At 38.9% G+C, this 288,358-nt stretch overlaps 1 protein-coding gene across 3 annotated transcripts; it reads left to right on the top strand.

The window, feature by feature from the left end:
- The first annotated feature begins 96,169 nt into the window (after window positions 1-96,169).
- Window positions 96,170-261,887, top strand: SGK1 (serum/glucocorticoid regulated kinase 1). Of its 3 annotated transcripts, XM_044004212.1 has the most exons (14): window positions 96,170-96,816; window positions 155,228-155,437; window positions 210,051-210,126; window positions 256,176-256,251; window positions 256,669-256,744; window positions 257,166-257,270; window positions 257,366-257,449; window positions 257,557-257,688; window positions 257,946-258,058; window positions 258,360-258,483; window positions 258,898-258,993; window positions 259,440-259,595; window positions 259,715-259,804; window positions 260,618-261,887. In XM_044004212.1, the coding sequence occupies exons 1-14, from the start codon at window positions 96,592-96,594 to the stop codon at window positions 260,783-260,785; spliced, it is 1,731 nt and encodes a 576-aa protein (XP_043860147.1). In that variant the 5' UTR covers window positions 96,170-96,591; the 3' UTR covers window positions 260,786-261,887. The 3 variants fall into 3 exon arrangements, with proteins under 3 accessions (XP_043860147.1, XP_043860148.1, XP_043860149.1); XM_044004213.1 differs by lacking the exons at window positions 96,170-96,816; window positions 155,228-155,437; window positions 210,051-210,126 and adding an exon at window positions 254,254-254,568; XM_044004214.1 differs by lacking the exons at window positions 96,170-96,816; window positions 155,228-155,437; window positions 210,051-210,126 and adding an exon at window positions 255,856-256,043.
- Window positions 261,888-288,358: the final 26,471 nt, after the last annotated feature.

Below are 288,358 nucleotides of genomic sequence, written 5' to 3'. Positions count from 1 at the left end.
TTGGCTGATTGATTAATAACTAGGTGCTTTTTATGATGGCTCCCCCTTACTGTGCTCTTTTGAAAATGCTCCCATTGCTGGCATTGTCAAGATAAGGCAGTCCTTTTGCATAATTTCAGAAGCTCACGGAGTTCCTTTTTTCCCTATATATTAAGGGAGTCATGAAATTCACTTCAATTATTCCTAGCATCTGTAAATGTCTCCTGGAAATAAAGAGAAATAGAAGAAGATAAATGAAAGACATACCTTTTATCAACTCCCAATCCTCAGTCATGGCCCTGATACCTCTTGTGGTTCCATTAAATACAAGGGAAAATTTTTACCTGTTATGTAAACTAGCAAGCCTCCTAATATTAGGAGAAAGGGAGACAAGTCCTTCACCCTGCTCTACCCCAGTTCCCATGAAGAAAGAACCTGGGGCCTAAAGTTATTTTCACAAACTGTATTGGAATTGGCTGAATGGTGTCTAACTTGTCCTAAGCAAAGCAATTGTTACCAAAGAGTACAAAGAAGTAGCTTTAAATACCTTGTTAGGTTATGGGTTATTTTGGCTCTCATAGATGACTTCTACAGCCCTATCCTGACTTAGCCCTAGCAAAATGAAGATCATTCTCTATAAGAGGACCTGGCAACATAAGACATTGTATAAGGGAGGCAGAGTCAATAAAATTCTGGACTTGAAGTCAGAATTACCTGAGTTCCAATCCCATTTTTGACATTGAATTGCCTCTTGTTATTCAGTTGTGTCCAACTCTTTGTGACCCCATTTGGGACTTTCTTGACAAAGATACTGGAGCGGTTTGCCATTTTCTTTTCCACCTCATTTTATAGATGAGGAAACTGAGGCAAACAGGGTTAAGTGACTTGCCTAGGGTCACACAACTAGTAATCGTCTGAAGCTGGATTTGAACTCAAGTCTTCCTGACTCTAGGCTCAGCACTCTATCCACTGCACCACCTAGTTGTATGATTGTTAGTAAGTCCCTTGACTTTCTTGATCCTATTTCTTCATCTATAAAATGAGAACTATAATTAATTCCTGTAGTACCTACCTTACCTTGTAGATCTAAGTTTTGTCAACTATAAAATCAGGACAATAACATCTAGAATACTGAAATCACATGGTTATTGTGACAGTTGACTGAGATGACATGTGGAGACTGAGTGGTGAGAGTCTGAGTACATGAATTCAAATCCCTACTCTAAAACCAACTGTGCAATGTTTGGCAAGTCACCTAACTTCTCTGGGCCTCAATTTCTCCATCTGGAAGATGAAGGAATTGGATTAGATGACCTCCAAGTTCCCTTCCAGCTCAGCTTTGTATAGTGCTTTTGCAAACCTCAAGGCACTGTGTAAACATCAGCTCTGTACATTATTAGACAGAAAAGCCTGCAAAACTTATAAATGTTGATATTTTTTTGCAATCATGTAGGCATTTGCTCTGGAACTTGGGGAGTTCTCTGTGGTACCTGTGACAAATGACAACAGTCTTTGGCATTTATGCAAATATTAGTTTGTCAATTGTAGAAACAATGGTCCACTGTGGACATACCAGGCTGGACTGGACTCTGGGTCCTTCATCAAGATCCCAGGAGAAGAAAGAAACAGAGAACAACTTAGCTAGCTGAAATCTCTCGAGTCCACGGTGTTTCTTGGAAGATTTTATTATATTGCTGAAAATGTCTGCCAAGGCATCTAAATTGGAGCAGGGCTTCTTCAGAGCATACCAAGTTTTATAACTCTCATTTCTAGAGCTCTTTAGGGTACAGTCACAATTTGTTTGAATGCATACATAAAAGAGAGAGGCCACATTTTTGGAGGGGCCTCATTTCTCCTTCCATTCACACACAGAGTTGTTATTACATTCTGTTTTCTGTCAACCAACTAGTCTGTACAATCTTGGGCCTCTCTGCCTTCTGGTGATAAGAGAGGCACTTGGGTTCTGAGGCCTCCTATCTATAAGATATGATTGATCCCTGTCCCGAACTCTTTCTGCAGGGCTGATGAGCTGTCCGATAACTGAGCTCAATTACCTCTTTCCTCTCCCCTTAACCGGTGATCTTTATACTAAACCAGATTAACTAAAATCTAAAAATAAAATCAATTTAATCTGACAAGTTCAAGCAAATCTGAACAGCCTCCTGGCATCCCATAATGCTAATATAGTAAGTAAACATCTTTCTTTCTTTAAAAAATCCAATGGCAGGACCTTCCTGTTCTCTCTTTATTTTAGCTATTAATGAGTCTTCGATTCAGGTGACATGAAGCATTTCTATAAATCTGGAAAAGAGATGACAATGATTGGATCTCCCCTTGTTCTTATTCTGCTCCCAGTATTGGAGGATATGCACCAAATAGGCAAGATAAATCATTTTGATTCTAGGCAAAGAAATGGCCAAGAGAAAGGGTTACTGTTGCCTTCCCCTCACCCAAGGATGTTGGGGGAGAAGGGTTAATATAACCTCACATTGTCTGTTTGAAGAAGAGTGACCTTGCTCTGCTATGGTCAAGAACAAGCCCATTATCTGAACCTTGCCTCATAATGAATTGGATATGACCTTAGTTAAAGCTTTTGTGTGTCAAAGTTCACCAAGACCAGATTTAAGAAGGAAAAAAAAAAAACCCTTCTGAATCTTAAGGTTCAGTGAGTCAACCATCCAAAGGTATTGGTGGGCTATGTTTTCATTCTCTCTATATTTTTTTCATTCTCTATATCCCTGCAAAACTTCAATAGAAATTCGAAATGTCCTATTTGAGAGGCAGCATGGCATAGTAGATAGAGTCCTAGACTTGGTGTTAAATAGAGCTATGTTCAAAGCAATCTATGAACAAGCATTTTTAAAGTGCCTACTATTATACCAGGCATTATTAAGCGCTAGGGGTACTAAGACAAAAGTGAAGTAATCTCTGTCCTTCTTGAGGACATTCTAACAACAAAAATGCTTATATGTATGTGCATGTATATAGACATATTTCACACATTTGAATGTGTGTGCATGTGTGCACACATGGAAAATACATGCATGTTAAATACAAGGGGGAAATTCCACCTGTTATGTAAACTAGCTGTATCACCTAGGATAAGTGACTTAACCTTTCTGAAGTTCTGTTATCTCTCTGAATCCACTACCTGATTAGACAATTGTAATCTATGCTGATGGAGAGAGTTCCTGCATCAAAGAAATCACAGATCCAATTTAATATGCTATATTGATTTATACTCAAACATCTACCTTAGGTATGTTTTTTACAACAAGAGATAATAATTTTTTTTTAGCAATCCAAGATTTAGAAAGCACAATTCCCAGAACAACACTGATGAATAGGTTATAAAAACAATATTATCCCATTTTGCAGATGAGAAAACTGTGGCTCAGGAAAGTTTTATGACATGCTGAGAATCACACAGTTTGTTACTCTGTCCTATCAGAGACAGGATTCAATCCCATGTATTCTGATTCCAAGACCAGAATTTTTTTCTCCTACACAATACTACTTATGAAATGTTAAAGGAAGATTAGATTGCCTGGTTAATTTAGTTTATCTATAAGTGTCTTATGTAGCTCACTATATTCACACTAAGTCAGAGTTATTTACAGGAGAATTTTACAAGTATTCATCTGCATGGGTGAAAATCCTGCTTGGAAGACTCTTCTAGGAATAAACTAATTGAGTCAGAAAAACCAAATCTGTTTTGTTTGGATAGCACTGGCCCAACTTGATTGAAGTCTTCCTAAGTTCCAACTGTCATCTAACCTCTCTAGTCTAAATATAACTGGATAGCCAATGTACTTTCTAATTTCTGAGTCCCAAATTCAGGGAATCCAAAATGGTTTCCATCTTTGTCTAGAATGAAATGAATGCTAAATTTTCCTAAGTGCCACCCTTGGCTGTTCATCCTTTCTACTATTAGCATAAGTTTTCAAAATGTGGGGGAAAGAGAACAATGGTAGGTAGGTCAGTTAGCTAATTTACTTCACAAATGAGGAAAATGAAATATAATAGTTGATATGAACATAGAATACTATATATGTATTTTCTCACTCTGAGAGGTAGGTTGTGGAATATTATTATAACCAATTGACAGCTGAAGAAACTGAGGCTCAGGGGCATAGTATATATGTTATAGTAAAAACTGAATAATATTCCCATCCCTTCCCCAAGGTTTGTTGAATGACTAATGACTGAATATTACTTTGGCACCCAACTATTTCCATGATCATTGTTCAAAGATCTCCCAGTACTTGGAGTCTTTTCATCATCAGAAGACTAGTAGAGGGGCAGCTAGGTGGCGCAGTGGATAGAGCACTGGCCCTGGAGTCAGGAGTACCTGAGTTCAAATCCGGCCTCAGACACTTAACATTTACTAGCTGTGTGACTCTGGGCAAGTCACTTAACCCCAATTGCCTCATTAAAAAAAAAAGAAGAAGAAGACTAGTAGAACAGGTGAGCACTGTTGCATCGTGTTATCCTAGATACAGATATTTCTGCCTCAGTTTCCCTTGGGACCAGAAAAGTAGAATAGTAGGATGTATAGTTCCCCCCAAATGGGTCATTTACTTCCTTTGCAGAAATCTTTACGAAAACATTAGGGAATACTGTGAGAAACTTGGTTTTAGTGTTTATTTAAAACAACAGCCATCAGAATATGATTACATATGAACATCAAGGTGGTACTGTGGATAGAGCACTGGTTTTGGTGGTCAGGAAGACCCAAGTTAAAATATGACGTCAGGCATTTATTAGCTGTGTGACTTAACCTCTCAGCCTCAGTTTTCTCATCTGTAAAGTAGGATAGTAAAATAGTACCTACCTCACAAGGTTGTGAGATATTTGTAAATGCCTTTGCAGACCTTAAAGTCGAAGATAAACGCTACCTATTATGAATGATTATTCCTAATTTTAAGGAAACTAAAGGCCAAAAAAAGGAATTAAAGCCCAGATCACACAACTAATAAGTAGCAGAACGGGAACTCAAACCTAGGTCTTCTGACTTTAAATGCAGTGTTCTTTTCACAACATTGAGTGCCCACCAATATGCCAGGCACTGGGTTAAACACTGGCATTCAACACCAGTGACCAAATTTCTCCAATCCTAGAAGTGCTTTCATCATATTTGCTTTCATAGTCCACTAAAAAGTGTAATGTTTATTTTTCTAAATGACTGAGCTAATGAATATTTCTGACTTGCTTTCTTTCCCTCATTTATTATATTTTCAAAAGCCTTGGCATGGAGTTCAGCTTCCTAGCAGTAGAAGAAAATCTATGAAAGAGATCTATTCTACTAAGAAAAATGGCCTTACTGTCTGCCTCAGAGTTAGCGAAACCCTAAAGTAAACACCTCCTTTTTGATCTCCATTCAAATATCAAAACTAATGCTGAGAAAAAAGTGAGATGGGAAAGAAAATCTTAAAAGTACTATCTGTATTGCCTTAAGCAAGAACTTAACTTCCCTGGGTTCTCAGTTTCCTCATCTGTAAAAATGAGAGGAGAAGGGACCTTATAAGAACTCCAAAATCCCTTCCAGCTCTGGAACTAAGACCCTATCATCCTCAAAGGGAACAGAAAGCTCATCTAAGATCAGTCTTCTACTTGATTCAGGAATACCTTTCACAGTATCCTTGACAGATTGATTATTGAAGCTCTGCTTGGGATTAGAGATTTAAAGTTTAAAGGGTCCTTAGAGGTTGTTTAATCTGAGCCCTTTATTTCATAGATAAAAAATGTGAAGTGAAATTAACAGAGGTTAATTGATTTACCCAAGGTCACATAAGTATTTTCAGAAGAGGTTGGGGATTCCTGTGATGACCGCTCTAGAATCTGAAAGGAGCTCACAGGCCATCCAGTCTAATTCCTTCATTTTAACTGAAGCCAAAGGTGGTTAAGTGACTTGTCCAAGATCACCCCTGTACTAAGCCTCAGAGGCAGCATTTGAACTCTGGTCCTCTGACTCCAGAGTCAAGTTACTACCAACTTCCAGAGAAGCAAAAGAAAATATTCTTCCTCCTCTTTTGAGTTCATTTGCAGTCAAAGTGTGCTCAAGTCAAAACTCTATCAAGAAAAGCAAGAATATATTAAAGCATAGTTAGAATGGTGAGCACCTATCACCAGCGGCATGCCCAAGTTAGACAAATAAGGGGACCCAGTCCCCTAAAAATAAAACAAAGCAGGGGCAGCTAGGTGGCACAGTAGATAGAGCGCTGGCCCTGGATTCAGGAGGACCTGAGTTCAAATCTGGCCTCAGACACTTGACACTTATTAGCTGTGTGACCCTGGGCAAGTCACTTAACCCCAATTACCTCCCTAAAAAACCCAAACAAAATAAAACAAAGCAAAAAATAGAAGAGACTTGTGATTGAGAAGTAACTGGGGCTGGGGGGTGGGGGTAGGGGAGGCTTAACTGGGATTCCACTAAGGAGAATAGGAGGAGTATACTTTATTCGCTGCAGCAGAGCTCTGTGCCTACCTCTAGGAAAGATGGAAAGATTAGATAAGTCACCAAGACCCCAGACCTGGAGTTTACTGTTGGGAGGGTGATAAGGAGAGATAACAGCCATGCACAGGATTGCACATTCTTGCATTAGGGAGCTGCCAAGTAACCAGGCAGATCCGGGCAATTTTCATTTTGCCTTTGAATCCCTAATTAGTTGCACAGGTGCCTTGCCCATCCTCTCACTGTTGCTGCCGCTGCTGTCCTTGCTGCTGCTGTTTTCTTGGCAGTTGCCCATAGTAGGTATCTGATAAATGTTTGATGGAGCAAATTTAATTGAACAACACTGGAGCACTGATTTCTAGGTGAAAGATACTTTAAAGGACATTGAGTCTCATTCCTTTTACAAATGAAGAAACTAAGTCCAAGAGATCTTAAATGGCTTACCTAAGGTCACATAGATCATAGATGATAGAACCAGGATTCCTTCCCAGATGCCCCTAATTCAACACTCTTGGACACTGCATCATTCAGAGAGCAGTCCATTTTGACTCAATCGTCAAGTGTGTGAAGGGGCCTAATTTGAGATCAAAATAAAAAGGTAGGGTGTTATCTGACTATGGAAAAGCTTAAATGACAAGCAAATGAGTTTGAATTTTACCTAGTAAGTCACCAGTTTTTTTTTTTTGTTGTTGTTGCTGTTGTTGTTTTTTAAGTAGAAGAATGAATCATCCAGGTCTGTGCACAAGGAAGAAAAGAAAGAAGCCTTGTTTAAATGCCTACTATGTGCCGGGCACTGCTAAGCACTTTACAATTACTATCTCATTTGACCCTCCCAACAATCCTGGGAATTTCTGTTATTTCCATTTTACAGTTGAGGAAACTGAGGCAATGAGAGCTTGAGCGACTTGTTCAGTGTCATGCAGACACAGGAAGTTTCTGAGGCCATATTTCAACTCAGGGCTTTCTGATTCCAGATCCAGCTTTCTATTCACTGTACGCCTAGATGTCTCTCTCTATACAAGAAAAGTTAATCTGGCACTGGTATAAAGAATGGATGGGGAAAGTAAGAATAGAGATAAGGAGACCTATTGGAAGGCAATTAAGAGAGAGAAAGAGACAGAGACAGAGAGAGATGATAGAAAAAAATTTAGGGGCACTTGAGACATGCACAGGAACTGGGCTAAGCGCTTAGGTTACAAGTACAAGTAGCAAGATAATCTGTACCCTCTAGGAGCTTACATTCTAATGAAAGAAAACAACAAATAAACAGGAGTTGGGAAGGAAAAGAAAGGACTGGTGCAGTGTAGCAATAGCCTGAAAGTGGCATGGAGGCCTTTTTACAGGCAAGATAAAAAAGAAAGCTCACCTCTCAGAACTTGGAGATAAAAGATGTGAAGGGGAATGGGTCTAGCAACAAGGTTGTGGGTGGGGCAGAAGAGGAGAGAATGCAGAGTACAAGTAAGCTTTAGTTTTAGTGAGGAACAGGGTTAATTCTTCTGCTGCAACTAAAAGCAAAACATAATCAATCAACAAGCATTTATTAAAGCACATTGTCAGGCAGGGGTTCAAGAGTGAAATGAAAAGGATTGAGGAGACAACTTATTTGTAAACAAATGGTAAGGAGCCAGTGGAAAATGAGAGAAACAGAGACAGAGAGAGACAGAGAGCTAGAGATAGAGAGATGGGCATTGGAGATACAAAGACAAATATAAAACTCCATCAAAAGTAGACACGGACATGTATAAATACATGCAAAATGAATACAAAGTGGTTAGGGAGGGCAGGGATGAGAAGTTGAGGGGATCAGGAAAGACATTCAGCAGACGATGGGGCTGCCCCTTGATGGCAATGACACGTAGGTGAGGAGAAGCATTTCAGGCAGAGGGCACAGCCAGTACAAAAACCTGGAGGTGAGAGATGGCTTGTTATTTGCGAGGAACAGAAAGTGCATTTGGTGAGACCCTAGAGTGCAGGAAGGAGAGTAATATATAATGAAGTTGGAAAGGAGAGAAAAGGATTTTGGGAGAAGGAATGGAGGTAAAGGAGCTCTTGCTGGCTGGTCTCAGACTTAAAAAGGGAGACTAGGAAAGCTGTTATAAATGAGGGAGGTGATGATATGATCAGTAGTAAGAAGAAAGAGGAAATGACTTGGAACTGTAACTCTAAGTAATGGGACAGAGGATTGATAAGGATAAAAACAGAGTTGATGAGCAGCAGTAAGGGCTCATCTCAGGGTTACATAAACATGCAATGGTTGAAATTCACTTGATTTAGTGACTCCCCTTTGATATTCAGTAGCTCCAGAGCAGAAATAAAGAACAGCTGCCCAATTGGGAATGGCAAGTGACAGGGGCAAGGGATTCTGGGTTAGTAGCTAGTGCAATGTTAAATTGGCCAACTACACAATTCAGGCTAAATCTGCGGGCAAGAAGGGTCCAAAGTGGGAGAGAATAGAAATGGGTCAAGGGGGTGGGGTGCAGCTAGGTGGCACAGTGGATAGAGCACCAGCCCTGGATTCAGGAGGACCTGAGTTCAAATGTGACCTCAGACACAATGCTTACTAGCTGTGTGACCCTGGGCAAGTCACTTAACCCCAATTGCCTCACCAAAGGAGGAGGAGGAGGAGGAGGAGGAGGAGGAGGAGGAGGAGGAGGAGGAGGAGGAAAAGGAGGAGGAGAAGGAGAAGGAGAAGGAGAAGGAGAAGGAGAAGGAGAAGGAGAAGGAGAAGGAGAAGGAGAAGGAGAAGGAGAAGGAGAAGGAGAAGGAGAAGGAGAAGGAGAAGGAGAAATGGGTCAAGGACCCAAAGTCTTTCAAAAGGCAATGGTATGTCTAGTGGGCATGAAAGAGTAGAAGAGGTGAAGGATAGAGACTAGGGTTGCAGAGTGAAATTTCAAAGTTCTCAATTTTAGAAGTCATGTAGTTTTCAGGGATGGTGAGAGCTAAAGTGTGTGGCACCTAATACAGGGAGCCTGGGAGACAGAGACTGGAAAGCCAGTATGCAGAGGTAGGTTAGTCTGATGTGTTCCCTTGGCAAGAGTTAAATGTTTGAGAACTTGTAGAGTAAACCCATCGGAGTTAAAATGTTGACAGCATTTTACAGAGTGCCTCACAGGAGCCTGGATCCCAGATCATCTTCTGATGATCATATTAGAACAGTGACTTCTGGGATGCAAAGGGGAAAGTTGTAGTGAGCAGCTAGGGCTCAGTCTCAAAGCCATACTGGATGTCTCCATCAGACTCCTCTTGGACCGTGTAACCAAATATTATTTGCTTGTGACAAATACACTACTTCTTCATAACCTTTCAGAACTAAAAGTTAATATGAGGATAAGGAAAAGAGCCAAGGTCATTGAATTCAAACCAATTTTAGGCAAAGGAGAATAGGTTCTTACCTAAGTCCTATTTGTAGTCTTTTTTTTTATTCCCTTCTTCCAACAGTGTTAGTCTCTGGCAGCCTTAGTATGGTCCTTATCAGTTAACTTACCTGTAAGGGACCATTCCCTATCATAAGGTAGAGGTCACTTTATCAGTACTTTTATGACTTAGTCCTTGCTGCTTGTACCAACAAACAACAAAACCCCAGTGATCAGGAATTGAAAGCAAATAAGTTGGTCTCCTAAATGTTTTTCCCTCCTTCCCATAGAGAATGGGAATGTAACCAGTGAGTAGAAGTTATAAAGAATCAAATTTCTATCTAGCTACTTACATGTGTATGCATACATTCATGTGTGTGTGTGTATATTTCCTAGCAATGAGAAGTATCTGAAAGTGGAATATACTACCTTTGAAAAGAGGGAGATTCAGGGCAGCTAGGTGGCACAGTGGATAGAGCACTGGACCTGGATTCAGGAGGACCTGAGTTCAAATCCAGCCTCAGACACTTGACACTTACTAGCTGTGTGACCCTGGGCAAGTCACTTAACCCTCATTGCCACGCCAAAAAAAAAAAAAAGCATCAATGTATATATTTTTTTCCAGGATGATGTTAAGGAGCCTCATGCTTTGAGTGGGTTGGTTTAGGTCACCTTAGAATTCCTTTCCATTTCTGTAGTTTTGAAATTCCAAACCTAGCTTCCTCTCCTCCTGGTCCTCCCCCCAAATGAATTAACCTCATATTACAGAACTCTTAGTAACTCTTGGGGAAAGTTAGGTCAGCATTTAGTCACATGGGAAATATATATGATTTCTTCTTCTCTAGTTCCTTGGAACTGCTTACACAAGCATCCATGGGGCAGCTTGACTAATAGGGGGACGGTGTCTATTGTTCTCAGGTTATATGGAGGCTACATGGCAGTGAAAAGACATCTGCTGAGAGTCAGGACACCTGGGTTCAGGTTATGGCTCTGTCGCTTAGTAGCTTGGTGACCTTGGGCAAGTCATGTAATATCCCTGGTCCTCACTATCCTCATCTATCAATAGGTGGGTTTAGACTAGATAAACTCTGAGGTAACTTCCAAATCTTACACACTTAGATTCTGTATGGGTCCTTATTTTTAACAACAAAACAATGAAGAACACAGAAATTCTCTCCAATTTTTAAATTTCATGAATCTCATTGTCCTAAGGGTGAAGAAACAGCTCTGAAGAAATGATAATTTTTCATGCATCAGAGATGGGGTAAGTTGAGGAAAAGTGAAATTACTTCTCTAAGGTCACAGAAGTTTCCTGACAAAGTCAGAACCAAAACTGTTCCTCATTGGTTCCTTATCTTATTCCTCTGAGCTCTGAAATTATTGCCTCTATGACACAAGTTAGCACTTTATTAAACAGCCTTTTTCTCTAATCATTGCATGTGGCTCCAATTAGAATGCAGGCTCCTTATGGTCAGTGCCTATGTCTTACATTTTCTTCCCATCTCCTTAAGGCCCCAGCACAATGCCAGACCTTGATAATAAATATTTTCTGATGGATAAATTAGTTAGCAGTTCCATTTCATTTACCTTCTCGGCTCTACTAGTCAGGCAAGCAGTGGAACAGTGATTTACTGAGTGATTACCAGATAAAGACCACTGGATGTTTAAGTCTTACTGACCAATTGTTTTATTGAAATCGAATAGTTCCTTTCACATTAGAGCACCACAGCCTAATACCTAATGACAATTTTTTGGAGGGGGGTAAGGCAATTGGGGTTAAGTGACTTGCCCAGGGTCACACAGCTACTAAGTGTTAAGTGTCTGAGGTCAGATTTGAACTCGGGTCCTCCTGACTCCAGGGCCAGTACTCTATCCACTGCGCCACCTAGCTGCCCCGACAATTTTTTTTGAGGCAATCTGGGTTCAATGACTTGCCTAGGGTCACATAGCTAGTAAGCCACAAGTGTCTGAAGTAAGATTTGAACTCAGGTCCTCCCAACTACTAGACTGGTGTTCTATCCACTATGCCACCTAACTGCCCCAATACCTAATAACTATTAATGAATGTATATATGATCCTTGATCTCAAAGATTTCATGGTAGAAGAAAACAGGAGCATGTATGTCATCCACATGAGTGTGCACTTGTGTGTAATCTTTTTGCCAACAACAGGAGGGAATGAGGTACACACAGCGATGTTGCTCACTTCCAGATTGCACCCATCTGAGTTAAAAATTTTGATGGCTTCTTACAAAGTACTTCACAGAAGCCTGGATTCCAGATTGTTGTCTGAGTATCATGTCTGGGACCCAAAGGAAATAGTTAGCCCCCAACCCAAGAAACCAGGACATCATATGCACGTATACATGGAACTTACCATTCCAATACACCAAGACCCATTCCTTATCCACAATTCTGTAGAAGCAAGTTTTTCTCCAAAGGAAGAAAATGAAACAAAATTTAGAATGAACATTTGTCCCAAAGATATATGGAAATCTTTGGTCACATCCTGCCAGTCTATTAGGATCTCCCCACAAAGACACACAACTCTTGTCTTGACCCAATGCTCTTTCCACCCTACTATGCTACATATTGCTATTGATGATGATTATCATTATTGAAAAAGGTTAACTACAACCGAATCTTTTCTTTCAAGGATTTTGCAATAAAATGGGGAGAGGAGAGGATGAGAGTGTTTCTTTCCAGATAAAAACATTTCTTGGTCATCAATTCAGCAACAAATTTAGAGCAGGTTAGCATTACTTACCAAGTTGAATTATTTTTCAGTTATGCCCAACTCTTTGTGACCCCATTTGGGGTTTTCTTAGCAAAGATACTGTAGTAGTTTGCCATGTCCTTCTCCAGCTCATCTTACATTTGAGAAACTGAGGCAAACAGGGTTAAAGTCACTTGCCCCAGATTACACAGCTAGTAAATGTCTGAGGCTGGATTTGAACTCATGAAGAAGAATATTCCTGACTCTCCATCCAAGCACTCTATCCACTTTACCACTTTGCTGCCCTAAATTATAACAGAGTGGAAAGCTCAATTCATTTTACAATGCAACTCTCTAGCAATGCCATCCCCATTAAGCAGATCCTAGGATTGTGGTGCTTCCAGTTTTGAAATATTTCTCTAAGCATTACTTAGTCAAAGGAGCATTTCCACTTGATAACACTCAAAGGCACCTAGAAAGTCTGGTTCAAGGGACCTTGAACCATTGGGCCTTATGCTTCCAGGCTTTATTTCAGACAATAGCTACAACATAACCAGAGTATCCATGGGTACCGACTTTGTGCACATCTGTTATTTACCTCTAGAATTTGTGGCACAGTACTTGTTGCCTTCCCCACCACCATTATCTTGATCTGATTGTAGCACCTTCTCAAGCTCCAGCCCAAGATGTAAGAGGCACTCAATGTTTAAACTTTGACATTTGCACATAACATTTCTGAAACTTGTCCAAGATGAACAAAACATAGGGGGAAAAAAATAGCAGTGTGTGAGCGAGGAATTTGTTCCACTTGTCAACTGACACCCCACAAGTCAAGTGACTTTAGCCTCTATTTCCAGACTGGCATAATAAGTCAGGTGCCAATAAAATGTATTCTTTATTTTGTTCTTTAGAAAAAATAGTATCATACACAGAGTGTAGGATGTTACTACTGTATCCATGTGCTTGAGACAGATATATATATTCCTTGTGATTTTCTGGGTTTTTTAAAAAAATTTACAGTTAAGGAAGTAACTTTAGATCATGGAATCTAGAGCTTAAGCCCTTTTTGAGTGTGTTTATAAGTGGGGTGAAATTCAGAAACACTTTGAAAAGACCTCAGAAAACAATTTAGTGAAGGTCCCCTGAATATCCAGAGTCTCATTTTATGACTTTGTGTTTGTATCCCAAGAAGAGAAGAGAGGGGGAAGGAAATATACATTTATATAGTACCTAATATGTGCCAGGTTCCAGGCTAGATGTTTTTACAAATGTTTTCTCACTTTATCCTCACAACAATCCTGGGAGGTAGGTGCTATTGACAAAGAAAGTTTAAGTGACCTACCCAGAATCAAATCATTTGTGTTGGAGTCAGGATGTGAACTCAGGGCTTCCTGATGCCAGGTCTAGCACAATAATCCTGGGCGATAGATGCTGTTATTTTCTCCATTTTGCAGTTGGCAACTGAGGCAGAAGTTCAGTGAGTTGCCCAAGGTCATACAGCCAATATGTGTCTTAGACTGGATTTGAACTCAAAACTTCCTGACTCCAGGTCCAATGCTCTAGCCACTGTTCCATCCAGCTCTATACAAGGAATGTTATTAGGAAAATAAATAATAAATATTTTAAACCAATATAAATACATTAAGGAAGTCCTGATGGAGATATCATATAGATATAGATACAAATCAAGATCAGAAATGTGTGTTTATATACATATAAACATATATATATCTGAATATGTTTTAGGATGGGGAAGGAAGAACAGACCTGTGATTTCATTGGTTTAGAGAAGTCCCAACGAGTACCTTCACCTTACCAGTTCAGATCTCAACAACTGTTCTCCAATTTGGCAATTTTGGAAAGTGTTTTTAGGACACTGAGTGTAAGTGACTTACCCAGGGTAACACAGTCAGTATGTGTGAGACGTAGTCCCCTCTACCAGCTGCCTCACTTTTCAATAATAAATCCTTTTAAATGGGATCTATCTGTCCATATAAGTGGTAAAAGGAGCTTTTTGATGAAGAGTTTTCTATAGTGATAAAAATATAGTTCTGATTGAGAGCTTTTCCATTAGACTGTAAGCTCTTTGAGGGCAGTGACTGTCTTTTGCCTTCTTTTGTATCCCAAGAGTTTAGCACAGTGCCTTGGTCATAGTACATACTTAATAAATATTTGTTGACTAACTGAACAAACAATTGGGATCTAATTTCTTTTTTTTGCCTTATACTTCAAAACAGGTAGGAATATAGATATACTGCTTAGTACTTTAGACTTTAAGAATGACTCTCCTTATAAACGCTTTTCAACATTATCCTGTCTCTACACAAACACTTAGGGAAGGGTATTTGTCTTCAGTAAGGCCAAAAAGCCCCTACTACTATTTGATAATAAACTCTATCAAGGAAGTTGGCATTTTATGCATTTCAGATCTATTATTTTATTTAAAACAGTATATGACATTTTAATATTATGTATCTCAACAAATAGATTCCATGATTTCTTAGATAATCCACTCGGCATACTTCTCTGGTAGGATAAATATATTAACTTGGTACTTTATCATAAGTATCAGAATTTTATGCCACTAAGATTTGAGTAGGAATTTTGTGAACTGGGATTTATCAGTCCTTCTTTTGAAACTGCGGGTCCCTTTAGGTCAAGTCATTATGAGTAGAATACATTGCAAGCCTCTTTGTAAAACATCTTCAATTGTAGTCTTAATTTTCCTAAAAATGCAGTCTGATTTCATAATGGATAAGATAGTCTCTAAAAGTTAATTGCTCTTTTTTTCACTCATAGAGAGCAATGAAATATCATTTCATGTCTTTGAAGAGAAAGTTTATTCATTAAAATACTTAGTGGGTGAGCAACTGAGCATCTGATTCCTACCTTCTCTAGGAAGGCTCACTACTCTGAATAAAAGGGATATGGATGGTAGTTCATCTACCCAACACAGGATGAGGTTGGAAGGCAATAGCTCTTAACAGATTGATTCCTAATGCCTGGGGCTACTGGTACACCCCCTTCACTAAGTCTTTTAGCAAGGCTTCCTTACCAGCAGTCTTCCTCCCTACAATAAGTGGCCCTCTGCTAAGGAATAGAGTAATACCTCAGCACAAAAAACAAAAAAACAAAAAAGGGAAGGAAACAAGCAAGTATTTATTAAGCACCTACTATGTGTCAGGCACTGTACTAAGAAGTATAAAAATATTTCATTTGATCCTCGTAACAATCCTGTGAGGTGGATACTATTATTATTCCCATTTTATAGTTGAAGCAAACAGGGGTTAAGTGACTTGTCCAAGGTCACACAACTGATAAATGTCAGAGCTAGAATTGGAACTCTCAGTTCTTCCTAATAAAAGACTCAAGGCTTTATTCATCTAGGTGCAGACCCTTCCTTTTATACATATGCCAACTGCTATAAAAATTGACTGATGGCATATTCAGTATACAAAGCAAATACATAAAGTAGAATACTATTATAATATGCCTCATTATTATATAAATTGATTGCCAAGGTCCAAAAACTACATTAAATAACAACTGAACCTTATATGTTTAGCTAGGCAGTGGTCCTCTTCCCAAATTTTTATAAAGTAGTTCCACTTTAGTTAGTTGCTTTTTAAAAAATTCAGTATTATTTTATTTTTAGTTCTGGGTTTTCTCCTTCCCTCCTCCCCTCCTCCACCCATTTAAAAGGCAAGAAAAATAAACCCATTATGAATATGTAGTCATGTAAGACAAATTCTCATGTTAGGCATATCCCAAAAAAAGGAGAAAAATAAATTTTAAAAAGCAAAATATGCTTAAATTTGCATCAAGTCCATCATCTATCTATCCGGAGCCAAATATAGCATTTTTCTTGGGCAGCTAGGTGGTGCAGTGACTAGAACACCAAGCCATAGAGCACCAGACCTGGAGTCAGGAAGACCTGATGTCAAATGCAGTATCAGACACTTATTTTGTGATTCTGGATGAGTCATTCAACCCTATTTGCCTCAGTTTCCTCATCTATAAAATGAGCCAGAGAAGAAAATGTTAAACTACTCCAGTGTCTTTGACAAGAAAACCCCAAATGGGGTGATGAAGAGTTGGTTATGACTGAAATGACTGAACAACAATAGTATGTTTCTTAATAATTCCTTTTAAATTATGCTTAGTCGTATTGATCAGAGTTCCTACATCTTTTAAAGTTTATCATGTTACAGCATTGTTGTTATTTCATAAATTGTTTCCCTGTTTCTGCCCCCTTGTTTTTGTATCAGTTAATAAAAGTCTTCACATGTTTTTCTGAAACCAATCCCTTCATTTTTTATAACACAGTAGTTTCCATCACATTCATATACCATAACTTGTTCAGCTATTCCCCAATTGATGGGCAACCCTCAGTTTACAATTCTTCGCTACTGCCAAGGGAAAAAAATGTTACTATTATTGAAAAAATTGTTATGCATATGGGTCCTTTCCCTCTTTCTTTGATCTCTTTAGGGTATAGGACTAGTAGTAGGATCATCCAGTCAAAAGGTATGCACACTTTAGTACCTTTGGGAGCATAATTCCAAATTGCCTTCCAGAATGTTTATACCAGTTCATACTTCCACCAATAGTACATTAAAGTAATTGTTTTCCCACAGCCCTCCAGTGGTTGTCATTTTCCATTTTTGTCAATTTAGCCAATATGATGAATGCGTGGTGGTACCTCAGATTCACTTTAATCTTCATTTCTCTAATTATTAGTGACTTCAAACATTTTTTTTTAAACATGACTGTTAATTGCTTGGATTTCTTCCTCTGAAAACTGCCTACCCTTTGACCATTTGTCAATTGGGTAATGGCTTTTATTCTTCTAATTTTGATACAGTTTGCTCTATACATGAAAATGAGATTTTTATCAGGGAAATGTGCTACAAAGATTTTTTCCTCCAATCTCCTACTCTTCTTATGATCTTAGCATTGGTTTTATTTGTTCCAGTTATTTGCTAAAAAGATGGTATTAACATATGCTACTCCTGATTTGTAGATAGTTCTGACTCATATGTTTGTTTCAGTAGGATTTTGAATCCAGGCTCTGACACTTGCTAGATGTGTGACTTGACTTTTCTGAAGCCTATGAATTTATAACCTATAAATCAATGAAAAATGAATCAGTTTTCATATTTATAGTGAAGATATAATCATATCTTTAAAATGTACAATAATAATAACTAACACTGATGTTGTGTTTACTATGTACCAGGCACGTGTTTCCCTAACTTCTCATGGTCTCATAATTTGGTTTATGGGAATGTTGCTTTGGATTGTTAAGCTAATAGCAGACAGGAATAGTGAACAGTATTGTCAGCAGATGGCAATGGAAATTAACATGAAGTAACTAACTAATCCAGATGGATTGGTAATAGCCTCTGGTGAGCAGGTGACCACTGGGGAGTCAAATGGCTCTGAGTTTGAATCCTTGGACAAGTCACTTGTCCTTTCCAACCCTGAGCATCCTTACCTGTAAAATAAATGAGTTGTAATGGATGAACTCTGAGGTCACTTCAAATTCTAAATCATGATGATCATTCTATCCTAGGAATCAATGAGGAAAAATTGAGCCAATCTCTGAATTATGTTAATTTTTACAATGGATCAACATCCTGACCTACTATATTTGCAGCTCTCCAAGGTTCTTCAGCATTACCCTGAGGATGGTCAATTCCATTGGCAACAGCAAGGTCAATCAAATTCCCATTAACAGCTTTCCTTTTCTCTATGTGGTATGGCTTTTTTCACTGAAGTGATGAGTTTTTGGTAACAAAGACATAAATTGGCATTAATATTCTCTGGCCATTTTGGCAAACTTTAGTTTGGTTGCCAAGTGATGATTCCACTATAATGCATTAAGCAGGTCTTTCCTGTTTTAAAATGGTCTTAAGGGACCCCCTGAAGCTTCTCACTTATAAGTAGGGAGCAATTACCAAGAGCACTATCTGGTCATTTATTTATTTATTTGTTTGTTTGTTTTGGCTCTGTTCTATCTACCTACTGGGTGTGTGTGTGTGTGTGTGTGTGTGTGTGTGTGTGTGTGTGTGTGTGTGTGTGTGTGTGTGCTGGATATCCCTCCCAGGGCTCTTCAGTATTCACATTTGTCAGGGAAGTGGAATAGGCAGAAAGCACAGGCAGCTGGGATTACTCCTCCCAGCAGGCCCTGCTGTTCCTGGAGGCTGACACAAGCAGTCGTCCCTTATGCTTCCAACAGCTTGTTTTCAGTGCCAAGAGTTACACTGAAGGACAACTAGGCAGGTGAATGAGACAGATGGTCCACTGATATACTTCCCCCCCAAACTCACACAAGGACAACCCCTAACTTCTCAGGCTTCAGTTGATTTCTCTCTTAGGTTTTCAATGCCTCATATGCATAGGCATAGTAGTATGAATTATGTAAGTGTGGCCCTGGAGAACTTCAAAGATTCTTCATACCCACAGAAAAAAATTACTAGCCCATGGACTTTTTACCAGCTTCTCCCATCCTTCTAGTTTCACAGTAATGTGCTGATAAAAATAAGCTTAGCCAAAAGAAATACAATTAATCAATAAACATGTATTAAGTACCTATCTGCTAGGCACTATGCTGAGCAACTGGTAAATACAGAGACAAAAAGAAGACAGCCCTGGGCCTCCAGACGTTTATATTCTATACAGGGAGATGATATGAACATGCATAAGTACACACATAAATAAAACAAGTTTTGGAGGGGAAAAGACTAACAGTTGGGAAAGAAGAGGGGTGTTGAAAAAGTCTTCATGTGATACTTGAGCAGAGGTTTGAAGGAGACCATTCTAAGAGGTAGGAATGAGAAAGGAGTAATGTTCTGGGCATGGAGAATAGTTCATGCAAAACCTGAGATGGAAGGTAGAATGTCATGCATGAGGCATAACAGCAAAAACAGTTTGACTGGACCTCAACAGCATAAAGGGGTGTAATGACAAATAAGTGTGGAAAGCCAGGTTGTTAAGGGCTTTAAGTCCCAAACAGAAGAGTTTGCATTAGACCCTAGAACCAATAGGGAGTCATGAGTTTATTGAATAGATCTGTACTTCGGAAAGATCACCTTGGTAGCAGTATGGAGGTTGGGTAGGAGAAGGAAGAACTTGAGGCAGGGAGATCAATTAGTTTATTTTAATAATCCAGGAAAGGAAGAGGTGATAAGGGCATGGTGTAGGTGGCAACCATGTGATTAAAGCAAACAGGTCAGACACAAGAGACGTTGTGTATTAAGTATTTGTGTTAGTAACAAACATAATATTAAGTCAGAACCTTCTCTGAGGCTCAGTAAATTAGGGTGATGATTCCAGCTTCCAAACTTTTGGGGTGAGGGAGAGAATATTACACATATGTCATACCCTTACTGTTTCTGCTTATGAGGTCAGGCAGAAAAGGACCAAAGGACAGTGGATTTCAGGACAAGCCACCAATTCTAATCCAAGAACTGGTTAGAGGAATGCAGACTTCCTCGGGCACAGGGTTCACACTCTCAGCTCTTGTATTTACATTCCCTAAGATGAATCTTGGAAGGATGATGTAACTTCTGGGAGTTTTAGGCCTCTGTCCAAGGTTTATAAGCTTAGGGCATCCTGATTCATTGCTAGTAGCTGAAGATGTCATGGGCAATTCCCATGCAATGATTAGGAAGTAGCTTTAGAGCTAACATTACAAAATATGGGGAGGCAGGATTCAGGTGGTAAACAGGTTTATTAGGATAGACAACCAGGAAGAACTAAAGCAGCAGAAGGGATGGTGGGTAGATCTAGTCCTTGGGTTTCCAGAGATTTAACCACACAGGAGCACTTAGGGGCTAAAACAGAATCAAAGCAGTCCCCTCTTTCCCATGTCCTTTAGTCTGGGAGTTAATCATGGCCAGGGCCTGGTACCATAGCAGTCCCACCTAAGCACAAGCGATTCCTGGCTTGAGGGAGTACTGTTGATTTGGGTATCCAACACTCATTTATTAAGAGTTTATTATGTACAAGGCACTGTGGTAGGCAAATAGGAAAGATGGCAAGTAGATAAGTGTGATTCAAACTAGGGAATAATATAGGCAAAGGAATGATTCATTCATTCAACAAACATTTATTAAATGCCTGCTACATTCCAGGCAGTGGACTAGGCACTAGGGATACAAACACAAAACAAATTAAAGCAACTCCTGCCCTCAAGGAGATTAAATTCTCCTGGACAAAGTACTCTAGGAATGTTTAAAGAGGGAGACTGAGCCATTGCCAGTCGTCTTTACCTATGTCTTGCCACTGGACTCCAAATGCCTCTGGAGAGAGTGAGGCTGATTGCTTTGCACAGCCCTGCCTCCCTTAAATTCAATTCACTTGCAAGTCAAAACATCACCTTCCTGAGGTCATCTGTCCTCTTCCGGAACAAAGAACCAACAACCACAACAAAAAGGGAGAGAACACTTTAAGCTGGGAAAAACAGGAGGCTTCTTGGAGGATAATACTATTTACTGCTGCAAGAGACATAGGAGATCATCGGGTTTAAATCCTACATTTTACAGACAGGAGAAAGCAAAACAAACCAAAAAAAAAAAAAAAAAGAAAGAAAAAGAGAGGTTAAGTGGTACCTGAATTCAACATTAAAGCAAAGTGATTTTAAATGGCCGGAGAAGAGGAGGGAGTGAATTCCAGACTCAGGGTATGGCCTGGGCAAATGCAGGTGTGAGAGTGAAGGGCTAGCTCAGGCTCTACTAAACCAGATTTCACCTGAGTAGAAACAATAAACAATAGGGGGAGTAGGTATCTAAACAATATAATTTGTATGATTTTACTTGAGTCATTGAACCATGCTAAGTATACCCTTTATTAGTACTATGGGACATATTTTCCTCTTCATTTAAAATACGACTTTCCACAGCTATAATTTCTTTGAGGCCCTGGACCTGAGCAGTAGCTGTAATTTGCCTCATTGCTTAAGCATGTTTCCTTTTATAGGACAAGTGCATGTGTAAAGTGGGAATGAGGAAGATCTTTCATCTTGAAGGAGGCTCATTCCTCAACTATTTTGAAAATCAGGTATGTACAAGAATCACTTGTCTCCCACCTGAAATATCATCTCCTCCACCCTGACTCTGGATGCCTACTAGACTGTTTAGCAACTGAAGGTTATCAGATCTATTTGGAAAGACCTAGCTCTATCAGGAAATTGCCTAAGTTGACTTTCCTAGGGTGAAACAGGGCCAGGCTCAGTATGGAATAGAGATTGTCTTGTGTTTCCCCTGAGATGTAAATGATCCTACCTTCCTGGGCCTTGAGTGACCCAACGGGCCAGATAACACCTACTGCCCTACCGTGAGGGGGAGGAGGAGGGAGCTTTAGCGCTATGAAGTTTTGTTTCTTCTTCCTTTTGACAGAGAAGGGTGAAATCCCACACAAAAAAAAAAAAGAAGTAGAAAGGCAACTGGGTCAGGGCTGTTTGGAGGTTCAGAGAGAAGTAGAAGGGAAAGAAAGAAGTCAGTGAATGAACATGGAGGGGAGGATGCTCTAAGAAAGATCAATTTCCAGCTACATTTCCAAAGGATGATCCTATTTAGTTCAGATTTCTTACAATTGTGTAACTTTAATCTCTAGGTTATTTTTTTGTAGTTACAAACCCTCATAAAACTTGAGGAAGAGTTATGAATTTATCCCATAAATAAAGGGGAAAAGGTTAAAAAAAAATCTGCATCCTCTTCTGCACGACTTCAGAAAAATAAAAATGACAAATAACTTCTCTTTCTTTCTTTTTTTTTTTTTTAGTGAGGCAATTGGGGTTAAGTGACTTGCCCAGGGTCACACAGTTAGTAAGTGTTAAGTGTCTGAGGCCAAATTTGAACTCAGGTCCTCCTGACTCCAGGGCCAGTGCTCTATCCACTGCGCCATCTAGCTGCCCCAACAAGTAACTTCTCAGTGAAGGGGGGGGGGGGGGAGGAGGAAACCACATAGGCTGCAGCAATAATGATAGGCTTAACATATGGCATAAAAGACACTCCCCAGGAAATGTATCAAGTATCAAGTGTCTGAGGTAAGATTTGAACTCAGGTCCTCTTGAATCCAGGGCTGGTGCTTTATCCACTGTGTCACCTAGCTGTCCCCAGTAGGCAGTTATTCTTAAAACAACTAGTTAGAACTAATTTGTATTACTAGAATCAAATGGTACTTCTCAAAATAATCAGCTGTTAGAATCCCCTTCCCTCATTTCATTTTTCAGCATAGCCTACTACCTCATTTAGTGTAGGAAGTTGGGCATAACTAAACACTTACCATTCCAGGAAAGCTCACTTGGCTTGTCAGTACTGAACAAGAAAGTACAAAGAAACAATACTTAAGACTTTGCATCTTCGAATTTTTAAGGCTTTAAATATATATATGTATATATATATATATGTATATATATATATAATTTTTAAGGCTTTAAATATATATATATATTACTATGGCATTCCTCTAACCCTTGATGCTGTTAAAGAAAGATAGGAACCTGATTCACAGCATGGAAAAACAAATAAAAAGCATGCAAGAAGACAGTCTGCTATGAACCAAAAATCCACTTCCTCACCAGTTGCATTATTGACAAGAAAACATTTCCTTTCTTATCTTTGCTGAGAATTGCTATGCAGAGCCTGTCTTGGAAACTCCTGTGTTGGTTGTACAACATTGATACCCTTCAGATTCCAGCCAGCTAGCACTGAACCTCTATGCTACTACAAATAACAGGGGCCACATAAATGTTTAACCAGAAACCTAATAATGTCAGTCTTTCCGGGGATCCAGTTCATTTGTTGGCCCACAGAGATCACTGACCTAGACTCCCCAGGGAGCAGCATCTAAGATGATTAATTGATGCAGCCTCTCATTTCAGTTGTTTAATTTGAAGGATAAATTGGCAAGGATTTTTTAAGGAAATTGACCCACATACCAATTCTTTGAAAAATGCATCTACTGGGGTTTAGCCTTGCTAGATCCTTCAAAATCTGTAGTTGAGTTTTATGGAAGTACAGCATTGCCATCCCATTATGGAGATGAACAGTGGAAGAATACAGTATCCTTTATTTGATTTTGTCTTTATGTGGATTAACTTGGTAACCCAAGCTTAAGGATCTCATTACAATTCTACACTGCGATGTTCTTATTTGTGGTTCTAACTTGGAAAAGTGGTCAGACAAGGAACAGAGAGAGTTCACCAGAAGGTAAGAAGGTCATTAGCCTTCAGGTGTAGCCCTGCAATTGATTTTCTTTAGCTTGTGTTAATGCCTGTTTTATCAGGATTTATATGAATCCACCTGTGATATTCGATGCTTAAATTTGTAAGAATAAAAAAAAATCATGACTTTAGTAATACAATCAGTGCCTTTCAGAGATATAAAGTCATATTATTTGAGCGTAAGTTTTCCATTTGAGATTTTTCCAGCAAATGAGGTCACTCATGTAATAGAGAAAACACCAATAAAGAACACAGTTGTTTTCCACTATTGGGACAAATCTTTTGAAGAACCAATAAATGCAAATTCAGCAATAACTTCTATGTTACTGCTGACTCAGTTTATCACAATAACAGATCTTCTCATTCTTAATCTATGCCCCCTCCAAATTATCCCTTATTAATTATTATTAATTATGATTGTTGTTCAGTCACGTCCAGCTCTTGGTGACCCCATACTGGTGTGATTTGCCATTTCCTTCTCCAGCTCATTTTACAGATGAGGAAACTGAAACTGAAGCAAACAGGGTTAAGAGATTTGCTCAGGGTCACATAGTAAGTGTCTGAGACCAGATTTGAACTGAGGTCTTTATTACTGCAGGCCTGGCTCTCTATCCACTGTACCACCTGGCCACCCCTATCCTTTATACTAAAACCACACTAATTTTTATGCATAGATATATCTCTTCATAAAACCCTTCAATATCTCCATCTTGCCTACTAAGGAAAGGTCATATTCCTTAGTCTGGTATTCCAATGCCTTCCTATATTTCTGACTTCATCTCATTGAATTCCTTTCTATCCAGCAAAACTGGAATACTCACCACTCTACTAACCCCATTTTCAGACATGGCCCATGGAGGTAGCTAAATGGTACAGTTGATAAAATGTGGCACTTGAAGTCATGGAGACCTTGAGTTCAAATTCTACCTCAGACACTCACCAGGCAAATGACTGATCAGATCATTTAATCTCTCTCAACTTCAGCATCCTCATTTATAAAGTGGCAATGAGAATAGACCTACCTCACAGAGTTGGTGTCAAAATCAAAGGCGATTACCTATGTAAAGCAAAAACCATAAATCACAATATAAGTGCTGGTCCTGGTGATAATGATGCTTTTCCACCTCTACCCCATGCTCTCTGCCTGCAATTCAATTCTTATCTATACTTAAAAGTCCAACTCAAGGGGCAGCTAGGTGGCACAGTGGATAGAGCACCGGCCCTGGAGTCAGAAGGACCTTGAGTTCAAATCTGACCTCAGACACTTGACACTTACTAGCTATGTGACCGTGGGCAAGTCACTTAACCCCAATTGCCTAACCCCCCCCAAAAAAATAGTCCAACTCTAATGCTGCCTTCTGCAGGAAGCCTTCCCAGATTCCTCTCCAGCCTCCCCAGCCAATTTGGTAATTGTTCAGGTCCATTGCTCAGACCTCAGATTGCAATCTGATTATGCTTCTTGTATATAACTTACACGTTATTTTGTATCATAATATTTGACGACATGTCATATCACCCTTGGAAGCTTTGTAAGGAGTTATGACCAGGCACAAATTTTGTACTTACCTTTGTTAGCACTTATGCTATTGTCTCCTCATCTTTTCATTTCACAATGAGATGAACCTCACTTTTTTATGACAGATGTGCTCTTAGAAAGCTAGGCAGGGGGCAACTAGGTGGCACAGTGGATAAAGCACAGGCCCTGGATTCAGGAGGACCTGAATTCAAATCCGACCTTGGACACGACATTTACTAGCTGTGTGACCCTGGGCAAGTCACTTAACCCTCATTGCCCCCCCCCCCAAAAGAAAGAAAGCTAGGCAGCTCCAACTCTTTGGTAAATCCTTCTATAATGTGAATGGACATCCTCTTATTGAAATCCTTGGCGAGTTTGGACATTTTTGTTGTTGTTGTTACACTTTCTTTAAGCAAAACCATGAACACCATATCATATCTTAACCTTCTGTAATTTATTGTTGTTGTCATGGTTGCTGTTCAGGCCCATCTGATTCTTTGTGACCCCATTTGGGGTTCTCTTGGCAAAGATGCAGGAATGATTTGCCAATTCCTTCTCCAGCTCATTTGACAGACGAACAAACTGAGGTAAACAGGGTTAAGTGGCTTGCCCAGGGTCACACAGCTAGTAAGCGTATGAAGTCAGATTTGAACTCAGGAAGATGAGTCTTCCTGATTCTAGGTTTGGTACTCTATCGGATGCACCACCTAAGCTGTCCATAGCTTATTTTAATCCTTTGTAAAGACTTGTTCTTCACCTTAAGTTTGTTTAGCCTGGGAGGATATCAAAGCTGTCTCTTAAACACTAAGCACCTTCAATCATAGACCAGCTAAACACAGTTATAAGCAGCTGGGCCCATTACTTACATCTGGGCCTGTTCTTGTCAAAGACATTTTTATGTACTCACCTAGTTTAGATAAAATGCTCAGAAGTTCAAACATCTGTTCTTTTGTCAAGCTCCAGACCCCTACCAAGAGAATTTATATAGACAAATAACAAATAGGAAGAATTAATAGGTGATTTAATGACTTTCACTGACACAGACATAGCAATGTGAAAATGTGTTCATACAGACAGTGTCCAAAGCTGCTTACTTACTGTATTTTTTTTCTGCAAACTAAGATTTACCTTTTTGGGATAATGACTGAATAGGACAGAATCAAAATAGTTACTTTGAAATTCTTAACAGCTGGCTCTGATTTCTAGATAGAATGGGCCTCTCCTAGTTCAAAAAACACATAAAATTATGAAGAAAACTACAGCTTTCTCTGCTCTTTATAGCTACGAGGCATGGTTGAATAGTGGAGTTGGAGTTAGAAAAACCTGGGCTTGAATTCTATTTCATATATTTATTAGCTGTGTGATCTTGGCAAGTCTCTTGACCTCTTGCAGCCTGGGTATCCTCAGTGAGAGGAATAATAATACCAACCAAATGAGATAATGTATGGAAAGTACCTTTCAGACCTTAGAGCATTATGGAAACATGATTTATCATTACTTCTGACAATTAGGTGACAGAAAAGTCAGGCTTCCTCAGGAAATTAGGAGTTTTATTTTCATCGTGCCCCAAGAAAATAAAAGTTAAACATGCAAGTCTGAGAGATGGTAGAATCATCCTGAAATAGAAAGTTAAAAAAAAAAGTCTTGGAGACTTCTGGGTAGGTAAAAGAGCAAGAAGGATAGAGATGGATAGAGCGTGAAGAAAGAAAAGGAAAAACAAAAGGATGGACTGACTAGTGAGATTGTTCCTTTGTGTCTAAACACTTCTCTGTGGCATTTGTTACTTTTTAAGACCATGTGCACTGACTCATGAATTTGACTCAACATACAGTGAGTTAATGCAAGACTTGGGTTATTGAATTAGGTTACAGACTCTCCTTACTGGCCAGTGAAGGAGTAAGAACAACTGGGGCCTGGTCTCTTGTTTGCTCCTACCAAGCTATTTGACCTTGAATAGATCATTTCATTTATTCAAATTTTAGTTTCCTTAACAGGAAACAAAGGGTTTATACTACATTCTCTAAGGGCCTCTCTAGCCCTAAAATTAAATGGTGGTGTTTGTCAGTCATTTCAGTCCTGTCTGGCCCTTTGTGATGCCAATCGGGGTTTTCTTGGCAAAGATACTAGAGTAGTTTGCCATTCCAGTCTCTGGTTCATTTTACAGATAAGCAAACTAAGGTAAACAGGGTTAAGTGAATTGCCCTGGGTCACACATCTAGTATCTGAGACCAAATTTGAACTCAGGTCTTCCTCACTCCAGGCCTAGCATTCTCTCAGTTGTGCTACCTACATGCCCCAAATTAGGTGGCAGATAGCTTTATTTATTGGGGAGACAATGGAGTCAAGTGACTTGCCTAGGGTGACAAAGGTAGCAAATGTCTGAGACCTGATTTGAATTCAGGTCCTCCTGACCCCAGGACCACCACCTAGCTCCCCTAGATAGCTTTATTTTTTTATTTATTATTATTATTTTTCTTTTTTGGTGAGGCAATTGGGGTTAAGTGACTTGCTCAGGGTCACACAGCTAGTAAGTGTCCAGATAGCTTTAAAAAGAATATAGATGTCTGGGGCAGCTAGGTGGTGCAGTAGATAAAGCACCGGTCTTGGATTCAGGAGGACCTGAGTTCAAATCCAACCTCAGACACTTGACACTTATTAGCTGTGTGACTTTGGGCAAGTCACTTAACCCTCATTGTCCCACAAAATATAGATATAGATATAGATATAGATATAGATATAGATATAGATATAGATATAGATATAGATATAGATATAGATATAGATATAGATATAGATATAGATATAGATATAGATATAGATAGATGTCAGTCTTGAATGATTTAGAGATTTGTATGATGACATTTCTACATGACCCATGGAAAACTTTTCCAACGCTTTATTTCTTCTATTCTGAGAGTATTCTGTTTATCCTTTCTTTCAGGAGAGTTTCTGAGGAAGGTGGTGGTGGTTTTCTGAGAAGTAATCCATACATTCCTTAGTAAAGCCAGCACTGTGTGCCTTCGCAGTACTCAACATCTGGATAAAACATGAAAAACTAACTCAAATGTTGTGTCTAAAAATCCAAATGTATCATTATTACATAGACATGTTACCACAATGGTGCTAAAGGCTGGTGTTTTTATCTATGTTGATAGAATAGAAGTAGGATTGGGAAGGAAGTAGGAATCATTCCTAGAGTAAGTCATTTGTTCCACAGGAACATGAAAGTAGGCAAAGCAATAGTTAGACAAGGGGTGGTTGATTCCCCAGAAACAATTAGACAATGAGCAGCCCGAAGCTAGGAGGAGATAATACCCCCTACGGCTCAAGTGCTAGTTGAGATGGGTGTTGACCTTCATGTGTTTGCTTTTTCTTGTGGGGACACAAGAAAATCAAGTCTGGCTGCATGATATTTCTTAGGTCTAAAATTCTAGCTGTGATATCTAAAATCTAATGAGTGGTCACCTTAAATCAGAAGCTTTAGCAAGAGTTTAGCCTTTTAAGTATTTTTTAAAGTGTATTAGAAGTTAGTGACGAGAGCAAGAAAGGAAAGCAGATTCCTTATAGCATGGAAAATCCTAGCTTAGATCTATTCAGTGTAGCCAGAAAGAAAAAAGCCTTCCTTTCCTAGCAACCCACGTGAAGTCCCCCACCATGCCAAAAGTCCAGAAATGAAAAAGACCCTCGCTTCCCCTAGCTTCTCCCAGAAGCCTCCTGTGAAACAGGAAACAGGGCCATCCACACACACACAGCTCCAAGCTAATTGGCTGGTAACACTGATTGACAGGACCCACAGGTGGCAGACATCTCTTCCTGATGCCAATCTGACCTTTGAAACCCCTGAAGGTCACTTCTGGACGCTAAGTCACAATGCATTCTTTTCATGGTGGAGCTTCCCTGCAATTTCTTTCTCAGCAGGTTGGTAGCACTCTGATTCTCACATATTGTAGAGGGATGAGGGGGTGTGGTGTAGTGCAATAAGAATCGTGCTTCAAGTAAAAAGATCTGAGTTCAAGTCCCAGCTGTGACACTATGTAGAACCTTTAGGCAGTTTGCTTAAATTCTCTGGGTCTCAGTCTTGTCATCTGTGAAATAGAAACAATAATACCCCTGGTACCCACTCACAAGTTTGTTGTGAGGAGTAAATCAATGAGACTTATTAATAGTCATAGTATAGTTCTTAATAGCAAGGTACTATTTGGATGTAAATTATTATAAACAAGACTGCTAGGCAATATAAACTGTATGAAGAAAACAAGCACCCTGCCCAACAGAACCATATACTATATTAAATCACTAAGGCATACAACAATAATGTAATACTTGCCATAAATGGGGCACAAAGTGATGTGGGAATTATAAAATGAGAAGGCTGCACTACACATTCTGTAAGGACACTTCTGGCTCTCTGTCCTTGAGATTGTTATACTTCTGGATGGGGGTTAGGAAGGGGGAAAGGAAAACAGGGAAGCTTCCTAAAAGAGGCAACATTGAAGTAGGTCTTAGAGGAGGGGTATTGGATTTTCATTAGTAGATTTGGAGAAGACAGCACTCACAGGGAATTCTTGTTCCCACTTTCTGTGATTTACAGATTTGTGATGTCACCTCTGACTCATTGACCTGAAACCAAAATATCCATTCAATTTAGTCAAATTGGAAAAAAAAAATCAATCTAATTAGCCTGAATGGACTAGGCAATCCAGTTAGATAGAAGGTCAGTGTGGTGTCCCAACCTTAGACAAATCCTTAGTGAATTTTTTGAGTCTCCAAGGAGGGTTTTGAAACCTCCATTTGTGCATGGATTCACAGAAGGGCTGATTGTGTAAATGCTCTGAGTAAGCTAACAACATTGTGTTACTAAGTCACTTAACAGGCCTTACCATAGCATTCTTTAGAATCCAGGCATTTTTAGCTGATAGCTACAAAAAGAAGGGGGGAAAGGCTGAGGATCAAATAAAATCCAGGAGAATTCCCAGAAGATCAAATCCTCAATTTCCTTCCCCATTGTAGGAGCTCTTCCTAATGTCCTAACGAATATTGACTCCTTCATTCAACAATGTGTTACTATGTTGTATGATATGTGAAGTGTCTCATCCCTCCTCCAGACTTACCCAAATACCTTACGCATTAATATAGCATAGCACTTTATATTCTCTTCAACTATACTGATATCTATATTTACATGAAAAGGGGGGGGGCGGGATGTTGTTATCCCAACATCCCAACATGCCTATAGCTTCAGTTTGAGGTCATGTGATCCAAACACCCAGATGAATAGTTCACTTTTGTTTTCTTTATGTCTTTATCACATCAAGACACATCCTTAGTAAAATAAGGTACATGAAGTTCATTGAGTTTCTTGAGAGAATAATTGTATCACATATATTCAACTAAATGTTCCTGTAATCATTGTCTTAGAGTTTTCCAAAGTTCTATTTCCACCCATGTTACTGAAACAATAGAACACTAGACTCCTAGGTGCTGCAATGGAAAACAAAAACCAAGAAACAAGTCATTCCAAAGGGCTATTGGACATTTGTGGATAATACTGGGTTGTGGTTTGCATTATTCAGTTTAACAGTCACTTTTGGTTGGGCACTGACTATGAGTCAGCAATTCTCTGATTTCCTTTGTTTAAGGGAAAATCTTGAAGTTAGAAGAAAACTGGGTACACCACTTACTTCCTCTTTTCAAAATACGATTTTTCTCCCTAAGATTCTACATTCTTGTTACGATATTATTGTAGCAACTTAGGTCAAGTTTTGGAAGGGTAGTTTTTGAGCAGTGATAATGCCTACACACATATAGGACATGCTAAACAATGTTGAATTCAATAAAACAATTAGTTTTTTTTTAATCCAAATAACATCAAGAAATGATTTGAGAAAAACCAAAACAAGCCATTTCTGATTGGTTGGTTTCAGGGCCCTGGCCTACTAACCACATTAAAAGTCCTCAAAGGGGCAGCTAGGTGGCACAGTGGATAGAGAGAGCACTGGCCCTGGATTCAGGAGGACCTGAGTTCAAATCCGGACTCAGACACTTGACACTTACTAGCTGTGTGACCTTGGGCAAGTCACTTAACCCCAACTGCCTCACCAAAAAATAAAAGAAGAAGAAAAAAAAAGTCCTCAAAAATTACTCCCTGGGGACAAATAAGACATCTAGAGTTTAAGGGATTGTGAGAGGAGGGGTTTGGAGTGAGGAAAAGGTGGAAACAGGGGCGTCTAGGAGGTAACAAAGGATAGAACAGTTAATGTCCTTAATCTCAGTAGGATTCTCTATCTGCCCAGTAAACTCAGATCCCAGGTCCCTAGTACAGATCATTTCTCTAGAGACAGAGAAGTCCAGGAAGATTCTGTCTGAGCCCCTGGTTAAAAGTTAACACTTCACAGGAAGAAAACAGCTTTCAGGGCTATCTTTAACACATCTTGCTCTCCCTAATGTCATTCCTGAAAATGTTTTCTGCCTCACCTTAGCACTGACTTTGCCATTTCTTTAGCTTCTTTGAACTCATTTGGGTGCCTCACCACATTGTTTGCTTTTTCTTTTTTACCTGTTCAGCTTGTTTGTTTTGTGAGAACTTCAACCTTATGTTTCCTTATTTACAACTGTGACCGGGCACCCTGCCTGTTCAGATGATAACATTTTAGTATCCAGCTTACCTAACCCTGCATGTGACCAAGCCCCAAATTTACTAGGCATTGGAACATCTACAATCCAACACCTCACAACTTGCCCATGATCCTGGATCAAAATGGACATTCTCCATTGGCTACACCCTTACCCATCTTCTCCCAGGGGCAAATCCCAGAGAAGCACTAGACTAGGGGTCAAGAGGTCTAGCTCACTGTATGACTTTAGTTAAGTCTGGTTGTCTGGTTCATCTGCAAATTGATAGGGTAGACTAAATGATCCTTAGATTCTCTTTAAAATCTAATAATCTATTGACCTATCCAGTCAGTCATGCCAATGATAGGTTTTGAATAATTGTTTAGGCAAATTGTACACTTAAAAGCAGAATTGAGGGCAGCTAGGTGGCTCAGTGGATAAAGCACTGGCCCTGGATTCAGGAGAACCTGAGTTCAAATCTGACTCAGACACTTGATTCTTACTAGCTATGTGACCCTGGGCAAGTCACTTAACCCTCATTGCCCACACACACACACACACACACACACACACACACAAAAGCAGAATCCATTTGCCTATAGATTTTTCTGAATTTGTAGTTTTAGTAGGAGTGTATCTTAAGGAATAAAGGGATAAGAAATTTAAGTCTTGATTATTTAATAGGGAATTATTTAAAATCCAAATTTTCTCAGATCAGGACATCATTACGTGCTTCTTGAGAAAAAAAAAAATTGCCAAGTTTTGTTTGTTTCCTATCATGGTCTTTGCAGGCATCTATGATTTTTGAAGTGGTTTATCCTGAATGAAAACTCCACATACAGAAACCTTTCTAGGGTCTAGGGAGTTGCTTAAAGAACACAGAGGTTAAATGACTTACCCAGGATCTCATAGATAAGTAGTGTAGTAGTAGTAGTAGTAGTAGTAGTAGTAGTAGTAGTAGTTAACAACAACAACAACAACAACAACAACTTTTAAATGGTACTGATGGGTTCACAAACTGCTTCACAGATATTTTCTCATTTGATCTTCACAACATTTTTACAGATGAGGAAACTGAAGTTTCTAGCAGTTAAATGACTTATCCAGGGTCTCACAACGAATGAGTATCAGAAGTGAAATCTGAACCCAGATCTTTCTGGTTCCCAAACCCAACCCACATTTAATAAACCAGTCTACATCTGGTTTATTTGAAAAAAGTATAAATACCAATGTAATTGATGAATACCTAACAAATCTCCACTAAATGTTGTCCCTGTAATTGCTGACTGACCAATTAAAAGACCTTTACTCAATGAAATGAAATAGAATCAAGTCAAAAGTTTGACTTCATCTTTAAAAAGATAAGATTAACTTATGGATTTCTACAGTTCAGTGAAGGAAATACCATTTTATGGTACTTCCCTATCTAATAAGCACATGGTTAGTCATTTCATATCTGAAAAAAGAGAAGTAAAGGGCAGGTGACACAAGGCATGAGACAACCCACTCCTACTCCTCAGGTATTTAATTTGGGTTTTGTTTGTATGTTTATTTCTCATTTGTGTTAATATTGGCCAACACCTCCCCTACTAATACAGTTGTGATTTCAAATCAAACCAATTTGATTCCAGAGAGAGATGGCATTGAGCTGTGCTTTTACTACCAAAATGAACTTCTGTTGGGGAAATCCCTTCTGCTAATGCAGTTCAGCAGCTTCTCAGTAACTGTTCATCATGAAATTTCTGGGAGCACCTAAGGGTTAAATAACTTGCCCATGTTCCTATAGCCAGTAAGTGGCATGTTAGAGCACCATATATTTAGATCTGAGAGAATCCTCACATATCATCTTATCTAACCCTCCTAATTTTGTAAAAAAAAAAAAGAAAAAGATAACTTTTCTATAAAACAGTAGAGGTCATGGCTTGCCCAAGGTCACTTGGGAGCAGAACTCAGATTCAATCTCAGTTCTTCTGATTCCAGATCTCTTTGAAATGATCTTGTTTCTTTGTTTTTGATCATACAAAAGTATTCCATTACACATACCACAATTTGTTCTACCATTCCACTCCTTTATTTCCATTTTTTTTTTTTGCTACCGCAAAAAGAATGCTATAAATATTTTTGTGCAGATAGGATCTTTTCCTTTCTTTGTTCTCTTTTGAGTATAGACCTAGCAGTGGTATATAGCTGAGTCAAAGGACATAAACTTTTTAATAACTTTTGTATAAAATTCTAAATTGTATCCTATTCACAAACCTACTAACAGTGCATCAATGTGTCCGTTTTCCCACAGCCTCTCCAACATTTGTCATTTTTGTTGTTATATTTCCCAATGCAATGGACATGAGGTGGAACTTCAGAATTTCTTTAATTTGCATTTCTCTATAGTTATCCCTTCCATATGGGACACCCCCATGTTCTGGAAAATCCTTAAGGGTAGGCCCTTCACTTTCATTTTCCTTTAGAAAATCATATAAAGACTTAGCCTTTTCTCATATGATGCCAGAGTCTATAGGAATGCCTTTTAAAAAAAAATAATAATAACAATCCTGACTGGTTTTCACATGTCATCTGCAGCTTCCACAAAACTCCCCCAAAATTCCCATTTAATTTCTTATGTCAGAGGGCAGCTAGATGGCACAGTGGATAAAGCACCGGCCCTGGATTCAGGAGTACCTGAGTTCAAATCCGACCTCAGACACTTGACACTTACTAGCTGTGTGACCCCGGGGAAGTCACTTAACCTCCATTGCCCTGCAAATAATAATAATAATAATAATAATAATAATAATAATAATAATTTCTTATGTCAACCCACAATATATTGAAGCCACAATGGGGAAAGTGGCAATGTGGAAGAGATAACTATAATTCTTAGCAAATAAGTAGTGAATAATTCTTAGATCATGTTGGACAGGAACAGGTCTTCCAACCCTAAGGCCAACCTTCTATCTACTATACACTGCCTATAAACCAAAGATCCAACATGGAGCTCTAGATATCAACTGTGACTTGGCACATACAGATTCATTTCTCCACATTGTTTATTGTATCCTGTTGTTGCAAATAACCAACATGACCATTAGCCTGTCAGTCTGGGAAGCCATCCATAGATCTTTGTGTGGATGTTTACATTTAGTTCTTATAGTCTAGCAAAATAAATTCTGCCAAGGTTCTTTGATGAAAAAACTTCTGTAAGTGTTCTTTTGGAAACATTCCAATCACTTATTAAAATGAAGAGGAAAAAATACAAATAGAGAATTACTCATGCCCCTTTGAGTAGAAACGTAACAAAGAGTATTCCTGGGTAGGGAAGGAACTATTATGGTCAAAAGATTTTGAAATGGATGTGAAGAACTGGCATTAGCCAAATACATTGTTTGGAGTGCAGAGGGGGTGGTATTCAATTAGGGGAATAAGATTGTCAGCTGAAAGCCCTGATAGAATAAGGAGATAGTTTTGGTTTTGATTCTGCCACCAACTTCTTAATTGACTTTGTTGAAGACATTGAATATCTTTGGACCTCTCACTTCTTCATTTGTGTATTAGATAATCTCTAATATCCATTTCAAAGCTAAAAATCTCTGAGTTTCTGTGACATTGACAACCCATTCTAGCTTTCCTTCACACTACTTCCTTTAAGCAGGTGAGGTAGTAGACAGACACTTATTGGTTGAATAAATCTGGGCAAATTATTGAATTTCTCCCAGCCTCTGTTCCCCCACTAATAAAAATGGGGATAATTTTAGTACCCAACTCATGGGGTTGTTGTAAGAATCAAATGAGATCTATATAAAGTGCCTTGAAAACCTTAAAACAGAATATAAATTGTAGTCATTATTATTGTTGTTGTTATTCCACATTTCTAAGTACGGGGTAAACAAATTATTCAGTATTCCTGAAACACGATCTACTGTTTTCCGCTTTCATACCTGCATAATGCCTGTTTTTGCCAGTTGAATTCTAATAGTCACTAGTAATTGTTGTGGATAAAAAACACATGTAAGGACATTAGTCAGTTGGACAGTGCCCAAAGAAAGGAAGCCAGGATAATGAAGGGTAACAAGTCCATGCCCTATCAGGATCAATTGAAGGAACTGGCAGTATTTATACTGAAGAAGAGAAGATCATGGGATACAACACCTCCTTCAAATATTTGAAAGGCTGTCCCATAGAAGAGGGATTCAATCCATCCTACTCGGCCCCAGAAAGAAGCAAGGGAAATAAATGAGTGAAAGGTACAAAGAGACAAATCTAGGCTTGATGCCTAACGATTAGAGTTATCGAGAGTGAAATTGAGGTCCCTCAGAAATGAGTAGGTTTCCTTTTCCTGGAAGTCTTCAAGTAAAGGCTGAATGACCACTTACTGATCTAATGTAGAGGGAATTCATGTTGGGGTATGAGTTGGATTGGGTGGTCTGTGGAGTTGTTTCCATGTCTGATTTTCTGTGATTCTCAAATCAGCTGGTGGAAAGCTGCTTAGTGGTGAGCCTCTCTGAAGCTAGATTGGTTTGACCTTGGACAGAAAATGTAGAAGCCAGTTTCAGGCCTATTTCTAAAGGCATTCTAGCTTTATAGGATCTGCCAGAGCTGGTACACTTCTCACATAGCCCTTTAAGAAAACCCAAATTCACCACTGAGTCACTGTGAGAGATTGGAGGACTTTGGCGGAAGGTAAATAGATATATTATTTATCAATATAAAAAATGTAATTCACATATATGTGTATGATTATATATATATATATACATCACATATATGTAGATATATATTATATGTATCTGTTATTTATGTACATAGTATATACATGTATGTTTATATGTGCACAGCTATACTACATACAAATATGTGTATATGTATACATACACATTGTTGAAAGGCATGACTTTGGGTGAATGGAAACCCCCAAGGAACAAAATATTGTGTAGCCACTGCCTGTCCCCAAATTCCCCTTTTTAAAGGAGAGAAAATTCTAAGTCAGATGAAAACTGTGAAAATTAGACACATCATACTTCCCTTTTTAAGAAACTGGAAATTCCAGAAAATCACAATTCTTATACAGAACCTAAAATGATGCCTTGTATTTTTGTTCTTGTTGTTGGAGAGACATTTTTGAGATTTGGGGCTTTTAGGTAGGGGAAGGGGAAAGGAATAGGCATTTATAGAGAGACTACCATGTGTCAGACATCGGGCTAAGCATTTTATAAATATTCTCTCATTTCATCCTCACAACAACCCCGTGAGGTAGGTGCTATTAATATCCCCATTTTAGAGATGAGGAAATTGAGGCAAACAGAGGCTGTGACAAACAGGGTCATACAACTGGTGTCTAAGGTCGGATTTGAACTCGGGTCTTCCTAATTCCAGGACAAGTGCTCTATTCATTGTAGCACCTCACTACCTCTAAATTACATATTTTCCTTCAAATGATTCATGTTTTAAAGTCACGTTCTCCAAATCCATATGTTCTTTTCTTTTCTTTTCCCATGCAACTTTTTATAATACTTACAGATAGAACATTAATTTTTATAAATAAAATTTTAGGGATTGGAGGTCATTTCTATAGTGAAAATCGCCCATGTGTGATAGTAATCATTCTTCTTTATGATGTAACTAAACCTAGTTTTCAAAGCCCTCTGGGCTTGAATTAAGTTTTAATTTTATAGTTATGTTGTCCCCAGATAATTGGCACCAGGCTTTCATGGTGGAAGCAAATTAACTTTTCTGCAGAGATGCATTATTTTACTTAATTATCAGAGGAAGTACATTATACAGTGTGTTTCTGTGGGGGCTTGCCCTTTTGATGTTCTCTATAATAGACTCATCATATGGAAACTTGCCAGGAATTTACATAGATATGCAATTTAAAGTTTGTCCAAATGCTATCACAGACACTAGTGGATGTAACCTGGAGATTGGGAAGGTCTGGATCTTGGTTTGGCTTTTCTCCCCTGACTCAACCTTTCCTTATTTTTACCCTAAGGAAAATTTTCCATGATGACTAGGCATAACAACTCATGGTTTATGTTTCCATAACTCTAAAGAAATTTATCAATTCTGTTTTTTAAAAAGAGAAAAAAGAGGGGCAGCTAGGTGGCGCAGTGGATAGAGCACTGGCCCTGGAGTCAGGCGTACCTGAGTTCAAATCCATCCTCAGACATTTGACACTTACTAGCTGTGTGACCCTGGGCAAGTCACTTAACCCCAAATGCCTCACAAAAGAGAGAGAGAGAGAGAGAGAGAGAGAGAGAGAGAGAGAGAGAGAGAGAGAGAGAGAGAGAGAGAGAGAGAGAGAGAGAGAGAGAAATGTGTTGTCTTATACAGACAACAGAACCAAGTGAATAGCTCAAAGCAATGGGTTGCTTTGGTATTTTATAGATCCAGCCCCAAATTTCTAACATTAAGAGAATTATCTTTCTCAAAGGAGAAAATAAATGCCTACAGTTCATAGGAACATAGGGTTTTTTTAAACTGGAAGAAACTTTAAATATTGGTTAGTACAAAACCCTGATCAATCAATAACCTACCAATCAATAAACATTTATCAAGCATCTTTATATTTAGTAAGCATCATTTATAAGCATGGGCAGTTAGGTGGTACAGAGGATAGAGTGCTATACCTGGAGTCAGGGAGACTCATCTTCCTAGTTCAAATCTAACTTCAGACATTTACTAGCTGTGTGACCTTGGGCAAGTCACTTAACAGTGTTTGCCTCAGTTTCCTCATCTGTAAAATGAACTGGAAAAGGAATTGACCTACCACCCCAGTGTCTTTGCCAAGAAAACCTCAAATGGGGGCAAGAGTCAAGACGACTGGCAATGGCCCAGGATGCAGTGGGTTACCTTGGCCTTTTAAATTTGAGGTCTTTCCAGGAATATAATCCAAAATTAAAAGTTAAAATATTTTCTACCATGTAATCCTTTGTTAATGATAACTACTGTACAATATTCATGCCTAGGAAGTGTCGGCACACCATAAGCATTTAATAAATGCTTGTTGATTTGATTTGACTTGTTGAGATCTGTGAGATATGTATGTGTATATATGTAGGTATGTATATACACACTGATATATATGTGTGTGTATGTGTAGACACATATCTCCTAAAAAATCTTTATGTGTTTCACACCAAAAAATCAGGAAAAGGTAAATAATATTATATATCTGTGCATATGTAGCTCCTGTGAATCACACACATACACATACACATACACATACACATACACATACACATACATATACATATACACATACATATACATATACATACATACACAAACATACATATATTTACTTTGAGGGGTTGGGGTCAGTTTTGGCCTCTGGTTTCCATGGGATAGGAAATTCCCTCTACTATTGCAAATTGGTAACTGCCCTACAACTTAATGTCTCTGAGAGTTTTCCTGAGTCACTAAGAACATGTGTCCAGGGTAACAATATTTTTCAGAGGCAGGATTTGAACCCAAGTCTTTAAAACTTAAATGGCTGTAAATGTCATACTTATTCTCAACTTCCAATATCAAAATGTATGTCCTTATTGTATATGTATATTATAGACATATGGATATATGTCTATATAAAGATAGATACACATAAACAAAACAATATGTGTATATACATACATGTATGTACATACACACATATATTTGCGTATGCATGTGTGTATAGACATATATACATGTAATATGTGTATGTACACATATATTTGTGTATGTGTATCTACATTTATTTATATGTGTTATTTAATATATTTTATTTGTATATACATATAGATACATATACACACATACATATATATGTTGTGTGTCTGTGTGTGTGTGTATCATCCTATATGAGTATCACCAAAGCAATGAATACCAACTGTGCAAACAGGAGATGATGTTTATCAAATGTGTTTTGAGTGAATGGTGCTGATAATGATTTTGTAAAGTAAAAATTTAACCATGCCAGTCTTCTATTCCAGATACTGCAGTGACACTATTCTTTCTGGGGTTATTGATAAACCTCTATGTTTAATTTTTAAAGTCCTTTATCAGCTGACCCAAGCTACCTTCCCAAATTTAGTCCATATTACTCCCCTTCCAGTACACTTTGCTCCAGCCAAATGGGCTTTCACACATTGCCCTCCATCTCCCATCACTTCAGCTTCCCAATGGTTATCCTCATACTTGAAATACATTCCTATTTCACCCCTGCCTCTTAGAGAACCCCCTGTTTCCATAAAAATTCTTCTCAAATGACATTTTCTCCAGTTTTTTCCAAATCCTCCAGCTACTGCTGTCTTCTCCAAGTTAATTTTCCTTGAATTTATTTGACATATGTTTTAAATGTACCTATGTATGCACATGCAATCTCTCCTGATAGAATGTTATCAACTCCTTGAGGACAGAGATTTTTTTCATATTTCTCTTTGTATCCCCAGTGCACAATGTATCATAATCCCTAACACAGTTTGTGGTACATAGTTGGCTCTTAATAAGTTAACAAATGTTTATTCATGGATCGATTGATTGATTAATACTCAATCCCAAAGTCAATTTACTGTCACCTGCATGTAGCACTTATACAAGTAGAATGGATATATTTTTGGACTCATTTAATGGGCTTCTTGTCCAACTCTATATCTATATCATAATTTTGACAAAATAATTTTTTCATCTACTTTTTTCTAGGGCATGTGGTTAAACCAGTCACATTAGCATTAAAATGGACTTTCACTGAGATAAAAGTTGAAGTAGGAAAACAAACATATATGAAAAGGAATAGATCTGATGGCATTTTAACAATAGTATTTTACTCAGAAACCATTTTGGAAAATTTGGACACCACCAACTCTGTATTGATATATGAGTTCTGCTTTAACACATTTTGAAAACATGAATCTGTTCCAATGGGATTGATATATTAAGGAACATTTTGAGCACAAGGCAAATTTTAAGTTAACTTCTGAATAATTTCTTCTTCAAGAAACAGCAAGAACACAGAAAATTGTGCCATTTCACAATAACTGACAGTCTGCAACTCTTACTATGCCCACTTTTGGAAGCAAACAAGGTCTTGGTCTAACTGAAGTGCTCTTCTGGAGCAGTAGGATCTGTGAGCAAAGTAGGGCTGATTTTCACCATGACCAACCCCTTCTGTGATGGCCTCTGACCATCACAACTGATGGCCAGAGTTGCCACCTGATCAAATTGTTCATAAAGCCCATGCACAGGGTGAGCAGCAAGCTGAAGTTGAGGAGTAATCCACTCTTTATTGTAGTATTTATGCATTTCTTAATCATTTAACATATACAAAATGGCACTACAATTTTTATTAGTTTCCTATCTTTTTTAGGTCACTGATAAAGCCTTTGAGAATTGTGCCTCCCCCAAACCATTTTCCCCATAAGCTCTGTGATTTTTTTTTTTTGGTGGAGCAATGAGGGTTAAGTCACTTGCCCAAGGTCACATAGCTAGTAAGTGTCAAGTGTCTGAAGCCAGATTTGAACTCAGGTCCTCCTGAATCCAGGGCCAGTGCTTTATCCAATGTGCCACCTTGCTGCCCCTTGGCTCTGTGATTTTTTTATTGTACTATTTGTGTGTCTGGTGCTTTCTGTGAAACCATATATCAAGTTACAGGACAACTAACTATACTTTGTAAAGAAATAGTGATAACACTTAAGAGATAAAGTCAGAAGAAATAACCAAGTACACATGCACACAAGTGTGTGTATACATGCACACAAACATGTATGTACACACATGTGTACATGTAAACATGGAGGGTTGCTTTGGATATGTGTCTTATGCATGCACATGTATGTGTGTACACACATGCATATACATATGTACACACATTATGTATGTGCACACACACACAAAATACTTTTCATGCTTTTGGAATCTTGCCCTCTTTGAAGTGTCTTAAAAACTTAATCTTGAAGTACTCTTAATATTTTACCACAGACAGCATGAGCTTCTATTTCATCTACAAACATTCTACGGAAAATTGGGTTTTGATGGATCTCATGCTATTGTCTCATTTTTCTCCTCAACAGCTAGTATATGAGATAATGTTCCTGATGACCTTCCGCCTTTGTCTTTTGTAGTGAATTGCACTTTAAATCAGTATACCCTTGGTTAAAATGCTTCTCGTTGAGTTTAATGGCTACAATATTTGCTTGCAAATTTTCTGCCTTTAATCTGATATTGGCTGGAAAACCAAATAACCAACAGTTATTTTAACTGTCTCTAAAATGATAATAAATAAGATTTAAGCAAGTTGTCCTCCTCTGAGAAAAGTGAATGAATTTTATAACACCTACTTTGGTTATTCAGAGGCTTTTATTGCTTATTATCTGATTCTTGGCTGTGTTCTGTATAGTCACAGTTGCCATATAAATAAGTATCATTGTTCATTGGTACAGTAAATACATTTTTAGATTTACTATAAGTAATAATATAATAAAATATAATTGCGATATAATGCAGCATTGAATAGTGGGTAGAGGGCCTGATTTGTAGTCAGGAATACCCGACTTTAAGTCTTACCCAGTATCCTAGCTTTATGAAGATAGGCAAGTCATTTACCCTTTCAATGCCTATGTACAACTCTCTAAGATTATAAGTTACAAGTTGCTGTTATGTAGTAATATTAAATTATATTAATTAATAATAACATTACAATAGAATAATTCTTTTAATTATTCTGTTAGAATTAATTGATGTAATTATTAATGCAATATATATGTGTTGGTGTGATATTAATAATTGAGTATGCATTGATATATTAATAATTAATATGTGCTGATGTGTTCATATAATATATTAATTCCATACTAGGGGTTCACTGTGTAGCTTGGTCCCAATTAATTCAAATGATGAATCCTATGAAATGGTGGCATATATTTAAATTTGTACTGTTCAGTTATAATTGTATAAAATTTGGTCATTGGTTCCAGCTCAATGGAAAAATGTAGTGCAAATTCAAATAAGTCAAAAACTTCAGAGAATTCGTTATTTGCATTAACTGACACCTAGTTGTACCAATGGAATCATAGATACAGATAAAAACAAAACCTTACAATCATTTCCAAAGGCACTGCATAAATACATTTTAATATTATTATTAAATGACTATCATCACACTTCACTGAGGCAGATTACAGCTTCTCCACAACTTAGTAGATGGTGTTCAAGCATTGCTATGGCAGAGAGAATCATCTCACCTTAGTTGGTGCTGAAATGAAGCTCTTCCAACTTACTGGAGTCAGTCTGGTCCTGAGGTCAAGACAAAGAATGCATTTCTCGAGCTGTGGGAGTCTTTCCTGCTTGTTGGAGCCTGCCAGAGTGGTTCTGGAGGTCTCACAGTCATCTCTGAACCATATGTGGCTTAAGAGAAAAACTTCAGCAGAGGGAAATAATAAGGCTACTAAAAAAAAACAAAATAAATATTATACCTATTATTTTCTTCTATCACTATAAATCTCAAAGCAATCATTGTTCTTGGCTACTAAGGCCTGGGAATGGGTTGAAAGAGAGAGCCGATGCTGACTCTGCTATTCCAAAGAGCACAGTCAGGAAGGTAGAAGAAGACTTTGCTGAGATGTCATCTCCCTCCTGGTTCTGCTTATTACTCTCTGGACTTTGATAACTTACTTCAGCAGCCTTCATTTCTCTGGGGCTGGGGCTTTCCTCAGCAACTATGGCCTACCTATTCTGGATTATCCCTACACTATGCTGGCCCCCTTCTTCCAATGATGAGTTCCTCCTTCATTTTGTGGAATGAACCAGAAAGGATGCGCTGCTAAATGATCAACAAATGCCTTTCCCTACCCCACCTCCCATCCCCATCCCACCCCCCAAAAATAGTATGCAGGACATACTTTTAAGTTTAATGAGCATTATTTCCATTTTCTCCATCACTTTCTTAAGTCTAGACAATCCATAAAACAATAAATCAAACCCCAATTTGTAGCAGTTGACAATTTCCGAGGTATAAATGTTCACACTGAGAATTTAATGATCAGCTCTCCTGAGCCTCTCTGGCCAGCATATCCCTGGGCCCAGGCCAACCGCAGTCCTCTCCTGAATCTGCTCCCCCTAACATTTTTCTCTTTCCTTTTGCATGTTGTCTTCCCCCACCAGAATATAAACTCCTTGAAGGCAGAGAGACTGGCTTTCTTTTTTTTTTTAATTATAAAAGTATTTTATTATTTTCCAGTTACATGTAGAGATAGTTTTCAACATTTGTTTTTATAAGATTTCTAGTTTCAAATTTTTCTCCCTCCCTCCCTTCCCTCCCCCCTCCCAAGATAGCAAGTAATCTGATATAGGTTATATATGTACAATAACATTAAACAGGGGCAGCTAGGTGGTGAAGTGGATAGAGCACCAGTCCTGGAGTCAGGAGGACCTGAGTTCAAATCCGGCCTCAGACACTTAACACTTACGAGCTGTGTGACCCTAGGCAAGTCACTTAACCCCAATTGCCTCACCAAAAAAAAAAAAACCAACAACAAAAACCAAAACAAAACAAAACATTAAACATATTTCTGCATTAGTCATATTATGAGAAAAGAGTCAGAGCAAAAAGGAAAAACCTCAAAATAGAAAAACAACAGCACCAAAAACAAAAGAAATAGTGTGGTTCAATCTGCATCCATATTCCACAGTTCTTTTTTTTTTTCTGCATTTGGAGAGCATTTTCCATCTTGAGTCCTTTGGAACTATCTTGGACCACTGTATTGCTGAGAAGAATCAAGTCTATCACAGTCGATCAACACATAATGTTAATGATACTGTGTACAATGTTCTCCTGGTTCTGCTCATCTCACTCATCATCAATTCATGCAAGTCCTTCCAGGTTTCTCTGAAATCTGCCTGCTCATCATTTCTTACAGCACAGTAGTATTCCTTTACATTCATAAACCACAACTTGTTCAGCCATTCCCCAATTGATGGGCAGCTCCTCAATTTCCAGTTCCTTGACACCACAAAAAGACCAGGTATAAATATTTTTGAACATGTGGGTCCTTTTCCCTTTTTTATGATCTCTGGGTCATATTACTGGGTCAACGGGTATGAGACTGGCTTTCTTTTTGCTTGTATTTATATTCCCAACACTTAGCACAGTGCCTGGCACAAAGCTGTTATTAGCTGCCTATTTGCCTACTGAGAATCAAGGGCACTTTGTTGTAGTTGAGTCATTTCAGTTGTGTTATACTCTTTTTTTTTCAGGAATTAGAGAAAAGTTTTCTTTTTTTAATTATTTTTTAGAATTTTCTAATCATAAACATTTTTATTTATAGTATTGAGTTCCAAATGTTATCCCTCCATGAGGTGGCAAGCAATCAGATGTGGGTTATATGTGGGCAATTATATAAAACATTACCATATTAGTCATTTTGTATAAGAAAACTTGAATAAAAGAAAAAATGAAAGAGAAAAATAGCATGATTAAGTCTGTGTTCCATCAATATCAGTTCTTTATTTGGAGGTGGATAATATGCTTCATCATTAGTCCTTTGGGATTGTCTTGGATCATTTTATTGCTGAGAATAGTTAAGTCATTCACAGTTCTTCATCAAACAATATGGCTGTCTCTGTGCACAATGTTCTCTTGGTTCTGCTCTCTTCGCTATACATCAGTTCATACAAGTCTTTCCAGGCCTTCCTGAAATCATCCTGCTTGTCATTTCTTTCTTTATTTTTTTACTTTTCAAAGTATTTATTGTATTCTGAACTTAAATGAAACAAACATTTCCTCAATTCAGTAGAATAGTATTAGAGAATAATCCCTCCCCTCCCCCATGCCCAAGGTGGCAAACAATCTGATATGGACCATACATGTATGATCATGTAAAACATCACCATACTTGTCACTTTGTACAAGAAAACTTAAGCATAAAAAATTGTAAGAATGTGAAAAATAGCATGTTTCAGTCTGTTCCATCAATATCCGTTCTTTCTTTGGATGTGGATAGTATATTTCATCAATAGTTCTTTGAGATTGTCTTGGATCATTGTATTGTTGAGAATAGTCAAGTCATTCACAGTTCTTCATCAAACAATATCGCTGTCTCTGTGTACAGTGTTCTCTTGGATTTGCTCACTTCCCAATACATCATATCATACATGTCTTTCTTTTTTTAATTTGCATTTCTCTGATCAATAGTGATCTAGAGCATTTTTTCATATGATTATAGAAAGCTTTGATTTCTTTGTCTGAAAACAGCCTGTTCATATCCTTTGACCATTTGTCAGTTGGGGAATGACTTGTCTTTTTATAAATTTGACTCAGTTCTCTATATATTTGAGAAATGAGGCCTTTATCAGAGATACTTGTTTCAAAAATTCCAAGTTTTTTGCTTCCCTTATAATCTTGGTTACATTAGTGTTGTTCGTGCAAAAACTTTTAAATTGTATATAATCAAAATTATGTATTTTACATTTTGCATTAGCTTCCATATCTTCTTTGGTCCTCAATTCTCCCCTTGTCCATAAATCTGACAGATAAACAATTCCATGCTTTCTTAATTTGGTTATGGTAGTAGGCCTCCATCAGTCACGGATGACCATGGACCAGCACCTTGAAGAGTCACAGGCCACAGTGTGGCTGTGCTGGAGTGTCCTTTCCAGAGTGCTGGCCTGGGCGGATCAATATGGAAAACTAGCTGTTGTTGCTTATGGTATCATGCTTTATATGTAAATCATGTACCCATTTTGACCTTATTTTAGTATATGGTATGAGATGTTGGTCTATACCTAGTTTTTTAAATCATTTGCTATAGTGTAATTTCTACCTATTCTATTTCACTGATCTGCCTCTCTATTTCTTAGCTAGTACTAGATTGTTTTGATAATTACCACGTTATAATAAAGTTTGAGATCTGGTATTGCTAGACCATCTTTTTCATATTTTTTTCACTGACCCCCTTGATATCTTTGGGCTTTTTTTCCCAGATGAATTTTGTTATTTTTTCTAGATCTATAAAATATTTTTTGATAGTTTGATTGGTATAGCACTAAATAAATTAATTAACTTAGGTAGAATTGTCATTTTATTACATTGGCTTGGCCTACCTTTGAGCAATTAATATTTTTCCAATTGTTTAGATCTGACTTTATTTGTGTGAAAAGTGTTTTATAGTTCTGGTCATATAGTTCCTGGGTTTGTCTTGGTAGGTAGACTCCCAAGTATTTTATATTATCCACAATTATTTTAAATGTCATTTCTCTTTCTATCTCTTGTTGCTGGACTTTGTTGGTAATATATAGAAATGATGATGATTTATGTGTGTTTATCTTGCATTCTGCAACTTTGCTACACTTGTTAATAATTTCAAATAGTTTTTTTTAGTTGATTCTCCAGAATTTTCTAAGTATAACATCATATCATCTGCAAAGAGTGAAAGTTTTGTTTCCTCATTACCTATTCTAATTCCTTTAATTTCTTTTTATTCTCTTATTGCTATGTTGTACTCTTTGTGAGCATACCCATTTGGGGTTTTCTTACCAAAGATATTCTAGTGGTTTGTCATTTTCTTTTCCAGCTCATTTTATAGATAAGAAACTGAGGCAAACAGGGTTAAGTGACTTACTCAGGGTCATACAGCTAGTAAGTATGTGAAACTGGATTTGAACTCATAAAGATGAATCTTGCTGATACCAATCCCAGTGTTCATACCCTGAAATTTTGCACATGGCATGATTTAAAGAAATATACATGTTATAGGGGCAGCTAGGTGGCGCAGTGGATAAAGCACCGGCCCTGGAGTCAGGGGGACCTGAGTTCAAATCCAGCCTCAGACACTTGACACTTAACTAACTGTGTGACCCTGGGCAAGTCACTTAACCCTCATTGCCCTGCAAAAAAAAAAAAAGAAAGAAATATACGTTATAGGTTGTTTCACCCAGTTCAATATAGCAAAGTATGATGAATTCTCTAATTCCATTCTCCATTTATTTCCATGTGGGCTATACCCTGGATGGCTATCCTGCTCCACCCTCCCTACCTTTGCCCTACTTCCTAGATTTACTCTCTATTTACTGACTACAGGAAGAGAAAACTAATCCAAAATATAATCACCCGCCTGAGCTATTCATCAAATCAGTAGCAGACTTAGGACTCCTGCCTCCTGCACTTGAGCTCTGACTACTTAGAATTATAGACCATTATAAGTAGAAGAGAATTTAGTGGTCTTCCAGTCCAACGTTCTCATTTTACAAATGAGGAAACTGAGTCTCAGGGATATGAAATGACTTACCACCAAACTCAGAGGTATAGCATTCCTCCTCTAAATAGCCCAGCTATTTAGCCCAGTGCTAAACCAATTTCCATTTCATGAATGAATCCTGGGTTCTGACCTTGCATGATAGAGTACACACAGTTTTTGGTCCTCAGAGATGTGAAGGCCTTTGAGGATTCCCATCTTGCACCACAAGTAAGGTAAGATGTTTTGACTACCATAACAACCAAATCTTTGGAAGGTAAAGCTGGCATTCTGTCACTAGGGAGCTTTAGAACATCTCCTCCCCTGGGTGAACACAGACCAAATTGCCTAGATAGCTTTTGAAAGGATCTATGTATGACTCATTACCACTACATTCACTTAGCCCTGAAAGAGAGAGAAAGTATAACATTTCTGTGCTATAGCAATTAGAAGGGACCCTATAACCTGAAAAAAAATAGAGTATAGAATACTACCATACATGGAAATCCAATTAATTTAACTGAGATATCTAAAGCACAAATCATAAAATTCCACAAATCAAAAAACACACATTTTCATGCAATTTCTATTAAACCTAATTACTTCTCTCTATGACTTTAAATGGAGGTCATCTCCTGGGACACTGAATTATACTCCTCTAAAGATTTTGTGGTAAGGGTGCTGTTAAATGATTGTAGAAATTCAGTGATATAACCTCTAGTTGAAAATAAAAATATGAAGGTATAGGCCCCTGTCAAGAATAATATCTACATGAATGGGTATCTTTGCCATGGGAATTGAGATAGGTATAAGGTAGAGTGGCCACAGAATTTCCAAAGAAGGATCCAGAAGACTTTCAGAAGCTATAGGAATTAATTGGCCTCTTCTCACTCTGGAATGCCAAGTCGAATCTTAATCATCCACGAAGACCAGAAAATAACAGTCCAATTCATGGAATTCTCATTAGGCAGAATTAAGGAGAAATGCATAAGCTTTTTGGTAGAGAGGATATGTAGTGTTCCCTCTGACTGACAGCACTAAAATCTCCCCAACAAAGAACCTGGTTAGAGAATTGTCTGCCACATGTACAAAAATATTTGAGGTGTCAAAGAAGTGGAAATCGAGGGAATGCCCATCAATTGGGGAATGGCTGAACAAGTTGTGGTATATGAATGTAATGGAATACTATTGTGCTGTGAGAAATGATGAGCAGGCAGATTTCAGAAAAACCTGGAAAGACTTAAGTGGACTGATGCTGAGGGAAGTGAGCAGAATCAGGAGAACACTGTACACAGTAACAGCAACATTGTACCATGATCAACTGTGATAGACTTGACTTTTCTCAGAAGTGCAATGAGCCAAGACAATTCTAAAGGCCTCCTCATGGAAAATGATCTTCACATCCAGAAAAAGAACTGTGGATTCTAAATGCAGATTGAACGATACTGTATCTATCTTTGTGTGTGTGTGTGTGTGTGTGTGTGTGTGTGTTTCTTTTTTGAGGTTTTTCCCATTTGTTCTTATTCTCCTTTCACAACATGACTAATGCAGAAATATGTTTAATGTGATTGTACATATAGAACCTATATCAGATTGCTTCCTGTCTTGGGAAGGGGGCGGGGAGAAAATTGCGGAACTAAAAATCATAAAAACAAATGCTGAAAACTATCTTTACATGTAACTGGAAAATAATAAAATACTTTTATGATTTAAAAAAAATAAGCAAAGCCTTTTCTGCAGAGAAAGAGAGAGTCTGAAGGATAACTGGGGAATCCAAATTATCCAAAATTGTCCCAGATTATTGTTTATACTTTAGGATTCTCCTGTGAGTTATCATCCTTAGCCAGTAAGGTATATCAACATCTGTGGGAAGATGGAGAGATTTCATAGCAGCAGACTGTATCTGTTCAATTATTAGATAGGTAATTCCTGCAGATATGATCAGGAGTATCATAGGTATTGACCCAAGTCCTAAGAATCAGCTACACTCCTTGGATTGTAGAGCAAACTAAACACAGTTCCATGAAAGTGGGATTATTTTATGTGAATATTAGGAAAGGAAGTTAGCCTCAGCGAGTTCCCTGAGTGAATTATCTGCTGCCTTCTGTTCACCAGCAATGTGTTTGGGGATAGTTATTACTCCTTCTTGGTTGTATGGGCCCAGACTTTTTTTTTTAATATTTCCCACTTTTGAAAAGAAATCTTACTTGAGTTATAAAAATGTGCATATTTTTTTAAAAGGGGCTGACCTGGGACAGCTAGGTGGCACAGTGTATAAAGCACAGGCCCTGGATTCAGGAGGATCTGAGTTCAAATTCAGCCTGACCCTTGACACTTACTAGCTGTGTGATCCTGGGCAAGTCACTTAGCTCTCATTGCCCCACAAAAAAAAGGGGGGGGGGTGGCTGACCTGGATCTGAAAACATAAAATGGTTGATTCAGTGATTATCAAGTCCATCAAACTGTACTTTTGGTTCACTTTGGCCTTCAAAACCATCAAAGATCTTTTTATGTAGCTCCTGCTTTAAATGCAATGTGGAAAAAAAAGCAGAAAATACAAATTTATCGACACATGAGAATTGCTAATCTCCTCACCTCCAATAGAGGATACAACTTTAAAAGTCCAAATAGAGTCTGTGGGAAAAGACCAAAGGTTTCTGTGAAGTTGTACCTGATGAAATAATTAACCTTCTCCAGAGCCCTAGGTGACCACTTTTATACCACATGAGGCTGATTATTATCTTTATCATCATCATTAATTCAATTCACTTTATTTTAGTTAAGTTCAATTGAATTCAATAAATGTGTATTAATATTAAATACCTACTATAGTCAGGATTAGATGAACCAGGGGCTCATGGAAACAACACAGCACAAAATCTTCCCTTAACTCCATCTCTGCTCATCCCACGTACTGAAGGACTGTAAACTACTGGGCTTGGAATCAGGAAGACCAGATTTCAAATCCCACGTCTGGGTCTTAATAACTATATGATATCACATTTCTCCAATTCCCAAGCCTTTTAATTTTATGTATTGTAGTCAAATCTCTAGGATTTTTAATTTGCTTATGCTTGGAGGGGTTTTCGAGATGTGGAAAGGAGGGAAGAGTTCACTCTGCTGATAAAAATCATGGATATTTTGCATCTTTGTATAAGCATCTATTAGGTTCAGAACATATAGTTCAATAGCCTGCCCCTGATATTGACAACACTGAATCAGAGGAAAATATAAAACTCTACAGGAACTTAATGGCTCATAGAAAGAAAATGGAGCAAAATCTTCCCTTGACCCCATCTGTGATCACTTCATGTCCTGAAGCATTTCCATTACTGGCAGTGTTATTCCTGTTAATGAGAACTTCATCTGCTCCAAGGGAAGTACAGAATCCCACACACAAGTCTTGGCCAGGCACTTCCTGCTTCTGCTTTTTTTAGACTATTTGCTTTCCATTAATGATTATGGATCCAAATATGATTTTTAGAAATAATAACAGCATCTCTGTAACCCATGGCCCAGGATCTCCCACCTCTGGGCAGTTAGGTGGCACAGTGGATAGATCATTGGACCTGGAGTCAGGAAGACCCGAATTCAAATCTGGTTTGAGACACTTATTAAGTGTGTGACCCTAGGCAAGTCACTTTACCTCTGTTTGACTCAGTTTCCTCAACTATAAAATGAGGGTGATAATAATAGCATCTACCTCCTATGACTGTTATGAGGATCAAATGAGATATTTGTAAAGTGCCTAGCGCATAGTAAGTACTACATAAATGATGACTTCCTTCCTTCTTCCAGGCCTGTACAAACTATAACTAGCCTTCCTCCAGGTCTGAACAAATGTGGTACAATCTTAGGAGCTACCCTCATATGACTATCTTCTCTTTGGCTCATTTCAATCAATCATGCAAAAAGAATTATTCAGTGCTTACTGTGTTGCAGACAGAAGCATACATTCTCTCAGGGGAAACAAAGGATGCTCATAAAAGGAAATATATAATCAATACTAGGTAGATACAAAATGATGGGAGGTGGAGGTAGGGGTGGGGATGAAGGGACAAGTAATAGAGACTTCAGAATTGAACCTTCAGTGAAATTGCCCCAGAAAGAAGGGAAAGTCTGCCTCTTAGCCTTGCAGGGATTGTGTGTGTGTGTGTGTGTGTGTGTGTGTGTGTGTACATGTGTTAGGGAAGGGGGGGGGGATCAGAGAAGGTAGTCAGTAGTCCTCAGAGCTACTGGGTGCTTGGGAAATGGGAAAAGGAAGGGGTAGCTTGAAGCAGAGGTTATGACAAAGCAATATGAGCAAGTGGAAAACTGTAAGGCAAGGTCAAGGGACACTAGTTGCCATGGGAGCAGTGATGACCACAAGGTAGTGGCCATGGGAATAGCTCATTCTAAAATGGAAAGGCACTTCTCTAGATTTCAGACCCTGAAGCAAAGCCTATTAGCCTCAGGCTAGTTATAGCTCTGATGACTTGGATGTTGGCAGCATATGGAAAGTTGGAAAGGGGCAGACACTGAGCAGCAAGTGAAGTGGAAGTCAAAAGAAATGCAAAAAGCAGCTTGGATTTTCCAAGAATGTATGAGAAGTGTTATCCTCTGTAAGCATGAATTCAGATTTTATAAAATATTAATTACAGAAAATATGATTGTGCCTTTAATCTTTCCCTGTGGAATACAAAGACTTTTTTTATAATTGCCACATAAGTCAGATTATATGTCCTGTCCTGAAATGCATTTTTGAAAATAGGAAGTGATTATTCTAAAGAAAAAAATTCAGGAATGATCAACACAGAAACATAATTTTTTTTTTTGGTCAAAGCCTGCTAGTTGCATACTTGTGATTGGAAATAGAAGTGATCATCTATACTATGTTGCCTAACAGTTTATTGATGAAGATGGGGAAAATGGTCATTTGTAAACTTTCTTGTTTCAAAGAAAGTGATGATCTTTCATATATGTAAATTATGTCAATAATAAAGTAATTTTATACCAAAAAAAAAAGAATGAGTTCAGATGAATAATCAAATGGCTTTCTGTCCCCCAAAATTCTTCTGTAGAATTTTTGGGAAAGAAGGGGAAAAAAGCCTTATATTGGGGGCAAAAGTAAGGGCTTGGTTCTAGACTTTTGTGAGAATATTATTAGCAGCACCCCCCTCCCATGTTGAGGGGTGACTTTTCTAAGGTCAAGTTAGCTTCAGGAAGTTACCTCACAATTCATGGACCGCCTTCAAGTCATGTCAATCAATGGACTTGAATACTACCAGCCAATTAGCTTGGAGCTGTGTGTGGGCAGTGCCCCGACCCTCTTCCTGTCCCACAGGGAGCTTCCACTCAAGAAGACTTAGGATTTTTCTCTTGGTAGTATAATCTGCTAGGTGGAGGCAGCTTTTCCTTTCTCTCCCGTGTACATTTTAGCTAGGGTTTCTATTCTTTCAGAGACACGTGTTCTCTCTTTGTCAACCTCTAATATACTGTAAAAAACGCTTAATGCCTAAACTGTTTCTGAAGCTTCTAATTTATAAGTAAATCCTAGCTAGCTTCCCCCACACTGGGGGCAAGTAAGGTGATTTAGTTTTACCCATCATACTTTGGACATAAGAGTACTTTATCACCAATGGATGAAGATTAACTTCTCCCCCACAAAATACCCAAACCTTAGCACAGTGGGAGAGGGGAGATGCAAAATAATGAGAAGAATTAATCTTCATCTATTGGTTATAAAGTACTCTTACTTCCCAACTAAATAAACTCCAGTGGCTACCTATCACCTCCAGGACTAGATATGGAATCCTCTACTTAGTGTTCAAAGCCCTTCGTAACCTAGCCCCCTCTCTGCCTTTCCAATCTTCTTACACCTTAAACCCTGCAACATACTTATTTTTTCTTTCTTTCTTTTTTTGTGGGGCAATGGGGGTTAAGTGACTTGCCCAGGGTCACACAGCTAGGAAGTGTCAAGTGTCTGAGTCTGCATTTGAACTCAGATCCTCCTGAATCCAGGGCTGGTGCTTTATCCACTGTGCCACCTAGCTGCCTCCAAACCCTGCGATATACTTTTGACACTGGCCTCCCTGAAGTTCCATGAATAAGACACTCCATCTCTAGGCTCTGGATACTTTCTCTGGCTGTCTCCTTTGCCCAGAACGCTGTCCTTCCTCATCTCCAGCTATTGGCTTCCTTTAAGTCCCAGCTAAAAGCCCATCTTCCATTGGAAGACTTTACCAGCCCTTCAATTCCATTGCTTCCTTTCTATTGATGAGTTCCTATTTATCCTATGTATAGCTTGTTTGTACATCTTTGTTTGCATTTTATTTCTCCCATTAGATTTATTTACGTTTTTAAATTGTTTTTACATTTCAAGTTCCAAAATATCTCCCTCCTTCCCTCCCCACCTCACACTAGAGAAGGCCACCATTTGGCCCAGATATATAGATATAGACAAAGCTGTAGATATAGATATATATAGATATGTGTATATATACATACATACAGATATATGTATACATACTTCTATTTATCAGTTCTTTCTCTGGAGATAGATAGCATCTTCCTGCATAGGTTCTTTGTAGTTGATTTGAGTATTTAAATACTCCAGAACAATTTAGTCTTTCACAATTATCCTTGGAACAACATTGCTATTATTGCATACAAAATTCTCTTAGTTCTGTTCATTTTGCTCTTCATCATGTCATGCAAGTCTTCCCCATTTGATTTTGAGCTCCTTAAAGGCAGTCTTTATATCCACAGCACTGGACACAGAGCCTGGCCTACTGTGGGTGCTTAATAGATATTTATTTACTGACTAATTTCTAAGAGCCTCAGTTTGGGTTTGTTTTTGTTTTTGTTTCTGTTTTTCCGGGGCAATTGGGGTTAAATGACTTGCTCAGGGTCACACAGCTAGTAAGTGTTAAGTGTCTGAGGCTGGATTTGAACTCAGGTCCTCCTGAATCCAGGGCTGCTGCTCTATCCACTGCGCCACCTAGCTGCCCAAGCCTCAGTCTTTTCATATGTAAAATGACAATAATCTTGTCCTACCAACTTCACCCTGGCTGTTGTGAGAAAAAGCAAATCTTCACTTGTATGTGCATAATTAACTTTGCCCTTACACAGACCCTCTGATTTTATTCTGATACTTTTGGGGGTGGGGGTCAACCTGCTAAGCATGATGTTGGAACTGAAATGGAAGGGAATTATGTAGGAAGGATGTGGATTGCTCTTAGATCAAAAAAGGAGAGAGTCGATCTGGAATCTTGCCTCCAGTGCCTGATAGCCATGTGACCAAAAGCAAGCTACTTCACCTCTTTAAGATTCAGTTTCCTAATCCATAAAAGGAGAATTAAAAATACCTGTTGTATTGAGTTTGGGGGATGTGCAATTGATACTACCCATGTAAAATGTTCTAGCAGCATTAAAGCCGGTATAAATGTCAGCAATCATTAAGGAAAGAGCTCAAATCCATCTGTGCACAGGAGAATTGGAGCTTTAGCTGGAGGGCAGCCAGGGTGGAAAAAAAGGCCTCTCAGGAACAAAGATATATGGATATCCCAAGGGAGAAATGTCCTATACTTTAGTATTAATGATTTGTGGGCTAGTCATAGCTAATCCCTTTGTCATCTGTATCCCCAAGGCACTGGATCCATATCCAATTCTTGGATGTTCTCCCCCCCCCTCCCCTTTCAGGGCAGTGAGGGTTAAGTGACTTGCCCAGGGTCACACAGCTAGTAAGTGTCAAGTGTCTGAGGCTGGATTTGAACTCAGGTCCTCCTGAATCCAGGGCCGATGCTCTATCCACTGCACCACCTAGGTGCCCTCCCATATCCAATTCTTAACTTGCCCTCAAACAATTGTCTTCGCTCTGAAATCCATATATGGAAGGCCAGAGATGATTCATGGATCGAATACTTTTTCACTTGTCCAATTCTTTCTCTAGTTTCCAAAGCACTTAAATGTATATGATATCATTTTCTCCTTTGGGAAAGGCAAAGTAGACAGTAGTATCCTCATTTCCCAGATGCGCAAACTGAGGTTCCAAGTGGTTGAGTTAAATCCCCAGAGCTGCATGGGTACTATATAGCAGAATCTGAGTATACACCTTCTAGACCATAGTCTGTAGCTCTTTCTCCAACAGGTTGACTCCTACTTTTGCCCTGTTTCTGGAAATAGTGTCCAAAGTTTTAGTGGAATTTCTGGGCAATTTTCTTTAAGATTGGATGACCTAATGTAAAAGAAAAAGTTGCATTTTTTATTTGGTTGCCTCAAAAAAAAAATTACACAATCTCCCCTTTTTTCCCCTTTTTTTCTCAGCCCAATATTTTTTTTCTTTTGACACATACTCTGCAGTTCTGCCCTGGGCTTGAAGCAAAAGTGCCTGATTTCAGCCAGAAAAAAAAAAAGCTGTTGTTGCACTATTTTTGGCCTCAGTAAAAGCAGGAAATACCAAGACTCTTATGGAACTCTTATCCCCATTGGATAGCCAGCTGAAATGTACAAATCTAAGGACAGTGTAATGTAAATGATGGTTAGATAAGACTCCCAACCCTTGGAAATTCCCAGTCTCCCTATCTTCTGAGGCCACAAGGTAGAGATACTGAAAGAACTGAAAGGCAAGATAAGATGTTAGAGTTAAAAGTTTTAAAAATGCGAGCCCCTGAAGAGTAACACATGGCATTCCAATTAGAAACACCTGTTCTTAATGCTAACTTGGACTGTCAAACAGGCCAGCAGGAACGAGACTGCCAAGCAAAGATGGAAAAGATATACATTGTACACCTTGATGAAAAAAATATGAATTTACAACCATTACCAGATGTACTGCCTATTCCCTGCAGGCTTAGCCTGGCCCCCAGGTGCAGGGGGAAAAAAGTTCCATTCCTAGATAAGCTGAGACATTTTTCAAAAAGATAAAAAAAAACAAACAAAAAAACCCAACAACAATAACAAGCACAACGACCAGTTTTGCTGCACTGAAAAATGGGGGGGGGCGGGGGGCGGGGAAGCTTGGGACACTGGATTCCATCACACTTATACCTAGGGAACATGATGATCTTGCAACAGCACCCATAAGCTTTGATTTCTAGTGTTCCATGAATCCTGGGGGGCCCTATTAAGTATCATGGGATCATAGATTTAAGGCTGGAAGGGTTCTCGAAAGCCATCAAAGCTGGGTAGAAGGTGCAATAGTTAAAGTGTTGGACTTGGAGTCCAGAAGAACTAAATTCAAATCCTGCTCTTATTAGCTGTTTGACCCTGGGTAAGTCACTTGACTGCTGCCTGCCTCAGTTTCCTCATCTGTAAAATGGATAATAATAGTACCTATCTCACAGAGTACAATTCAGAGTCATTGTGAGCATCAAAAGAGATGAAGTGGATACAGCTCTTTGCTAATTTGAAAGCACTAAAGAAATTATAGCTGTTGTTATTAACTCATAGGCAGCTGGATTTGGAATCAATCAAAGGACACAGATTCCCATCCCTGCTCAGTTGCTTACTACCTGTGTGTGACCTCAGATAAGTCACTTCATCTCTCTGGGCCTGTCTTTCCTCATTTTTAAAATGAGGGGTTCAGACTAGATGGCTTGGAAGATTCCTTCCAGCTCTGAATCTAGGAACTCCTTGGAAAGAACGGGGTTTAATTATTTGTAGTGCTACTCACTCTCCTTGTTAGTGATTACAGGAATGGAGCCAACATTTGAGCAATTTGAAACTCAGCCTTTATGTTTGCTTTGTTGTGGCCTGCCTAATGAATCACCTTCCATCTAAATCAATCAATGCAATTTCTCAACTATGTGCCTCAAAGCTATTTCTCTATAATATTTAGGGACCCCAATTTATATAGGCCCTTAGTTCTTTAGCCCCACAAAGCCTAGCTGGAGGTAAAAGGTTGTTGACAACAGACAACTGGCAATGAATTAAATTTGGCTTTTTTAGAGAAGCAACAGCTCTTGCTTCTTCAAATTAGTCCAATAATTGTACTTAAGCATGTCTTTTTACTTGCCACAGGCTCTGAACAAAAACATTTTGGTTCTGATGCATCAGTGGTTAAAAGTGTTCCTACAGAGACTATTTGTATGCAAATATGATATGGTCCCCTAAGAACACTGTTGGGGTGCTGAGGTAATGAATGGTAAGGACAAAAAAAAGGCTTTCTTTAGGGAAAAGGGGAAGATCAAAGAAGGAATAGGAGAGTTGTTTAGACTGTGTTGGATAATGATAAGAGATTAAAAAGAAGGAGGGATTCGTCAACACTTTGCTTCTGTTTTCTATGCTGAGAAGAATGATCTGAAGAATGGAAAGGACTGATGGACTATGGCTAATGATGAGTTGAAACCTAAGAGGGAGTTAATAAGAGATTGCATAGCTGACCTCAGTGAGTTCATCTCCTATGTCCTGGGTAAACTACATCCTAGGGTAGCTAACATATATAATAGTGTTCTTTAAAAGAGTATGGAGGGGTGGGGCAGCTAGGTGTCGAAGTAGATAGAGCACCAGCCCTGGAGTCAGGAGTACCTGAGTTCAAGTCTGGCCTCAGACACTTAACACTTACTAGCTGTGTGACCTTGGGCAAGTCACTTAACCCCAAATGCCTCACTAAAAAAAAAAAAAAAGAGTATGGAGGGAGGCAGCTAGGTGGCATAGTGGACACAGTGGATAAAGCACAGGCCCTGCATTCAGGAGGACCTGAGTTCAAATCTGACCTCAGACATTTGATACTTACTAGCTGTGTGGCCCTGGGCAAGTCACTTAACCCTCATTGCCCTGCTTAAAAAACAAACAAACAAACAAAAAAGACTATGGAGAAGAGTGGAAGTGATAAAAGACTGGAGAAGGAAGAATTATATATATATATATTTTTGCAAGGCAATGGGGGTTAAGTGACTTGCCCAGGGTCACACAGCTAGTAAGTGTCAAGTGTCTGAGGCTGGATTTGAACTCAGGTACTCCTGAATCCAGGGCCAGTGCTTTACCCACTGCGGCACCTAGCCACCCCCTATATTTACTTTTAATAGCCAATTGGAAATTAGCTCACAGCAAAGGGATTTTCAAAAATAGCATGGCATGAATAATAGAAAAAAAAATTCTCAGAAATCTTGTGTGAACTCTTTCATACTATTGACAGTGGAGAAAATGGATATCTAAGTAAAGTTTCCAAGTGGAGAAGCACACACTTGGGGAGAATGAACACAGCCAGGACAATTCACATCTCTGTGTTCTATGTACATACTGTATGTATATCTGTGGTATTATAGGACCTTTGTGTCTTTTTCTCCTGTCATGATGACCTTCAAATGATTCCCCTGGGCTCAGAACATGGCCTGGGCAAGTCACTTTCATGGGCTCCCTGGACCTGTTGGGAGCAAGTGATTCTGCTGCCAGATACAATTGCTCATAATGGGAAGACTTGGAAGGAAGCAGAAAAAGGAAATCACTTCCTCTCCTGTCCTCCTTTGCCATGGTAATCTGGAAAAAGCACAAGGAAAGGGGCATTCTTAACACCATCTAGAGTTTAAGACCAAAGAAGATCTTACCCAATAGCCCTCCAGTCTTCCTGAGACAGATCTCAGTTATCCAATTCAAGGATTATTTATGGTCCCTTTATGGGGTGTTCAAGGAAGACTAGCACCTCTGATGAGAAGGCTTGCAGAGTCCTTTTCAGGGCTTCTCATCAAGATCATCAGCCACATCCAGATAAAACTGACTGGCTAAACCAGTCAGAGAGTAACTAACAAGTTCTCCTACCTGTTACCCACCTCTTGCCTATTTCATAGCTCCTAGAAACCTATATTGGGGCAGGCAAGTGGCAATGAAACAAATTGTTCCTTTCCCCCCAAAAAGACAGAGTTTAGACCCGAGTTTCTTAAATCTTTTCCACTAGTGATCCCTTTTTCGCCTAAGAAGGTTTTACACGACCCCGGGTATACAGGTATATAAAATAAGTATACATGACCTTTTACTGTTGCCAAATTTTTCACAACCTCCACATTCAGTTATTTGACTCCATATGGGGTTGAAACCCACAGTTTAAGAAGCTTTGGTTTAGACAAAGGAGGAGTTTGAGAATCAATTTTGAACTAGTTCTCTATCTCAATATTTCACTGCAATTAGCTCCCCTTCTTCAACACCATACATTTGAACATTGACTATGGATAGAGAAGATAAGGTGAAGGCCAATTAACCTTCTTGGACCACCTGCACCGCCTTCCCTCTAATCAGGCCCTGAGGGGAGGGCACAGGGCTATCCATCATAGCCTGCAATTTAAATTCCTGTACTATCCCTTTGCTCTTTTGCCTCTAGCATTTTCATAGCCTGTAATGATAAAATGTCCTTCATTTCTGGGGTCCTTAGAGTGGAAAGTAAAGTGTCTTTTTAACCAGTGCTTTAGCAAAGGAAGCTGGTTGAAAGCACAAGTCCAGATTGTCTGCCTCAATTAGAATGTGAACTCATGCTTTTCTATTTGTATCCCTAGTGCTTGGCTCAGTGCTTGGAGTGCAGTAAACACTTAATAATTGTTTTTTTTTCTTCATTTATTCAGATGACAGCATAGACTCACTCTTCTGCTCCCAGTCCATGGCTGCAAGTAGGCAGGTTGGATATAATGGAGAAGACTAAAGATGGCTAAGAAAGGCACCATGCCCAACTTCTCACTCTAGCCACCTTCCTGTGTGGTGATTCAATTTCATAAGTACCAAGAATATGTCCCATGGAACAGTTACGCATTAATGGAGGCTTGTTGCTGGATTTCTTTATTCAGTCCAATACAATGTAGCCTGCGTTCATGAAGTACTCACTATGTGGCAAGCATGGTGCTAGGTGTTAGAGACAAAGTTGAAATAATTCCTGCCCACAAGGAGCTTACGTTTTCCTTGATGGAAATAACACCTATGCAGATAAGTCAACATTTATATTTATACAATGTGTGTGTATAAGTTAATTTCAGGGTTGGGCGAGTGCTCACTGGGAAGGTTGAGCTGAGACATGAAAGGAGCTAGGAATCCCAAAAGGCGGAGCTAAGGAGGAAGAGAATTCTAGGCATGCAGAACAGCCTGTACAAAAGCAGAAATGGACTAACACGTGCAGGGAAAAGCAAAAAGGCCAGTTTGGCTGGAATAAAAAATTAATGTATATAGGAGAGAAAGGACAGGTTGGAGGCAGATTGTGAAGGATTTTGAATGCCAAACAGAGGAGTTTATATTTTATCCTCTATAGATACTAGAGGGCCTTTGGAGCATTTTAAGAACCAGAAATGATCTGGTCAGAGTTTTTATGATACAGTACAGGGTGGTATCACTGATAGGACTTGGGGTTAGGAAGGTCTGAGTTCAAACCTTCTTTCTGATGCTTATTAGCTGGGTGACCTTGAACAAGTCATTTAACTTCTGGGTGCCTCCAGCAATTCTCTAGTAAATCATGAATTAAATATGTAATTGCCAAGGTAGAAAAAGTTCCCTACTCTAATAAATTCAGAAAACTTATAAGAAAAAAAAGGAAAGCATATATGGTCCATTACAAATCTTCAACAGCCACTTCTCTTGAACTTTTGTAAAATATTCATCTTGAAGCTTTCTACTCTTTCCTCATTCATTTTTGGTGTTTGGGGTTATTTTTCCTGAAGAACACCACAAAACCCTCACCGTAGTCTTAAATCACAGTTGCTTTTAGAATGAATAATCAAAATGAAATGCATACCTCTGCAGTAGCACTATTCAGAGATTCCCGACACAAGCCCAAGAAACCAAGAAACCAAAGAAACCAAGAAACTAAAAAGTAACTTTCACCAGAACACTATCCCTGCTCTTAATCAGTTGTAAGTCATGCATGAGGGATTAGTCAGGGAGAGCCTCTTGGTTGCATGATTCACTCTCCTAGTCAAGTAGATCCTCTGAGGTTCTGACAGTTGAGCCCATCTCTCCGTTCCCAACTAAGGCTTGTTGTTGTTCAGTCATTTAGTCGTGGCTGACCCTTTGGGACCCCCTTGAACCATAACTGGACATGAAAGAATCAAGAGAAAGTCAATGGCTCACAAGACTCACCGTTTAAATCAGACTGAAAACTACCTTGGTGTTGGCCTAGATAACAAATGAGGGGGGGCAGCTAGGTGGCACAGTGGATAGAGCACCAGCCCTGGAGTCGGGAGTACCTGAGTTCAAATCCAGCCTCAGACACTTAACACTTACTAGCTGTGTGACCCTGGGCAAGTCACTTAACCCCAATTGCCTCACTAAAAAAACAACAACAAAAAAAGAGGTTCCTTCCAATTCTGAAAATCAACTGAGAACTGTGTTTATTAGCCATCCAAAGGTACAATTATTAGAAAATTTGACAAAAATTTCCCGATCTACAATTCAATTCAATAATCAATCAACAAACATTTTGTAAAGGACCAAGTGTATTCTACATACTATGCTAAATACTAAAAGCAGAAATTCTTGACTGGTGGGTGGGGTGGGGTGGGGGGAGGCAGGATGTCAATGGATCTGCAAATAAATTTCAGTAATCTTGTGAATTTGGAAGGGTAAAAAAAAAAAGACCTTTTTTCAATAGAACTGGTTTCCACTGCAATCTTATGTATTTTATTTTACGCATTTAAAAACACGATTTGGAGAAGAGTCCACAGGTTGCAACAGGTTGCCAAAGGACTCCATGACACAAAATAATATTAAAAACCCTTGCTCAAGAGGTACGGAGCCAGAAATGTAACAGTCCTTGTTCCCAAGGAGCTTGCATTCTATAGGGGAAATAGCATGACACATAAATATATAGAAAATAAATATGAGATCATTTCAGGGGAGAGGCACTGGTAGCTGAGGAGATCAGGAAAGGCCCCAGGCAGGAGGGAGCAGCTGAGCTGAGTTTTAAAGGGAGCAAAGGATCCTGAGAACCAGAGATGAGGCATGAGTGCATTCCAGAGCATGGGGAACAATTTGTGGAAAGTTAACAGTTGTGGCAGTTAGATGACTCAGTGGATAGAGTACTGGACTTGGAAGACCTGAGTTCAAATCCAGCCTCAGACACTTACTAGCTGTGTGACCCTGGGCAAGTCACTTAACCTCCATATGCCTTAATCCGGTGGAGAAGGAAAAGGCAAACCACTCCAGTATCTTTGCCAAGAAAATCCGTGAACAGTATGGTACCCAGGGTCATAAAGAGTTGGGAGCAACTGAACAATAGATGCAGGAGATGATATGCTGTGTTATTTGCCCTTCATTCCTCAAAGAGGACCATGACAGATGTCATGACTTGCAGTGAATTGGATATGTGAATTGTTCTTGATTCCAAAGGACCAATAAACTTCCATTAAACACCTAAGAATCAATTCCTATAGTTCCCATAGACACACTGTAATAAGCTAGAGCTCTTAGTATAGGTGGAATGCTATTGTTGTTATTGTTTGTCCTTCATTCTCGAATAGGACCATGACATCAGGTGATGTCATGACTTGCACTGAATTGGATTTAAGTGAGGGAGGGCTGTGCAAGGTCACCAACCCCACTCTCTCCTCCAGAGCCATCTGGGTCCAGTGGCAAGATGCATATTAGGACGACTGAAGATAGCCCCAGATGTTTAACGCAACTGGGGTTATGTGACTTGCCCATGGTCACATAGTTAGTGTCTGAGGTGAGATTTGAACTCTTGACTCCAGGGCCTGTACTCTATCCACTGTGCCACCTAGCTGTCCCATGGTATAGCAATACAGCCAGTATGAACCATGGAGAACATGAAGGAGAGCAATGTATAGTAGTGTTGGAAAAATGGTCAGGTTGTACTAAGTTTGATGGAAAAGATTTTAAATTTGATAGAGAAGATTTTACATTTGACCCTCCAGATAGCAAGGAAACTTTAGTTTATTGAGAATGACTTGGTCATGGGGGCAGCTAGGTGGTGCAGTGGATAAAGCACCAGCCCTGGATTCAGGAGGACCTGAGTTCAAATTCAGACTCAAACACTTGACACTTACTAGTTGTGTGACCCTGGGCAAGTCACTTAACCCTCATTGCCCCACCAAAAAAAAAAGGAGACTGACTTGGTCAGATACTTGCTTTAAGAAAATCTGCTTAAGAACGCATTTATTAAGCACCTGCTGTATTCTAGGTTCTGTGCTGGGATATAAATACAAAACACAGGAGCCTCTGCCCTCCAGGTATAAACCTTCTCTTGGAGCCATTCAGGTAAATACAGAATACAAAGTCATTTGGGGTGGGGTGAGGGGTGTCCAGGTGTAAAGTGAGAGATAATGTGTGCACTATAGGAAAGGGGTTTCAGAGGGCCCAGTGGAACAGGAGAACAGAAGGGAGAAGGGGCATCATGGATGGAATACAAGGGAGCAGGGAGTTGTAATGATAGGAGCTTTAGCCAAGGCAGCCCACACAAGGCACTATATGATCGTATCCTTCACAGTACCAATGGCAAACTTGTTTTGATTCTCAGTCACCAAGAAGGAAGAAAGGGAAGGAACAGGGTATGCTGGGAAAGGAGCCCAGTCCCTCATCCTGCAAAATGGTCAACAGCCCCAGCCAGTGGGGTCCTGGGACTGGGCTGGTTATAAGAGGCTTATATAATAAGGATGGTGATCATACAATAAAAATGCTGCTATATTTTCAGTCCTTTGTAATTATACTATTGACCGTATCAACTGATTTCTGTTTTATTGCTGACAGTGTTTGGGGTTTCCAGAGAAAATTATTCATGCTTCTTAGAAAGGTCATTTCCTACCAACTCTCCTGCCCCTTTCTCACAGTGGAGCTCTTTCCCCTTTTTCTAACCTGCATTTCTAAATATCAACAGGTTTTAAATCAGGTTTCAAAAGTGCTTACTCAAGAGTTTTCCTCCTGTTTAAAGCCTTCCAAGAGATTTGTAGGAAGAATGTCATGGAAGTGTGAGAGATCTTAGGATCTATTAATTACAGGAAAGTGAATTTAGCCACAGGCTAACATGTTTGTAGAGAACAGTGTTTTGGTTCCTGGGCATGTTAAGTTAGAGAGAAACATTCTATGTAAAAATACACCTGGATTTAACCCTACAATGCCCTGCCTCAGCTCAAGGGTTTGGATTTGTGGGATCTATTGAACAGGTTTTGATAACCCTAAAACACAGGTTCAAAATGACATTCTCATGATATTTGAATTTTAAATGTAGTAGCTAGAAATTGCTTGAGGGGTTCAAGACTATCCAAAGAATGCAGGTAGGGAAACTCCTTCTACCACCCCAAATTTCAGCTAATCTATAATATAATATAATATACTAAGGTAGCTCAATACTAGGAAGTTTTGAGATCCAAAGAGATTCATTAAGTGACTTAATCAAAGTCACAGAGCAAGCTAAATTTCAAAAGTAGGCCCGGAATTCTATTCACCACTGAGAAAATAAGTGACTTGTCCAAGATCATTCAAGTCAGTATATATCAGAGGTAAGATTTCAATGAATCAAAAAGCATTTATTTCCCTCAATTATGTACTAGGCTAGAGGCAGACTCATTAAATAGAGTGCTGGACCTCCTGGAGTCAGGAAGACCTAAATTCAAATCCAGCCTCAGATACCTACTAGCTGTCCATGAGGTTTTCTTGGCAAACATATTGGAATGGTTTGCCATTTCCTCCTCCAGTGGATTAAGGCAAACAGGTTAAGTGACTTGCCCAGGGTCACACAGCTAGTGTCAGACACTTAATCTCTGTTTGCCTTAATCTACTAGAGAAGGAAATGGCAAACCACTCCAGTATGTTTGCCAAGAAAGCTTCATGGACAGTATAATCCACAGGGTCACAAAGAGTTGGATATGACTGAATGACTGAACAACAATGTACTAGGCACTCAGTTACAATGACAGAGGTGAAATGTTCCCCTATACTAAGCATCTTACATTGAACCCAGGTCTTCCTGCCCCTAATACCAGCTTTATATCCATTACCCTACATTTCTTCTTACTATACATATCAACAGTCAGAAAATATTAATAGAGAGTATGAAAAGGAAAAAGGTGATTTAAAACTGCAGCAACCCACAATACTTATCTATCTTTGAACCATTGCTGACCAACAAGGGCTGAGGTATTTTATAAATCCTTTTTCCACTAAGGGGGTGTGGTCATGCTGTTTGGACCAAATTCAGGCCTTAACAGGGATCTTGGCTTCTAATTAAAGCAGTGAGACTCCCTGTTTTTGAACACTTTGGCTGGATTTGTTCCCTACCCTGGTACCCAGGAACAATTTAATAAAGCCCAAAAGAATCAAGCTTGAGATGCGCAATCTATTTCTTCACACAAAAGGAATCCTCCAGACAGGACACTCACAAGCAAGCATTTTTACAAAAAGAAACTTAAAACAAGATTCGGTACCTTCACTTATAAAACCTGTTACTATAATTTTCTGGAAGACTGATGCTTAAACCTCATCAAAACATAAAGCAGTTTGCAGGACTGTTAATTATGCATTTTATGTTTCACGTTGGATTTGCACTGTCCAAACAATTCCTGATTTGCATCAGCTGGCAAAACATCCAGGCTAGGGCCCTCTGCAAGATTGATAAGAGTAGTGGCAAGGTACTCCTCCCCAACCACCAGTGAGTTCTAACTCTTTGACACCTAGGACCTTCTGACCCTTTGAATTTACAAGATCTCCTGCAATCTTAAACATACCCATCTCCGGATAGACACTCATTCACCTAAGATCAGGAAAGAATAAACACAAAGGAGGCAACCCAGACCCAGGCTTATGTTTGCCAAAGCAGGACATTGACTTTTGGTCACATAATGAGTTGGGTGTGTAATGTGACCAGAAAACCACCTCCTTGACTTTTAGGAAGCAATGCAGGCACAGTTCACTCTTCAAAAGAGAGTGAAGGGACAGGCCCCTCCTCTTGTACATTCACTGAGTCATAGAGTACTCCAAATCAACTGCAGGTTTCTCAGATGAATCATACATGACCACAAGCTATTCACCCCAAAGCTTACATATTATTCCCTTAAATCCAGAATGGTGACTCTGGGCATCCACATTATACTTATAATTGCAAAAATCATGCACTGCCTCCTCTAGCTATCCATAGGATATTGTTCAATTCTTAACCCTTTCTACCCTTGGTAGAATTCATTCAACATGGTATAGGATCATAGCTTTAGAAATGGAAGGGACCTAGGTCATTGGATGCAGAAATCCAGAACTTTTTTGTTTTTTGTTTTTTTTTTTTTAGTGAGGCAATTGGGGTTAAGTGACTTGCCTAGGGTCACACAGCTAGTAAGTATTAAGTGTCTGAGGCCGGATTTGAACTCAGGTACTTCTGACTCCAGGGCCGGTGCTCTATCCACTGCGCCATCTAGCTGCCCCTCAGAACTTTTTAATGTAATTGAAAAGAGCACCTGGTGGCACAGTGGGTAGAGCACCGGATTTGGGGTCAGGAAGACCTGAGTTCAAATTTGACTTCAGACACTAGCTGGGTGACACTGGGCAAGTCATTTAACCTCTGTTTTTTTCCTCAACTAAAAAAATGGGGATAATAATAATAGCACTTACCTTGAAGGGTTGTTGTGAGAATTTAATCAGATAATAATTGTAAAGTATTTAACACAGTTTCTGTCACATCTTAAGTGCTATATAAATGTTAACTATTATTATTAACTAGAACCATTATAGCAACCATTATTAATGATAGTAACAATTCATAAATATTGTGGCCCAGAACTGAACACAATACTAAGGTGTGGTATGGGCCAAGATATAATTGAAGGATCATTCTAACATCTTAAATCTAGGAATGAAAGGGACCTCAACAGAACTGAGAACATTGTACACAGTAACAGCAATATTCTAAGACAATCAACCTTGAATGACTTAGCTATACTCAGCAATCCAGAGATCCAAGACAATTCCAAAGGACTCAGAGTGGAAAATGCTATCCACCTCCAGAGAGAGAACTGATGGAGTCAATGCAGATCAAAGCATATTCTTCTTTATTTTGTGGGGAGGTAGTCTGTGTTTTCTTTTACAACATGACTAACATGGAAATATGTTTTACATGATTGTGCATGTATAACGTATATCAAATTACTTGCCTTCTCAGGAAGGAAGAGGAAGGAGGGGGAGGGAGAGAATTTGGAGCTCAAACATTTTTAAATGAATATTAAAAATTGTTTTTACATGTAATTGGATGGGGCAGCTAAGGTGATGCAGTGGACAAAGCACTGGCCCTAGATTCGGGAGGACCTGAGTTCAAGTCCGGCCTCAGACACTTGACACTTACTAGCTGTTGTGACCCTGGGCAAGTCACTTGACCCTCATTGCCCCAGGAAAAGAAAAAGAAAAAAAAAAAGTACCTTACATGTAATTAGAAAAAAATGTTTTAAAAGAAGAAAGGAAAGAAAGGGACTTCAGAGGCTATTTAATCCATCCCCTTCATTTTGCATATGAGGAAACTGAGGCCCAAATAAGGTAAAGTGATTTGCCAGAGATTACACAGGTTAATGAGAGGTGGAATTTAAAACCAGGCCATCAGATTTTTTTCCCACTCTGTCACTGCTCCCTTGCTATATATTCTGCCTCTTCCTGAAAGGGGTTTCCAACACATTAGTGTCTTTTCTTAATCCCTTAGGGCCTCCTATAAAAATTGGAATTCTGGAATCAATCTCTATTGTTTTTTCTGCCTCTCAATCCTATGAGTTTAGTTGCTGAGGATGATCCACTCTGCCCCAGATAGGTCCAGGACTACATCCTGTGAGAGTCCTGACTGCCTGATAGAACCTCTGTGAAGAAAAAAGTTTATTCTGTGCTTCTGCCAGGGATTCCTCAGCCATTTCTGCACCTGAAATAATAGCACTGGAATAGTCTAAACTGGCAACAGGTGGTTCAGCAATTTGCTGGATTTTCTGAGAGTTTCTTCAGGTGCTGTCTGCCACATCACCACAGCCTAGCCTCGAAGTCAAGCAAAAGCAGCATGCATGGTGCCTTGCTAAACCCAAAGTGAATTTCCTGTAATACCTTCATAAATGAGAATTTATTACTATCCCCCATCCTATATGGGATTACAGGCCAAGAACCAGAAAGAGCTCAAAGGCCTTCTAGATGAACCCATTATTATTGCATATGAAGCAAATGAAGCCCAGTGAGATTAGATAATTTGCTCCCAGTCACCCAGGTTATAAATGCCAGGAGCAGCATTTGAACACATATCATTGGTCTTTAGAGCCAGTGAACTTTCAATTGCCCAATGCTGCTTCCTTCTACTTATTTTAAATGGATTGTAATTATAGAGCTAAAAGAGGCCATAGAAGCTATTGAATCCAACTACTCTCACTTTACAGATGAAAAAGCTGAGGCCCTGAGAGACTAAGGAATTTGCCCAAGGTCCCATAGCTATTAAGTATCTGAAGTGGGATTTGAACTATTTTCTGTCTACCTGACTCCAAGTCTAGTGCTCTACCCTCTATACCATTGGTGTCAGATGCAAATAGAAATGGAGCCTCCAAACTTTATGTGGCACAGTGGATAGAGTGAGGGGCCTAGAGTCAGAAAGACTGATTGAGTTCAAATCTGGCCTCAGACACTTACCAGATATGTGACCCTGAGCAAGTCACTTAACCCTGTTTGCCTCAGTTTCCTCATCTGTAAAATGAACTAGAGAAGGAAATGGAAAACTATTCCAGTATCTCTGCCAAGAAAAATGTGACCCCCAAATGGGGTCATGAAGAGGTGGACATGACTAAAAATTGACTAAAAATCTTACATAAGGATTCCCTGTGGGCTGCATATTGACCTAGACAACCATATATTAACATTATTTATGTTTTATTGGATTTTTATTTATTTTGTTAAACCTTTCCCAAATACATTTTAGATATTCTTTTTCATGATAGCAAAAACAGTTCCTCTGTGCCTATATTTGTAGGGTTTTTAGCATGAGTATTATGCTTTGTCAAAGGCTTTTTCTAAATCTATTGAGATGATAATTTGGATATTTTGATTTTTAATATGATTATTTTGATTATTTTCTTAATGTTGAACCATCCCTGCCCGATATAAATCCCACTGGATCATAATAAATGATTGCTTTGAAAAATCACTGCCATCTGTTTGATAGTATTTTGTTTAAAATTTTTGGGTCAATATTCATTAATGATATTGGTCTACAGTCTTCCTTCTATGTTTTATCTTTCCCTGATTAGGTATTAGAACTATATCTATCTCATAAAAGGATTCTGGCAGAGTCCTTTCTCAGTTTTTGAAAATAATTTGTGAAGTATAGGTATTAAATTTTTTCTAAAAGTTTGGTAGATTTAAATTTTAATCAAAATATATTTTAAAAATTAACAATTAAATTAAAGAAAAAGCTTAATAGAATTCTCCTGAGAATCCATCAGTACCAGGAGTCCCCACCTACCAACTTTGCCAGGTCATTAACTGCTAGATCTGTATCCTTTTCTGAAATTGAGTTATTTAATTCCAATTTCATTTAAATCTCGTCCAATCAGCAGTGTTGTGGGCCACATGTGATCCATGGGTTGTATGTATTTGATACCTCTGCTCTCTACTACCCTGATTCTTGGTTTTTGTTACTGTAATATGGTGAATTAAACTTATCATATCTCTCTTCTGTATACCATTATTGCCTGTTTCTTCACTTTCAGCTTCTGGTTCACTATTATTATATGGCAGTTTATGATTCACAAGTTAGAACTGTCTATATTCTTGTTGGAAGCAAATTAAATAAAACAAACTATCAAATAAAACTTCCATATAAAAGGCAGCTAGATAGCATAGTATATAGAGTATAGATCTTGGAATTAGGAAGACCTGAGTTCAAGTTATTTAACCTTTATGTATCTCAACTTGCTCATCTGAAAATTAGGAGGTTGTACTCAAATGGCCTCTAAGGCCATTTCTAAATCAGTTCTAAATCTAAGTTATAATCTATCTCATAATGATATAATCTAAATCAGATCTAAATCTATGGTCCTTTAAAGGAACTGGATGGTGTCTGATACCATTTTTACTAAATACAAGTTACTGTGCTAATTGTTGAGCTCACAAAGTTAATTAGGACATATACCCTCTACTCAATGACCTCAAAGTTCAATAGGAGAGAAATTCAGGCACACAAAGAACTGTGACACAAAGGAGAATGTGATCTAGGCAAAATGTTCTGAGAAACCATATTTAGTTATCAACTTTTGCTAATGAGCCTTTGTCAGTTACCTAGCCTGAAAAAAAATGTCCCCCCTTCTTATGGAATGTGAAATGGAGGGAGTAACCTACATTCATTAAGACCATAGAGAATCTACTTGGATTCAACTAAGTCTCTAATTTCCAATACCCTAGCTACCCACCCATGTCCACATTATGGAATTTGTTTTAAAGGGGAATGGGTTGGAGGGTGTTATATGATTTCTTTCCAAGTGTTAATACATCTTGAAATCACTCACTGCACATGTTCGGGCCTGTATCTTTGAACTGAGAGGCCCCTTTGCAACCAATCGACTCATGCAGTTTTCTAGTCCATCTGGTGACTGTTCATTCCCAAGGGCTCTGAACAAACTTAGCTGCAGGGGATCCAGTGTAATGTTTATCAGCCAAGGAAATGTTGTATTCCTTCCTGTGGCCTTTAAGAAAAAAATGTTCTATTAGACAGAGTAATGTTGATTCAGACTGCCAATGAGGAAAAGTACCAGCATCTTTACACATGTTTAAGACCTAGCTTCTCTTCCACACAGACTAGCACTCAGAGGATTATGGAAGTGTCTAAATGAAGGGAATGGGGCAGGGAAAGGGGGTGTTCTGTTGAGGTAGAACATCGTTGACCTCTGTATATCAGGGGGAATACATCAGGAGCACCTGGGATCGGTTTGAAGCTGTCTATGAGTAGAAAGAAACTATTCATCTAACCTATAAAAAGAGTCCATAAGTAGATAGTTATTTTTCCAGGGGATTGCCAGCAAAATATAAGCTTCTTGCTTTCACTTAAGAAAAAAATAAAGAAGATGATTGAAAGCTCATCCCATAATTGTTCCCTGGCCAAGAGGAGAGGTTATTATTCCTGAGAACAAGCCAGTACAGGAAAGTGGAGGACCAGGCCTCTCCCTCCTAGTGATTCAGAGCACCACTGGGAAGTGAGGACTGCTTTTAATGGGGAGAGCCACATGGGATCGGGAATAGGTAGCTCTTCCCATGCACAAACCCACAATTTATTGACTTCCACAGGAGCCGCCCCTCCCAAAGTAGCAGCCAGGTGCTTCTTCGAAGAACCAACAGGCTCGTTAACAAAAGACCCATCAGCTAAAAACAAGAGTGAGTCATGACATAGACAATCTGAAACAGAAACAGTTGCCAACAATTTCTTTTCTACTTTGTGGTTGTTCTTTTTGGGGGGTGGGGTGTATGAGTGTGATAATTTTTCATTGAAAACATTAATATTCTGCCCGAGGTGGGGAGTGGGAGTGGAGAAGGGGGGGTGGACTGGGGAGGTAAGAAAGAGACTGTGGGACGGTCTCTTGTAATTTTCAGGGATGAACTTTCCTTGTATCTCAGTGAACTAATCCCTTTAATCAGGCACCAAATGGAACACATCTGGCAAACTAAACCACAGCATAAATGCCCCCATTACATTTTGTTGGTTAGAAGTAACTTAGTATTGGTTCAAGGACTCTGGCCAGCTTCAGGCCAAGTCTCAAAACAGAAGTAAAAAAAGAATAGCTAGTATGTGTATAGCACCTTAAGGTAGGCAAAGCATGTTGTCCTTTGATCCTCACAACAATCCTATAATGTATACAGCTATTATTATCCCCATTTTACAGATGAGGAAACCAAGGCTGGAGGGATTAAATGACTAGCCAAGAATCATACATCTAGGAAGTATCTGAGGCAGGATTTGAACTGAAGTCTTCTCGACCCCAGGGCCAGCACTTCACCCCCTAGGGCAGATAGTTGCTTTTCTAAGGGCAAGAAACGCTGCTAAGATACAAACATCCAGGATATTTTTCAGCCTGGTATCCACTTTCTGCTGACAAAACAAAGTCACCATTTCCCAGATCCAGATCCAGAGGTTTATGAGCCATTTATTTCTGGAAATGTTAAATGAGCCAACATTGCCCCCCCCAAAATGTTCATGTTCAGATGACTTTACCCTAATTATCCCAGCTGCCTTAAACTGAGAGTTTGCCTTTGTTGAATACACCCTTCCTCAGTGAGCTCTTACTTTGTAGATTCTCATTTATTTTGCCAGCTAAACTTGCCACTTTCTAATTAATTGGCTATTCAAAATGGATTACTTGGCATTTTCACCTTCAAGATTAGGATTCAAGAGCAAAGGGAAAAATTAAGGCAATTATCGGGCATAGTTGAATAGATGTAGCCATGGGGGAGACTGAGAAATACTCCAAGAATGCCCCGGAACCAGACTCCCTTGCGTCCTTCCTTCCTCTACCTTAAACAACCAGTGAGTATTCCCAATCAAAATTGATCACAGTCCTTGATGTACTGCAGGAGGAATGTAAATTATTTGGATTGTACCTATGCTTTCATTGGTGTAGGGAATTTCCAGGGAGAAGGATCTCTCCACTAGTATAAATTAGGCATGGTTGGATAACTTCCATTCTTAAAAAATTCTTAAAAATGATTTGCCTGGCATCACATAACCAGTCATTGGAAGAAGCAGGACTTGAACACAGGTCTTCCTAATTCTAAGGCCTATTTGCCACTCACTGAGCTGTAAAGAAAACAAAGACACAAGAACAACTAGACCAGGCTATGTTAGAAGAAATTTACACTGAAGGTGGCAACTTTTTGAGAATAATAAGGGATCAAGTTTTTAAGATGTTTGAAATAGGGGAAGATGCCAAATATTTGGAAAAATGACAGATATTATAATAACCAAAAAAAGCAACCCTTGATTGAAAAGTTAACAAAAAAATCACAAACCAAAAAGTCTACTTTCTCATCTCCTCAAAATCATTATGAGAATGATTTATACATGTATTGAGGGCATCCTTGAAGAAAATATGATGTTTTTTATTTAGAAAATAGGTAGGCTTTTTCCATAACAAACCATATCTTTTGTTATTTTTTTTCTGTTGTTCTTTGTTTTGCGTCAGTCACACAGCTAGTAAGTGTCTGAGACTAGATCTGACCTCAGGTCCTCCTGACTCTAGGGCCAGTGCTCTATCCACTATGCCATCTAGCTGCCCCAGTTGTTTCTTTTAAAGACTGGGTCTCCCTATCTCATCGAGGCTGACAGTGCAAGGGTTATTCATGTTCCTGTTTCCACTATGAATTGACACAAGAGCTTTGATCTGCTCCATTTCTGGCAATCACCACTCACTCCTGCTTGGGCAGTCCCAAGTGGGTGGCCCACTCCTATTCCTTGGTATTTACCATATTGTTGCAGATTTAGTGTGGACACCTGACTGGCTTAGCCCACTGCAGCTCAGAAATACCCATACAAATGACTGAAAGGAACACAGAATATAAGATCTTACTATGTTTGCTGTTTATTTACAGGTGCAACATGGGTGTAGTGGATAGAACTCAGGAAGCCAGGAAGTCTTGGTTTCAAATTTTACCTCAGACATTTAACTAGCTATGTGACCCTGAACAAGTCACTGAACCTATTTATGTCTCAGTTTCTTCACCTATAAAATGAGTGTCCAAAAAGGCGTCTGTCATGTGTATGTCAACATCATAAAGATTCTTAGATGGATGGGAAGGTAGAAGGGAGTAAGCATTTACATAGTATCTGCAATGTACCAGGTCCTGTGCTAAGCACCTTACAAATATGATTTCATTTGATCTTCATAATTATACTTTGAGGTACTTGCTATTATTATCCCCATTTTTCAGTTGATAAAACTGAGATGAACAGAGGTTAAGTGACTTGTCAAGGGTCACGGATATGCTAAGTATCTGAGGCTGCATTTGGACACAAGTCTTCTGACTCCAGGCCCAGTGAAGCAACAGAGGTAAGACTGTTTTATGATTCTCTGATTACTAATATCAACTTTGAAGAATAAAACAGGGAGGGAGATATGTCATTGTCACAGAAGATATACAGCATTAAGTCCAAACAGGAGAAAGATTCCCCTAGATGCCCCTTTTTGTTGACTACATTCTTCATATTGTATTAAATACTGAAACTCTGCAGATCCTCCTGTTAGATTTATAATCACTCAAAAAGTATTTACCTTGGTTATCCATATAGGAAAAATCAAGTGGATGAAAAGGCCTATCATCAAAACTATTATATGAAGTTGGGTTGACCCATCAAGACATAGGTATAAGTATAGTTATATGCATCTAACTATACATAATAATATAGGCATAAATATAGATGGGGCAATTAGGTGATGCAGTGGATAGAATATTGGGCCTGAAGTTGAGAAGACTCTTCTTCCTGAGTTCAAATGTGGCCTCAGACACTAGCTGTGTGACCCTAGGCAAGTCACTTAACCCCATTTACCCCAGTTTCTTATCTGTGAAATGAGCTGGAGAAGGAAATAGAAAACCATTCCAGTATCTTTGCCAAGAAAACCCCAAATGGGGTCAAAAAGAGTTGGTCACTAGTGAAATGACTGAACAACAAATAGAAATAGATGATAGATCTGTAGATGAAAATATGGGCATAGGTAGATAGAGATATATCTTCTTTAAATACCATACACGAACAATAAACTGGACCTGGAATTGAATAGGAACAGAAGAGTAACCTGGTTTACATTTGGGAAATAGGAGACAGACAGACACTGTCAATGAGCCCCAAACTCCTTCCTGAAATGAAACCCCATTTTTTTTAACATCAATATTCTTCTGGTGATACCATCTGGCTGTGAATCATGGAATACTACAGCCTCTAAGGAATCAAGATTGTAGATGATTCAGAAGGAAGCAAAGGGATGAATGATGGGTATAAATAAGTTAAAATGTATTATCAGTCATAATTCTGTGCAAAAAAGTAGGATAAAAGTTATCATGTAAGAGGCATGTGATTAATAAAGGATGTGGTCCAGAGAGAGAGAGAGAGAGAGAGAGAGCGCAAAGATGAACAAGCAGACATCCTGGAAGGAGCATGGTACACACACAATGTCAAAAGACAATAAGCCCTCCCCTGCCGAGCATACTAGGCTGCTTTCCTATAGAGGATTTCTGAGAGAACATGAACAAGAATTTCACAGGATGGGTGGGTCAGCCATCGTGGTGGGGGACCATGCCTGATCCTTCACTAGATGCTCTCCTGTACTTAGGATAGTGCTTTACACATCACAGACAGAGAAGAAACACTCCTTGACTGACTGGAAAGATTGATTCCAATTTAGGCCAACAATAGAAGTATGTGAGGCAAGCTTGTGGAGACGTTGCTATAATAAGATTCAACTCCTTGGAAAGCAATGCTGTTTTTATGCTTTTCTATTTTACATTAATCCTTCTATTTTGAATATTACCACAGGTTCATTAGAGAGGCCTACTGCAAGATTATCACTGTGGGAATTATGAGAGCAAAGGGAATCATAATACAGAAACGCTAGGAAGCATTTCCATCTATTTAGAAATGGCTAATGTTGGCCTATGAGTGAATGGGCTGTATATGAAAGGGCAGAAAAATAGACGTGCTCATGCCAATGTCATTTTCCTATTAAATGTCTTAAAAATACACCCTAGGGAAACAGCATATTGTATATTAAAAGGCATTTACATTTCTATTTCCATTTTTGGTTGGGCCATAAAGCTTTCCCTAAGGGAAAGGATTTCCACTCAATTAGATCATGATGCTGAGGATTATGGAGTCTGACTCCTAAACTGTAAAGGGATTGAAGAGACAGTGTACAGAGAAGGATTAATTGAAGGTAGAAAAAAATGCATAAAGATGCATGTTGGTACAGTGGTAGTGTCCATTATGTGTGCTCACAGAACGTCTCATGATTTGTTCCTTCATGTGGCTGCCCCCAATGATACAATTCATTGCTGTAAAAATGAATCATTCCTCCTCAAATTGGATGTGGTGAGCTGAGTCTAGTGAAGGTTTCAGTTCATGAGCAGCACATAGTCTAATGTGAGCCATTGTGTGACATTTATTTGGAATGCAAATTAATGTACTGAACTGGTACAAAGCTGAAGAGGGAAAGGAGAGCTGGATGCCATTTACATCTGGTGGAAATATAGATAAACTGTCTTCAAACATATGTTTGAGCTTTGAGTTCTTAGAAGGAAAGGTGCTATTGATTATCATAAATCTTGGTTGAAGTGAATTGAATTATATGTTATTATGAAATCCAATTTTCTAATTTTCTTGGGAAATGAATTAGACCCAATCGAGTGTGCACTGGATCAAGGAAATTGGGATTTGAATTCTAGTCCTCAATTAGACCCTGATTTGTCATTGGACCCATGGGAAAACCAATTAACATATTTCCATTCCCATTTCCCAACTTAGATTATGTTATGAAGGCTTAGATTCTGAAAGGGACTCCAGGCGCCATCTGGTCAAAGCATAAATCCTACCTCCAACAAATGTTCATGTGGCCCCTGGCAAAACTCTTCCAAGGACAGGGAACTAGAGTTAAAGGTCTTGGTTTCAAATCCTGCCTCTGTCACTTCATGCTTGCATTAATGCTGGGCCCTTTGCTTCTCATTTTGAAAATGAGGTGGTTGGATTGTGTTATCTCTAATGAAAAAAGAAATGAGAGGAATGCAAGAAAGTTCTGAAAAGACAACTAACAACTTAGTAAAAAAGGCACAAAACCTTACTGAAGAAAATAGCTCCTTAAAAATGAGAATTGAACAAACAGAAGCTAATGACTCCATGAGATATCAAAAATAAATAAGTCAAAAGTTTGAAAAATATAAGAAAATATGAAATATTCTCATGGGAAAAAATAACTGACCTGAAAAATAGATTGAGAAGAGATAATTTAACAATCATTAAACTGTCTAAAAGTCATAGAAAGAGCCTAGCCATCATATTTAAATATATAATATAAAGAAAAACTGTTCAGGTCACCTCAAAACCAGAGGTAAATTAGAAATTGAACAAATGCACTGGTTACCTCCTGAAAGAAACTCCAAAATAGAAACTCCCAGAAATATTATAAACAAAATCAAGAGTTCCTATGTCAAGGGAACAATACTTCAACCAGCCAGGATAAAAGAATTCCAGTACCACACAGATACAGTCAAGATCACACACGATTTAGCAACTAGAACTAAAAAGAAGAAAAGAGTTTGGGATATAATATTCTAGAAGGCAAAGGATCTGGGATTAAAACCAAGAATAATCTACACAGGGGGCAGCTAGGTGGCACAGTATATAAAGCACCAGCCCTGGATTCAGGAGAACTTGAGTTCAAATCTGGCCTCAGACACTTAACTCTTACTAGCCCTGTGACCCCGGGAAAGTCACTGCACCACCTAGCTGCCCTAAATGTAGGCTTTTTAACATATACATAGACATATACATGTATACATACACATACACATAGATATACATGACATTAACTTCATTCCATTCCTTACTCCTACAATGCACTCCTTGTTACTCTCTAGCAAGTATATAATTCAAGATCCAAATCAAAATCCACTCAACCTTCAATTATTCCTTTACTTTGTATCACCACAGTACTAATAATTCTCAGTTTTCATGATTTTCATTTATACACTATTTTAGCACTATTCTAAAGTTGTTTCATATATATATATATATATATACATATATATGTGTGTGTATTTATATATGTGTATATATGTGAAACAACCTTAGAACAGTGCTAAAATAGTGTATAAATATAAATATTGTTAAGGGCTAAAATTCTAGCTAGTCTGTCTAAAATATCTAATGAGTGGTCGCCAATAAATTATAAGCTTTAGAAAGAGTTAGACTTTTAAGCATTTATTAAGGAGAATAAGAATTTGGTAAAGAGAGAGAGAAAGGCCTAGATTCTTATCTATTAAAGGGAGAGCACATTTCTAGCTCCGCTCTCCACCAGAGTCTAGAGGAAAGACCGTGAGATCAAGCGCCAGTCTCTTCCTTCCTCCTCCCACTAGCCCGCGTCACTTCCTGACGCCAAAGAAAAGACTCCTGGTCTTGCCCTCAAAGACCTTCGCTTCATGGGTGGAACTCTTCTACAGTAGGTCTCTAGCAGGTGGCGTTATTCCAATCGTTACAGTTCCCCGCTTTGTTTCCTCAAGAAACGGTACGTTTCCTTGATGAAACAATATATATAATATACATAGTATATATATAAATGTGAAAGTCATAAATAAAGAAGTCATCTGGATTTTAGAATGTAAATTTTGATTGTTAAAATCAATTTAATTTTAACAAAGAATGTGTGGGGCATGGAAAGAACACTTCTTTCCTCACATCCCTGTATTTTAAAAAATTATATATATATATATATATATATATATATATATATATATATATATATTTTCACTTCTTAACTGTATCCTTATGTAGTTTACTTTATTTTTCTGGAAATCAGTTTCCTTATTTGTAAAATGAAATGGATGGACTAGCTCAGATCCTTTCCTACTCTAGCACTCTGTGATTTAATGACTTTTTGAAGGCAAGAAAAAATATTCCTTATTTCATTAGACCACCTAGTATACTGCTGTGTACACAGTAGAAACACGAGTATTTACAGTTAATCATGTACCCTTCAATGGGAAGACAAGAAGAGTAAAATACTCATTTCTAAAACTATAAAAAGGCAATTTTATCAATAAATCAATATGCAAATTTATTTTGAAATGATAACTATATAGTTTAATAGTAAACAAAATTACCATGTCCTATATAAAAAACATAGTAATGTCTGTTTGTCTCAGTAGGTTTTGTATGTCAAGTCAATAATAAGCATTTACTATTTGTCAGACACTGTGCTAAACACTGGTAGTACACATACAAGCAGAAAAAAAAAAAAACCAGTCCCTACCTTCAAGGAGTTTACATTCTAATAAGAGAAGATAATGTTTAGATATCGCAAAAGATGGGGGAAGGAATATGGCTGCATTATTCCCTAAAGCTGCCCAAATTAGAATTCTTTTCCATCAAAGGCTGAGAAGAAACTATATAGAGATTGCCAGGAAGTAGTCAAGGTATAACACAAGGCTAAAACACATAAAAACCATTTTCAAAATAGAAATTAACATGTAAGAAGAAGTAAGGTAGCAGAGTGAATAGAAAACAAGCCTAGAGATAGTAATTTCTTAATAATTATTTGTTGACTGACTGAAAGCTAGGAAGACTTGGGTTTAAGTTCTGCTAACATGGAATGACTGCATGACACTGGACAAATCACTTAAACTTTCAATGGTCTAGAAAACTTCCTAAGACTATGCCAAAGAAAGAACCAAGGTAGAAAGAGTTTCCAAATCCATCAGTTTCCTATACCAACATGTGAGACATTAGGTAAATAACATCAGTGTCTTAAAAGGAAGAAACCTAGGGGTAAATTTGGCTTCCAATATGGCCACAAAGTTCTCTTTCTCAGTTTCAAATACTGAATCTGTGTCACAAGGAAGAGATGTCATAGAAGAGATGAATGATTTAAAAAAAAAATACAGGGATGTGGAGCAAGAAGAGTAGTTAATTAATACTATTCCATACCATTTGCGGCATGAAATCTACTGTTCTTTCCACTGCCCCACACACTTTGTTAAAATTGGAATGATTTTAAAAATCAAAATTTACATTTTAAAATCCAGGTGGCTTCTTTTTTCTTTTTTGTTTTGTTTTTTGGGGGGTGAGGCAATTGGGGTTAAGTGACTTGCCCAGGGTCACACAGCTAGTACATGTCAAGTGTCTGAAGTCGGATTTGAACTCAGGTCTTCCTGACTCCGGGGCCAGTGCTCTATCCACTGCACCACCTAGCTGCCCCCAGGTGACTTCTTCATTTATGACTTTCAAAATAATCAGGTTCTATCCCAAATGATCCCTTATTTGCAAACTGAAACTAATTTTTACCCTCTATTTGGAGAGGCTGTACATTTTAATGACATTTTGTGGGCTTTCATTTTTAGGATTGTAGGATCATTGACTTAAAGCTAAAAGTTTCCTTAGAGGCCATCTAGTTCAACTCTGTCTTTCTGTCTGTGTGTGCCTCTCTCTCTCTCCCTTCACCCCAACCCCACCCTCCCCTGCCCCTGTCTATCTATCTCTGTCTCTCTGTCTCTGTTTCTGTGTGTGTGTCTGTCTATTTAACAGATGAGAAAACTAAGACTTTCAAAGGTTAAATGACTACTAAGGTCAGGCTTGTAGTAAATGACAAGAGACAACATTGGAACCCAGGTTTTCCTATTCTAAACCCAATGTTCTTTCTGCTATGCCAATGTTACCATGTTTCTGAACTTTAGGATTAAAAAGGAAGGTTGAGGGGGCAGCTAGGTGGTGCAGTGGATAGAGCACCAGCCCTGGAGTCGGGAGTACCTGAGTTCAAATCCGGCCTTAGACACTTAACACTTACTAGCTGGGCAAGTCACTTAACCCCAATTGCCTCACTAAAAAAAAAAAAAAAAAAAAAAAAAAGGAAGGTTGAGTTGTGAATTTTAAAAATAATAATAATAAATCTTGTGATGTGAATCCCCTAAGATTCCCAGTCACATCAGTCCAAAATGTGGCTTGGCAGAGTTCACCTCCTATGGCTGTGTTGTATATGTATATGTGTGTATGTGTTTTGTTTGTTTGGGGGTTGGGGGGGCTGTTTGCTTGAGTTTTCTAATCAGTAAGGCAGAATATAGTTCCTCAAAAGCAGCAGTTTGAACCTCCTAAACAAACTATGTTGCTCAAGGAAACCAAGAAAATAAGCATTAACCTGCATGCCCTGAGTTTAGAATCAAACTTGGTGAAATGCTAGGAAAGCAGGCAGAAGTAAAGCATGAAGAAATGATTCCATTTAATGAACATTCGTTCATTAACCCCGTTATTGATGCCCAGCATAGGGCATTTGAGTACCTGAGACTCAGCAAATCTCTACTGTGTTACTGGCATCCTCTTTTGACTTGGGCTTTGGGGAGGGAGAGGATAAAATAAGATGATATTTCTAAAGTCCTTTTGAAAATATTATCTTAGAGGGCAGCTAGGTGGTGCAGTGGATAGAGCACCAGCCCTGGATTCAGGAGGACCTGAGTTCAAATCTGACCTCAGACACTTAACACTTAATGACTGTGTGACCCCAGGCAAATCACTTAACCCTCATTGCCCCGCAAAAAAAAAAAAATCTTAAAATGCCATCTAAAAGCTAGTTATTTTTAATTAAATTATTATCATTACTGTGATGGTGGTCATTATTCCTGTGTTTGGCAAGAATCAGTTGGATTTAGAAGAAATTTTTAAGTATTTGCTAAAGCAAATTTAAGTAGTGAAAATTGCTGTATCTCTTAACTATGTGAGAAGGGGAGAGTATATTGGATTGAGGAGGATAGAGACGGAGTACAGAAATGTAAAATAACCCATACATACTTTGTAAGACACATGACTTTTAAAAGCTATTTGCAAGACTGGCTGAAGATTGTTAAGTAGAATAATGTAAGTAAAACTAATCTAAGTAGAAACAGGAGAACCAATTTACATCATGAGCCCAATAAGTAAAGGAAAGCAACATTAAAAGAGTTCAGGGGGGGCAACTAGGTGGTACAGTGGATAAAGCACTAGCTCTGGATTCAGAAGGACCTGAGTTCAATTGTGGCCTCAGACATTTGACATTAGCTGTGTGACCCTGGGCAAGTCACTTAACCCTCATTGCCCCGCAAAAAAAAAAAAAAAAGAAGAATTCAGAACTCCAATCGATGCACTGCCAGTTTATGATCTCAGAGGACTGGCAGTGAAGTATTCCTTGTAATTTGACAATGAACCAAGTCACTTTCTACATGAAGCTTGTCCTGATTCTTCCCTTCCCCACTAATACATATTGCCTCCCACATTAGAAAGTTAGCTCCTTGAAGTCAGGGACAAATTTGTTTTTGTTTTTTTCTTTCCAAGACTTAGCATAGTGCCTAACAGATTGCAAGGTCTCAAGAACTGTTTGTTGACTGACTAATTCCCTGACTCTTGTTAGAAGAATGCTTGATTATAGATGTAGAAGGAATGTACATTTTCAGACATGCTCATTGTTTTGATTTGTTTTGCTTAACTGTATTTACACATTAGAAGGGAGGTTTCTATTCAAGGTTGGGGGAGAACTTGGGAGATAGTGATTTTTTAAAAAGAGCATCAGTAAGCGGAGGCTTGACCTAGTAGGTAGAATGCTATACCTGACAGGAAGACCTGGGTTCAGATCGTGCCTCTGATACTAGCCATGTCACCATGGGCCAATCACTTAACCTCTATGAGCCTCAGTTTCCTCGTTTGTAAAATAAAACAGTTAGGCTAGATGGCTTTAAGGTCCCTCTCAGTTCTAAATCTATGATCTAACTGCGGGGAAGAAGATTTGATCTAAAACTGACTGAAGGTGTCTTACAGACTTCATTTGAGATCATAATTATTTTTCCTTTTCTTTTCTTTTTGTGGGGCAATAAGGGTTAAGTGACTTGCCCAAGAAGTGTCTGAGGCTGGATTTGAACTCTGGTCCTCCTGAATCCAGGGCTGGTGCTTTATCTACTGTGCCATCTAGCCGCCCCCAAGATGATAATTATTTTTAAAGGTGCTTAGCATGGTGTCTGGCATATAGTAGGCATTATATAAAGGTTAGCTATTGGCTCTCATAGTACCTTGAGGAACATTATCAGTGGCCCCATTACTAGCTTCAGATACTGAGGCACACAAAAACCAAGAGTGTGTAGCTCAAATGAAAGCAATCTTTATTGTCACCCTAACAGGACTATCACAGGAGATAATGGATGGACTTTCAACATTACTATTGATTTCTTTGGTCACTTCTAGTCAGTGCCAAACACAGCTGTGCACTCAGAATTTGATTGTTTATTTTTTTTTTAATTTGGCCACAAAGCTCTATTGACATTCCTTTCTCTTCCCTTCTCTTCCCTTCCCTTTTGAAGAAACTTACTGGCCGACTTAATCTACATGTCCGTTCTCAGGGCCCCAGCAAATAACTGCCCACTTGTACTATTTTTGTTGGTGGCTTCAGAGTTTGTATTCAGTTCACATCTGTATACTTTACAGCATACACTGTTTTCCTTTGTTTAAAAAAATCATTTAAGAGAATTCTAGATTTAAGTAAATTATGAATGAAGTTACATTCACTTCAAAGTAATAGCACACCCTGAATTTAAAGATTTGGAGATCCCAGTCTAGCTTGAACACATGGTCTTGTCTCTGCTGCTATTTTCACCCTAGGTGAACAGCCCACCTCATTATGTCCGGTATGGCTAATTCAAATGATCTAGTTAATTGCCTCAATTTCATTTTACATCATACAGATTTATCTCAAACTCAAAAAATTCAATTGAATATCATTTATTATAAGATGACAAAGTGCTGAGGAGAGGTCAAACAGAAAGATATGTGGAGGGAAGGGTCACTTCTACTTGGGAAGGTTTCTAGAGAAACCTTGGAGGAAGAGAAAAGATTCAATTGACAAAGATTGGGGGTTGGGAGTAGGGAGGGTACCAAGATTATTCCATGCACAAAGGCCTATAGGAAGAAGACTGGCAAAGGTTTGGCTGGAGTATAGAGTAAGTGTGGAGGACCATGAAATTAGGTGGGAAAGGTAGATTGGAGTCAAATTGCAAAGGAATTTGAATACCATGATACGGAGTTCTGAATTGATTCAGCAGGAAATGAGGAGCCATTGAAGGTTTTTTTAATGGGGAGCTGAGGGATATGATATGATCAAGCCTGTACAATAGGGTGTGAATGGATTAGAAAGGTGAGGAAATTATAGGTAGGAAACCTCATTAGGAGGCTATTACTGTACTCTGAGCACAAGGTGTTGAGGGCCTGAACTAGAATGGTGGCAATAGAATAGAAAGGAGAAGAAATATGCAAGAGATACTACAGAGACTTGGCAACTGATTGGACAAAGTAGGGATACAGGGTCTCAAGCCTGGGTTACTGGGATGATGGTGATACCATCCTCATAAATGAAGAATAGAGGAAGGTTTAAAAGGAAAAAATGAGATTTATCGCGTTTAAGAAGACAATGGGGGGCAGCTAGGTGGTGCAGTGGATAGAGCACCGGCCCTGGATTCAGGAGTACCTGAGTTCAAATCCGGCCTCAGACACTTAACACTTACTAGCTGTGTGACCCTGGGCAAGTCACTTAACCCCAATTGCCTCACTAAAAAAAAAAAAAGAGAAAAGAAAAAAAAGAAGATAATGGGAAAGCCTGGGGTAGATGTTTGGCAGGCAGTTGGAGATGCAGGATGAGATATATACATATATATGTACATGCATATATGTATTTATGTGTATATACTAGAGAGGCAGCCATTTGGTTCACTGGATAGGGAAGACCTGAATTCAAATCCAACCTCAAACTCACTAGCTGTATGACCCTAGGAAAGTCACTTAACACCACACACACACACACACACACACAGAGGGTTGTTATGAGAATCAAATAAGATAATATTTATAAAGTATTCAGCACAGTTCTTGGCACATAGTAGGTGCTACATGAATGTTTATTCATATGTGTATATTTATAAATACATATACATGCATGTATGCATACATACATGCATCAATATATGTATTTATCTATATATGACTATGCATGGGGGTAGAAAGTTGGTAGAAATGTGGAGCAAGCACAAACATAATATATAGATAAACACAGATATATACATATATATGTGTGTGTGTGTGTGTGTGTGTGTGCTATTTGCACAGGAATGATAAATGAAGTCAAGGGGATGGATAATATCATTATGAAATAGATTGTAAATAAAAGAGGTAAGAGAGGACCAAGGAAAGACTATTGAGAGACACCCATACTAATAGGGTAAAAGAAGAAAGAGGAAACAGCAAAGAAATAACAGTAAAAGAAGTAAAAAAAGTAGGGGAGAATAGAGTTATTTTAAAAAGGAAGAGAGATTGTTAATGAAGAGGGGGTGATCTACCATCAGATGCTGAAGAAAGGTAAAGGGAAATGGGGAATGAGAAAAGGTCACTGGATTCACATATGCCAAGGGGAAATCAGATCATGGAATAGACTATTCTATTCAGTTTGGCCAATTTCTCTTCCAATACCAATCGCCTTAACCTAATAAATCATATGCAATATGCATTGAGTGGGAAGATGATTATAGAAATGGATAAATATGTTCTGTTATAGTCCATTTGTTCTTGGCTATGGACACAGCTAACAAGTTATTTGGGGATGAGTCAGGTTGGAAAAAACAAATTCAGTCCCATCTATCAATTAGAAGATATTGAACCTGTTTTGAAAGGTCAAGGTCAAAAAGAAGGGTAGAAATACACATGATAGAAAGGATTATATCTTCTGAAAAGCTAATAAAACCCATTATTTCTTGAGATTCGATTTCATTTTTCAGAGGCATTCACAGTGAAATCCCTATTCATCACCTACCCAATATACAAGACTCTTCATTCTATAGACACTCACAGTGCCTGCTGACATTCAAAGAACCCTGCAGGACTCCATCCTATTCATTCACACTGCAGCCAAGTGTGAGAGTGTGTATAGCAGTCCTCTATCAACAGGATTTACACAGCCGCTGACAAAGTCCTGCTGGGTTGTGAAAGCATCACATGAGGAGAGAGTGGTAACTAAGAAAGGAAAATAACTAGAAAGTCAAAGGAATGTAATTTATCTTGGGGTTTTTTTATATGTATATACAAACATACACACATTTGTATGTGTGTGTATATACTCACTTGAACAACAAGACCTTTACCAAGGGGATAAAAATAAATAAATGCGCAAATCTATGCTGATTATGAAATGCAATGTTTAGGTCTAAAAAGTTATTACTAATCTTCAAATGAGGGATCATTAATAAATCGATTTCAATTCCTGGGGCTAATCCTAAAACATGTTGTCACTCTCATAAGGAAGATAGAATTTTTTTTTTTTACTACCTATTCAATTCAATCAGTATTTATGAAGCACTCATTGTATAGCAGGAACCGTGCTAAGTACTGAAGAGACAAGGACAAAAATAAAAAGAGTTCCTGTCCTTAAGAAGCTTGCAGTCTGGGAGCAGCTAGGTAGCACAGTGGATAAAGCACCGGCCCTGGATTCAGGAGGACCTGAGTTCAAATCTGGCATCAAACACTTGACACTTACTAATTGTGTGACCTTGGGCAAATCACTTAACCTTCATTGCTTCCCCAAAATAAAAAATTAAACAAGCTTACAGTCTATCTGTGTTCTGGCATAGGGATGATGCTATAAATAGTTCCAAGCACTATTTCCATAAAGACACACAGAACAAACTTTAGATCAAATGTGTAGCACAGACATGTATTTATCTGTGTAAAGCTGTACTTATGCATGGGGGTAGAACATTGGGTAGAACTGTGGAGAAATCCTAAGCATGAATGTTCTATCAGTTCCCCAGGCTTCTCTTGGACTACACAATTGAATCCAATAACTTCCTTTAAATAATTTTCAGCTAGCAGAGATAACTAAAATTGTCAGTTGCTTTGGTACTCTGGCTAAAATCACATCCACATAAAAAACGTAATGCCTTACTTGTGGCACAAATACAAGTATTAAGTAGAGTTTGTTCAGAAGAATGCAAGAATTCATTTTGACTTATTTCCTTATGACTGGACAATGGTTTTTCTCAGCATTCACATTCCACACGTGAAATCATTGTATAAATATATTTTTGGCACCAGTATGCAGAAGCTGGGCAGGAAAAAAATAAATAGAAAGGGGGAAAATATAAAGATATTCAATGAGTATTGGACTAGAAAATAAATGGAAGAAGTCTGAATAGATGTTCAAAGCATATTTTGAAAAGATGAGTGTATATTCTTTGACCTAGCAATACCAATACTAGTTATATGCCCTAAAGAGATCAAAGGACCTATATGTACAAAAGAGAATTGCCCTGATGTTGTAGAAGAAGGCAAAATAGAAATTGAAAGAATTCACCAATCACCTCCTGAAGGAGATCCCAAGGTGAAAGCTCCCAGGAATATCCTGGCCAAATTCCAGAGCTCCTAGGTCAAGGAGAGGGTATTGCAGGCAGCCAGAAAGAAACAATTTGAGTACTGTGGAGCCACAGTCAAGATAGCACAGGATCTAGCAGTTTCTACATTGGAGGATAGGAGGGCATGGTGTATGATGTTCCAGAGGGCAAAGGAATTGGGATTGTGGCCAAAAATCACCTACCCAGCAAAACTGAGTATAGTCTTTTGGGGGGAAAAATGGGACTTCAGTGAAAAAGAGGACTTTCAGGTATTCATGATGAAGGGACCTGAACTGAATGGAAAATTTGACTTTCAAGAGCGAGACCCTGGAGAAGCATGAAAAGGTAAACAGGAAAAAAAATTAAGAGGGATGTTAAAAGGTTAAACTGCTTACATTCCTTTTATGGGAAGATGATACGTCTAACTCATAAGAAATTTCTCAGTATTAGGGGAAATGATAGAAATATATTTAGACAGAGGGCATAGGTGGGAATTGATTATGAAGGGATGATATCTGTAAAGCATCTATTTTTTGTGGGGGTGTGTCTTGTGACTGGGGCCAGATTTGGCCAGTCTTCCTGGGTCCAGGGTGGGTGCTTTGTTCACCTGCCCCAAGATGACATCTTTAGGGTAAAATTGAGGGGTGATAGAACTGCACTGGGGGAGGGGGAAGGGAGGAGGTAGAATGGGATGAGATCCCACATGAAAGAAATAGGAAAGGGCTTATGGAGTGGGGGGAGAGATGGGGGAGGAGTAGGGCAGTGAATGAACCTTAAACTCATTAGAATTGGCTCAAAGACCTTAATCTCAACAGTAGGGTCAAGGAGGAATCAACATACATACTCAATTGGGTAGAGTAAGCTATCTAACCCTGCAGGAAAGTAGGAGGGGGAGGGGATAAAAAGGAAGGGGTAAAAGAAGGAAGGGCAAAGTGTGGGAGAAGGCAGTCAGAAGCACATCCCTTTTGAGGAGGGATAAGGTGAAAGAAGATAGATAATAAAGTAAATATCATGGGGAGAGGAATAGGATGGAGGGAAACAGCAACAGTAACTGTGAAAAAGAGAAAAGGAAAAATAATATTTATGGCAACTCTTTGTGGTGGCTAAGAACTGGAGATTGAAGGAATGCCCATCAGTTGGGAAATAACTGAAAAAGCTGTGGTGTGTGATTGTGGTGGAATATTATTGTGCTGTGGGAAATGACAAGCAGGATGATTTCAGAAAAACCTAGAAAAACTTATATGAACTGATGTATAGTGAAGTGAGCAGAACCAGGAGAACATTGTGCACAGTGACAGCATTAGTGTTCTATGAGCAATTTGAATAACTTAACTACTCTCTCTCAGCAATACAATGATCCAAGACAACCCCCAAAGGACTAATGATAAAGCGTACTATCCACCTCCAGAGAAAGAACTGATATTGAATGAACACAGACTGAAGCATACTACTTTGCATTTTCTTTTTTTTCCCTAGAGTCTTTTTGTATAAAATAACTAATATGGAAATGTTTTACATAATCGTACACGTATAACCTATATCTGATTGCTCACTACTTCAGAGAGAGAGAGGAGGGAAGGGAGGCAGGGAATGAGAAAGGGATAGAATTTGGAATTTAAAACTTTAAATAAATAAATAAATGTTTAAGGAAAGAGAGAGAAAGAAAGAAAAGGAAGAAAGAAAAGGAAGGAAGAAAGAAAGAAAGAAAGAAAGAAAGAAAGAAAGAAAGAAAGAAAGAAAGAAAGAAAGAAAGAAAGAAAGAAAGAAAGAAAGAAAGAAAGAAAGGAAGAAAGAAAGAAAGAAAGAAAGAAAGAGACAGTGAGAGAGAAAGAAAGAAAGAAAAAAGAAAGAATGAACACTGGACTAGGAATTGGAAATCTCAGTGGCAAATCCCAGCTCCCACACATATGGGTTGGTAAACTTTGGGTAAGTCAATTCAATCCAATGAATCTGTTTCCTTATCTATAAGATGGGTATACACTACATATATACAGTTATGAATACACTATATAACACACAGGATTATTATAAGGGCAAAATGAATTTTTGAACGATTAAAAATAAAGAAAAAAACAAATGAGGGCTTACTATGGACCTAGACACTATGCTATGTGCTGGTAACATAAATATAAAAAGTAAAACAGTTCCTGCCCTCAAAGAGCTTATATTCTAATAGAAATCCCATATAGGAAAATGGTGACCAAGCAAGCATGGTTTAGGTTGGGAAGTAAGAGGAATGGTAAATAGAGGCATTGGGAAATGGATTAGATTCCTTTCCGGGAATGGTAGTGTTGATTTGATTACTATTTTTATACCTGGGAGATGGGGGAGAGGGGTGGCAATGAGCGTTAATAAAGAGTGTAATACAGACTTGGAACAGTACGAAAATGACTAGAGTAGAGCCTAGATATGGTGAACTCCCACCAATCAGGACAGCATGATCCCACCAGGAGCTGGAAAACCTAGTTCAAGACAGGGCCAGTGGCAGACCAGGAAGATCATATTTATGGACATATGATCTATGTAATATGCTTTTTAAAACTTAAGTGGCTATATAAATATAGGCTATTACTCTTGTTTTGAACTTATTTAAATTCATCAATAACACTGTGACTAGATATGTCAACATGAGAGGGAGTCACAAGGACCAAAACAGAACATGAGCTAGCAGGTGGTCTAACTGTAGTCTTTTTCCTTAGGATCATTTTTCACTAAGTGGTTATTCTATTGTTTATTGTCTATTGATTTCTTCTGTGTACTTATGCAATTGCTGTTGAAGTAAATCTATTCATGTCACTCAATAAAGACACCTTTAACCTGTTTATGGTGGTTTTTCTCAAAATCATTATAGATGTTATTATATCCATGTAGAATTTGAATATCTTACATTTATAGAGGGTCCTTTACCTTGCAAAGCACTTTCACATTCTTCTTTTTTTCACTCAATAGTCAAAGTCTATAGGTTGAATAGACAGCACAGTGGATCGAGTGTAGGATTTAAGGCAGGAAGATGTAGATTCAAGTCCTTTCTCTGATCTTGGGCAATTCACTTAGGAAAGGATTCTTAATGTGGAGTCTGTGAACTTAAAATATATATTTTTAACAACTGTATTTTAATATAACTGGTTTTCACTGAAATTCTATGTATTTTGTTAAATTATTCTGCAAAGCAGCCCACAGGTTTCACCAGACTGCCAAAAGGATCCATAAAACAAATTGAAAGGGGGAAATTTTATATATATCTATACACACACACATATGTATGTGTATATATGTCTATATGTACAATAGAGATATATGCATGCACATATATGTATGTCTGTATACACACATACATACATATGTATACACACACATATATCCCCTGACTATAATGTTTATCTTGAACCTTAGTGACTACCAAGTGCTTTGTATCTATTAATCTCATTTGATCCTCACAATAATCCTGTGAGAAAAGGACTACTGGTATTATGGGAATCATTTTACAATTGAGGCTCCAAACTGGGTCTCAGAGAGTTTAAATGCCTAAGGCCATAAAGATAACAGAAGAGGGAGAAGCCTGGAATCCCTCTCTCTTGACTTCCAAAACAGGGCTCCCTCCTTAAAATGTAAATGCACATGCAATTAACATTGCTAACAGAATTCATTTGAGCTTTATATGTGTGTGTGTGTGTGTGTGTGTATATATATACACATAGAGAGAGACATGCATATGCATACATACAACTATATACACACATGCTTAAGATCACATACATATATAGTCCTATATACATGTATATATCTATATATATGCATACATGCATACATGCACACATTCACACAGAGAATAGCCCCAAAGTCTTAGTGAAGTTTTAAACTTAAATAGCTTAAAATTGCATTAGGACTTTCGGGATACCTTACACAGAGCATTAATGTAATTTTGAGCTATTAAAGCTTAAAATTGCATTAAGACTTTTGGAACATCCTGTATAAAATGTTGTGTAATTATAATGATATTATGACCAATGAAAATGTGAGCTTCCCCCTCCCTTTCCTTCCTTTTCAAAGGCAAAACTACATATTCAGAATATAGCATATCCTGTCAGACTTGGTTTGACATGTCAGTTAATTTTGCTGAATGTTTTTGTTCTAGCTTTCTTTCTTTTCTTCTTTTTTTTTTTTTAAACAGGGGATGGCTCTCTGTGTAGTGGAGGCAGGAAGGCATATACTTGGAAAAAATGTAAAAAAATAAAAGATATTAAAACATTTTAAAATATGTATGTGTACCTGTATACAGATATATCTAATCCTTCTTATTTTACATCTCATCTCAGGTTCAATTCCAAAGCCATATTTGAGGAGAGGATTAAAAAAAAAAAAAGAATGAATCTACCACCAAAAGGAAGAAGAAAAAAAAAACACTTCAAATCGAAAACACAGCATTCAAGAGATCTCATCAGATGTAGGGGTTTTCCATTAGAATGAGGTGAAACGCCAAGGTTACAGTTCCATAGAAATTACTCTGTAGCTTTAAAAAGGAATTGGAAGGATTGTTGACCTTCAGAGTGGAGAGTGAAGCTCATTCATCCTCAATAGGGCTCTCTGAGTGGAGGGGAAATATTGTGGGAGCTTCATTTCAGCTGGGCTGAGGCTCCCAGCGGAATGTGATGTTTTCTGTAATGGCAAGGTTCTGCAGTTCCTGATGCCAGCCTCAGGAAAGGGTGTATCTCTTTCAGCTGCCTGCCAGAGGCAATAGGCTCAGCTCCTTAGTGCCAATCATCATTACGTGAATGCACCCAGGGACAGTCATCCAGGCTGCAGGTTTGTGAAAACAGAAGTATGAGTAAAAGCAATGATGTCACCTTTCTCTTAACTGATATGGTGCAGTCAATTTGTCCATCTTTTCAATTAGTCCACCTCGTTTACAAGCTAGGGCTTTTAAAGCAGTAATATTACATATTCCAGGAAAACCGTATGCCCTGTAGGCTTGCCTCAAAAAGAGATCTGGGCTGGATGGTGTAGTAGAGAATGAAATGACTGAATAAGAATCAGGAGATATAAATTCTGGCTTTGTTTCTATAACTAACTAGCTGGATAACTTCAAGCAAATAACTAATTGGGGCCTTGGTCTCCTTAGCTATGAAGCAAAATAGTTACATTGGATCAGAGGTTCTTAGCCTATGATCCATGGACTTTGTTTTTTTGTGGGGCAATGAGGGTTAAGTGACTTGCCCAGGGTCACACAGCTAGTACTTGTCAAGTGTCTGAGGCTGGATCTGAACTCAGGTCCTCCTGAATCCAGGGCCAGTTCTCTATAAACTGCACCATCTAGCTGCACCCCCACCCCCCATCCATGAACTTTTAAAGTCAATTTTGATGACTATATTTCAGCATAATTGATTTCCTTTGTCATAGATGGCTTCTTTCAAAGCAAGAAGTCTTTCCAGATCCTCCTGTGATTATCTCCCATTTGTCCTGTATTTATCTTCTTTGTACATAGTTGTTTGCAAGTTGTTTTCAGCCATTAGATTGTGAACTACTTGAAAGCCGGGACAGTTTCTGCCTTTCTTTATGTCCCCATTTCTTAGCAAAGTACCTGATACATAGTAGGCCCTAATAACCTCAATTTACTGAGAACTGATTGATCCCACCTACTTCCCATTCCCAGGCCAATGAATTGCCTGGGGCTAACCAATCTTTGACAATTCCAGACTTCTGATTTGTTTTATGGATATCCCCAAAACAAACTATCCCCTCCCAAAGATTACCAAACTTACTTCCTGGCCTTTAGGTTAATATGTAAAAAAGATTCATTTACATTAAGTGGTTTTTGTCAGAGAGAAACTTACTTTTCCCAAGGGCAGTCTCTTAGCTCCCTCAGTTCTGTTACCCCATATAAACCCTGTCCTTAGTCCCCATCTTTGGGTATTCCTAGCATCTTGCTTTGCGATACTCCGAGTTATAACTCCTCTGCCCCGATTAAGGACCTTATTTCTCCTATATTGATTATTTCATTAATTTCAAGATTAACAGCCCTTAATAAATGCTCATTGACTGATTTTTTTCTATATTTAAAAATGTTATTCTGGTAAATAATCCAGAGGTTTCATTATACAGCCAAGGAGCTCCAAGAAGGAAGAAGGAAATAAGCATTTATGAAACACCTGCGTGTTAAATTCTTTACAAATATTATCCTGTGACATTAAAAAATAGTTAAGAAGCTCTATACTGGATAATCCCTTTGATCCCTCTCTTCTAAACCTGCTCCTAAAACCTGTTTCTTTCCACTTGTTAGTTCTCTTGACTTAAAAGTCATTTCCATGCAAAACATAGGTTTCACAAAAAACCTATTTTTTTTCCCCAAATTAACAGTGTAATAAATGATGCTCCTATTTGATCAGCTCCATCAAGTCACTAGAGCATCCATTAGTGCATGGATGGTTTGGTTTATGAAATGTGCTACCTTTAATTCAGCTCAACAAACTCCACTGAGAGCACGCAACAATTTTGCTTACATCACATTTGTCTTCCAGAAAATTCAAACTACGAAAGATCATGGTCCAGTGAAAAGAATGTTCAATCTGGAACCTGGCTTCCAATGTATGACTGAACAAGTTACTTAATCATTTATTTCCTACTCCTACTCTAGGATGAGATGTGTTATGGTAGAATGGATCAAAAGTTGGATTCGAAGCCAGTAAGAGCTGGGTTCAAATTCTGTCTCTGACACATACTGGTTCTGTAACCTGGAGTTCACTAACTTCCCAAAGCTCTAGGCAGCTCTCTGAAACTCTTTTAAGTTGAAAACAAGGTGCTGACTTGCATTGCTAGAGGGGGTCTTCATTATCAGTGCTATAATAGGTCTGGTCCTTATGCCCTACCTCACATGGTCCCAAAATTAGGGTTTGTGTCATAAGGGCAGGCATTGCTTTTTGGATGAATTAATGCAAGTTTGCACATTTTCTGCATTTTGATTATGAGGTAATGAGGTGTTGCAAAGTAGTCAGGTGATTTGCTGAAAGTCACACACTATAGCACAGCCTAGACCTGATGCTAAATATCTGTGATCCTAATGACCTATTCTGTCAAACTATGGTGTATATATAGTTCTCATTTGGGCACTATAGAATGTTTGGATTTTTAAAAATCTGAATAAGGTATTCCAGGGTATTGTCAAAATCCAATAGCATAAGTGGACAGATTGTCATATTACTATATATTTCTATTTCAGTCATTTAATGTATAAAGAATAACATAGGTAAGGAAGCTTCATTTCTATTTTTACTTAACTAGAGCCCTTTAACTTAAAAAAATGTTCTTTTCCACCAGTCCAATGGATATGATATTTTCTTTTTAAGATCTGAGACTTTTGAATAAATGGCACTATTTATATACAAGGTATTCTTGTTTCCTTTAGTGAAAAATAACAACCCTATTATGACAAGACAAGGGAGAGGAAGATAAAAAGGATATTTTGTCACCTTCTGGAGAAAACTTGGCAATTGGGATACCTGAGATTAAACATTTCTTAACCTGATGAAATATCCTGGGTAGTTTTATTTCCTCTCTCTCTCTCCATTTGGACACTTCATGAAATAAATGAAATTATATTTTCATTCAAAAGGATTTTATTCAGGAAAATATAGTCAATTGTTTTAGAGGATCATGAAAGGTGCCTGCATTTCATAAGGAAGTGGGCACAATTTTTTTTTTTTTATGGCTTTGACTTAAATGGTCCAAAAAGGGGATGGAGAGTGGGGGAAACTATTTTTGTATTCATTCCAAGGGAAGCAATGCTGCCTTTTGGTTAGTTCAGTGTCTACACCTTTTATGTCTCCTAGCTCAGTTATTCATGACCTATTATTTCTTCCTGTTTCACTGTCTCTGCCTCAGTCTCATTGTCTCTCTCCTCATTCTCTTCTCCCTGGTCTCTCCCTCTGTCTTTCATTCTCTGTCTCTTTTTCCCCTTTCTTCTTCCTTCCTCTCTTTCATTCTCCTCATTCTCCCCTCCTTCTCTCTTTTATTCTCCTCATTCCCTTTTCTGTCTTTGCCTCCTCTCTCATTCTCCTCTCTCGGTCTGCTCTCTCCTCCCTCCGCCCTCCCTCCTTCCTGCTCTCTCTTTCTTGCTCCCTCTCTCAGCTGCTTAACTACAGCTCCCACTGGAACTCGGCACAATCAAAAACAGCTCTCCTCTCCAAACAGCGGCAAGGCACATCACCTGAAGAACAAGTAACTGAAAACCCAGGCTCTAGAGAGAGAGAGAGAGAGAGAGATGCAGCCAGGTAAAGCAGGAGGGAGCTAGTCTCTCTCCTGTGCTCCTATTTAGATTAAAAAAAAAAAAAAAAGCCCGGCATCCTTCGGCGCCGGCTCCCATTACCCCGAGATTCTCTGCATATGGTCTGTGGGCTGCCACAAGGGTCGTGTAGCAGTCGTGCTTGTGAATTCGAGGAATGATTCAAAGAAAAAGGATCTAGCCTATGGCAACCGAAAGCTGGAAAAGGTCTCTGCAGTAGCTGGTGCAGCAGAATGAATGAGTGAAGGAAGGACTCGTTTCCTGAGACCTGATTGTGCTTCTTCCACCCCATTCTCCTCGTTAACTGTCTCCAGAAGGGATACTGAGGAAAACGGATGCACTAGACAAGTGCCACACACTGGACCTATAACTGTGTACTCTCCGTGGTGGAAAATGGTAAACAAAGACATGAATGGATTCCCAGTCAAGAAATGTTCAGCCTTTCAATTTTTTAAGAAGAGGGTAAGGACTGGTCTTACTCGTATTTTTTCCCCCTTTTGTTTCTTTTCTTGAAATGCGTTTTTATGCCGAACTGAAGTGGGAATATTGCTGTGGTGACAAACCCTCCCCGGTAAAGTGGTGTGTGAACGACTTGTGAATGAACTGAGAAATAAGGTCAGATAGTACCTGCCTAAGGTGCAGTTTGGGGGTGGGAAGAGAGAAGAGGGGGCCGGGGGTGGGAAGTGGCGGGGGGAAATGAGGAGAGGGGGATGGGCAGCAGTTGCTAGAGGCAGGATTAGCTGTGAAACGAAAAATTCTCCGTCAAAACCATATGTTCTGTACCTTTGAAATCATAATTGGAACAAGTACAATTATAGCTATAGCTTCAGTTAGGGGCTCTTGAAAGTACCTCACCGTTTCTCCTAAATCAGTCTGTCTGTCCGTCCGTCTCTTTCCGTAGCTTCCTCTCTCTCTCCCCCCTTCTTTCTCCCCTCTCTTTTCCCTTTCTCTCCCCTCTCCTTGTTAGAAGGATTCAACTTTCTTACACCTTTGATTCACTTAGTCTAGTCACTTAGTCTAGAGGGCTGCATTTCCATCTTCATTCATCAGAAGTACCTCTTGGGTCCCCAAATCATCCAACCTGCAATGGGCTGTATCTCTAGCCACAGCACCAATTCATGGGACAAGATATAATTCAGAACCGAGGCAGGAAAGGGCAAGCACGACCTCAATCAGAAATATTGGAGGCCATCCTTCAAGAGCTCTCTTTGAATTCCCCTCTGTTCTGGTAGGGCTAATTTAGTACGATTGCCTTTGGGTTTTTTGAGAGAGAAAGCAGCAGGGGTCTGGATTTGACTGATAGCTCAGTGCTTATTATACATCAATGTATTTTTAAAACTGCATGCCACAATGTCCAGAGTTTTTCACTGTGCTCCATGGGTTGGGAATAGGCAGAAAAAGGGAAATACCAGTTTCCTTTCTGTTTGATGATAAAATCATGCCATTGTGCAGGCAGCATAGGTGGTCTGCATAAACCTGCATATTAATGTCCAAGTAGGAGGTGAGCAGCTCCGGTTTGTTAAGTGGCCCGGTGACATCAGAAACTCCTTAATGAAGAGTGTTTCTTAGGGAATGACAGCCTGCCCCCACCTCCTTCCTATCTTGTTTAATACCCTGGGGCAGCCCCATCAAAATTATTTTGTTCATTCATTCTTTCTGCCCTCCATTCATGTGCTCTCGGTGAGATGCCAGGAACAGAAATGCAGTCACTCACTTCATTTAACCCGCCAGAACAACACAATGAAAGGCAAGTCGGCTGAATTATGAGCAGGGATGAGCAAACTCCCTGCACCAGAGAAGCAAACTGGAAAAATACAAGCAGCTTGTCAGGCAAAGAGGAGAGGGTTGGAGAGCCCTACCCCCCCCCCCCCCTTTTTTTTGGCCAGACTGATTTATTTCTCATCACTGAAATCACAACGTTCCAAAAGGTCCTGGAGGCAAAAACAAATACATGGAAAAAATATTATTTCTCTGTTAGCAGATGCTTGTGCAAAAGCAGGGCAATAAATGCCAGGTGATGCCTGTTACCAGGGCTGTGACTGATCCAAGGAAGATCGAGTCACTACAACTAAATGGATCTTTACGGTGTCTCTTTGCATACTTCTCTCCACCAGAATATAAAAATAAAAATCTCTCCTCCGAAGATAATTGTGGACATATATGTCAGCAGTGAATGAATGATCTGCTAATAAAACTATCCTAGTTCTTCCTCCAATGATTCTCTTAACTCATCCTTTTTGTTTTGTTTCGGGGGGGGGAGGGGATGGAGGGAGGAATTGTTGTATTTTTACTTTAATAGTGTTAAGAAAGCAGGTATCCTTATTCAACCATGTCACTGCAGAAATGGTTTGGGCTTTTAAAAAAGTTGCCTTTCATGTATATTGCAAAGGAAATGTGCTCATTGAAATACTAATTAACCATCTGCTGCCCTTCTGCTAAAAACCACAATCTACCAATTGCACCCATTTGGAGCTGTAACAGTTCTTGATTTTTTTTTTTTTCAAAACAAGAGCAAGGAAATTTACCTACCTCTTATTTTGGGATGGATAAAGGATGTAAATGGAAACAAAATAAGTTACACCAAGATGAGTAGTTGTGTCTTTCGTTGGCCTACTGATCCATACCAATCAGATTACTTGAAGAAGAGACAGGGTTCAGAACACTCTCCCACCTTATTTTCATTCTTTGACTGTCCACTCAAAGATGTCTAGGTAAGGGGCAGCTAGGTGGCACAGTGGATAGAGCACTGGCCCTGGAGTCAGGAGTACCTGAGTTAAAATCCGGCCTCAGACACTTAACGCTTACTAGCTGTGTGACCTTGGGCAAGTCACTTAACCCCAATTGCCTCACTAAAAAAAAAAAAGAAAGAAAGAAAGAAAAAAAAAAGATGTCTAGGTAGGCAGAGCTATCAATTCAGGAGTTAGGTTCCTTGATTCTTCAGTGGCTTCATACCCTAAGCCCTATATTTTCAAAGTTGATTTCAATTTATGATCATAGATAGTATTAGAATAGAGGGAAAAAATCACGAATATCATCTAGTCCAAGGCTTCTTCTTCTTTATACCATGGATGCCTTTGGCAGTCTGATGAAGACTCTGTAAATTACTTCTTCTTAGAATAATGTTTTAAAATAGGATTACAAAGGAAACCAATTCTGGTGAAATACAGTTATCAAAATACTTTTTAAAAATTCATGGGTTTCCAGTTAGGAACCTCTGAATTCTAGTCTCTCATTTAGCAAATGAAGACTGGAGGCCCAAAGACTTTAGATTTCTTGCCTAAGGTCACTCACTTCACAGAGTAGAGTCAGAATTGGAATTCCAGTCCTTTAATACCAACTTCACCACTGTGTCCCATGACTGTACCACCCCGCCTTATGCCATGGCTTTGGGTTTTGCTAAAGAATAATCCTTTTATTTTTTAATTCTATGGTTGAGATTCCAGACATAGCTGCATATCTCATTTTTTTAACCTGGTTGGACAATCTTATCAAATGAATCTTTGTTTGGTGCCCACAGAGGATGCCAAATAAGTCTTGAATGAAAGCCTAAAGGGTTTTACTGGGCTTGTTAAGAAAGAAAATTAACTTTTGACCAATGTATGGATGTTATTGTTTTAATTGTTCAAACCACTGAAAGTGCTGGGCAAAGTAGAACAGCTGCTTAAAGAAGCTTCTTTTCCAAAAGAAAGTTACAGTTCATCTCCAATTGCTTTACTTCTGCAGACTAAAACCCATCTTAGAACATTTGCTAATAGCTCTAGAAAGGTAGGTATCTTACCAGACTTTTTGGCTTAATAGACAAGAGGCAGTGTGGTGTGATGTGGCCAAAAGTGTGCTATTCCTAGAATTATCAAGAGATATGAGTTGGAAAAACCAAAGAAAGAAAAAAAAGAGGTATGAGGTGGAACTCTGGAATCTGACTTCTGATACTAGTAAGTAAGCTGCATGACCTTGGATAAATCCCTTCATGTCTTAACTTCAGTTTCTTTTATCCGTAAAATGGGGTTAATTTCACTGACATTAATGACAGCAAAAACAACAACAATGGTATTTGTATAGCTATAGAAGAGTCAGAGAACCTAGTTTTGAATTTTGACTCTCATAATTAAAGGCAACTAGATGGCTCAGTAGATAGAATGCTGGGCTGAAGTCAGAAAGACCTGAGTTCAATCCAGCCTCAAACACTTACTAGCTGTGTGACCTGGACAAGTTACTTACCCTTTGTTTGCCTTAATCCACTGAAGAAGGAGATAGCAAAGCACTCTAGTATCTTTACCAGGAAAATCCCATGGACTGTATGCCACAAAAAGTGGGGCATGACTAAACAATTTGTTTGTTTGCTTGTTTGTTTGTTTTGTGGGGCAAAGGGGGTTAAGTGACTTGCCCAGGGTCATACAGCTAGTAAGTGTCAAGTGCCTGAGGTCGGATTTGAACTCAGGTCCTCCTGAATCCAGGGCTGGTGCTTTATCCACTGTGCCACCTAGCTGCCCCCATGACTAAACAATTTAACAACAAGACTTAAACCAGCTAAGAGATTTTGGGCAAGTCACATCCTTTCTAGGATGTTCCCTCATCTTTAAAATCATACTAGATTAATGATCTCTAAGGACTCTTCTAAATCTTAATCCTATGATTAAATCAGTCTTAAAGGAAAAACAAAATATGTCTTGGCCAAAAGGACTATGGGTTCCTCAAAAAAGAGAACAAAAGATACAAATGGGATAGCTAAGGAGGAAAGAACTTTGAGGTATACAAATTGCTTTACAAATATTATCTTATTTGACCCTCACAAAAACCTTGAGAGATAGGTACTATTTTATAGATTAGGTAACTGAGGCAGACAACAGTTAAATGCCTTGCCCAGGGTTACACAACTAAGTGTCTGCAGCCAAATTTGAACTTGGGTCTTCCTGACTCCACCAGATTCAACACTGTGGGCCAAGCATTAGAGAATGCTTTTTTGTCCCCCTAAAATTCTTTAGGAGTAAAATTAAGGTTTATAGGCTGGGGGATATGGTGGAAAGCTAGATTTAGAGTCTTAGGACCTGGGGGCAAAGGTTAACTGCCTCTTAAGGAAAGTTGCCTCCCTTAATAAAATGTAATCTCCTTGAGGACAAGGAATGTTTTATTTTTATATTTGTATATCTAGTGAATGTTTAACTGTGATTGAGTCCTCATTGATGTTGTGACAATCTATGCTACAAGAGATAGACTCTCTACAAGAGGTCAAATTCCTAATCAAAGGACTTGACATTTGTCTTCTTAGAGTAGAAGTATTGCTAAAGCTTTGGGAGACTCTGAAGAGGGAATCTACATTGATTCTATAAGAGGTAGCCTGTTTTCCACTCAGTGAGGAGAAACAATAGGGAATACCCTCAAAGAGGCAAAAGGCCAAATAAGGATGCCAAAATATTCATTAGTAAAAATCTGGTAACAAACTGTGTACCCATTGCCTGAAGAATGGCTGATCAAATTGAGGGACAGGAATATAATGGAATATTATTGAACCATGAGAAATATGGAAAGATTCACATGACCTGATATGGAACAAATAAAACAATATGTACAATGATTACTAAAGGGAAAAGACATCAGAACTCAGATGAACTATAAAGACCAATCTTGGCTCCAAAGGACTACTAATATTCCATGCTTTCCCTCTCAGTAGAAATGTAGTACAATCTAGGTGCGGAATATTGCATATGCTGTCAAATAGAGTTGCTTTGGTAGTTTCTTTTGTTCATTTTTCCTTGCTATGAAGGAGTCATCTAGTGAGGGAAGGTTGTTATTGGAAGAGACAGGGAGTATACAGTTTTTAAAAATTAGAAAAATGGAGGGAGAGAGAATGAAGATAAATGGGAAAGACACACTTTGATCCCTTATGATCTCTCCTCTTTTAGGTAGCAGAGAATTCTATTGGTCATCAATATGCTTCCCTCTAGAGAGGAAGGTAGGATGGCTTGTTCCCAGAAAGTCTTTAACATTCTTAAAGGACTTAAATCTACCTATCTACTGAGTTTATTATTCATTCTAGTTGTATGTAAATTTGGCATTTATGAAGAATAATTCATTTTGGGGTTGGAATATAAGATCTCATGATCTTTCAGCTGTTAACAGGCATTTAGCTCCAGTATCACAGTTTATTTCATTGATAGAATGCCTTGGCATAGGTCATTCTATTGTACTTCTCATAATGGGCCAGCCAGGATATGGCTAATAATAATAATAATAATAATAATGGACTTGGCCATTTTCCTTTCAGTCAGCATCATTAACTGTCTGTGCTGGTTTATGGCATCTGCATTGTTTACCCTCCCACCCAGCATCCTAAAAATACTTCTTTCCATTTCTTCTTGCTCATTGTTTTCTTGTGAGCTCAGAAAAAGCAAACAGAGAAGGAACGTTTGGGGCTCTAAGATAGTTTTCAGTTTTGCCACTGACTCACAGCAGAGTTGGACCAGAGGGTCACTCCAGGTCAGGACATAACTTGACATGTGGTGTTCAGGAAGATGGAGAGAGGGAAGGGCCGAATGCCCCTTTGCGCTTTGGAATGAAGGGGAGGAGGGGCTGGTCTCTCCAACAGCTCTTAAATGTTGCATGGCGTGGGTATATTGGCAGGTAAGTAAGCCCTACTGTGATTCTAGGCTTAGGAGACTGTGCTTAGGAAAGGTTATGAATGAAAAACAAAGTTGTAGCAGGCCTCTTTGTGAAGGCCTCCTGGAAAAGCAGGTGCTGCAGCATTGCTACCACATAGCCATTGGTAAATAACAACACTCCAGGTTCACCTACATGTATGTGGGTGATGTATGTAGTGGAAAGTGGATTTGGAGTTAGGAGAGGCCTGAGTTCAATCCCATCTCAGATACTTGCTAAGCAAATCATTTAACCTCTATCTGCCTCAATTTTCTTAATTGCAAAATAGAGATAATAATAGCACTTTATCTCCCAGGGTCATTGTGAGGATCTGTTGATATAATACTTGTAAAGTGCTTAACACAGTGCCTGGAATATAGTAGGCGTTTAATAAATGCTTCCTTCCATCCTTGCTTCCTTTTTCCCTTCCCCCTTCCTCCTTCCCGATTCCTTTCTTTCCTTCCTTCCTTCCTTCCTTCCTTCCAGGTCCCTTCCAGATCTAAATTTATGATCATAAGGGTAAAAGATCTCTTAAATCTCTTCCCACTCAAGACTATGATCCAAGTAAAACTATAGATAAAGTAGTCACTCTTTTATAAATGGATGAGTCAGCCCAGACTGGTACATTCCACACATAAAATAATGATAATAATAATAGCATTCATAGAAGGCTTTAAGTTTTTCAAAGAGCTTTCCAATGTTATTTCTTTTCATCCTCACGGCAACTTGGGTGGGGGCAGGGAGGAGGGAAAGCTGCTATTATTATCCCCATTTTATACATAAGGAAACTAAGGCCGACAGAGGTTAAATTAATTGCTCAGGGTCATACAGTTAGTAAGTAGATAAAGTTGAATTTGAAATCAGGTCTTCCTGACTCCAGGACTAATCCACAGTATCATCTTGCTGCCTTTAAATGTAAATTAAAATGTAATCATAGGGGACAGCTAGATGGCACAGTGGATAAAGCACTGGCCCTTGATTCAGGAGAACATGAGTTCAAATCTAGCCTCAGACATTTGACACTTACTAGCTGTGTGACCCTGGGCAAGTCACTTAACCCTCATTGCCCCACCCCCAAAAATTAATCATAAAAACTCAGAAATTGATAAATAGCAAGATTGTTGGTAATTTAGATTAATCCAGGGCCCCTCCCCTTCCCCAAATTCCTTTGTATATTTTTTATATTTAACCATTTATGTACATGTTATCTTTTCCAAAAGGAATTAAGCTTAATGAGGGCAAATACAATTTCCCTTTTGTCTTTATATCCCCAGTGCCTGGTGCAGCTCCTGGCACTTAGTAGGCACTTTATGAGTACTTATTGTATTGAATTAAAGCTACAGAACCTTTGGTTGACAGAAATGATACCTTGTGTGTTCAAGTTGCTTTTCCAAAAAAAAAAAAGGTGATTTCTAATAGATACAAATCACTCGTCTCCATATACATGCTGCCCACAGATATAAAAAGAAGAAAGCTAAGTAGCAAATGATAGCAGTCAAGAAGTTAGCAGATAACAATTGACTGACATAGATGAAGGGAGCAGACAAATCAAGAATCTGACAATTCACTAGCCTGTTGCTTTGTTGTCTCTAAAAAGAGTCTGAGTTCTTCACTTGTCAGCATATCTGAGCCTGGTATTCTTGTTCCCTTAGGCCATTCTAGAGAGAATTTTTTTTTACCTCTTCTATGGCTTAAAAAACAAAACAAAACAAACAAAAACTCTGCCCTGAGACATATAGACGATTTCTCAATCAGACTTATTTACCTGAGGGAACAGCCTGTGTCTCTCTAGCTATCAGTTGTGTAAATTAGGAAGTCATCCTTGCCTTAGACTCAGTCCAACTTTTGGCCTTCATCTCTTCATCTTCCTCCTCCTCCTCTGGTTTTTCCCAAGGGCAGGGTTCCCAGAAAGGTGGTCAGCCTCCTTCATAACACATCACAGTACTTGAAAACAAATTAAGACTGAATACACAGCTCAACTTGCCTAGTTGACAAGGGATGGATGAGTGGATAGATGGATGAGTGATTGGTAGCTCAAAATATCCCAGTGGTGAGGTTGGCTGGGGGCTAATGTGGCTGCTTTCTTCCTGCTCTTTATTTAGTATTTGGAGTTAGAGAATTGCAGTCACAGTTTGTTTTCTCTAGCACCTTTCCTGGCAAACCTCTCAAAGTGCTTTAGAGCTATTTGCAAGAAGGGAACTGAAAATTGAGGGTGTGGATGAAGACTATAGGAAAACTCTTCCCATCATTAGCATAAGCTGCCAAAAATCCACTCTAATTACTTTCGGAAGCCTGCTGTGACATCTTTCTGTGAAGAACCTGCCTGTCTTGTGATTTAGCCTTGCTATCACCTTGGCCTCCTTTCCTTCCTGATACAAGGCTCTCATACAACAGTCCTCTTGCTTTAAGGGAATAAAACATCATGTGATTTCTTTTTCTTTTTTTCCTCTTCTTTCCTTGGGGTGGGGGGCAGTGAGGGCAGAGCAGAGGAAGAAAGAGCCGACTTGGAAAAGCTCCTGAAATCTTTTCACTCTGAACAAGGTGCCATCCCTGCTTTCTCATCTCAACAGCTTCAGGACCACCTACTGCCCATCCAGCCTTCCATCTTTCTCCAGAGTTCAGTTAGTCTGTTCTCTTGATGCCAGGATTTAAAACCCTTCCAGCTCAAAGGGGAGCAGGAATCAAGTGGGGAGTTTCAGTGCTTCCAGAAATAGAAGGGCTGGAGAGATTCAGAACCTCACTAAGAAGCATTTTAAGCACAAGCTTCCCGAAGGGCCAGAATTAAAATGTGTCAGACAAAATAGAAAATCCAAGTTAATAGCCTAGGTACTAAAAATAAGCATGAAAGCTGGCTTTCAGTGTTTACTAAAAATGTTTTCTTGCCCTCCGTGATTTCTCTGAGAATTGACTTAATTTCTTTTAGGCCCGAGAATGGGCGAATGTTCATTTAGACAAATACATTACATTATAGAATGAATGATGGAGAGGGACATTCTTATAAGCAGGACACCAAATGGGAAATAAAGACATAGAGTGCATCTGGAAGCTTAAAATTTTTTGTACAGTGTGAGGAAATAGCAAAGATACAATTAGTCAAGCTTAACGTACCATTTCATATAACTTCTTTGAAGGGGAGATCTTACCTGGTAACAAGAATTCATAATCATATATTGTTTTCCTTCTTGATGATAAAGGGCAAGCTGTTATGATTCAAAGCATTCTCTTTGTGTGTGAGGCCATTGGGTTTAAGTGACTTGCCCAGGGTCAAACAACTAGTAAGTGTCAAGTGTCTGAGGCCGGATTTGAACTCAGGTCCTCCTGAATCCAGGGCCAGTGCTCTATCCACTGTGCCATGTAGCTGCCCCTAAAGCATTCTTTAATGTGTCTTCCCAAATTATAGAGCAGGGGGAATCCTTTTTTTCCACATCCCTTTATAATTCTCCACTCATATCAATTTCAAGCAAGGCCCCAATGATCTGAAGGTACCAAGCTCAAGGCCTCCTGGCACTTCCCTTGGCTTTAGCTTTCTCACTTGTAGGATGAGGGGTTTGGATTAGATGATCTCTAAGGCTCCTTCTCCTTCTAACATTTCTATGATGAAATGGCAGAAGCAGATTTCAGACATGCTCTGGAAATTGTTGAAGAGCAACTGCAGCATCGTTGTTCTGGGAAGGAGCACAGGTTCTGGAGTTAGAGAGCCTGGGTTCCACCTGCTATGGATAATTTCATGCCTAGGGACTCTGGTCACTCAATTTCTCTAGGTCTCAGTTTTCTTGTATGTGAAATGAGAGGGTCTGACCAGATTGCTTCTGACTAACTCTAGATCTGTGACCCTGATTCTTGAGAGAGTAATACCCAAGTATGCTCTGTCCTAATACATCTCTCGACAGATCCATGCAGCCATATTTGCACTTAGGTCAAGTTTTTTGTGTAAAGGCCTCTTATTTTATGTAAATTCCAGCAGGATGGCATATTCATTTGCTAGACTGAGCATATGACATGAAGGTAAATGACTTCTTCTGATCCAGAAGGTCTATGAAAAGAAGGAATGTGATGGAGTTATCAAGTTTCCCTTCTCGGTCTCTATGTAACATTTTATTTCTTAGTCTTGTCCAGTTCATTCACACCCATGAAGCCATAAGTTCCACTGAGGTACATGAATATGGTGGCACTGGGAATGCTCTGATAGACTGATAAAAGTTTCAGGCAAGTCTGGGGGGGACACCTAAGATGAAATTTTGCACTTGGGAGCCTTTCAGTATGAAAAATGGAACCCCCTCTTTTGGTCCAGCTCTGTGCTTGGTACCAAACACTTGTAGTCTAAAACCCATACCTTGACCCCTTCTACCTACCCTCAAAGACATTATTGTAAACTTTAATTTTTTTTACTCTGCTTTTTCTAGTCCCCAAATATACCTCATGACTTCCTATGCCTAACTCACATCATCTTCCCTCCTGCCTTTACCTGCAATTGCTTTTTTCTATCCCTGGCTCTATCTGTTTAGTCCCCACCCAGCTTCAATACCTAACTCAAAGACCTCCTCTTCCAATGAAACTTGTGTGATTTCCTATTCTCTACCCCCTTCCTAATGGAAGTGATGTCCAAAAGCAATCAATTAAAGGCATCCGGGGCAACCAATACACCTGGAATGTTAACACACCTGAGAAAAGCAACACAAAAAGGCAAGTGTCCTCAAATCACCTCTGTAATTCATGACGTGAATATCCAAGAAGGAATTAAATTCAACTGAGTGGGAGGAAGAATTAGTTACTATATGTACAGATGTGCACTTTTGGTAATTTTCTATTTTAACATTCTTTGAAACTAGGCTCAGTTTCTCTAAGATTCTTTTGGGAACATATATATGTATATATAAAATAAAAATATATTAAAATTTTATATGTGTATATATACACACACACACATAAAATTTTTGTACCCTTTAAATTTCAGGGCTCTGGAACAAAACTCAGGCAGCCTTTCAAAGCACGCTAAGGCCCTCCAGTTCTCTCTTATAGGAATGTTTAAAAAATCATTTTTTTCTTAGCATCTTTGTCTAAAGTCCTTGGTCTATTCTGAATAAGATAGCTTTATCAGCCTTTAACTAACAACTCTGAAACAATGTCCTGCACTATACTCTTTTGAAATCATTCTTATTAAAGGCCTGACCAGTCTCTAAGAGAAACTTAGGAACCTAGGAAGAATTTCCCCCTAAAACTGATAAGAAATCAAGTCTAAAAATATCTGATTAATTCAATTAATGAAAATATCATCTGAAGTTCACTTTTGACCAAGTAAAAGGGGGATCTTTAGAAGGATCAGAATGCTTCAAAAGTTGTTACTATCCTGTTTGAATGAAGCTGTTACTAAATCTTGAACTCCTATTTAATCATGTTTAAGGAATTTTAGTCTTTGTATTAGACTCTGTAAATTGTGACTAGATGTGGCTTGGGTCTGAGAGATTTTCAAAGAGAGGATAGAGCTCTATCCCTTTGGATTTTTCTAAGCAAACATACTTAGAATTATTTAATGAAATAAATTTATTCCTTGAAGATTTGTGCCTAAAATGTGGACTGCAGAATTTTTCTTCCACATAAGTTACCATTCTGGAGAATTCTTTGGCTTGACTACCAAAAACACTTTTACTTCTTTACGTTTTGGGTGGATGAAAAGTGGGGCACTAGGGGTTGCTGTATCTTTGAGGTCAGGCTTGTGTCTGTGCCCATACTATAGCTTACTATGGTAGGATGCCCTTCCTTTTCCTTTCACTTCCACCCTCTCACTTACCCTTCACCCTTCTCAGTGACTCCACCCAGTGCTTTTACACACCAGGTAGTCGCAAGTAAGGGGCCTGGCTCTTTAAAGAGACTAGAGGGGGCAGCTAGGTGGCGAAGTGGATAGAGCACCGGCCCTGGAGTCAGGAGTACCTGGGTTCAAATCCGGCCTCAGACACTTAACACTTACTAGCTGTGTGACCCTGGGCAAGTCACTTAACCCCAATTGCCTCATTTAAAATAAAAAACAAAAACAAAATAAAGAGACTAGAAAGGCATTTGGCCACTTGGTCTGTCAGTCAGTCAATAAATATTAAGTGCTTATGTGCCAGGCAGTGTGCTAAGTACTGGTGGGTACAAAGAAAGACAAAAGACAGTATATACCCTTAGGAGACAACACATAAAAAGAAACTGAGGATGAGGAGGAGGAGTAAGAAAGGGCCCCTAGGGGAGTGGAGATAAGTCCAGAGTAGTGTAGCCAGGTGGGAAATAAAGAAATGGCTGAGCTGAGAGATGCCCTTAAATGGGAATTCTGAGAGGAATTCTCTGATCTCCACCTTCTCCAATCAGAGAATGGGAGGGGCCTCAAGGGCAGAGAGTTCTGATGAGCTATGAGTTGTAGGGCTGATGTGATCTTACAGGATGATGAGGTTTGGGGAGGGCATGGGAGGGAAGGATAGAGTCCAGTGGCAGCAAAGAAGTGAGGCTGTTTTAGGTAGAAAAATGCGCAGGAAGGGGAATTTTGATCAGAGGTTTCATTCAAAGCCTATAGGTCAAGTTTGTCTTAATTTGATTTTATGATCCCTGAGTACCTTATTGGATTTTAAAGCTCAAACCTGAATTATTGGACTAGCCTAGTTTAGACCGGGCATGTCCCTAATAGGATTATAAGCTCCTGGTTGAAGGCATGAGCCAAGACAATGTAAATGCCTTGAGGGACTATTTTGCTTTTCTCTTTATATGTCTAGTAGCTATTATAGTGCCTGGAATATAGTAGGTTCTTTTTTTTTTTTTTTTAGTGAGGCAATTGGGGTTAAGTGACTTGCCCAGGGTCACACAGCTAGTAAGTGTCAAGTGTCTGAGGTCGGATTTGAACTCAGGTACTCCTGACTCCAGGGCCAGTGCTCTATCCACTGTGCCACCTAGCTGTCCCTAGTAGGTTCTTAATAATTACTTATTGATTGGTTGTTAATTGAACCATGTATGATTCTACTCTGTTTTATCACAGAAGTCATCTCCAGTGATTTATAGTATTTAAGAGATACTTGGTTTTTAAAAAATAATATTTGATTTTTCCCAATTATATGTAAAAACAAATTTTAACATTCATTGTTTTGCTGTTGTTGTTGTGGGTTCCAAGCTCTCTTTCTCCCTCCCTCAGATGGTAAGCAGTCTGACAGTTTATACATGTGCAATCATGTAAAACATTTCCATATTAGTCATTTTGTGGGGGTAGGAACAAACAAAAAAGAGTGAAAAATAGTATGCTTCAGTCTGTATTCAGACAACATTTCTTTCTCTGGAGGCAGATAGCATTTTTCATCATAAGTCCTTAGGGATTGTCTTGGATCATTATATTGCTGAGAATAGCTAAGTCATTCATAGCTCTCCACTATACAATATTGCTGCTACTGTTACAATATTCTACTGGTTCTGCTCATTTCACTCTGTATCAGTTCGTATCTTTCCAGGTTTATAAAAAATACTTGTGGAATAGATAATATCAGCTAACAGTGATTTAGGTTTATAAAATATTTTACACGTTTATCATGAGAACTCTGTGATATAAGTATTATAGACATTGTCATCATTTTACAAATGAGGAAAACAAGGCTCAGAGGGGTTGATTTGCCCAATATCACATAATGATAGAGCCAGGTTCTGAATCCAGAACTTCTGACTCAGAATCCAGTGTCTTTTCCCTATGCCACATTTACAAGGAGAAAAGGAATGTCCATTGGTTTGCCCTATCCAGAGACATTTCCATTTTAACAAAAGACAGAACCCACAATTCAAAGCCCTGCATTTCTAACAGTTTAGTGTCAGGCTTCAGCAAACTCAGGGAGGAAGCTTAATTTGGGGATGAGGCAGCATCCCTGTTGTGCATAAAATCATAACATTAAAGCAGCAAGAGTAGATAGATATTCTGACTTATGCATGAAACTAGCCCTGACTTGGGCTCTGTGAAAAGCAGGAAACAGTTTGGGATTTTTATGCCTGGCTCCTAGGTCCCAGAAGATATAGGGGGTTGCTGCTGATTTTAAATGGTCTACATTGGGAGAATTCAAGCTTCAAAAGAGGAAAGAAAACAAATGATGACAAATGATGACCTTGGTTGTCCCCGATAGTCACAGGGAAACTAGATTGTGTGTCTTTCTATCATGAAAATCTCTTGTTCATGTATAGTTTTTGCCTAGGCCTACTCTAGAGAGTACAATGTGAAATGTGAGCTTTTGATTCCTATATGATCTGAAAATTGTACCTTTCTCTAGGGGACTATTGACCAAAATGTATTCTCCCCAAAAGGCTGAGAAAGTCATCTTTTTTCCTTCTGTTTTGAAGCATTGACTATTATTTGGAAGTATGTTGGTGAAGGGGAAGATTAGTGAACTCATTTAGATCTTTCTGCTTCACATGTGCTAGAGGCAGAATAGAGTATCTTCTCTGAATCACTTTTGTTTATGTTAAATAATAAGACTCTTATGCATATGACAACAGCCCCGAAGTAGAAATACTGTTTATGGTATAATTACTACTATCAATGGGTTGCCTTTAAGCTACTGTTGAAGAACAAGGAGAATTAGGAACTCATGATGCTTGTAGTCTCTGTGTGACGATAAAGCTTATCTCTTATAGATCCACTTTGAGTGTTTAAGCACATAATGGATCTGGAGAAGGCAGACAAAAGAATGCCATATTGTTTTAACTCAATATCGATAACTGCTAGCATTTATATTATGCTTGAAATTTATTATCTCCTTTGAACTTCACAGCAATCCTGTGGGGTAGGTGATATTATTATTCCCATTTTAGAAATGAAGAAACTGAGGCCGAGAGAGGTTAAGTGATTTGCTTAGGGTCACCTAGCTAGTAAGTGTCTGAAACTGGTTTTGAACTAAGGTCTTTTGGACTACAAATGCAACATCTTAATCACTAGGCCAAACGAATTCATCCCAGATTTGTTACTGAAAGAATATTGACAAGTTGACTGCGATTTAAAATAAGTAGAGGCAACACCCTGTTGTAATTTGTGAAACATTAATGAACATTTATAAGAAGATAAAGATAATTCAGTACTTTAGAAGAAGCAATTGGTGGTACAGTAGTTAGAGCACTGAGCCTAGAGTCAGGAAGTCTTGTGTTCAAGTCTGTCCTCAGACATTTTTTTAAGTGAGTGACCCTTCACAAGTCACTTAACATCTATCTGCCTCACTTTCCTCCATTGTAATGGGTAATAGTAAGAGTATCTCCTTGGATAGTTATGGTAAAGATCAAATGAAATAAGATTTCTAAAAGTGTTGAGCACAGGGTGGAATAATGCCTGACCCATTAGTAGATGCTTATTCCCTTCCCCTTTCCTATAAAATCCCCCTAATTACAACAATTTCATCATTGGTACAGATCCCAGCCCTTCTGCACTTTAGTTAGACAGTTTAATGGATTGCTGTGGACAAAAATAATAATAATAAATCATCACTTAGAAGCCAACTACAAATTTATCTGAGCTGGTCTTCAAATAACAGGCCTACACTCACTACTGCTCCATAGGAGAAACCTTTCCAGCTTGGGATGTGGTGTATTGCCTTCAGAAAGCCAAGGTCACCTCCACAACATAATGAGGCATCGGAGGAAAAAGTAAGTGGAAGAATGACAAAGGCCTTCCTAAATTATTTTCATAGGCATTCTGCAACATGAGAATGCAGCCTATGAATCACCCATATCTTTTCAGTCAATGTGGCTATGATTTTGAAGGGCTAAAGTTTAACAGGCTAACAAGAAAGATACTGTGTACAGAGAGTCTCACTCCAAAATAGGTTAGGTAGAATTATGCCTCCTCTGAGAATTTGGAGAGTTTCCACAGGGTCTAATTCATAGTAGTAATTGACAATTGATAGAATAATTAAGAATTGATTGAATCTCTCATATACCTCTATGGTGGACGATGAGAGAAGGGACCAGTAAAACATCTTTAGTTGTCATGGGGTGGGGGAGAAAAATTTTATACTTTATCCGCCCCCACTTACCACTGAAATATATGTTAAAAGTTGGGAGAACAGGGTTCTTGTCCTGCCTAGGACACTAACTCTGTGTGACCTTGAATAATTCACATATCCTCCTTTTTTATCCTTTCCAAAGCAATAAAATGATGAGGTTGGACAAGACAATCTTTAAGGCCCCTTTTAGTTCTAACATCCCATATAACTATTTCTGGGGTAGAGTAATGTTTTTGGAAAGAAAAGGAGGGAAAGAATGCAAAAATAGCCTTGAAAGGCTACTATTCCTATTTAGTTATATGTTAAGACTTATTTTACTGTATAGTTCTCACTTCTACTATTTTATCATCTTTATTTTTATAATACAGTAGAAAGGTCACTATAGGTGGTCTCAAGAGACCTGAATTTGAATTCCAGCCCTCTCACTTATTTGCTGTGTGTTCATGGGCAAGTCATTTAACTCTCCTAAATCTTCAGTTTCCTCTTCTATAAAATGGAGATAACACTTTGCTCAAAGGGTTTCTGGGATGAAAGTGTTGAATAAATACGAACTATTTTGCATTTTGTTTTCCTTTCTCTCTCTGCCTCCATCTCTGTCCAAGACTCAGTGGGGTCCCATCTAATGTTTCTCTCACTTTCCTTCTTTCACTGGGGGGGGGGTAGGAAATTGTGGATCTGGAATGTTTCATAAATGGCTGACCAAAAACAAAGCAACTTTGGACAATAACACCTCAGCTTTGTTGTCCAAAGGGTAAAGAAGGGACATTGCTGATGGAGTATTTATAGCCAACCACCAAGAGCTGTCAATTCCTCTGAAAAAGCCATTATCTCCCTCAGATGGCTCAGGGCAGCTGTGTGTTTCCAACCCTTCATGCCCACCCTGAAGCTTGGCCTCAAGGCCAAGAGTTCAAAGAAAAGAATTCATAGTGGGCCCTCCTCCCTACTTTCCACTGTCAAGCACATAAGGAGGAGAAGCCATGTTGTGTGTGTTTTCTATGTCAGGATTCTCTGGGGGTCTATTATGATAAAGACCCTTTTCTAGGGCCAATGGGCCAGGGGCCTATCTGGTCCTTAGACTGGAGAGCTGGTAGACTTTCCAGAGTCTTTCTGTTGTAGCAGGTTTCAGGAGGAGGGACTCTATCTGGCATCTATATTTACTCCTTAATGTAGGGAGATTTTGAGGCCTGATATGACCCTCTGTGAATGGGTATGAATATGGAACAAGTAGAGCCCCCATGCAACTATACTACAATATGTGCACCCCAATCCCTCACCTCTGACAGAGATTCATCTTAGGCCTGAGAGGAAAAGGCTTATAAATAAAAACTAGGGGAGGCAGAAGGGAAACCATTATATTGAGTTTCCAGAAACTACTTGACCTAAGAATGAAACATTACCCACCCACAACTAGGACATTGCACTAATTAGCTATGAAGCTGCAACTATCAGTTTTCCCAAGTAATCTGTATCAGATTGCATGTTAAACCATTAAATGGAAGGGCCTATATTATAGCCTTAACATTTTGTATAGCACCTAATAAGATGCTGGTGCCTAATCAAGTCCTAATATTCAAAACAAAGAATCATAGAGTCAAAGGGATGTGGAAGAGATCTTCCTAACTTAGGTTCATTATCCTATCCTCTATAATACCTTGCTGTCTTCAACAGGTGAGCAAACTACAAAGAAATTTATATTTTCATTAAATTAGATGTTTGATATTAAGGTGGTGCTTCAGAAATGCCATTCCTTACAATCTGACATCCCAGTCACTTTCTTCATTGTAACTTGCAAAAAAGAAATTATTTTTTTTATTCACATAATATGCAATTAAAAAAAAAAGTCCTGTGTTGGCTAGAAAGAGCCTGAAAAGAACCCTGACTTATTTAAGAATCACCTGAACTTTGTTCCTATTTCCATTAATTTCCATTTATTGAACAGCTGCTGTGTATAGGGCACTGGAGATATAAGGAGGCAAAAGACATGTATTATTCTGGGGCTTCTTAAACTTTTTTCCATTCGCCACCTTTTTGCCTGAGAAATTTTTATGTGACCCTAGGTATATAAGTACATAAAATAGGTATACATAACCTTTTACCACTGCCAAATTTTTGCAACCCCCCCACATTCAGTTATGCGACTCCGTATGGGGTTGCAACCCCCAGTTTAAGAAGCTAGGTACTATTCCATGCATGAGGGACTGACCATCCATTTAAGGCATAGGCATACTTAAAGGGATCTGTGATTTCATCAATTTGAATGTTCCCTCTATTAATAGATATAAAACCCCATAAAAGTCTGCCCATCCGGGGCAGCTAGGTGGCGCAGTGGATAGAGCACCGGCCCTGGAGTCAGGAGTACCTGAGTTCAAATCCGGCCTCAGACACTTAACACACACTTACTAGCTGTGTGACCCTGGGCAAGTCACTTAACCCCAATTGCCTCACTAAAAAAAAAAAAAAAAGTCTGCCCATCCTAGGAAACTCATCCATATCCTCCCCATAAATTTGCCACAGGAGGCCTTCTTGCTTTCTCTTGACAATGTGAAGATGGCTATATGGAGAATTCTAGCCTTTCATCTGTCATCCCTCACCTTTGCCACATGACCATCATGGCTTCCCTTCCTATCACCCATTTCCCTGATAGAATCTTGTACTTCAATTATTCTTCAAGTTTCCTCACTGGTTATTTGTTGCAACATGCTTCTACCCATAGAATGTTGGGATTTCTATGAGGAGCTTAGGATCATTAAAGGAGCCTTGGAATTTCTTGATGACTAATCGGTTCACTCTCCTTTTCCTGCTTAACTCTAGTCTAAATCCATTGTCCTTTTGCACCGGCTGTGGCAGATATTCATAATGATAAGCAAGTTCTATTGGTTATTAAGTTATTCATTCGAATGTACGTCATAATACATTTCCTGGCCGTTTCCAAATCATGCAGCCTGTACCCTGGCTATCCTTCTTATCTCCCTCCCAGCACACCTTGGACTCTGCCCCTGAGACCCTGGGCTCTGAATTTGCCTTATGCTGCTGGGAAACCAACACCACCCCACCCCTCTTCCTGACGTTGCCAAATCATATTGATATGAATCATGTATCCCTCATTTAATTCTCATTGCCTATTAAAATGTAAGCTGCTTCTCCTTTTTTTTTTTTTTGTGAGGCAATTGGGGTTAAGTGACTTGCCCAGGGTCACATAGCTAGTAAGTGTCAAGCATCTGAGGCCTGATTTGAACTCAGGTATTCCTGAATCCAGGGCCCGTGCTTTATCCATTGCGCCACCTAGCTGCCCCTAAAATGTAAGCTTCTTGAGGCCAGGGACTATCTTTTGTGCTTGCATTTGTATCCCCCATCACTTAGGACAGCATCTGGCACATAGTAAACACTTCATAAAGGCTTTTGATTCTTCCATTCATAATTTGAGCACTAGACATTTTTTTTTTTTTTGGTGAGGCAATTGGGGTTAAGTGACTTGCCCAGGGTCACACAGCTAGTAAGTGTCAAGTGTCTGAGCCTGGATTTGAACTCAGGTCCTCTGACTCCAGGGCCAGTGCTCTATCCACTGCACCACCTAGCTTCCCCACACTAGACATTTTTGATCTAATTGGTCTTTCCTATGAAACAGTAAGGTCAAACTAAAATAAAAAAATGAACTTAGAGAATTGACCCACAAGAAAATATAGAGTAAATCTCTGATCCACAAACAAAGAAAAGAATAAAAGTAGCCATTAAGGGCCAGGAGCAAGAATATAAAGTTAGTTAGTGGTTGCCATAATAAATCATACCCACACTGCCCTGTCAGCAGAGTACAGTGAAAAGAGTGCTAGATTTGCAGTCTACCACTTGGGTCCATATCTCAGTTCAGGCCCCAACTACCTGGGTCAAGTCTCTTAACCTCTATGAGCCCCAGTGTCCTCATCTGTAAAATGAGGGGGTGAGACTAGATGTTCTCTAAGGTCCCTTATGGGTTTTGATTCTATGATCATTTATTCTCCCACCCGTTCCATCAGCAACAAATTTGATTAAGTAACAAAGATGATGGACTGCATGCCTTGAAAATGCTACTAAAAAAAAATCAAACTTACTACTCTCATACTGTAGGTCTCTATTTTTAGAAGTTCTTACCCTAGGCCAGAAGAAGTTAAACCGGTAGACTGGAGCCAGCTATCTAGTCATTAGTAACCCAACCCCAGAAACTATGCAAATCACATAGAAGCGGGGCATATATCTTCTTCTTGACCAAAAGTAAGCATGATTTTCCAAGTCTTATGCTGCTTTACTGAATTTACCCATAACTTGCATCTGGATCCCATCAGCTGAATATTTTCCAACCATGTTCAAATTATTGAGCCAGGATTGAAGATCCCAGCCCAAGAATGCATCATAAAACTTTTGTTGCCTATAGGAGCAATAATGATTTCACTTGTACACTTCCAAGCTCGCTGCTTTGCTACCTCATTCTGTTTTAAGATTTCATTTTTAAAAGGGTATTTCATTTCTAGGGAATTATGTTCAATCAAATGACTGGTTTTTTTTCCTTTCTGTTTAAAGCCAAGTTTGGTGAGCGACCCAGATGTATTCAATTATTGGCTTAATTCAACTTGTTGAATGCATGAATGTAAAAGCATTTATTAAATACTTAATATGTACAAAAGAACTGTGCAACATGCTAGAGATACAATTAGAAAAACAACACGGTCCCTGGGGTAATAATAACCTATGAAAGATCTCAGATACAAGGCAGATGAAAAAGTTTCATCCTCTTAAAGTGCCACAGAAAATGGATGGTGATGTTTCTTCTTTAGCCCTGATAAAATCATATAAGTTTCTGATGTTGAACCATTTCACAGTGTCAAGGACTTTCTCTTCTGGATCTTCAATAGATGAGCTGTAGTGCCTGAAGGGACAGGTGCCAGGCAGTATAAAGGTTGCTTGGCAGATTGATGGCTACATACACAGGGCTGAAAGCATTGCTATTCTCATGGCTCTTGAGTTCAGAGTTCTGGATTGTGTCCATCAGGATCTACGGGGAAATGGTGATCAAGGGGGTGGTGGTGGTAATGGTTTAATTTTCCTAACACATGTTTCCTCCTATCTTCCCTTGGGAGCTTTGCTATTTGAGCTAGCTCAACTTGCCTGCCCTGTGTGATGTTTAAAATCTAAATTGTGTGATCGCCTTAAATTAGAAGCTTTAGCACCAGTCTTTGGGCATTAAACATTTATTAAAGCATACAGGCATTCACATGGAGTTCAGAAAATTAAGAAAAGGCCTATCTAACCTAGAGTTCCAGCCTGGTTCGGGTTCTTCCTCAAATCCTCTGCCACGAGCCTGCTTCAATCATGAACTCTCCAGCAAACTGATTGTGGAAGCTTTTTATAGGTCTGGAACAGAGGCAGTCCTTACACACTGCTTCAAGTTGATTGGTTTGGCGTCCTCCAAATCCATTGGTTCACTGAACTTGAAGGTGTTCTCAAGTTAAGTTCAAAGTCTAGCTTCTGAGAACAATACCTTCTTTTTTTTTTTTTTTTTTGCAGGGCAATGGGGGTTAAGTGACTTGCCCAGGGTCACACAGCTAGTAAGTGTCAAGTGCCTGAGGTCGAATTTGAACTCAGGTCCTCCTGAATCCAGGGCCTGTGCTTTATCCACTGCACCACCTAGCTGCCCCTGAACAATACCTTCTTAAGAGCTAGCCAGGTGTGATTACAATCTAGTTAACTTTGAAGTAGACTCATCAGCAGTCAATCACTCTCACTTGATTCAATCAGTTTAGCTTAATCTCCAGGTGGGTTTTTGAGTATCTGCTAAATCCCATTATTTTATCACACCTGTCAGTGGCAGTTGGTTGAGATCACTGTCCTGTATTCCATAGAAACCACTTCCCCAGATGATGATTGAAAAGGCTGAGCTGGAAGCAGGATAAGTGGTCTGGAGGGTACTGCCACTCCCAGAGCTCCAGTGTGTATCTGCACATTAGTAGTAATTGATCAGCAGTCCATGCCAGTGTTGAGAAGGGAGGCCTCTTCTCCGTTATGATTTGTCCCCTCAGTGATAGCTTTAAGGGCTAGGCTGAAAGGAGGATTGGTGGTTTGGAAAATGGCTGCTGGGCTGTCTCCATCAGAGTCTGAGGGGAGGTGATGATGATTAAGATGGTGATGATGGTTTGACTTATCTGACATAGGCTGCCTCCTCTCTCTCTCTCAAAGTACCTAGGTGTTGTATAAAGGAGATGTTGCCCATAATGTTAGCTTATAGAGTTAAACATAACCTGATTGTGGCTTGAATATTTTGTAGCATGTGTCTATATCTTATGATCAGCTCTTAAGATATCTATTTCATTAAAATGCATTCATGGTCTACTTTTATTTCTGTACTACTTTCTCACTAAGTATTCAGAAAATTATATAAAAATACATTCTTTCTCTCTTTCAATTTTCTTTCCCTCTAGGTCCTACTTCTTTTTTATTTTCCTCTTCCATTGTTCTGAAGAAGTATATGAACTTGTTGAGCATATTCTTACTTCCCTGGCTTTCTCCATAGTTGAATATAGAAGGTCTTCCTTTTGAAAATCTCAAAGCACTTTATAAACAATAGATCATCTAATCTGTTTCTTTATAATATTTCTTTATCCAATTACATCTGTCACTTAGATTTTTGTTGCATATAAAGTTTTTTCAACATAATTGTAGTCAATACATATGCAGTATGTCTTGTTCTCCCTTCATCATTTGTCTTTTCTTATTTTTATATTACAATTTCTCATTTTAATAACACACAAATATTCCTTTATATTGTAACATCACTTCCTTTACTGTTGAATGTATAGATAGTTTCCATTTTCTACCATTACAAATAGAGAAGGTGTGAATTTTTTGTATTGGTATTTTTTCTTTTTAATTATATCCCTAACACATATCTCCAACATTAGGATTTTCATTGTTATCTTGCACGTTGCCAGATTCCTCTCAAGAAAGATTGTACCAATTTACAATTCCACTAACAATGTAATAGCATACATACTTCCCCTTAGCCCTGTGGTCAGAGGATTTTATAGCTTTTAATGATTTTTTTGTCAAGTTAATGAGGATGATTGAGTAGTAATTCAAAATTGTTTATAATGTGAACTTACTATAATTAGTGATGTTCAAGTGACCTAGCTAACAATTTGTATTTCTTCTTGTGTAAATTGGTCATATTCATGGCCATTTATACATCAGGGCCAGGATACGGAGATGTGGCTCGACAGTAATTCCTTTAGATAGTGTGGAAGCCAAAAGCTCTACAGAAGTCTTAGACTATATTAATAGAGAAGTAGTGTCTAGAATAGGGGAAATAATATTCTCAGATCAGGCTGCATGGGAAGTATCATCAATTCCCAAAGAACCAATTTTAGGACAAGCTAGAAGGCATTAAGTTAAAGACAATTAGGACAGTGAAAAAGGAAGGAAGGAAACAAGTATTTATTTAGTGCCTACTATGTGCAATATCTTATAAATATTATCTCATTTGATTCTGACAACTCTGGGAGGCAAGTCATATTATTATATCCATTTTACAGTTGAGGAAACTGAGCCTGAGAATCCTATATTCTGAGGATCAGTTGAAAGAACTTATGTAAAAAGAGGAGAAAAGCCTGGAGAAAGGAGAGTTCCTCAGAGATCCTATCTATCTATAAATATTTGAAGGACCCACATATGAAAGAGAGATTACATTTATTCCACTTGGTCCCAGAGAATATGTAGGAATTATGGGTAGAAGTTGTAGAAAGGTAAATTTAGTTTTGAAGTAAGGGAGAATTTTCTAATGATTCAAGCCCTCCAGAATGAAAATGGATTGCCTAAGTAACTAGTGAGTTCCACACTCTTTCTGCAGAACTTCAAGCTGTAGTATTGCCTTCCAGGTTGGCTAAAGAGCAGACTACTGTTCACATGTGGGACTATGAATTCCCTTCCAACTTTCAGGGTTTGTAATAAAGATATACATTTGTATCAGTTCCTTATAGATTCTGGCAGGCATTTCTCTGATATATTTTTTGAAATCACTTTAAACAGAATATATTATTTCAAATATTATTGTGTACCTTAATGATGGAGAAAATGAAACACTAATAGGTGAGATGACTTCCTTAAATAGTCTAGAGGTTCCCCACATTTTTGTGCCCTGGACCCCCTTGGCAGTCTGCTAAAGTCCATGGACCCCATCTCATAATAATGTTTTTAAGTGAATAAAACAAGATGACAGGATAACAAGAGAAACCAATTATGTTGAATTAAAGTTATCAAAGCATTTTTAAAAACCAAGTTCAGGGACCCCAGTTTAAAAATATTTGCACTTATTTTGGTTGTGGAAAGTAAGAAAGTTAACATTAGAAACTCCTCCTTTGGAGCAGTGGGCCATCCTAACTTTTTCACATCTACTTTTTTCCCTTCATTTTCCTATTTTCCTTCCTTTCCATGTCTGAGCATCATCCATTTCTGCTTGCTGATGAAGGTTATAAACCTCATATGTCTTAATAGATAGTTGTTTCAGCTGATATGGCCCCCAAAATCATCACATTCCTGTCTCTGTGTACTCAGCCCCAATAATGCATCAGAGTGGGATTGTAGTGGAGAAATAATTATATGGGAGAGGTGATAGGGAGTTGAGGAGGGGAGGATAGGGCATCTGAGCTGCTAGACCTTTCAAAGCATTTGTAGCAAAGGTACTGCCTTCTTAACTTTTAGAAGCTTATTTGAAATAAAGAAGCCTTCTTCTTTTTGGAAGGATTGAGGTATTGGATCCCTATGAGAATAGCTGCTAATAATACATTTCAGTTCCTGTCTTTTAAGGAGAAACCCCAGGAGGGGTAAGCAGAAAAGCTGCTAAGCACTACAAACCTGTCAAAAGCCAATGACTCTAATCCCTTATAGGAAACTGAAATCAGTAGACTTCCAAAATATTATTTGAGACTCTTCAGATTCAGAAAAGAAATTGAATGTTTAACTCATTTATTAGCTTATCTTTCAAGGGTTTGGCCACATGAAGATATTTTGCAAATTGTAAAGTACTCCATATGTCAGAGAGAACTTCTTATTATTACTATATTACTGTTGCTGTCATTATTACTGGAACTCATGTCTGCCTTAGTATAGGATTTCTTGATTTATATTTGTGTGTCATAGACCCCTTTGGCAACCTGGTGAAACCTGTGGACCCCTCATCATTTTAAAATACATAAAATAAAATATTTAGGACTCTAAAGGAGACCAGTTATTTTGAAATAAAGATACAAAGTTCACAGAACCACTGAAACCTATCCATGCATCCCTTTGGGGTCAGGAGGTCCATGGATCTCTAGTTAAGAACGCCTGCCTTGGTAGAATTATCTTTGTGAGTTCCTTTAGTCAAAAAACTTAATTATCCTATAGGTAACCTGTTTTGAAGGCTCTCTGAACTTACCTATGTCCTGACAGAAAAATGATGGACTCAAGGTTCTTGATGAAAATTATTTTCTTGACAAGCTGTATGTTACAGAGATCTGAAATTTCATGTATACTTTTCTTTTTCTGTTGTATGTATATGGAAACACCCATTTTATTCGGTATTAAGTTCAGAATAAAGATAAAAATTTTAAAATCTTAGTTGAGCCAATCCTCAGATGATAGGCACACACTCACTGTTAGTGCATGGGAAAGGCTTTTCCAACTTGTTATAGGACCTGTCCTAGCTTGGGCTTTTCAGACAGAGTTCCCAGGAATCCAGGGTCACTTCCACACCATGATGAAGCATCAAAGCAGGAATCGAGTGGAAGCCTGATTAAAGCAAATGACTATCAGTCCTTCTGTTGAATCGGGACACTTAGTCTATGAGTCACTCATATTTTTTCAGTTAGCTTTGCTATGATTAGTAAGTGTTAAATTTAGGTGAACAGTGCAGCCCTCACCATCATCCCAACCATAATTCCATTGGATTTTTCTGTAGTGGATAGGACATTGGACTGGAAATTGAGAGAGACTGGCATTCTAGATCTGCTTCTGCTACCAATTTTCTGTATAACCTTAGACTAATCACTTATCCTTTACTTGGCCTGAGTTTCTTCAGTTATAAAATTAACAACTCATGGAATGTGATAATATTTTTTTCAGCAAAATCATACAGGTCAACACATTTGACTTGTCGAATGAGTTGTATCAAATCTAAACTCTTCTTTCTGGTTTGCAGGACACTACATGATCTAGGTCCACTCTGTTCATCTGATCATATTTCCCTCCATTTTTGGATACTTGTGTACCTTCACACCAGGCAGACAAGATTCCTCATATGCCATGGTCATTTGTGCCTTCATGTCTTAGTTCAGGTTATCATCACCCTTCCTGGAATGTACTTCCTCTTACCCTCTACTTAGCTAACATTTACTCACCCTTCCTGGCCCAGCTCAAGTCCCACTTCCTCTGTGAAACCTTCTCCACCTCCTCTGGCTCAGGATGATACCATCTCAAATCCTCTGGTCCTTACACCTAGCAGCACACAGAGCTTTGACTCTTAGTTGCCCCCTAATTGCTTTGGGTGCATTCATTTTGTTTTCCCAGAAGGGGCAGCAAGATGAAGGGAGATGAGGATTTTAGATCTGAAGTCAGAAGACCCAAGTTTGAGTCTTGGTTCTGTTGCATATTAGCTATGTGACTCTGGGCAACTTAGTTTTCCTCTTGGCCAAGAGACAATGTAGTATAGAACAGCAAGTAGTTCGAAAAGTTCTTTGGTATTCCTCTCAGCATTGTCACATCAACTTGGCTAGGGGTAGAATGGACCATATGGAATTGTGCTGTGATATTTAGTTCAGATGTCTCAGAAGGCTTGAGCAGAGAAACAAACTATCTATCTCCTTCTTCCTAAATAGTCTATGTTATGTGTCCTGATTAGTCATAGGCTCACAAGAAGACAATTCAAAAGCTTCTGCAGAATCTCTTTTTGTTGGTATAAAAGTACATTTTTTGCTGCATGCCATCTACATGGTTTTCCCCAGAGCAAAATATGACTATCTTTCCCCGGAATCACAAGGAAGTGGCAAACAGTAAAATCCTCTGGAGAAAGACCGGGCTCTCAGCTCATTATCTTGGACCTGTCATTTGTCTTTCCGTTCTCACATTTCACTCTGACAGATCAGTTCCCTCCTATGTGTCATCAAGCAGTTATGAGGCACTTGGTGGGGATGAAGATGACTGGGTTTGTGTTAATCAGATAATTACATCTGATTTATGTTTTCAGATTTCACCACTAATTGTTTTTTAATGTCCATGTTTCCTTGGGTTTCAGTTCCATATAGCTTCATCTTAACTCTCAAATATAATCACTCATTAAAAGTTCATTTATAATCTTGTTCCAGATGACCTGTTTTCCACTGTTTTGGTACCTTGTTGAAATCATAATAAAAATAATGCCTATAAATGACCTAGGTTTAACACAGTGTATATTAATTTATTCTCTTAGTACTAAGCCAGGACCCCACAAAGCCAAAAAAACTGGTTTAAAAGCAAAAAATTCAGTCAAATTAATAAGTTGTTTAGACCACACCTGAATGGCAAGTCCATGCCATATAAGAATCAAGCTAACTTAATTGACTTTTCCCCCCTCTTTTTTGCATCAGGGGTTGTTTTACCAGCTGGATGACTGAATTTGGAGCTGGAATGGGCCTATAATTATTGAGTCCCACCATCCAATTTTACAGAGAATAAATTGAGGCCCACAATATACAAACACCACCTACTTTTCTTCCTTTTCTTTCCCCTTCTAGATACAAGTTTCTACCATTTGGGGCTGTTTAACAAAAGTGAGGTTTTGTGGAGAAATAAAAAAGCATAAACACTACATGCCAAGCACTATGTGAAGACAGTCCTGCCCTAAAGTAGTTTACTTTCTAACAAGGGGAGATAAAACATATGGAGAAATGGTAGACAGGAAGGAAAGTTATAGGGATGATAAGTGAAAATATTGAGGGTCTTTACTGTCAGAATGGTGGCTGACAAGATGACAAGAGTAAAGTATAGCATGACTGGATCTTGGTCTACATGTAGTGGTTAACTGAAAAAAAAAAACCACCAATTAGGACCGTGGGGACCCAGGGTGAGTTCCAGGGATAAAAGGATTGCATTTTCTGGGTCATTTTTATCATTTTAGCTGCATGAAGTTAAAGAAGACATAGCTGGGGAGCAAAGGAAAAGATTGGCTAAGCCAGGATAGAGTAAGTATGGATAATATTACATTATTAGTGGATAGTGTCTACTAGCCATAACTGATAAATATTGGCTTTTATTTTTCTCAAACAGGATTTCCTCTCAAAAAAAAATTATAGTAAGATTCACAAAGCTGAGAAGTTGTTACTCCAGGTCAAACCATGAGCCACCTTACAAGATGTAAATTCTAGAGTAACAATTTCCTAGAATTTGATACTTCACAGAATGAAGAATGCCAACTCATCTTCCTTCTTACATCTTAGGCAGGGCAACAAATGTATGGCACTTTTTTTAAAGAACACAGCCCAGAGCTAGAAGCAGCTGAGTTCTTATTATGAGTCTGACATGACTTGAAGAATATCTCGTTGTGACCTTGGACTAATTATTTAACCTCATTGCCCTCAAGCCCTTTCTCATCTGTCAAAGAAGGCCTTCCCTGAGCCACTGTAAAAATGAATTGGCTTTTGCAATGTTTGTAGAAAATGATCATATTTTGAATGAGCACAAAATTGGAGCACTTGACCCAGGAAGTAACCAGTTTAATGATTAAAAATAAGTTATTTCCATTGTCAAAGGATAAATAACTTTTGAAAACAATTTTTCATTTTTTTAATCATCTCATCTACATCCTCCTAATATTCCATTTCTTTCTGGATCGACTTGGTTTAATTCTTAGTTTATATATTCCCATAATGTTCCACCTAGCCTTCTGTTTCATTCATTTTCACTGTAAAATGATGTGGGAAAAACCATAAAGTCATCATGGGGGCAACATGGTGTGTCGGATCTGGAGTCAAAAGATCTAGATCAGAAGCCAGTTCTGCTATTTAGTATCAATAGAATCTTGGGCAAGTTCTTGACTTCTCTGGATCTCCATTTCCTCATCTGCAAATGAGGGAGAAGATTTGACCTAGCAATATCTCCATAACATATATACCCCCCAGAAAAATCAAAGAAAGAAGAAAAGAACTTGTTTACAAAAAAAACCCCGCAAAAACCCAGCACTTTTTGTTACAACAAAGAATTGGAAACTAAGGGGATATTCATCAACTGAGGAATGTCTGAACAAATTATAGCATGTGAATATAGTGGAATATTAGTGGAATATTATTGCTCTATAAGAAATACTTAAAGGAATTGATTCAGAGGAATTTGAGTAGATGTATAGGAGTTGATGCAGAGGGTGAGAAATTGAAGGGCAGATTAAAATATACATTTTTGGACATGGCCAATGTGTAGATTTATTTTGATTGGCTATGCTTATTTGTTACAAAGGAGATTTTGTTTTGTTTTGTTTTGTTTGGGGGGTGTGGCTGGAGGATGCCCTCCCCCCACAAAAGGAAAGGAAAAAAAATCATAGTATTTTTTTTTAATAAAAAAACAGTAGAGGTTTGGAAGGAGATACAAACAGGATAGCTTTCGAACTAACCTGTTGAATTAATTATTGTTTTTCCAGTGTAAACTAAATGATAGGGTTTTTGTAGTTTGGGGTACAATTCTATTCTGTTTTCTAAGTAAGGAAATGATCATGTTTGCTATTTTTCAAGTACAGTGTAACAAAAAATTTAATTTTTAAATAAAAATAAGGCATGACCAGGTGATATCTAAAGTTCCTTATAACTCCATTGTTCTGATATCCATTAAACTAAGCTCCTTAAGAGCAGGGACTGTATTTTACCTTTCTATTTATCTCCAGTGCTTAATACAATGCCTGCCATGTAATAGGTGCTTAATAAAACATTGTTAACTGACGCTGCTGTGAAGTGGTTATAAAATTATTTTACTCTGAAATTAGTTAATGCAAACCTTAAGTTATTCAAAGCCTTAGTCATGCTGTGAGGCTTAAAGAAAAAGTATATTGAATCTTATCCAACAAACCACTTAACTTTCCAACCGAAAGACAGTCACAAAATATAGCTGATATTTATATCTCACTTTAAAGTTTGCAAAGTACTTTACTGTCACTCCAAGGTATTATTATCCTCATTTAACAAATGAGGAAACTAGGAGTCAGAGATATTAAGTAACTATGCCATGGTCATAGAACTAATGAATATCAAAAGCAGAATTTGAACTCGAGGGGGCGGCTAGGTGGTGCAGTGGATTAAGCACTGGCCCTGCATTCAGGAGTACCTGAGTTCAAATCTGGCCTCAGACACTAGACACTTACTAGCTGTGTGACCCTGGGCAAATCACTTAACCCCCATTGCCCTGCAAAAAAAAAAAAAAAAAGAATTTGAACTCGAGTCTTTCTGATTCCAAGTCTATTAATCCAACTTCACCTCATGTATGTGTGTGTGTATGTGTGTGAATCTGTTCAGTTGTATTTTGTGTACCACTTACTTCCATGTAAAGTTATTTCAGAAATCTTTATGTAAGGGTAGAAAAGATTATCTATCTATCTATATCTATCCATCTCTTTATCTGCAACTCTCTATAGATATCTATATTCATATAGCTATATCTGTAGATCTATATGTATATTCACATATCTATATCCATATATCCACATTTAGAAATATATGTGATATATAATATCTATACATATAAAACAACATGGATATTCATATAAATTTGTAAATATAGATATATTAATATAGAGATAGATGAATATGTAGAGAGAAGAATTCTGAAGCAATGTGACAGTGGTCTGATTTAGTCTCTCCTAAATTTCCAAAGCAAGGCCTTTTATTACACTGTCTCAGAAAGCAGGTTTTGGTTTTGGGGTTGTTTTTTTTTTTTTTTGGTTGTTGTTTTTTTGTTTTGTTTTTTCCCTGTGGGGCAAGGAGTGAGGAGGACAGGAAATGCTAGACAAAAGGTGTTTTTTTTTGGTTTGGGTTTTTTGTGGTCAGCCATTGTATTCTTGGAAAAACCATCTGAGGCTAGAGTTTAATATAAACTGAAGTTTAAAAAGATCTTTGTAGTTATTGTGTGTGTGTTTTTACATCTAGTGTTATAGCTTTGTTCATGACGATTTTTATGAATGGTAGTTTGTGAAAAACAGCAAGAAATGTGGTTTGTTTTTTATTTCTCCTTGTCCATATCAGTCCGTCTTCCTTGGAGATCAAATCTCTTCAAGGAAAATTGTAACAGCACTTGGAACCAGTTATCCAGGCTCCCAGCAATTCTAAGAGATAGAGGGAGGAAAGCTCTTAGTTTTCCCCCAACATGACATCTGTAAATTGATGGATGCTTTAGCTTTGTCAAGAGAGGAGCTGGTAGGCTACCCTATTTTTGTTCACCTCAGCTCAAGGACTCTGAGCACGTCCACCCTCCCTCCTTGTGGAATCAAAAGCCTCAGGACAGGAACAGACTAGTTCCCCGGAACAAAATGTCTAAGGACCCCTTGGTTACACACCAGTGTGAAAACTGAATCTCAAGATTTTATGGTTTACATATGGAAATGATTTCTGGCTTCGGGAAGCTATAATGATTTCCTGCTCTGCTCTAGATGAACTGAAAAAAGGCAGCTTTGTGGAGGAGGTAGCCCAATGAGGACCTAGAGTCAAAACCTAGCTCAGCTACATGTGTGACTTTGGGCAAGTCATTTCTCTTCTCTGGGCCTATTTCCTTACCTGTAAAATGAAGAGGTTGGACTAAATGATCTTGACAACCTTCCTCCCAGATCTAAATCCAGTGATTCCATAGTATGAATACCACCATACCAAAAGATATTAGATTGTTCTACAAAAAGACATTAGCTTTTTTTCTCTGCTTTCAAGATTCAGTTTGAGCACTACTTTCATGAACCATTTCCAGACACCTCCCGCAGCTTCTAGTGCCTTCCCCCTGAAAAAAACCCCACTTTGGATTCATTTTGTATATGCTCTATATTTACATATTTAGACAAATTTTGTCTCCCCGTCCAGGTGGCACAGTGAACAGAGAGGTGTTCTTGAAGTCTGGAAGATCTGAATTCAAATCCCACCTCAGGAGCTTAGCTGGGTGATACTGGGGGCAAGTCACTTAACCTCTGTTTGCTTCAGCTTCCTCATCTTTAAAATGGGGACAATCTCACCTACGTTCAAAATTGTTGTGAGGATCAAATGAGATAGTATATGTAAAATGCTTTGTAAATCTTAAAGTGCTGTATAAATGTTAGTTATTAGTAAGGGGAGAAAAGGACTTAGCCCGGTACATCATAAGTTCTAAATGCTTTCTGATCGACTGGTGTGTTTTTTTCTTTCCTCTCTCCTTGTTCATATATTCTATTTCTTAGGAATGGCCTTCATTAGACCTTCATCCCCACCTCTTTCATCACCCTTCTTTTTATCTTTGCTTATCCAAATTTTAATTATTCAAGGCCTAGTTCAAAGGCAACTTTTTCTAAGTCTTCCTTGATCATCCACCTCATGCAGAACTAACCTCTCCCTCCTTTGAATTGAGGTACTGTGGCACTGTGTCTGGAGTTAGGAAGACATGAGTTCAAATCTAGCCTCAGATACTAGATATGTGACCCTGGGCAAGTCACTTAACTTCTGTTTGCCTCAGTTTCCTCAATGGTAAAATGGGGATAATAATAGTACCTCCCCTGCAGGTTTTCATTATTATTATTTTTTTTTTTGCAGGGCAATGAGGGTTAAGTGATTTGCCCAGGGTCACACAGCTAGTAAGTGTCAAGTGTCTGAGGCTGGATTTGAACTCAGCTCCTCCTGAATCCAGGGTCAGTGCTTTATCCACTGCGCTACCTAGCTGCCCCCTGAGAAGAGAGATTTCTTGAGCAGGACCAAGTTTCAGAATTATCTTGTGATTAACCTTATTAGCCTGACATGACACTCCCTAAAATTCCTGTCATCACAGTTAATTCATTGTGTTGAACCAGAAAAGCAGAGTTATTATCTTTGGAAAAGGAAAGTTTACCTGGAAAGGTCTTGATGGGGGAAAGGAGGAATTCTTAAGCTTTCCTGCATTTGATTAATAGTATCATTTAATTTTTCACAGATTAGTTTAGTGAGAAGATTGTGAGACAATGACTTCAATGGGCAGTGTGGAGGGGGAAGTGTCCCACCAGGAGACTTGAGCAGTAAAAATGCAGTATGAGGGTTCAGGGAGGTCAGATTCCAAACAAATAGAGAGAGGACAAAAAGAAAAAGAGGGAGAGCGATGCTGGGGAGGTGTAGATCCAAAACAAATTGTTTCTTTCCCAATTTTAAATAGAGACAGTTTGGGGATTTCAGAAGTTAAAAAATGGGTTTTTTTTTTAAAGTTTAACTCATGAGGAGAAATGGGTAAATCACCATGGTCTTGAATCCAATCATAATTCACCTCCCCACTTTTCAATGAGAAATTATGTTCAAACATGAAAGGTTTTCAGTGGGACAAGAAGTACTATGAAAATAACTTCCTGGGAGTATTTTCATACAGAAATTTGATATCTTTATTCATGTGCAATAATAAAAAATCTACTAAATTGTTCATTAAAAATCATTCTGGCATTTCATTTATTCAGCATGCCACTAGATAAAGGATTTGGGTATGTTGTCTTAAGACCTATGTTCCTGAAAAATAAAATAAATAAAATTTGAATTTTAGATTTCCCTCAGTGGAAAGTCATCTCTCCCTCATAGTATTTTTTGTAGCAATTGATAAATCAATAAATAATAATTAAGTGTGTTACTATATGCCGGACAAAAAACAGCCCTTGCCCTCAAGGAGCTTACAATCTAATAGAGTAAATAACATGCAAATAAATATATGCAGAGTAAACTATATATGAGATAAATAGGAAATAATTAACAGAGCAAAATCAATGGCATCAAGTGAGATTGGGAAAAGCTTCTTATACAGGGTAAGATTTTGGTTGGGACTTAATGGAAGCCAGAGAGGTCAAAAGTTGAATAGAGGAGAGAGAGCATTGCAGGTATGAGTGACAGCCAGAGAGAATGCCAAGAGCCAAGAGGTGGAGTGTCTAGTTTGTGGACCAGTGTCACTGGATGGAAGAGTGCATGTTGGGGAGTAGAGTGTAAGAAGACTGGAAAGGGAAGAGGGGCTAGGTCATGAAGGGTTTTGAATGCCAAACAGCATGTTTTGCATCTGATCCTGAAGGCAATGAGAAGCCACTGGAGTGTGAGGGAGGGAGAAAATCACTAGAGTGTCTGAATGGAGGATGGGTTGGAGTGGGGAAAGACCTGAGGCAGGCAGACCCACTAGCAGGCTATTGAAACAATCCTGGTGGCGAGTAATGCACCAGAGTGGTGGCAGTGTCAGAGGAGAGAAGGGGGAGTATTCAAGAGAAGTTGGAAAGGTAAAATCAACAGACCTTGGCCATCATTTGGATGTAAGGTTGGAGGAGAGGACAAAGTGACAGATAATGAGGAATCCAGGATGATTCTTAGGTTGCAAGTCTGAGGAAGTGGAAGGAAGGTATTGCCACCTATAGTAAAAGGGAAGGTGGAAGAGAGAAGGTTTAGGAAAAAAGATCATAGGTTGTGTTTGGATTTTGTGAGTTTAAGATACTTACTGGACATCCAGTTTCAAATGTCTGAAAAGCAGTTGGAGATGCAAGATTGAAAGTCAGCAGAGAGACTGGGGCAGGGAAGGTAGAATTGACAATTATTAGTATAGAGTATTTGCCCAGACTTCTCCATCTCTCTCTCTCTCTCTCTCTCTCTCTCTCTCTCTCTCTCTCTCTCTCTCTCTCTCTCTCTCTCTCTCTCTCTCTCACACACACACACACACACACACACACACCTTTGCCCTTAGGTCATTCTATATGTATGTGTGTCTTACCTTTGTATTAAACTGTAAGCATCTTGAGGATAGGGTCTGGTTGTTGTTTTTTGTTTTTAAATCTTAGTACACCTGGTGTTAGGCATAACACCTTGTTTTACATACAGTAGGTTCTTGGGCAGTATTTTTGGGTTAAATTGAACTAAATTCATCCCATATTCCAAAAAGAATCTTCATTTTATGAATAACTTTAAGGACACAAGTGATATTTTCATCATTGCTAGTGATTGAAGGCAGGAACTTCAGAAGAGAAAGGAGGATATGGTAAGTGAATGATCAAATATCAAAACTGTCAAAGAATGGGATTTTAATTTCCAGAATGGGGCTTAAGATGGAGCAATGAGAGGTTCTTGGCTGACGATAGAATACATTCAATGTGGGTCAGGAATGATAAATTTGCCTGGAGATTTAAAAATCTAATCAAGAAAGCTTTAAACTGAAAATGGAGAAGTAGGGAGAAAATTGCCTACATGCTAGTGTTCACTAGTGCAGCAGTGGTTGGTGTGACATAGAAAGGATAATATCATCAGGGAGGACCAATAATTCATGGGAGATATTGCTCAGGAAGGTAAATAAGAATAAAAATGACTACATAAAGACAGACAGAGTACTCCGCATGATAAAGTATCCCAGAGATCTTAATGTGTGGAAGTGAGTTTGACCTCAGAGGTATTACCAAGAACTTGATGGAATGTGATTCATGATGGGAATATGGCCTTGGAAGGATATACTTTATTTAAGTATTAAATTAGGTTAGAGGCAAAGGGCTACATTTTCTATCAAGAGCTATTCATTCTTCTGAGGAAACCAATGTGATAAAAAGAGAAAGTGTGGTGAAGAGCATTTGGATGTGAATCCAAGAAGGAACAAAAGCTACATTGTAGTGAAAAGTATATTTAAAAAAAACAACAAAATAAAATAACACCAAGCCAGAACATAGAAATGGAGAATGAGTTTCAAAATCAGATTCACAAATTGGCACAGTGACAAGATAAAAAATATGATGGTAGACTTCAATATCTGTCATGTCAAAGACAGATAAGATTTCTTGTTGGCCCCAGGAGTTGCAGGAAGGCAAATTTAGGTTGAATGTAAGGGAGAACATCCTAGCAATTAAATCAATCCAAAGGTAGCGTATTGGCTTGTCTTGGGAGAAAATGGTCACTGCAGACTGAGATTCTTGTTCAAGTACAAGCTGAACTAGATGGCTTCTGAGATCTCTTCTATCTGTTCTGTGATCTCTCTCTCTCTCTCTCTCTCTCTCTCTCTCTCTCTCTCTCTCTCTCTCTCTCTCTCTCTCTCTCTCTCTCTCTCTCTCCCCTAAAAGCAGAACAGCTGAAAAATACTTGCAGATAATTTTATCCTTCAAAAGATGAAGAAAGAGAGGCAGGAGGTGGGGTGGGAGGAGTGTTATTCTGGATTAGATTCACAAACTCGATCTTCTTCCTGATCAGCAGCAGAAGTGATTGAAATGTTAGAGTTCATAATTGATAGGAAAGTAAAAGCAAAGGTTTCTCTGATGTGCATTTTAAATTTTGATAGGACAAATTATGGAGTTCATGGATAGGTCATGAGATTCTTTCAATCTTATGATTTATAAAGGACATAGGTTCAGAAGGAATGGGATATACCCAAGATTGAAACTGAGATGACACAAACAGAAGATTCTCATCAAGAAAAAAAAAGGGGGGGGGCTTATTTTTAAAGTTCAAACAGATAACAAAACTCTCAGCCAATTCACAATTTTAAAACACATGTATAGAAGATAGACATAAAGACAGATAATTATGGATTAATATGAGAATGTCACAATCCTGCAAGAATTTCAAGACCACTAAAACCTCAAATGAGTTTTGTGCTGATGCTCAAAGCAAAAAGGAGCTTTTAAGTTATATTGGGCACAAGAGAAGGTCAAGGAAGGATGATTATTGGAGCAGATTGAATGGTGGTAACAGATAATAAAGAGAAGGCAGAACTACTACTTGACTCCTACTACTTTCTTTACCAAAGGGAATGATAGTTTAGTCTTGGAAGTATAGAATAAAAATGTTTGAAAGGAAATTTAATTCAAATAAGGAGATGGTAAGAGAATAATGAGCAGCTTCTCTTAGTTTAAGGCACCAGGTCCAGATAAACTACATTAGGATAATAGTACTTATAGAACTTCTAAGAACTCAGCTACTACCTGCGATTTCTTGAAAAAAATTTTTTTAGTTGTAAGAAATCAGATAAATGCATGAGAGCTTGAGGGAGAGAATTTTGGCCTAATTTTCAAAAAGAAGATGTGTGTTCTTCAAATTATAAACCTATCACTTTGACTTGAATTTTAAATTTTTGTTTGGAACACATTATTAAAGGGAGGTATTGTAAACATTTAAAAAGGGAAACAGTGATAACTATTAGAATTATCCAAAAGTGGAGTCAATGTCTCAGGAATCAATGAGTTGTCCATCACTAGAGGACTTGAAGAGGAAGCTGGACGACCCTTGTTTGGGGATGTTATAGAGAGAATTTCTGCTCAGGTACATGTTGGGGTAGATGGCCTCTGAAGCCCATTCCAACTTGGGGATTATTTAAAGAAAACATCTCTTTCAAATCATGGCTATTCCTGTCAAACGCTAATTTTAGCAAACTTATTTTCTCTTTGCAGAGAGAAAAGTAGCAAAGGACTAAGAATACATACAGAAAAATGAGTAAGAAATATTTTTTAAAAATCTATATGTATGTATTCAGAAATTTAGGATTCCTTTTGGTTTTCTTTAGATGACTTTCCTTTTCATTTGCTAATTTCTTTCCAACCATCCCATCTCCTGAAGTCAGAGAAATACATTACCCTCGGTATAAAAATAGAAAGTAAAAACAAGAAATCCATTGACTTGCTCCAAAACACATAATATCCTTCAAGCTGACTAGGCTTAGTGACTTCCAACACACATAATTTCCACTTAATAAATAATGATTAGAGGTAAAGTTGTTTATTTTCAAGGAAAGAATCCATTCTACTCATCTCTAGTGACAAATAATTATTATTATATTTTAATGATATTTTATATTGGCTCCATATTTCAACCCAAACTGCTGAAGAATGGGGAAAAATAGTTATTTCAAGTTCTGGAGATACAAAGAAAGGTAAAAGACAGTCCCTGCTCTCCAAAAGCTCCCAATCTAATGGGGGAGACAACATGCAAACAACTATATAAACACGCTTTATACAGAACAAGTTGCAAATAAACAGAGAGAAGGCTCTGGAATTAAGGTTGATTCAGAAAAGCTTCCTGTAGAAGGTGGGATTTTAGCTGCGACATGAATGAAGCCAGGAAGCAGAGATCGCAAGAGAGAGCATTCTACATATAAGGTACAGCCTTTGAAAAGTGCCCAGTTGAGAGATGAAGTGTCTTGTTCAAGGAACAGCAAGTCAGTATATATCAGAGACAGGACCTGAACCTAAAGGTCTTGCTAACTCCAACATCAGTCCTCTATTAAGAAGACACTACCACCACTCCAAAGCGTTGGTTTTCAACTAATTTGATGATAGGTATTTTGTATTAGCATCCTATGGATGGATTAATGAATATATCTTGGATATAGCGTTGCTTAGACACTTACTCTGGGCTAGGTGCTGTGCTTATCACTGGGAATACAAATACAAGCAAAAAGACAGTCTCTACTAAAGAAATATGCTTTATAATAGGGGAAGATAAGACATAAACAGGAGATTGAGCATGGCTGGCATGGGCATGTCTTCAAATGGAGGTTTTGAGGCAGGAATTCATCAATCAGAAAGGGCTACAGGGATGGAAGCTTCTCTGGGGTGAAAAGGCTGCTGGCCAGAGATGGAAAAATTTAGTTAGGACTAGAGCCAAGTGAGGAATGAATATGGGTACAACCACCTGAAGCATGTTAGGGAAATATGTCAAATATGATAGTTCTCATGGCAATTCCCCCTTTTTTTTTTTTTGGGTGGGGTAATGAGGGTTGAGTGACTTGCCCAGGGTCACACAGCTAGTAAGTGTCAAGTGTCTGAGGCTGAATTTGAAATCAGGTCCTCCTGAATCTAGGGCCGGTGCTTTATCCACTGGGCCACCTAGCTTCCCCCTCCACATGGTTCTCAATCATGGAACACCACTATGTTAGGAGAGTTTAGACTCTCAGCAATCCTAAATAGTATTGGAAAGCTTGGGATAAGGGAACTTGAGATAGTGTTAGGTCCTGATTTGGGATTTAAGTTGTATCAATGAAGACAAGGCATGCAGAGCAAGGAAAATAAAAGCCGTGCTTTCTATCTTAGAACACATCAGGACTATTACATTTTTTTTTTTTAAGATCTAGGTGTTTTAGGAATTGACAAACTAGTAGATAGGCAGAGAAAAGTTACCAGGGTGATAAAAGGACTGGAAATCATGCCAATAGATAGGGCGTCAGACTTGAAGTTGAGACCAGGGTTTTAATTCCTCCTCTGGCAATTGATCAGATATTCAGGGTGGATTGGATGAGGATAATGCCAAAGTTAGAAACCTCAGAGTCTAGAAGAATGGTAGTGCTTTTGACAGAAATAAGGAAGTTTGGAATAGGAGTAGGTTTGGAAAGAAAGATCTGAGTTGTACTTTGGATATACTGAGTTTGAGATGAAGCACAATCCTAATAATGCTTAATAGACTGTCATATGTCATAGTCAATAAACATTTATTAAGCAACAACTATGTGTCAACCACTAAGCTAAACACTAGGGATACTAATATATAAATACAAAAAAGGGGGGTAGGGAGAGAAAAAGATAGACAGAAACAGAGATAGAGACAGAGACAGAGACACAAAGTCCCTGCCCTCAAGGAGTTCGGTCTATGGGGGAAGACAAAACATAAAAGAAAACCAAAAGGAGCAGCGGTGGGGAAGGTAGCAGATGGAGGTGGGGCATGGTGAAGAAGTCAGAGAAGTCCAAAGTAGTGTAGCCAGGTGAAAAATGAGATGCCTTTGACCAGGCTCCCTCCTTAAATGAAAGTTTTAGAGTCCATGGCTCTACCCTCCAATCAAAGGAACAGAGTCAGGATTCCTTTGATATATCCAGCGTTCTTGGGGGCAGCTAGGTGGTGCAGTGGATAGAGCACCAGCCCTGGATTCAGGAGGACCTGAGTTCAAATCTGGCCTCAGACACTTAACACTTACTAGCTGTGTGACCCTGGGCAAGTCACTTAACCCCAACTGTCTCACAAAAAAAAAAAAAAAAGCTATATGCAGCGTTCTTTCCATAGTACTGCTCTCCATCCACAGTAACATTGTATAGAGGAAGGGAATGTATTCCTATTCTTCCACATCCCTTTGGAATGAGAATGAGAGCCCAAGAAGATGAGAAGTCAAAAGTATGGCTGGATTCTGAAAACCAGTAGAAAAAGTACTAGAGAAATGGAATTATAGCCTAAATTAAGGAGCAACAAATTAAAAAAAATCAATGTGTAATGATATTCTGGTTTTCAGCTTCCTAACATCATTCAAATCCTCCCAGTCACATTGTAGAGCCACTCATCCTTTGGGTATCTTTAGTGGGTCCTTGGGGACTCATTACCTGCCACTGGTCTTTGAAGGACTCTTAAACAAGGCTTCCCTATGGTATCCCCGCCCTCCAAAAAAAAAAAAAAAGTAGACCAGTGTTCTTGCTGACTTCTAAAAATAGTCCTTTGGTCAATCAACAGCATTTACTTAGTGTTCACTGAATAAAGCATGCTGATCTAAATTGCCCATGAGTGGTTTCCATGAGAATATAGCTATTTACCCAAATTTCAGTTAAGGAATTACATTCTCTATTCTTGAAAATTCTAATGTTCCATCTGCTGGGGCAGCTATCACTTACTTTCTCCTATGAACTTTTATACCGTGTGATTGCATTACATTTAATTCTGAGCTTACAACCTGACCATCACTAAAGCTTGAGTCACAAACCTTGCTGCTAATTACATTTTGGCTATATTTCCAGTTCTAGAAGGGCAGCATGATGTAGTGGATAGGGTATTGGACTTGCAAACAGAAAGACTTGGATTTGAACCCTGGGAAGTTACTTGATGTCTTTGAGCCCTAGTCCCCTCATCCATAAAATGAGAGGGTTGGAATTGGTGGCCTCTAAGTATCCTTCCAGCTCTAGGTATATAATCCTATCTGAATCTAGGAGTATATAGGATGTTCAGGGAGGACTAGCATGTCTGGTGTGAGGGTTTGCTGAGCCCTTTTCAGAGCTGCTCATCCACCTTTAGTTTTCACCTCTCACCCAACTCTAACCAGTGGCTCCAAGACCCTATAGTATTTGAAGTGGCCACACCCTGGTAAAAATAATTTCAGCAGATGGGCTAAATCAGGTTGAGGATGACTGACAAGCCACAAACCCATCCATGAATTAGGGGGATGTCTGCCCCATACATGTGAAGATTTCTTCTGGTGAAATGGACAGATGAAAACAATTTGTTCCAATGGCCATGAAGGCAGCTGAAGCAGGCACTGTGGAGCACTTAGAACACTCAGACATTGAACACACCAAGGTCATCCCACTGCATCCTGGACCATTGCCAGTCCTCTTGACTTTTGTCCTGCCACTGGACTACTATGACTCTGGAAGAGAGAGTAAGGCTAACAATCTTATACAACTTTCTCACTTAAATTCAATTCATAAGCAAGTCAAGACATCACCCTGTGATGTCATTGTTCCTCTTTGAAAATGGGTGCTAAATACAATGATCCAAGACATTTCCAAAGGACTCATGACAGGAAATGCTCTCCACATCCAGAAAAAAGAATGGTGGAATCTGAATGCAGATTAAACCATACTATTTTTACTTTTTCTTTTGTTTATTTTCTTTCTTCAGGTTTTCCCATTTTCACTTTTGTTCTGAATCTTCTTTTGCAACATGACTAATGTAGAAATATGTTTAATTGTACATATGTAACCTACATTAGATTGCTCACTGTCTTGGGGAGGGGGGAGAAAAATTTTAGAACTCAAAATCTTATTACAATGAATGTTGAAAACTATCCTTACATATAACTGGAAAAAAGTAAAATACTATTAAGGGAAAACAAGAGAAAGAAAACAAAAAGAAAATGGGTGCTAAACTCTAGTATTTCTCTATTACAAGGATTTCTAGTCTCATAGGCATCATCTAAATTGGTCAACCTAGAACCTAAGAACAGGGTCATCCATCACAGGCTACCCTCATATAGTATAGAATAAGTGTTTAATAAATATTTGTGGTTGAATTTAGCTCTAATTTTGCTACAAGAAAGGAATTGGATCTTATTGCCCTCTGTATTTGCAAATCAGAAGAGAGAAGCATGGAGGGAATTTAAAGAACAGAAATTCAAACTGAAGAAAGCAATTTTGTCATCTCCACTCTCATTCCCATCACTAGTCTTCTTTTCTCTAGATTACTTCTGATATTTGAGTCTTTTCTTTTGTCATTTTAACAAATATATCTATTATCAATAAACCAAAGACCAAGATATGAATTATTTGTGGGCATTTGTGTTCCTCTGACAAATGGAATCCTTTGTAAAAATTCCCCTACAATGGAGCAAAACAAATTAGAAAGCAGAAACATCAGGGAGTAGCAATGAACCCCCAATCCAGAGTGTAATCATCTTCCTTTTCATTGACAGTTTTCAATTGAATTAGCTCATTGTACCGGGTGTGAACAATGAGCCCTTCATTCAGTCTTTATAATTGTTATCTAAATGGATTTTTCTAACAGTTGTCCTTAAGATCATGAGATTGTTCCAAGATCCTCTTGCCATTTGATTTACTTAATGGGGAAAATGCCAAACTAAGGTGATTTATGCTTAGGATACCAAGAAAGAGTGTATAGGGCAGACAGTAGAAGAAAAGAGCATTTGATTTTATCAGGAGACCTGTCTGAACAAAGTCAGTTATATCAGTTGAAGTAAATTCCATCCTTATGATAGGAACATTTTTACAGAAAATGGGGGTAATGTACTTATGTGAACCAAATAATTCATGTCAGCCAAATACTATAAAAATTCATGAGATGACCAACTGCAGAAAGAGATAGATAGAAAATACCTTGAAAGAAGGCCAAACATTGTCCATTTCCTCAATCAACAAAGCAAGTAGGTTTTGTGAATTTTCTCTTAAAAAAAAAAATTCACCTAACTTTTAAAGGCATTAATCACATCTATGGGTATGTGGCTCCATTATAGGCATATATAGACTATTATCTTCCTGAGTTCAAATCTGGCGTCGGATACTTACTAGCTGTATGACCCTGGTCAAATTTCCTCAGTTTCCTCATCTATAAAAAAGTTCTGGAGAAGGAAACGACAAATCACTCTAGTGTCTTTGCCAAGAAAACCCCAAATGGGGTCATGATGAGTAGGATGTAACTGAAAAACAACATAGTCTTATTCACAGTCTTATTCTCTTTCATCAGTGTAAACGGTTTCCTGAATACTTTCTAGTGTCTGTATTATTGTACATAATAATTATAGAAATAATAATGAAATAGTAACAATAACATTATTACATGTTAATAAAATGAGGCTTCAAGGCTTTAAAGCCTTTAGATTTATTCTCCCATTTGATCCAAATAATGCTTTGAGGTAGATGCTATTATTATCCCTATTTTACCAATGGGGAAACTGAGTCACAAAAGTTACTAACTTTCCCAAAGATAAGCAGATAGAAAGAATCTGAGGCGGTATTCTACCCCAAGTTGTCCTTATTCATAGTTCATGACTCTTCAGTACATCAGGCTACATCCCCTTTGTTATTGAACAAATGATATCTAAGTCATGTCACCCAGCAAGGAGAGTAGTATTAAAGTTGTATCTCTTTCCCCAAGAAATAGAGTAACTCATATGGGGCTGAGAATGAACAGGAATGTATCTGATTATCCCTATTTTCATTGGACAGTGTGACCTCTTCCAGAATCATATGGAGCTAGTATGGTAAATTGATCCTCCACTCTCTCTTTGTTGTTGTTCACTTGTTTCAGTCATGTCCAACTCTTGGTGATCCCATTAGGAGCTTTCTTGGCAAAGAAACTGGAGTGTTATGCCATTACCTTCTCTAGCACATTTTACAGAGGAGAAAACTGAAACAAACAGGGTTAAGTGACTTGCCTGGAGTCACACAATTAGCTAGTAAATGTCTCAGGCCAGATTTGTATTCTGGAAGATGAGTATTTCTTACTCTAGGCCCTTGCTCTATCCATTGCACCATCTAGATGCCCTTACTCTCTCTTATGTTTCTTTAAATAAGCTATCAAATACTTCCTGACTCCCTGACTAGGCCTTTGTTCCAGAACTGGCCTTAGACGTGACCCTTAACAGAAAGCTTCACATCTTGACTCCAAAGAGACAAGGAAGAGGAGAGATTCCTATTGGGGCATGCCTGTCGTACACACACTGGAAACACTTCATTATTGAGAGAGGCCACATTGCCCAGGAATAAATGGAACAACCAGAGATGTTGCTTGTAAATCTATGTCATTCTAGGAGGCACAATGGGTAGAATACTGGGCCTGGAGTCAGGAATACTCATCTTCACAAGTTCAAATCTGGCCTCAGATACTCACTAGCTGTGTGACCCTAAGCAAGTCACTTACTCCTATTTACCTCAGTTTCTTCATTTGTAAAATGAGCTGGAAAAGGAAATAGCAAACCTCTCCAGTATATTTCCCAAGAAAACATCAAATGAATTAACCAAGAGTAGGACACCACTGAAAAACAACTGAATTAAATTACTTGCTTTCTTTGGAGAAGTTTTTTTTTCCCCCTTAAATATATTGATTTGTCATCCAGTAAGCACCTGAGATCTACAAGTTAATCAAGAATGATTGTTATGATAGAGAATCAACCAAAATATATGCTGACCAGGGCAGCTAGGTGGTGCAGTAGATAGAGAACTGGCCCTGGATTCAGGAGGACTTGAGTTCAAATTTGACCTCAGAAACATGACACTTAACTAGCTGTGTGACCCTGGGCAAGTCACTTAACCCTCATTGCCCTGCCCCCCCCCATATATATATATGCTGACCTCCTATAATATGTACAAAACACTATGCTAGGCTCTTTGGAGGGCAAAAAGAATCCAGAGATGTTCTCATTGCCCTCTGGAAATGTATAGGCTAGGTAGAGATTCAAGATATAGAGACATGGAAAAAGATAACAATGAAAGGCAGTGTGAAATCCTGTGAATCTCAGTGCTTTTAATGATAATTTCATATAGACAATATGGGCTATATGAATTTGGAGAGGGCAATAGAGAGGAAATCAAATGGATTTCCACTAGAAGAAGAGGAAAAATAAAGAGGGGTGTGTGTGTGTGTGTGTGTGTGTGTGTGTGTGTGTGTGTGTGTGTGTGTAGGGCATGTGGGGTATGGAGTTAATGCTCAAGATAAATAGGGAGATAGTAAGGGAATCCCTTGATAAATTCTAGTTACTAGGTCCAACTTGGGAAACTGAAATGGATATGACTAATGAGCATTAGTAGTTAGGGGCCTTTGAAACCTCATCAAGTATGCGGAAATAAGCCAGGATTAGAAAAGAGGAAAAAATCTCAGGCTTAAAAAAAAAAAGAGCAACAAAATGGAATCTGACAATTGGGCCAGTGCCCACATTTTGATTACTAGTAAAATTCCATATGATATTACTAAAGAGAGAGTGAGTGAAGATCTAGAAAAGGAAGGCATGATCACAAAGTGTCAGCATTCTTTCAACAAAAACAGGTCATTCCAGACTACCCTTGTGTTTCCTTTTTTGTTTTCTTCTACAGAGTTGCAGGACTAGTAGATCAAGAAGTTAGTTTATCTCTTCATATAGTTTATCTAGATTTTAGGAGAGCTTTAGATAAAATCTCTCACATTCCTCTTATAGATGAGATGGAGAAATATGGCCTATGCTGTTGTACAATTAGATGGATTCTAAATCAATTTAATGACTAGACCCAAAGAACAGTCATTAATTGTTCCATATCAACATGGAAAATGTTCTTTTGCAGAGTGCCCTAAGAATTTGTGTTTGATTCTGTCCTTCGTTTTTTTTAAAGCAATCACTTGGATAAAGACATAAATGGCATAGTTATTAAATTTTCAGATGCCACAAAGCTGAAAGGGATGCCTAACACAGTGAAAAAGACTCAAGATCTCAAAAGACCTTGACAGATTAGACATTTGGGCTAAATCTAATAAAATAATCTTGACTGGAGATAAATCCAACATCCCAAAGTTAGGTTTAAAAAAATCTATTTCACAGGTATAAATTGAGGAGGGTATGATTAGACAGGAGTTCTTCTAAAAGAAGGCCTGGAGAGTAAGATAGTCCCAAAAGGCACCACCATCCTCAAAGTCATCCAGTTTGGAAACCCAGATTTCATTCTTGACTCTTTCAATCAGTTCTACCAAGTTGTCTACTTTTGTAACTTCTGTTGAGTACTTCCCTTTCTGTCCTCTAACACTGCTGCTGGTACAGAGTAAGAGTCGATAAACATTTATTAAACACCTACTAAGTGTCAAGCAATGTGCTAAGCACTTGAGATACCAAAAAAAAAAAAAAAGATAGTCCTTCCACTCAAGAAGCTCACAATCTCTAATAGGTGATGACATCACCCAAAAAGAAGCTAAAAGGGGTGGGGGGTGGGGGGTGGGAGCAGTATTTGGTGCTTAGAGTATGAAGAAGTCCTACAGCCAGAGTGGGAAATGAGGTGATTGCCCTTGGTACACTCATCAAATGGTGGAGGATCTGAGAGAATCTCTCAGATGTTCATCCCCTTTAATAAGAGGGAGGGAGGGGCACCAGAGGCAGAGGATATGAGTTTCAGAGTTGATGCAGAGTAGTTGTAGGGTAAAAGACATAATCTGTCATGGGGTGTTAAGTTTGATATGCCTTATCAGGTTAACCCCTTGGGCAGCTGAGTGGTATAGTAGATAGTGCCAGAACTGAAGACAAGAAGAATAATTTTTCTGAGTTCAAATCCAGCCTCAGACACTAGCTATGTGACCCTGGGCAAGTCACTGGACCCTGTTTACCTCAGTTTCCTCATCTGGAGAAGAAAATGGCAAATCATTCCAGTATCTTTCCCAAGAAAACCCCAAATGGGGTTACAAAGATTCAGACATAACTGAAATGACTGAACAACATGGGGTTATCCAGTTCTAAATTACCAATAGGCATTTGATGATGTAGCACTGGACCTCAGAAAAGAGACCAGATCTTGATATATGGAACTTGGAGGCATATGCATAGAGATGATTGAACTCATGGGAATTGATAAAATCACTGAGGGATAAAGTGTGTGTGTGTGTGTGTGTGTGTGTGTGTGTGTGTGTGTATGTATTACACTCAAAGTGTGAAACATGGATAATGGATAATGATCCAACAAAGGAAACTGAGAAAAATTAGCCAGATGGAAAGGAGAAGCAGTAGAGTGTCATAAAAACCAAGAGAAAAAAAGTATTCAGGAGGAAAATTGACAAGTGTCATATACTACAGAGAGGTTTTTAAAAAAATGAGCATTGATAAAAGGCCACTGGATTTAGAAATTAACTAGAGAAAACAATTTCACTTAATTAGTGAGGTTACAAAAAAACAACCACCAGATTGCAAGAGGACAGGAGAGGAAGTGTAGATGAGGAATGTAGACTGCTTTTAGTCCCTAAAAGTTTAGCCAACAAAAGGAGTAGAGATATAGAATAAGTTGAGAGGATGATAAGGTTAAATGACTCTCAGTGAGTGAGTGAGTGAGTGAGTGAGTGAGTGAGTGAGTGAGTGAGTGAGTGAGTGAGTGAGTGAGAGACAGAAAGAGAGACACATACACAGAGAGAGAAAGGATAGGGAAGAATTGGTTATATTTATAGACATCAGGGAAGGAGGCACTAGATTAAGATTGAAAATTAGAAAGCATTGACAATTACAAGATTAGGGGTGGGGGCTAATTGATTATGAGGGCAGTTTGTTGGAAGATGGATTCAGGGACTTAACAAGAGGGGTTGACCTTGAGAATTCCAGTCAAATTAACAATTACAATCAAATCAACAACCTTATATTCAGCACCTATTATGCTATCATGTGTTAGGCATTATGCTAAGCACTGAGGATACAAGAAAGCTCTCAAGTAGTTCACTAATAAGAGAGATGATGTGCAAACAATTATGTGCAACCAAAACAGATGCAAAGTAAGTTGGATATAATCTTAGAAGGAAGGCATGGTGAGGAGTATGGCCACCTCTTGGTCAGAGGCTTGAGACTAGCAAAGGAAAAGAGAACTGGATCAGGGAAATGATGTCCAGGGGGTTTCAGATGTATTAGCAAGAGAGAAGAGGAAGCTCATGGTAAATTACTTTTTTTTTTCTCAGTAAAGTATAAAGCAGAACTCTGAGAGAATAAGAGAAAGGATGTTGTGACAAGCTTTAGAAAGAGGAGAAGCTTTGGGAAAGCTTTTGTTCAGAATTTGATAGAACATAACTTAAAGAAGTATAAAAGGATTACCTTACTGAGGTGAGGGCCCAGTGGAGATTAATGTAAATGTGTAGAGGATCCACTGGACACAGCTGGGTGACTTCTAATAGTGCTATTCACCTGAATGTGATTAGGAATGGAGGAGGCAGACGGTAAGAGTCATCCCAGGGTATAGTGTGGCAAGATAGAGAATAATGTAAGACTAAACTGATGAACTACAGGGTCAAGATTGGGATGGTTGCCTGATAGTTATAAGAATCAATGCAAATGGGGCAGCTAGGTTGGCGCAGTGGATAGAGCACTGGCCCTGAAGTCAGGAGGAGCCGAGTTCAGATTTGGCCTCAGACACTTAACACTTGCTAGCTGTGTGACCCTGGGCAAGTCACTTAACCCCAATTGCCTCACCAAAAAAAAAAAAAAATCAATGCAAATGAAATAATTTGTACATAAAGGGTTTTGTAGTCCTTAAATTCTGCGTTTTCATGAATTATCTTTATCAGACTGATTCTCTTCTATGCTAATAGATTAAATATTTTGACTGAATGGTCCATTTAATTTGGTCAGACATCCAGTCTGACTGTTGTTCACTGACCTACCCTGTTGTCTGGGCATCATATAACCACAGAATCCTCTATTAAAAAGAAAGCCATAGATTGGGTAGGATGCTGACAGTCATAAACACTAGCAGACTGGATGAATGAGGTTACTGTGCATACACAGAAAATGAGGCTTGTATAGCGTTGTGTAGGATGGGCTTACGAGTTAGTGAATGAGTAACCAAGGAGGGAACATTGCAATGAGCTAATTAATATTGTTATCAGCCAAACCACTTTAAATGAAAAGTAATACCCATTTCCTTCTTTGTAATAGGCCAAGCCACAAGTGGAAAAACCCTGGAAGTTGGGAAACTTCATTAATCAAATCTGGCAATTTTTCCATTCTGATGAATTGTTGAGGCTAGATATCATATGTGTGTGTATTTAAATAAGGGGAAAAAACCCAAAGCTAGTACACCAGACTTAACAAAGAGAAAATCATGTTTTATAGTGGAGAACTAGAAGCTTACTGAGGGAGTGTGGAGTCATGGGTAGAATTCATGGGCTTGGAATCGCCTGTCTACCATGAGGTTAGATGGATTCAGATCAGTTTGAAGGAGGCCCAAAGAGTGGAATACTCATGGCCATTTGATATTTTAGGTCATGATTGTGCCTCTGTGTGCAGTAAGTATTAGAGTGCTATACTTGGAGTCAGCAACACCTGACTTGCAACATGGCTTCAGACTTTTTCTAGCTGGGAGACCCTGGGGAAGACACTTCCCCTGTCAGCTACATTTTCTTCATCTGTAAAATGGGGCTAATAATAGCACTTGCTTCAGCAGGGTCAAGAGATATATAAAGTGCTTTTCAGATCTTAAAACACTATCCTGATTATTATTACTCTTATTCATCTTTAAAAAGAAGAGGTTGGGGGCAGCTAGGTGGTGCAGAGGATAGAGCATTGGCCCTGGAGTCAGGGGGACCTGAGTTCAAATCCCACCTCAGACACTTGACACTTACTAGCTGTGTGACCCCGGGCAAGTCATTTAACCCTAATTGCCTCACCAAAAAAAAAAAAAAGAAGGAGAAGAAGAGAAGAAGAAGAAGAGAAGAAGAAGAAGAGAAGAAGAAGAACTACTAGATGCCTTCTGAGGACCCTTCCAGCTTCAGCTTTATGATTCCATGAGTAATAGCATACTTAATCAAATTGGCTAATGAAACAAAGCTTGCAGGTAGAAGGAAGAGATGAAAAGGTCCTGAAAGGGGACAGAAAAAGGAGATAAATCTACTATGATGAGATTCATTGTCAGAGTGGAGAGGCAGTGTGAGAAATGGCTTTAAAGCTTAGGAAGACGTGGGTTCAAATATCCCCTATAACGAACGTCAGGGCAGCTAGATGGCATAATGGATGGAGTGCTGGGCCTACTTCAAATTTGGTTTCAGACACTTACTAGCTGTGTGACCCTGAGCAAGTCCCTTCACCCTATTTGCCTCTGTTTCTTCATCTGTAAAATGAGTTGGAGAAGGAAATGGCAAAATGACTTCAGTATCTTTGCTGAGAAAACCCCAAATGAGACCACAAAGAGTTTAGACAGGACTGAAATGACTGAACAAAAATACTAAACATTGGCATTGTAACCTTGGGCAAGTCACAACCTCTCAGTACTGTGGGTAACAAATTGCAGAGGAGGTGCTGACCTTGTAAATGGAGTTTCCTCACCTGGGAATCCCCTAGGCTAATGAAATCACAGTTCTCTAACACTAAGATGAACATAAACACTAACACTAATCTAAAAGCTGGATGGATTGTTTCAGAAGGTAAAAGTTTTCCACCTTAATAAAGGCCCTCAAGTGAAGGTGGGCTGATTACTTGTTGGAAGCATTTTAAAGTGGGACCTTGTATGTGTTGGAGCAGATGGCCTGCCGGCTCTTCCAGCTCAAATATTCTGAGTCAGGAAGATCTACCCTACCTCTGATACTTAACTAGCTGTTGTGGCCCCTGGCCCAATCACTTAACATTTATGTGTCTCAGTCACCTTCCTGGAAATTATTTACCAAATCTCATGCATTCCCAAACCAAGAGAACCCCAAGCTGTGAAAATCATGTTGAAATCACATTCAAACTTGCCCCCACCCTCCGCAAGCCTATAAAGGTGTAGTTGAACTAAAGCTACCCATCATGCTAGCTAATTTTTCTTAGGGCCAACTTATCATACTGTGGTTTAGAGAATAGGCTTACTTAAACCTCAAGATAGGAATCTTTTGAAAAGCACCCTATAAAGATCAGCTATTCTAAATACTCATAGGGGCAGTCATTTAAGCAGAAATTAAATAAGCACTGACTGGGATAGTGGATAGTGGATTCCTGCATGGGGTAAGAGGTTAAGCTAGAAGGTTTCTGAGCCTCCTTCCAACCCTGTGACTATAATTGTATGTCTCTCATCTCCTTTGTTTGGATCAAAAGAGCTAGCAAAGCACTTTGAAAACCTTAAAGCACCATATAGCTGCTAGCTGCTGTTATTGTTGTTATGTTTTCATACGTACGAGCATCATCCAAGAACACAAATGTTCTTATTTACCCTCTAGGAGTAGGGAAGAGGCCAGGGTTGGCACATGCAGTCACAATTTCAAGAGGAGCCAGCAAAGCAGCTGGTACCATATTCCAGGTACAAGCTTGCAGTTCCTCCACACAGGTCTCTCTGGCTAAGCACTTCTGTCTTTAAAGTGAACATATGGTCAATTGACATGCAAAGATCCAGAGGAAGTCTGCATTTTTACCCCCTGTGCAGTTTTAGAGAACACTTTTCTAAAAAACCCAAGGCTAGAGGAGAGATCAGAGATTGATTCACTGTCTAACAGGATTGATGAATAACACATCATAAACCACATCATTAATCAGAAATGGGGAAGGATACTAAGCCAAAGTTATTGCGTCATGGAGTAAAAAGGATAAAATTAATATGAATGTGAGGATTTGGGCCAAAAGAGAGAGTATTTCAAGATGACTAAGCTGAAATAAAGGGAATGGGGAACATGACTATTACAAACAGATCTAGTGACTACACAACACCAGTCTTCTTTGGAGAACCAAGTTCTTTGATATTTCAGAATTCTCCTTGAAGAAACCTTGTTAGGTAGAAAGACAGCAACTATTGCTGTCTTCATTTTGAAGAAGGTATAAAGTTATTAACTCCTTCTGTTCAAGGTCAAATATGGATAGAAACACTTTTTTCTTTGTAAGTCAAACATTTCTGCCCCTCTTGGAATGTATGAAGACTGCCTCTGCTCCTTAGCACACAATCTTACTTGGAAGACTATTGGCAAAATGTATGATTTTCCACAAATTTGATTGGAAAACAAAAAACTGTGATACACAAACCTCTCAAGAAGTATGATCAGGGAGGGGGGGGGGTGCAGCTAGGTGGCACAGTAGATAGAGCACTGGCCCTGGATTCAGGAGGACCCGAGTTCAAATCCGACCTCAGATGCATAACACTTACTAGCTGTATGACCCTGGGCAAGTCACTTAACCCTCGTTGCTCTGCAAAAAAGAAGAAGTATGAGCATTACACCTACATGATCATTTCATGAGGGGCCTGCAAATGATTCCTCCCCCCCCCACCCCTTGACCTCCCATTAGTGTGGGTATGATGAAGATGTTGTTATTTTGATTTCAAGTCCAAGTTTGAAAGGCTATTAGACAGCCATAAAATTTCAGAGGGGAAAAAAGCCAACTTTTTTGTTCCTAGTCTGAGAATTTGCCTACTCGGAGTGAATTATTCACTCTGTGTAGTGCCATCATGGGCAGAAAGGATGGAGTGAGAGCCCAAATGCAAGTCTTCACTTATTTACTCTAAGGCAAGAGATTACACACCAAGAAACAATGGTTCAATAATTATATTGCTGGACTTGGAGGAAAACAGTCCTAAGTCTGCTTCTAATTTGCCATTGCTGTTAGACAAGCCAACATCACCTTTCTGGGCTTTAATCTGTAAAATGAAGGGATTGAACTAAGTGATCATTGAGTATTCAATGCTGAAATTCTGTGAAAATCCCTATTGCTTAATGTTATAGAAGTTTGTACCTTAAATAGGCCTATTCTGTAATTCATTGACTCTACTCAAGTCAGTTGTTTCTATCCCCCTCTCAAATGTGTTAGATGATTTAATATTTTTAACTGAACCTCTTTGCATAAAATCTAATGAGGTTATGGTTTCCTAAGTGACTTTTGCTGCTACTACATCCACTCTCAGCCAGGTGAGTAAGTAGAAGGAATGATATGAAAACTAGTGGGGTGAAAGAAATCATGGAATTTTTGTGTCCCTTGGCAGGGAGTTAGGATAGGGGGATATAACTATTTTGCCTCTAATTTTCTCATCTTTTTTTTGTGAGGAAGTTGGGGTTAAGTGACTTGCCCAGGGTCACACAGCTAGTAAGTGTCAAGTGTCTGAGGCTGGATTTGGACTCAGGTCCTTCTGAATCCAGGACTGATGCTCTATGCACTGTGGCATCTAGCTGCCCCGCCTCTAATTTTCTGTGCTTTTACCCAAATCATTTTGCCTGTTCATACTAATCATAACCTCTATGAAAGGTCAAATTCAGCAATCTGATCATTCCATCATAAACTAAAGTTGTGAAATAAAGCAGAAAATTCAGTCAGTATAAAAATAATAATAATAATTTTTACTTGTCAACATACCAAAATTTGAAATCGGGTCAGACTATGCAACTACAAATTCACTTGAATACAAATCTATTTAAAATCAGATTCTTAACAAGCCTAGATTCAAACCTCCTTGGCAAAATATATGTATTGAAAGTCAGCCAGAGTAAAAAGATTAATTTCATAATATAAGGCTGGAAACTAAATAGAAACAACTACCAAACTTGAAGCCAAAACCCCACTGAATAAGGAGAACAGTGAAAAACAGATTTTCTGCCTCTAATGTAATTTAAGAAAATTTTTTTCCAAGTCTGATCAAAAACATTTGCTGCTAACATCAGGAAAACTGATTGCCCAGAATTCTATCCTTTGAGTACTTAATTCAGAAAGCCACTGACAAAGTACAGGAATACTATGTATGCATAGATTTGCTTATGAGCAAATTCAATATTTAAGGCAGATACATTAGAGTAAAATATAAACTATCAGTGATTTCATGACTTAGCAGACAATTCCTGGAGAAGTTTCTAGAGGTTAAGTGACTTGCCCCGGGTCACACAGCTTGGGCCAAAGGGGTTATCATAGGAAAACAGATTTAAAGGCAGAAGGGGCCTTGAAGGGCATTTAATCCAACCTTGGCTCCTAGCCAAGCATGTGCTGGCAAATGTTTAACAACTAGGGAGACACAGTTGAGGGCAATGTATGCAGGACAAACTTAGTATGTATTATTAACATTTTCTCCATCACTCTCTTAAGTTTAGACAATCCACAAAACAGTGAATCAAGCCCTGATTTGTAGCCTTTGCCAATTTCTGTGCCTCCCATTAGCCAGTTCAAAATGGTTCTAGCACAGTCCTCTATCCTCCTGGCCAAATTACCTCTAGCAAAAGAAAATAGGATGTTTTCAACTTTCCTCTGAAAAAAAGACATTAGAGGCAAGAAGCAAAAGTCATGAAGAACCATGACACCCAAGAAAGAAATATGTTTTTCTTATTTCCTACAAGATCTTTGGGGAAAAAAATGTTGATTATCTTTTACTTTTACATCACTGTTTCCAAATATATTCTTGCTCCCTTCCCTCCCCAGAGAGTCATTCCTTGTAACAAAGAATAAAATTAGATGGGAGAAAAATAACAATTCTTCAAAAAATAACGGTCAACTGAGTCTGATGGTATATGCAATGTTCCCCACCATTGGCCACTCCCACCTCCCCCTCCAAAGAAGGAAGGAAAGTACATTTTCTCTTCTCTTTTGGGAAACAAACTTGATAATAACATTCAACAATTCATTTTAAGGGTTTTTGGGTTTTTTTGTCTCTTTGTTTTTCCCCTTCTATGTTGTGGTAGTTAGCGATTATAGCGATTGTAGTCTGGCCTTAATGATATTTCTGTCCTCTTTACTGTAGGACTATAATGTGGAAGGACTTTGAGGGAAATAGGAAACAATGTTAGTCCTGGTATCAAAGATCCTGGGTTCAGATTCTAGGTCTGCTATTTACTATCTGTGTGACATCGGGCAAATCTTTTCACTTCCTTCCACCTATCTGAACTGATCACACTAACTGTTAAATTCTGACTTTGCTATCTGAATGTTTTTGGAGAAGCCTTCATAAACTTAGAAAACTTTTCAGTTAAACACCCTTGAGAATGAGGTGTTAATCTAAACTTTCTATACAGATTAAGTCTATCAGTGGGAGGTTTAGAATAGTGAGAAAAACACTGGATTTGGGGGTCAAAAGACCTGGATTCTGGAATTGCCATCAGCTAGGGGTATGACCTTGAAAAAACCCCACTTAAACTGAGTCTGTTTCCTCATCTGTGATATAGGGTAATACAAATTAATATTAATAATATTAATTAAGGATACTCATGCTACCTACCTCACAGCACTGTTCAGATAATGAGCAACAGCATACAAAAGCACCTGGTGCTAGGTAGGAAAAGAGGAGAGTGAGGAGAAGGTGGTGATAGTGACAGTGGTGGAGGTAGTTTGAGGAGACTGAGGTCCTTGATCAGTCAACAAGTATCTCAGGCAAGATTTGAACCCAGGTCTTCCTGACTCCAAGTTGAATTCTCTGTTTACTCTCTGAGATAGGCATACCCCCCCCCCCCCAGGAAATATAAGAAGAGGGACAGGGAATATCTAGTAAATAACTTTATTATCTTATTGAAATGAATTAATCTCATTTTCATGTATATATTCAAGGTAAACTTGAAAGTTTGGGGGGGGGGATTTTTTTTCTCCCTTTCATATTGAAAATCCTGGGCAGGGTAAACTCTAAAAGATAATTCCTTTCATGTTGAATTCAGTATATGGAAAGATTTAGTGAAAGCTAAGGCATATAGGAACTGAAAGAGGTTGGGGAAGCCCTGTACCACACCTTGTGATCTCTCATTTAAATGACTAAAGCACCCAGCCTCAACTTCCTTATCTGTGCCACTTACCTCCTTGGGTTATTGTAAAGAATGTGTCACAAACGGTAAAGTTTGTAAGGAATCCATATGTCTCAGTGCATGAATCACAGAACAAAGTCAGGAAAACCTGGGTTTGAATTGTGCCTCAAGTACTAGCAGTGTGACCGCTCTGATTCTGTTTCCTCATCCATAAAAGAAGGCAATAACACCACTTGTCTCATGAGATTGTTGGATCAAATTGAATAATGGTTGTCAATTTATTTGTAAACTTTATAATTTGATGTGAATATAAGCTATTAAAGTGCTATATGAAGGTGAGTTATGGTCTATGAAATACTTTATAATAAAAATTATAATAACTAACATTTACATATTTATATAGATAACATTTATATGTTTATTATATCAGGCACTGTGCTAAATGCTTTACAATCACTATTTCATTTGATCCTCATGACAAACCTGAGATGTAGGTGCCCTTATTAACCCCGTTTTATAGATTAGGAAACTGGGACAAAGAGAGGTTAAGTGACTTGGCCTAGAGTTACTCAGCTAGTAAATGTCTGAGGCAGGATTTGACCTCAGGCCTTCCTGACTCCAGGCCCAGTACTCTGTCCTCTTAGTGTAAATTATTTTTGATTTTACAAAATTAGGACAGAAATATCAAAATTCACTTTGACCATTAATCTTGAAGCATTTCCTTTAAATTTTTTTTATTTTTTCCCAAGTACATATAAAGATAATTTTTAACATTCATCTTAAAAATTGGGGGTTCCAATTTTTTCCCCTCCCTCCCTTCTTCCCCTTCCCCTTTCCTAAGATAGTAAGAAGTTTTATATTGGTTATATGTGTACAGTCAGGTAAAACTATATTCATATTAGTTATATTGTGAAAAAAAGAAACAGACCAAAAGAAAAACAACCACAAAAGAAATTAGGAAGGAAAGAAGGGAGAGAGAGAGAGAGAGAGAGAGAGAATGAAAAATCATAGACTTCGATCTGCATTCAGACTCCATCAATCTTGAAACATTTCTGAGACTGACTGGGAAGATCCTAAGAACAACTTTGTCCTTTGTACTATTAATTGTCCTCAGAATTTACATTAACTCTATATGCAGGAAAAGGAAATGGTGGGACACTAAAATAAAGAAATGCATTTGAGAGCACTTCTTAGCCCAAAGTTGTTTCTATGGGAGTAACATTTGTTCAACAGAAAATGTTCTTTATGACATTTACTGATAACAATAGCTTAAAAAGTGGAGTTGGTGTTTTCCTGTCATGTCTTGAAGACAGCTTGGCCAAGTGGGAGTGTTAACTTGGAGTCAAGGAATATCTCGGTTCAAATTATACCTCTGACTCTTGCTAGCTGGGCTGTATTGGGCAACCTTAACTTGCTTTCTGACTTCTCTACTAAGTCATATCTTTTTTTAACTGTAAAATTTTGCTTTATTTAATAATGAATTATTGCTTTATTCCAGAAATTTTTTTCTCAGTAAATACTCCTTTATTTAAGGTTTTGAGTTCCAAATTTTATCCTTCCTTCCTTCCCTCTCCTCCTCCTACACTGAGGCAGTAAGCAATCAGATATAGGTTATACATGTGCAATTATGTAGAACATTTTTATATTAGTCTTTGAATAAAAGGAAAAAAATAAAAGAAAGCAAAAAATAGCATGCTTCAGTCTGTTCAATCAATATCAATTCTTTCTATGGAGATGCATAGTATGCTTCATCATTAGTGCTTTGAGATTGTATTGGATCATTGTATTGCTGAAAATAGTTGTCATTAACTGTTCTTCATCTAATAATTTTGTTGTCACTGTGCACAATGTTTTCTTGGTTCTGCTCACTTCGATGTATATCAGTTCATTCAGGTCTTTTCAGGCCTTTCTAAAATCATCCTGCTTGTCATTTCCTATAGCACAATAATATTCCATCACCATCATATATCACAGCTTGTTTAGCTATTTTCCAATTGTTGGGCATTCCTTTCATTTCCAATTCTTAGCCACCACAAAAAAGAGCTGCTATACTAAGTCATAACTGATAAAGTGGTTCCTTATTGACAGACTCTGACAAAATTATAGTTCCTTCATTTATTTTCCTACAGCCAGACTGATTTTCTGAAGTCATTTAAAGATAGTCATTAAAAGTTTTTAAAGTGACTTTTCCTTTCATTTAATATCGACTACCTGCACAGGATCCTTCAAGTTAGGCCACATAGATTTGACACTTTCTTTTACATTTTGTAGGTACGAAGATGGATTAAAAGCCCAATGGTCAGTGTGGAAAAGAGCGCCAACCTGAAGTATACAGGACCCTCAGTGATGCACAGACATCAGGGGGAGCCTGAATTTGAGCCTTCACTGTGTCAGACATGCCTGGGTGATCATACTTTCCGAAGAGAAATTCTCTCTCAAGAAAAGGAGTCCTGTTCCTGGGAAAGCCACACAAGTAGTGAAGTAAGTTACCAACTTCTCCAGTTCCATGCCCTTTGAAGGGATCTCAAGCCATTATTTTGTCTTTTCAAAGTCATTTTCACCATAATGGATTCTTTCACACAGGACAGGAGGGACAGGAGAAAGGTAGAAGTAGAAAGAAGCTGGATTGTAGTTGTAAGCCCTATATTCTCTCTACTAATTTACATTTTCATACTTTTTGGACCAAAATGCAGGCATTCAGCAAAATTTTCCCTGTAATTTTCTCACCCTTTTTCCTCTTTCACTCACTTTCCTAGCATAAGTTTATTTTGAAAACTTGTTTTGGGTTGTTTTAGTAGTATTAGTTAGGTGCATAAGCACAATTTAAAATCCTAGAAGCTTAGAAGTGGAGAGAGTTGGAGGAATTTTAAGGGTTATCTAGCCCAATCTGACAGATTTTATGACCTCTAGAGAATGGATTTACTTCATCTCAACTGTGTGTGATTTCTAGGAGAGCTGTTTTTCATGATAATGGATATAGAAAGCACAGATAATTACACTACCAAACAGGTTCCAAGATCTCACAAATATAGGTGATTTTTTTTTTCTCTTTGAGCTCAGTTTGACCCATATTTATTTCTAAAGTACCTATGAGAAATAAGACTTTACTAAATTATCTGGAAATTATTTTAGGTCCAAATGATTAATATTGCTATAGTAAGTGGTACTTTGGTATCATAATAAATTATTTTAAAAACAAATGAAATATTAAGATAAAAGGTATGGTGAAATTGACTAAATTTCAAGTGTTTTTCAAATATATTCTTCCAAGTTGATGCCTCATAAGGAGAAAAAACAATTGATGCTTGCTAGTCCTTGGCAATCTGTTTTCCAGAAAGAAAAAATAAAAATCAAAAACCTAATTTTAATTGTAACTGGCAGAAGGAAGAAGAGGAGGGTGAGAAAAGACTTATGTTGTCCATAACCTGTTCCTGTCTTTTATTGATTTATATATTAGCAGTATCCTTAAATCATTATACTTCCTAGAATCATCACATTATGGAATTTGAAGGGTCATCAGGGGTCATCTAGTCAAACCCTCAGACAAATCACAAATCTCATTTTACAACATCCTTGACAAATGGTCTTCTAACCTTTACTTAAACTTCTGGTTATTTGGGACTTACCACCCCTTAAGATAATCCATTTAAATTGGGAGATGGGGAGGAAATAATTTCAATCATTAGAAAATTATTCCTACATGGAGACAAAATTCAACTTTCTAATTTCCACTCATTGGTACTAGTTCTTCCTGGGAGGAAGTATTGACGTATAGGGTGTGGGGATGTAGGCAGAATAAGTCTAATCCCTTTGCTACAGATATTTGAAAATAGACATCACTAAATCTTCTCTTTTTCAGGTTAAATATTCCCATACCCTTTAATTTATTCTACTTTGGTATGGTCTTAGGTTCTTGGACCACCCTGGGAACCCCATTCCAGAAGTATTTAGGCTTGTCAGTGCCCATGTTACAATGAGAAATCCAGAACAAAACAATATTTTAAATGTAATCTAACCAAGGAGAGAGTACAGTGGCACCCTTTGCAGATACCATCAACTGATCAGTGTCATCTGTGATCATGCTTTTTTTAATGCTTTCCTTTTTTCTTTTTTAAATAGTATTTATTTTTTTCCAATTTCATGTAAAGACAATTTTTAAACACTCATCAAAAAAATTTTGAGTTCCAAATTTTCTTTCTCTCTCTGTCAACTCCCCCCTCCCTAAGACAGTAGGTAAGCAATTTGATATAGGTTATATATGTGCAATCATGTAATACATTTCCCTATTAGTCACATTGGCTGTTTTTGGCTGCCACTTTGCATTGCTGACCCCTAGTGAGACTACTGTCTGCTAAACCCCCTACATTTATTGTTCAAAACCCTTTATTCAACCCAATCTCTCTTATCTTGTATTTGTTCGGGTTTTTTTGTTTGTTTGTTTTTGGTGAGGCAATTGGGGTTAAGTGACTTGCCCAGGGTCACATAGCTAGTAAGTGTTAAGTGGCTGAGGCCAGATTTGAACTCAAGTCCTCCTGACTCCAGGGCCAGTGCTCTATCCACTGCGCTACCAAGCTGCCCCTCAGTTTTTATTTTTTTTTTTAAATCTAAGTGTAGGACTTTATATTTGTTTTCATCAAACTTCATCTTATTAGCTTTAGCCCACTCTTCCATATGACCTGTTAAGATAGTTTTTGGATTAGTTGTCCCTCTTAGCTTTGTGTCCTCCAAAAATCTGATAAGCAATACAATCTATACCTTTACCTAAGTCATTGATAATGGTGTTCAACAGAACAAAGTAGAAAAGTAAACCTTGGAGCTCTCCCTCAGATTCATTAATGATTCTACAAGTAAACAACTATGTGCCAAGCATTGTGTTAGGCACTTGGAATGCCAAGACAAGAAAGAGATGGTCTCTGTCCTAAAGAAGTTTACATTCTAATAGGGGGAACAAAAAAGTAATTAGAAAATACATGCAAAGCAAATACAAAGAATGAGGATAGGCTTGTGTAGGGAGGGTTGCTGGAGCTGACCTAGGAGAAAGCTAAGAATTCTGAGAGATTGAAGTGAAGAAAAAGTATATTCAGGACTTGGGAGACAAGCTATACAAAGGTATGGAGAAAGAGAGTTGGAATATTGTATGTGTTAAGGGCTAAAATTCTAGCTAAACTGTCTAAAATATTTAATGAGTGGTCGCCAATAAATTATAAGCTTTAGCAAGAGTTAGACTTTTAAGCGTTTATTAAGGAGAATAAGAATTTGGTAAAGAGAGAGGGAAAGGCCTAGATTCCTATCTATTAAAGGGAGAGGGCATTTCTAGCTCCGCTCTCCACCAGAGTCCAGAGGAAAGAGAGTGAGACTGAGCGCCAGTCTCTTCCTTCCTCCTCCCACTAGCCTGCGTCTCCTGGTCTTGCCCTCAAAGACCTTCGCTTCATGGGCGGAACTCTTCTACAGTAAGTCTCCAGCAGGTGGCGTTATTCCAATCATTACATATGGAACAGAGGGGCAAGGAGGCCTGTTTGACTGGGATATAGAATGCATGAAAGATAGTAATGTACAATAAGCCTGCAAACGTTGGCTAGAGTCAAATAGTGTTGTTAAGTCATTTTTCAGTCATATCTTACTCTTTGTGACCCCATTTGGGGTTTTCTTGGCAGAGATCCTAGAATGGTTTGTCATTTTCTTCTCCAGTTCATTTTACAGATGAAGAAACTGAGACAAACAGGGTTAAGTGACTTGCCCAGTGTCACTCAGCTAGGAAGTATTCAAGGTCAAATTTGAACTAAGGAACTCTTTGGAGTAAAATTAAACCAAGTAAAGTCAACAAGCATTTATTAGGTATGTACTATGTACTAGGTACTGTGCCAAAGAGAGGCAAAAAAAAAAATAGCCCTGCCCTCAGGGAGCTCACAATCTAATGCAGAGAGACAACATGCAAACAACTATGTACAAATAAGTTATATAAAGGATGAATTGGATATAATTTCAAAGAAAATACCCTAATATTAAGGGGCATGGGGAAAAAGTTCTTGAAGAAGGTAAACTTTAAATGATACTTGAAAGAATCCAAGGAATACGGGAGACATGGAAGAAAGTAATGTGAGTTTAGACTAGAAGAGGAGTGTGACATCATACTATGGAGGCCCTTAAATGTTGGGTACATCACTGGAAATATAGAGCCAAAAAAGTTTGGTTTTTAAAGCAGGGAAGGGGCATGGCCCATATTTTCCTTTGGAAAAAACCACCATTATTCTGGATGGTATATAAAAGATATAGTGGAGCAAGGAAAGAATAAAAGCAAGAAAACTTATTAGGAAGTTATGTTGGTCTAGCCAGCGGTCATACCAAGATGGCGGCAATGAGAACCAAGAGGCAATGAGAATGCAAGAGACTTTGCCAAAGTAGAATCAATAAAATTTGGTCACTGATTGTTAATGAGGAAGACAGGAGAATACAAGCTATCACCAAGGTTATAAACACAGAAGACTAGGTGAATGGTGACATCACAGACGAAATTAGGGAAGTGCAAAAGAGGAACATAATTAAGAGGAAATATAATTGACTGGGTTTTGGACACATTGCATGGGAAATCCAAGTGATGGTGATATCCTATAGACAGCTGGAGGTAGTGGTCTAAGGCTTCAATGAGGAATCAAGACTAAGAATATTTAAGCATCAGCAGTATAGAGGTCAGTTGGTCAAAAAATATTAAGCACCTACTATGTGTCAGCTACTGTGCCAAGTGCTGGGGATACATGTACCAAAACAAGGATAGGCTCTGTTCTCATTTACAATCCAATGGGGGAAGACAATGCACCAAAGGAAACTGGAAAAGAAGGGAGGGATGGGAAGGTGCACTGCTCGAGATAATATCGGAAAAAATATAAAGTAGTACAGTCAAGTTAGAAATGAAGAGATGGCTAGCCTAGGCACCCTCCTTCAATCCAGATTCTAGGAGCAGTTATCTACTCCTCCCTCTAATATGAGGGGCCCCAAAGCAGAGGGTACTGATTAAAAGTGAGTCCCAGGTCTAGGTGACCTTGCAGGATGATGAAATTTGGAGGGGGCATGGGGACAGATTGGGGAAAAGGTCCAAAGAAATGCAGCCAGGTGAGAAATGGAGGTTTGGTAGAGGGGGTAAGCGAAGCTCTAAGATTCCCAAAGAAGGGCAGCTAGATGGACCGGTGGATAGAGCACTGGCACTGGAGTCAGGAGTACCTGAATTCAAATCAGCCTCAGACAGGTCCTAGCTGTGTGACCCCTGGGCAAGTCACTTAACCTTGTTTGCCTCAGTTTCCTCATCTGTAAAATGAGCTGGAGAAGAAAATGGCAAACCACTTTAGTACCTTTTCAAAGAAAACCCTAAATGGGGTCACAAAGAGTTGGATATGACTGAAAATTACTAAACAACAATATTCTTAATAAATCCACACTGGCTTTTGGCGATCACTTTCTCCTCTTCAAAGGCTCACAAACTATGTCTTTTAATAATTTATTAGAAAATATTAAAAAAGAAAAAAGGAAAAGAAAATATTACCAAGGAATTAATGCCAACCAAGTTCACCAATCTAGAATGTAACAAATATTCACATTCTTCCCATTTTTAAAAATGGGGACAATATTTGCCAGCCTCTAGTTCTATGAAAGTTGTCTCATCCAGCACATTTCCTTAGAGATATGAGTTCCGCAATTGAAGCCTTGGATTTTTTAAAAATGTATTTAATATAGGCTAGATAACTTGAATTCACTGAGGAGAGTTTGAAGATCTGGGAAAGGTCTCCTGCAAAAGATAAGTTAAGTCTAAATTGAAGTGGTTGTGATGTACATGGAAAAAAAGTAGACAAATGAGAGAAAGATTATGCGGAAAAGAATTGGAAAAACTTGGCAACTGATTATATGTGTGATAAGGGAGAAATAAAGAGACAAAAGTAATTCCTAGATAATAAACCTGTGTGACTAGAAGAATGAAGGTACCTGTGACGGCAACAGAAAAGTTAAGAAGAGCAGTGGACTGGGGAAGAGGGGAGGTGGGGAGGGAGAAGGAATGAGTTTTGGAAATGGTGTGTTTGAGATGCCTGAAACATCTGGATAAAGATGTCCATCAGGCAGCTACAGATGTGTTAATGGATCTCATATGACAGAAGAAGACTGGTTATGTAGATTTAGGAGTCAGCTCCGAGAAGAAGACAGTTGAATTCATGGAACTTGATGAAATTACAAAGAGAGAATAGAAGAGGGTCCAGGGAATATTCCAACACACCCAGGGGTATGCTGGATCCAGCTTCTAACAGCTCTCAAGCTGATTGTTAAATTTTCATTGAGCATTTATACCTTAGAAAATAGCAAATGCTACAAATCAGGGCTTGATTTACTGTTTTGTTGCTTGTCTAGACTTAAGAAAATTATAGAGAAACTGTTGATAATGCACATAAAACTATGTCATGTATGTATGTATGTAGATGTAGATAGATACACTCACACACATGAACCAGTTGTTAAACATTTACCAGCACACTCCTGAGTACACCCAAATATAGGGCATGATATGTAGATTATGATCTTATAAAGATAATGAGAAGGATCAGTCAGACAGGTAAAAGGATAGCCAGAAGAGAGAAGCTGAAAACGACACTTTTTTATCCTTGTTTATCACAAGCTTCAACTGGTTTTCTAAGATGATGCCCTGTATTTTTGTACTCATCCACAGTTACCTTCCTTTGCTCCTATCTAGTCTAGGACATATACTTTTAAAATCTGCAGGTTTTTTTATATTCAACCACATCAATCTCTTTTCTAAAAAGGGTTGATCCCAAACTTCTTTGGTGAGCTTCCAGGTTGTTGTGCCTCCATCTGGGACTTTTCAAAGTTCCACTTCTCCCTAGAGAGTATGCATATACCCATTACCATTTTGTTAAGAAGACAAAGACTGAGCCTACCCCAAGTTAAATTAACTGGTTTGAATCAATTTCTTGGTACTTCCTAGGGCAGAAATTCTTAATCTGAGGTCCACAAACTTTAAAAGACAGACACAAACAGAGATAGGTAACTATATTTCAATAGAATTGGTTTCTTTTTCATTACTATAATTTATTTTATGCATTTAAAAATATAAAATGGGGGCAGCTAGATGGCACAGTGGATAGAGCACCGGCCCTAGAGTCAGGAGTACCTGATTTCAAATTCGGCCTCAGACACTTACTAGCTGTGTGACCCTGGGCAAGTCACTTAACCCCAATTGCCTCACCCCCAAAAACAAAACCAAAACCAAAAAAAAACCCCCATAAAATGCATCTAAATGTTATCCTGAGAAGAGGTCTATAAATTTCACCAAAGTGCAAAAGGGATCCATGTCACAAAAAAAGAGGTTAAGAATTCTTGTTTTAAGGGATGAATTTCAGCGACTGGATTTGCCCCCAAGGTGACTCGGTTAGCACCCTTGGGAAGACAAACTCTTATCAAAATAACCACTCTTTGTGCTAGCCCATCAAAGAAAGCTTGAAGGCTGTTCTAATTTTTTTTCTGCCTGGCCAAGACTGGCCAGAGATCAGGAGAGAGGACCTTTTGAGTTGGGGTGTCAGTGAAGAATGAGCCTGTTGTACTCCAGACCACTTGAGGTAGAATCACATGAAAGTGAGGTGTGTTCAACTAGAGCTTGAGAACCCCTAAGTGGGTTTTGCTAGTCCAAGCAATAGCAGAAATCGGGGCAATAGTGAAGTATAGTCAGGTCCCCAATTAGTGTGAATAATGAATCCTGTGAAGTGGTTTAATTATTTGAATTTGCACGATTTGAAGTTATAATTATATGTTAATTCATTCCAACCCACTGTAACCATGCAATGAATTTTAATAAGTTTTTATCTGTTTGTAAACATAATATAATAGCAAAGATAACAAAAATGTACTTCTGATTTGTTTATTACAAAGCAACAGTCCTAGCAAAATTTTTAAAACTAAAAGTCTCCAATATCATGCCAAAGATATCTAAACTGATGATATGATGAAAATGTTATTATTGTCATTTAAAATACTTAGGCAGTGTTGAGTCAACTTTCTTCTTTTTCTTTAAACTTTCATACATCTGCTGATAAGTACAGAGAATTTTATCTACACCCCTTTGAATCTGCATGCTCACATTCTCACACAACGAATCATGTGTAGTTGGATCAGCTGGGGCATTATCTAAAATCAGTAATGTTTTAAATGTTTTATGGTTGGCCTTGAAATATTTTTCAACAGCTCATCTAAAATGCATAATTTGAAAACTAGCCCTCCAAAAGAAATTTAATTACCCATGGCCCAAGTTCTCATCATTTCATCTTCACTAAACAGTTTTTCTCTGTTGGTCAGAATCAGGTCAAGAATAGTAGTTCCTCTTATCACTGCCTCCACCTTCTAAAATATGAAATTACTAACAAGACAAGGCAAGAATTTTTTAAATGATTTGCTTTTAGGAGTGACAAACAGCAGACATCAAGATAGTTGCAGTTTCCTAAACACAGTCCTTCTCTCAGCTTTTTCATTTGAATTAAGAAGGCAGCATTCATTTTCCCCAGCTGCGCTGGTGGCCATACCATATTATACTATTCAAGATTCATACTGTCTATGTCACTGTATGTCCTATCTATGTCATTCTCTCTTGATCCTGGAACAAATATTCTCCACCAGGCTTCCCTGCCTCATATTCACAAATGTCTATATATTCCATATATTTCCATATATCTGTGATACATACACTATGATACCCACTTCCTTGCCTATTTAATTTGTATAATCTAGCCTATTTGAATAGACTGAATACTTAATGTATTTGGCCTCCATGATGAAAGCAACAAGATGCAATTTACTCAGATATTTGTCCTGGTGCATTTAGTGTGTAAGCAGACTATATCAAAAGCCTGGCAATCAAGATCACAAAGTTGTACACCTGACTGCTTCTGAATTGGTGTGCCTCCAGGCAGATCATTCACTGCTTTTGTCTCAATTTTTCTATCCATAAAAATGGAGATAATAAATGCTAGTCATCCAGCTTCCTCATAAAAAAATGATGCAATAGTTTCCCAATCTGTCACAATGAAATCTTTGGCAAATCCAAAAATCCTTACTAATTCTGGATTGGGAATAAGGAGAACTGAATTCTAATGCAAGTTCTGCCCACAACTAGCTTTGTGACTTTAGGCGAGTCATTTCACTTAACCTCAGTTTTCTCATCTGTTAAAAAAAATAGTTTAAACTAGATAATCACAATAGCATTTTTCAGTTCTAGCATCATTATCTAAATTCTGTGGTTTAAAATATAAGGATAGGGGCAGCTAGGTGGTGCAGTGGATAGAGCACCAGCCCTGGAGTCAGGAGTACCCGAGTTCAAATCCGGCCTCAGACACTTAACACTTACTAGCTGTGTGACCCTGGGCAAGTCACTTAACCCCAACTGCCTCACTAAAATTTAAAAAAAGAAAAAAAGAAAGAAAGAAAAAAACCATAAGGATAAGCCCTGCATTTAACCTGTCATCTATATGATGAGATGAATAAATGAATGAATAAAAGGGATATACAAAACATCTACTGTTTGCCAAGCACTGTGCAAAGTGCTGGGAATATAAATAAAAAAGCAAAGACAGTTCCTTCTCTTAAAAAAAGAAAAGAAAAGAAAAAAACTTACTTTTCTTTTTTAAGAAGAAGAACTCAATAGACATAGGGGAGTGGTGGCCAGAGAGGGAAACTTTGGTCTAAAAAGTTACAGGTATAGTAAAGGGCAGGGGGGGTGGGGGGCAGGGGCAAATAGACTGACACACCTTAAATGTGAATGATAGCAAAATTGATAATGATTCACAGTTCCAGGATTAGGGGGTTGGGAGGGAAGAAGAGAAGACAAAGGCTTTTGGGGAGGTACCTGGACAGGACAGAGAGGACTGACAGAGTGAAGCAAAGCATGTCTGGGATTTTCTTGAAATAATATTCCAGAAAAAGTCACCAATGAGAAGATGAAGGCAGGGGGGTAGAAGTTCTTCTAGGGCATGGTCTAGTATGTGGGTTGACAGGTGGTTAGAGAGCTGGTTGTAGGAGTAATGGATGGAGAGGAGAATTTGGAGGTGGCAAGTGGAGAGAAGGAAAAGATGAGAATATTTTATTTAAAAACAAGATATTTTTTTAAATCCCACTGCTTTTGTGCATGCATTTTCTCATAGTGATAGGTAATATGGATGCATACTTCTAGTGAATAGCACCAGAAATAAAATAATACCATGTGAGAGTATCAGTAACAGTAACTAAATGCTACTATTAACAAATTTAAATGTCTTTCTAAGAGTAAAGAAAGTCAGCAATGATGAAGCTAAGCAGGATATCACTGATTAACAAATACCAAAACAACCCGTAATTCACCCTTAGACACTTACTTGCTGTATAACTCTGGGTAAGTTACTTAACCATCATCTGCTTCAGTTTCCTTTTCTGTAAAATAAGAATAATAATAGTACCTACCTTCCAGGATGGTTGAGAAGATCAAATACGATAAGATTTGTAAGGTGTTTTGCAAACCTTAATGTTCTATATAAAATGCTAGTTATTATTGTTGTTGTTATCATTATTAATCCTACAAACACCTCCAGGCACTATGGAGGGACAAAGGTAAATGTTTCTTCAATAACAGAAGACAATAAACATTCACAACACCCCCCTTCCCCATATGTGTAAAGCACTTAGCACAGTGCCTGGAACATAGTAGGTGCTTACTAATTTTTTTTTTCCTTTCCCCAACCTCACCCCTATAATCCTCCAGTCATATTAGTCATAGGTCATAGCATCTTAAATTTTAGAGCTGGTTGGGATCTTACAAATGAGTTACTCCCATCTTTTTTTTTTTTTTTTTTACTGATGAGGAAACCCTCCCAAAGTCTCATAGTCAACAACCAAGCCACAGACTCCCCGTGGTGAGATCTGAATTTGGATTCAGAAGACCTGGTTTCTCTACTTACTGCCCAAAGCCTTCGACTCCAGATACAAATTGCACCAAGCAGGCAGGATGGCTGGGTGCAACACCCAGAGCATTCGTAACCATGAAAGAGCCTTCCTGGCAGCCAGGAACAAGTCAGAAGCTCCCATTTGGCCACTTTGGTCTAAACACAGGCATCCTCATCAAAGCTGTTCTCCAGCCCTGGGCCCGCTTCATCACTAAACAGACAGGCAAATGGAGAGAAAGGCGTGGAATTGGCACCACTTTAGGATGCAGCTGCCCCAAGGAGACTATTAGTATGAAACATGGATATACATTTTAAAATGAACGATTCTTTCATTTGCCTTCATTAGCAAAAAAATGAATTTTTGCTCAGGCTACAATCTAAAAAAAAAAATTTAAAAGGAAGCATTAAAGACTAAGCAGGCTGTAAACCATCCTCGCTGTAAATCACCCATGCATTCCAAAGCCCGCAGAGGAGAGGGCTCCACAACTGATTCTCATTAAGTTCGCACTTTCATATGGGATAGATTTGGCTGAGGGAAGATTTTTTCAGACATTTTCTGTCTGTCTTTCTATTGAAGACAGCTTGGAAGGTGCTGAGTCAGCAGCTGGAGGCTGGAGACAGGGACAGTGCATGCCATTTTGAAGGCCTAGTTAAGTAATAGAGTCCCTTGGATGGAGCCATCCTACATAGAGAAGTTATTAACATGGCTCCTGCACACAGATGAGTTAACACCAATCCTTTGATGTGACTACATAGAAGGTCATTGTCTCCTCCCCTAGAGGAGCCAAGTAGCCCACGACAAGATCAAAAATGCTTTTTAATTGAGTTGGGCTCATGCAGCTAGGCGCTGAGGGCTGACCCAAACCCCTTCTAGTGTGTCCTTGGAAGAGCACTGTCTGTTATTCTACCTAAACGCAAATCGGTAGCTTTATGTCTCTCCTCTCCAAAATTATAGATTGCTCTTTCTTTCTTTCTTTCTTTCTTTCTTTCTTTCTTTCTTTCTTTCTTTCTTTCTTTCTTTCTTTCTTTCTTTCTTCCTTCCTTCCTTCCTTCCTTCCTTCCTTCCTTCCTTCCTTCCTTCCTTCCTTCCTTCCTTCCTTCCTTCCTTCCTTCCTTCCTTTCTTTCTTTCTTTCTTCCTTCCTTCCTTTCTTTCTTCCTTCCTTTCTTTCTTCCTTTCTTCCTTTCTTCCTTTCTTCCTTTCTTCCTTTCTTCCTTCCTTCCTTCCTTCCTTCCTTCCTTCCTTCCTTCCTTCCTTCCTTCCTTCCTTCCTTCCTTCCTTCCTTCCTTTCTTTCTTTCTTTCTTTTTCTTTCTTTTTTTTTTTTTACACCTGGGAAACCTTGGTAGTAAAATGGTCAGCTGGAGAATTTTTTTTTTTTTCCATCCTGGCTCCTTCCCACACTGTCTTGAGTTTTTCTGATCTTTTTTAGGAAGATACTATAAAAATATACTTTAATCAGCCAGATGGCTACATAGATTTCTGGCTTCTTTCAATTTACATCATAAATATGTGTTTTATGAAGGTTTATGGGGCTAGGCTGGAGAATAAAAGCATACAGCCTGAAATTTCTCTGTTGCCCCACTTACTTGCTTTTCTATCATGATCTATTATGGCATCTGGAGTGGCTGGGTCTTTTCTCATGTTAATTTCACCCTCTGTCAGTCTTGTCTTCCAAATTTTTCATTACAAAATCCAAGTGAGAGCCCTTACCAAATAATTCAGAGGATTAATGCACTAACAGGCATATTCTTGGTGGAGTCAGTTGAAGTAGGAGACAGTGTAGAATAAGTAAATTTTGTTTTCATTTTTAAAGGGCTTTTCTTCTCTAACTACAGACTCTGATTGGATATATCATAGTGAAATGGAAAAATCCTGGACTTTGGAGCCAAAGTACCAAGATTCTAGTTTTATTTCCAACACTTAGCAGTTGTGTTACCTTGGAGAATTCATTTCATCTTACTGAACTCTGTGTATAAGTCTGCAACATGGGGGAAATAACACCTTGGCTATTCCAACAGGTTGCTGTGAGGCAAAGAAATGACTTGTCCATGGTTATGTTTATTTTTTTGTGTCCATGGTTATGAAGCTAATGTATTTCCATGGCAAAATCTAAATCCAAACCCCCTTACTCCCTCTATCTTTTTTTTTTTTTTTTTTTGGTGAGGCAGTTGGGGTTAAGTGACTTGCCCAGGTTCACACAACTAGTAAGTGTTAAGTGTCTGTGGTCAGATTTGAACTGCACCACCCAGCTGCCCCTCCCTCTATCTATTACTTTGCTGCCTCCCTCAAATAAGATAATGTGGAATGATGACTTGAAAAACTTTATAGAACTCTAGAAATGTTATGTGTTGTTTGTAGTAGTTAGGTATCATATCTAATTATCCTCTAATTGTATCATTGTTAGTGATGGCAATGTTTAGCACTGAAGACCAAACAGAAGTAAGAACAACTATATACTCCATCTTTAAGTATTTCCAGTGTAAAAAAAAAAATTGGAAAATTATTTGTTTTTAAAAATTATAAAGAGGATTGTACAAATAGCCATCTTTCCTTGGTGGATCAAATAACAATTCAAACTGTGTGTGTATGTATGTATGTATATGCATGCATGTTGTGAGAAAATAATTAATAATGGATTTTGGGGGAAACCCAGTGACCCTACCCACCATTCAGGACCTCTGGCTGGTTTCTCAGAGCCAGCCCAGAGTCAGTAGAAATGCAAAAGGAATGCAGATTGATTTTCCTGACTTCCTAAAGGAAGTTACCTCACCTTGGTGACCCCCCCCAAGTCATGTCAATCAATTGAATTGAATGATACTGGCCAATTAGCTTGGATCAATATGCAGTGACCCATCTCTACCTGAGAGAAGATAAAAATCCTTGGGGGGGGGGGGTGTCATTCTCTCTCTCTTCCCTTTCTTGCAGCCTCTTTGATACTGACTAACCCTGGAGCTGGCTCTTCCCAGCCCCCCCCCAGTCCCCCCCCCCTTCCTGGGACTCTATGCTGGGTTTACATGTGGTCAGTTTAATAATAAACGCTTGCTGCCAAAACTTGTGCAATTGCCTCTAATTTATAAGTAGCAATATATTAGAAACCCCAGCTAAGTTCCCCAATAACTTAGAGCAGAGACAGGCTTCCCCCCAATATTTCAACTGACATAATATGTATGTATATGTATGTATATATGTGTATATATATATATTGTGTATGTGTATATATATGTATATCATATATAAAACACTGTGTCTGTTGTTAAGATCTATATTATTATTATCATCATTTACAAATTTAGAAAATCTACCTATTTACCTAAAGACCCCCAACTCTTTTAATGAACAGTACCGTATGGTGGCATAGTAAAGTGCAAAGAAAACTGGCTTGATTAAGAAGTCCTGGCTTTGGATCCCCCTTCTGACACTTACTGTGTGACCTCAGACAATCTATTACACACAGATGTTAGGCTCTGGGGATTCAAAGACAAAAATATTCCCTGCCTTCAAGTCGGCTAAACTTCCCAAGCCTCAGTTTGTTCATGTGTATAATGAGAGGGCTGAACTAAATTACCTCGGGAGTCCCTCCTAACTAGTCTGTGAACCTAAAACAAATTGCTGCATGGTTCATCAGAAAGGCAAAATCTGTCAGTCCAGTGCTGCTTAACCAAGCACACTATCCGTTCTCCTCACCAACAAATGTTTCTGGAAGGCATTCTATATGCCAGGGACTATGCCCACCACATGAGTAACTTTTATATAAGAAGATAAGAAACTCTGGTATTACCAAGAACTGCATTAGAGGTATGCGTGCCATCTTTTGCAGCCTGGGTTAGCTTCACTGAGTTTACAAGTCAGACTAGTGTAGCAGAAAGTCAGGCAAAGACCTGAGTTCCCATCATGCCTGTAACATGTATTTGCTGCACACCCTGGACCTCAGTTTCTTCTATAAAACAGAGATAATAATGCCAGTTGTACTTACCCCTCCAGGTTTGTTATGAAGAGCAAATGAGATAACCAGTAAAAGACACCAAAACTTTAAAGAGCTAACATATTACTTATCTTATTCTCGGGTACTTGTGAGACAGTGTGGTCAACCCACCCCATTAGATTCCCTTTCTCATGACTATGGCTGCCATTGATAAAGTCAAAAGGAAAGGCTCTCCTAGAAATTCCCAAGAGTTTCCTTCATTTAAACTTTGTTGTATGGTCCTCACTGAGCCAGAACCACTGTCACCACACATACTGGGGACAACATAATTTGTATTATTCACTTGATTGAAGGATTCCTTTAAACTGGCAAATTCTTCTAAAGCATTTAAAAATATTGCTCCATTAACAAAAAGTCATTTTCTTTTCTTTTTTTCTTTTTTTTTCCCAGGGCTATGGGGGTTAAGTGACTTGCCCAAGGTCACACAGCTAGTAAGTATCAAATGTCTGAGGCAGGATTTGAACTCAGGTACTCCTGAATCCAGGACCGGTGCTTTATTCACTGCACCACCTAGCTGCCCCACAAAAAGTCATTTTATGCACAGCATTTCAAGAACACACCTAATAAGTAAAGGTTATGTTATGTTATGTTATGTTATGTTATGTTATGTTATGTTATGTTATGTTATGTTATTTTAAGCAAGTTATAAGGGTCCATGGATAGATTTCAGGGGGCTCTGTGAATTTGGATAGAAAAAAAGACATCTTACTTTCTCTAACCTATAACTGATATTTAGCATTTCCCTCAATTATAAATGTAGGCTACAAGCCATTCCTTTTTTTTTTTTTAATTTTTTTTTTTTTAGTGAGGCAATTAGGGTTAAGTGACTTGCCCAGGGTCACACAGCTAGTAAGTGTTAAGTGTCTGAGGCTGGATTTGAACTCAGCTCCTCCTGACTCCAAGACCAGTGCTCTATCTACTGTGCCATCTAGCTGCCCCTGCAAGCCATTCCTGATAAGCAGTACTTATGACTTTGTCATCAATAGAAATCACATGGACTTTCATATTGTATTAGTTATTAGTGATATTCAAAATATCATTTATACTCATCACTACTTCAAAATTACTATAGTCATTAGAGCTGATGCTAGATCATATCACACATTTGTTTTTTTCTAATATTTTGCTATCTGTATCTTAATATGATTGGTTTCCTTTGCCCTTTGTATTTTACTTAATACATTGAAAAACTTTCATCTGAATAGTCCCGTCAGCAAAAGGGTCCATGATGAAAAAAGTTAAGAAGCCCTGGTATAAAGCAATAAATTTGAGCTTGGTTCCATTTTTTTCTACCTCATTCATCAAATTAACTCATCATCTTTTCCTCCAAGCTGTCCCCTCCTCCTAACTTCCCTAGAACTTATTGAGGACACCACAATCCCCTCATACCCAGGCTCAAAACAAAGGATCATTTCATGCTTCTTACTCTCTCTTAGCCAGCTTCAGCACCCCACCCCACCACTATATGCCATGTTGCCAAGACCTGTTGATTTTACCTTCCCCATATCTCTTGTTAATGCTTCTTTCAGTTTTCTATCACCCTAGACCAGGCCTTCATCACCTCACCCCTAGACTATTACAATAACTTCTTTTTGGTCTCTTGGCCTCAAGTCTTTCTCCACTCCAGTCCATTCTGTGACTCAAAGTGATCTTAATCACAGTTCTGACCACATTGATAACCTACAACAGTTCTCTATTCCCTCCAGACTCAAATATAAAACTCTCTGTTTAGCTTTTAAAGTACTTTATAACCTGGCTCCTTCCTCCCTCTTCAGTATTCTCACACTTTACCCCCTTCCCATATTCTTTGATCCAGTGACACTAACCTCCTTGACATTTCTTGCACAAGACATTCTATCTCCCAAATGCAGGCATTTTCATTGGCTGTCTCCTTTGCCTGAAATGCTCTCTGTGCTTATCTCTGACTCTTGGCTTCCTTCAAGTCTCAGCCAAAATCCCACCTTCTGCCAGAACCCTTTCCTGGTGCCCCTAAACTCTAGTGTCTTTCGTTTGAAATACTGTCATTAGACTGTGAGCTCCTTGATAGCAGGAATTATTTTTGCCTTTCTTAGTATCCCCAGAGCTTAGCACAGTACCTGTTACCCAGTAGAGCCAGTGACTTTACTTAAGCTTGTTCTATGAACTGAGACTGCAGGATGTTCTTCTACTCACTACTTAGTATACCCAGATGAGGTTGGGGTTTATATATATATATATAATTTCAGGGATGGAGAAAGAGAAGCAATGGGCTGGAAGGAGACAGAAATGTTTATTTAGTTGTGTGAAAATTTCCATGGTGATTTCATATCCTTAGACAGACTGATCCCAAGATTTACATTTTCAGGATTGGGTACCACATTACCTGAGATCTCCATGTTACAAACTGATATTCCTTTACTATAAACAATTGGAGATAAAGATGACTTCCTAATCTATTCATTTCACCTTGATATTTCCTTTCCAAAAGGAGCAAAATCTCCAACTTATTCTTACACCAAAAGAATGCCTTAGTAATAATCCAAGCACTGGATAAATGTAAAATGGCTAGTGCTTGCCTATTTTATGGTGGATCCCTAAACAATAAAAGAAAAGAGTTCTGGACCTGAGAGACAGGGGACATGGATTCTGCAACCAGTTAAGTGTATGACCATGGGTAAGTCATTTTCCTTCTCTGAAACTTCATTTCTTCATTTAAAATGAATAGGTTGTACTAGAGTAGGAAGTTCTTGACCTTTTTGTGTCATGGTCCCCTTTGACATCCTGGTGAGGCTTATGACCCCTTCTCTTAGGGGCAGCTAAGTGGTGCAGTGGATAGATTGCTTCCCCTGAATTTGGGAGTACTTGAGTTCAAATCTCACCTCAGACACAGCTGTGTGACCCTGGGTAAGTCACTTAACTCCAATTGCCTTAAACATCTGGGGTCATTTCCAGTTGTCCTGATGTATATCTCACCAATAGACCCGCTCTCTGGAGAAGAGAATGAAGTTAGTGACTTTGCACAGCCCTTCTTCAGTTAAATCCAATTCAGTGCAAGTCATGGCATTACCCAGATATCATAGTCCTCTTTATGAATATAGGACAAATAACAATGACCCATTCTCAGAATAATGTATTTAACTAATTGAAAAAATGCTAAATTTCTGTTAAAGGTTAGTGAAAATAAAGATGTATTTTTCCCATCTAAATTCAAAGACAAACTTGAACTCTATTCACTGACCCCACAGGAGTCCATGAATCCCAAGTTAGAACCCTTTGGACTAGATGCTTTTTAAAGGTTCCTTTCAACTCTAACAGTCTGTGTTCTGGGATATTTTTTTTCAGTTGTCACAAATCCTGGATCCTTTTCATCTTTATGAACCAGTAAATGAACTAAACTGTTTCTATTTTGATCCCAGGCAGGCTCAACCTGCCGTGACTATTTCTATTACCAATCTGATCATTCTCAGAATAAGCACCCCATTCCCTGTGTGCAGCTTGGCTCTGTCCAATGAAATGAGACACCATTCTATTTATCTTCTTGACCCTGAGCATGAGACTGTTGGTATAGCACCATATTAAAACTTCCTTTGAGACCAAGGAAATTATAGCCACATCTTTACTCCTCTAATTAATTTTAACACATCTCCTGAAACTTCCATCTACTTTAATAGCTTGGACTCTCCTCTGTGAATCCACAATAGCTACTTGCAATTCAATCTTCTCCATTGTCCTTAATTGGCATTTCCCAGAATTGGCTTTCTAAATTGAATTAAAAATTTGCATTCCAGTCCATTTTACTTAGATTTCTATTCAAGTAAGGAAGAAAAAACTGCCTCTCACTGAGTTATTTGAAGGACAGACAAGCCCCTCCCTCCTCAAATAATATCAGAATGTGGACTGTAGATTCCATTATATTGGAGAGAAATGTGCCAGTTGGTGATACAAAAAAAAAAGTGAAATTAATAACAGCTACAGTATTCTTCAGTATCTTGAGAAGAGAATTGCAAAAATCAGCAACCTAGAGAGATTTTTTTGGGGTGTGGGGGGCAATGAGGGTTAACAGGGCCCAGGGTCACACAGCTAGTAAGTATCACGTGTCTGAGGCTGGATTTGAACTCAGGTCCTCCTGAATCCAGGGCTGGTGCTTTATCCACTGTGCCACCTAGCTGCCCTGACCTAGAGAGATTTCTAAGGCAGCCTGACAGACACATCAGGGCATGCCTAGTAAAAGGGGTCCACCAACACAATTTAATCTCAGGGTAATGAGAAGCCCACTTGACCCTAGATTCGTTTACTTGCTGATACCTGGAATTTTTGGACCCAGTAAAAATGCAAATATTCCCTCAGTTATGAAGTAGTCTATTATATTGAAAAGAGTACTTAGTTTAGGAGAAGGGAAGATCTGGGTTGGCCTTAGCCATTCACTAGCTGTGAGATCCTGAGTAAATCGTTTAACCACTCTGAACCTGTTTCTTCATCTGTAAAATTAGGGGATTATCCTCAATGGCCTCTTAAGGTCCCATTCCAGTTCTAAATCAGCGATCCTATAATTTCTTTTTTGGTTACCAAAGAAACATAAGCTACCACCCTCCAACTTGTTCATATTCTTCCCACTTGCTATTCTGTAGAGGTATTTTCCTTGACAGAGGGGCCAAAGGACATAATGTTGAGGGAATACTGGAAAGGAATCATGATAAATTATCTTGGTCTATCACTTGACTCTCAGGACCAGCCTGAGGCAAAACTGTGAAGGAGGTAGTCTTTTCTTATATGTAGGATGAAATAAATTTGACATTTCATACCCTTTGTAATCTGGCTCCTTCCTATGTTTCTAGTATTCTTACACATTACTCCCTTTCACCCATTGTAGGGTCCAGCCATAGTGTCCTACTTGTTCCTGCGACAAACCATGCTTCACCTCTCATCTCTGTGCCTTGAACCTGGAAAACCTTTATTCCTTACCTCTGCACTTTGAAATCCCTAACTTCCTTCATAACTCAGTTCAAATGTCATCTTTGACTGAAGACCTTTTCCAGTTCCTCCAACTGCTAGAGACTTCCCCACTAAGATTTTTGTTGCTCAGTCGTTTTCAGCCATGTCTGACTCTTCATTACCCCATTTGGGGCTTTCTTGGCAGAGACACTGGAATGGTTTGCCATTCCTTCTCCAGCTCATTTTATAGAGGAGGAAACTGAGGCAAATAGGGTTAAATTCACTTGCCCCGGATTACACAGCTAATTAAGTGTTCGAAGCTAGATTTGAACTCAGGTCTTCCTGGCTTGGGGCCTGGCATTCCATCTACTGTGGCCCCCAGCTGCCCCTTCAATCTACTCTGTATGTATCTTAAATATATTAGCATATATGTTGTCTCTCATCACTACCACCAACCTAATAGAATGTAAGCTCATAGGGCAGCTAGGTGGTGCAGTGGATGAAGCACTGATCCTGGAGTCAGGAGGACCTGAGTTCAAATCTCACCTCGGATGCTTACTACCTGTATGACCCTGGGGAAGTTATTAACCCCAATTGCCTTAAACATCAGGACCACCTCAAGTTGTTCTGATCTATATCTTGCCACTGGACCCAGATGGTTCTGGAGGAGGGAATGAGCTTGGTGACCTTGCACAGCCCTCCCTCACTTAAATCCAATTCAGTGCAAGTCATGACATCACACAGATGTCAGGTCCCCCTGGTTGAGAATTGTTATTCTGGATGCAATAAGATCAGGATATGTCACTTCTAACTATTATACCTTTCTTAATAAAGTTAGGGTAGATGTGAATTGGTCTAACCATTCTGAAAAACAATTTAAAATAATGTGGGGAAAAATGAATAAATGTCCAAATCCTTTGACTTAGAGATATACGCCTAGGAGATAAAAGGTAGAAAGAAAGGTCCCATATTATGTGTGTATATATATATATATGTATATATACATAATATTTACAACAATTCTTTCTGTAGTTAAAGAACTAGACACAAAATAGATTCCATCAATTGGGGAATAGCTAAGCAAATTGTGCTACATAATAAATTATATAGTTATTGTTCGATAGTAAATAACTATCATGAGGAATTCAGAGAAACGGGAGAATCTTTATGAACTGATGAATAAAGCAGAACCATATATATATATACATATATATATACATTGATTAAAGCACTGTAAATGAAAGGAACAATAAAGTAAAACTGAATAAAATGTATAAGAAGATGAATAAAAAAATAAAAGAGAGAAAAATAGCATGCTTCAGTCTGTGCTCAATCAATATCAGTTCTTTTTCTGGAGGTAGATCGTATGCTTCATCATTAATTCCCTGAGATTGTTTTGAATCATTGAATTGCTGAGAATAGTTAAGTCATTCACAGTTCTTCATCAAACAATATTGCTGTCACTGTGTACATGTTCTCCTGGTTCTGTTCACTTCACTCACTATACATCAGTTCATGTAAGCCTTTCTAGGCATTTGGCAAGAACTTTCTTTTCTGGATCTTCAGCAGTTGTGGCTGTAGCACCTGCAAGAACAGTTGCCAGGCTGTCTCTCCATGGAGGCTGCTTACCAGGATATTGGCTATGGGCCGTAGGCTAGAAGTATTGCTATTCCCAAGGCCCTTGGGCTATCTCCATCACATTCTGAGGGGAGATGGTGGTCAAGGTATTGGTGGTGGTTTGACCTGCTTGTATCTGCCTCAGGGCACCATGTTGCTTCACCTAGGATGGATTGTGTTTTCTGTGAGTGGCAGTTAGTTGGATATTAGTAGGCATGGCTAGCTCTTTCTCCACAGGTGTGTTAGTTCCACAAATGATATTTTCCGAGGGCTTCAATGGAAGCAAGATCAATGGTGTATGTGCCCCAAGGGTGGCGTGGCAGGGTAGAGTTTCTTCTCAATCCCAGGGCTCTGGTGCTTATCTGCATGTTCATGACAGTTGGTCAGCAATTGTTGCTGTTGTTAGTAAGGAAGGTGGGCCTCCTCTCCATAATTATTTCTCCCCTTGGTGATAGCTGTGAGGTCTGGTAGGTGTAGGGGATGAAGGGTCTTGGTATTCCCAAGACTCTTATATTCAGGGTACTGGGCTGTCTCCAGTAGGGTCTGAGGGGAGATGGTGGTGTGTGGTAGTTTGACTTTCCTGGCATATACTCCCTCTATCTCTCCCTTGGAGCACCCTGCTACTTCAAAGAGAGTTTTGCTAATTCTTCAAAGCACTAAGTGATTGACTATCTGGTTTGGTTTTGAGAGATTCTGAGAAGGCCTAGAACCTTTTCCAACCCTAAATCTTTCTCCCGGTCCTATCAACAATGCCCAAAATTCTATCACTAAAGATTCATTTTGGAGGGTAAAAAAAGTATTTCTTATTAAAAGTTAATCTTGAGATATAAGCAGTTAAAGAGGGCAGCTAGGTGGTGTAGTGGATAAAGCACTGGCCTTGGATTCAGGAAGACCTGAGTTCAAAGCTGGCCTCAGACACTTGACACTTACTAGCTGTGTGACCCTGGGCAACTCACTTAACCCTCATTGCCCCGCAAAAAGAGAGAGAGAGAGAGAGAGAGAGAGAGAGAGAGAGAGAGAGAGAGAGAGAGAGAGAGAGAAGCAGTTAAGATATTATCAGATATGCATATATAGAAATATCTATATCTATCTATATTCACCTATATACATCTATATGTTAGGGTGAATTCGTTTGTTAGATCTTTTTCTTTTTTTTTTTAAAGGAAACAACTCATTAAGAACAAGTTAAGATAGAGGAAGGTAGATAGGGATCAAGAGCTCTAAATGCCTGGGGGATAAGTAGTAGAGGACGTGAGGACTAAAAAGGAATTGGTTGAGGGGCCTTGGGGATAGACACTAAGATGCCTAAGGAAAGGGAGCATTTCAAAGATCATGTCCATCAATACAGTCTAGAACCAGATAAAAAATATATGAATATATATGTATGTATGTCTATATCCATACATACACATAAATATGTGTGTGTAAATGGGAAGAAGCTATGGACAGATTTTACCTACTTTCATAATTTAGCATAACCTTGCCTATCATTTTTCAGGGACTGGGAATACCAAAGGTGAATTTGGAAGTTGGAAAACTGAAAAGGCCAAAAGATATTATATTAAAAAAGAAAGAGATTGCATTGTTACTTATCCTAATCAAAGATATTAGAAAAAATAACATAGCATTTGAACAAACTCTAGTTCTTGCTACTCGACATCTCTTAGTCATAATTCCATGTTATAGGCATGATTTCCATTTTGTGTTCAAGGCTTTGTAATATAATCTAGTGTCTAGATAATAAACAGCCTTCTCTGGAGACAACATCAAAGGCAGTAATCCTCCCTTCCCCTTTGGTACCAGTGAGTTGTAAGGAGGAGCAAAGGTGAGAGAAAAGCACAGAATTCTAGGTATAAATAATAATCCTTTATATGAAAAGATGATATTGGCTGGCTGTCACTAGAGGCATGAAATTTTTCCAGTTGTGGCACTGGATTTCTGCTGTTCTGTTCATACTATACTCTTTTACCCAATCCCTTTATCACCAATGGAGCCAATTTTTTTTTTTTTTAAAGCTGGCATGGGTTTCGGGTAAGGTTTAGCCAACTGGCCTACACTGGGAGTGAACCCATGACTTGGCCTCATAACCACTGTCCTGATTGACTGAGCTAATCAGCTCCATGCGTCACAGTAAGGAAATGAGGAAAAACTATTCAAGAAGTAGCTTTAATAAATTTTTTAGACAGAATGGCAAAGTTCTGATTTTCTTCCTAATGGAAATAACAGCAGCTGTGAGGAATCAGTTGTGAATCCAACAGACAAGGAGGTCAGAAGGCTTCATTTCAAAGATTAAATCTGAAGGTTTGATGTGCTTTCGTGGTGTCTTGTGATGGATTGTTAATGGCTATTATGGATGATAATATTTATTCAAACAAGTCAGAAATACTACATATGAAAGGATTTTAAAGCAAAATGGCAGAGCATATTTGTAAATGCATAGGCCAAAATTATCTATAATTTTGGTGACTGGCATAAATTGTATAGAATGTGGCTGGCTCTGGTTTTCATTTCCATAGTAAGGACAGCTTGTAAATCAATTATATGACTCATAGGTCCCAATCATGATGCATCAGTCACCTGCTTTCTAAATCAATCAAATGCATTTCTATCCCCTAACATTTGCTATGTTATTAACCTTAGCCATTAAAATCATTCTTTAGCACTCAACACATGGCATGCTAGTTCCCATATAAAGGAAAAGCGAACCCAGTCCATTTTTTTTTACATATATTTTGCACTTAATACAATAAGATGGAATACTTTATATTTAGCATTTGGGATAAATGCCTTAAAAGGTGTCATGTGAGTTATCATTGTGGGCTGTATATAAATTGCTTTTCCAAAATGGCATAGTTCCTTTAGCTTTCCTCCAAGGCCATATAACTCATAGTGGTATGGTGCCTAGATGTTATTTGGGGCATAGTCCCATATTTGGGACTATCTTGAGTAGCTGTGGCTCCCCGCAGCCACAGCATAGCTAGCAAGAGAGAAATTAAATAACAAAGGGATTCCTTACTACTTTGGAAAGACTGTTTACAGTAATTCTTTCATCCCAAAATGAAAATGAATATGCCCCATCCCTTTATCCTAGTTCCCTAGGATAAAGGGGACTGAGTTTTATAGGAACTGAACTAAATATAAACCTAATTTTCTCCCCTTCACAGAGATTGAGGAGGTTCAAGAGGGCTGGGAGAGAGAAATTATGCCTCTCATGTATTGGAGAGTAAGTTTGCCTACTTGCATGTATACCTTTGGGGGGGTGGGGCAGGGCAATGAGGGTTAAGTGACTTGCCTAAGGTCACACAGCTAGTAAGTGTCAAGTCTCCTGGGACTTTGTGGAGTAGGAAATAAAGCTTCACTGAGCATCTTGGGAAGACCATTAAGTCTTTCAGAATGTCTAATAAATACAACTACAGCCTTGAAAATAAATACTAGCCCTTGGAGGTAGGCTTACCTAATGAAAATTAAGCAGAGGTGCTCAAAGGTTCAACCGTTTGATGTTAGCTTCTGATTTGTATTCACATAATTTTGTGTTTAAGGAGAGACCTGAAATCACACAGCCTGGGACTGTCTCAGCTCTGCCAGTTATTAGCTAAGTGACAATGAGCAATTAATTATATCCAAGTAACCTCTCTGACTCTCAGTTTTCCCATCTTAAAAATGGGGATAGAGAGGCAGCATAGTAAGTAGAGAAATAGTAGCAAATAGAGAACTGGCCTCGGAGTTGGGAACACCCAGGGTCTACTACTGAAGTTCATCACAAGTGAAAGACTGACTGCAAGAATGTAATCTTGACTGAGTGAATGTACTCTCTCTTTACTTCCACCTCTTGGAATACTTGATTTCTTTAATCACTCAGCTCCAGTGCCTGTTTCCACAATTGTTTCCCCAGCTCCCTCTAGTTACTTGTAACCGGCTCCCAAAATTACCTTGGATTTACTTTGTATATATTTTGTCTTTATGCTGCACTGTCTGCACTCGCTTCTACTGCTTGAAAGCCAACTAAGTTACATTTCACTCCTCCCTCAGAGTTCTCCAGTGCCCTTAAGGTGGTTTCAGGTGGATGTCTAGGCTCTCTGTCAAAGGCTCCAGCCCCCATCCGTGGTGTTCCCCAATTGTAGGGGTAGGTCTCCTGTAGCCTACTTCTACTTGGCACTGATAAGGTTTTATAAAGGAATATGTACTTCAAAAGGGATACATGAGGGGCAGCTAGGTGGTGCAGTGGATAGAGCACTGGCCCTGGATTCAGGAGGACCTGAGTTCAAATCCAGCATCAGACACTTGACACTTACTAGCTGTGTGACCTTGGGCAAGTCACTTAACCCTCATTGCCCAACCAAAAAGAAATAAAAGTAAAAAGGTATACATGAGGGGCAGCTAGGTGGTACAGTGGATAAAGCACTGGCCCTGGATTCAGGAGGACCTGAGTTCAAATCCAGCTTCAGACACTTGACACTTACTAGCTGTGTGACCTTGGGCAAGTCACTTAACTCTCATTGCCCCGCCCCCCCCCAAAAGGTATACATGCAAGTATGCAAACTTACTCTACAATACATGAGAGGCATAATTTCTCTCTCCTTGCCCTCTTGAACCTCCTCAATCTCTGTGAAGGGGAGAAAATTAGGTTTATAGTTTAGTTCAGTTCCTATAAAACTCAGTCCCCATTCCATGTCTAACCTCCCCTCTCTCCTCACCAGCTCAAGTCCTACATGCCCTGAAGTCCCAGGAGTTTCCCTGGCTGACTGTCAGCCTTCACCATCCCACCTTCACCATCCCAACAGCAGTCTTGACTCCAAGGCTGCTCATGGCTAGAACTCTGGTCTAAAACTGAACACCTCAAACTGAGAAGGACAAACAACATAGAACATGATGAATACCTCCAAGCCCATTTCTCCAAGCTGGGGTCAAAGAGGAGGTGGGGCGGGGAGCTTTCCCCTTCTAGTTCAATTCATGGTTCTGGCATCGTGAGTGAACTGTGAGGGTGACACTCTGGATATAACAGGCCAGAGCAAGCAGCCAGAGAGAGACAGAGACAGAGAGACAGAGAGACAGAGAGAGACAGAGAGACAGAGACAGAGACAGAAAGAGACAGAGAGACAGAGACACATAGACTATCTCAGTCTCACCAGTTTTAACAGCTATCCTTTGATACACCAGCTCAAATAGTAGGAGAGGAAAAATATCTCCATCTTAGGAGATCTGGACATTTCCAATACCCTTGGAGTGCCTCCTTGTCAGGAGTGGACATGCTCCAAAGGCCTCATTACATTAATAGGTGAACATGTTATCTTCCCCATTAGAATGTAAGCTCCTTGAGGGCAGTGATTCTCATTTTTGTGTTTATTTCCCCAATGTGTAGCACAGTGCCTGGCTCATACTACGTGCTTCATTGGTGCTTATGGATTGACTGACCTAACTTTTCAGTACCCCAGACAATTTTCTAAGACTACAAATTGCAGAGTAGGTGCTGATGTGTATTGGCAGAGAAAGTTTCATTACAGGCAATCCTCTATACCAATGAAATCTCAGGTTTATTTTTTTTTAAAGGTGGGGGAAGGGAAACAGTCATACTTCCAGTACCTCCCCTACAGAGTTGTAACAAAAAGAGTTTTGTAAATCTGTGAGATGAAGCACATTGCAGTAGATGAAGTGTCAGACCTGGGATCAAGAATAAATCAGATTTAAGCCCTACCTATGATATTCTCTAGCTATATGACTACGGGTAAAGAATGTAAATGCTCTTGGCCTTCATTTCCTCATTTATAAAATGGGAGAGGGTGGACTAAATGGTGTTTAAGGTTTCTTCCAGATCTAAATTTATGATTCTGTGACCTTAGCTGTTATAGAACTATGCAATGTTATGAGTCAATATACATAAAACAATTTATGAATATTATAGCACTATAGAAATGCTAGCTATTATCATGACGGAATTCAGTCATTTCAGTTGATTCCAGGTCTTCATGACCCCATTTAGGATTGTCTTGGTACTGGAGAAATTTGCCATTTCCTTCTCCAGCTCATTTGACAGATAAGGAAACTGAGGCAAACAGGGTTGAGTCATTTGCCCAGGGTCACACAGCTATTAAGTGTCTGGGGCCAGGTTTGAACTCAGGAAGAAGATTCACTCTGACTTCAGGCCCAGCATTCTATCCACTGCACTACCTAGCTGCCCCATTGGGATGGAAAGATTATTAGTATTTATTTACTCTTTACTATTTATTGTGGATTGTCAATTGCCTTCTCTCATTTGGTGGAAGAGAAACATTGGTAAATGATAACAGTCCAACATACGTTATATAAACCAGATAGTTTTTTTTTAATAAACTTTATTTTTTTTTAACATTTTTTGAGAACTAAAATTGCTGAGCCTCTGAAACAACAAGATCCTTAGATAAAACTGAGCTCCAAGATTGGAAAAAACTACTCTAAAGTCCTTCCACAATTTACCTGCCCTTAGAGGACTAGTCTCATCCTGCTCTAGGATCCACACTTCCAAAGATAAAGGAGGCTCTCTTTCCCTAAATGCTTCTTGTTTGCAAAGTCTCATATTTTTTTTTATTATCTTTTATTTATTTATTTATTTTGCCTAATCCCTGAGTAAACTAGAGTATGCCCCCATGGTAATCTCCTATGTCCATGTAGCAAATATCTCCATTGACAATTTGGAGCTTATAGTCTTGAAAAATAGTTTCTTCCTCACAGGCGGTATGAGAAAAGATTTTAAATGTGCAACAGCATAACCCAAGGAAGCAATTACTGCTCTGGGAAAAGTCAGTCTAAACTAACAGTGACAAATAGCAGACATTGATGACAGCTCCATGTATTTTTGCTATGGTTTAGTTTCCTCAGTTTTTGTTTTTATCCATTATAAACCACCTTAGCACTTTCCAGGGCTTGATATTATTACAATTTATATTTGTTAGGTTAAAATTTTATAGTTTGGGGCGGGGGGCAGCTAGGTAGCAAGGTGAATAAAGCACCAGCCCTGGATTCAGGAGGACCTGAGTTCAAATCTGGCCTCAGACACTTGACACTAACTAGCTGTGTGACCCTAGGCAAGTCACTTAATCCTCACTGCCCTACCTAAAAAAATTACAGTCCAATATCTATACCACATCTAAGAAGCGTTCATCCAGATAATTGTTTTTTAGTTGATTTAGACAGATAGGCAGGCAGACAGACAGACTGAGTATTTTTAAGTACTTATTATATTCTAAGCACTGTGCTAAATTCTGGGAATATAAACATAAGAAGAAAAAAAGAAGAGCTGCCCTCAAAGAACTTACATTCTAGTGGGAACAGGGCAAGGTGAAGTCTAGAGAGGCAAGAGCAGAGCCAAGAGAAGAGTGAGCTTGGCTAGCTTAGACACTTCCTCCAATGTCCATTGCAGGAAGGAATTCACCAATCAGAGGAGGAGTCTACAGGGTCAGAGATATCTTCCAAAATGAGAAGGCTGCTAGAGAAGAGGTGAAGAAGTCTAGACACACTGGAGAAGAGCCAGCTGGAAAGGACCTTAGAGATCATCTAGTTCAACCTTCCATTTTCCATATGAGGAAACTGAGGCCAGAGAGGTTAAATAACTAAAAATCACAAAGGAAGTAAGGGGTAGAGTCGATATTTTAAATGGTGTTCTCTGACTCCAAATGCAGCCGTTCGTAAACAGAAATTTTGTCTTTCTAAAGAAGATTCAGACATTTCAATGAATTGGTCACTCACTGGTCATCTGATTCAACAGCTCAGAAAGCACTCCTAGGCTTCATTTCTTAAAATAGAGACTGTAATTTAAAAAGAGGTCTCCACTAACATTTTCCCAAAGGCTAAAATTTGGCATATGAATGGCCTCTGGTGTATTTTTGTAATTAGCATTTAATTTGAATATACCTACACTGGGCAGTCTTGGGTAATTTGCAGGTGAAAACTTAATTTCCTGGATTCCCTAGAGACCAACTTGTCTAGATTGCTATCTCCTCTAGTCTTTTTCATCATCCTGCTGTTACTGACTCCCCACTCCATATACCAAAGAGTATAGAAGAGAAACAAGGAAATAAAGAACTGGGAAACAGAAAGGAACACCAGAGCTCTTTCCCAGAACACAGTTTGAAGAATACTGATTGAGAACCAAATATTTGGTGACTACACTTTGAATATTTTCTTTGATAGGTTGAAGAGGAAGTTTATGGACAAAAAAAAATTTTTTAAAGGATGAGAGAAAATATGAGAATTTCCTGAAACCCTGGGTTGGAATCTGAAGTCAGTTTTATCACTGTGTGACTCAGTTTATTCATGCCAAAATGTGACTTCATGTTTTGAAGGCAGAAAGGATTACTTAAAATATTCCAAAGACTTGTTTCATCTAAAACACTCTCTGAAATCAATACCTGGAAATTTTAGTGTGAATTGGAAATATATTCATTGAATTCTCCTTTAGTTAAATCCAAGTATGCTTATTAATGGGGAACTGCCTGCTTCACAAAATAAATTCTCAATAATTTGTATAATAGTAGACCTAAATGGGACCCTCTTGTTCCCAGCTGATGTGTTCTTAATGAGTCTTACTGCATGGGTGGCATCACTGTGGATATTCAATTATTTGGGTTGCTTCTGGGATATTACTTATAAAATGTCATTCAATTCTCCAACTTATGTTGGAGTTTTGAAATGGGGATCCAGTCATTTGGGGTCTTCCCAATGTCAGAGATCTCCAGACAGTCTCATAAGTGCTCTTATCCTTTCTAATAATGTATTTAGGGGGCAGCTAGGTGGCACAGTGGACAAAGCACCAGCCCTGGATTCAGGAGGACCTGAGTTCAAATTCGACTTCAGACACTTACTTGCTATGTGACCCTGGGCAAGTCACTTAACTCTCATTGCCCCCCCCCCAAAAGTATATATTTAAAACTCTGGTGTATGGCATCCCATTATTATTAATCATAGTGTTTGATCTTATACACCAACCAAAAAAGACAAAAAATATAGAAAGAAAAATTAAAAATAAATTGATCCTATAGGGCCTTCTTTGTGTTTGGACTAAGTAATTTTCCTAATTTGGTTCCATTCTTTTGTTTGTTTTATTCCTCCCGGGAGGAAAGGAGTAGAAGAAAAGCTCTCTTCAACTTCCTCATAACAGAACTCTTTTCTTCAGAGACAATGAGAACAGAATCTGGTCCTAGGGAAAATCCATACTACGTATTTTAGAATTAATCATGTAAAAAGCAACAATTACACAATACAGTTTAACATCCAGTCACTCCCTCCTTCCAGGCCAGTCTTTACTAAGGAGTACAGTAATGATATAGCTGTCACCCTGTTTCATAATGTTCCCCAGTATCCCCCAGACCTCAGTCTTCCTTGCCTTAACCTTGCAATGTATTTTACATCTATTCTACCCAATAACTTTTTGTGGGTATGGTGTTGTGAGGAAGATAAAGAATCAGCTATGGATTTACACTGTTCAGTAAAATAATAATAATAATAATTTAGACTCAAACTATAATGCCATCAGGGCAGCTAGGTGGCACAGTGTATAGAGTACCAAACCTGGAGTCAGGAAGACTCATCTTCCTGCGTTCAAATATGGCCTCAGACACTTACTAGCTGTGTGATCCTAGGCAAATCACTTAACCCTATTTGTCTTCTTTTCCTTAGCTATAAAATGAGCTGGAGAAGGAAATGGCAAACCACTCTAATATCTCTGCAGAAAAACCAAAAAAATAAATGGGGTCACCAAGAGTCAGACACAACTGAAAATGACTAAACAACATCAACAAATAATACTATCAGATCTCAGAGTGGCTGCTGCCCATGAAATTCCATTAAGACTTTGACCAGTAACTATTTTATTTCTCATAAGTGTTTTAGTACTATAGCCCAGAGCTATAATTAACATTTTTGATATCCAGAGAAAGCTTCACAAACTTTACCTAGGGAAATAAGCACAAAATAGGATCCCAGATTAACTTAAAAAATGAGAATTACAGTTGATGATGGAGCAAGAAGAGAAGTGAGACACTGAACCTCATAGACAGAGACCCCAGAAAACCTTGGATCTGATATTGAGTAAGCTATGTGGTAGAGGGGAGAGGGGAAAAAGTAGAGAACAGGGAGAAATTTACCTGGTGAGTAAACAAAGGTAGGAAGGGGAGAGGGAGGAAGCTTGTCATCTGCTAATTTCTGATTTTAATTACTTATTCTTATTAACAGGGATGCTGAATTCAGTTCTTTTAAGTACCTTAGGTTTGTAAGGGCTATTAGTACCCTTTAAGTTTTAGTGCCCTGGGACAAATCCCTTAACACCCTGCCCTAGTTATTGCTCTGCTATAGACCTAGCAACATTTCTTCAGAGACTTGCCTCTATTATATCCAAACTTGTCACCAAGTATATAGCTGTGTTTATATGTAGCCAAAATAACCTGTATATTAATTTAATGGAGCAAGGGATGTGAAGGAACAAATATATTTTGTTGTTTTTTTGTTGTTGTTTTTTAGTTTTGCAGGTAGACAACTAGCCATTCAGCTGACTTTTTTTTCCAACCCTACCCATTGACATCATTATAAACAGAGCCTTAACTCAGGCTGCTGGGGCTACCTGCATGTCTTTACATTTTTGCTCCACCTAAACTTGGATGCCTACAGTGTTCTTAATATGAGTCTGTCCTAAGCTGGGCAGAGTTTGCAGCTAAGAACTGCAAATAAAATGGGAGCAGGGCAATAACTAATAGTCAAGAAACCACCCTGAGTTCTTAGTTCCTTATATTAAGTTAAAAAAAAAAAGATAAAAATCCCAGTGCTGTGCCTCTCTGTGTGATATAGTTATTGGGTTTTTTTAAGTTCTAAAAGCAACTTCCTTAACATATATAGACATAGGGTTCATATCCTGACTGAGTTATAAAGCACAATTGAAATCATTTGAGGGATTATTGTTAAGGACAGAAGAATTGCTATATTGGACCAGAACCACGTCTTATTTAATATGATATTCTCTTTCCATGAGCAATTGTAACAGATATGCCATGGAAAAGTATGAATTTGTTCCTTGTCATCAGGCTTCAAGGCTAGAAAACAGTCAATAAATATGTAATGAACACCTAACGTGTGCCAGGCATTGTGCTAAGTAAACCCTTGGGATTTAAAAAAAAAAAAAAAGACAATCTATAGTCCCTGCTCTCAATGAGCTCAAAATCTAATAGGGGAGGGACTATTCAAATTATGTACAAACAGGCCATATACAGGAAAAGTGGAAATAATCACTAGAGGGAAGACATTAAAATTAAGGCTTACTCTAGAAATTGGAATTTTATCAGGGACTTAAAGGAAGCCGGGAAGGAGAGCTGAGGAGAGAGAGAATTCCAGGCATGGGAGACAGCCAAGGAAAATGGAGAAATAATGAGAACCATTGTCACCAGATCCCATAGTGCATTGCGAGGGGGGGGCATTAAATGTAAGGTGTACAAAGGCTATAAAGGTAGAGGTAACAAGTTATGAAGGCGGGGCAGCTAGGTGGCTCAGTGGATAACGCACTGGTCTTGGATTCAGGAATACCTGAGTTCAAATCTGGCCTCAGACACTTGACACTTACTAGCTGTGTGACCCTGGGCAAGTCACTTAACCCCAATTGCCCCCAAAAAACAAAAACAAAAAACCAAGTTATGAAGGACTTTTTGACCATAAAACAAGGGATTTTATATTTTATTCTGGAGGTAATTAATCATTGCTGTAGCGTATTGGATAGTGGGTCATGGTTATACTTTTGACATATGAATGGAGGATGGAGTAGTACAGTGGGAAGAGACTTGAGGCAGGGAGACCAGCCAGCAGGCAACTCCAATAGTCCAGGAATGAACCAGTTTGATGGCAGTGTGAGAGGAGATGAGGGGGTATGTTCAAGAGATATTAGGAAGTTAAAATAAATAGGCCTTGACAACAAACTGGATACGGGGTGTGAGAGAGAGTGAAACGTTGAGGGTGACATCCAGGTTTCAAGCCTAGGTAAATGGGAGGGTGGTAATACCCTCAATAATAATAGAGTAGTTTGGAAAGAAGGAGCAATTAGGGGGAAGAAGACTAAGTTCAGTTTTGTACATGTTGAGTTTAAGATGTCTATTGGACATCCAGTTTGAGATGGTAGCTAGAGGTATAAGACTGCAGGTCAACAGAAAGGTTAGGGCTGGATAGGTAGGTTTGAGAATCACCAGTATAGAGATAATGATTAAATCCATGAGAGCCAATAAGATCACCAAGAGAAGGAGTATAAAGGAAGAGAGAATAGGGTCCAGGACAGAGCCCTGGCGTATACTCACAGTTAGTGGGCATGACCTGGATAAAGATGTAACAAGGGAATCTGAGAAGGAGCATTCAAATAGGGAGGAATAGAATCAGCAGAAAGTGGGGTCTTCAGAATCTAGAGAATTATCAAGAAGAAAGTAACTGATAGTGTTAAAGAACAAGAAAGATGAGGGCAGATAGGTGGCAAAGTGTATAAAGCACCGGCCCAGCATTCAGGAAGACCTGAGTTCAAATCCAGACTCAGACACTTGATACTTACTAGCTGTGTGACCCTGGGCAAATCACTTAAACCTCATTGCCCCTCCAAAAAGAAAAAAGAAAAAAAGATGAGGATTGAGAAAAGGCTAATAGATTTGCCAAATAAGAGGTTGTAAGTAACTTTTTTTTTTTTTGGTGAGGCAATTGGGGTTAAGTGACTTGCCTAGGGTCACACAGCTAGTTAAGTGTCAAGTGTCTGAGGAAGTGTCAAGTGTCTGAGGTCGGATTTGAACTCAGGTCCTCCTGACTCCAGGGCCGGTGCTCTATCCACTGCGCCACCTAGCTGCCCCTATTGTAAGTAACTTTGAAGAGACTGGTTTCAGTTAAATGATGAGATCGGAATCCAGGGCAAAGAGAATTAAGAAGAGAGTGAGAGGAGGGGGCAGCTAGGTGGTGCAGTGGATTAAGCACCATACCTGGATTCAGGAGGACCTGAGTTCAAATCCGACTTCAGACACTTGACACATTTACTAGCTGTGTGACCCTGGGCAAATCACTTAACCTTCATTGCTGCACCGCCCCCCCCCCCAAAAAAAGAGAGTGAGAGGAAAGGAAGTAGAGGCACTTATTATACACAGACTTCTTAAGATTTCGCCACAAAAGGGAGGATACAGGTAGAACAATATTTAGTAGGGATGGATAGATCAAATGAGGATTTTTTTTGAGGATGGGAGAAACATGGGTGGTATTTATGTAGGCAGTAGGGAAGCAGCCAAACAGGGAGAGACTGAAGAGAAGAAAGAGTGGAGATGATGGGGGGGGGGGATCTGTTGGAGAAAATGGGATGGAATTTATGTATGCAGAGGGGTTTTCATTGGCAAAGAGAAGGACCTTCATTCATGTGAGAAAGGGATGAAGGAGATAGTGGCAGAAAGGCATCTGGGTGATGTAAGATGAAGAGGAGAGGAGAAGTGAGAGCCCTATGAATGACCTCAATTTTTTTTTCAGTAAAATATGAAGCAAGGTTCTCACCTTAGAGGATGGGGGAAGGGAAGTCATAGGAGGGTTGAGAAGAATAAAAAAAGGTTTGGAAGAGCCACTGTGGTGAATGGGGTAGTTGAGTTAATTGGGATGGGGGTGGGAGTATCAAAGAATTGCCTTGATGCAGTGAAGGCTCAGTTGAGGTTATGGCACATAAATTAATGGCAACTAAGTGACACTGTGGATAGAGTGCCAGCCCTGGAATCAAGAGGACCTGAGTTCAAATGTGACCTCAGACACTTACCAGCTGTGTGACCCTGGGTAAGTCACTTAACCCTGTTTGCCTCAGTTTCCTCATCTGTAAAATGAGCTGGAGAAGGAAATGGCAAATCACTCCAGTATCTCTGCCAAGAAAACCCCAAAAGGAGTCCAAAAGATTCATACATGACTGAAAAATGGCTAAACAACAATAAGCATAAATTTGTCAATACAGTTCTATTATTTTTCTCCACCTTTGTTCAGCAGCATGTATATAAGAGCAAAGACTGAAGGCATTCAGAGTGATCCAAATCTGAGGCCTAGCAGAACAAGATAAGCAATGTCACGAGGTTAGGACTCAAGAGGACAGTATAGAATTGAACCGATTCATCAAGGGGTCAAGATGGTGTGGGGAGGAGAATATGGCTAGTACAGGGGTGATGGCCTGGGAAAGAACTGTTTAGAGGTTACAGTGTGGATGAAGAATGAGCTTTGGGGTTGCATGGGAGAGAGAGAGAGAGAGGTGGGGGAAGGAGGGAGGGAGGGAGGGAGACAGAGACGGAGACAGAGGGAGGGAGAGAGATGGAATGACAACAGATTGTGATTCAATAAGGAAATTGTGGAGTTCATGAACACAGAAGTAGTGCATTTGTGGTTTATGGTGAGATCAAGAGTATTTTCATCTTTGTATGTAGCCATATATGACTCTCTTGCCCATGAAGTCCAAAGTGTTCTGCTCTTCAAACAGAAACTAGACAACCACTCGCTGTGAGCGGGATACATTAGATGGCTACTCAAGTCCCCTCCCACTCTCAAATTCCATGATTCTGTGAATTTGTCCAAACCCATAGCAATCAGACCATAGGATTTTAGCTCTAGAGCTGGAAGGGACTTCAGAGGTCATCTAATCCAACTCCTTAATTTTGGAGGACATTAAAGCCCAGAGGATTAAGTGATTTGCCTGGGGAAAAGATTTGTTGTTAATCCATTTCTATAGCCTTAGCTACTTCTCACGTGTAAGTGTTTTATCTAGAGGAGGGTGAGGAACTCAGGCCATGCTACTGCTTATATACCAATCTAGAAAATAACAAGTAATCAGGGAACCCATTTTCTTCCCTTCTCCAGCCCCCTCCGCTCCAAGAAAACACACTCATTGCCTTTTTCCTGTATGGGAAACTTTCACCAAATTCCCTTTGTGCCAGATGGCCAACCCCCAAAGGCCTCAGAGCCCATGAGATCACTTGGATTCCAGATGTGCTTTGCTACTGTAGATCTGTGGTTAATATAATTGAAATTCTCCCCTTCTCTTACTGTTTTGCATTCAGTCTTTCAACCAATAAATTATGCTCTGTGGCATCCTTCTTCATGCTCTCTCTATTTGAGGATTTTCTATTTCAACTCTAATCTTGCTGGCAGACTTAATACAGTATTTAGGACTTTCTAATCTGCATGAAATAGCCATAATGAGTTAAAACCTTATTGATAAAATAATGTGTTCTAAAAATCCCATTAGATCATTAGCTAATAAGATGCAAGATGTTCATCTTGAGTAATGCAATTCCCAGATCCCAGAATTCCTCAGTGTCTTCTATCGTAATACAATGAACTTCTTCTGCATCCAATTATATTCTCGCCTATTTTCAAAATAACTTTTTGTGGGTTAGTCAGTCCATTGCATTTTGATATCTGAAAATAATTATACTAATTTGCTCCAGATTTGAGAAATTCTTTTTAAAAGAAACCTATATTATTTTCCCAGTTGTACTAATTAAAGCAATTATTATTTCTATGCTAGTGAATGAAGAGCATCTTCTACTACATGAAAATTTTTGTCAAATTTTATCTTCTATTGATACCTTTTATTTTTATTTCACATTCATTTTGGAATATATCCTGCCCTCCTTCCCTATGCAATGAGTTATTCCTTATAACAAGGAAAAAAATGTTTTAAAAGAGGAAATAGAAACGATTCAGCAAAACCAATAAACATAACAACTGAGTTTAAAAGTGTTTGTACTATTCTACACCCATATACCTCACCTTTTACAGGACTTGAAACAAAACTCCTGAATTTGGGCAATAGCACGAAGGAATTGATCTTTTTAAAAAAATTCTGACCTTAAAAACATACAAATCAGTTTTTTGGACCTCATTCTTCATTTCTCTAAATTCCAATATGGTGTAAATTTCTGACAGGTGATCACAGACTGCCAGAAATCCCCTTTCTTTATATAACATTGAGCATAATTGATACTAGAATAGAGGCTTAGCTCATACTTTAAGCTGGCAGGCTTTGCCAAAAGCAGGGGGCCCTATCTGACTCCTGTCATCTGTGGTGATAATTTAGTCCAAACCTCTTCCAGCTCCAAAATTCGGAGTCTCTAAGTCTTGATGGTCACTTTGGTAATTTGTAAATCCTGTCTGCATCTTAGGTAAGAGGATTCAGGTGGGCCAAGATATTAAAAACACACACACCCTTTTAGCATGTTTTTCAAATGTAGAAGGTGAGAAACTAGCAAAAGGCTTATATTCCCAGATGGTACGTGATTATTTCCAAGAGATGTCTAAAAGTTTTTATAACCCTGAACATTTCAAAGAGAAATTAACTTCATTGTGGTCTTTTAGATATCTAGGTAGTACAGTAGATAGAGTGCCAGGAAGATCTGAGTTCAAATCCAGCCTCGGACACTTAGTAACTGTGTGACCCCGGGCAAGCCACTTAACCATATTTGCCTCAGTTTCATCATCTGTAAAATGAGCTGGAGAAGGAAATGGCAAACCACTCCAGTATCTCTGCCAAGATGGGGTCACAGAGAGTCAGACACCTCTGAAAACAACTGAACAAGTGATCTTTTAATAAATATTCTATATGAGCGCTACAATTTGAGATGACTAGTTGACTCATAAATGATCTGTCTTGTCACTTTTGGATACACGATAAAACCACCAACATTATCATTATCACCACCACCACCATCATCATCATACCAACAGGAGGGACATCTACTTTTGAATTCATTAGTATAAGGAACTAAAAATGTGAGAACTCCCTGTACCAAAGCAGCTCTACCTGCAATTTAGAGCCTTAGGAATTTGACTGGGGGGTACTGAGAGGTTAAGTGACATGTCCATGGTTATATATTAATTATGTGTCAGAGGAAGAGCTGGAGTCCATGTCTTCCTGATTCCAAAGCCAGATCGATATTGACTATACCATGTTGACATTTATATAACACTTTAAGGTTTACAAAGTCATTTGCAAATGTCTCATTTGAGCCTTACAAAAACCTTAAAGGAAAATACTATTGTTTTTGCTGTTTTTTAATATGAGGGATTTCAAGGTCTTTCACTCATAAGTTGTTATGGCCTGCAATAATTCATCATTCACCTAGTGGCCATCTTCCTGGTGATGAGCCTCTCAATATTTAGTTATGCTCATCTTCAGAAAATAGATACAGTCTGTTGCTGAGACTGTTTTTCAAACCTTCCCAGCATGGGAAGATTCATCACTTTCAATGACATTGATCCTGAGAACTTAGAGTCACCTGATGCCACAATGAGACACTTGGAGTTGGAGATTGTGTACATGTACATAGCATAATGCTTTCTCTGTATATATAGGAGGTGCTTAGTAAATGCTCAGTAAATGAATGAATGAATGAATGAATGGATTGATTCCCTCATATGGAATCAACTATTCATATTTACAACCATGGCTTCCTTCTTGACTCTTCTGTCATTTATATCATCCTAATGGGATATATTGGGTTTCTGTTCAATAGCTCTAGGTGTATACAAATCCAGTATTAAGGATGAAAGGAATCACCTTTAGTTAAATTTTACAATCACTGGACAATTACTACTACAATTATAGTTGATTCATGGCCATTCTAGCCCATGGTGTCTCCTAGAGTGAAGGAGTTGAAAATAGCCAATTAGTAGCTAAATCCCATTACCAACCAGGGGTGAATACCCTCCTGAGCAAAAAAAAAAAAAAAGCCACCCATGCAACTATAATAAGCATATCATAATCTGACCCAAATGACAATTCAAATATCTCACCTATCTGACTTGCTCCAGAGATCATTGCTTAATGACATTTAAAATCACCATTCTAGGACTAATGGCTAAAATAGGAAACAATAGACTATAATAGCAATTTTAGAAAGAGATTGCATAGAATATTGTGTAACATACTTAAGAATTCAATTAACATGTTAAGCGCTTAAATTCTCTCACTCTGAAATCCCAATCTAAGAAATTCCTCCCTCCATCTCCTATTTTGGAGGCAAACCTACTAGCACTAAACCTCCTTTGCTATATATTAAAATATACATAAATAAAATGGGGAATAATTAAATCATTGGATAATATATTAAGGGCTTTTCATATATATTACATTGGGCTCATACTGTTGAAGTTTCTGATCTTAAAGTCAACATTGAAATAAATCTTAATTTATTTTCAATGTGTTGCAGATACTCATATCCCTGAAAGTTATTAGGCAGGAAAAGAGAATGAGGCAACTTGGGGGGGGGAGGGGAGACGGAGAATGACTTTTTCTTAACAAAAACATTGGTCTCTCTACCTTCTTCCTTTCCAAAGTTTTCCTTTCAGATATATTTCACTGGATTTAAAAGAGAGTAACTTATCTTTTATCTGTAAATTGAATTAGAGCTTTATTTTCTATTCTTTAATAGAAGCAAAATGGCAATGTAGTAGAATGGAAAGAAACCACCAGTTTGGGAATCAAAGGATCTTGGTTCAAGTCTTAACTCTATCACTGTGACAAGAAAGTCCCTTAAGCTCCCTGTCCTTAGTTTGTTCATCCATAAAAGGGGAGGGAGTTGGAGTTGCACTTTTTGTTGTTTGTCCTTCATTCATGAAGAAGATCATGACATCTGTATGACATCATGAATTGTAGTGAATTGGATTTAAGTGAGGGAGGGCTATCTGGGTCCAGTGGCAAGATATATATCAGGACAACTGGAGATAGCCCTGGATGTTTGAGGCAATTGGGGTTAAGTGTCTTGCCCAGGGTCACACAGCTAGTAAGTGTCTGAGGTGAGATTTGAACTCTGGTTTTCTTGAATCCAAGGCCAGTGCTATAACTAAGAAACTGCTCATTAGAATGCTAGACTTAGAATTGGGACACCTAGGTTCAAATCCTGCATCTGACACTTACTAGGGGAGGCCATAGAAGATAATTTAATCTCTCTGAACCTCAGTTTCACCATTTGTAAAACAGAGTTGATGATATCAATAGTACCTTTCTAACAAGATTGTTGTAAAGCTCAGATGATAAAATGACTGTAAAGCATAAGTATATTTAATGGGAAGCCATTTTGCCCTTTGAAGCATCTACTTTGCTTGCCTTCTCTGACAGTTACCCCCTTCACTGAGCTCTTAGACTCCCTGGTTTCAAAAAGCCGCTCTAAGAGGAATCACAAAGGCATAGGGTTGAAAGGGACTGTGAGAGTTCACTTAGTTCACTTCTGCTGCCTCAGGCAGGACCACACAGAATCCATTTTATTTCTCAAGTCTCTTGAGAAAGAGATTCCACAAACTCCCAGAACGGTTTGTTTTAATGTTTAACAGTACTTACTGGCTTTCTTGGGTTTTAACCAACTCCCTCGAGCCCATTTTCTCTTGCTCTGTCCTCAGTGCAGATGGCCAGCAGTCCCCCACAAATAAGAAGCATGTAGTTAAGTCATTACTCGTCTTTCTCTTTGGGCTCAGTAATAACTTTGTTTTACTTTTCCACATGGATCATCTTTTCCAATACTTAAATCATCCTACCATTTTGGGGCTTCTTTTCAAAGTCGTTGTCAAGTTCTTAATGACCTTCTCTGGAGCCCAAAGTTTTAGTATACATCTGACTAGTAAGTCTTGAGTTAGGGTTGATTAATAATTCCTCCATATTTTCCTCCTATTTATTCCTTATAGTGTCATGTTGCATTGTGTGTGTTTCTGTTTTAAACTATAGTGCTATGTTGTTGACTTGAATCACCCTGTTATCTTGGTCTTTAAAAAAAATACATATTTGAACATTGCATTCCCATCTTGTATTTTTGTATACTACCACCCCTCTACCCACCCCCACCCCATAATATACTATCAACAGAATGACAATTTTCAAATATGGGCATGTATCTATAGGACCACTGAGCTGATATAAGAACTTCTGAACTGACTTTTTTTTTAGAAACCAACACACCAATTAAAATGGCTACAAGATCTTTTCCCCGTTTTCTACAAAGATAATCCTTATATAGGCTGCATTTCTTCTCTATTTAATTTTGGCAGAAATTTTCCATTTTTCTTGTTTTTCCAGCAAAATTCTGGCAGAGAGAGATCTGAAAAAAGCTATATAACACTAAGGCAAAAAGTGCGCCAATTTAGTTTGGCATCTGCTTGATTAGAAATGAATCTGGAGCTGTATGAGTGTTTTTGGCTATTTCTGCATGAATGCTATTTAAATCCCAGGTTTTCTTTTTTCAAGTGGAATAAAAAATGATTACAACACATGAAGTCTGCAATTTGTAATTCATTAATCTCTCTGAAGGTCTCTGCTCCAGAAAGAGAGTAACCGAGAGTAACCTTATCTGGAATATGTTGTATGTTGTGCAGTGTCCAGTTACTATGTCCAGAAGATAATAATCCCCACAGAGTACACTGCCCTGGCAAGTGGACTTCAATTGCCTTTAAGCAGGAGAAACATCATTAAAGAAACAATCCAACCTAATCAGTAGAATTTAGGAAAAACTAACCCTGGTCCTACAAGAGTGCCCTCCAAAAACAAAGGAAGCTTTGAGGCCCCCTTTTCCCTCTGGCTAGACTGGTTTTACGCTTTCAAAGTGAGCCTCTGTGTAATGATTCCAAGTAATGGGAAAAGGAATGATTCAAAATCTACTAGATTTGAAGATTGAATAGGGCATGTGTCAATTCTGGATCGTTTATTATTCTGTGTTGATTTAAGTCATAGGGCTGTAGCTGATGATTTGAATCCAATCTTCCTGAGTACAAAGTCTGTTTATCAACCACACTATTCTGCCATTCATTTAAATCTCAAAACTGCTACTTAAATGACTAGTCAAATCATCCCTGTACCCATTTGGAGATGAAACTCAAAGGATAATAAATAGATGTGAAATGGTACAAATCTACCAATATTGCTCTGATGACCTAGTCTCATCCACATGATAGAAAGAGGAATTCTTCAACTCCATTACCTAAGTACTCAGTGTTTTCTATGAAGAAATAGAAATGGCACTTAACAAGTCTGGAAGAACAACTGGGCCTGGACAAATATACAAAAGAAGAGAAGAGATGGAATAGATATTCAGAATGAGATACATTTCTGGACATGTGGACAATGTGAGAATGTGGTTTGTTTGACTGCATATTTGTTACAAAGTGGTAGGGGAAGATGGGAAGGAGAGAAAATAAATGTTTAAGCTTTAATAAATGCTTAATAAAATCCTTATTTTTTTACAACAAATATATATACATACACACACACACACACACACACACACACACACACATATAAAACCTATGCTAGAGATGACACAATTTTAGGGACTGATTTTCAAAACAATTCAGAGACCAGTCTTTCCGCCTTGGTACTCAACTGAAACATCTTTCCTCAAAATTACTAATGACTTCCAAATTACTAATGACTTGCCAAATCTGATAGCTTTTTCTTAATCTTCTTTCTTTTCAATATCTCTGCAGAGTTTGACATTGTTAGCCATCCTGTCCTCTTTAATACTCTTTCCTCTTGGAGTTTTCTTGACATTGTTCTCTCTTGGTTTTGCTCCTGCCAGTATGATCACTCTGCAGCCTTTTTTACTGGATCATCATCCATGCCCCTCCTCCTCTCTGTGTGTGCCTCAAGTTTCTTTCCTAGACCTCTCCTCTCCTCTCCTCTCCTCTCCTCTCCTCTCCTCTCCTCTCCTCTCCTCTCCTCTCCTCTCCTCTCCTCTCCTCTCCTCTCCTCTCCTCTCCTCTCCTCTCCTCTCCTCTCCTCTCCTCTCCTCTCCTCTCCTCTCCTCTCCTCTCCTCTCCTCTCTACTTTCTAACCTCATTAGCACTCACAGGTTGAATTATTATCTCTATGTAGTTGACTCACAGATCTATATATCCAGCCCTAGTCTCTCTTCTGAATTCCAACCTTGAATTTAGGACTGGATATTCAAAAGGCATCTCAAACTTACCATGTCCAAAACAGAACTCATTATCTCCCTTCCTTTCCACCTCCCCCCACAAAAAAACACACACACACTCTTCTAAACTTCCCTGTAACTGTTGATAACACCACCATTCTAGTTGCTGAAGTTTGAAACCTTGGTATTATCTTTGATTCCTTATTCTCTCTCTCTTACCTTATACATGCAAATCTTGTCATCTCTAACTCTACAGCATATTTTTCATATGTCCCCTTTTCTCTCCTTACATGCTGGTTTAAGTCCTCATTATCTCTTGTCTGGACTATTGCAATAGCATCCTAATTGGCCATCTGCTTCAAGTCTCTTCCCACTCCAATCTGTCTTCTACATAGTTCCTAAAGTAGTTTCCCTAAAGTACATGTCTGACCATATTACTGCCCTGCTCAAGGAGCTACAATGGCTACCTATTGCCTGTGGGTTAGAATATCAATTCCTAGGGGCAGCTAGGTGGCGCAGTGGATAGAGCACCAGCCCTAGAGTCAGGAAGACCTGAGTTCAAATCCGGCCTCAGATACTTGACACTTACTAGCTGTGTGACTCTGGGCAAGTCACTTAACCCCAATTGCCTCCCCCCCTCGAAAAAAAATAAAATAATGATAATAAAAAAGAATATAAACTCCTTCATTTGGCTTTTAAAGCCCTTCAAAATCTGGCCTTAACCTACCTTTTCATTCTTGTTACATATTATTTGCCTCCCACACTATGTAGTCAATCTATATTGTTCTTCTTCCTCTTCCTCACATATAATATGTTTACACTGGCTGTCCTTCAAGCTGGAATGCACTCCCTCATCACACACACCCCCATCCCACCTATTAGAATCTCCCATTTCCCTCAAAAGTTAACTCAAACCACCTTCTACATGAAGTTTTTCCCAATCCTCATATATGCTAGTACCCAGCCCACTCCTACCCCAACTAATGGATAAAATATAGACACCAGTGGGATTGGGATACAACAAAGAATTTAGGAAATCTTTATTATCATTATTGTTGCTGATATTCTTTTTTTCTGTTGAAAGGAATATGTATGCATTTTCTCTGGTTGGCTTTACCTCATTAAGTTTAGGTATCATAATAGACTACGGCTCATACTTTCCACAGTTTCAGAGCTAACTTTTTGATAGTTACATAAATAGCTATGTACCAGAAGAGTACTACACTTCAGCCTTCCTCAACAAGTCACCAGTCTTCTGCAAGGATAAAGCCTGTTGATTATCACCCAACTGTGTATCAAATTTTATTATGCCCTGAACTTTTGCACAAATATGTGTATTGTTTGAGAATAAAAGTTTTTCAAAGAAATATTAAGTTCAGGAAGAGCGTTTATAAGGATACCAAATAAGCCTTCTCTCTGTCCACCTCCTTTGCCTTCTCCATGATTCTTGGGTAAAAACTAGATCATTATACACTTGAGGTCATTCATTTATAAAGGGGAACCTCCAAGTATATGTTGTTTTCCTAATTCTAAATCCTTTAGAAGTGATCATCTTAATGTCTCTTTTTTTCTAAGTTCCCCACTATTCAATACTCATTTTGCTTCTACTTCTCTACCTTTTTCAAGGAAAATTATGTTCAGGCTATAAAGAGTGGAACAATCATAGTTAAGAGAGATTTGAATCCCTGGATAACTGAGGAGATAGCAAGAGAGCACATAGCTTCTCTAAATGAGATTGTCACTGGGTTTGATTGAATTCCTTTCCTTTAAGAGAAAGAATTTGGAAATGAGATAACCAAATTAGTGTTGGTAATCTCTGATGATGGAGCACAAGACAGACACCAGAATATTATCCCAGTTTTCAAAAAAGATTAAATCTGAAAACTGATAAACTGTTGATCTTGATGCCAACCCCCAGCAAAATGTGAAGATGATTTATTAAACAGCCATCATTTTGAGAATAATTACTAGAAGATAATAAGAGTTGACCAGTTATGCCAAACTAACAATTTCCTTTTTTGATAAGATTACTATGTCAAGGGAGTTTAGATACCACTAGATTTCAACAAGATATTTTCCATAGTCTTTCATTATGTGATACCATGTACAAGACAGAAAAAAATATGGTATTTGTTTGTACAAGAGGTTGGTGATTGAATTTTGGGATCCTTCCAAGTTCTCAAAGGGCAGCTAGGTACATGCAGTGGATAGAGTGCTGGGCCTGAAGTCAGGAAGATTCATCTTCCTGAGTTCAAATCCATTTCCAGATACTTACTAGCTTTGTGACCCTGTACAAGTCATTTAACCCTGTTTTCTTCAGTTTCCTCATCTATAAAATGAGATGTAGTAAATGAGTAAAAAGAAAACCTATACATTTAAAATATATTTATTAAAATTCCCAAAATTGCATAGTTTTAATCAACAAATATTTATTAAGGACCTATGTTGTGTTTAGAACTATGCTCTAGTGGATAAAAGAGAAATAAAAGATTCACATCTTTCTGCCCACAGCTCTGTACACAAAGAGCTTACAAATTTATTGAAGAAATAAGACTAATTATATACATAAAATAATTTGTATTTGGTTTGGACCTAAAATTTTATCAGCATAAGGAACTCATGTACATTTCCATCTCTTCCACAATTTATAGCCTTAGGAAGTTGCCTGGTACCCTGAGATGTTGCATTACTTGTCAAATGTCATGGAGTTAGTATATGTCAAAAGGAGGACTTGAACCCAACTCTCAAGTGAAGGACCAGTTCTTCATTCAGTATACCATTCTGTTTCCCATGAAGGCACTATTCACCAAATTGCGTAGCATAAACTTTACTATACAAAGGTGAGAGAGATTAATTTAAACCAAAGTAAGGAGGGAAGGCTTCCTAGAGGAGATAAGAGTTATGATATCAATCTGAGATGGACTTTTGGATTCATGTTTGTCTATGGGGTCATTTTCCAGAAATTTCTCTGAAAGATCAAAATTTTTATGCTAATTACTTCCCAGAAATTATGCGCTTAAGTGACCAGAAGAGATTAGAACCTATAACTCTTAGGTTTCAATACTTCGTCAAACCAATCATTGTTCCACATACTTTTTATTCCCAGGATGCTTTCATACTTATTTTCTTTGTGAGCCAACCCACAGAAATGCAAAGATCTGCTGGAAAACAGAGTCATTATAAATGTACAATTTACTTTGCTAGAAAAGAAAGAAAGAAAGAAAGAAAAGTCATCCAGTGTCGGGATGAAAATCCACCAGCATTGCCAGTCCAGTCATCATAAAAAATGCTCACGCAAAGAATGCACTTTATTTCTCTCAGGTATCCTTTTTACATGTGTTTCATATCAGACATTAAGGAAGGTCAACTGAAATTTAAAGAAAACATTTGCCAGATCTGCAGTGAGTCCTCCAGCACATCTGGGATCCTCTGTAAAAAATTAAGTCAACATCCTGGACTCTCAGAATGGCCAACTTATTAAATGATTTTTGCAGGAACCACTGCTTTTGCAAGCCCTTAGACAAGCCAAAATCTAAAAGAGGCTTTTAGAATTTTGGACCAATTCACAGAGTGGTGTCCCATTGTAGGAGGGAAACAATAAGCATCTAAGATAGATATGACATTTAAGAAAAATTAAAATAAAATTATACCATTCAATTCAACAAGAATTGATTAAAGAGGCAGCTAGGTGGTGCAGTGGATAGAGCACTGGCCAGGAGTCAGGAGTACCTGAGTTCTAATCTGGCCTCAGACACTTAACACTTACTAGCTGTGTGATCCTGGGCAAGTCACTTAACCCCAACTGCCTCACCAAAAAAAAAAAAAAAAAAGAATTGATTAAACACATGAGACCTTTTGCTAGGCACTAGAGATAGAAAGATAAAAATGAAACAAACTGTACCCTCAGGAAACTTACACTCTACTGGAGGAATTACATAGCATTAAGATAGTACGTAAACTAAATCTCAGTGGGAAACAGAGCCACAAAACTAAACTTTCTTTTTTAACAAGGAAACTAATTTTAAAATCAGGTAAATGTGCCCATAATCTTATATCCAAATTCTTTTTTTTCCTGATCAATAACACCTTTCTGTAAATATCTGTGGGCAGAAAAACTAAGGGACAATTTTCATTTGTGCCAATTAAAAGCACCCACTACCTTTTTCCCTCCCTATAAAGCCCTGAACTGGAAAGTTTTTTCCAACCCAGACCTGACCTAGCTGTAATCACACATGGCCTGTTTCTCTCATCTACACCCATATTTTTCCCAAGTGCCACAGACAAAGTCACCACTGTTAGGCAGATGTTTATCTGAACAGGGCATCTTAGATTGGTGAGAGGAGAGGGGTGAGACTTGTATAATACAAAAGGATCCAGTCACTCTGCCTGTTGAATTGAGGGTGTGCCTATATAGATAAACCAGTTTAAAGATTTTTTTTTGGAGTGTTTTCCAGGTAGGATTTTTGTATACAAATACAATTGGACCTGAAGGTAAATATAATAACAATACTACTACTACTACTACAACTACTACTACTGATGATGATAACTCACATTTATATAGCACTTTAAGGTTTAGATCATAGGTTTAGAGCTGGAAGGGACCTTTATGTACCTTATCTTATTAGATCCTCACAACAAACCTGTAAGGTAGGTACTATTATTATTTCCATTTTATAAATGAGGAACTAAGGAAGTGACTTGCCCATGGTCACACAGCTAATAAATATTTGAGGCTGACTTTGAACTTGAGACCTTCCTGTTTCCAAGTCTAGAGATCTATCAGCCATACCACACTGCCTCTCCCTTAATGTCTCCTAGGCTGTACCCTATTATTTTTTTTTTTTGGTCAATAGCCTATCGTCTTGGTCTCTTCAATATTTCCCTGTATATAGAAATTCAATTGGTAAAACAAACAAACAAACAAAAAAACCCCGGTAGTACTAATAGCTACCTACTATTCAGCCAGGTCAGACTTGTTTCTATAAATGACTTTCCCCTAATTCTATAAACTTAATTTATTTCAGCTTTATCATTCTTATTTGCTCACTCACAGTGTTTAGCATTGTGGTTGATGGTAAATACAGGGAAGATAAAATACAAAGGTATATTTCTGTTGTTATTATTTGGTCATTTTCTTGCATATTCACCAGAGATTAAGACAAAAATATAGCCAATGAAGGTCCTATCATTTTTTACTCATTCTATTCTGATTTGCTTTTTCCCAAGTATAAAGGCCTAAATTATATGGCTATGTATGCTTTTAAAAAATATAATTATATTTGAACAAGTCATGTCATTTCTTTGGGTCTCAGATTTTCATCTGAAAACCAAGACAGGCAGAATAAATTATCTCTAGTGTCCCTTTATAGTCTTAGAATGCTATTCTTTATGAGCCTAGGCTAGAGAGAGAGAGAGAGAGAGAGAGAGAGAGAGAGAGAGAGAGATGTGTATATGCCTCAGACACTTACTAGTTGTGTGACCCTGAGCAAGTCACTTAACCCTGTTAAGTGTTCAGCACATAAAATGTCTAGATATTTGAATGAATGAATGAATGAACCAGGTGTCATAGCATTGATTGGACAAAGCCAAAGTTACTCATTTTTAAAATAAAAATCAGGTAAGCTTAATATGCTTTATGTACCCCTTAATTAAATACCCTGCAGATGTGTACTAGAGGCCCTCACTATCACCTTTTTACTGAATTATTCTAGTACCCTTCTGGATGGTCTCAAGGGGATGCCCGATCTACTACAAGTCTTCCTCCTTCTTGGTCTTTCTGTAGTCCTTGATACTGTCATTCCTTGTAATCTCTTCTTTCTAGGTTTTCATGACACTGCTCTCTCTTGGTTTTCCTCCTACCTGTCTGACCAGTTCTTCTCAGTCAACTTTGCTGGATTATCATCCAAGTCATTCCAACTAACCTTGGGGGCTCCCCAAGGTTCTGATTTGGACTTTTTTTATCTATTTCTTCTGTACTATTTTGCTTCATCTCATCAGTTCCCATGGCTCAGTAAATAGAGTGCCAGGCCTGAAGTCAGTTAGACTCTTCTTCCTGAGTTAAAATCTGCCTCAGACACTTACTAGCTGTGTGACCCTGGGCAAGTCACTTAACCCTGTTTGCCTCAGTTTTCTCATCTGTAAAATGAGCTGAAGAAGGAAATGGCAAGCCACTCTAGTATTTTTGCCAAGGAATACCAAATGGGGTCATGAATGGTCAGACACTATTGAAAATGACTAACCAACAAAAATACAGAAGACCCTAAGATCTATTTATCTGACCTATCCTTTTTCCTGACTTCTAGTGTTTCATCTTCAATTGCTGTTGGACACTTTGAACTGGTTCTCCCATAGACATCTTAAAATTAGCATGTCCAAAACTGAAGTCATTATCTTTTCCCCAAGACCCTCCCCTCTTCCTAACTTTACTATTACTGTCAAGGGTACCAACCTGCTCTCAGCCAAGTCACCCATGCTCAAGACCTAAGTGTCATCTTCAACTCCTTTCTCACTCACCCCCCACCACCCCCACATCTAATTTGTTGCTAAGTCTTGTCAAATCTACTTTCATGTTTCTTGTATACACCCCCTTCTCTCCTCTCACACAGCTGCCATCTTGGCTCAGGCCCTCATCACCTCATGCCTAGACTATTGTAACAGTCTTCTGAATAGTCTTCCTGTTTTAAATCTCTCCCCACCCCAGTCCATGCCTATATTTAGCTACCAAAATAGACTTCTAAAGTTTAGGTCTGACCATATCACCCTCCTCTTCAAGAAATTCCAAAGGCTTCCTAATACTCCCCGAGTCAAATAGATAACACTCATTTTGACATGTAAAACCCTTCACAGCTGGGCACTTTTCTACCTTTCCAATCTTTCCACACATTACTACCCTTACCTACACTTTATAATCCAGTGACACTGACCTCCCTATTGTTTCTCCAATGCAATGCTCCATCTCCAGACTTTGTTCCTTTTCACCACCTGTCCCCCATATCAGGAATGCATCTCCACATTCTGGCTAATCTGGCTTCTTTCGAGTCTCATTTCACATCTCGCCTTCTGCAAAAGACCTTTCCTGGTTCACCCCAGTACTAGTGCCTTCCCTCTGAGATTATTTCCAATTTATCTTACTACCTCCAATATATTTTGTTTGTACATAATTGTTGGCATGTGTTCTCTCCCATTAGAATGCAAGCTTCCTCATGTCAGGGACTGTTTCTGCCCTTTTCTGTATCCCAGGAGCTTAGCATACGACCTACAAGACAGGAAGTGTTTAATAAATAAATACTTGTTGACTAATCAATCTCCCTGTATCTAGTGTCTGCTCCAATCCATCCCTCTCAAAGTGATTTTCCTAAAGTACAGTTCTGATGACGTCTCCTCTCCTGCCTTTAATTCAAAAATTAACTTGTGTGTTTGACATTTGAAACCCTTCATCGTCTAACTCCAACCTAAGTTTCCAGGCTAATAACACATTGCTCTCCCTCGCATTCTACAATTCTATCAAAGTGGTCTCCTTAATGTTATGGGTACCTGACCTCAAAGTTCCTACCTCTGTCTCTGCCTTTGCACAGACTGTCTTCAATGCATGGGATAGTTTTCCTTCTCATCTTCACCTCTTAGAAGCCCTAGCTTCCTACGGAGCTCAACTCAAGTCCCACCTACTTCAAAATGTCTTTACTAGGGGCAGCTAGGTGGTGCAGTGGATAGAGCACCAGTCCTGGATTTGGGAGAACCTGAGTTCAAATCTGGCCTCAGACACTTGACACTTACTAGCTGTGTGACCCTGGGCAAGTCACTTAACCCCAATTGCCTCACCAAAAAAAAAAAAAGTCTTTACTGATTCTTCCAGTGGTCCTTTTCAAATCACTGTGCCTTTTTTTTGTATATATCCTATATTTACATTTCTTTGGACATGCTGCTTCCCTTATGAATATGTAATTTCCTAGAAGACAGAGGCTGTCCCACTTTTATATTTGTATTGCTAGTGCCTAGCACAGTACCCAGATCATACAGGACCCTTAATAAGTGCTAAATGATAGAGCTCACCTTTATATACCATTTTAAGTTTTACAAAGTACATATGTATTTCATTTACTCTTGAGGGGTAGGTGCAATAATTATCTTCATTTTATTTTTTTTTAATTATTTTTTTTTGCAGGACAATGAGGGTTAAGTGATTTGCCCAGGGTCACACAGTTAGTAAGTGTCTAGTGTCTGAGGCCATATTTGAACTCAGGTCCTCCTGAATCCAGGGCCGGTGTTATATCCACTGTGCCACATAGCTGCCCCATTTATCTTCATTTTAAAGGCAGAAAGTGAGGTTCAGAGAAGTTGCTTGCGACTTGCTAAAGGTCACACGGCTAGTAAGCAAGATTTAAGTGCAACCCTAATATTTTATGTATTCCCCTCCCCCAGCAGGAAGTAGTTCATAATGCCTTTATCCTGTGAAGTATTAAGAATTTGAAAAACAAAACAAGTATCTATAGCTCAATTGAACAAGCCTCAAATTGAACATTGAAACTTCTCCCATTGCCCCACTGATGGCTTTTAGCAAGCACAGAAAAATGGAAATTGGATGAAAAAATATGAAAAAGGAAATAAGGATACAAGTAATAAAATTATAAAGAGAAAAAAATAAAAGAAATCTATCAATCAAAAGGCATTTTATTTAGCACCTATGTGTTAGCTAATCTTGCTCCATATGATTATAATTTCCTCTGGGACCAAGTCTGAGTATGCCAAACTCTCTATATACACCACATGTTGGAAGGGCTTTAAGCATTATGAAATTGATGACGGTTAAATAATTAGCTCAAAACCATATCAAGAGCTATTGGCAATACCCAGGATGACAGAACAGTGACCTCTGACCCAACTCTAATCTCCAGACCAAATTTTTGCTATTCTGGTTTGGACTGAGGGCTGAATGAGGATACAGGTGGCCAAAAACAGCTAAGCAAACCCTGGTGCTTTACAAATCTTCCCTGGAACAAGACACAGGATCTACTTTGTCAAGCCAGATTGTTTCCCCACTGTGGGGAAGTTTGCAGTGGACTAATGCAGATGGGAAGTATTACTCCCCTTCCAGTGTGGGAGAGGAAAAGGGAGGAGTGATTATGAGAACAGAGTCTTAGCCACTTCTTCACTAAAGGACGTCAGAGGCAGAACAGGTGCTGACATAAGGATTCTATCAATTTCAGCAATTGATAAAAATTGATTAAAAAAGCTGCTGGAATTATTGCTATGGTGATGTTTTCTCAGGGTACTCTAATATGGAATATTGCAGAGGGTGTTCAATTTGGAGTCAGATAATCTGGATTCCAATCCCAGCTCTATAACTAATTACCTATATTACTTCTGGCAAGTCACATCACCTCTTTGGTTGTTAGTTTTCCTCATTTGTAGAAATAGGAACCAGAGGATTCAGAACAGGATAACCTCTAATAAGCTCCCATCCTGCTCCAAATCTGTGGTCCTTCAATCTCCTTATCTAAAAGCCATGGAAGCTACCAGTCAGTAAGTCAATGACCATTTATTCATTTATTTGGCCATAAAAATTTGATAGTATTTATTTGTCATTTTGGAATACAAACAGGATCTTTTAACTTGAGATATTCAGTTAACCTGTTCAGTCATCTTAATCATCACCCCAATCCTTTTTTCATGTTGGAGGTTTTGGCCCACCAGCTGGTCTTGACATGATTATCTGATCAACTCTGAGTACAATAGCTGCAGCATTAGTAATAATAATAAGTAATCATCATCATAATAATTTATTAAACCCCTACCCTACTGCGGTATATATTTATTTATTTATTTTTGGTGAGGCAATGGGGGTTAAGTGACTTGCCCAGGGTCACACAGCTAGTAAGTGTTAAGTGTCTGAGGCCGGATTTGAACTCAGGTCCTCCTGGCTCCAGGGCTGGTGCTCTATCCACTGCGCCACCTAGCTGCCCCGGTATATATTTATTAAACCCCCTACAGTGTGCCCAAAACTATGCTAAACATAAGGGATTCAAAGATGAAACAGTCCCTGATCTCAAAGAGTTCACAGTTTAATGGGAAAGATGATATATAAAGAACTATGTACAAACAAAATATATAAAGGATAAATTGGAGATAATCAACAGAGGGAAGGTACTTAAGTATTAAAGGGAATCAGGAAAGACTTCTTGTAGAAAGCAGAGGTGAGAAGGGAAACAATTCTAGGCATGGGAAACAGTGAAAATGCCTAATGTCAGGAGAGGGAATAAATCTTGTTCAAGGAACAACATGGAGGCCAGTGACACTGGCCTGCAGAGTACATGACATTAATGTGCAAGAAGACCAAAAAGGTAGAAGGAAGCCAAATTGTGACAAGCTTTGAATGTTAAACAGAGAATTTTATATTTGATTCAAGAGGTATTAATCAAACTGCAGTTTATTAATTGGGGTGAGATGGAAAAGGGAAAGGTGACATGGTCAGATCTCTACTCCAGAAAGATTAGTTTTACAACTGAATGGCAGATGGCTTGAAATAGGAAGAAAAATGAGACAGGGAGACTTACTAGCAGGTTATTATAATAGTCCAGGTAAGAAATAATGAGGGGGGCGGCCAGGTGGCACAGTGGATAAAGCACTGGCCCTGGATTCAGGAGTACCTGAGTTCAAATCCGGCCTCAGACACTTGACACTTACTAGCTGTGTGACCCTGGGCAAGTCACTTAACTCCCATTGCCCTGCAAAAAATAAAAAAAACAAACAGACAAAAAGAAAAAAAAAATAATGAGGGCCTGGACCACAGTGATGGCAGTATCAGAGGAGAGAAGAAGGTATATATGAGAGATGTTAGGAGGGTAAAATGAACACGCCTTGGCAACAGATTGGAAATGAAAAGTGAGAATGAGGAGTTGAGGATGCCTAAGTTTTGAGTCTGGATGACTAGTAGAATAATGGTGCCCTGGACAGTGATAAGAAAGTTCAGAAATGAGAAAAGTTTAGTTTAGTTTTGGACATGTTGAGTTTAAGATGTCTATAGGATATCCAATTTGAGATGTCTAATAGACAGTAGGAGATTAGTGAGGGCTGGATGAGTAGATCTGAGAATGTACAGCATAGAGATAATTGCATTCATCTGAATTCATGAGATTTCCAAGTGAATGATTGCAATCATTCAAATCATGCTAAAGGTGAATGTCTTGTGTTTTCTGTCTTGGGTCTTCTCTTCTTCCTTTATATAAGATTTCACTTGGAAATCTCATGAATTCAGATGAATGCAATTATCTCTATGGAGAGTGAGGAGTGGTCAGAGAGAAAGAAGAACCAGGATATAGCAGCATCATAGAAATTTAGAAAGAAAGGGGTATCAAGAAGACCGTTCTATTATTCTCCAGTCAGCGGGGTTAAACATTTTGAGTCATGGCTAACACTTCCTTCTTCGCTCCCTGAGTGGGGAGGGATCCACTTCATGGTAGAATAGGAGGAGACCACTCCAGGAGAGAATGAAGATAGTCTGCTGGATCTTGTTAACCAAAGGAGGGAAGACTGACTTTGGATGGTTCTTAAGAGGTCTCCCCCGTCTCTCCCTAGTGATTTCAAGGGATATTGGCGGTAGTGAAAATCAGTTCCAGAATTCCATATAATTTTTGTTAAGTCTCGGATTGTTGAATTTGACATATCGTGGGCACCTCAGCAGTCCAGGCATCGGAGACATCATAGTATCACATTGTGTTGTTCTTCCTTGTGTTTTGTAGATGAAAGAGCCGGGTAATAAAGCCGACATCCTGACTAAGCCTGACCCAAGAACTTTCTGGACTAACGATGACTCAGGTACTAATGGAAAATCCCATTCTGGGCCTGTGTACACACAGGAATATCTTCTATCAGCAGTCCCATGAGTGTTGGGGGCAGGGAGGGAGGGAGAGCCAAAGCAGGTGGTTGTGGTCGTCATCTTAAATAGTGTTATATAAGGAGATTATATCCTTTTCTAAATCCAGACTGACTGAAAAGTTAAGACAAGAGAAGCGAAATCATACTTTGGGCATTGGTCCAAGATGTTAGTATTTGTTGGTAAAGTCAGTATTATAATAGGTGGGATTTATCATCTATAATGTTCAGTGATTCTCTAATCATGATTTCTTACCACAATGGCACAAAACACCTAACCTAAATTTCAGAGCCCAGTTTTTAGAAAAATCTCTCATTTGAAATGAGACTATTCATCAAATAAATGAAAAGCATCAGATACATATATTTTTTCAATATGTTTGTTGTTCTTTCCTGAGAAACAGAAATCTGATGGTGGTTGTTCATATCCATATTAGAAACAGATTTCAAGTCTAATGGATTGCCAGAGTCAAGACTCTAAGATGGGAAATCCATTTTTTTTTTCTAACGCATAAAGGACCCAAGATGCAAGTGAGATGCATGGTCCAGGATGGACATGGTCCTGCATTGTTATGGCCAGCCTACCTGAAACACTGGTGGCTGAATAACTACAGACAGGCAGTGGCCCTGTGCAGGAAGACTATAAATTGCTTATCATTTTGTGTAAGCAAAAGGCAATCTATTTAATGTGTGCTTTCAGCTCTCTGGTGGCAAATCTCATGAATGTCTTAAAATAATAGTTAATCAGCTGTAGATGTGACCAATTTCCACTCAAGCTGAAATGACAAAGGAGAATGGCTCTAATCGTATTTTGCTAATTGAGCTTCTTATAAACAACTTAACATCTAAACACATAAATGTTAGCTATCATTGTTATTGATGCCAGAGGAGGGCAGAAATAGAAACAGTTGGTAGAAGGTGCAAAGGGACAATTTGGGGCTTGGTGAAAGAACTATCCCAAAGTAAAATAGACTGCCTAAGGAGGTCATGGATCTTTAAGCAAAAACTGGATCACCACTTCTTTGGTATGTTGTAGAGGGAACTCATGATCTAATATTGCTTGAAGTAGAGGAGATCTAGGATCCCTTCCAAATTTGAGATTCTATGATTTGGAAATGATTGAATTCCCTACTGGGCTCAGTCTATTCCTTACACATGAGTGATAACATTTGCCATCACATTTCTGAAATGACAGCTTTGTAATTTCTAGACATCTAAGTGCTGCTCTGTCTGGTGGCAGTAGTCATTCACCCCCAAAATAAAATAATTAAATTTTAGTAAAGAAGAAATTTTAACTCTAGGCATATTTTTCTTTTACACTAAAACATGTCTGAAGCAGTAATGCCTAGTCTAGAGAAACAATTTTCTTGACACTACTTTAAAAATGATAAATGGTTGAAATTCTCATGATTCCAAGACAGAATTCTGTTATTTTCCCACATTATTCCTTTACTTTAGCCCCCACTGAAGCTAGTCAGGAACTAGAAGAAAGAGAAATGAAAAGAATCCCTCAGTCACAATAAATATAGGAGAATAGTACTATGTGTGATGGCACAGGGACTTGGTTTTCCCAAGAATTTTTACTTTTAAATATATTTAATTTTAAAAAGCAACCCCACCTATCAAGATCTAGATATAAATGACCATCTAGACTAGTCCCTGACAAAACTATAACAGAAAAGTAGGCATGTATCCTTTAAAAATGTCCTGGAAAAACTAGCCTACAATCCCCCCCGCCATGGAATTTCTTTTATTTAAAAAATTTTAATGTCATCTTCATTATCAGTATATCTCTTTCCCCTAACCCTACCAAGAGTTGTTGTTATTCAGTCATTTTTCAGTTGTGTCCAACTCTTCATGAACCCATTTGGGGTTTTCTTGACAAAGGTACTGGAGTAGTTTACCATTTTCTTCTCCAGCTCATTTTAACACATGAGGAAACAGAGATGAAAAGTGTTAAGTGACTAGCCCAGGTCACACAGCTACTAAGTATCTGAAGCCAGATTAGAACTCAGGAAGATGAGATTCTGACTCTAGGTCCAGGACTTTATCCACTGTACCAACTAGCTGCTTCCTACCAAGAGAGCTATCGCTTGTAACAAAATGACAGATGGCAGGGGTCGGGGAGTTGGGGGAAGCAATTCAACAAAACTAATGGAGACATCAACCAAATCCAAGAATTTTTGTAGTGTGTTCTATGCCCAAAGCCCCCCACTTATAATGACAAAATGTGTAGTTATTGTTGTTATGTTGTTATTCTTTTCATTTGCATTTGTAGTTGCATATATTGTTTTCCTGGTTCTGCTTATTTCACTTTTCATCAGTTCATGTAAGTCTTCCATGCTTCTCTGTAGTCATCACATTCATCACTTTTTATAGCATAATAGTTTTTCAATATATCCATGTACATGGACAGAGAAAATTATAAAATAACACTATAAAATTAAATTTAAGAAAAAATTTCCCCATAATTCTAAGTATATAGGGTAGGGTAAGTGGTGTTTGCAAAGTGGTGTTTGAGAGGCACCTTAGAGATTTATCATGTTGACCCTAACAAATTTTATTTGGTCCTTAAATATTTGTTTGTATAGTCCCCTTGTTCCCCACTCCACAACAATACTTGAACATTCCTGATACCCAGAGAGATTGTGAATTAAAAGGGAAAACCTGAAATGGAGCATGGACAGTGATATTGAGAGTATGGTGGTAATGAATGTTAGCTAGTTGGTGGTGGTAAGAAAAGAAAACTCAAATTCAAGGTAAAACACCTGGGTTAGAGCCCATTTCTAAATGGGTTCACAGTACCACAAATTTAGAGGTGAAAAGCCCCCTTTTAGTCAAAGAATCCAACCCCCTCATGAGGAAACTTAAGGAAAAAGAGATGAAATGACTTGCCCAGTGTCTCATATCTAGGAAGTAACAAAGGTAGAATTCATATCCAAGCTCTCTTCTGATCCCATGACAAGCCGATCTTCCCTAACCCTAACCCTCCCTTCACATCAAGAAAAATATTTTATTGATTCTGCAGTTTAATTTTATATTTGCTGTTTTGTAACTTTTTGGTTGTGGGACCCAATAATAGTTTTAGTTAATGAATATTTTGATGGCTATTAGAAATTATATATTCTAATGAATCAGTGACTGCAAAAATAGCTATCAACATATGAGTTTTGAATATTAATTATAAAGTAAAAAATGACAGCCATAACTATTAAAAAATTTTTTTTTAATTTCCCTGAAGAACAGACTGACATGTCTCTCAAAGCCAGCGTGAAATTTCATAAATTTAGATAATTCAGCCCATACCCTATATGGTAGGATATCTTCCCTCATTTCAGCATGCTAACATTTTCCCCCAAAGCATTCAATTTCTCCCTCTTTTGTTAAGTGCCAACTTGAGCTAAAGAGTCTTTCCTGTTGTCTTTTTGTAACATGCAAATTACTGTCCTGAAAAGGGCCTTCTTTATGAAGACAGTCTTTTTGTCATGGGGTGCACTCCATTATTTTAATTCTTTTCACATGCTCAGGCAACAATTAGAATAAAATTATGCCACCATTTTCTTTGTAGGATATGCTCAGGTGAGTGGAATATTTCCAGGTGTACCCCTGCACAGTCAGGCTAAGTACATTTGGCTCATTTAATCTTCTGTGCAGTTATTTGAAGCAGTTAAATAAGGCTATTATTTGGAGGTAAATCATGATAGACCTGTGGATTGAAGAGACTCATCTCTTTGTTAGGAGGGGAACAATGGCAGAATAAAGATAGTTCAGACAAGAAATCCAAGAAGGTTAACCTGGGCTGAAGTACAATGGGTTTTTAGAGCAACTCAGGTCTGGTAACATTACGCAGACTAGAACTTTCAGTTGGCATAGGAGGTGAGAAATCAGTGAACAATTTCTTTTCTCACTAAGTTCTGGTCCTTCTGTGGGAATGGAAGAGGGAGAGGAGGGAGTCTAGAGAAAGCTTTGCTTCCCAAGTGTTTGTTAAATTGAACTGATGAGGGGACAGCTAGGTGGTGCAGTGGATAAAGCACCAGCCCTGGATTCAGGAGGACCTGAGTTCAAAGCCAGCCTCAGACACTGACACTTACTAGCTGTATGACCCTGGGCAAGTCACTTAACGCTCATTGCCCTGCAAAAAAAAAAAGGAACTGATGAGCAACTTAGATTGCTAGTAACTTTGACCATGTAAACAGGCCATTGAAAGATTCTCCTCTTGCTTTGTTCTACTTGGTACGTCTCTATATCTTTTGATATATCTGAGTACTCTTCCAGTATCTTAGTTTTAGTCTTTGAAACCTCAACTACTGGCTTTTACATACCTTTGTTTTTCCAGAAGTGACACTACATTGGTTCTTAACAGCTAGTTAAATTGTCATTTCAAGGTAGGATCAGTTTCCCTACCCGAATGCTGGCAGATAAGCCTTGAAGATGTTTGACTAAGTTAAGCAATAAATGGTCAGTTTGCTTTGTCAACTACCTGGGCTGCACATGGGTGCTTATTTCAAGCGCTGCTATGTGGAAAAATACATTTCATCTCTACAAACTGCCCTTTCATCTCAGTCCTCCCTTTCAGTGGCTGAAGGTAATTCCTTTGTACTTTCATAGATTTCAAACTGGAAGGAATCTCCAAGGACATCGGGTCCAAATTTCTTTTTCTACTGAGAAAACAGGCTCAGAGGTTAAGTGACTTGCAAAAGGTCACATAGATAGCAATTAGCAGAATCAGGATTTGAGCCCCAACTATGATTCTTCTCACTTTTGAATCTTCCAGATCTCTGTGTAAGGAAGGGCAGGTGCCCCAGCAAGACCAGCAAAAACTGAAGACAGAGATGTTGATAAGTAAAAAGAAAATCCTTCAGATAACTCCCTTATCAATATACTGTCTCATTCCTCACATTGGCTTTTCGAAACCTTTACATCCCTCCTTAGACTTCCCATGGCTCCCCCTTCCTCCACTTCTTCAGGTTTTTCTGTTGGAGGACAAAGGTAGAACAGAGCCAATCTATCACACTAAATATGTGAGATGATGCTGTGTTCTAAATCCTGGTCTCTCACAGGCTGAATCCCTCTCATAGCAGTAAAAAGTCTATGCAAAAACAAAACAAAACAAACAAAAAACCTAGTCCCTTTGGGGTAACTTTAGGCTAGAGCTACTATAGGCTTTAAGAGAATTTGTATCACTAAAACTTTCAGTCAGTACAACTATATGGAGTCCTATTCATCACTGCTCTGATGGTATGTTAAAATCATCATAGAAACATTTCTATCGCTTCATGCACAGGTTGTCTCAGACAGACTCATGTGACAACCCAAAGAATTGATCTGAATGACACACTTCCAAAAGTAGGTGGAAGGAAGGAAGGAAGGAAGGAAGGAAGGAAGGAAGGAAGGAAGGAAGGAAGGAAGGAAGGAAGGAAGGAAGGAAGGAAGGAAGGAAGAAAGGAAAGAAAGAAAGAAAGAAAGAAAGAAAGAAAGAAAGAAAGAAAGAAAGAAAGAAAGAAAGAAAGAAAGAAAGAAAGAAAGAAAGAAAGAAAGGAAGAAAGAAAGAAAGAAAGGAAGAGAGAGAGAGAGAAAGGAAGAGAGAGAGAGAGAGAGAAAGAAAGAAAGGAAGGAAGAAAGAGAGAGAGAGAGAGAGAAAGAAAGGAAGGAAGAGAGAGAAAGAAAGGAAGGAAGAAAGGAAGGAAGGAAGAAAGAAAGAAAGAGAAAGAAAGGAAGGAAGAAAGAGAGAGAAAGAGAGAAAGAAAGAGATGAAGGAAGGAAGGAAGGAAGAAAGAAAGAAAGAAAGAAAGAAAGAAAGAAAGAAAGAAAGAAAGAAAGAAAGAAAGAAAGAAAGAAAGAAAAAGAAAGGAAGGAAGGAAGGAAGGAAGGAAGGAAGGAAGGAAGGAAGGAAGGAAGGAAGGAAGGAAGAAAGAAAATTCTAAAAGGAGAGGAACAGGAGCACACTTTGACCTTCTCACTATGTGAATCATACCAAAGGCTTAATCCATGTCATGTAACATAGTTTTACTGAAATACATTCTAATACAATTCAAGGCATTGTTGTCACTTAATGAATCCATTTTCTGCATTCAGACCATCACTTCTTTCCCTCAACATAGAGGCTTTTGTTCATTCTCTGGTTCCCTAACTCACTTTTCATTGTCTCCAACTTAAAAAAGACAAAGGAATGGCCCAATCAGCCCTCTCTTTCCTTATCATTATTTCTTTTTAATAACTAGACTCATGTCAGAGTTGGCTAGTGATGTGAAGTAGAGGTTTGTCTTGAAAGGTCTATCACCTCCCCCCACCCCCAGTTTCTCTCTGCTCTTAATTCCCTCTTCCTTCATATTAGCAACAGGTACTTTGTGTTCTAGAATTTTCAGGTTGCCTCAGAGCTGCCCTGAGACCACCTCCTTAGAGAGACAGACTTGCCCTTCTCCAGGGGTTTCTCCAGATTCTACATTCTCCTTTGTGATGACTTGCCTCTTCTAAATCCCCTTTCCTTGGGGCTCTACCCTCTAATTTCTAAGGAAATTTTTAATGTGCTAAATTGGTAATGGCTTTTAAAGTGCTATCTCACCAGGGGTCTCTTTTAACCTAAGATAATGAATCATTAATGTTAGGGTGGAGGCAAGTCTACAGTATATTTTTAGGGAGCAGAAGAGAGAGCTGAGCAGAAAGAAAAGGATTTCCAGTGACCTTTGAATCATAACCTTACAGGCAGTTGATGCCTACTACACTTATTAAGAGAGTGGACAGACAGTAGGTTTAGTGTGTGTAATTTCAGAGAACAGAATTGGCATGAAAGAAATCACATGATTTTATCAGTTATGTGGAAACAGATTTAGACTCAGTTTAAGAATTCATTCTCTTCATTAGAGCTATCCAAAAATGAAGTAAGCTGCTCAGAAAATAGTGAATTTCTCTGGTGCAGTGGTTCTCAAAGAGTGAGCTATAAAATTCTGACTGTTACATTACTATAGATAAAAGAAAACTTGTAAATTATTTAATATAAATTTTACTTACCTAGCATATGTAACAAGGTAAGTATTTTATCTGAAAAAGAAACAAAACATGCTTATTGTAAGCACTAACCTCAAACATATCAAACCTTGGACTTACAAAGAATGTAGGAGGTAAGATGTTCTGCTGAGAAGAGGGAAAAGAAGCCTAAAGAGAGAAGAGGAGATATGGAACAGCCCCTGTCCAGAGTATGACAATCAGGCACAGAAGAATAAAAGGATTGTTGTGAGAAATTATGGTCCAGTTAAGATCAGATAAGTTGAATTCCTAATGGAGCCAGTCAGCCTGACTGGATAACTTCTTCCATTTGGTATATGAAGAGGAGGAGTAGAGAATGTATAGATGGTGGAAATAACCTAAGATTAGCATTGGGCAGAGCATGAATAATGATAATGATGTAGGAAATCACACATAGCTTCTGATCTTGTCTATCTCAAACAGACCCTGGCCTTGCTATGTTCCAAACTGCAGCTGCAGCCTTGTAATCTTTGCTTTCCAACTTTGTCTGTCTCAGGCTCTGGCCTTGAGGTACCCCAGCTGCAACACCAAGCTGCCATTATGCATCCTTTGTTTGGTGAATAACTGACCTCATCTTCATTTGATAAACTTGCCACTATACCATGCCTACTCTTTTTGTATATAACCAGGTGGGTTACAAGACTGGGCTGCCCATTGTTAGAGGGATGAAATCCCCCCCTTGGGTCCGCAGGTAATAAACTCTCTCTCCATCTCTGGTACCTGGCTGAGTATTTTCTCTGTCAATTGTGCCATAACAATAGGACAAGGGAGCAAGAGATTCAAGAATAAAAGAGAGAATATAGCTGAACTGATTACCATAGGGCTAAGACTACAAAGGGAGAAAAGTGAGTCCAGGGCAGGGTTGATGGGTTGGGAGCACAAGGTGAGCTCAAGTGGAGGGTTGTGGTGAAGTAACAGAGATGTTAAGAGGATGAAGTAGAGGGAAAGATGGAAAGAAAGGAGGTTGTGAGAATTTGAGAGTCCTGGACCATGGATCACTAATGGGTGATGACAAGATCAAGAGCATGAGCATCCTTGTGTGGATGAGGTGAAATGAAGGTTGATGAAATGAGATTGATGAAATTAGAAGCCAGGGTTTTTGAAGAGATACCAGCACCTATACTGAAATCCCTAAGTATGATGGCAAAGATGGAGAGAGACAAGAAGACAAGGTGGGGAGGGGGGGGGGACAGGAGGAAAATGACCTAGGTGGAAGATGCAATCAGGCTTTAGATATGATGATTTAGACAGATGAAATGAATCTCAGGGGAGGAGAGGAGAGGTTTCTGAGTGATGGCAACATAGAGAAGATCTGAAAGTTTCCATGAAGATGAAACTATGATTTCACCATTCAAAAATTAAGGGAACTAACAAGAGGAACTACTGTTCCACAATCTGATTCTCATGGTCAAGGAGGAACTGCCTGATAGAAATGATAGGTACTGTGTCGGGAGAAGTAACTACTCAATATTAGAATTCATGATGCAAAAGTGTAGAAAGCCAGACATAGTCTGCCATGCAGTGTATATATTAGGTGAACAAACCTTGAAGAGTTCAGAGAAAGGGTAAGTGGCATTACATCACCTCAAAGTCAGAATAATTCAACCGATCACCCCCAGAATTCACAAAAGAAAATCTCATTCTTTAATAGTAGGTCCTTGACAATCTAGGGAGTTGAGTGTATTATTTAATCAGTTTCTTCTTTCTGTGTCTTTTACTGTGTCCTTTTACTGGGGCGGATAGGACAGAATGCTTGGACGTAGTAAATCATGTTTTGACTGGGCATGTGTTCTTGGTCTAACAACAGTGAACTATGGGCTACACGACTAGAAGGACAGAGTACCAGTATCCTAGAAGTTCAGTAATTTGAGCAAAGAGTCATTCTAGTCTTACAAATGTGTACCCTGTTCCCTTCACACTTTATAGGGCACATGTTCTAGAGATCAAAAGGTAAAGTTGAGTAGACGACTGTTACTGATTTGAGTACTATCAGGTCTACTTCTTGTTTTTCTCCTTGATGCCTAAAGTTGATCTTATGTCCTATTCTGTTATCTGTGAAGCTAGACAGAATGATGATAAACACCTTGGGAATATAGAGTTTAAAAATGCCACCATTCAGGAGGCAGCTAGGTGGCACAGTGGATAAAGCACCAGCCCTGGATTCAGGAGTACCTGAGTTCAAATCCGGCCTCAGACACTTGACACTTACTAGCTGTGTGACCTTGGGCAAGTCACTTAACCCCCATTGCCCCCCCCACACAAAAATTAAAATTTAAATTAAAAAAAAATGCCACCATTCCTAAGCAAGAATTTGTAGAGAAAAAATATACAGTTTCACATAATTAAACCAAACATCTCTAACCCCTAAGGATTATGGGAGAAACCAAGTTCAAGACTTGAGATTTATTCTGGCTTGAGGCAAAACATCAGTTCTAAACTCCTCTGTTAACAGAGAGTTAAAGATATACTCACCTAGAGTCTGTTGTATTTGCCAGAGATAAGTTGAACAAATTTGATTATTTTGGCACTAGTGTTTATCTGAGGGCTAGATTTGGCCCACTATTAAGCCTTAACTTGGGTAAACTGACTTGTTTAGATCTCTGTAACACAATTCAATGGGAAATATAACAGAGCCCTTATAACCTTTTGGCTCCCTTTGTTCTTTCAACACTCACTAGAGTTTCTGTTAAAACCCAAATTCAACAAGATTGACTTCAATTGTGTATCTTATGTTTTGCTAAAAGCTAAATTTCACATTGGCCACAAATTAATAGCTGCCATTTCTCATACACCAGGGCATTCTCCCTAAAGATTTTTTTTTTATCTTTGACCCCCAATTTACCAGATCCATCCCTGTTTTAATCATTCTTTTTGTATTTCCCTGTTTCTGGAAATTTTATTCTTAGCTAATGTAATAAAAACAGATGGAATGTAGTTTTATAAGCTCAGGAAGTTAATTCTCTCATTTTAATGATTCTTCTCCATTTTCATCCATTCATATGCCAGAGTAATGTGGCATATCAAAATTCTGGTGGATTTTAATTGCAACTAATATCGAGCATTTACCCTAAGTAATAATCTAATGATAGCAATCATTAAAATTAAATGCTAATATACTTTTCTTCTATTAAGTATGTTGAAGGTTTTAGTTTTTGAGTTGCCAAGAACGGTATCCCAGGATATACAACCCCTATTCTTTAAAAATTTGACAGACCTTGAGCTAGAGAGAACTGTACAGTTCATCTGGTCCAACCCTAATCCTTTGACAGATGGTACAGATGAAGCTCAGGGAATTTAAGTGATTTCCCCAAGCTCATGAAAGTAGTAAGTGACAATAGGAGGAAGAATATCTACTAGAGTCCCCTGCCATGTAGATAAAATAGACTGGTTGGTTTTTTTGTTTTTATTTTTTGTTTGTTTTTTTAGTGAGGCATTTGGGGTTAAGTGACTTGCCCAGGGTCACACAGCTAGTGTTAAATGTCTGAGGCTGGATTTGAACTCAGGTCCTCCTGAATCCAGGGCTGGTGCTCTATCCACTTTGCCACCTAGCTACCCCCCCCCATTTGTTTTTTTTAAGCCATATTGCCTACAGTCTTAATTGGTCCAACTCATCTGAATCGACATTGTAGCCTTCAATAAATAACAAGCCCTTCCCTTGCTATTGCTAAGTAAATTTCCTTTTGTTAACCATTGGGTCTTATATCTGTGGTTCATTACATTTTCATATTAGGCCCCAAATGCCAGGAGATTAACCTCAGTCGGGCCTACTTTAGAACAGTGACAAAGGGGAAATTCAAACATAGGCCCTATGTTTTAAGATGATGTCTGTCATATAAAAATAACTAGGAGAAAGGGGTTTTGTTTTGTTTTAAATTTTTCCTTTCTATTCATTTAATCTTTCATCTTGATGCCAAAAATATTTTTATTTGGCTGAAAGCAAACAAGTATACAAAAAAAAAGTTTGAAACTTGATAACCATCTGTCAACAAGTATTTATTGGGTATCTACAGCCATGTTAGGCATGATAGACCCATTTATTTTAATTGGACCTTCATGCCACTAATATTATCTTCTTTATTTAAATCTGTTTTCTATTTTTGATAGTTACTGGTGTTGTTATGGTCATTATTTTGGTTCATATAATGAATTCTAGATCTAGAAATTTTGAAAAATAAATAATAAGTTAGAGGATCATCTGCCTAACTGTTCAATTATAATTTTGTCTTAAAAAAAGGTGGGGGACAGATGAGATCACATGCCAAGGTTGCGTCCAGTTTGAGACTCTATAGTACTTACAAGAATAATAGAGTTTGTAAGTTTTCATTTCAATCAGAAACACTGGAAGTACCTGGTGTGTGTGTGTGTGTGTGTGTGTGTGTGTGTGTGTGTGTGTGTGTGTGTGTGTATTTAAAAGTATTGTTTTCTTAAGTAGAATATCACAAAGAGCTACATTTGTGGCAAGACCAGGTTCCATGTAGATAGATCTCCAAATGACAAGAGAATCTGGACATTTTGGAGGCAAAAGGTAGGAAATCTTTTTGTTATTAAGGGTCACTAAGCCAATTAGAAAACAATTTCATCCAGGGCCACATACAAAAAGCAACTTAACTTTTTTCCCCCCATAATATGGTCAAATTGTCTGCTTTACAAATTAAGAAAAAGAAACATTAAGCTTTATTCAATGAGCTGTTTGTTGTTCATTCTTTGTTTTCAAAGAGGACCAATAACATCACCATGTGAGGTCTTGGCAGTGAATTGGATTTAACTGAGGCAGAGTGGCTCAAAATCTTCAGCCTCACTTTCTCTTCCACAGTCATTGAAGTCCAATAGCAAGACAAAAGTCTGGCAATTCAATAAGCACAGCAGGTACAAAGGAGAAAAATATCATCTCTGTTCCATATTATGGCTAGTTAATAGGAGGAAAGGAAGAGGAAACAGAACAGAAAGTGGGGAAAAGGAGCAAAATGTAAGTGAAAGAAAAGCAGACATTGAGAGAAGGAAAAAGATGGAAAAGGTAAAAAAAAAAAAAGATTAGCAAAGGAAAAATATTCAAAGCAAGAGATAAAGAGAAAGACCAGAAAGGTAGGGTTTGTGTGCTTCAGAATGACAGCAAGGATTGAAAGCCATAATACCAGGAAGAGTCCCAGAAAAGAGAAGGGCAAAGAAGAAGACAGGCACTTGAAGTTGAAGATTAGTTCCACCCCAATAGACTTCAAATTAGGGTGCAGTGGTCTATTAGACATAAAATTAGGGCAGCAGAGTTGGCTTACAAATGTTTATGCTATATAGACATTGGATCTGTGATTACATAGATATGGGGAATTCCTAGATATGGAAACTCCCTCTACTAATGCCAGTTATCTCCTTCCTTGAAAACTTATGGCCTTAGAGAGTTGTCCAGACAACTGAGAAGTTATGTGACTTACTTGGGGATGATATAGTATGAGTCAGAGGCAGGACCTGAGCCCAGGTCTTGTTGGTACTGAGCCCAGTTTCTTTATCCCCTATGACAGACCTGACTTTCATTTTATCTGATAAGGGAGGAAATACAGTATTTTTTTCTTAAAAAAAAAAGATAAAATTGGTTAATCCATATTTGTTTGCATTTAAATGTAAGAAAATAAATTCAACAATTAGAAGAAAATAAATTCTAAATGGTTCTCTTATTATATATAGATATAGATATAGATATAGATATAGATATAGATATAGATATAGATATAGATATAGATATAGATATAGATATAGATATGGTTGAAATAATATTCCATTATTCAAAACATTCTATATTTTCCACATGCAATTGTATAATATATGAAACAACTATCAATAGGTAATAACAAATAATGCATTTTTTTAGTCTAAAATCTGTAGCTATCACTAAATTGGTATAGACAATGTAAAGTTATATATGCAGAAATTTTTTATGAATGACATTATCTTTGGCCAAGAGCAAGGGTTCATAACAAAGAATCCATGGACTTAAAAAGTGATAACTGTATTTCAATGTAATTGGATTCCTTTGTAGTGCTATGTATTTGATTTTATTCATTTAAAAACATTATTCTGAGAAAGCTTCACGAGATTGCCAAAAGGGTCCACAACACACACAAAAAAGATTTACTCAGGGGCAGCTAGGTGGCACAGTGGATAAAGCACTGGCCCTGGATTCAGGAGTACCTGAGTTCAAATCCGTCCTCAGACACTTGACACTAGCTGTGTGACCCTGGGCAAGTCACTTAACCCCTGTTGCCCCACCAAAAAAAAAAAAAAAAAAAGATTTACTCAAACCTGTGCACTGGTTGTCTCCTGTCTCCAGAATGCTCTCCACTCCCCGAAAAAACCTTCTTTTCCTCCTGGATTTTCTTTGAGACCGCTCAAGTTCCACTTTCTTCAGGTCTTTCCTGGTCCTTACAGCTGCTAAAACCTTCTCTATTCAGATTACCTTCCATTTACTCTGTACATAGCTTGTTTGTATTAAGCTAATTTTGTGATTTTCTCTCCCATTAGAATGTGAGCTCCTTGAAACAGGAACTATTTTTGCTCTCTCCTTTATGATCCCAGCCTTCCTCTCCCCCCAAGTACCTGGCACATAGTAACAGTTTAGTCAATGCTTATTCATTGTTGGATTGATAGCAGAAGGAAAGAAAGTACTTATAAGGATGAAATTTACCGTGTCATGGATTACTTTATATATTTGAATGAAAAAAATTGCAGTAATGTTGTAGAATAAATAGGTCAATGCAAACATAAGATAAATGTGCCTTCCAACAAACCAACAGCAAATCAATTTTCTGTTTTTAAAAGTTTTTAAAATTTTTATCATTTTGCAATTGGATAAGTTATCACAGAATCAACATAGCAGATCATTGTTCTTTGGTTTTCTAACTTTTAAAATACTTTATTGATGCTCTCTTTTTTCTTGCCACTGCCCACCCATCTACCATCCAAACACTGAGTAGAAGTCTTCTCTTATAATAAATGTATGTTTTATGCGCACACACATTTATATGTAAACTAATCAAGGTATTGGCCATATATAAGAATATATATCTGATTCTCTATCAATAGTCCATTATCCACTGCGGCTAGGTGGCGCAGTGGATAGAGCACCAGCCCTGGAGTCAAGAGGACCTGAGTTCAAACATGGCCTCAGACATTTGACACTTATTAGCTTTGTGACCCTGAGCCCCACAAAAACAAAACAAAACAAAACAAAACAAAATAGTCCATTACCTTCCCACCAAGAAGTATGTTTCATCATTTGTCTTTCGAAGTCATGGTTGTTATCAGATCATTCATTTTGCAGAGGCCATGTTTTACTCACTACCTCCAGGTGCTCATAAGAGAACTGGCTGTCAAAATCAGTTACAGAGCAGGGAGCAAAATCCACATGTCTGTTTCAAACTCACTGGTTTTTTGTAAGTCAATCTCCTTTTTTAACCTACCAGTCTAATTGGAAAGTTCACAATCTGAAGATGACTTCCAGTTTGGTGAGAAGAATTAATCATAGTTCAAATCCGGCCTCAGACACTTGAAACTTAGCTGTGTGGCCCTGGGCAAGTCACTTAACCCCCATTGCCCCGCCAAAAAAAAAAAAAAAAGAATTAATCATGAGCACCTATCTGTTCATAATATAGAAAACAAAGAACAAATACAATCACTTTACATACCAAATATTTTTAACAATATTTTATTTTTTTCCGATTACATGTAAAAACAATGTTTAATATTCGTTTTAAGTTTCAAATCCTCTCTTTCTCTCCCTGAGAGACCAAGCAATTTGATATAGATTATATATGTGCCATCATGCAAAATATATTTCTGTATTAGTCATTACATACAGAATATTAAGGAAAAATGAATTCTGGTTCATATAAGAGGACCCTGCTAAAAGGTGGACCACTAAATGCACCAGGGAAGCTTGCACAGTATGGAGGTTGCCCATTGTATTGACCAGTCCTCCCTCACCATCAGTGCCAGAGAACACCACCCAAGGCAATATCCCAGCAACCAAGCTCACAAGCCGAGGAAACAGCACAAGTTGCTCAGCCCACAGTGTGTTCTCTTTTCTGGGTTTGTAGTTATAGTAGGAGTTTCTTGAAGTGGAGAGGAACCCCACCAGATAGAGCCAAGAATGAACTCCCTTCATCTTCCCTAACACTATTGTTTCTCCAGCACAATATGGGTTTCCTTCTTGTTGTTCTTCATCCTCAATGAGATGTCACCAGGCTGATGTCTTTACTTGTACATGAATCTGATTTAAGTGAGGAAGAATTGCACAAAATTATCAGCCTCACTGCCTCCTCCAGAGTCATCTATGTCCAGTGGCAAGACAAAGGCCAAGACCACTGGAGATGCCCAGGATGCAATGGGTGATGATCTTTCTTAATTAAGGTATTTCCCAGATCTCCTTTGTGGTTTAACCTAAACCACATAATAGAAATAATATTGCAATAAAATTATTCTTATACTAGGAAGAAAAAATACACAGGTGTTAACAAATGACCGGTTATTACTATGTAATCACAGGGGTGAACATTATAAAGCACTTGAAGGTTTACCAAGCTTTCTACATAAGTAATTTCTCTTTTGCTCTTTAGAACCTTGGAGATTGTGTAATTCAACCTTCTTATTTTACAGATGAGGAAATGAGTTCTGGGAAGAGTAAGGGACTTATTTAGTTCCCACAGATAGGGAGCAGAAGAGACAGAAATAGAATTCAAGTCTAGAATTCCAGCCCAATGTTCTGATCATTCCAGCTGATTATTTATCATTAGTGAATAAACACAGATATCATTTAATACATAAATATACCGACCATACAGTATCACATATTATATATGTGACATAGGTATCTCATATAGATATAATTATATTTTACTATATTATTATATTATAAAATATCTGTATATATTTATAAATTTTCCCATAGATAGAACTGTGGAATAGAGCAATATAAGGAGATAGATAGTTTATGCATATAAAAGAAGGCCTTCCTTGATATTTTTCCATTGGGGTAACTTAAATATCATTCATCCATGACTTTGATATTAGTTTTTCCAATTATTAGCCAGACCTCAATGATACTTTCTTAATCATTAAGACTTAGCTATTATGTGCAGATAATGTTTGAAAGGGCCATGAAGTAGAAGGTGTTTATGTTCAATTTTAGTTAAGACCTTCTAAGCTAAAATAAACCTTTGGAAAAAACACCTTGTTTGCTAGATCTGGAGACAAACATTCCTCTGAAATTGCCCTTTTGTCATGCAGGTACCTCAGCCTGGCTAGAAAGGTCAAAGGTTTTGTGAATATTGCTTGAATAAGAAAAGTTAAGCTGTAGTGGTATTTTCCTACAAACCAAACTATTCTAGAAGCATTTAAGAGGAGTATTTTTTCTGATAGAAAGACAGACATGGACACAAAGATTTTATATGTACACCCAATAGGATGTAGCTTCTTCATTACTCTCACCCAGTAAAAGAGTTTGAGAAGTTCAGCTATTTTCTTTCAGTTAAGGGGAGCTAGGTTGTACTGTAGATTAAGTTCTGAGTCTGGAGTCAGGAAGACCTGAGTTCAAATTCACCCTCAGACATTTACCAGTTATGTGATCCTGGAGCAGTCACTTAACCTCTGCCTGTTTCCATAGCTATAAAATGGGTATAAGTAATAGCACCTACTTCATAGGCTTGTAAGAATCAAATGAAATAATATTTGTAAAATATTTATCACGGTGCCTAGCACATAGTAATTGCTTAATAAATGCTTATTTTCTATGCCCTTTCTCCCTAATTGCATTGAAATAATAAACTCCTAGGACTGGAAAAGTTCTGATGCTAAATCCATTCCTCTAACTTTAGGTTGGACCAGATTTCAACTATCTCAGAAAGATAAGCAATCTTACTACCCTTTTCTTTACAGTCTCCAGAAAAGGAGATTCCACAGTTTTCCTTTATAAAATGTTCTAGTACCTAGTGAATAAAGCATAACCACTTCCTCATTAGTATAGTGGTATTTCCCCACCCACCCTGTCACTCAGAAGACAGGGGCTTGATTCCCCAATGGAGAGGAGCTGTATGTTTGGGGTAGGTAGGTACCAGGCCTGAAGTCAGGAAGACTCATTTCTCAGAGTTCAAATCTGGCCTCAGACATTTATAAATTGTGTGACCCTGGGCAAGTCACTTAACCCCGATTGCCTTAAACACTCAGGGCAAGTCACTCAACCCTTTTTGCCTCAGTCATCTATAAAATGAGCTAGAGAAGGAAATGACAAACCACTCCAGTATCTCTATCAAGTAAACCCTAGGGGCAGCTAGGTGGATAGAGTACCAGCCCTGGAGTCAGGAGTACCTGAGTTCAAATCTGACCTCAGACACTTAACACTTACTAGCTGTGTGACCCTGGGCAAGTCACTTAACCCCAATTGCCTCACTAAAAAAAAAAAAAGGAAAAGGAAAACCCTAAATGGAGTCACAAAGAGTCAGATGAAAATCCAAACCGAATAGGGCATGATTTGTCTGTTCCCTGAAAATCTGTAAGAATTCATAAAGTACACTCACACAAGGCAGGAAGCCAAAAATTGGAGCTCAAGCAATAACAAGTGCCCACCTGCTTCTTTCACAATGGAATCGAAGGAGTCTAGATTTGGAGCTAATAAGAGATCATCTAGTCCCTTATTTTACAGTTAAGGAAGCTGAGGGTAAGAGACAGGGAGTGAGTTGCTTTCAGTCCCATAGGTAATATTTCACTGCCTTCATGATCTTATCAATGAGCATATTCCTCCCTTTGGGGTAGGATGTAACCCAGCCCTATCTTCCCAACCATGTTTTCTTGTCCCTTTTTTTCTCAAAGATCTTTCAAAAACTGGACCCAATGCCTAGAAAACCTCCCTCTTTCGGTCTTCATTTTAAAATAATGTCAGGGATACCAGTGTGGCACTCAAGGCTGTCAGAAAAAAAAATCATTTGATAATAATTCCCTGACTCATTTGAGAATTACCTATATTTCTTTGAACAGCAGGCTCAGTAAGCACCTTAATGGGCTGGGGAAAAAAATGTCCATTTTTTTTTCCATTTAGGCTGCTGAAAATGAATGGCTTATTGTAATCCTCCTAATGAGGTGATTCTATGCCTATCCCAATCCTGCCACTATCATAATATAATAAAATGATGTCTTCAAAAAATACCACATCCTTTAAAAAAAACAAACAAACCAGAACTTGATAGTTTCCCAATCTATTTTGAGCAATGAAGGAGAGTGGAGTTGTGGCATTTGCATTGTACCAGGTGAATAGACTGAATCAAAGGTTGTATTATACATCATTTACACTAATTTCCCGCATACTTTTTCTGTTCAAATTAATATTTTCAATTTATAAGCATTTTTCTCTCCTCCTAATCTACCTCCCCACATTGAGAAAGAAAAAAAAAAGGAAAAACAAAACTTTTGTAACAAATACTACACAGTTTTTCAAAGACAACTTTGGGAAAACATACCTCTTATGTAAATCTGAATTCTTTCGTTTGGGGGGAGGGGTAAGTACAAGGTTCCAACTGGGGTTATGATTCTTGGCTGGAATACTGAAGAAGGAAAAGTTTTGAATTTTAAGCCATTAAATTCCCAGAACTAATGTTTATCAGTGGGACAATAATAGAGAAGATTAGAGATGGGTTATTCTTTTATCCAAATAATCCAATCCCATAAAATCATGAGATAGGCAGATAAGAATTTTATATGAAGTACAGGAAAGGGTGCCTTTTGTATCATAAAATACTGGCAGAGAAATTGACTTCTACTATTAAACGGTATTATTTTGTAAGAGGGAAAATCAGGGCCTAAAATAGGAATTGACTATTGTAAAAAACTTCAAATGAAACTATTATGTTCCAATCTTTAGCAGACAAGTTACTCTGTTACATAAGCAGGTGGAACACACACAGATATATAGTTCAGTATATCAAACTAGCTACAGGACATTCTTTATGTTTATGGACTATGGAAAGAACAGTCTCTTCCAGTACATGCATTTCTCACAGCTCGTGAATACCGTCATTGTCACTTGCAACATGCCTAATGTCACTAAATATATACATTTGTCTTTAGAGGATACACACCATCATGACTTAATATTCCAAAGCATGTGTAATCTCATCTAGTCTACCCCTCTCCATTCTGGAAACTCTTCTCCATGTCTTCCCAGAAATACTCCATAAAGGATTTCTCAGCTAACATTTTGAGGTCTTTCCTTTAAGTCTTATTGGCATTCTGTGGATACAAATAGAATTTTCAGATTTTCCATCTGTTATCCCTCACGGTTCAAACATGACCAGCCCATCTCTCTCAATCTCTCTCTCTCTCTCTCTCTCTCTCTCTCTCTCTCTCTCTCTCTCTCTCTCTCTCTCTCTCTCTCCTCCCTCCTTTTCTCTCTCCCTTCCTTCCTTCCTTTTTCTTCCTTTCTTCCTTTCTCCCTCCCTCAAATCCTGAACTCCACTTCTTTTCCCTCACTCTCAACAAAGATTCTCACTTCTCAGTTTACTGAGATCAAGGAGATCAGATGAGCTCCTCAATAATCCTCTTCTATACCTCAACCCCCTCTGTATCTTTCCTCATCATTTTCTTCTGCCACAGAGCTAAAGCAAGTTCTCTACTTTGCAAATCCAGGATCTATCTACCTGTGCTTATGATCCCTTCCCTTCCTATCCCCTCAAAAATCTTGATCCATCAATCATTCCCTGTTCCTTATTCATATTTAGTCTCTCCACTATTTTTCCCCTCTCAGACTATAAGCATTTACAATAATCCCCATCCTAAAAACAAAAACCCACATACACAATTTTTCCTTCACCCAACTACCTCCTCAAGCTACCACCTCAAATTTCTCCTCCCCTTTACTGCTAGCCTCCTAGAAAGAGTCCTGTATACTCCTTTTCTCTCTTTACCACCCACTTATTCCTTAGTCCCTTACAATCTAGCTTCTATCGTCACCACTGTATTGCAAACATTCTTTCCACAGTTCCAGTGAATCACCACCTCATCAGTGACTTTTTCTCTGTTCTCAATCTCTTTGAAGTCACTGCATATCTAACATGGCTGAACACCCCCTCCTTCCAGTTTTGTTTTGTTTTGTTTGGAGAGTGGGGCTCCCTAGTTCTTCCAAACTAGAAATTCAGGAGCCAGTTGAAGTTCAGATTCTCATACTGGTCCCCATAAGAATTTTAACCTACTCTGGTTTTGGTTTGTCCCTCCTGGGCAGCTTGGTTCCCCACAACCATCACTGCCTTCTTGGGGGTTAAACATATCAATGACAGGTTAAATGCCCAAACTAGAATTAGCCTCCTATAGCTCAGAACTCCCATTCTCAAGGATTCTTATTCTCAGCCTCACCTCCCTATATCAGGAATTACAGACATTTGCCACTATATCTGAGGCACAGACAGACTAATAAAAATCCCACCATCTGGTATTCATTTCTTAGAAGAAGAGCCTTTTAATCCATCTGTAAAAAAATATTTATAGCAGCTCTTTTTGTGGTAGCAAAGAATTGTGACCTTAAGGGAAACCCATCAATTGGGGAATGTCTGAATAAGTTATGGTAGATGATGGTGATGGAATACTGTTATGCTATAAAAAATGATAAAGAAGAGGGTTTTAGAAAAACCTGGGAAGACTTACATGAACCGATGCAAAGGGAAGTGAGCAGAACAAGGAGAACATTGTCCACAGTAATAGCAATATTGTAATGATAATCAACCGCGAAAGTCTTAGCTACTCTGATCAATACAATGATCCATGAGGAAAAATGCTATCCACCACCAAAAAGAAAACTGAGGGACTCTGAGTGAAGATTGCAGCATATTTTTTCTCTGTCTTAATTTTCTTGCTTCCCCACCCCTCAACACATACACACACACACACACACACACAAAACATGGCTAACATAGAAATATGTTTTGCTTGACTTCATGTGTATAATGGCTATTGACTTCTCATGAATGGAAGAGAGGTAGAGGAAGAAAGAGAATTTGGAACCAAAAAGGAAGTATTTTAAAATAATGAATAAATGTATTTATACCTAAAATAAAGGACAAATGTAACCCACCCTTTAGGATCATGGCACTGAGTCACCCAGAATGATCTGTTAAAATGCTAATACTTCTAGGAAAAGTAAACATTAAATCATGTCATTATTTGTACTTTAGCTGAAATAGGTTTATCAAACTTTATCAGATAGGTTTATTAGCCAACCACCTAAAAATAAAGGCCTTGAGGGAATTGAACTGCAAGATGGGTGACTCAGGATATTTTGAGAGGGGAAGGAAAATTCTTGGGCAGAAATCATCATTCAGGTCCTGAGTGAATATTTGAAGTGAAGGGTGATTGGAGATGGCAAGAGTAGGCCAAGAACCATAAGAATGCCAGCCTATTTATCTTTCTAAAGCACAAGGTCTGACCATGTCACCACCATCACTCCCCCATTCAATAAATTCCGGTGGTTCTCTCTCAATTCCAGGATCAAATCTAGAATCCTATGGTGTTCAGAACTCTTCATAACCTGGATCCCTCCTATATTTTGTCTTCTTTCCCTTACTGGCCTATGCATTCTGTGATCTAGTGATACTTGCCTCCTCCATTTCTCAACTCCATGCATTTCTACGAGCTGAATCCCATGTCTGGAATGTTCTCCCTCATCATTTCCTCCTATGGCTTCCCTGGGTTCCTTCAAGGCCCAAATAAAAATCTTACCTTTTATAAGGAGCCATTCCTGATCTCCCTTGATGTTAATGCCTTCCCTCTCATGATTATCTCCAAATTACCATATCTATCTATCAACCATACATCCACCCATCCATCTGTCTATCTTTGCATGCTGTCTCCGCCCTTGGACTATTTGCTCCTTGGGAGAGGGGAATATCTTTTCCCTTTGTATCTCTAGCACTTAGCAGAATGCCTGGCATGTAAGAGGCATTTAATAAATGCATGATGACTAGCTACTGAAGAGGAAGGGAAAAGTAAAGAAAGACAGCAAGGGATAGAAAACAGACTTCTTTATTCCCTTGTTTATTTTCTGAGGGGTGGCTTTGGCCACCCTCTAGATAAAATAGATATCAACATTTTGTACATGGATAAAATAGATACCTGCATTTTTTTTTTCTGTCACAGTATAAAACGCCTTCAAGTCTATTTGATTTTGAAAAGGTCAACCTGAAACAATGCATGGGTTAAAAATCTTACCTCTAGATGTGTCTATTGTAAAGTTCCAGATTATCCCAAAAGTCTTGCTCCCTTATGTCTTTTTTTCCTCATTATTTTAGGCTTTTTCTCCTTGTGTTTTCATTCTTTTCACTCTCATATTGCTGCAGAATCTTGATAAGATAAATTTAGTCTTTAAAAAAAAGCAATTTGAGGAGTGATGATGGGTGTGTGGGTGTCTTAAGTGATTCGAGTATTTTGTGTTGAGTCCTCTTCCAGAAAAGAAATGAGACACTAGAACCTCACCAATGCACATAGATCTCCTTGATATTGGGCTTCTCAGAGGAACACTTGAAATCATGGAGGTGTTCTATAATTAAATGATCCTCTAGATCAATCACATTTTTAAAATAGATAAGAATACTGAAGCCCTGAGAAAGATGGGCAATTGATTTGCCCCACACTATACATGTTAATTGTTACTTACATTAAAGCATAGGTAGACCACCAAGGGAAGTATAGATTATTGATATATGTACTCACCTTTTGTGAAAATACTATATAATTTCATAATTTGCCCCAAACCATACATGCTAATTGTTAGTCACATTAAAGCACAGGTGGAGCCCGGAAGGTTTGCATTCATTTACTTTTTGCTATAAGGTTAAATTAATAAAATTGTTTTTTAAAAATACAATTTGGAAAATCTGTTAATATGTATATTAAAACATCAAATAAATTATTATTGTAAATTATACTTTAAAAAAGTTATCCTCAAGGCTCTATAATTTAGGGGAAAGCAGCCTTTCTTATCTCCTTTATTATAATCATTCTGCCCTTTTAACAATCTCATCTCAGCTTCCAGAGTTTTTTGACCCACATTTTAAGTGATGATAATGTTTCAACTCTTTACAAGCTATTTGTTCCATTCTTTTTCTGACAACAGGAGTATTTCCTTCAGCCATTCTTTCAGTATTTCATTTACTCCAATAGCTTTGCATCTGGTCCTGTGATACAATCAATCAATAAGTATTTACTAAGTGTTTACTCTTTATTGTACAGGTAAGTGGCAGAGTGGTTAAAGCTGCTGGTTCTGAAGTCAGGAAGTCTTGAGTTCAAATGTAGCCTCAAATGTGACCGTGAGCAAGTCACTAAACCTCTGTCTTCCTCATTTGTAAAATGGGGATGATAATCACACCTACCTTTCAGGGTGTTTTTGAAGATAAAATGGAATAATATATATACATATTTTTAATTTCCACATTAGTCATGTTGTGAAAGAAGAATCAGAAAAAAGGGAAGAACCTCAAAAAAAAAAACCCAAAAAACAAAACTAGAAACAATATGGTTCAATCTGCATTCAAAATCCACAGTTCTTTTTTCTGGATGTGAAGAACATTTTCCATCATGAATTTTTTTGTAATTGTTTTTGATCATTGCACTGCTAAGAAGAGCTATGTCTATCACAGTTGATCATCGCATAGTTACTGTGTACAATGTTCTCCTGGTTCTGCTCATTTTATTCAGCATCAGTCCACTTAAGTCTTTCTAGGTTTTTCTGAAATCTGCCTTCTCATCATTTCTTGTTTTTGTTTTTGTTTTTTTGCAGGGCAATGAGGGTTAAGCGACTTGCCCAGGGTCACACAGCTAGTAAGTGTCAAGTATCTGAAGCTGGATTTGAACTCAGGTCCTCCTGAATTCAGGGCCAGTGCTTTATCCACTGCTCTACCTAGCTGCCCCATGGAACAATATTTGTAAAGCACTTTGCTGACCTTATATGCTATATAAATGTTATTATTGTTTTATTACTATTATTCTAGGCAAGGTGATAAACATCAAGACTTTTATAGCTCCCAGTCCTATCCAGAAAGGAATAATAGCAACTATAACTTGGAAAACGATCAGATAATACTGTGCGCTATTTAAAAACTTGTACTGTACCCAAATTTATTTTGTACTTACTTATCACGTATATGTTTTGGCCTTACTTTGGTAAGGCATTTTAGGGGTTTTTTGATTTTATGTCTCCAGCACCTAGCACTGTAGGTGGCACATAGTGCCACACTTTAAAAATATTTGTTAGGCATTGAGTGTTGACCTACTGTGATGGACTATATTCTTCTCACCAATGCAATGGTACAGAAGAGTTCCAGGGAACTCATGATAGAAGAGGATCTCCAAATCCAAGAAAAAAAAAAGAAAGAAAGAACTGTGGAGTATAGATGCTGATTGAACCATATTATTTCTTTTGTTTTGGGTGCTGTTATTTTTTTCTATTTTGAGGTTTTGCATCACTGCTCTGATTTTTTCTCTTGTAACAGGATTAATGCAGAAATAGGATTAATGTTATGTGTATATATCTATATCTATATCTATATGTACAGAGATATATAGATATAACCTATATCAGATTACCTGCTGTCTAGGGGAGGGGGGAGGGAGGGGAGGGAGGGGAGGGAGGGAGAAAAATCTGAAATTGTAAAGCTTGTATAAACAAAAGTTGAGAACTATCTTTACATGTAACGGAAAAAATAAAATACCTTATACATTAAAAAAAAAAAAAGAAAAATATTTGTTAGGGGCAGCTGGTGGCACAGTGGATAAAGCACTGGCCCAGGATTCAGGAGGATCTGAGTTCAAATCCAGCCTCAGACACTTGACACTAGCTGTGTGACTTTTGGCAAGTCACTTAGCCCTCATTGCCCTACCCCCCCAAAAATCGTTAAATTGAGTTTATCCCAGCATCTTTGGATATCCCTTAGCACCTAGCATAGTACCTTAAGTGCTTTAATAAATGTCTGCAAAACAAACAAACAAAAATTATTCACTCATTCAATAAACATTTACTAAGTGCCTACTATGTACGAGACACTGTGTTAAGCACTGAGGATACAAAAAGAGGCAAAAGACAGTCCCTGCCTTCAAGGAGCTTACAATCTAATGGGGGTAGACAACCTTCAAACAAATATATAAAAAACCAGTGCTTGTTGAATATACTGTACTCTGAGTGGGATTTATGGTTTTATTTGTTTTTGGGGAAAGGACGGGCAGTAGGGGGTTATTTCATATCTTTTTTTGGGGGGGCGGGGCAGGGCTATGGGGGGTTAAGTGACTTGCCCAGGGTCACAGAGCTAGTAAGTGTCAAGTGTCTGAGGCAAGAATTGAACTCAGGTACTCCTGAATCCAGGGCCAGTGCTTTATCCACTGAGCCATCTAGCTGCCCCTTTTAGTCATCTTAGTATCAGAGAAAGGACTGTCTTGTTTTCCAGATGAAGAAACTTGATGCTTAGGGAGAGGTGAGGTGATTTCTTAAAGATCAGTAACCTGCATAAGCTTGGACAAATTTGCTAATCTTTCACTAACTCAGTTTCCTCATATGGAAGAAAGAGGCAGTGAGACTAGATAACCTCTGTTTCTTTTCACTTGTAAAGCTGTGATCCTAATTGGGAGCCAGGGTCTTTTGACATACCAGTTCCCCCACCAGCAAGGGTGCCTATGTATGTGCATGTGTGTTTTAACAAGGTCACCCCCAGGATGAGGATGTGGGAGAAAGGTTATAGTAGTTAGCAAGACCATCAAGTCATTTCAATTATTTGTTGCTGCAATTTGTAGTCAGGATTTACAGGAAATAGCCCTTAAGGGTGTCCTGAGCTTAATTATAAGGTCAGAGAGGGAGCTGTTTTTAGGAGAGATTTGTATTAGGAAAATTAAAGCTTTTTGGTCTCCCTTAACTTGAGACAAAAGACTAACATCAGCATTTTACCTTCTTTATTTATTGTGCTAGTATAGCACAGATGTCACTTCTGCAAATAAAACTGGGGAGAGACAATGTAGATGACATTAAAAAACAATAGTTTTTATTGATGTGTTCTGTATCTTTCATCATTATAGTTATCTTAAGTATCTCTCCCCATCCTAGAGAGCCATCTCCTATTATAAATGGTATTTTTTAAAGAGGGGGTAAAAATCAGCCCAAACCATCAAAACATTGAAAAAGTCCAAAATCACCTGCAATCTGTAACCTCTGTGGATGTCCCATGGGTAGGAGCAGATGGGGAGGGGAGTTCTTTTACAATTCTTCATTCGAGTACTGTAAATTGTTTTTATCTAGTTAAAACTTTAAAATGTGCCCCCTAATGTCCACCACTAAAGGAGAAAAATTGTAGATTCCATGCTACCTAAACCATAGAATCAGTAGGTAGTTTTAAGATGTTTTCTCGGTTATACATCTAATCTATACTCAAAAGCTAAGGGCAGGCTAACAAGAAATACTTTAAATACCTTAGCAATTACCCTTCTCCCAATACCTTCCCTTGCCTTACCTATACCTGAAATTCTACCTTTAGAAATCTCCTTACCAAACCTCAGAGTCTCCAGGCCTTCCTTCAGAGGCCATGTGATATCACCCATATACTTGAGAAAGGATCCCCTCCCCATATGCCCAATAAGCAATTATCCAGCCCTTGTTGGAAAACTGAAGGGACATCTACTAACTCCCCAGGCTTCCACTTAGGGACAGCTTTAATTATTAGGAAGTTCTCACCGGAGTCACACATACATTTGCTTCTATTCAACTTTCACTGTATACTCTTTGTTCTACCCTCTGGGGACAAGCTGAAAGGAACTAGTTCTTTTTTGGGTTTCCTGATCTAAAGTAACCTTTTGAAAAAACAAACAAACAAACAAACCACAAAACCCCCAGGGACAGTTTAACAATCAGATAAATTATCCTACTTTAGTGTAAATTATTTAATCCCATCAATTGCCTTTGGGTGGGTTACCTGTTTACTGAAAACCCTTAAATGACTATTGAGAAAGGAAAGGACAAGTTAGCAAGCAACTAACAAATCCTAATTGTTAGGAACTATTAATTCCTAAAGCTGTCCGGATCTGAATGCCTTGTGAAGTAGTGGTTTCCCACTCTAGTTCTTTTAACAAGGGTTGGTGAGAATTTACCAGGAAAGTGGGAGAGGGGAATCCTTTCTGGGGGATGTGAGTGACACCAGATGGCCCCAGGGTTTACCTAATTTATTCTAGAAGGGTCGAATGCATAGTGAACTTTTTTGAGTTTCAAAAAGATGCCTGAGGGGAAGGAGCTCTAAAGAAAGAGACCCAGAAGGCTTTGTTCAATATATTGTACTCTAAGTTCCTTGAAAGTGGGACTGATTTCCTTTTTTTTTTTTTTTTGTATTTTTAGAAGGTACTTCATATTAAACTGCATGAAGGCTTGCCCATACCAAAGAGCTTCATCTGCAATTAAGCAGGAGGGGAGGAGGGGAAAAAAATCTGCATAGTAAGAAATTCTTTGAGCTCTGAGCCTGTTTCAGATTCTATTTTTTTGTCCTCCTATCCAGGTGTCTTCCACTGTACTTTTCACACAATAGGCATTTACTTTTTTTGTTTTTAGTTTGTTGAGTTGAATTCATGCATTAATTCATAAAATATTTATTAAAAATACGTTGGAGGGGGGCAGCTGGGTGGCCCAGTGGATAAAGCACTGGCCCTGGATTCAAGAGGACCTGAGTTCAAATATGGCCTCAGACACTAGACATTTACTAGCTATGTGGCCCTGGGCAAGTCACTTAACCCTCATTGTCCTGCAAAACAAACAAACAAAAAAAGCCAAAACAAACAAACTACATTGGAGGCAGTGTGGTGCTGTGGCAGAAATCCTGGATTTGGAATCAGAGAAAATGGGTTCAAATTCTGACTCTCTAATTGCCTATGTGATGGTGGCCAAATCCTTTAACTTCTCAGTAACTCAGTTTCCTCTCCCATGAAATGAGAAAGTTAAACTGGATAAACTTCCATCTCAAGTCTAAGATCCTATGATCTTATGACCATTTCAATAATCAGTGAGTGAATAAACATCCAATACATGTAGGATCCAAAGAAAGATATAGGACGGTCCTTATTTTCAAGATCACCTTCTAATGGGGGCGACAACATGCAAAGGACTACGTACAAATAAACTATAGGGAAATAACTAACAGAGGGAAGTATTAGTATTGGAGAGGCTTCCTGTATTTTGTGGATTTTGAGATGGGATGCAAAGGTAGCTAGGGAAGCCAGAAGATGAGAGATGAGGAGAGAATTCCAGGCAGAGAAGTACAGTGAAAATGTCCATTCACATAATGCTTTAAAATTCACAGATCAGACTAGATTTAGAGCTGAGAGATTTAGGTCATCTAGTTCAATCCCCTCTTAGGAGTTAAATTACTTAATGTCACCTAGGTACAAAGTGATACAAACCCTAGATCCAAAGCTAAAGCTTCAGCCTCCAAATTCCTTTTTCCCTTCAATGCAACACTATTTTTGCACATATTGATCTTCTTTGCCTCAGATCTCTCTCTACTCTCCAATTCATCTTCCACACAGCTTCAAAATTGATATTCTAATTAGACTAATGTCTATTACTCTGATTTTGTCACTCTTCTTCTCAACAAATTCCAATGGCTCACTATTAACCCTAGAATCAAATACAAACTCCTCTATGAAAGCATTTTACAACCGGGTTTCCAGCCTTATTTATTATACATTAACCTTCTTGCTGTTCCTCACACCCAGGTGTATGCTAGAGTATAACAGACTTGCTTAAGAAGAGCTAATTGTTAAATTTTTTGTGAGCATTTACACCTCAGAAATTGTCACTACAAATCAGGGCTTGATTTATCCTTTTGTCAATTGCCTAGATTTAAGAAAATATGTGAATTTACATTGAACTTCAGAGTTTATTGCATCCATCACCTACTCACACCCAGCCTGGTTGTTAAATATTTAGCAACACACTCCTGTGTTGCTTTATAAACAGTGCTTGAGCTCTGCAGGAGTGAAGTAGAAGACTTCAGGGAATGAGAAGTTATCTCCAGACTGAAGGTCTGGCTGACCAGAGGCAAATAATACTAATAATCCTTGGCTTTTATGTAGTGATCTATGATTTGAAAAGTGTTTTACATCATTCCCCTGCTCAGATGTCCTGTTCCATCTCTGTGCATTTGTACTGTCCCCTGTGATGAAATAATGGGATTTTAGCAGATACTCAAAGACCCACCTGTAGATTAATCTATACTGATTGAATCAAGTGAGAGTGATTGACTGCTGATTAAGCCTACTTCAAGTTAATTGGATTGTATCAAGTTAATTGGATTGTAATCACACCTGACTATCCCTTAAGAAGGTATTGTTCTCAGAAACTAAACTGTGAACTCAACTTGAGAACACCTTCAAAGACAATGGATTTGGATGACGCCAACCAATCACCTTGAAGCAGGGTGTAAGGACCGCCTCTGTTCCAGATGTATAAAAAAGCTTCCACAAACAGCTTGCGAAAGGGTGTTCCTGATTAAAGCAGGCTCGTGGAGGAGGACTTTAGGAAGAACCCAACCAGGCTGGAACTCTAGGCTAGACTGGAGCTGAAGCTTCTGATTTAAGGTGACCACAATTTAGATTTTAAACATCACACCCCCAAGTCTGCAGTGCACTCCTTCCTAACCTCTGGATAGGAATACCTCATAGCTGTCAAATCTTAATTCAAACAATTCATCCTTTAGGAGGCCATCTCATGATATATAGAGAGATTTGTGGGGGGGGAGGGGGGGCAATTGGGGTTAAGTGACTTGCCCAGGGTCACACAGCTAGTAAGTATTAAGTGTCTGAGGTCAATTTTAACTCAGGTCCTCCTGAATACAGGGCCGGTGCTCTATCCACTGTGCCATCTAGCTGCCCCTATACATATGTATAACTTTTATTAATTTCTACATGTGGTTTCCCCCTATAGAATGGAAACTCCTTGAGAAGGGAAGTTGTCATCACTTCTGTTTGTTTTTCTATCCCCCTGGGCTTTGGCAAAGGACAGCTACTTAATAAAATGCATGTTGATTTGCTGGTGGAAGGAACTCTGTTAGATTCTGTGGCAAATTCAAAATTAATAAGACAATCCATAAGCATTTATCAAATGTTTACGATGTGCCAGGTCATGGGTGTTTGTATACACACACACACACCCCTTGCTCTCAAAGAACTTACATTCCAATAAGAAGTTGTTGTTCTTCAGTTGTTTCAGTGATATCTGATTCTTTGTGACCCCACTTGGGGTCTTCTTGGCAAAGATACTGGAGGGGTTTGCCATCTTTTTCTCCATCTAATAGGGAGACAACATATATAAATCAGAACATACAGGATAAATCCAGAATAGAAGCAAGGTGCCCTCAGAGGGGATGACAACAGCTGGAGGAACCAGGAAAAGTCTCCCGGAGGAGGTCAAACTTGAGTTATATCTTAAAGGAAGCAAAGGATGCTAAGAGAAGATGGGAGGGCGAGGATTCCAGTCACGAGAAGCAGCTAGTATAAAGGCAAGGAGATAAGAAATAGCAAGTAGCCAGTATAATTGAATGGCAGAATTTGGGGAAGGAAGTAGAATGTATTGGGCAGATAGGAAGAAGGTCAGGTTGTGAAATGTCTTAAATGGTAAAGGACTTTATATTTGATGTTGGCAGACCTAAGGAGGCACTGGAGTTTACTGAGCACAAGAGGGACTAGCTAGGTCCTAGCCATGGCTTATATTTTAGGAAAATCACTTTGATAGTTGAGTGGGAGATGAATTAGATGGAGGAGAGAGTTGAGACTGGAAGACCAATTAGAAGACTATTGTAATAGTTGAAGAGAGAAGCAATGAGAGCTAGAACTAGAGAGGTAGCTGTGTAAGTAGAAAGAATTGGACATATATGAGAGATGTACAGAAATTATGAGATTTGGCAATTAATTGATATATAGGGTTAAGTAAGAGAGGGAAATTGAAAATGACACTAAGGTTGTAAACCTGGGTGGAAAGATAACCCATTAACAAAAATTAGGAGATTCTGAAGAGGGGAGAGTTTGAAAGAAAAGAGAATATGTTTTATGTTGGACTTGTTTAATTTGAAATTCTTACAAGGACTCTTTGAAATGTCCAAAAGTCATTTGGTAATGTGGGGACTGAATCTCAGGAGAGAGACCAGGGCTGGATTAAAAAAAAAAAGTTCTGGGAATCACATGCATAGGGATGATAATTGAACCCATGGGAACTGATGAGATCACCAAGTGAGAAAGTGTAGAGAGAAAAGAGAAGAAAGCCAATACTAAGTGTAGGGAGACACCTACAATTAGTCGGTATGACAAAAGTGAAGAGCCAACAAAAAAAGATGAAGAAGTCAAACAGTTAGTAGAAACCAAGAAAGAGAAGAATTAAAAAAAAAAGAAAGGAAGAAGTATTTAGAAGAAGGTGGTCAACAGTGTCAAAGGCTGCACAGAAATCAATATAGAGGAAGAACAAGAAGAGGTCATTAGATTTAGTTATTAAAAGAAAATTGAGGGGGCAGCTAGGTGGCACAGTGGATAAAGCACCGGCCCTGGATTCAGGAGTACCTGAGTTCAAATTCGGCCTCAGACACTTGACACTTACTAGCTGTGTGACCCTGAGCAAGTCACTTAACCCTCATTGCCCCACCAAAACCAAACCAAAATAAATAAATAAATAAAGGGGGTAGAGTAAGTCATTTGTCTATCCCAGGGCAGCATAGAGAGACAGACAGAGAAGTTTATGGACACTGAGAATAGGGTCAGGCCAGGAGCACTCCAGTGTCCAGGGAAAAGTTGTCTACCAGTGTAAGAGGAGGTCCTAGACCCATACCTAGATATCCCCCCACCCTTTTTAAGGCACTATAATAGGTACTGATACTAACTGAAACCTTTATTGCCTAGTACTCAATTCTGGAACATAGATCTACGGTGATGGTGAAGGGACCTGCACTAAGAGGTGACATTCTAGAGTAGGGAAGCCCTAGGTAGTATATTGATAAAGGAGGAATTTCAGAAGCAATTATCAGCAGTGTGCCTCAAACCACAGGAGCAGAGCAGGGTCTCAATTCTCACATCTTACTTGGTTTACAGAGGGATAATGAGGGCAAGAATCCCAGATGAAAGAGAAGTCTATATTTCTGTCTCTTTGAACCATCAGAACTTTCCAGTTAGCTGATAGGGGTTGAGTCCAGAAGTATTCTGCTATTTCTTAGAAGCATTCTGCTGTTTGCAGAACTCATACCAGCAGGGCAACAATCAGACTTTGCTTTATATCAAATCACTTTGGGAACATTCAAAGCCTTTTCCTAAGATCCTACAATAATACAATATTCAATACCACAAGAAAACAGCAACAGACCATCCTAGACCATACATACCATCCCTCTAGAAGTGCAGCAGAGCTCAGCCTTAAATATATAGGAAGCAGGCTGGAATAAAGAGTAAACAAAGAAAAAAAAAGAATCACATGGTAAAGAGATTTTATCATGTCAAGGAAGCTCAAGACTCCAACCTAGAAGAAAAAAAGACTCAAAAATATCTACAAGCAAAGCCTCAGAGAAAATAAGTTTGAGGAAAAATTCAACCAGAATTCCTAGAAGAGATGAAGCAAGAGTTTGAAAAAAAAGAGTTAAAATAATTTTATAAATGAAATGAGAGTACTTGAGGAAAAAATGGAAAAAAAATCTATGGAATAATTACAAAGAAAATGAATAGCTTTGTATAAGAAGTAAAAAACCTTGCCCAAGGTAATTTTGCCCCCCCCCCAAATTGCCTGAAAATTAGAGAGGACCAAATAGATGCCAATGACTCCATTGAACAAGAGATATTAAAACAAAGTCAAAAGACTGAAAAAAAGAAGAAAATATAAGATTATCTCATAGAAAAAACAAATGACCTGAAAAACAGATGAAGGAGAAAAAAATTTGAGAATCATTGGACTATCTCAACGTAACCCCCCAAATAAGCCTAGACATATTTCAAGAAGTCTTAAAAGAAAACTACCTAGATTCCTTAGAAACAGAGCAAAATGGAAAAAGAAATACTCCACCAGTCACCTCCTCAACAAAACTCCAAAATTAAAATTCCCAGGAACATTATGGCAAAAATTAAGAGCTTCCAGGTCAAAGGAAAAATGCTGCAAGTAGCCAGAAAGAAATAACTCAAATACTGAAGAACCATTGTAAGGATCACACATGATTTAGCAGCCATCATTATAAAGGAGCAGAGAGCTTGGAATGTGTTATCCCAGAAGACTTACAACCCTAACTAACTTACCCAGCAAAACTGAGCCTAATGCTACACCAGAGGTGGAGAGAGTGGGGATGGATCGTTAATGAAATAGAGGACTTCCAAGCATTCTTGATGAAATGACCAGAGCTGCATAGAAACTTTGAAGTTCCAACACAGGATTTAAGAGAAACATAAAAAGACAAACATCAATGAACAATGACAAGGAACTAAACAGGATAAACTGCTTATATCCAAACATAGGAAGATAATAATACATGTGTCCCCTGCATGGGGAATCATAGAGGGAGTATAATTAGATAAGACCTGTAAGTGGTTCTTTTATGTCTTGATCTTAAGAGAAAGGGAAAAGGAATATACTGGGGGTTATGGGGAGAGAAAGGAAGATTAGTGATGATTATTTTACATAATCAGAGTATGCAACTAGACATCCATACACAAAAGGAGGAGGAGGTGGGAGAAGTATCTGACACTTCAACCTCACTCTCATCTGAACTGGTTAAAGGATTAAAGAACATGAACACACAGAGAGAGATGGGTACAGAAATACATTTCACTGAACAGTCAAATAAGAAGGAATGGAGGAAGATGAATGGAAACCAGAGGGACAGTAGATTATGGGAGGAATTAGTCCTAAGCAAAACAAACTCTAATGAAGTATATACAAAAATATTTGTAGTTCTTTTTGAGGTGGGAAAGAATGAGAATCTTAGGGGATGCCTATTAGTTGGGGGAAGACATGAAACATGCTACCCATCTCCTGAAAAACTGGTGAAGGACTAAGAATGAGATAAACATACATTGTATGTATACATATATAGCAGATATATGTATGTGTATATATGTATGTATGTATGTACATGGTCAATGTGGACAAATGTTTTTGTTTGATTATGTTTTTAACAGATTTTGGTTTTCTTTAGTTCTCAACTGGGAAAGAGAGAAAGGAGTTGGGTAGGCAGATTTTTGTTAACTGAAAACAAAATAAAATATAATTTTTTAAAGATAGAGATCATTGGTAACTTTGGAGATAACAATTTCAACTGAATGTTGAGGTTAGAAGCCAGGTTGCAGAGGATATCAAAGACTGATTGGAAAGGAAGTAGAGGTAGCCATGATAGATGGTTTTGTTTTTTTGTTCCTTTCTTCAAGGGGTTTAGCTGAGAAGAGAGAGCAAGATACAGGACTGTAGTTGGCAAGCATGGATGAATTTAGTGAGAGGTTTTTAAGGATGAGGTTGTCTTGTCCATGTTTGTAAACCCTTTGGAAGGAGCCAATAATACAGGGAGATTGAAGTGGGAAATTAAAGAGCAGAGAGTGGGGATGATGGCAGGTGCAATCTGCTGGATTGGGTGGTGATCTAAGGGGAATGAGTAGAATCTAAGGTACATTGGTCTTGGCAAGCAGAAGAACTTCAAGAAAATGTGATAAAATAATGGGATTTAGCAGATACTCAAAGGTCCACCTGGAGATTAATCTAAACTGATTGAATTAAGTGAGAGTGACTGAATGCTGATTAGCCTACTTCAAGTTAACTAGATTGTAATCACACCTGGCTAGCCCTTGAGAAGGTATTGTTCTCAGAAGCTAAGGACTTTGAACTCAAGAACACCTTCAAGTCCAGTGAACCAATGGATTTGGATAATGCTAACCAATCAATTTGAAGCAGTGTGTAAGGACCACCTCTGCTCCAGACCTATAAAAAGCTTCCACACTCAGTTTAAGGCAGTTCGTGATTGAAGCAGGCTCGTGGCAGAGGACTGGAGGAAGAACCAGACCAGGCTGGAACTCTAGGCTGGATAGGCCTTTTCTTAACTTTCTGAACTCTATGTGAATACCTTGTATGTTTTAATACATGCCTAATGCTTAAAGATCTAATTTAAGGCGACCACAAATTTAGATTTTAAATGTCACAGTTGGTGACCATGAATTTAGTGGAGAATGACATCACAGGGATGTGAGATAAAAAAGGAAGAGGAGGAAGCTCTTGGAAACTGCCTTCAATATTTTTAGTTGCATTTATGAGTTGAGGTCATCATCAAAGAAGTTTAAGGGAAGGTGTGGCATGGGAAGCTAGACAAAAGAAGAAAAGGTTTGGAACAACATTTGTACTAAGAGGGATAAATTGAAGGCCTGCCTAATATTAGTGGACCTAGTCAACATAGTTTCATGATTTCCTCCAATTGTGTTCATCAGCATATGAATAATATTGAAGGAATGGGCTGATGGGAGTAATCTAGGGTTGAGGTTGGCAAGGCATGAGAGATGATAGGTGAAGAGAGCAAAAGATTCAAGTATAAAGGGTAGCATAAAGTTGAACTGTTTCACCAAGGAGTCAAGATGGGAAAGAGAGGACAGTGTAACCAGAAGAAGGGTGATAGCCTAGGAAAATACTGAGGGATAGAGGGATTGAAGGTCATAGTGAGAACACAATATAGATTTAGGAAAAGTAAGGAGAGATGGAAAGATAAAAGATGATGGATAATCAGATTAAGAAAATTCAGAGTTCTTGCACATGGAAGAACACTTGTGGGTGATGTCCAGATCAAAGGTATGAACATCCCCTGTGAGGAACCAAGGTTGAGTGGGTGGAAGAGTAGATAATTGAAATTGAGTAGATTTAGGAACTGAAGAATTAGTGTATTTGAGGAAACAGCTCTCAACTACCTGTCCTGCCCTGTTGTGAATTAAGGCAAGCCTCTTGGTATAGTTGCCCTAGATCAGTTTCTGTTTGGGGAATTTGGTGAGAGGAAGAGGCAGAAGGTAGCTTGTCCCAATCTGGAAACCCCTGGTGCAGGGTCAGGAGCCCTGCTCTCAATAAGTTCAATCTAGTAAGAATTTTAAATTTGTATATAACCTCCTTCTGCCATGTTGACTGGTGGTTGGGCCAGTCATTCACTATATCTAAAACTGGCTCCAGCCACACTTTACTTCATTCCTTGGACCTCTCACCAACCACCTTGCTGCCTTTAAAGTACTACCACTGGGGGCAGCTAGGTGGCACAATGGATAAAGCATGGGCTCTGCATTCAGGAGGACCTGAGTTCAAATCCAGCCTCAGACACTTGACACTTACTAGCTGTGTGACCTTGGGCAAGCCACTTAACCCTCACTGCCCCGCCCAAAAAGAAAGAAAGAAAGAAAAAAGAAAAAGTAAAGTACTACCACCTTCCTTTCCAGGTGTAGAATCAACTTTCATTACCTGGAAAAGTTATAGCAATTTGTTCCCATTCATGATCCCTATTAATTTTCAACCCAAAATATCCCTCCATGGCCATCTCTGCATGATGATGAGGAAGAGTTAACATTTACATCATTTACATGATGCTATGAATTGAAAAGTGCTTACATGTAGTATCTCATGTGATCCTCAAAACAACCCTTTGAAGTGCATGTTATGATCATGGCTATGTTTTACAAATGAGGAAACTGAGGCTGAGAGGTTAAACAATTTGCCCAGGGTCACACAGGTAGTAAAGGGAGACTGAAAAGGGTTAAGTGACTTGCACAGGTCACATAGCTAGTAAGTATCTGAGGCAGAACTCACATTCAAGTCAAGTCAAGGACTCAAGTCCAGCTCCATGCACACTGTACCACTTGGTTGCTAGTAGACTGTAACCTCTTTGAGGGGAGGGACTATCTTTACTTTTTTATTTGTATCCCCAGGGCTTATAGTGCTTGGCATAAGGTAAGCATTTAATAATTTTTTTTTCATTCATCCATCATTTCAAAATGACCTACACTTCCACCCTGTGGGATAAGCATAGTCATGGTCATTCTAATCCACTGTGCCTAGAAAACATTAAAAATCCCATTAATTATTCATGTCTACCTGAAAATGTTTTGGGAATGCGGCCAAAGTGGCCATAAGTAGAACATTTTTTTTCCTTCAATTTCACCTGTGATCTTATCTTTGAGGCCACTTCCTCCAAGAGTATAGACTGAAGTCCATGCAGGCCTCCTCATCTTATACAGTTCTTGTCTGGGTCCTTCTATAAATGCTCCATCCAGCTCAGACTAGAAGCCTTCTTTTAATGTGCTGCCACTGTTAAGTCTCACTCTTGCTACATGACAATTTTCTGATGCAGCAGGCTCCGTGGAGAGAGAAGACAGGCCACAGATTCCTGCACAGCAACATCCTGTTTGGAGAACAAAACCAGTGAATTCCTCTGACAGGGCAGGTTCAGGTGAACAAATGTGCTTTCTATATACCCTCAAAGTGTACTTGCCTGAGAGGGGGAGGTGAGGGGACTGGCCCTTGGAATCTCATGGTTTTTCTATAATTGGTGAAACAAAGGCTATACCATAATCTATATCCATATTAAACATGGAAGCTTTATGTGGAAGTTGGGGGCCTTATTATTCACACTTGGGAAAACCAATACTTGAGCTATTATTTGTAGATTCCTCTAGAGGCAAACTCTGAGTTAGGGCAGGAGGCAAAGAGAGAAGTTGGCCCTTTTGGCTCTTGTCCTCAGGACTGGACCCTGACTATGTGAGCCTCCCATCTTGGGTTCTAAGCTATAGGCTACATTTGCATTTATCTTATATTTACTTATCTGCATATATGTTGTACTGCTCACGTAGACTATAAGTTCCTTGAAGGCAGGGGCTGGCTTTTTACTTTTCATCCCAAGCTTTTGATCCAATGCCTGGCATATATTAAGCACTTAATAAGTGCCTGTTGATTGATCAATTGGCCTACCAAAAGAGATATAACTTTGCAAAATGTTCCCAAGGTAAACAGCATGAAGAGGGGGTAGAAGGGAAAGGGGAAAGGCATTTTATAGTGCCTACTATGTGTCAATCAACTTTTTTTGCAGATAGATTCAAGTAGGGGGAGAGGAAGGAAGAAGAGACTCTACTAGGGCACCATCCTTCTATAGGACAAAAAGCTGCTGCCAGGGAGACCATCTCTTTAAGGAGGGATCAGAGTGGTATCAGGCAGGGAAAAGGCTCAGCTTCTTTTTTAACTAATAATTCTTTTTTCTTTTTCTTTTTTTTGGGAGGGGGGGGCGGGACAATGAGGGTTAAGTGACTTGCCCAGGGTCATACAGCTAGTGTCAGGTGTCTGAGGTTGGATTTGAACTCAGGTCCTCTTGAATCCAGGGCCTGTGCTTTATCCACTGTGCCACCTAGCTGCCCCCTTAACTAATCATTCTTGCTAACTAATTGCACACTTCAAAATTTTTTCTAAAGGAGAGTATAAGTGCTATTAGCAAACTCTAAATTTCTGAACTTTGGCATAGAATTCACTCTGAAACTATAGATCTTTTTCCTTTGGACTTCCTTATACAATAAATTTACTGTGTTTCTTTTATGAATCTTCTCTGTTTAAGTCACTGATAAGACTCACTCTAGCCTACATATGCCCATATGTTTGTCCATTACCCTTTGGGTCACTTGTTATTTTAATTCTTTAGACATTCTGATATTCTACAATTTGCCACTATAGAGCTACATCAATAGAAGAACATTGGTGTAAAATACTTTTTTTTTTTTTGCATGTGTCAGAGGACAATTTGGTATCTTTGGAAGTATTATCCAGTTCTCCAAGTGTACTCCAGCTAGCTAGCTTTTTCCTTTTCAATTTTGGAATCTGATAATTGTCTGTCTTCAGTGCCTAAGATTTGTTGTTTGTTTGTTTTGTGGGGCAAGGAGGGTTAAGTGACTTGCCCAGGATCACACAGATAGTAAATGTCAAGTGTCTGAGGCTGGATTTGAACTCAGGTCCTCCTGAATCCAGGGCTGGTGCTTTATCCACTGTGCCACCTAGCTGTCCTCCTATCTAAGATTAGTGGACTAACTCAATGGGCTGCTCATTTCTCTGCATATCATAGCCCAGACAATAGTCATTCTTCATCTACTTAATTTTAATTTCCTTTTAGTGGTTGTAGATCTTTCTAAAGAAGCTCTATAGTATAACAGGGGTTTGATGGGAATGGGACCACGTAATCAACAAACACCTAGAGGTATTCACCATCCTTAGAGAATTCCACTTCCATTTCAACTTGTATACAAAGTACATCCTCCTAGAGTGGTTAATACCTTTGCCAAACATACCTTTCCTTGGTTTATATCTTGTTTGAAATCTAAGGTATATCTGGAGGATATATAGATATAGATAATATAATACATAAATATAAAGCATGGAACCTTTTGTGATCTTTAAAAACCCAGTAAATCACATCTTAGAAATAATGTATTTTTGTGCGTTTTAATAACTTAGCCATATATGCTCTTCCCCAAATTAATACCATGCCACATTTTAATTTTCTTCATTGTCTCTTTCTATAACAGTATAAATGTATCAGCACAGCACTTTTATTTAACCATATCTTCTTTGCCATTCATTCATGTGTCATTAGTTGCACAGGATAAACTTTGTTAACTTGCTTTAACATGAACTCTATTTTATATCTATAGTGGTTGTGCCCTGGAATGCTTCCAAGAGGAATGGGGTTAAGTCCCTATTGCCCTCTACTGTGTCCTGAAAAACATAGGAAATTTCCAGGACAAAGTGAATTCTTTGAGGTGTTGAGTTTACTTATTCACTTTTTGCCAGACTGACATCTCTTTGGCAGAGCCTTACAGGGAAGAATAACACCTTCTCTTCTACCCAGCTCAAAGTTGATCCTTCCCATAACTCCCAGTCTTTCTTAATTCCTACCCTGAGGGTCTCATCCCTCTCCCACTGACTAACACAGTAGAACCATTTCCCTATTGCCTTATCCCAGAAATCTGGACTTGACTGTCTTGAGAAAAGGCTGCCTGAAACAGCCAGGGAGTGAGTGTCCTTTCCAAGTGTGCCCCAACTGAATTTTACCCTGAGCAACAGAAGTCCCTATTTATGGCTCTGCTTGTTGGTTGGCACATTTTGTTGTTGTAACTATTAAGAAATTAGATTGATGAGGTATTTTAAAAGGAATACAGGGGGGCAACTAGGTGGCATAATAGATAAAGCCCTGGCCCTGGATTCAGGAAGAAGACTTCAAATTTGACCTCCCACACTTCACACAAGCTGTGTGACCCTGGGCAAGTCACTTAACCCTCACGGCCCTGCAAAAACCAAACCAAAACAAAACAAGGAATTCAGAAGATGTTTATTTAAGGCATTGGCCCTGACCTCACAGAGTTTATCATTTAATTTGTGACTTCCTGATTTCCTCAGTTGTTGTTGGTGGTGTGTTCTGGCCCCTCCCCTTTCCCCCAGGCTCCATTTCTTCTAATTTATTTTGTATATATCTTATCTTTACTTATCTATGAATATGTTGTATCCCTCTGTAAAATTTAAAGACTGGGACCGTCTCACTTTTGTATTGGTTTTCCCAGTATTTAGCATCTGGTCTACCAAGGAGAAAAGACTTAATAAGAGCTTGTTGATTAATTGAATGTGGAACCCAGGATTTATAGCCTACAAAATTGTATCTGAAAGAGTTTAATCCTTTATTTTGAGGGACAATAAATTGTGTTTGCAATGGGGGCCAAAACCAAAAATCTATAAGTTAGCAAAAGCACACTGGAAAAGCAACTACCCCTCCCCCCATTTGTACTAACTTTATTCAGTAGAAGATCGTTATCATTTGGGATTTCTGAATTCACCTTTACAACACTCAAGTACAAAGAGGAGGCTGATTTTTATTCAGAAGGATGGGGGTGGCATATATGAGGCCGACACAAAGCATTCTTTAAAACACTGCAGATTTTCTGTCCAGGACAGAAGGTGTAGCGTGAGTGACGCTTTGGAAAGATCTACACTGCTGGGAGGAGGGGAAAGTAGTGCTAAGTAAGGACCTCCAGGAGATCTAGAGAGAACTACGGCCCTTACAGAGAGTACGAGCGCCCTCTAGGATTCATTTGTGAAATACGGTTGGTTGAATCAAAACCGGTCATTTCTCGGAGGGATTAAGAAGAAAAGAGCTACGTTAAGTATGCTACTTCCTAGTTTTACAATGGGACTAACTCTACATCTGAAGAAAAGGACTGGGACAGAGAAGGGAAGGAAAAATAGGTTTAGCAGCTAAAATGCAAATGCAAAACCAACTCTAGTTGCTGAGTTTATACAATAGACACACGCGTGCACACGAGATTCAGGCAGCTTCCTTCCTACCCCAATCCACACCTCCCCCCCTCCCCAACACACGCCCTCCTCACCAGCGGCTCCAGCCATTAGGCATCTGTCATTTTCCTGTTCGGAAGGGTTTAGTAGGTTGCTGGGACAGGACTGGGGGGCGCCTGCTCCACCCCTCAGGTATCCGGTTGGAAGAAAAGCCAGTCTCAACAACTTGGACTCCCTCTGTTAAAAGATTAAGTGTAGCCAGCCCATCCGTCTCCAACTTCGGAATTTTAAAAGGGGAGTGAGGCAGGGGACAAATCCATCAAACTTTCCTTTTCTGTCCCATCTACAAATAGTAGCCTTTGCGCCCACACCCGAGCATCTCCTGAAAGTACTCTAACCGATACCCCCACCTCCAACCCTCATCCATCACCCTCAAAACACACACGCACGCACGCACACGAAAGCACACACACAGGCACGAGAGACAGTGATCCGTCGAGAGAATAGAAAATATACCATGTGTCTGTGTTTTTAATTCTTCCTAGGCTAATTTGTGAGGGTAATCAGACTCAAGGCATGACATTTCTTGCGAGTTTTGCAGGAATGTAATAAGCCTGGTACGTCGTTTACTAATTTTCAGGGTGATGTTACAAGGAGGAGGGAAGGGCAGGAGGAATGGCTCAGCCTTGAACTTTGCAGCCCGCTCCTTCTCTTGTATGCAAATTGCCTTTAAATGTGGGGTTCATAAAAAGGGCAAAGACTGAGTTGAGCTTCTTCCCGTCTTATGTATGGCTATAACGCCATAGAAGTCTGCAGGAAGGAGGCTTCTCTTGCCAAAACAGGAGCTCACTCCCAAACCACCAAAATCCAAATCCTTCATCCCCCTTACATTCTGGTCCCTGGAAAAGAATGAAAGACTAAACAGTAAAATCTCCTTTAAAAGGTTGGTCTGCTTTTCTTACACTAACTTTGGTGTGGTCCTCTGGGAGAAGAAAGTCCTTTTCCTCACGGTTGTTGATGGGGAGTGCGGAAGTAAAAGGGTAGTAGGAGAGAACATGGGGTGGAAGGGGCATGTCTATGACTAAAGTTGCTTGGAGGCAACAAATGCATTTTTATTAAAGACAAAAAGAACAGGTTGGTATTTGAAAGAGGCTAGAAAGAAACTTGCTATTTGGGATATGACAATAACAGGAGGTGGAGCTGGGCCTGTTGAATGCTGGTTGTGTGGAGGGGAAAGGAAAGAGGCTGTGCTGAAGTAGGGGAACTTAAGCAATTTAAAAGTGTGAAGAACCAAATAAATACCAAAAAGTGTAGTGATTTGAGTTAAAAATCTCGTGCTATTGGGTTGATTTAGAGTGACTGTGTGCTTAAACAGAAATTTCCGGCAATGGATATCTTTTTTTGGTTGTTGTTGTTTGTTTCCAAAGGGCAGATTAAGTCCATTTACCTGGCCTGAGTTTCCAGGAGAGGTAAATTCAGGTGATTCTCCATTTTCCTCCCCCTCCTATTTTAATGAAGTTGATGCTCTTTTAGTAAGCAGACCAGACTGAAGATCACATTAGGACAAACTGAGGTGCTAACAGAAGTTCGTTCCTTCCAGCATAGGAAAAGGGAAAAAAGCCAGGGGGAAAAAACCCAAACCTCTCTTAACATTCTATTCCTGGTTTGACAGCTGATGATTAGGCGCATGTCAAGCCTTGCATACAATTCAAAACTGGCTTGGGGTGGAGGGGTCACTGCAGGGCAGTGTCTGCTGCCAGGACCCACGAGCCATCCAGCAAACAGAGGGCATGGCAGCATAAGATCATTGGCATCTTTTAGATCCCCCCCCTCCCCGCCTTCGCGTTTTCCTAGTGGCCAACCAGTGTGCCGGCTGGCTTTTTCCAGTCACCTGGTGCTTAGGTTGCTTACAAACCATTCCTAAATCTTAACAGGTTAGTGACGGGCAAACCTGCAGCATCTGTGCTTTGCAGAGCTATCGAATTTCCCTAGTGCACCTTTCTTCTACCCTCCCCCTCCAGGATGTGAGGGAGTAAGCCACCCAGCTCATCTATTAATATGCATTGAGCACTCTTCGAATAAAGGAGACTTTAGAGATAAAAAGACAGCAAAGTAATAAGAAAACACCTGCTCCCTGCTTTCAGAGGAGTTTAGGGCACAGTGGTAGGGATAGTGGTGAGGTGAGTAATCTCAAGCAAGTTTGTTTCCTACGGTCTTGATATTACAGTAGGGTGCTTGGGAGCACATCAAAACGAGGCCATTGATTTGTAACCCGCAGTGTCCTGATTGGCCTGGAGACCTCAGGCAGGGTTACGGTAAAATAGTCTCAAATGCCTACATCTTTTATTAATATGCTACCTCTTCACGTGTCCTTGGCATGGTCAACAATTTTTAAAAAAGGCAAGAAATGATATGCTTGCGGACAGAATGTTCCCAGTAGCTGGGGGGGGGGGGCGGGGAAGAGTGAAATGCAGATTGTGCTTTTTTTTTTCTCAGCAGATTTGAATTTTATTTCCGCCCCCTCCCCTACACATTCCTGACCTCTCCCTCCCCCTTCCTCCTTTCTTTCCTTCCTTCCTCCCTTCCTCCTCTTCCAAGTTCTGGGATTTTTCAGGCCTGGGTTTGGCCCAAAGCACAAAAAAGGCGTTTTCGGAAGCCGACTGGGGCAGGGGCTGTGCGGGTGCACAAGGGCCATTTGTTTGTTTTGGGACTTGGGGCAGGAAATCTTGCGCTGCCTGAGTCACGGCGGCTCCTTCAAGGAAACGTCAGAGTTTGCTTATCACTTGGGGTTGCTGTGCGCTGAGCCGGCTGCTGTTCTTTGCTGCTGCTGCCGCTGCTGTTGCTGCAGCTGTTTCTGCCAGCCGGGGAACCAGAGTGGTTAGTGTTGATCCCGCCAGGGGCAGGAGGATCCATGGGAGAGATGCAGGGGGCACTGACCAGGGCCCGGCTAGAGTCGTTGCTTAAGCCTCGCCACAAAAAGAGGGCTGAGGCTCAGAAAAGGAGCGAGTCCTTCCTGCTGACCGGACTTGGTAAGGGACCCACTGCCGGCCCCTGGGGTTGGGGCTCCCGCTTGGCCGTTTTCCTTCTTTGCCCACTAGTTGCTTCGCTGCTGACGAAATTGGGGAGAGGGAATCCTTGCTAGGGCCCGATACCTGGGCAAGGAGGAAAGGGCACAGGCGGGCATTTGGCCCAGATCGAACGCCCAGGTCCCTTCCTGACCAGCTCCTGTTCTGAAGTGGAGGGCGGAGAATGCCTTTTTAGGTGTTGACCTTAGGTTAGGGAAAGGGGGGGGGGGGTGTTGGGAGAGAGACTCAGAAAATGCATTAAACTCTCCTACCTCTATTTTTATCATGGACTTGCGGTCTCCTCAATGTGGGTATTCCCGGTGTGGAAACCCCTTTCTGTGCGTGCACATCAACGAGTCTGTAGTTTGGTCTGACTTGCCTGGGCAGACTGGAAGTTTAAGTGACTTGCTTCTCTGGTGTAATCTATGATTATAAATGCCGGGGGTTGGAGTTAAATCCATACCTTCTTGATTCTAAATTCGGCTGTTAAATTCACTATTCCAGGAGGCTGTTCGAGCCCCTGTCTCCAATGGCACGGAGCTCTGTGTGTGATTGTGTGTACAGTAATAATAAGATATGAGAATGAGTAGGGTCTCCAGGTTTCATGTAGCAATGTAGAAGTTGCTGGAGAATCTGAATTGAGCTGAAAAAACGAGGTTGCTAACTACCACTTCGCTAGTATAAAGTGCCTCTGGTGCATCAACTTTGATTTCCTTTTGGAGCTAGTGGAATAAATGAAAGGTGGAAAATTACCCCAGTCCAGCCCTGCTCTCTCCTCCCCCCGCCCCTTCCCTGCTGTCCAGTTTCCCCTCCTCCGCCTGGGGGGGAGCAGATTTCGAGCCGATAAGCCTCGACGGCTAGTACAGCTGTGCCCTCCGGGCTGTATACTTGAGCTCCCCCCCCCCCCCCAAGCGTCTCCCTCTCTTTCCCGATCCCGGTTTTGCTCGCTGCTGCATGCCACCCTGTGCCTCTCGCGAGTCTCACTCTCTGGTTCTGTACGCCGACGCGGCTGCTGCCCAGTCAGCGGCTTCTCTAGCCAGGACCCTCTAGCCTCGCGCCGGGGGAGATGACCCCACGAGGGGGAGGGGACAGACTAAAGACTTAGGGCCGGGCGCCAGCTGGACGCGCTGGGCACAGTTCCGTACGCCCGCCTAGGGAGCTGAGCGGAGGCAGGAGGCTGGGTCTCCCCCTCATTGTTCCCGTGGCTCCGCCCCTTCCCGGGTGGAGCTGTCTATATAAGAGCCTCCGGGGAGGCAGCTCGGCAGAAGCACTTAGAGAGGTGCTCGGAGCCAGGCTTGGGCACGCAGCTTTGGACTTAACTCACCCAACCGCCGATTCCTTTGCTCCTTTACCGCGAGCCGAGATGACGGTGAAAACCGAGGCTTCGGGAGCTACGCTCACTTACTCAAAAATGAGGGGCATGGTAGCAATCCTTATTGGTGAGTGTTGGCAAAAGGGTCCAGTTGTATTCTAGGGGTGACGAGCCTTAGGTAGTTGGAAAGAATCCCGTAGTGTGTGTGTGTGTGTGTTTTTAATCGTATTTACACGATTTTCTCCCTTTTCTTTTGCAGCTTTCATGAAACAAAGGAGAATGGGACTGAATGATTTTATCCAGAAGATTGCCAGCAACTCATATGCCTGTAAACAGTAAGTATTTATTTGCCTTTTGGAAAAAAATAAAATTTAACGTGGCTGTACTTAAGTTTTTCTGGGGGTAATAGGAAAAAACCTGAAGTCTCTTAAAAACCCATAGACTTTTTGGAAAAGGAAAGATTTTTGTTCCTTTTAAATGTAATGTTAATTAAAAGTAGCTTTATTTTCAGTACTCCAAGGTTTGGGATTAAATTAAACAGTTATATAATTCAGGACCTGTCTCTATGCAAAGAATTCAATATAATTATTTAAAGAATTTACTCTTTTTAATCCGAAAATGTAGTTGGGTATTTTCCATTTGAAGTTATTTCATAATCTGAATACTGAACCATTCACATTAGTGAATAAAGCATGCCCCCTAGTGGCCAATTTATAAGGTGTTTTTTTTTTTTTACCTTTGCCTTCTTGCAGCCCTGAAGTTCAATCTATTTTGAAAATCTCTCAACCTCAAGAGCCTGAGCTTATGAATGCCAATCCTTCTCCTCCAGTAAGTATTTTTTATTTATGATGCATCTTCAGAAGAAAATTGTAAATGAGTCAGGAACAGAGTCCTCCTACATTAATGTTTAAAAATAGCATTTCTGGAAATTAGCCTAGAGACAAGAATGCCTCATTAGTTCATCCCATAACACAGTGATAGTATTGAGTCTGTTGACTTAAAAATAAATTGAGATTTTAAAAAAAACTTTGATTCATCAAAAGTCCCTGTGTACTTTTACTGAAGTTTCCTTTAGGTAGATTCATAAGGACTTTTGACTTAATGTGAACTTTCTGGTCTCACTGATGTAGTTGAATTTTGTTGACTGCATCTTTCCTTCACAAATTATGTTTGCTTTAAAGAATAGAATGTTGAAGAGACATATCAAACATGTTTTGAGTTTTTTCTTTTTTTTTCTTTCTCCACCTAGCCCAGTCCATCTCAGCAGATCAACCTTGGCCCATCGTCCAACCCCCATGCAAAGCCATCAGACTTTCATTTCTTGAAAGTAATTGGAAAAGGCAGTTTTGGAAAGGTAAATTTTGCCTATCTACCTCTATTGAGGTCCTTTTTATTGTGAGGGGGCCCTCTTTAAACGATGGTACAAGGCTTTTTGCTTTTTAATTTCAGGTTCTTCTTGCAAGACACAAGGCAGAAGAGCAATTCTATGCTGTGAAAGTCCTTCAGAAAAAAGCAATCCTGAAAAAGAAAGAGGTACAGTCAACTTTTTTCCCCAGAGGGGGAGGTGTGGGCAGCATACACTAATGACAATCTTTGTACATTTCAGAATGTCACCGTTAAACATGTTATCCTTTTCCTAGGAAAAACACATCATGTCTGAGCGTAATGTCCTTCTGAAGAATGTCAAACACCCTTTCCTGGTTGGACTGCATTTCTCCTTCCAGACTGCAGACAAACTCTATTTTGTTCTGGACTATATCAATGGTGGAGAGGTGAGTGGAAAAGAGAAATCCCCTTTGGAAAGGGAGTAGAGTTTGTATATAGAAGAGGGAGAATTTTTAAAAAGACAATGGGGGGGGGGGAAGTTAACTGGCATTAGCATCCCTCTCCAACCTGGCTGGTTTCAAATCGCTAGTGGATCATTAGGACACTTCCTGCCATTGTCCTCCGGTAGATGTCAGATCTGATTAAATGCATTGTTAACAGGCTTTGTCAGCAGGCGCCTAACTGTTCTGTCTGTCTCCTGCAGTTGTTTTACCATCTCCAGAGGGAGAGATGCTTCCTGGAACCCCGGGCTCGATTTTATGCAGCTGAAATTGCCAGTGCCCTGGGTTACCTGCACTCCCTGAATATCGTTTATAGGTAAGCAAGATCTGTTTTATGCTCCCACATGGTATCACGTGGTCTGACTTAAGCATAGATTGTACTATGGATATAAATAATAACTGACCTTTACATAATACATACCCTGTAGTAAGGCCCCCTGCACCTTACATTAACTTCTCAATTTATGGTTGATCATGTACTGTCCTAGGAACTTAGAAAAGTGTGCATGCGTCTTTGAACTTGTTTTAGTAATTGTTAGGTATTTTAAATACCATGTGATTTTATTGTGAAGCAAAACTAAAAGTATATGTTTGCCTCTCCATTTTCTGTTTTTTAGAGACTTAAAGCCAGAGAATATTTTGCTAGATTCACAAGGGCACATTGTTCTGACAGACTTTGGACTCTGTAAAGAAAACATTGAACACAATGGCACAACGTCCACCTTCTGCGGCACCCCTGAGGTAGGTGTAGCCCAGAGCTTTAAAACCACTCAGGCTCTTCTTTCTGAGGAAAAAGGTCAAATTAAAGGGGAAGATGCCAGCAGGTGTTTTTCTTACTCTACTCATGCCACACCTGAGGGATTGATGGGTATCTAAAGAAAGGGGGGTGGGGGGAGGGTTAGAAAATCTGAAAAGAGAATATTGGTAAAACTAAGCTTTATTTGATCCACTGGAAGGGTCAGTGAAATTACATGGTCTAAATCATAGCCACACAGGGTAGGAGCAGTTGTAAAGGAATGGAAATTTTGTACCTTTTAAAAAAAAAAAAGTACATCCCATTTACTAGTCCAGGAATTTGTCCTTAAAGATAGTCTTCTTAGGATTTCCTAGGACCTGGGTTTAAAATGGATCTTTCGATTTTTGTTTTTTGAACAGTATCTTGCTCCTGAAGTACTTCACAAGCAGCCTTATGACAGAACAGTTGACTGGTGGTGCCTGGGGGCTGTCTTATATGAAATGCTCTATGGTCTGGTAAGTATTCTATTAAAGAACAGAAAAGCTCTCCTCCTGCCCTTCCTTCCCACTGGCCCCCCCCCCCCCCCCCCCCCCCGTGCTCTACTTCAATTAATCTATGCAAACACACTTAGGTCTGCCAAGAATAGTCTGCCTTTATCAGTAAGGTCACTCAGGACTGTTAACTGCACTGGTAGTTAGGCTGGCTGTGGGTTTCACAGCATTTTGCAACTTTTGAATAGATAGCCTTTACATTTTTAAAATGTCTTTTGTTTTAATAAATGGCCTACATTCCCCCCTGCATCCTTCTCCCTGAGCACTCCCCCAAAGAGATAGCCTTCTAATGTTTTATTCAGTTATCAGTTCACAGACATTTTGACTTACCCCACTATATTTTAAATATTCTTATATTGAACTCCACTATACTTCCAGTTAAATATGTTTCTTTTTTTCCCTCCTTGAAGCCTCCTTTTTATAGTCGAAACACAGCTGAGATGTATGACAACATCTTGAACAAGCCACTCCAGCTGAAGCCAAATATTACAAATTCTGCAAGACACCTTCTTGAGGGCCTACTGCAGAAAGATAGGACAAGAAGGCTTGGTGCCAAGGATGACTTTGTAAGTAAAAATATTGCGGTGGGGGGGATGGGGGGGTTGCATGGGAAGAGCACTAAATACTAGACCATCCCACCTTATTGAATTAGCTTGTCTAAATGAATCGTGTGTTTCTTCAACAGATGGAGATTAAGAATCATGTCTTCTTCTCCCTTATTAACTGGGATGATCTCATTAATAAGAAGATTACTCCCCCTTTTAACCCAAATGTGGTGAGTATCACTTCTAAGTATAGTTAGTCCCCCAAAGGGCATTTCTTTCTTTAGCCTGGGCTTGGTCAGAGGGAACCAGTATGACTCAGAAAGTCTTAAGTGGTTTTTCTGACTAGAAAATGGGATAAACTTTGATCAAAGGAAGTTAGTGGTTCTCTACCTTCCCTTCCCTCCCCCATCTTTATTGACTCAGGCACATAGTAACAGGCAAAACAGTCAAGTGAATGGTCTGTATTCTTTATTCTTTTGGGGGAAAAAAGCAGTGGCTTCTGTCAAAGTCACTTGACATTCTCCCCTCCCCCCAGAGCCCAGGAAAAAGTTCACTTAAACCTGCCTTTGATCATCTCTAAAATATGGGAGGATATTAAGTACAATCCATCTGCTTGGAGCTAATTTCAGAAATGATTAGTTGGAACAGATCATAGATGTGGAACTTGGAGGGAATTGTAGAGGTCATCTGGTCCAATTCTTGCTTTAAAGGGGGAAAAGAAAAAAGATGACATTAACTAGGGTTCCGAAATCTGACTGGGACTTGCCAAAAGGTACCTCGGGTATTAAGTGGAGGGGCCAACATTTGTCCTCCGGCTCCACTTAAAGCCCTTTCCACCACTTCCTGGGAGTTTCTTAATTAGTCTTTGTGCCCAAGACAACCAATCCCAAGATGACCAAGGACAGTATAATTATACTGTCCTTTAACATGTCCAATGTAGGCCCAGGCTCTGAATTACCAAGTGCCTGAATGGCTTTTCATATCCCTTAGGTCTTCTATCGGTCTAAACCTAACTCGGTGTGTTTCTCTTTTCCCTCCATTAGAGTGGACCCAGTGATCTTCGGCATTTCGATCCTGAGTTTACAGAAGAACCTGTTCCAAACTCCATTGGCAAATCCCCAGATAGCATCCTGATCACTGCCAGCGTCAAAGAAGCCGCAGAAGCTTTCTTGGGTTTTTCCTATGCACCTCCTGTGGATTCCTTCCTCTGAACATTTTTGGGGTTTTTTTTTTTTTTGGACTGGTTTTGAAAGAGAGGTTCCGAGATAGTTTTTTTTTTTTTTGATGTGTGTGTGTGTGTGTTTCATTTAGTTTAGCCCTTCATCTGAGCTGCCAGCTGCGACCAGACATCTTTGAAAAATAAAAATTTTGCACATCTCTGGAAGCTTGGCAACTGTAATCTCAACTACACTGTTGGCTGAAAGCTTTGTGAAGAGCACATTCTCCTTTCAGTGAGCTCACCAGCTTTTCGTTTTCTTCTTCTCCCCCTCCAAAGTGGTGCTATCTCTTTGAAACAAGCGTGATATTGCTCTCATGGATAGCAGGTGTGTTTTTGTAGAAGGAAGCTGGAGTTCGGAAAACAGTCTTGTGAAGATCTGTATGGGCTATGATAATAGATTTTATGAAATGTGCCTTTATCTGATGAGGTCCTTGTTGGCTCCAAAGCTTTTTTTTTCTTATTTCAGAGTGTTTCAACTTTTAATCTTTTTTTTTTTCCCCTTGTGGGTTTACTATGTGAACAATGGTATGTATGTGTGCAGTATGGTTACTACAGATGGATTTAGTTATAAGCATCAATGTGACACTTGCAGGATACTACAATGTGGGACATTGTTTGATTCTTCCATATTTGGAAGATAAATTTATGTGTAGACTTTTTTTTTTGTAAAATATATATATATATATAGTTAATAACTAAAATTTATTGAAAATGGTCTTGCAATGACTTGGACCGAGATGCTTGAAGAAAGCATTGCTGCTACAAATATTTCTATTTTTAGAAAGGGTTTTTATGGACCAATGCCCCAGTTGCAGTCGGTCAAAGCTGTTGGTTTGTTTCGTTGTTTGTTTTCAAATGTCACTTGTAAAATGGGCATTATTTATGGTTTCTGTTGTATGTATTGTATAAAGAAAAGGTCTGTACAATGTGTTATGACACTGGTTGTATATTTAAACTTACAGACTTACATGTAATGTATACCATCATTGTAACACACCGTGATTAACATGGTTATAATATGTACAACCCTTTTCCCCTACCACACAATTTTTTTGTGTGTGGGCAATTGGTTTGCAGTAAAATCTTTAAAAATATATGAGCTGTGTTTGGTATTTTGTAACATTTCTTCAAGGTCTTCATGGTGGGCTGATTGTGCCAGTTGGGTTACACCAACCTGTATTCTGTTGGGTGGAGGGGCAAATTGGTTCTCCCCAGAGAAAGATTAGGCATAGGTCAGCCTCTCTTAGCTAATTCTGACTCTCCCGTGCATTTATTTGTAGCAGACTTTACTTTTATTTGTCCTGTGTTTTTCCTTTTTACCTTAGTCAAGGTGTGGCCCATGTTCTCGGCCTTACGTAAAGTGCAATTACAAGAGGCTAATACTTACAAAGGATGAAATTCAGGTACTGGTTGGGAATCCATGAGGTTTGTTATTACCTAGAGCCAGAAGTCAGTAATTTCACTTACAAACTACCAAATACTGGGAGGAAGGAAGAGGGGCTGGGTTAGGTTTAGGACAATGAAAGATCAAGGGAATATATAACCACATAAATGGCAACTTTATACCTAAAGATTGCTTAAAGACCCAAATGAGTATGGGGGTGGCTGGATACATAGTTATTTATGAAAATGGAATGCAAAAGAATAAGGGTGGGGATATTTGATAATGGAAATATTCCCAGAAATCTGGGCTGGAAGTATTTATTTCTTCACCCACTTTAGGCAAGAGTCACACCCAAACTCCTTCTAGTACTAGCTTGAGAAAGATACCTCCCTTGGGGCAGCTAGATGGCGCAGTGGATAAAGCATGGGCCCTGGATTCAGGAGGACCTGAGTTCAAATCCGGCCTCAGACACTTAACACTTACTAGCTGTGTGATCCTGGGCAAGTCACTTAACCCCAATTGCCTCACCAAAAAAAAAAAAAAAAAAAAGTCAATGAGAAAGATACCTCCCAGTTATTAGGTAAACATCTAGGGTGGAACTGAATCCTCTTACACAAAAATATCTTAATATCTTTCATGTATACATGTGAAACATAAAAGACCAATGTAATTCCTCTCTCATCATGTTCTAAGTATAAAGTTTCACATCAACATAGACTAGTTTGGCCTGGGTAGTACTGTCTAGGTTATTAGGCCAGAGGTGGTGGTGGTTGAGTCATGTCTTGACTCTTTATAAGCCATTTGGGGGTTTCTTGGCAAAGATACCGAAGTAGTTTGCCATTCCCTTCTCCAGCTCATTTTACAGATGAGAAAACCAAGGCAAACAGGGTTATAAGTGACTTGTGCAGGGTCACACAGCTAGTAACTATCTGAGGCTGCATTTGAACTTAGGTCTTCCTGACTCCAGGCCCAACATTCTACCTCACTGTACCACCTACCTAACTGCCCAGAGGACTTGACTGCAAATCTTGGTTCTGCTGCCGGTGTGATCATCTTCCTCCCCAAAATGATGATCTTAAACTTGGTCAGAGGTGTCCAGAGACAGTCCACAACACTTCCATGGGGCCTGAACCAAGTTAAAATATAAGTGGAAGTCAATATGTACAGGTTAGTGGCCCCTTTTTCTGTTTGAGTTGACATCACTGAATGAGATGACTTCCAGGATTAATTACTTTCACCCGAAAATGTGAATCTATAAACTCCAGTTTAAGTTGTTTTTTTCCCCTCTTTAAAACAACCGAAGCTCTCACAGTTGAAAAGAACCTAAAAGATCCCTTGTTGAAAACTTTTGTCTTTGTATCACCTTTATTTCTAAATATATCCCTCTCTCCTTCCATCCCCAGCCAGCTATCCCTTATAACAAGAAATCAGTCAAATTGTCTGGTCCAAGGTAGGCCTTCTCTCCTTCTACCCTATGGTGAGGTGGGAAAAATTATTGGCTTAGACAATCTTCAACCCACTCTTCTGCACTGCCTTCCCCTAGGCCCAACACCTTCTGCCAACTTCTGGGCAGTAAATGCAACCCAAATGTTTTCCCTGTGACCGGAGAGGATGGGTACTGTTGTAAACTTGTTTGTTCCTCATTTTCGAAGAGAACTAAGACATTAGGGTGATGTCATGACTTGCACTGAATTGGATTTAAGTGAGGGAGGGCTATGCAAAGTCACCAACCTCATTTTCTTCTCCAGTGCCATCTGGGTCCAGTGGCAAGATATAGATCAGGAGGACTGGAGATGGCCCCGAATGTTTAAGGCAATTGAGGTTAAATGACTTGCCCAGGATCACATAGCTAAGTGAGTGTCTGAGGTGAGATTTTAACACAGGTCCTCCTGACTCCTGGACCTATCCACTCAGTCACTTAGCTGCCTCACTAGTATAGTGTGAAGTCAAGGGAGAATCAGGAGGGGGAAAAAAAAAGAAGCCAGAGACCAGGCTTCATTCTGGGTTGTAGGATATTGAAGGTACTGACTGGGTAGGTCATATAGGAAGAGTAGATATTTGATTACCTATGAGGTATCATTTGAGGGATGCACAAAAGCCTTCACCTACCAGTCTGTGAGCTCCAAGAAGAGTAGCTTTCCAGGTCCTGGAACAGTGCTCTCTATACCCAGCAGGTGTGTCAAATGTTAAATGTTCGTTGACCTGATACCTAACATTCCACAGTTACAGATTCATTCTTTTGATAGGGAATTGACCTCTGTTAAAATGAAAATACTCTTTTGCTGAACTGGATGGAATTAAGCTATCAACTGCTAACAACATGTTTACAATTAGCACCTCAAGTTCTTTTCAGTGCCTTAACTGAGAAACTTTTGGGGTTTTTTGGGAGGAATATAATAGGTAAAATTCCATAGGAGATTGAAGGGTGGGAGAATAACAGAGCTGGGGTTACTGATCAGGGGCTAACTAGCTTCTATGTGATACTGAGCTGGATCCTTCAATGAGGGCTACAAATCTATCATTTTGCCTACTGTTAGTGCTTGTGCTGGTCAATGCTGAGCAAGATGTCAAAAGATCATCTCTCACTCCTGGGTCACAACTAGAGGCATCTAGATCCTGAACTCAGGATGACCTGAGTTTAAATCTGATCTCAGACACATACTGGCTGTGTGATCCTGGACAAATCATTTTTTGTTTGGTTGGTTTTTGTGTTTGTTTTTTGTGAGGCAATTGGGGTTAAGTGACTTGCCCAGGGTCACACAACTAGTAAGTGTCAAGTGTCTGAGACCAGATTTGAACTCAGGTCCTCCTGACTCCAGGGCCTGTGTTCTATCCACTGTGCCACCTAGCTGCCCCACTCCACCACCTATCTGCCCCTGGACAAATCATTTCAACCTTTGCCTCAGTTTTCTCCTCTGTAAAATGAGGATAATTATAGCCCCTACCTCCCAGGCCTGTCATAGGGATCAAATGAGCTAATATTTGTAAAGCTCTTTGCAACTCTTCCAATGTTATAAAAATATATATTACGTTTGTCTCATCCCCAACTTCCATGCTAACATGGTGCAAAGTAGTCCAGTCTCTAGTAAAGTGGTCTCTTCAACCCTTTCCCACTCATCTGGTCCCCTTAGAGGAGTGCTTTTGTCATTACATGACAGGGATCATAGAAGAATATTAAGATTCTCACCTTCCGCTGCAAAGCCCAGCTGTCTCCCCCTTCTTATCCATGTATTCCAACTCTCCAACCAGGCTTCTATCCGCTCAGAACATTTCCAGATCATCTTTCATTTGTAAAAATAATTAATCAAACATATACCTTACAATGCCCAGTGCTTGGAAGGTGCTCCTTACAACAACTATCTAACCTTCCTTCCCTTCCTTCAAAGAGCTGAAAGAGGAGATTCTTGCTCTAGGGAAGAAGGTGGAGAAGATGACCTCTGAGATTTCTTTCTGCTCTAGGCTGCTACTGTTTTATGACTCTTGGCTTACTGATATCTCTACTTGTTGAAGAGGTTTAAAAAAAATTCCTGCTATTAGTGTTTACCTAAACTAACTAGAAATGGAGGAATTTGATTTTGTTTTTAGGCAACCAGGGTTAAGTGACTTGCCCAGGGTCACACAGATAGTAAGTTGATTTTTTTTTTTAAACTCAAGATAACCTTTATATGAATCTCATTAAGAGATTGCCAAATTTAAAAAAAAAAATCTTTTTGAGGATAATAATGATGGAAATTTCTTTGGTTGTTTAGAGCAAGGGAGTGACTTTGGAGGTATAGAAGCTTCAACAAACATTGCCGAATTGCCTTATTCTGTGCAAGGTCCTGGACCCTCAGTGAGCTTTCATTCTACAGAGTGAGCTACAGTAGATAGCTGGAAAGGAAGACTCATCTTCCTGAGTTCAAATCTGGTCTCAGTCAGTAGCTGTGTGACCCTGGGCAAGTCACTTAACTCCATTTACCTCAGTTTCTTCATCTGTAAAATGAGCTGGAGAAGGAAATGGAAAACCACTCCAGTATCTTTGTCAAGAAAACCCCAAATGGGGACAAAACTAAAAAAAAAAAAAATGACTGAACAACAACCATAGTCTGTATATTTTAAGGCAATCAGTCTGCATGTAATTTAGACACTTCATTTCCTCCCTAAATGCCACATAAGAAACACTGTCACTTAAAGACCCATATAATGCTCTTCCCTCTGTGTTTACTCATCATCATTTTGTAACATTGTGTTTAATATTTACTGGTTGTCCTTGGAAACCTTGTTAAAGAGCAGGGCTCTTCCCTCTTCTCTCTCTGTCTCTTGTCTCTTGTCTCTTGTCTCTTGTCTCTGTCTCTGTGTCTCTCTCTCTCTCTCTCTCTCTCTCTCTCTCTCTCTCTCTCTCTCTCTCTCTCTCTCTGCCTTGCTTTCTCTGCATGTGAGTGATATGTATTCAAGGGTGTACTGGAGTCAGCTCAAATCAGCTCAAAAGCCGATTGTGAAATTTTCAGTGTGACCATTTATATTTTGGACAACAGTACAAATCAGGGCTTTAATTGATTGCTTTCTCAATTATCCTAACTTAAGAAAGTAATAGAAAAAATGATGATAATGGATATTAAACTGAAAAGTATGACATACATATTTTTCCCCCTTCAGAAAGCCAGTTGATAAACATTTACCTGCACAACCCTGGACACACTCCACCCAATGTAAAGTGCCAGACACTAAGACAGAACAATCAACAGGATACAAGGTACAGATTGTACACTGAAAATGCAACTCAACATTTTCATATACCTACAGACATGAATTCCTCTGGCACTGCAGGTAGGTCAAATGTCACAAAGAACAGAAACCTTTCCCAGATGGCAGACCAAGAAGGGGCGAGGTCACAGTCCTGGGTGGGGCTTTTTACTTATCTAACATATAACTTAAGGCAGAAGAGACCACAGGGCTGATTTTGCTACAAAGCAATTTTAAGCTTTAATAGCTACGACTCATAGGCCGATTTGTACTTTTCAGTCCCATCTTGTTCTGCTACCACCTCATCCACTCTTTAAATAACTTCATGTAGTGAGCCAGGCCTTCCAAAAGAGTTTCCCAGGAATGAAACTGGACTGACCCAAATTATTCAAGATGAGATGTCTGCTATAAAAGATCTCCAGAGATCTAAAGCATCTACAAAGGAGCTAAGGTTAAAATAATTAAGGAAACAATAGCAAACTTCTAGAGTAATTTTTTCCTGTTTTTTTAGAAAATTGATATCTTTTGTTTTTATATCACCTTCATTTCTAAATATATCCTTCTACCTTCCCCTTCTCCTTGAAGCCATCCTTTGTAAAATAAAATAAAATAAAGGAAAGAGAAAAATTCTGCAAAACTAACACAGATATCAATCAAATCTGATAGTATGTGCAATGTTCCAAATTTCCATAAAGATGGGATGAGGGGGGGAATTTTTTCATCTTTTTTTTCCTGGGGCTGTTTGGTCATTATGAGGACAGTCTTCGGTTTTTATTGCTGTTATTCTTTCAATTCGCATCATTGTATCCATTTTTTATATTGTTTTCTTGGCAACTAGGTAATGATGAATAGCATACTGGGTCTGGAGTCAAAAAGACCTGAGTTCAAATCCAATCTCAGACACTTACTAGCTATGTGACCCTGGGCAAGTCACTTTAACATGTGTCTGCCTCCATTTCCTGGATGATGAAATAGGGAAACTAGTAACACCTACTTCACAGGGTTGTTGTGAGGTTCAAATGAGATAATAGTTGTAATGGACTTAGCAAAGTGTCTGGCACATAGTAGGTACTTAATAAATGCTTGTACCTTTTCCTCCCCTTTTCCTCTGGGTTCTGCTTACTTCACTCTGTTAGTTCATATTTTCCCATGCTTCTCCAATTTCTTAATTATTTTTTATAGCACAGAAATAATTCTATTTTCTTCCCTCCTTTCCCATCACACACACACACACACACACACAAATGATGATCTAGGCTGTATAAAGGAGTTAATTTTTAAAAATCACATTTGAAAAGCAGCACAGCACAATAAATAGTGAGTCAGCCTCAAAATCAAGACAACCTTAGGTCAGGACCTATCTCTGTCCTATAGTGACTGTACAACCCTGAACAAGTAACTTAGCTTCTCAGGTTCTCAAGTTCTAGGTGACTCAGTGGATAGAATACCCACCCTCAGTTCAAATCTCACCTAAGACACTTATTAGCTCTGTGATCCTGGGCAAATCACTTAACCTCAACTGCCTTAAAAGAAAATCTGGAAAAAAAAAAAAACTCTGGGGCCATCTTCATTCGTTCTGATATGTATCTTGCAACTGAACCCAAAATATAGTGACAACATGAAACATCAGAACATCTGGTGAATACTATCTATTGGGCAGCCATTTTGCAGTGGCCACCAGCCTAGCCATTGGAGACAATGATGAAACAAATTTGGTTTCTTTGTCCTTGAAGGCAGACCTCCCAAATGAACAGATATGTCTGAAAAAACTTATGCACATCAGATGCAGTGTTCAATAAACAAAGAGAATGGAAGACTATAAGGTCCAGCAGTGCTAGTCTTCAAGAACAGAATTAAGGAGATGGATATTTGAAATATGGTATATTTTCTACCTCTTATGATTGGTCATATGCATGTGTGTGTGTATATATATATGTGTATATATATATATATATATATAATTTTTAAAATCTTAAAGTCTATATAAATGGAAGCTATTGCTGTGAGTCAAGAACCTAAAAGATCTTAAATTGCTATGAAGGGGCAGCGAGGTGGTGCAGTGTATAAAGCACCGGCCCTGGATTCAGGAGGGCCTGAGTCCAAATCCGGCCTCAGACACTTATTAGCTATGTGACCCTGAGCAAGTCACTTAACCCTCATTGCCCCGCAAAACAAAAAAACAAACAAAAAAAGCTATGGAAATGTGAATTATTAATATTAATGGTAGTAGTAGTAGTATCCAAGAGAAAAAGAAGCATTTTTAATTCAAGAAGCAATTATTGAGCAACTAGTTTTACAAGACCCTTTCCTAAACCCAAAAGCTACAAAGACAAAAAGAAAAAAGTTTTCTTAAATCTTTCTCAGGTTACAGTTGCTTTTCAACACTACCTTACTATAATTTTCTGTGATGAGATCAAAAGCACTCATAGAACCTTACCCAATAAATATCTACCATCTCTGCAAAACCTCCCCATCTGTAAGATGAAGGGGTCCGGAAGGTGCCTTTCAGCTCTAGCATTCTGAGTGATTCCATGATAACCCATCGTGATTAGTGTCTCCAAATTGCTACCTTATACACTGAAATCCCATATTCTGCTTCAACTATTCTGTTCCATGCCTAAGGCATATCTCCTTGTCCCTACAATGGAATGCTGATACTTTCCCACATCCCTCCTGGCCACCCGACTTCTCAGCAGTTTTCAAGGTTCAGAAGCTATGTAAAATCCAGTTCTTTGCCCTTTCCTCTGCCCCTTCTTTATCTCCTTTATCAATTATTAAATGAGAGAAAACTGATAACTTGTCTCAGCTGGAGGTGGAGAAGCGAGATTTGTATAACTGAAGAAAAATGCTGTTGGATTGTAGTTGGGTTTTAAGTTACAGTTTGCCAAAGGATGGCCCAAAGCCTGCAATTTGTCTGGTCCAATGTCAGGCTGGAATAGGCAGGTGGGTGGTATTATAAAATCAAGTCAACATCTATTAAGGATGTACTATGTGCTAAGCACTGGGGGTGGGTGGGAGGGAAACAGCTGCTTTTCTCAAGGAGTTTACCATCTAATGGGGGAGACAACATGCAAACAATTGTGAAAAAGATCAATTGGAGATGATCTTAGAAGGAAGACACTTAGCACTGAAAACATTCTTGCAGAAGATGGGATTTTAACTGAGATTTGAAAGAACCCAGAAAAGCCAAGCTTCAGAGATGAGCACAGAAAGTATTTCAGGCAGAGGAGACAGCCAATGAAAAGGCCTACAGTTGAAACATGGAAATCTTGTTGGAGGAACAGCAAGGAGGCCATTGTTACTGGATTGAAGGATACATAAGATATAGGAAGACTGGAAAGGTAGTGAGGTTCAGTTAGGAAAAGCTTTAAAAGACAGATAGAAGATTTTGTATTTGATCCTTGAGATAACAGGGAACTAGTGGAGTTTATTGGCATAGGGTTGTGACATGGTCAGAACTGAATTTTAGGACGATCACTGGAAGTTGAACGGTGGATGGACAGAAATCAAAGCAGGGAGACCAACCAGCAGGTTACTGCAATAGTTTAGGAGTGAGTTGATGAGGATCTGCATCAGGGAGGTGACAGTATCAGAGGAGAGAAGAGGACACATGTGATATGTCACAGAGGTAAAATTTGAAAGAACTTGGCAACAGATTGGATAGGAGGGTGAGAGTGAGGAGGCACAGATGACACCTAGGTTTCAAACTTGGGTGAATGGGAAGACAGAAGTCCTCTCACAGTAACAGGAAAGTATGGTAGAAGGGAGGGCTTGGAGTGAGGGGAATATAATGAGTTTACTTTTGGCCAAGGTTGAGTATAGTGCTGAACCTGGAGTCAGAAAGACTTGCATTTGAGGGGCAGCTAGGTGGCACAGTGGATAAAGCACTGGCCCTGCATTCAGGAGGATCTGAGTTCAAATCCGGCCTCAGACACTTGACACTTACTAGCTGTGTGACCCTGGGCAAGTCACTTAACCCTCATTGCCCCACAAAAAAAAGGAATTAATTAAAAAAGAAAGACTTGCATTTGAATCCTGCCTTGGGCATTTATTATTTTCCTAACTGGACAAGTCACTTAGCCTCTCAGTTCCAGTTTTCTGTATTCATAAAATGGAGATAATAATAGCAACTACTTCACAGGGTTGTAAGAATCAAGCAAGATAATATTTGCAAAATGCTTTGTAAACATTAATATTTTTTGTTGTTGTTGTTTTTGGTTTTGGTTTTGGTTTTTGGCGGGGCAGTGAGGGTTAAGTGATTTGCCCAAGGTCACACAGCTAGTAAATGTCAAGTGTCTGAGGTCAGATTTAAACTCCTGAATGCAGGGCCAGTGCTTTATCCACTGCGCCACCTAGCTGCCCCCAAACATTAATATCTTAAATCAGTTTTTTTTTGGGGGGGGGCAATGAGGGTTAAATGACTCACCCAGGGTCACACAGCTAGTGTCAAGTGTCTGAAACCGGATTTGAACTCAGGTACTCCTGAATCCAGGGCTGGTGCTTTAACCACTTTGCCATCTAGCTGCCCCTCATAGGGTTTTATATAATAGAAGTAGCTCTAGGGGATTTGATCATACTAACTTTGGTCACTTTCAGAAGTTTTAGCTTTCCAATTTTGTGGATTAAACCTGTTCATGTCACATTTGCCTGAGTCCCATGCCTGATCTCTACTACCTAACAGCTAACTCTGTGAGCCAGCAACAGGCAGGAAGGAGGCAAGGACCAGGAAGCTGTCAGCAGATCAGCTCTGGAGCATTTTCATCCCTACCAAAGGGAAGATGGCCAACACAATCTATAATGACATGACATATCTCTCTCTCTTTCTCTCTCTCTCTCATTTATTTTTTTTTAAAGTTTGTTTCTTTGGGGGGGGGGATATGCTTTGTCTTGATAGAACAGATATTTCCCAACAAACCCACAAATAAGCTGACACAAGACACTTCGGAAGAACTACCAGGCAACCTCCCCATAAAAGTACGTTTCCTGGAAAACTGTCATCATTTAGAGTCACATGCCTTCAAGGCTTTGACAGTATAGTAAGAACATTGACCTTTGTATTAGAACATTTTTGTTGTCTCTACAATGACTTTACTTACATTGTTGCACCCATGCTGCACATTTTTCTATCGGCTCTGCTTTCTTCCTTCTGCATACCTTATACACGTTTTCTTATGTTTTCCTAAGTTTTCATATTTGTCATTATAAAATATGCTGCAGTCACAATTAATTATCTTCCCATACTATATGGAATTCAGTCATTCTCCAACCATTGGGCAACAATCTTATTTGGAATTTGTAATCACAAATACTGTTGCTATGAACATTTTTGCACAAATGGAGTTCCCTTACCCCTTCCTCATAGTCCCAGTAGTGTGATATCCAGGTCAAAAGGTATGAACAATTTAGTAACCTTTCTTGCATAATTCCCAATTGCTTTCCACAACAATTGAACCAAAGCCCAGTTTCACCAGCACTGAATCAAGGGTCTTCTGCTTTTGTGTGTGTGTGTTTTCCCAAGAAAGGAGTCAAGATAAGAGCCAGGCAATAGACTTGTTTTGATGACCCTTTGAGATCTGTTATGAGTTGTAGTAAACAGAGGCAGGTGGGGTGGGGGTGGGCAGACTTAGAATGTAGGTGGGTTGTTTACACCACCGGGATGACACCAGTCTAGAGCCTACTCTGGGACCTTTACAACCTAGCCCCAGATCATCTCTTTCCTCTGCCTGCCCAGCTTCCCCTGGAGGCTCAAAGAGCAATGATGTCCTCTCCCACTCACAAGCAAGAAATATTTGTGCATACTTCCAGCAACTGCAGGCAGTTCAGGGAGCCCCATTGATTCTTCAAAAGCAATGATTGCCACCCCCCAGGCATGGTTTTCCTGCTCCTACCCCCAGAACCCAAGGAGCTCTTTAATTATCCCAAAGGTTCATAAACTTCTTCAAACAAAATTCAGAGAATTAAAAAAAGAGAGATGCACTATACAGAACAGAGGTAAGGGAAATTAGTAATACTGAGTGCTGGACTTGGAGTTAGGAAGACCTGGTTTTAAATTACCATCCCAGGTGCTTACTAGCTATGTCACTCTGGGCAAGTCACTTATCCTTTATATTTGCATAGTATTTTAAGGTTCAAAAAATACTTTTCACATACTTTCTTTTTGCAACCCTCATTTTGCTGAGGAAGAAAACAGGGCTCACATAAAATAAATAATATGTGAAAACCTTAAAGGTTTGCTTTTAATAATTTTAACTTGAAAAACCCCCAACAACCAAAGAATAGTACTCTCTTCTTTACCTGGAGTGGTAAGGGACAGTCATTGTGAAATATTACAATATGCTATCAGAGCTCAGCTGTGTAGGTTGTTTTTGTTGGCTGACTTACTTGTTTGTTTTTATTTTTGTTACAAGGGGAAGGCTTTGGATAGGAGTAGAGATGGGGGAGGGAGGGGGGGTTAAGTGGTAATCTCTAGAAGATGAAAACAAGAGACACCAGTAGTTCATTTTCAGGGTATGTATCAGGCTGTCTTCGAGCTCTCCAGATATTTTAGATGCACACCTAGCATTCTTCTTATTCATTTGCCTGCGGTCAACAGGGTCAAATATAAAATGTTTCTTCCCTGGGAGCTAGCAAGCTAAAAATTGATCACCTCAATCCACCCTCTTCTCGGGCTGCTACTGTTACTGACTCAGGCCTAGCTACAGTCAGCTTTGGCTACTGGAGGGGGCTGGCTGTCCTAAAACCTATCTCCAAGCATAAATCTCATATTTAAAGACTGGTAGCTTTCCCTCAACTGCTAAATCCCAGAAAGGTCTTGCCAACATAATTGCAAGAACTGATAGTGAAAATCCTCTATTATATGAAGATTTTCCTCCCCCCAGACTTTTTATTTTTTGATGTGGTTTCCAGAAAATGTACGATTTAAAAAAAATGAACCTAATGTGAAAAATATTACCAAATGGGATGTTCCAGTGAAATTTCATTCTATTTTGCCAAGGTCACTTTGTAAATAATTTCTTTAAAGGGGGTCTGGTGCTACTAATGTAAGGAGCTTCTGGTAAAGGGACTCTCTACTAATTGAGACTAGCAGCTGATTTGCAACAAAGTCTTAAGAGTAGTTTGGGGAACTGAGAAGTCAGGTGACTGGAGGTATATGCATCTGAGAAAGGACTTGTACCTAAGCCTCCTTGATTTGAGGCTAATTCCCTAGTCACAACACCATGTTATCTCTAAGAGTAGTTTTAATAGTAATCTAATGGGGGCAGCTATGTGGTGCAGTGAATAAAGAACCAGCCCTGGATTCTGGAGGACCTGAATTCAAATCTGCCTTCAGACAGTTGACCCTTACTTAGCTGTGTGGCCCTGGGTAAGTCATTACCCCTTAAAAAAACAAAAAACAAAAATAAGTAGACCAAAGATTAAAACAAAAACAACAACAGTAATCCAATCCCAAAGCATTTATTAAGCACCTGCTGTTTAGAAGGCTCTCCAGTAGAGGAGGGGAATGCAAAGATAAATAAAAAAATAGTTCCTTAAGGAGCCTAATTGTTTTTTAAATTTACTTAGCATTTTAAGATTTTTTTTTTTTTGGTGAGGCAATTGGGGTTAAGTGACTTGCCCAGGGTCACACAGCTAGTAAGTGTCAAATGTCCAAGGCCAGATTTGAACTCAGGTACTCCTGACTCCAGGGCCAGTGCTCTATCTATCCACTGCGCCACCTAGCTGCCCCCATTTTAAGATTTTTTAAGCCTTTTAACCTACATTATCTCACTTGGTCATCATAAGAATTCTTTGAGGTTTTTGCTTTATTATTCCCATTTTGCAGATAAAAAAAAATAGGCCAGGAGGGATCATGAGGTACACGGAGTCACACAGCTAGGAGAAAAAAAAATGGAGAGTCTAGTGCATGTTTATATATAGTAACAGATTAAATTATGGCCATTCAATTTTTTTGTTATTATTTTATAAATATCTATTCAGATAAAACCTATTTGATTTTGTCCTGTACTCCTTCTGATTACAGTACCTTTTCCTATGTTGACTTAAAAAACATTTTTTTAGAGGGTGTGCATTCTTCTTTGTCATTGTTATATTCTCTTCCCCTTTCTTCCCCCCCTCCCTTGAGATGGAGGTATCTTGTTTCTGGAATTTTCTGGGGAAAAAAAAAACATTTAAAAGAAAAAAATAAAAGAAAATATGTATTTCACCAACCAGATTTCTCACTGGCCACAGACATTTGGGTCATGACACTATTATCATGTCCAAATGTTCACTCCCTTAACAAAGATTTCTTGAGCACCTACTATGTACAGGAACTGTGAACAATATAGAGTAATAGAGTTTCCATTCCTCATGGTAAGGGTGAGGATATGTAGCCGTAATAGTATACATGAAAAAAATCAAGTAGTAATATAAGAGTTAAGTCAAAATAATGCAATAAATCATAGGATTTTAAGGGTGGGAGGGACCTTAGAGACCTTCTATTCATTTTAAAAAACTTTCTAAAAAAATGACATCTTTTATATCCAATTTTTTATATATTTTTATATCCTTTCCAAACACATCCCTCCTCCCCCTCCTCCCCCCTTAGTCATCTCTTATAACAAAGAAAAAAGGAAAGGTTAGTTCTAGGTTAGTTCAATAGAACTAACCAACAAATCAACTTAGTCTGACACTATACTCAATGCTCTCCACCAATAATCCCTTACCTCTGCAAAGAAGGGGGAAAGAGAAATTTTCTTATCTCTTCTTGAGACCCAGCTTCTCAACCCATTCATTTTATAAATAAAGAAATAATTATCCAGAAAGTTGAAGTGTTTACTCCAAGGCCCCACTAGTGGCAAAGTTAGCATTAGGTCCCAGGTCTTTTCAATTCTTAGTCCCTTGAAATTAATGTTTTAAGGGACAAAGGAGCCACATAGATAATAAAGACTGTAAGTTCAAAGGAAGGAGAGAGCACCATGTGACTAGAGAAGAAGGGTCACATGAAAAAGGGAAGATATGTTGGACTAAAAAAAAGTGTAAGAATTGAGTAGGGGAAGAAGGCAGAAGAGGGAGAGTAGAAAATGTTTTTTCCAAGAAAGAACAAGTACAGAGAAAGAATGAGTATGGCAGTAGGGTATGGTAAAAAACCACACTAGATCAATATTCAAGAGAGAATTTAATTGGACCTGTTGTTTGTGTTTTGTTCTTGAAGAGGACCTTGACATTGGGGTGATGTCACGACTTACATTGAATTGGACTTAAATGCAAGATCACCAACCTCACTTTCTCCTCCAGAGCCATCTGGGTCCAGTGACAAGATGCATATCAGGATGACTGGAGATGGTCCCAGATGTTTTAAGGCAATTGGGGTTGAGTGACTTCCCCAGCATTACACAAGTAGTGTCTGAGGTGAGATTTCAACTCAGGTCCTCCTGACTCTAGGGCCAGTGTTTTATCCACTGTTCCATGTATTTGTCTCGCATTGGACCTGTAGTCCAGGAGAGAATTCATTAGATTTCAAATCCTGCCTGTGATACTTACTAAGTAACTGTAGGTAAATCATTTAACATCTCTGGGTCTGTTTCTTCATCTGTCAGATGGAGATGACAATTGCTCTACCTGGTGCAAAGAGGCTACTACTATGAATGGTTATTTCGTATTTCATTTTGATGTGTTATTTCAGGCTCCTGCACACAAGAGTGGGGCTTCTTTAAGATAGATACTTGCTCAAAATCATGTCTCAAAACACAGGGCTCTACCTTTTGTCATTGTGAGCCAGATTAGAATTAGTTATTAAAAAGCAAATAGCTTCATTAAAGCCATCACCATAATGATTATAGCTGGCATACACATAGCATTTAAAATTCTATACAGATTCTGTCTCTCTGTCTCTGTGTCTGTCTCTCTCTGTCTCTTTCTCACCGGACCACCCAGCACGGCATGCCCACATCAAAGAAGTTGCTGTTCTCTATGAGCAAAGCAGAATTGTAGTAGCTCAAAAGAAATGTAAGATGCATAAATTTAGAGACATCTCTATCCCAAATGTTCAAATGGACTATTAATGCCCAACCTGTGGTAGGGCTTTTCAAGCTTGTATTGGTCTGTTTAGCCACATAATGTTGTAATTTTGGTCCTCTTTGAGAACAAAGGACAACAACCAACATACATATATACACACATGTATATATGTTTAAATATACATGCACACACACATACATATGTATACAGCTACATATGTATGTATGAATATAAATGTTCTCTCTTTGCCAGTGACGCCAAAGTTTGGTGACATCCAGGGTCACACAGCTATTATTAACTAAAGATTTGAACGTAGGCCTTACTAAGTTCTTCAGTATACTCAGTCCCCTCTACTACTCAGTGGTGAGGAAAATGAAGACAAGGACAATAACAAACACAACTTCCAACAATTGTAAAGGTTAGCGTGCTCCTCCAACACTGTGAAGTGCGGTTCATTTTTCTCCTTTGATGGAGAAGCACTGCCCTCCAGTGGCTTATTTTAGGAATGGCCTTCTCACCTGTCAATAAAACATGGATCTTTTCTACTGAGATCAGGGAGCCTGAAAGACTTCTGGATGCCGTGATAGATTTGATTAATTGTCTCAAAAGCGGATTTGAGAGGGAATGAGGAGGAAGAGGAATCTTTTTTCTTCTCATTTAAGTAACTGAAATTAACATTCCTCTTGTAGCAATGGATACAGATGCTAGACAAGTGATGGTTAAAAGAGAAATTGATTGTACTCAGGGAGACAGTTTTTATATTAAGAAGATAATAAGTCTTCTGTGAAACTTGGATATAAATAAACCTAATATCTCCTGACTTTTATGGATTACACTGGTTATGGTACTCGAGGCATATACAATGTAATCCATAAAAATCAGAAGATATTAGGTTTACGTATAAATGTAATAAAAATGTAATGGCCTCATTGTCCTTCATTCCATTTGAGAATAAATTCTCTATGTCTGTTTAGATATTTCATTAAAGAGTTCTGGATCAAATACAACCTCAAGAGTTTTGTGAGCTTTCTGTTTTTATTGTTTCATTGAATGTTTCCTGTGACTATCTTCACATATACATTTCCCATTTACATAGTACTTGATTATTATAAACTGTTTTCACATATATTGGTTTTGTTTGTTTGTTTGTTTGTTTTGTTTTTTAAGGGGCCGGGGCTTTATCCGCTGCGCCACCTAGCTGCCCCACATATATTATTTATAATACTCTTTCACAATGTTCTCAAAAGTGTTTAAGCTAGTTTACTTAGGGGACATTACAGGAAATCTGTGTCCAAGTAGAGATGGTTCAGTTACTAGCTCTATGAATAAGACTTCCAAATCTACACATCTTATTTTAATCTCCTTCCTATACCCTTTTTACAGTTGCCTGCTGTATATGTCCAAGTGGATTTCAGGTAGGCATCTTAAATTTGTTATTTCCAAAAGTGATCTTGTTATATTTCTTCCCCAGCACACTCCTCCTTCAAAATTCCCTGTTTCTGAGGGTACCATGATCTTTCTAAACACATAGATTTGAAACCTCGAAGTCATCCTTGATTCTTCCACACCTGTCATTGTATTGGTAGAATTGATGAGACTTAGCAACCAATTGTATACATACTGATATACTGATCTACTAGAGAGAAGATGACAAATACAAGAGATACTCATTGGTAGAACTGATAAGATTTGGCTACCAATTGTATATAAGGATATTGTATATGTCATCAATCCTACCAATGCATATATCTCTCATATTTGTCATCTTCTCTTCTTTAGAGCAGCTAGGTGGTACAGTGGATGGACCACTGCCCCTAAAGTTGGGAGGACTAGAGTTCAAATCTCACCTCAGACACTTATTAGCTGTGTGACCCTGGGCAAGTCACTTAACCCCAATTGTCTTAAACATCCGGGGCCATCTCCAGTTGGACCCAGATGGCTATGGATGAGAGAGTAAAGTTGGTGACCTTGCACTGCCCTCCCTCACTTAACTCCAATTCAGTGCAATTCATGATATCATCCTGATGTCATGGTCTTCTTTGGAAATGAAGGACAAACAGCATCTTCTCTTCAAGTATATATCCCCTACTCTAGTTCGGGTCCTCTTGCCAGGACTATTACAATAGTCTTCTATTTGCTCTCCTTTCTTCCAGTCTCTCTCCTCTCCAATCCATTCTTCATACAACTGCCAAATCCAACTATGTCACCAGCTACTAAAAAAAGTCTTCAAAAGCTGCTTACTTATCTCTACAATAAATATAAACTCAGTCTGTTATTTAAAACTCTCTACAATCTGGCTATACCTACCTTTCTAGTATTTTTTAAATTTAATATAACATCTTTTCACACTGACCCTATTCCAGGCATACATGCCTGATAAAGTTTCCCTGTGCCCCACATTTCATCTCTTGCCTCTATGCCTTTGCCCACATTATCCCCTGTATCTTATCTCTTCCTTTTCTCTTATAAGTCAGGAAGGGAATAGTCGATAGAATATTGGATTTAGAGTCAGAAAGAAATAGGTTCCAACTCTACCTCAGCTACTTACTACCTCTCAGCCTCTGTTTCTTCATTTGTAAAGTGGAAGTGATAATAGCACTTACCTCACTAATGAGGTTGTGAAAATCAAATGAGAAAATATAGTGTTTTTTAAAGCTTTACATGTTAGATAAATGCTCCTCTTCCCCTCCCCTCCTCCTCCTCCTCCTCCTCCCTCCTGAGCCAGGGAGCTTTTCACTATCCCATACTTTTTAAAATCCCTGTGTCCTATGGCTAATAAATTCGTACTTTGTCTTCTCTTACTCTCTATGACTTAGAGTTACCAACTCAAAAGCTGAAGATCTACCAATTCTGGAGAAACACTGTACCCTTCCCATGGCACTTGGCCAGGGCAGGATGATATCTCACTATTGGGCAAGGTTTTCCGCATGGCAACTATTTCTGCACTTGTGTGAGAACCGCTCATGGTTGCTGCTGACAGCTCAGGCCTCATGGCTAGTCTGGGTATTTCTTTCTGTAAATAGGCCTAGAGCAACTGTCTGATGATGATCTTTGCCAGTGAACTCATGTCCAAGAGTCCTATTTTCATAACCTTTAGGAGAGGACACAGACAGAGATGTGGGGGGCAAGAGAGAGGTTCAGTGTGAAAAGGCACAGTTGATCTGGGAACCTGCCCAGAGGCAGCCCACAACAGCTGCCCTCATCAGGATGGTAGCCAGTTGATCTGTCTCAGGGATCAGCTGTTATTTTAAGCAGGAAGAGAGGCTGGGGAAGTTGCTGAATCATTGTGGCTAGCTGTCAATTTGCCCAGTCACGGCATTTGTCTGAAGAAGCTTGATCCCATTCCCTGAATCTTCTCTCCAGCTACTCTCCTCTCTCTTAGGAGAAGCTAAAAGTTTTTAAGAAGTCTGGCTGTGTTGTATTGGGAAACCAAGAAATCTGCCCATTTGCGGGGAGGGGGAGGGATGTGCTATTAAAAAGTGAAAGACTCTTCTTCAGCTAGCACAATGACTTTGAAAAGTTTTTCTCACGTGACACACTACAAGTGAAAGTTTTTCTAAGACCAGAAACAAGATTCTCCTTAAGGCATTGCTCATGCTGCAGTCCTTTGTAACCGCTTGGCAGTGTCCCCTACACTTCACCCCTACTTATCTTTGAAAATGCTACAGAAATCCTCAGAGTGGAAGAAAATGTACTTAGAGGAGGGTGACCAGTGATTCATCTTGAGAACATCATATATCAAAGACTTTTAGCTACAAGAATAATATCGACACAAAGCAAGCTGATATGTTGCTTAAAAAACAACCACCACCACCACCTTTTTAAAGTGTTCTCATCTCCACTACTTTATTTTATTTTTACAATTCATTGGATCATGGACCCAGAGTTGGAAGGGACCTCAGAGGCCAACTAGTCTAATTCTTCTCATATTACAGATGAGGAAATTGAGTCCCTGAGAAGGCCTTGTCTAAGGTCACACAGGTAATAAACATTAGTGGTAGGATTTTTTTTTTTAAACAGGGCAATAAGGGTTAAGTGACTTGCCCAAGGTTACACAGCTAGTAAGTGTCAAGTGTCTGAGGCTGGATTGGAACTCAGGTCCTCCAGGGCTGGTGTTTTTTTTTTGTTTTTTTTAGTGAGTCAATTGGGGTTAAGTGACTTGCCCAGGGTCACACAGCTAGTAAGTGTTAAGTGTCTTAGGCTGGATTTGAACTCAGGTACTCCTGACTCCAGGGCTGGTGCTCTATCCACTGCGCCACCTAGCTGCCCCCACAGTGATAGGATTTTAACCCAGTTCCACTGACTTCAGAGGCAGGGATCTTTCCATTGTACCATAGGAAATGTATTTGTATTTGACAGACAAGCAAACTGAGACAGGCAGAGAGGTTAACCGACTTGATTCCTCATCTGCAAAATGAGGGCAGGCCAACATGACCTCTTCAATCCCATGATGCTCTAAATCCCAAAGTTAGAAGCCTAGTCTCCTGACTCCAGGCCCCATGCCCTTTTCACTGGTCTACAACGGAATAAAAAAAGTTTTCCCTTAATATCTAGGCCAAGTTGGCAGAATAAGTAAGTCATGCCCTATCATACTAGATGTCTCAGTCTTCAACTAAATCTTTGAGACAATTGTCCTATTCAATCTACAGGGGGAGGAGATGTATCAAATAGCTAGAGAAGTTGCTTAAATTACAATGCTACATGCTGTCCAATCATGTTACCCCTCAGGAGAAATAACCGAATCCAAACATTGCCCTTGGACCAAAAATACTTTCATTGCTCACAAGGTCCATTCTGTAGGAACCTACAATAACAACAACAAAGTATTTTATGTAAATGCTTAATAAGAAACTACCCTCATTTAGCAGTTTATGCCTAATGACAGTTTCATTTCACAAAGAGAGCTGGAGGAGATAGGTAACTCTCTTACAGTTATACAAGAAATCCACGAAGAATCTGTTACCCTATACTCCTCCTGTCTGTTCACCATCCTAAACCCCAGAGCAAATGTCTTCTTTAGGCATTTGGTAAGTGATACAACTAACTGACTTTTCCTTAACTACTTTGGAGAGGAGAGCATATGATTTGAAACTTTTCTTTTTGCTCACTTGTGAAGGAATGAAAGTTTCTTATAAAAGATGAAAGCTTCACCTGACGGTTTTCTCCTTTTCTTTTTCTTCTCTGCTTTCTTAACTCATGAGTGTGAGCTCCTTCCCTGTCCAAAGTCCATATTATTCAACATGTTATCAAAAGAATGAAACTTGGAAGCCGTAACTAAACTGGCAAGACTCTGACATCACCAGATCTGGATTGTAATTTCTCAGATGACTTTACAACTGACTTGACATTAGCCAGTGAAATGTGAGGAATGAAAGGGCCCCATAAGACCAGAAGAAAGAATGTCCTTTACCTGCAATGCTGATATATGTTATCAACCAGGGTTTAGTTTAAAAGAGGGAGATAGACCATTACTACCCCTTTGCCAGCCGATAGCATATTTCCCAGTTCCATCCATATCTTATAAAGAAAGATCCTATGAGATTCCAAATTTAAAACCCCATCATTGACTAAAATGGCCTAGGAGTGAGGAGATATGAGGTTAAAGAACCAGTCCCACTGTTAACTAGCTGAACCAATCAATCCACAGACATCAAATAATATTTGGCAAGTTTTAATTCAATTCACAAATACTAAGTTTCCACTAAATATAATGTACTGTACTAGGTGTTAGGAATTTATAGAGAAAGAAACAAACAAAAAACATGAGTTCACAAGCTAATAGTTCCTTGATATCTATCTCAGTTTCCTCATTTGTACAGTGGGCGTGGAAATACCTTCCCTGCTTATATCTTAGGGGTATTATATGTATTGCGTGAGATAACATATATCAACATGCTTTGAAAAGTTATAAAGGTATTACATGTATGAGGCTGGCATAATTCATTATTAGTTAGGTATTTTCCATTGTTAATACTTTATACTTCAGGACCTCAATGAACCTACAATGTCACTGATGTGAGTCCACCCTCCAATGCTGGAGAACATAACCCCTCTCCACCTTCTTTGTGATTTTTGTCCACGTGATCCAAGAAACCTTCCACAATAGGGCTATCCAGAGACCTGTAGGCCTTCTTTATGCTCTCTGGATATTAAGTGGATGCAAATGGAGCATGCAGATTTTCTATTGGTTATCCCTCACTCTCCATAAGTGATCAGCCAACTTTCTTTAAAGGCCATGCATCTCTCCAATTTACATCATTACTACCATTTCTCTCATACAGTTCTTTGCTTGAAAGACATTACAGGTTATTTATGATTGTGATGTGCCTCTCTGATGACCTTCAATTTGTATCTTTTGGAGACTTTGCTGTTTAGCTGAAACATCACTGAAACAATATTGCTATTAAGGAGATGAGCCTTTGTTTCAAGTAGTTTGGGTGCCACTTAAAGCTGTCCACACCAGCAATTCAGTTCATCTTCATTTTCATGTTCAGTTCTGGGGCCTGCTCATTGTTTCTCCACTGTGTCTGAATAAGATGTGCTTCTGCCGACTCAGCTGTATGGATTGTCCATTCAACTGCATAAAAAAGACTGGACAATAAGTGTTTTTCACCCACCTTATTTTTCCCGTGTAGCAATTAGAATAAACTCTTGAGTGATTATGGATCTCATTCAGAAGGCCCTGCTGTGTTCTGGGGTTAGTTGCAATCGGCACAATGTTATCTACAAAAAAGAACACCTGGAGGATTTCACCATCTTCAAAGAATCACCCTTCTACTTGGACTGTGAACTGAATATCTTCTGTGACTGGTAAATACTTTTAACAAGTATATGTCTCCTCAATTTGTGCCTTGGTTGATTTTAATAAGCATTGAATAGTTATTTCAGTTGTTACACCTTTCCAATAATTCTGTATGATTTTCTAACGTTCATGGGAGACAATTTGTTGAAGGAGAGCCTTTTAAAGTGGCATTTTTCTATACTGAATCAAATCCTTTTTTATAGTCATCAAAAAAAAAATTAAGCACAGTACGATCGATCTTGTATTCTTTATGCCCTTCAGTCAATTTTGCTACTGTAAAGATGTTGTCTGTTATAGAATATTTCTTGCAAAGGCTTACCTAATCTCTCCTCACACTTTCATCAAATGTGCCTTCTGAAATGTGTACATAATTTGCATAAAATTTTGTGGAAATGGAAAAGTAGACATATGATTGGTAATCATTGATATTTTCTCAGTCACTTTGTTTTGGCATTACAAAGTCAAATGTAGGCATTCCATTACACTGATGAAGAAGAGTTTATTATAGACATCTTTACAGGTATTTTCCATTTTTCATATATTTGTTGTCCTTCTAGTTTAATGAGTTGATGAATGAAAAAGCATTTATTAAATACTAGCTTTACACCAGGCATTGTAAACCCTGGGGATGCAAATATAGAAATGAAATTAGTCCTCATTCCTATGGAACTTATATTCAAGCAGGAGGGGACACAAATGTAAGATAGCAATAGCCATAGAGGGATAGTTTACTTTGTAAACTTACAAGGATAGTGAGTAGAACCATAGAGGAATTGATTAGCATGTCTTTTCTGGAAGTAATGACAGAGTTCATTTGATAGTGGACCAAGAACTGGAAAGTGATAAGGAAGCTAAAGAAAAGATGGCTGGGATTGAAGTGGAACATGGCTGGGGTCAGGCATAGGTATAGTGGGTGACAGGCAACCAGCAATCAGAGTAGCAGTGTGAAATGGTTAAGCCCTCCATATACTATTTTCTGGTCTTGGGAGGCAAGACAGCTGATGGGAAGGTAGCCTGGGAATGAAATGAGGTCTTAGTTGGTGGATCTCTAGCCAAGCTTTCTGTAAACTCCTTTGCCCTTTACTACTTTTTGATACCTTAAAAGGCAATAGTACCCCAAATCTTCAACCATTCTCCTTCCACAAGATTTTACAAAGAAGTTTTTATTGGTTTTGGCCACTACATCTCTCTTACTCAGTGAGACTGTGTTGCATTTTTGGTCTCCTTGTTTAGTCAAATGATTTATATTGGTTAAATTTTCTTAGGAAATGGTGAAAATATAGTTGGTATCTGTTCTTTTATCCATTTCCTTTAAAAAAATCATCAACTGCTTGTTTCAAAAGGCAAGATGGAATATAAATGAAGAGACCATTAAAGCAAGCTTAACTCTTAATGATGTAAAAACTAACAAAGGTCCCAGAGAGGAGGCAGTCAAACATACCCTCTTCCTCAGAAGACAGATAGGGGATGACTAGGCCAGAATACTATATACACTGTCAGACAAGGTTTCTATATTTCATTCTTTATGATCAAATTTGTTGTTAACCATGTCTAGTACCTATGTCCTCTCTTCTTAAGGAGAATGAGTACTCAAAATATATAGGCATGAAGCTTCATTGTAGTATACAAGTCTGTGTCCTCTCTCATTTCTTAACCCAAAACATTTTCCAGCATATTTTCCCACTATTTTCCTCCTGTTTTCCTCCATAGTAACCTTTGCATTGAAGTCACCAAGTATTAAAAAAAAATACTCATTTAGTTTGGAGAGTCTTATTGCAGAATTTCTCTATCTTCTCATTTCCTGCAACTGCAGTAGAAAGGAAGGAAAAAAGAAAGGAAGAAAGAAAGAAAGAAAAGAAGGAAGGAATTAAGAAATGAAGGAAGGAAGGAAGGAAAGAAGGAAGGGAAAGGAAAGGAAAGGAAAGGAGGAAGGGAGGAAGGAAGGAAGGAAGAAAATAAGTATTCAGCATATTAAACATCTGCAAAGTGCTGGATACTGTGCTAAATACTTTAAAATATATATATATGTGTGTGTGTGTATATATATGTATATATATATATATATTTGATGAGGCAATTGGGGTTAAGTGACTTGCCCAGGGTCACACAGCTAGTAAGTGTCAAGTGTCTTAGGCCAGATTTAAACTCAGGTCCTCCTGACTCCAGGGCTGGTGCTTTATCCACTGCACCACCTAGCTGCCCCAATATTATTTCTTTTAATCCTCATAACAACACTGGGAGGTAGGGGCTTTTATCATCCCAATTTTATAGTTGAGGACAAACCAAAATTAAATGATTTGCTTAGGGTCACACAGCTAGTAAGTATCTGAGGCTGGATTTGTACTCAAGTCTTCCTGACTCCAGGAGCAGTGTTCTATCCACCTAGTGATCACATCAGCACATAAGCTGTAATTATATTTATTGTGGGCTTTTAAAAAATGCTGATCATGAGCCACCCATGTAAAATACTGTGAAAGCTTTAATGTGTTTGAGGAATAGCTCACAGAATGATGTTTCTTGTTGATTTTGGATACCAGACGAAAGGAACCTGGCCATCTCTTCTATTCGCCACTCCAAAGGGAAATGGTGAGCTCTGCTTTGTCTTCACCCCAACTTCCTGTCACCTTTTGCTTTCATTTACACAAAGAATGCCAAGACTGACTTGATTTAGTTCCTCAAGAGGGATGCCTGCTCAGTCACTGGACAAGGAGCTTACATTTTGAGTGCCAACAGCTGAGTAGTAATAGTAATAACATTTATATAGCATTTACTATGTGTCAGGCACTGTGTGCCAAACACTTTGTAATTATTATTCAATCTGATCCTTACAACAACCCTGGGAGGCAGATGTCATTATTATCTCCATTTTAGAGATGGGGAAGCTGAGGCCAGCGGAGGTTCAATGACTTGACCAAGGGTCATGCTGCAAGTAAGTGTGAAGCTGGATTGGAAAGCAGGTCTTCCTGACTCCAGGCCAGGTGCTTTATCCCCTGTGCCACCTAGTAAGCGTTCTAGAAATTATGGCATCCTCAATGCCCTCTGCTCTCTTTTTTTGCTACCTTTTCAATGATTTTCAATGGTATTGCCCTTCTGATTTCTGCCAAATTGCTATTTTTCAGTGTTCTAATTGCCAGAGGAAAAAAAATATATATAACACTCATTGACAGCCAGACCAAATCCATAGTTTCAAAAATCCAACCGAGACTCCCTGGAATTTCAAAGAAAAAGGCAGAATAACAACTCAGGAACTTGAAATTCAACAGATACAAAACCACCATTTAATAGTCATATCCACTGTTCCTTTTGCTCATTGTCAGCTTGAGCCTGCATTTTGAGATCTTTTCTGTTTGTTTGAATTTGCTATAGCACCATACTGTAGAAGGGGAAGGAGACCCTGGCCACTTTGTATTTTGGTTTGTTTCTTCAGTTGCCATGGCCTAAGAATTCATCACCTAGTGGCCAGCCTACTGGTGATCAACTTCCTCCTTCTTAGCTAGGCTGGTCCTAGGAAAAGAGACAAAAGTCTGTTGTCCCGACTTTCCAGCCAGACAAAAAGAGAGGAAAATTCAATGAGATTTATATTAAGCATATACAGATATGTATGTTTACATACAAATGTGTGTTAGAGGTGGGGAGAGACATCTGTTGGTTTTTCATAATTAAATGTTTCCCTTGCTTTCTGTTCAAGAGTGACAGCATTGTAGCTTCTTTTCTCAAGGATCGTGAATAGGAGGTTTCAAATACACCCAGACACCAGATCCCTGCTCTCTTTCAGACATGGTATGTATGGTGTCTGGGTGTCTAATGGTGTAACCCAAAGATTTCTTGATTAGGGTTGTGAAATTCTTTGGGAGAATTCCCATCGATTTCATTTCTGATCAATACCAGAGCATCTGCCGAAGTAACACATACCTTTGGCCTGCCTCTCTCTTCTCCCCAATGCTGAGCTGTGTAAAAGAGTGTGTAGAATTGCAAGGGTAGGACACAGGTCTTTAAAAATAGGTTATGGAGGGGCAGGTAGGTGGTGCAGTGGATAAAGCATCGGCCTTGGATTCAGGAGTACCTGAGTTCAAATCTGGCCTCAGATACTTGACACTTACTAGCTGTGTGACCCTGGGCAAGTCACTTAACCCTCATTGTCCTGCCAAAACAAAACAAAACAAAACAAAACAAAACAAAAATAGGTTATGTGGGGGCAGCTAGGTGTCGCAGTGGATAAAACACTGGCCCTGGATTCAGGAGGACCTGAGTTCAAATCCAGCCTCAGACACTTTACACTTACTGGCTGTGTGACCCTGGGCAAGTCACTTAACCCTCATTGCCCCACAAAACAAAAGGAGTGAAAAATAGGTTATGTTCTCATTTGTCTTAAATGGTTTGAAGGCAGTCAACTGAGGGCAAAGAATATTTGACCACTTCTGAGTTATCTTCATCACCCAGCCCATGCCTACCATGGCCACACTAATTACATGTCTGATTATGTCACTCCCTACCTTTTCAATAAACCTCAGTGGCTCCCTATTACCTCGAGGATCAAATATAAAATCCTCTCTTTGGTTCTTAAATCTCTTAACAACTTGGCTCCTTCCTACCTTTCCAATTATCTTTTTCATGTACTCTTTTTTTTGGGGGGGGGGGCATGTGCAGGGCAATGAGGG

The sequence above is a fragment of the Dromiciops gliroides genome, chromosome 4, assembly GCF_019393635.1.
Source record: "Dromiciops gliroides isolate mDroGli1 chromosome 4, mDroGli1.pri, whole genome shotgun sequence".
Taxonomy (NCBI): domain Eukaryota; kingdom Metazoa; phylum Chordata; class Mammalia; order Microbiotheria; family Microbiotheriidae; genus Dromiciops; species Dromiciops gliroides.
This window is presented reverse-complemented; position numbering and strand designations above follow the sequence as displayed.

Bases quoted from the DNA above. Each gene is read 5' to 3' on its own strand.
- SGK1 (XM_044004212.1), top strand. From the start codon at position 96,592: ATGAGTGAAGGAAGGACTCGTTTCCTGAGACCTGATTGTGCTTCTTCC. The intron at 96,817-155,227 runs GTAAGGACTGGT...TACATTTTGTAG, and splicing joins TTCAATTTTTTAAGAAGAGG to GTACGAAGATGGATTAAAAG. The intron at 210,127-256,175 runs GTACTAATGGAA...TTTCTTTTGCAG, and splicing joins CTGGACTAACGATGACTCAG to CTTTCATGAAACAAAGGAGA.